Here is a 288,358-nt window from a genome sequence, read left to right as displayed (position 1 = left end):
ACTTTTTGGCTATGATCTTGAATGGGACTGAAGGCCTACCAGCAAATCTAAGGAGAGGATGATAGGAATTCTGACACGCAGCAAGTCAGAAAAGGGACAGCTTACCTCACTTTACAGTCCCTGTGGGTGCCTTCTGCTCTCATTTTGATTTCATTTACAGTGCACTCTCTCCTGTGGCTCTGTGGAACATTAGAACTGGAGGATCTTCCCCATTAAATTCTATTATGTCCTCTTTACTCGGAGCCCAGATCTAAATCCCTCATAGCTATTTTAACCAGTGTCAACTTGCGTTTAGTGGTGGAGAAAATTACCTTCCTGAGCTGATGTAGATCCATACATCACTTACCTGGTCTTGTTGTATGTGCTGGCTGCCATGAAAACTGGATCTAGAGCTGCACTTGAAATCAGTATTATTGTAGTATGTCTTTTGAGTTTGTATCTTCCAGCTATGGAGGTTCTGTTGTATTTCAATCCCATTTTAATTTGCTTTAATTATAATCTCTCTTATTGCTTGTATTTTAAGTCCCTATGATTCCAAATGGATTAAATCATTAGGGCAGTATTAGCTCCTGTGCTCCTGTGGGAGCAACATATGAGCCAATTGATTTTACTTATGCTTTTCCTTAGAAATATGAACAGCTTCAAAAAGGCATTAGCAGTCTCCCATCCAGGGGCCTGGTATTTGCCACCTTTTAAACTGTCAAATTTTTATTCCATCTTTCCTCCAAGGAGCTCAGGGCAGCTTGCATGTTTTCTCCTTCTCCATTCACAAAAATCCCATGAGGAAGATTAGTCTTCAGTCACAAGGACACTTCCTTGGAATGACATGGGACTTATTTCTGAGTAGATCTGATCAGACTTGCTCCTTAGGTGAGCGTGTCACTTCATGGCTTGGTAGAAATTTTAATCCAGATCTTCCAAGCCCTAGCCTAGCATAGACCTCATTAGGTTTGTGACTCCATAGCTTCAACTATGCTGCAGCTTGAAGGGTAACTAGACCATTTACTGGGACATGTTGTGAAGAGAGGGCAAAACCTGCCTGCTTTACAGGTTGGCCCAAGCTCCTGTCACAGTGAAGAGTTTGAAAAATTATACTTTATATCCCCAGGGCTCCCTGGTTTACCCAAGTCCTTCCTAAATGCATATCAAGGGTTGCCAGTTCCAGGTTTGGAAAATCCTTAAGGGTTGGGAGTGAAGCCTGGGGGAGGGTGTAGTTTGGGGAGGGGAAGGACCGTAGTGGGATGTAATGCCATAGAGTCCACCCTTCAAAGCAGCCATTGTCTTCAGGAGAATTGATCCCTATAGTCTGGAGGATTGGCTGTAATTCCAGATATCCAGGCCCCACAGATCAGCAACACTAGTCATTTTGCTAGCAATAATAATTAATAATAAACAGTAGAAACATGAAATTTCTAGTTACTGTGGAAAGTCAATTATGTCCAGTTGGTCTCTTTTGACTACTGGATGTCAGGAATGTAACACAAGGCTGATAAAAGTGTAGGGAGCCATCTGATAAAGCCAACTTTTTTGTTTTATTGTTGGTCTAGTTTTTTTTAAATGTAAGGCATTATTGGAGTGCCCTCACCTGGATGGCCCAGAGTAGCCTGATCTTATCAAATCTCAGCTGCTAAGCAGGGTCAGCCCTGCTTAGAATTTGGATGGAAGCACGGGTGAAATTCTAGCAGGAGCTTCTTTGAATATTAGGCCACACATTCCTGATGCAGCCAATCCTCCAAGAGCTTTTGTAAACTCTTGGAGGATTGACTATATCAGGGGTGTGTGGCCTAATATGTAAAGGAGCTCCTGCTAAAATCCCATCCCTGGATGAAAGACCACCAAGGAAGTCCAGGGTTGCTATGCTGAGGCAGTCAATGGCAAACCATAAAATCATAGGGTTGGAAAAGACGTCCAGGGTCATCTCGTCCAACTCCTGCACAATGCAGGAATTTCACAAATATCTCCCTCCCAAACCACCAGTGACCCCTGTTCCATGCCCAGAAGATAGCAAAAAATCCCTCCAGGATCTCTGGCCAAATTGGCCTGGAGAAAAATTGCTGACTGACTCCAAAGTGTCAATCAGCATTTCCCTGGGCATGTAAGAAAGGGCTATAAGAACTAAGCACTTGTGCAACTCTTCCTACTCTCCTTCTCATGATCTGCCTAAGTTCACAGAATCAGCATTGCTGTCAGATGGCCATCTCTAGCCTCTGTTTAAAAACCTCCAAAGGAGAACCTACCACTTCCGAAGGAAGCCTATTCCGTTGAGGAACCACTCTAACTGTCAGGAAGTTCTTCCTAATGCTTAGCTGAAAACTCTTTTGATATAATTTCAACCTGTTGGTTCTGCTCCACCCTTCTGGGGCAACAGAAAAAAACTCTGCACCATTCTCTGTATGACAGCCCTTCAAGTACTTGAAGATGATAATATCCAGGGCTTTTTTTGTACAAAAAAGCCCAGCAGGAACTCAATTGCATATTAGGCCACACCCTGATATCAGCATTGTTTCACACAGGGTTTTTTGTAGAAAAAGCCCAGCAGGGACTTATTTGCATATTAGGCCACATACCCCAACACCAAGCCAGCCAGAACTGTGTTCCTGTGCTTTCCTGCTAAAAAAAAAAAAGCCCTGATCATATCACCTTTCAGTGGTCTCCTCTCCAGGCAAAACATACTGAGCTCCTTCAACCTTTCCTCATAGGACTTGGTCTGCAGACTCCTCACCATCTTCATTGCCCTCCTCTGGGCATGTTTCCTCTAGAAACTCTCTCTGAACAGCTCTTTCCTTGAAAACTGTAAGGAGTCACCATAAGTCAGCTGTAAATTGATGGCACTTCACACACAGACACATTCCCTCTCTAGGGTTGCCAGGTCTGTGTTGGAAAATACCTAGAGACTTTGGAGGCAGATCTGGGAGAGGGTGGAGTTTGGGGAGGGACCTCAGCATGGTACAATGTCATAAAATGCCCCCTTCAAAGCAGCCATTTTCTTTAGGAGAGCTGATCTCTGCCAATTGGAAATCAGCTGTAAAAATGGGAGATCTCCAGGCCTCACCTGGAGGCTGGCAACCCTCTCCCCCCTCTGTAGTAGACTAGTGCCTAATAGTGGGTAGGATTTGTGTGTGTGTGTGTGCTTAAATAGCAAAGTGATTTTTCTTACAGCCTAAGAATTAATAACTACAGCTCTCTTTCAGGAACAGAACAGTATCGTTCATACTGAAAAATATGCTTTTCCCTCCCACAGGGGATGCCTGCGTAGGTGTGGAGCTGTAGTCTGGGAAATTAAAAAATGCAAATTAAAAAAATGCAAATGTAAAAGCAAAGCAAAACCGCTTGCCATGGTGCTCGAAGGGCTTTCTTGAATAGCAGCAAATTAAAGAAATGCTATGTAATCAAAGTTTATATCTAGCCTTAAGAAAGAAAAGAACCACTATCTCTAAATATAGTGGTAGTACTGCCTGCTTTTGACACTGTGTGCCAATTACTAGTGAATTACCAATACTGTGCCTTGTAGTTTTAACAAGAAAATGCCTCTCCCAAATCACTTTAGCTGGTTTAATTAACTAATGACAATTAACAGGGATATTGCATTTGTACACTGCAGCCAGGAACAACTTTTCTTGGCGAAATTCCATTCATGAATCACACCTTCTATGGTATAATTAACTAGGAGTGGCCAATACTGAACTCCTTTAACTTTCCTGAGCTCAGCTAAGGGTATAATGGACGCTCTCTCATTACATTGCTAGAGAGCAAGGGCCTCCTACACCAGTTAGCCCAAGCCCATCCATAGTTGTAGAAGAATGTAAATGCTGGTATCCTGTTGAGCATATGGAGAAGAATTGTGTACACTACCAGGTGGACTAAACAGGGATGCCTGCTTCTGTGTCCATGTAACACATGAAGTATGTGCACTAGTAGGGATGTAGGAAGAAGGGTAAATGTGGCCAGTCACATACAGGCACCCTGTATGAAAGGCCCTGAATTTTTTGCTTTGCTTTACTATACAGGATGACCATCAGAAGATATAGTACATGTGGTATCTGACACTTTACCATCTGAGTAAGATTTATAGGTAAATAAAAGGCTTGACATTTACCAAGATAAACAAATTTTAAGATTGCCTGCCTCCAAGTGAGGCCTAGAGATCTCCCCCATTTACAACACATCTCCAGTTGGCAGAGATCAACTCCTCCAGAGTAAATGGCTGCTTTGAAGGATGGACTCTATAGCCTCTCCCCTCCCCAAACCCTGCCCTCTCCTGGATCCACCCCCTCCCCTCCCCACACAAAGTCTCCAGGCATTTTCCAACACAGACCTGGCAAATTCTATATAAACACTTCTTGCTCAGAGCAAGAAGTGGTCCATTGAGGCAGTTGGGTTTGGATGACCAAGGAATAAAAAAGATTGCAAAAGAAAGAAGGGCAGATGGTAGAAAAACTAACTGATTTTTATTTTTATTTTTTTTTGTATCCGTGTTCATTGTGGAAAGCATACTGTTATGTACCCAGGTCACAGCAATTATTTTCAGCAATGGAGTCTAAAGAACTGTGTCAAACTAAGTTGACATAAGACGACATTCTAGACCAGGAGTCCCCAGCATTTTTTAGGCTGTGAGTGCATATGGAATTCTGAGGCAGTATGGTGGACACAAAATGGCTGCAACAGGAGGCAGAGCCAGCCACGAAATGGCTGCTGCAGCTTGCTTTTGGTCACATAGTGAAGATCCTTGTGCTGTGGTGGCAGCTGCTGCCAAAACAATGTTTTTAAATATTTGCACAGCCAATCAAATCTTCAGTGGCAAAAGAGAAGCCTTGCTAGCCAAAAGCCTGTCCCCACCCACTTTGGCTATGCAAAAGCATTTGATTGTGTGGATCACAACAAACCGTGATAAGTCCTTAACGAGATGGGAGTACCAGACCACCTCACATGTCTCCTGAGAAACCTGTATAAGGTTCAAGAAGCAACTGTCAGAACAGGATATGGAACAACTGATTGGCTTAGAATAGGACAAGGAGTTCCACAAGAATGTATATTGTGACCCTACTTATTTAATTTACATGCAGAGTACATCATGTGGAATGCCAGCCTAGACGAATCTCAAGCCAGAATTAAGATTGATGGGAAAAACATCAACAGCCTCAGATATGCAGATGACACCACTCTAATGGCAGAAAGTAAAGAGGACCTAAAAAACCTCTTGTTGAGGGTAAAAGAGGAGAGCGCAAAAGTAGGCTTGAAGCTCAACATAAAAAAAAACTAAGATCATGGCATCCGGCCCCATCACTCCTTGGCAATTAGAAGAGGAAGACATGGAAGTAGTGACAGACTTTCCATTCCTGAGATCCAAGATCACTGCAGATGGTGACTGTAGCCATTAAATTAAAAGATGTTTGCTCCTTGGGAGGACAGCTATGGCAAACCTGGGCAGTATAATAAAAAGTAGAGACATCACCCTGCTAACAAAAGTCCATATAGTTAAAACGATGGTATTCCAAGTAGTAATGTATGGCTGTGAGGAAGGCCGAGTGCAGAAGAACATATGCTTTCGAGTTGGACTGCAAGAAGATCCAATAAGTCAGTCCTAAGGGAAATCAAGCCTGACTGTTCCCTGGAAGGTCAGATGCTGAAGATGAAACTTAAATACGTTGGCCACCAAATGAGAAGGAAACACTCACTGGAGGAGACCCTGATGCTAGGAAAGACAGAAGGCAAAAGAAGAAGGGGACTGCAAAAGATGAGATGACTGGACAGCATTACTGATGTAACTAACATGAATTTGAACAGACTTTGGAGGATGGTGGAAGACAGAAGGGCCTGGTGTGACTTTGTCCTTGGGGTCGCAAAGAGTTGGACTTGACTGTGTGACTGAACAACAACAATAACAACAAACTTTCTGAAAACACTTGGTGGGCACCAGGAAAGGTGGCAGCAGAGTCTGGGACCTGTCAGTTTAGAAAAGAGACAACTAAGGGGCAACATGATAGAAGTTTATAAAATTGCACATGGGGTGGAGAGAGTTGGCAAGGAGACATTTTTCTCCCTCTCCCAACATACTAGGAACTTGAGGGAATCCAATTAAGCTGATGGGCAGTAGGTTCAGGACAGACAAAATAAAATACTGCTTCACACAGAGTGATTAAAATGTGGAATTTGCTGCCAGAGGATATAATAATGGCCACAGGAATAAACAGCTTTAAAAGGGGATTGGATAGATTAATGGAGAATAAGTCTGTTAATGGCTACTAGCCATGGTGACTGAGGGGAACCTCCACATTCAGAGGCAGTAACTCTCTGAATCCCAGAACCAGGAGGCAACATGCAGGGAAGGCCTCAGCCTTTATGCCTTTTTGTTGGCCCTGCAGAGGAACTGATTGGCCACTGTGTGAGACAGGGTGCTGAACTAGATGGACCATTGGTCTTATCCAGTAAGGCTCTTCTTATTTTCTTATGTAACATTAAGCCATGTCACCACCTTGTATTCCCCACACCCAGGCCAAATAAATTAGTATGTCTTAGCCCCATAATGGTCTGATAGAGGTTTTTTCAATATTTCTACATTCTACGGCAGGGGTGGGGAACCTCCATCCTGAGGGCCGTATACGGCCCTCGAGGTCATTTGGTGTGGCCCTTGGGGATTGCTGGGCCAAACCGAGCCATGTGGCAGTCTCCCTGGTGCCTGGCTGGCTAGTGAAGATCGTGGAGCCCAGCTGCGCTGTGCAGCAGCCTCCTCAGGGTCAGGCAGGGATCACAGGGCCCAGATGTACTGTGTGGCAGCCTCCCTGGGGTCTGGCTGGCCAGCAAGGATCATGGGGCTCAGCCGCGCTATGCAGCAGCCTCCCCAGGGCCAGGCAGGGATTACACGGCCCAGATGTACTGTGCGGCAGCCTCCCTGGGGCCTGGCTGGCCGGCCAGAATTGCTGCAGGGCCTGGAAAAGTTACTGTCACAGTTCAGTTTGCACTTGATTATCCCAGATGGTGTGGTCTAATATGCTAATGAGTGTGTGACCTAATATGCTAATATTAGGGGATGTGGTGTAATATGCTACTGAGTTCCTGCTGGGCTTTTTCTACAAACAAGCCCTGGACCTAGGCATTTGCCTTGGGTGGCGAGCCGGGTGTGTGTGTGTGCGCGCGCCAGATTAGGCTCTCCTCACATGACTTCAAATAGAAAAACAATTATTTGCATTAATTTTGCTGGCCTGAATCACTCTCCCTCAGCGGAGCACTGTTTTTAAAGTTGATCATTTTTATGGCCCGCGAATTATGTTATAAATATCCATATGGCCCTTAGCAGAAAAAATGTACCCCGCCCCTGTTCTATGGGAAGCCTGTTCTACAGGAAGGGTGGGTTAAAATTCGAATAGAATAAATTAAATAAATAAATGTATTTATTTAGAAGAAGAAGAAGATATTGGATTTATATCCCGCCCTCCACTCCGAAGAGTCTCAGAGCGGCTCACAATCTCCTTTACCTTCCTCCCCCACAACAGTCACCCTGTGAGGTGGGTGGGGCTGGAGAGGGCTCTCACAGCAGCTGCCCTTTCAAGGACAACCTCTGCCAGAGCTATGGCTGACCCAAGGCCATGCTGGCAGGTGCAAGTGGGGGAGTGGGGAAACAAACCCGGTTCTCCCAGATAAGAGTCCGCACACTTAACCACTACACCAAACCGGCTCTCCGGTTTTATAATCAGTATCCAACTACACTGCCACTTGCATATTGCTTTTACATTATATGTTTCTATTGAATATGGGAAATTTAATTTAGAAAGGTTTCTATGGACAAACAAAAGGGATTTAGGTAAATAAAGTAGACTCTTCCAAGTCCTGGAAAACTAGAAATGGGGAGAGGGGGAAGTTCAGGTACTGTAAACAAAGGTTTAAGGAGAAATTAATAAATGTAAAATGTACAATGAGCTGGAGTTATACTGGATCGATTTCTATCTAGACAAATCCTGGTATCACATGAATTCCACTGTATCAATGTGTGCTAAACATGCCTCTGTCCATGATCACAAATGCAGAAACTGATGGGCCAGAACAGGAGCTTCATAACTCCATCCACATATATGTGAAGTCTCTCCCTCAGTTTCCTCAGCTTTGTTTCTTTACAGCTGGACTTCTTCCTGTCTTGGAGCCTGGATAGAGAAAAGACTGTCAAATTCTGCTACTGGAAGCATATCTGCAGGAGAAAAGAATTAGCAAACAGGGCAGGATTAAGTGCCAATTCTTCCCTGAACCAGTGTTACAAAGAAAGATTCTGGTAACCCCATTTTGCTCTCATAATTCTATCCTCTGAACCTGTCTGCAAGGAGCACAAAAGACACTTAGGAAGGGATTAAAGAACATTATTTTTCCTGAGATGCATCCTGAGATCCTTTCTTTCTGCTTATTTAGAAAGTGATTGAAAATAACAGAAGCATAACTACTACTACTTCAATCACAAAAAAGAAAAAACCCCTCTAATCTAAATTGCATTTAACCATTGTAAAGTCAACAGAAGGAACCAATACATCCCCAACATTTCTAATTGTTGTTTGTGATAAATTGAATAAACTTAGTTAATTCTAACATTTCAACTGAGCTTCAGTTGTTGAAAAAATAATCTCCCCGGTCTAGGAGACACAGATTCGTTCTTTGCAATCAATATTGCTTCTCCACTTAGCAAATTCCAGACTAATTTTTTTAACTGATAATTTAAATATCCAACATGGGTTTGAAGAAAGATTATATATACCAGGGGTGTCAAACATCCAGCCTGCAGGCTGAATCTGCAAACACAGCCCCCATCCCCCCCGAGGGCTCCAATCAGGCCAACTAGCAACTGGCAAATGCTTGCAGCTGAAATCTTTGCCAACTGCGGTTCGATGTCAAAGGCAGAACATTGCATTGCTCTCTGCCCTCTCTTTGCTGCTTTTTCTTGCAGCCTGGATTGCTGCACTTTACTGAGTGCCGACACATCCTGTCCTTACCACAGGGCCAGTAAGACTGGGGAAGTCCCAGGGGAATAGGCCACTTTCCCTCCTGGATTGATTTGTATAGACCAATCCTGTCCCGGAGAACAGAAGAGGCCATGTTGGAGAAGGAACCTAATCCCAGCTGTGAAGGTCTATCCCACTCCAGAACCACCAAAAAAGGAAACTTCGCAGTAAGTGCTTCCAATCTTCCATTTTATAGCTTCCTTTACTTGCATTGTTAACCACACAGGCCTTCTTTTAGACATGGCAGTGCCTTTCCTAATCTTTGGAATACATTCTATTTGGACTCAATTAGTTTGATTTTCAGTAGCTTCTGTGCATCCTCTTGGAATTTGACTCTCCTGTGTTTTCCTTTCCCTTCAGCTTCCTTTTTACTATTCCCTTCATTTTTCTAAAGTTCCCTCTTTTGAAATCAAATGTTACAGTTTTAGACTTTAAAGGTAACCATTGACCTGAATTCTGAACTTAATACCATCATATTACATTGTGGTGTAACAATTAGGTCTTGAGACCCACTCAGAACCAAGATCAAACTCCTCTGTTTGGCTCTGTGACCAACTGTTCCAGTGTGACTGAGAACCCCCTATTTTTGTTTAAATACGGATATTTTGATCACTGGTTTGGTTGCCAGGGTGGCTGGAGTTTCAACTTGCACACATCTACTCTAGGACTTGGATTTTGGCCTGCCATGTACTAACAGACTTATGTGAATGCTATAGGCCTCATCTTTACAGCAGCACTCTCTGTCTCTGAATGGGTGCTAGCCAGAAGTAAAGCAACCTCCCAGCCTCCCCATGCATGCTCATTTCTGGCTGTTGCAATGGAAGAAGTCGTGCCACCATGAGCTGTCCAGTCAGCTGGTTTTCAGCCCTTTTCAATGGAAGCTATTGCCAAAGCTAACACCACCAGCAACCATCTTCATGCCCTTCCAGACTCCATGAGGGAGAAGCGGGAGCCCCACATATCCAGCGGTTGCTTCAGACATCTGCATAAGGCCATCATGCTTATTTTAGGCATGTATCCTGCCAGACTGCCCAAGCCTTTGTCCAACGGAACGTTCCACAAAAGATAATGGCAGCCAGAAGAGGAAGAAGAGGAAGTCCAGTCTTAATCCGAAGCCATCACTATTGTAAATCGGGTGTCACCTTAGATATCAATTCAGCCCCCTATTGTCTTTTTAGATAAGTTTGTGTAGCTTGTTTTAATCCACTCAACCCATGCCTTGCCCAACTGTCACTTTTCTGAGGTCATGTACCACATGTCACAGCATCTTGACCCACGTGACCCCGTGTCACAGGTCCTTGGCCCTCCCTCCCCCTAAGAGCTCAAGGTAGTCCTTATAAGCTCCCCCAGGCGTCCCCCAGGTGTGCATCTGACAGTACCCCTACCCTGCTGTTTAGATACGCCCCCAATACCTGATCAATTAAGAGTCCTTTCCCCATCTCCTTTCTTGTTGCCATTGGAACCTTCCTTGAAGACTACGATAGGTAATTTTATTGCCCTGTTTGTTCATCCTCGTGTTACCTCTGTAATTTCATGCTATTTTCTTAGGCCTGCATGTGTGTTGAATGATTTTATTCCCATGTATGATTGACTTTATTTTATAATAAATACCATTGATTATTAGACTACAACTCGTTATTGGGTGACTTCCAAAGGAGACATCTTCTGTATACATAGATCCTGATATCGCTAGAGCCTAGTTGACCACCAAACTAATTCCCCAAATCGCTTTCGAGGGCAATTTGGTTTACACCAGTGCATGCTCATTTATGCTGTGGAATCTCATTTATACAGAATGACTTGAGCACATGTTTACCCAGTCAGTGTGAGGGTAGTTGAAATCTTGCAGTATAATAACATCATCTGCTTTAGTCCACCTCCCTTACTTCTTTCTTCATCTCAAGATTAGCCTCTATTGGGGAGTTAATTCCACTGATGTTTTCTAATTTATTTGTGTTTATGCTCTCTTTGATGTACAACACAAGACCTCCACTAACCCATCCCTCCTTGTCCTGCCTATATAGCTACTATATACCTACTATGACATCCCTATCCTCTTCCCTTCCTCAGAGGTGAGATTTTCCCTCCATTTTTCTTTCCCTTTACTGACTGAGCCACCCTAGTAATGTGTTTTCTTCTTTGCAGAAGAACTCTGGCTGCCCCACCCTGTTACAGTACAATATTTTGACTGCTGGATCAGCCCAGGAACCTGAGAGAAAGATCAGGAGCCCGCTTTAACTTCAACAACTTAAATGGCACTTGAACATTTTGAAACTCAAAAATAACAAAATATTTCATTTAACAGAGGGGAAAGATTACGTGAAATCAAGGGTTGAAATTTCTGAAGTAAAACCAGTACATACACAGACTTTAGTTGTCATGTTTCAGGCTAATGAGAGTTTCTTAAGCTTTTCACTGTGACTTAAATCTTGATGTTGAGAAGCTTTGTTCCAGTGATTCTCCCAAACACTTCAGTACACTTTCTTTGAGTGTTCTCTGACTCTTTTAGTTTTCAGAAGGCTGATACACTCTTTCCAGTACCCATACCCCTTCTCTTGAAACACCATTACTCTTCTTGAGTTTTTAACTGCCTCTTAAAGTCTCTAAAGGCAGTTTCTAAACACACCAGACCAGGAATCTCTGCACTCCTCACAGCTAATTCCCTCTTTGACTGGGTAGAGAAATTCTCCTCTCACTAGAAGAACTATTCCCTATCCTTGGCCTGAATGGGATTCTCAGTCTAACTACTTACTGGTCCTTGCCAATTTTCCCCAGTTCTTCTGTCTGTGTTACACTTCTTTCATTTAGGGATGAATTCTGAAACTGTCAGTACTTGACTCTTCTCAGGGCTGAAATCAGACTGTCAGTGCTCAACTCAGTCAAGGCAGAAATCTGACACCCTCTCCTCAGCATGTAGCTCTCAAGATTTTCTCTGTTCAGCTGATGCTAACCAGTCAGATTGCTTGGAGAAGCCTGTCACTCAGTGCTCTTTGTCTTCTGTGAAGAATTTACCCTTCACAGTCCTTTATCTGTTTACATAGCACTTCTAAGTTTTTAAGAGTGTAATCTGTCATGGATACTTTTGAGGTCCTTTTAGCTTAGCAGGGCTTTTTTTTTTTTTAATTAGCAGGAATGAACAGGAATGTAGTTCTGGCTGGCTTGGCATCGGCGTGTGTGGCCTAATATGCAAATGAGTTCCTACTGGGCTTTTTCTACAAAAAAAGCCTTGCTGCCTAGTAACCTATTTTTTTTCCTCCAGGACCACACAACTGCATTTTCCAATGTTATTGATGTTAATGTGCATCATGACTGCTGACTCCTCCCCAGCACTATCTATTAAGATATCTGTCTGTTAAGTGTTAAGTCTAACTGTCTTTGGCTTCTCAGTTGTTAGATGTCAAGTTTGATTCAGACTGTTTGTCTGGTTCAAGTCTAGTGATGCCAGTCAGTTGATAAAGTTTTAGACCTTAGAGATGATTCTGACTGTGGAAGAGAATCCTCCCCTTTCCAATTATTACCCTCCTGGCTGAGAGCCAAAATGGATATACAGCTAACTGCCCAAGTAAGCTGATTAGTTACATTGCACTTTAAGTTTATTCAGGGTCTGTACCAGTGAGATTTTCCCTGGAAACCTGGAGGTGTTCCTGCACCTTTGAAATTCAGCCCCAAAGCACAAAGATATATTACCACCACAAAAGATAATTTCTTACATCCACATTTTAATTAAAATAAAGTATAACTGCCCCATTGTGACTCCATTACAATTTACAATCCTCACTTCATTGTAATTAATCAGACAAAGTTTATACATCAGCAAAGGGGTTAAAAAAATGTCTGCAAAGTGTTGCAGATAGAAATTTTTTAAAAGATATTCATAACCAAATTACTGCCAATAAAAACAGCATTAATAACATTCTTCAAATACCTATGTGAACTATGCTAATGTCTTTGTCAAAAAAGTTATTAATGTGTATAAATAGAACAATAAAATATGTCATTTAATCTTTCTGTCCCACAGGAATATGCATGTGTGAGACCACTTCACCAGACATCTATCCCTTTGAGTGCCTTTGTGCCCTATGCTTGTCGTGATGATCTCTGAAGCAATATCAGTCAGGGCAAACTATTTTTCATAAAATAATCCTATTCCTTCCAATTACTTCTGCCAAGAGATTTTAAAGCTGTCATAGACAATTAATGATGGTCAGCAGCATTTATATAGAGAGTGCTTCAGAGTGTTCAAAGCATTGTATGAGATTAACTCCATAGGCCCTACAACAACACTATAAAGTAGTTCAGAGTTTAATCCCATACTGTAGATATATGGAGTTATGCTGAAAAATGGTGACTTGCCTGGCTCCATGTGGCAGAAGTGAGATTTGAAATAGGGATTTCCTGCTTGACAGATAGGCTGCAGAACACAGACCACTACAGGGTGGGCCAAGAGGTGATGGAAGCCATAATGGTAGGGTGTCACTTTCCTTTGCATTGGGTTGAAAGTGTGTACGAATGGGCAAGAATCCAGAATTAAATTCCACCTACATGTCCATGTACTGATTATAGGCTGGGAAAATTCTGGAGATTTGGGGATGGTACAGAGGTAGGGTAGAGTTTGGGGAAGGCAAGGGAATTCAGTAGATATATGATGCTTTCAAGTCTGCTTTCTGAAGCTGCCATTTGCCACAAGGAAACTAATTTCTGTAGTCTGAAGCTTGGTTGCAATTCCATAAGAACTTCAGGCCCCACCTGGAGGTCAGTAACGCTACCCTGCATGTCCACTTTCTTTCCTTTTTTTCTCTTGGATTCATGTGTACCAGGTCAAAGGAGATTGCTAGTCAAAGGCTGTCACGCCAAATCTGTGGCTTATGTATGACTTCCATTTGCAACTGAGGACTCCTGTGATTTAATGCTCTGTAAGGGGGGGGGGGCGGAGAGGGAAGTTCTCTATGCACTAAAAAACTAGATGTGAGCTAGAAACATTCTGGCATAGCCTTTCCAAGACATGCCAGTTTTCTGTCTGTTGGGAGGTTACGTGTACAGAGGAATGATCACTCATATGAACCTGGAGTTTCAAGTGGTTACTCAGACACAGATTATCACCTAGTTGTATTCAAAAAATGCATTTCTTACTTGTGGAAGGATTGCTTTTTTTCAAACAAAAATGAAAATCTGACTGGGCAGCAGGGGTCATTTTGTAGGAAAAAAGGTGGTGGAGCTCATCCAGGGATTGTTACGCAGCTGCACCTACTATTCAGTGGACAAGGTGGGAAGGAGGAGGTGGAACTGTCAGAAAGGTTCAGGAGCTATGCTCCTGTGAGCTCCTGCTGAATCTGAGGCCTTCTGGGCAGCCACCTTTTTTTTCCTCTGCAGATTAAAAGGCTTTTGACCTGAAAAGGGGTGGGGGGTAGATGCCTCTCTATATCTGCTTTTCTTTGCTTAGACTTGCAGCTGATTTTGGTTATACACAAAATATCTCTCTCTCTGTGTCTCAGGGTTTGTACCTGGGACCTAAATTTACTCTAGTCTGGGCAGATTAACAGTGCTATCCTAAACAGAGTTAAACCCTTTGAAGTCAGTGGCTTGTGAAGAATGTAACTCTGTTTAGGATTGCACTGTGAAAATATTTCCTTGCCTTGGAGGAGGATTGAGAAAATGTGAAGACCCCTACCTTTTGATTCAAAGAGCTCTTCAAGCATCATGTTCAGTATTCTAGACACTTCTTGTCCTCCTACTTATGTAAAACTCAGGTCTAACTCTCCTTTGACATTTTAATAACTAAATGGAGAAGGCCACTTGCGTTTTTATGATAGCTCAGTATCTCTCCCTCCCTACCTCCTTCTCTGATGTACACTCTACAGACTTGAAACGGATCCAAATTGTCTACCCTTAGAAGCTTGCTACACTATTCCATTATTCTTAACTTCAAATGCTGTCATAAAAAGAAATTGTAGCCACTTACAAACCCACCACCATCATCTTAAAAAAAAAACCTCTTTGGGTTACTTAGACAGTGTCTCGGCCTGTGATTTCTAAATCCAGTGTCGGTTTTCAGTCCAGCTGCAAAACCACGGAAGGGAGGGGGAAAAGCAGATTGGGTGTCCTGGTAATTTTATTTTTTAAAAAATTGAATGCCTCTCTCTCCTGAAGGCTAAATTACAGTGCGTAGAAACGTACTGCAAAAGGAAGTTACAACAGCCTTCCCAGGGAACTAGCATAACTTTCCACCACCTTTACAATGCAAATTATGACAGTGATTCAAATGTTGCAAAATAAGCCTTTCTTGTTGCCTTCCTCTGAACTTCTGATTTTTTTAAAGTATAATAGGAATGTCCCTTCAGTTGAACATGCACTTAACACTTTATGAAAGAAAAACCATCCTTTAAAAAGTTGGCCAACTACTCTGAGGAGTGTGGAGGTGGGTGATATTACAAAGGTCAGCCAGTCAGCATTGTGCACTGCCAGTTTCAGCAGCAAACAGGAATCCTTGGCTTCACTTGAGCATACCTGTGAAACATTGCCTGTAAGCAGGGCGCTTTTTTGTAGAAAGAGCCAGCGAGAACTTATTTGCATATTAGGCCACACCCCTGACATCACCATTGCTTCACGCAGGGTTTCGTAGAAAAGGCCCAACTGGAACTCATTTGCATATTAGGCCACACCCCCTGACACCAAGCCAGCCGGAACTGTGTTCCTGCTCAAAGAAAGCCCTGGCTGTAAGTATCCCTCTCGGTAAACTGTCATTTGGGTGTGCACATTTAATGGTCTTCTGATTAGAATTTCAGGGACTTTTTCTTAAATCTTTTTCATTGGTTGAAGGAGACAGCCTCCCCTCCCTTTTTTTAAATAATAAAAATGGCCTTCAAAAGTGCTGTAGGCAGTAAACAGCTAGAATTGTTTTTAGTGCGTGATTCTGGAGTAATTTGTATCATGTATGACATTACAATGAACCAGCAGCATCATTAAGTAAACCCCAGTAATTTGATTTGTGTTCCAACTTTAGACTATACAGATAGTTTTCCAGTTTCTCCTACTGATTCCACAGGTCTTTCTGAGTTCTAACGATGTGCCTCTTGATTAGTACAGCGGTTAGGTCAATGGCAGTGGTTACATGTAAATGTAGTGCTTAGCCACCTTGGTGGCCTTGATTGGGCAGAAAGGTGGCATACAGATTTTGTAATGTTTAAATACCAGTTCTGATTATCCATGTGGAGAAACGCCATTTTAGTCAGTGGTGGTGCTTCATTTGGCAGGGGTCAGTAAATCCCTCAGCAGGCTTTGTAGCCTTCCCCTCACTCCCCCCTCCCTTCCAGAGCCAAACCAACAACGCTAGGGGGAAAATCTCCTAGAGAGGCAGGAAGTGCTTTTGTTCTTGGCATGTGTGTTAGCAGGAAGAGAAGGGCAGTTGGAAGCCAGCGCTCGAGCGAGCATGTGGTGAGCAATAGAGGCTCCTGCCTGGGAGGCCCCCAGGCAGGCAGACTAAGTAAGTAATTCACAAGACAGGGCAAGTTTAGATCAGGGCCAGCAGGACGCATTTATAACACATTTTGTTTGTCAGGCTGTTTGCTGTGCGTGTGCTGTGCTGTGCTAACCTTTTAAACGCAACTGTTTTTGTTTTGTTTTTCTTTCCCTATCGTTTTCTCTTTTTAAATAAATATATTTTTACTGTTTAAATGCTGGCAGTCAATCTCTGTACCACATAGATCCCCAGACCGCTTTAGACCACGCTGTTTTTAAGAAGGGGGCCCCAGGGAAGGGGGAAGGCATGCAGTTGGATAAGGTGCCAATCCTCCAGGGGTGCCCCAAAGAAGCGCTGAGGTCTCTGTGAAACCCAAGTGCAGGGTGGCAGAGGACCTTGAGGCCTGGCCTCACAGCTGGAGAGGGGGATTGGGAGTCCTGTTCCTCTCAATCTGAACCCCGGGACTGAGCAGGTGGTGGCAGCGCGCCCAAGGGGCAGGAGGAGAAATAGCTCCCTCCAGGAGTTGGCGACTCAATAGGGAGCTGACGGGACCGGGTCTGAAGGCAGAATCGGGCCGGTTCCGCCACACTTGGTGGCAGCGGTGGGCTAAGAACAAACAGAGAACTTGATTGGCCAGGCATTTTTGGTTTTTGATACGTGCAAGCACCCAGAAGAAGCAACAGCGGTTTTGTTTTATTTTCGGGTCAACTGGAGTAGGGAAAGTTTAGCTAGTTAGGATGGAGCGTGCTAAGATGCGGGAAATCCTGAAGATGACAAAGCCACAGCTCCAGGAAGAGTGTGCAAAGCACAAGCTGGAGTGTGACAACATGACTGTAGTAGATATGAAAGACCTCCTTTTGGAGTATCATCAGCATGCAGGGGCACTTGCAAAAGTGGCCCCCACCCAGTCAGAAGTAATCTTGCAGCTACAGTTGGAACTGGCAAGAATACGTACCAAGGCGTACCAAGAGCGCAGACAGGAGGAACGAGAGAGAGAGGAAAGACAAAGAGAGAGGGAGCTGAGACAAGCTGAGATCCGCAGACAGGAGGAAAGAGAGAAAGCTGAGATCCGCAGACGGGAGCTGGAGGAGCAACGTCGCCATGAGCTTGAGGTGCTACGTCTGGAAGCTGAACTAAGCAAAGAGATCCAAGTCACCCCCAAGGACTTTGCAGTGTACCAAGAGGGAGAAGACCCCTCCATATACCTCTCCAACTTTGAGAGGGCAGCCAAACAGTGGGGGATTGCAGAGGAGGACTATATGTCTTACCTCTGTAGCAACCTGACTGGAGAGCTTTCAGCCATCTATTACAGCATGCCTGTGGAAGATGGGGGGATAACTTTTGCGGCCTATAAAGCCACTGTATTTAAAAGGTTTAAACTGGGGCCAGACCACTCCCGAAAGCAGTTCAGGGGTTTGGCTCCACAAGAAGGTAAATCCTATTCTGAATGTGGGGTAATGAAGGAACAAACAGTTCCAGTGTTATTGGGCTGGGATTTGTTGGTTGGCCAGTACTCTATCAATGCTGTAACCCGCAGCCAAACCCTCAGAGGAAAGTGGGAGGAGGAAGGCAACGTTAGGGAAGCCACCTCACCACCAACCAGGGAGGGGGAAATAGCCCAGGTTACTGAGGACGAAGAGAGGGCAGTCACCCAGGAGGGGGAGGACCAGCCTATCTCAAGCCCTGGAGTAGGGTGTTCCCAAGGGGAAGAGGGGTGTAGCTTTCCCCAAGTGCAGCAAGAGGCTGTGGATGTTCCTAGCGAGGAAGGGAACCTGTCTAGCGTAAAGGATGTGCAAGCTGAAGAGACCGAGGTGGAGAGTGGAGATTTCACAGGAGGTTCTGAGAGCAACAAGGCTAATGTGGGCTCAGAGGAGCACATAGCTGAAGGCTTGGGGGGACGGGAGCGGTTCCAGAAGGGGGTCCGGAGCGGCCTTAGGATGGAACCGGTTCACCAAGTAGCTGTGGATCAGGAAGTGGGATCGTCCGAGACTCTCTCAGAACAGGTTGTCTTGAAGCAGGGCAGACAGGAATCCTGGGAAGCTGTGGAACCTTCCAGGCAAGAAGGGGGTCAGTTGGGTAGTGCTGAAAAACCAACCGAGGGGACTGAGAACCCAAGCCAAACCCTCAGGGGAAGGTGGGGGGAGGAAGGCAACTTTAGGGAAGCCACCTCACCACCAACCAGGGAGGGGGAGGACCAGCCTGTCTCAAGCCCTGCAGGAGGGTGTGCCCAATGGGAAGAGGGGTGCCAATTTCCGCAAGGGCAGCAGGATGCTGTGGAGCGTTCCAGGCAGGAAGGAGCTCAGTTGGCTGACACTGAAAAACCAACTGAGGGGGCGGAGAACCCAGATCCAACTTTGGCTAAGTGTTCTGGAAACAGTGGGACTAGGGGTGGCTTGAAGGAACAGATGATAGGAAGTCTGGGGGAGCCAGAAATGTTCCTGTCTGAGGTTCAAAGTGCCCCTAGGCTGGAACCACTGTGTGAGGTGGCAAGGGACCAGAAAGTGGAGTTCGCAGAAGCTGAGACAGGGGATAGGGTGATGGATTTCCTGCCACTTCATACTGGTGAACGGAAAGTGGAATGGGAGGGACCCCATATGATTGTGGATGACCTAGACGAGGCTACTTATGTGGTGGCTATGGAGAAGACGGGAAAGGCAGGTAAAGTGGTGCAGGTGAATATACCACAGCCATTCTCTGCGAGGTCCATGGTGTTGCATATAGGTAGGAAGGAAGGAGACAAAAAGAAGCTGGGACAGCAATTGTTTGGAGCTCCAGAGGTGGTTTTCTGGGAGGTCAGAGTGGACAGAGGGAACATTCCACCAATGAGGGATAAAGAAGCAACTTTGTGGGAACTGGGCAGTTTCCAACCTCAGATGTGGGGCCAGGAATTTGCTCCTTTGATGGGCCACTCACCCCAGCAACAGCAGCAACGGAGGGAGAGCACCAAACTCCAGAGGTGGTCCTGGGAGATGGAGGAGTACATCTTAAAGACTGGACATTCCTTCCGAATGCAGCAATGCGACTTGTCCAGAAAGGGCATGGACACCGAAGTTGTGAGACTTTGTGTATTATTGGAGAAATACCTGAATGTTTGTGTAATATTTTGGTTAACGGGTTTCTCCTTGTTTGATTGGGTTCTGCTACGGGGTCACCTCTGTAGGAGGCAACCCCTCCGGCTCAGAATTTAAGGAGGGGGAAGTGTGGAGAAACGCCATTTTAGTCAGTGGTGGTGCTTCATTTGGCAGGGGTCAGTAAATCCCTCAGCAGGCTTTGTAGCCTTCCCCTCACTCCCCCCCTCCCTTCCAGAGCCAAACCAACAACGCTAGGGGGAAAATCTCCTAGAGAGGCAGGAAGTGCTTTTGTTCTTGGCATGTGTGTTAGCAGGAAGAGAAGGGCAGTTGGAAGCCAGCGCTCGAGCGAGCATGTGGTGAGCAATAGAGGCTCCTGCCTGGGAGGCCCCCAGGCAGGCAGACTAAGTAAGTAATTCACAAGACAGGGCAAGTTTAGATCAGGGCCAGCAGGACGCGTTTATAACACATTTTGTTTGTCAGGCTGTTTGCTGTGCGTGTGCTGTGCTAACCTTTTAAACGCAACTGTTTTTGTTTTGTTTTTCTTTCCCTATCTGTTTCTCTTTTTAAATAAATGTTTTTTCTGTTTTAAATACTGGCAGTCAAACTCTGTACCACATAGATCCCCAGACCGCTTTAGACCACGCTGTGTTGAGAAGGGGGCCCCAGGTGAAGGGGGGGAAGGCATGCAGTTGGATAAGGTGCCAATCCTCCAGGGGTGCCCCAAAGAAGTGCTGAGGTCTCTGTGAAACCCAAGTACAGGGTGGCAGAGGACCTTGAGGCCTAGCCTCACAGCTGGAGAGGGGGATTGGGAGTCCTGTTCCTCTCAATCTGAACCCCGGGACTGAGCAGGTGGTGGCAGCGCGCCCAAGGGGCAGGAGGAGAAATAGCTCCCTCCAGGAGTTGGCGACTCAATAGGGAGCTGACGGGACCGGGCCTGAAGGCAGAATCGGGCCGGTTCCGTCACAATCCATATCTCAGTTAATACAGTGATCAAGTCAATGGCAGTGTGGTGTGGTGGTTAGAGTATGACTAGGATCTGGGAGATCAAGGTTCAGATTCCCACTGTGCCTTGGAAGCTTGAGCCAGGCACTTTCTCGGAGTCTAACCATTGTTGTGAGGATAAAATGGAAGGCGGAGAACAATTTTGTAAGCTACTTTGGATCCCCATTGGGGTGAAAAGTAGAGTATAAATAAAATAAATATCTAAAATGTTCTCATCCCCCTGCATTATCTCAGTCCTTATATTTGTTACAATAGCTGTGGAACCAAAGGCAGAGATGAAGCCAACATCTGGGGTATTGAAATAGGATGAAAATGCAACTCCTTGATGAGGGCTGGCCCAAGTTTTTGTTTATGTCCTAGCTAACTGACCTTGCTCCCTCAATACCAAGCTACCTCTTTCTCTGCCAGGCAGTTGTGATGTTTGGAGCTTCTGTGCCCAGGGATGCCAGCCTCCAGGTGGGGCCTGGGGATGCCCCGGAATTACAACTTATTTCCAGGTCACAGAGATCTGTTCCCCTAGAGAAAATGAATGTTTTTGAGAGTGAACTCTATGACATTGTACTCTTCTGAGGTCCCTGTCCTCCCCAGGCTCCATCCCCAAATCTCCAGGAGTTTCCAAACTTGAATTTGGCAGTGCTACCCCCTATCCCTTGCTGGAGGCCAGGTAGGATCTGGCAACCCTAGTACCCCCCACCACTGGGGAAGGCAGGCAGGTCAGCTGCATTTGCAGCATCAGCACAGCCTAAGTGAGCCAATGAGTCAGCCTTCCTTCCCAGTCATGGCAGCTTAACTGGGTGCAGGCCTCGCCCCTCTAAAGGAGGGAGGGCTAGCAAGTTGGTGGCTTAGCTGGGCCTGAACACCTGGGGAGGTGCCACCTCTGTAAAGGAGAGGGTGGGTTAGGGGAAGGCAAGCCAAATGAGCCACCACCTCTGAGCTTCTGCAAAACTTAGGGTTACCAACCTTCAACTGCAGTCTGGAGATTTCCTAGAATTACACCTGATCTCAAGATGACAGTGATCAGCTCCCCTGGAGAAAATGGTTGCTTTGGAGGATGGAGTCTATGGTACTATGCCCTGCTGAGGTTCCTCCTCTCCCCAACCCTTCTCCCCAGGCTCTAACCCCAAATTTCCAGGAATTTCCCATCCAGGAGTTGGCAACCCTAGAGAAGCCAGAGGGCAGGAGTACAGTGGAACTGGTATCTGCTTACCCTTTCTCATTCCCTGCTTCCTGGGAGAAGCTGGGTGGGGCAGGTGGGGTGACACGGGCAGTGGTGCTTGGACCAGAGTAGAATTTGGCATATGTTCTCCAAGTGTAATGTTCCCCTTTGGCTTTGGGTTCTCAGGTTAGAGTACTCACTCAGGCACCTGTTCTCAGGTCCATTCAGCAGAGACAAGTTGGCTCAAAACATCAGCCATTTGCAAGGAGACAGATGAAACTGTTGGTTTTTGAAGTTAACATACAAAGCCAGAAACTGAAACAAACGCTCCACCCAGTAGGACCAAACTAAATCATACAGATATTAGGGTGGGGATGAGAGCAGATTGTTTCATTACAGACAAGAAGTTGCAAAGAAAATGTGGAATGGATTTTCGTTTAAGGTCTCTGGGCATAGACAGATTACTCTGTGAATGGAAAATCCACACCACATTTTTTGTTTAACCTTTTCCATGTTTCAACCAAGCCCAGAGGAGAAGCCAGTGACCATGAAGGCAGCCCTGTCCTCTGCTTCCTGCAGCTCAAATTTGAAAGTGTGAGGACAGGCAGCGAAGGGAGTGGGGGGAAGAGAGCCGGGGGTGGGGGCTGATTAAAGCCACATGGGCCATTAATTTGACGCCTCTTGAAAGTTAGGGTCTTCTGTCTTTTCTAATTGGCTTTTGTTGCTGTTGTTCTTTATTTTGTGTTAGGCTTTCAGACATCATAGATAAAGCAAAGATACTGGGCTCAGGATCCCCAAAAGTAGCTTAATTTTCTTCTTGCATATGTGCTGGCACCTGCCATGAGATCTGTATTGGGTGGATGCAGAGCTTAGCATGTCTCCAAAGGATGAGCAACAGGGCAATCATATGAGAGACAGTTTATTCTAGAGCAATGTTCACTCTAAGCTGAGTTAGTGTGAGCTAGCTCACAGTTTTTAAGCCTCCGGCTCACACATTTTTGTCTTAGCTCAGGAAGGATGGCCCCAGAGCAAACTATTTATGCTGTAGTTTACAACTTTGATGCTAGTAGCTCACGAAGTAGAATTTTTGGCTCACGAGACTTCACAGTATAGAGGGAGTATTGCTCCAGAGTAATCTGGTTGTCTGTCAAAGATTTTCAAATGAATAATTTTAAAGGCTTAAATCAATACAACAGGGGCGGAGTGTTGCGGGAACATGGTGGACGCAAAATAGAAAGCTGTTAGCCTCCTTCCCCATTTGAAGGCCTGCTGAAAACCAAGAACTCTAATGCCCACAGCAACAAGAGAAAAAGCTGCACGACAAAAGCAGAAACTGACCCCAAAAAGGAAAGTTCCTGTTTCCTCCTTTTTCTTGCAAGAAGGAACGTCAGAGGTTGGTGGCCTGCCCGCGCACTCCTCGACATCTCCTAAAATGGTGGCTAGCCAAATCCCATCCCAACCAGAGCTCTCTCCTATTCCTCTACAAGATGAAGGAGGCCCGATTAATCAGAAGGATTTAAACGTACTTAGATTGGATATTCATAAATATTTCAATGACTCAATAGTAGACTACATTAAACCCATAAATGCCTAGCTCAAAGAAATTACGGAGGATATAGCCACGACGGCAAAAATAGCAGAAAGAGCGGCAGAACTGAGGCTTGCACTAAAAGGGGAAATAACTCAAATCAAGAAACGCGAAGAAAGGGTGCATAACAGAATAACAACCCTGGAAAACAAATGGAGGGCTCTAAACTTAAAATTTCGAGGATTTGATGAAGGGACAGAAGAAAAGGGAGACTTAATTCAACTAATTTCTAATGGCTGCAATCAAAATTGGAACTAAAGGACAATACGGTGACGGACATTGTAAGAGCGCAAAGGCTGGGACCTATAGCCATGGTACACAAAGCCTTTGATATACAGTCGGGCATAGCGTTACTAAAAGCACTGTCATTAACACTCACATCGGAAGAGGAGGAAGAACTACAGTTTATTCCAGCCCAGGAAGAGCAAGTCCTGGCAGAAAAATGAGTGCTAGGTGGACACTAAACAAACAACAACAGAACTTTCAACTTTTGCTAAAGTTATAGCCCAGCTTTTTGACTGAATGTAGATAGTCAAAAAAAAAAAATCTAGTTTTTCCCGACTATTAACGGATGTTTTAAAAAGTGCATTACTGAAAAGTTTTTTTTACTACCTTTTGTATCAGCATCAAAATTTATTTATCCCTACTGTGGGAACAAAGAAGGAAGAGCTACAACTTTTATTTCCTTATATTTATTGCTCTGCTATTCTTCCTGCTCCTCTTTGGCTGTTAAGTTAGAACACTGTGTTTGTCAATTTACCTTTGTTCCTCTCTTTTTAAAGACTACTTTCCAAACTTTCTACGTCTTTTCTCTATCCTTCTAATATCATTTGGTTTGCTTTGTCTCTTCCTTTTGATTTCAAGAATGCAGGAAGTACAAATGACTTATTCTATGCAACTTAATCATTTATAGGTCTAGTCAAACATTTGTAAAAGTTGATTTTTAACCCCTACTTTAAAACTAATACTTCTACAACTGGATAAATGAATTTATAACAATTTTGAACTTATCTTCAAATTTCATAGTTAATTAATTATTCCTGCACTAAATATAGCTTATTAGAGGGAGTAACTGTACGCACTACGATTTATTTAGGCTTGAGTAAATCATACTATCTTAGTAACTATGTACATTATGAATCAAGATTGGGAAGAAAATTCATTAAGCTTTTTGTGTTATATAAATAAGCATAAGACGATATCAACTTTTAAAAGGTTTTTACAAAACTACTGCAATTATTATGCTTTATTTTCCATGTTCTTTATTCTTGCTCCTGGTTTTTGGGTTTAGTTCTTTATAAGATTCAACCTCTTAACTCAGATTATTCTATAGTTTGAGTGAACTTGAAACACCTTGTTATTAATGGTCACAACTTGTATATGTCAAGATGATGGCAAAGAACAGGAATAACAGTGGAATGTAAAAATGTGTTATTATGTTGTTCATTATGTTATTATGACCAAATACAAAACAGATATCAAGAAGTAAAGCACTTTCCTCTTAGAAGACATTCTCCAGTGGTTATGGAGGTCTTGCTAATAATTATTAGCTCTGTGGGTTGTAAGGTTTTTTGTACATGTTGGTTTGCTTTTTACAAATTCAGTAGTTCTTTTAAATGTTATATTTATATAGAAACAAGTGCAATTTAACTACAAAAAAACCCACCGTTGTTGGTACCTTTTTCAAAATAGCTTATGGGAGTTCGCTGTTAATTCCTTTACAATAGGGAAGGGGGCTAGACAACTTAGTGTTTTACTGTTTTGTGTTCTTTGTTGCCCTCCAGGTGGAGTGACTTAGTTTTCTATAAGGGGGACTGATAGGTATTCTCTCCAGCTTCTTCTGGTTGAAGGGGAGGGACGGTGGCTCAGTGGTAGAGCATCTGCTTGGGAAGCAGAAGGTCCCAGGTTCAATCCCTGGCATCTCCAAAAAAGGGTCCAGGCAAATAGGTGTGAAAACCTCAGCTTGAGACCCTGGAGAGCCGCTGCCAGTCTGAGAAGACAATACTGACTTTGATGGACCAAGGGTCTGATTCAGTATAAGGCAGCTTCATATGTTCAAGTTCATTGAAACTATACCCTGGTTGGGGGGATTTTTTTGGTAGTGGGGTTTTCTAGATCCTCTATTTTATTTTATGTATTAAAATCAGAATAGTTGTTTGTTTTTTAAGCGCTTGAAGCCAGTCTAGCCAAATAGTATAACTGACTAAGTTTATTTTACTGACTAGTGTCCTGACCTACAATGGCCCAGAATCTTAAAATTCTTACTTGGAACTGTTGGGGCTTTAAAAACCCCATTAAATGAACTCGTATTTCCAATTATTTGACAAAAGAAAGACCCAATGTAGTATGTCTACAGGAAACACATATCAAGAAACAGGCCTCACTCTCTCTACGCACTAACTGGTTTACTCAGACTTTTCAAGCCACGGGCTCCTTCAAAGCCAGGGGAGTTGCAATACTCTTTTCTAAAACAACACCCTTTATATCACAAGAAACAAAAGCAGACCCTAGAGGCTGGTACGTCTTTGTTAAAGGTACTTTAAATGATGCTCCACTAATCATTGCATCTATCTACTCTCCCAATAGTGGCCAACTGCAATTTTTGGAAGAAACACTGTCAGAACTGATGGTGTTCAGACAAGGGGAGATCATCGATTTTCAAAAAGTTTTATTGGTTTTAGAAAGGAAAAGGGATGGGGGATGGGAAAAAATACAAAAAAAACCCACAATACATGCTGGTATTATTTTGCATAGGAATACTTTCAAAAAACTTAATTCTACAATATTTTCTTTACATAAATTGTCCCCTATTATTTTGTCTCAACTGCACAAAATCCATTTTCAAATTTTATAGTATAAACCTTTTATTAAAATTGTCTAGTAATTTTGACAATTCCAGTAAAGATACATTTTATAATATAAAGTACAGGAAAAAATAAGAAAAAATAAGTTCACATCAGAGAATCTTAAGAGTCTTGGTCATCTAACCAGGAATGGAATTTCATCCAATATTTTCTTGCTTCTTCTTTAGATTTCACAGCTAACAACTGGGACAAGAAGTCCAACTCTGCTGTTTCCAGAACTTTTCCCACCAGATCCATTTTTGTGGGAATTTCCTGAGCTTTCCATCTCTGTGCCAAAAGGACCCTAGCTGCTGTATTAAAATGGGCCAACAAATGTCTCATCTCTTTAGAATAGTCCTCCGGAAATATATTCAATAAAAATAGTTCTGGTTTAAAATGAATCTGTGTTGACAAGAGGAGATCATCATAGGAGGTGACCTCAATTTTACTTTGAACCCAAATCTTGACAAATCAAAAAGTAGGAAGGTAAAAATTCAAACACACAACACCACAGGACTCCAAAAAATCCTATACACATTTAATCTGGTGAACATCTGGAGGTCTCAAAAACCAGGAATACGTGAATTCACGTATTTCTCACAAGTTCACAATAGCTACTCCAGAATAGACTACATACTAACCTCTCCTGCTTTACTGAACTCTGTATTAAATACTGACATTGGCTCTAGAATATTGTCGGACCATGCTTGGGTGACAGGCAAATTGGTATTACAGGAATCAGATGGTAAAGGACCCAATTAGACTTTAAACAAATTATTGTTGTCTAAAGAACAAATTTGTGAGGACATAAATAAAAATATTCATGAGTACTTTCTAAATAACAGAGAATGTGGAGTAGCCCAAAACATTGTGTGGGATGCATTTAAAGTGGTCATTAGAGGTAATCTCATCTCATTAGCCGCAGCCTGCCAGAAAAATAAATATAAAGCTGTTTTGGAGCAGAAAGCCAAGATAAGGGAATTGGAACAGAGACATATAAAATTTGGTGGGGGAAAAAACTAAATTTAGAAAGAAAGAAATTAGCACTGATTGAAACTTCTGATATACAGAAAAAACTCTTATATTTAAAACAAAAGTTTGTAACGAAAACAACTAAGTCTCTCTGAATACTTAAATACAGAATCCAAAAAAAGCGTGCTGAATCTATGATACACGCCATAGGTTCATCACAAGAGAAAATACTAACTTCTTCAAAAGAAATAAAGATTTTTTCATGACTACCACTCATCACTATATAAATCATCTGTAGACAGCAATTTGAATTTTAAGGAATATCTAACCCTTTCCAAATTTGACAGGTAGTTATCCAAAGACCAGATGGAATTCATGGATAGGCCTTTTACAGAATCTGAGGTTTCAGAGGCTTTAGCAGCAATAAAAAACAACAAAGCAACGGGGAAAGATGGTTTCCCCTTTGAGTTCTATAAGCAATTTAAAACTAGTCTGCTGCCCCCCTCACAAAAACCTGCAATTCAGTGATGGAAGAAGCAGTTCTCCCAGAACCTTGGAGAGAAACTAAAATAATAGTATTACATAAAGAAGGAAAGGACAAATTGAATCCCAAATCATATAGACCAATATCCATTCTCAGTCATGATTTCAAGATTTTTCAACAGTTCTGGCTCGAAGACTGAATAAAATAATTGCTTCACACATTCACGCAGATCAAGCAGGATTCATACCAGATCAAAACATTACTGCCAACATCAGAAGGACCCTTAATCTGATCCACTATGGGAAAGTAACACATATAGAGTCACTGATTCTCTGTCTCGACGCAGAAAAAGCGTTTGACATGCTAGACATCAACTATCTCAAAGCAGTTTTGGACTCTCCCAGTTTGTTACAACGCCTACTCACCAGGCAGGGCACATGTTAGACCTGATCTTCGCGGCGGGAATTTTAGTGGAGGATATTACTGCTCAGACAGTGCCATGGTCGGACCACTATGTCCTTAAGGCTCGTATGGATATCCCATTCCAAGCCCATTTAGGCGGCGAGCCTATTTTAGCTCGCCCGCAGAGCCAGATGGACCCTGAACGGTTCCAGATGGCTCTACGGGATCCCTGGTCCTCTGGCAATTCCCTTGATGACTTGGTGGAGTCCTGGAATGATAGGCTCTCCAGGGCCATCGACGAGATTGCACCTAGACGTCCTCTGCGCCCCCGCCTAAAGCTAGCACCCTGGTATAACCAGGAGTTGCGGCAATTAAAGCGAGGACTCAGACGACTAGAGAGGCAATGGCGGTGTACTCAAGACGAAGCGACTAGAGCATCTTATAGAGAGTGTATGAAGTCCTATGAGATGGCAGTCAAAGCCGCAAAGAAAACATACTTTGCGGCTAAGATTGCATCTGCAACTTCGCGCCCGGCACAATTGTTTAATACAATTCGGACTCTTATAACGCTGCCACAGGGCAGCCCAAACGTTAGTCAATTGGAAATCGGCTGTGAGGCTTTTGCGAAATTTTTTGCAGATAAAGTCGCGTCGCTCCGCCGCGACGCCCCCGCCATATTGGAGACAGTATCCGAGCCCGAGGCTCCTTGCCTGTCTTCAGATTGTATTCTGGATGGTTTCGGCGCTCTCAGCCTGGAGGAAGTTGACAGGATCCTCTTGTCTGCACGCCCTACAACTTGCAATTTGGACCCTTGCCCCTCCTGGCTTATTAAATCTTGCCAGAGGGAGCTTAGGTATCCTGTACGGGATATCATAAATAGATCCCTGATGGAAGGGCAATTTCCAACACCTCTTAAGGAGGCAGTGGTCCGCCCCCTCTTAAAACAACATTGGATCCGGCCGAATTGGCACACTATCGGCCGGTCTCGAATTTACCCTTTTTGGGTAAACTCATTGAGAGGGCAGTGGCATTGCAATTACAGAGTTTCCTGGAGGATGCTTCCGTCCTTGACTCCCATCAGTCGGGCTTCCGCCCGGGTCATGGGATGGAGACAGTGCTGGTTGCCCTGGTGGATGATCTCCAGCGGCATCTGGATCGAGGCGGCTCGGCGGTACTGATGCTGTTAGACCTGTCGGCAGCGTTCGATACGGTCGACCATCGGTTGCTGACTTGCCATCTCGCCGACATGGGGATTCAGGGGTTGGCTTTACAATGGCTTACCTCTTTCCTCAAGGGTCGGGGACAAAGAGTGGCGATTGAGGGTGTGCCCTCTTACCCAGATTGCCCGGAGATATGGGCTGGGTTGCCACCAGTACGCTGATGACACCCAGCTCTATCTACTTATGGACGGCCGGCCTGCCTGTGTCCCAGAAAACCTGGACCTGGCATTGCAGGCCGTGTTTAGATGGCTCAGGCTGAGCGGGCTGAAGCTAAATCCAACGAAGACAGAGGTCCTTTGCCTGGGTTGCCGTGGTCCAGGGAGGGAGATTCCCTTACCGGCCCTCGACGGTGTGCCTCTGTCAGCGGTGCACAGGGTTAGGAGCCTGGGGGTGCTACTGGAGCCTACTCTAACTATGGAGGCCCAGATAGCAGCCACTGCCAAGTCCGCATTTTTTCATCTTAGGTGGGCAAGGCAGTTGGCCCCTTTCCTGGAGGACGGCGACCTGGCAACAGTGATCCATGCAACGGTCACCTCGAGGCTGGACTATTGCAATGCCCTCTACATGGGGCTGCCCCTGTGCCGAACCCAGAAGTTGCAGCTAGTGCAGAATGCCACTGCCCGGCTGTTGTTAGGGCTCCATAGACGGGAGCACTTTCAGCTGGGGCTTCGGGAACTGCACTGGCTGCCGATAACATACCGAGTTCGGTACAAGGTGCTGGTTATGACCTTTAAAGCCCTTTATGGCCTGGGACCTGCCTACCTTAGGGACCGTCTCTCCCCACATGTTCCCCAGAGAGTGCTGAGGTCAGGGTCTCAGAACCTCCTTACAATCCCTGGGCCAAAGGAGGCCCGTCTGAAAGCGACCAGGGACAGGGCCTTCTCGATTGCAGCTCCCTGTTGGTGGAATCAGCTCCCGGAGGAGGTGAGGGCCCTGCGGAACCTTGAACAGTTCCGCAGGGCCTGTAAAACAACCCTCTTCCGGTTGGCATATAATTAATTATGATCGGAATGCCTGAATATTAAATCTCGAACATCAGATTATTGAATACTGGAAAATTTGAAAGACTGATTTAAAGAAAGGTAGCATAGTGTATATCGATGTGAGTTTTATGTATTTTTAGGGTTTTATGTATTTTATTGTATAATTATTAACGTATTTAAACTGATCTCTGTTAGCTTTTTTTTTCTGTTGTAAGCGGCCCTGAGCCCACCTCGGTGGGGAGGGCGGGATATAAATCAAATCAAATAAATAAATAAATAAACATAAACATATGTGCTTTGGCCCTCATTTTTTACAATCCATAGCAGCTATTTACAAAGCCCCAAAATCCCAAATAGTAACAATTTCAGGTCTGATGAGATCAACCTATCAAGGGGTACGCATCAGGGATGCCCCCTTTCACCCATTTTGTTTGCCCTCTTGCTAGAACCTCTAGCTCATTTAGTGCGTTCAGACCAAGGTTTTGAAGGGATAATAGTCAGTGGTCAGTCCCATAAAATCTGCCTCTTTGCAGACGACACAGTTTTTTATTTAAGCAATCCCATTCAATCACTAACTAAATTGATGCAAGTTATAACTGACTTCAGTAAATATTCTGGATTCACAATAAACATGTCAAAATCAGAAATATACCCAATTGAAATTCCTTCTGATGTCCACCAACATATTAACTCTTTATTTTCTTTTCAATGGGTAACTAAATCTTGGAGACACTTGGGGATACACATCCCCTTATCAATTGCAAAACTGTTTGAATTTAACTAAAGGCAGTTTTCCAGTCTACTAAAATGAATCTATCCTTGTGGTCTAAATTAAACTTCAGCCTTTTAGAAAAAATTGACTTGCTAAAGATGTTTATCCTACCTAAATTTTTATTCTTGTTCCAAAATCTTCCTATGCCTATACCAAATAAAGAAATGAGGGCTTGGCAGAGAGCACTGAGCTCCTTCCTGTGGAACACCAAGCAACCAAGGATTTCTTTTAATTTACTTTCTAGGCCGATATCACAGGGCAGTTTGGGAGCGCCAATATTGCTCAACTATTTTCTAGCTGCCCAGCTTCAAAACATCTTGTTTTATGCCAAAAAGGAGTGTCACAAACCTTGGGTCCAAATTGAAGCAGCAACTATACTCCCAAATAGGCTAAATGAGTTCCTATGGAATACTAAAACCAATAGGAAAAAAATCTCACTTCATAACCCCTTCTTGTAATTCACTTTGGAAACATGGGACAATCATCGTGGGCAGGTGGTTCAACCATCAACTCTGGTAATGGCTTTTTTAGGCCAACCCTGGTTTCCACCAGGACTTCCAGAGTCAGGGTTCAAAGCCTGGAGACAGCAAAATACCATCAGACTAGCAGACATTAGTATAAATGGTAAGCTATGTACACATAGTCAACTAGAACTCAAACTTAAAACAAAGATTCCTTGGTTTGAATGCCACCAAATCCACAATGCTTTAAATAAGGTGATTCCAATAACATCATCAATTAAACAACTCCGTGCATTTGAAAAGCTAATTTTAAAGGAAAACCAAAACATGAGAGGAGCTGTGTCAACAATATATATATTATTAAATCAGAAAAATTGGTCACAACAAACATCACAGCAAAATGCATGGCAAAAAGACTGTGCTATTCAGCTTTCAGAGGAGCAATGGTTAAGTGTATGGTCTTCGCCTTTATTTAAATCCAAATCCACTGTCTTTAAATTACGAACTATAAAGTTTTCTCCAGGTGGTACTTGACACTACAGTCTCTTTGTAGAGCAAAACTGAGTTCCAACCCCCTTTGTTGGAACGGTTGTGGTGAAACAGGAACGTTTTTACATTGCTGGTGGTCGTGCCAGAAGATCCAAAAGTTCTGGAATACAATCATAGATAAGATTAATGACATAGTGAATGAATCTATCCCTCGTACTCCAGAATCAATTTTACTCAACTTATGGCCTCAAAGCAAGTTCTCCCCTCTTAAAGCTGAGTTAATATCACTACTTCTGTTGACAGAGAAAATTGTCTTAGCAAGACATTGGAAAGTTGCGAAAATTCCATCTTTAACCTTGTGGTTCCAAAAAATCTGGGTCATAGTGGTTCAGAATAAGATAACATCCCAACTTTTACTAAGTGAAAAACCCAAAGCAGGGGATACCTTCGTTGAGAAAAGGTTTGAATATGTTATTGAAAAATCTACCAAACAATGTATAATGCCAAAAAAAATCTAGATTTTGTCTTATATTAATTTGAAGAAAAGCTTGGGTTATTTGCAATACTGTTTTAGACTGGATTTTGAGTGATTTTTAGTTATATTTTATAAGTTTGTTATTATACAAGTACTACCAATGTAACCATATACAAAGGTCAAATTTTCATTTGCTATTATTACTTGTAGATTATTTATGTTGTATTATTGAAAAAATAAAAAAAAATTAAGTTTAAAAAATCAATACAACATCAGAAACTGAAAGAAATGTTGTTTCAAGGAACAATGCGTGCTACCAGCAGAAAGAATAAATAAATTTGCTGGGAAACTGATGGCATGCATCAGAATTATGACTGCTTAAGGTTGTATGCCTAAAAATACTTTCCTGAGAGTAAACCCTATTGAATTTTTTTTTCCTTTAACTAGACCTGCTACTAGCAGGAGCCAAGGACACCCACCACTTTGAAAAGCTGTGTTCTGCAATGGTCAAATAAGGTAGGAAGGGGAGATAATAAATGAATCTGAAAAGGAGGAGGAAGGCAGGCTTTTGCCAATTATAAAATAATCAAAAAGCAGCAAGAAGAGTTACAATGACAGTGTACAACCTTCTTCAAATGTGGATTGAAATCTTTCCAAATATCAATTAATCCCTAATCTAACATGCATTTCTTAGTTGCTTCCTGTGCATTATTAATGGGCTGGTCACCCTGAGATGAAGGTAGGAAGTGAAAAGCAATTAAATCCTACTACCACCCCTGCAGATATGACTGACCTAGAGAATTCAAGTAAAAGAGGGAAAATGATAAAAGGACACAAAATTAATAAACATAGCTCTTGCACACCATTGCTGTTGAACAGGGATAGCAAATCCATGCTTCTTTGGATCATAAGACTTGCCTTTAGATCTGCAACTGATAAAGGAAAATCCAGATGTCCTTCTAATTTTTGTATGTTATTCCCCCCCTCCCTTAAGTGAGAGTTTCCTGAAGCAGAACTAAAGGCAGTGGCTTTCTTTCACTCTAGGACAAAAGGAAGTACCCAACTGTCTCTTGGGAAGGATTGATCCCCTTCACAAGGCATCATTTTAGCCTGATGTCATTTACCAGATTGTGTGTGTATACACACACACACACACACACACACACATATATATATATATATATAAATGCATGTAGACCACATTTCTTTATTTCACCTTGTGCAAAAAACCATTCTGTAATATTTACAACAACAAAAGCCCCCAAAAGAATCAGACTAGCATACTAAATCCTTATAGTGTAACTACTTCAATTCACAGCTAATTGTGGCTTGGCTATAACATTTTTTAAAAACCCAAAAATGGTTTATAAGAGAAGTACTGACACAGCCTTAACTATAGCCCTGTGAATGGAGCTACTGTGATATTGTTTGGAAATAGTGCTCTAAAAGGGAATCTTTTATGAAAAAGAGATGCCAGCTGTTCCCTTTGGAAACATTTATTTAACTGGCTTGCAGTTAAACTGGATGTGTAGGAAATTCAACAATCCCTTCAGTTTATTAAAATCTGAACTCACTACACGGTTTCAGACCTGTGAGGGGTCCAAGAAAGGTTTTTGATTGTGGGATTTGAATTCTGCTATACTTAGATTTTAGCAGGATTAATTAGATTGGGGTTTTTTTTTAAAGCACCATTTATAAACAAAACATGAAAAGGGAAGTTAACACTGATAAACACTGATAATAACTATATAAGAGCACAGTGAGACAAAATGTGGGAGATATGTGATGGGATTTTTTTGACATTTGTTTTAAATATTTAAAAGCACTTGTTGCATTTCCTACATCCCCTCTACTTCAAATATTTACTCAAATATAAGACTGGGTTTTTCACCCAAATATGCCATTAAACAAACAAGGGCTCGTCTTATATTTGCATACAAGTCCAATAACATTTTTGCTTGTATATAACATTTCTAAGGGGGTCATCTTACATTCAGGGTCACCTTGAGGGTATGCTCTCACAGGCAACATAGTATATCTCTTGGTTCTGTATGTTCTGCCACTTCAAGCCTGACAAGAGAAGAAAGCCATCTGTGCCAGCTGTTGCAGTGCTCTAGGACCACTCCTCTGAGAAGCTATGTATGGGAATGATGGTGGCCCCATTAGGCCCTCCCACTTTGTGAGGCATGCAGAACTAAACAGCATTCTTCTTCAACACTTAATCCAAAATGGAGCTGTTCCAGGTATGATGTTGATTTATCAATCTCAGTTGTATCCAGGGTTGCCAGTCTCCAAGTGGGGCCCAGAAATCTCCCACTTTTACAACTAATCTCCCGCTGGCAGAGATCAGCTCCCCTGGAGAAAATGGCTGCTTTGAAGGGTGGACTTTATGGCATTGTTCCATGCTGAGGCCCCTCCCCTCCCCAAACCCCACCCTTTCCCAGATCCACTCCCAAAGTCTCCAGGTATTTTCCAACAAAGACCTGGCAACCCTGATTGTATCCTGCTCAAATTTATGTGGGGCTATTTATCTCATCAGCCCTTGTCAGGTAGGCTAGCTGAGATATGGTGACTTAACCAAAAGGCAGCCAATTAGTCTGGTAGGGACTGGAATCCTTGTCTCCCTGGTTAAAGTGTAGCTTCCTGTCCACTACCTCTCAGTGGCTCTGCACTGATGCTGGACTAATCCTCCATCTGTGCATGGTTAAAAATCAGGGCCATTCACCTTGCATGTAGGTATTTGCCATATGATTATTTACCCTGGGTTTAATGCTGTTGAGGAGTGGTATTTTTCCCACAGCATCAAGGTGCATTTGTTTCTCTGTCTTTTTGAAACCTCCTAAGTTTCTCTGTCTTTTTGAAACCTGCTTTGCAGCAGAGTTCTGGGAAAGATCACAGAGTTCTGGGTATGATGGCTGCTGTGTGGGTGGCAAAGTTTAGATGTTTTCCCCTTGGCCAACCCACATGGCAGCCATTTTTCCTACCCCTGCTGTAGACATTTCTCCCACCCTACCATCACTGGGAGAGCTTTTAAAGTTACAACTGAAAATAATTATACTGTTATAACAATGTGTATATCAGGTTCTCAACATTCCCTTACATTAATAGTTCCTGCAAGTAGAAAAGGTACACAGCATGTAGATTATTTAGGCAAAAACTTCTCTCAAAAGTTCTACTTTTTTCACTTAGGGGAACATTTTTAAGAATCACATTAAAAATGTGACTTCCCCCCACCAGTAGTCAGAAATGCTACAGCCCGTGCTACCTCTTCATTATATTATGGACCAGGACTTGGTCTATATGTGTATTCGTGAAAGTTTTGCATGCACAATTTTGAGAATCATTCATTCAGTCATTCATTCATCATTTTATTTATATCCCGCCCTCCCCGCCGAAGCAGGCTCAGGGCGGCTAACAACATGAATCAATACATTAAGTTATACAGTGATTTAAGACAAAGTATTTAATAATTGATTAAAATTCTAAAATTCAAACATTAATAAATTAATAAAATTAGTATGCTGGTGCTATCACAATGGATGGTAAATTTACTTAGCAGTTTCTCTGTTTAGTCGGTGAAGGCCATCCGAAAGAGGGTGGTCTTGCAGGCCCTGCAGAACTGTTCAAAATCCCGCAGGGCCCGCATATCTTCTGGAAGCTGGTTCCATAGCTGTGGAGCCGCAACAGAGAAGGCCCGAGTACGGGTACTCTGTAGTTTTACCTCTTTCGGCCCGGGGATAGTCAGTAGGTTCTTCCCTGCTGACCTTGGATTATATTCAAGTACACTATTTTAATTGGCCTATTAGTCAGTATGTATATCTAATTTCCTTACTATCTGTGTGGCACTTAGGCTCCCTCCCCCCTCCAATTGCTACATTGGCTGGTTTCTCTTGCTTGTATAGAGTCTATAATCTCTCTCTTTTGCCATGTCATTGAACTTTCATTGCCTCTGGATTCATTAGCCATCATTGTTTTGGTGCAAAAAATAAATCCTGCACTGCACATTATGGGATGACCTGAGGCCATTCTGTAACTGAATGTTCCCATATGAGTATTCTGTCTACCATATATCAAACTGCTGAGAAAATATACTTTGTCCTAGGTCATGTAAGCAATGTGGCTGTTAAATGTTTTAAAAGCAGTTATATAACTGGCATTTAAAATGTTTTATTGAAAAACCTTAATGCTACTGTAACTGAAATGACCTTAAACCCTGTAAAAGGTATCCTATTTTAAAATGGAACTTGATTAGAAATATCATGCTAGGATATTATGCACCCCACCATTGTCTAGGCTCCATCAACAGAGGACTAGAGCCCTTCGATACAGTGCCGGAATTCCCTTTGGCTATGTAATTTCTAGGATGCCAGACTGTGTTGAAACTCATTATTTCCTTTAAACCTAATCTAAAGTTTGAAAATAATAATAAACTAGGTATGGCTTTTTCTGCTGTGGCTCCTCATTTATAGAATTCTTTCCCCACAAGAGGGGTCAAATTTGAGCTTTAGCCAAAGGGCAAAAATGTTCCTTATTTCCATGACTTTCAATTGATTTCCCCCCCTAGTCTGAGAAGTTTGTATGTTTATTTATAGCCTGCCTTTCTCACTGGCACGCAAGGTGGATTATTGAATATATTTATTTATTTATTTGGTTTATTTATATTCCGCCCTTTCCCATACGGACTCAGGCTGGATCACAGTCTTAATAAAACAGTTATAATACAGCAATGGCTCAATAATATACCAATAAAATAAAGCTCAAAAAATATACACAGGCGGGCAGGCACACATTTCAGATAAACAAATATTCTGGCTCATTGTAGTTTTATAGCCCATTGTGGGGGAAGGCAATAGATGGTATAAGCAGTAGAATGAAAGGATGTCCACCTGCCTCAACCGAAGGCCTGGCAAAACAGCTCCATCTTGCAGGCCCTGGTAGGGCCCGGATCTCCACAGGGAGCTGATTCCACCAGGCCGGGGCCAGGGCCAAAAAAGCCCTGGCCCTGGTCGAGGCAAGCCAGACGTCCCTTGGGCCAGGGATGGCCAGAAGATACAGGTTGGCCAATCGCAGCAATCTTTGGGGCTCATATGGGAAGAGGCAGTCCAGTAAGTATGTTGGTCCCAGGCCGCGTAAGGCTTTAAAGGTCAATACTAAAACCTTGAAGCTGATTTGGTACTCAGTTGGTAACCAGTGCAATTTGCACAGCATCAGCCAACTGCCTGCCCGTAAAGGCAGTCCAGATCTTCTTCGTGGTCTCTGTGCTTCACACTCATGGGATAGTGCGCCTGCGCCGATCCCCGAATTGGTACCTGAAAAGCCCGGGATTTTTCCGCGCTCGGTGCCAATGGGCATGCGCAGGCGTCCCAGTGCGCATGCTCACCAGCGCCGGCGCGGGGATCCCGCCAGTTCCTTTCTGACCGCTGCGCTGAGAGGTTTACCTTTCTGGTTCCCCGGTCGGTGAGAATTCTTGGGTTTGCCTTTTTTTCTCGTTTCCTTAGCCCGTTTGTTGTTTTCTTCGTGTAGTTAGTTAGTTAGTTAGTGTTTAAAAAAAAAAAAGTTGTTTGTTTGGCGGACTGCCCTTCGGGGTATTTCGTCCCCCTTTCCCCCGATTTTTCCCCTCAGACCACTCTGAGCGGTTTTTTCGCAACTGACTTCTATGGACAGTCGCTGGGGGTTTTTCAAGCGCTGCCGTGCTTGTGGAAAAAAGATCACTCCCCCCCCGGACGGCCATTTCTTGTGTCTGATGTGCCTGGGAGAGGTGCATCGTGTGGAAGCTTGCCCGCACTGTCTTCGCTTCTCTAAGCAGACGAGAAAGAACCATGCGGCCCAGCTATCGGCGGCGTTGACCGAATCGGCGCTTCGACCACAAAGATCGATGGCGTCATCGGCACTGAAGTCGACTGACACCCCGGCACAGGAGCTTGCATCGGCCGATGCTGCTCCGACCCTGACTCTGACTGAGTTGCCGGAAGAGCGCGGCTCCACGAAACGTTCCCGTGAGGGCTCGGTGGACACGCCCGCTAAAAAGCGCCGAGAGGACTCGGGGACCCGAGCTCCTAAGAAGGCAAAATCAAAGGAGAAGCGGAAGCGACTCCGCACTCCTTCGCCTTCGGTCGACGTTTCGACATCGGCAACTCCTGTACTGCCGAAGAAGATCTTGTCCTCCCCGCGCCGCAGCCCATCGATCCAACCACGTCAGTTGGCCTCGGAACAGGAGCGTGAGATCGACTTGACCCAACGCTCCTCATCGTCAGGCTCGCGTCAACGCACCGCTAGTGAGTCGACGTCGGAGGTTTCGGCACCGATCATTCCGCCTGTCCAGATCAGGTCCCGAGAGAGGCGAGAGATGGAACCCTTTCAGGCACCTCACCGCTTCCCGATACCACCGTGGGAGCAGCGCAGGTGGCAACCTCCATACTCCCGGTACCAATCGTACCACTGGTACCCAGAGGAGTACCCAGATTGGGAACAGGAGTCAGAGTACTCTTCCATGTCGAGGGTCTTGCATCGATCCCGAAAGGCATCGGTGTCGGTTCCCCCGGAACGACGTATGGTCCCGATCGAAGTCCATCGAAGACCATCGCCACCGGTCCGGTCTCCCCCGAGGGAGTTGACGCCGATGCTTTCGGAGCATTCCGCCCACCAGGAGTCTTCGTCATCGGAGTCAGACGGTGATGCCCAAGACGTGGAACCTTCACCGGTCTCCCAGACGGCTGAGGATCTTCCGATTTCACCGTCGGAGGATCTGAAGTCCTATGGGGACCTTGTGAGACGGATTGCAGCCACCCTCAACTTGCCGGTGACTCAACCAGAACCCGTTGTGGACAACGTGTTCAATATTATGCAGAAGAACACGTCCACTGCAGTCACCCTGCCAGTCACCAAGGTGATCCTCCAGGCTGTTAAGGAACCTTGGAAGAGGCCATCATCGACACCAGTCTCATCCAAATGGCTGGACCACATGTACAGGGTCCAGGGGACGGGGGCTGAATTTCTTTTCACCCACCCAAGACCAAATTCTGTAGTCGTCTCCTCCTCCTCGAAGGCTCGGAAGGTTCATTCTTCCCCACCGGATAAGGAAGGGAAGAAGATTGATAGAATGGGCCGCAAGGTCTATTCAGTGGGGGCACTCGGTATCAAGTTATCTAACTATGCAGCCTGCATGGCTAGATACCAGTATGCCGTGTGGGAACAACTCTCCCCCTTCCTCTCCTCATTGAGTGAGGATAAAAAGGCTGCTGCAAAAAAATTACAAAAAGAAGGTCTTGCTGTAGCCAGACAGCAACTGGCTGCAGCAAAACATATGGTGGAAGCTTCAGCCAAGGCCATCACATCTGCTGTCTGTATTCGGCGCCACTCCTGGCTTAGATTGACGGCTTTGCATCAGGACACTAGAACCTTTATAGAGGACTTGCCCTTTGAGGGCGACGGGCTGTTCAGCACCACAACTGACATGGCGCTGCAAGAGTTTGACAAGAGTGTCAAAACCTCAAGGAACCTAGGTGTCCAAACTGCTCCTAAAGCTTCCAGGTCTAAACAATGGCCTAAGCCCTGGACCAAGAAGCCCTATCAAAAGTTCTCCCCAGAACACTGGCGTCCTCGTTCGTCGCAGGCTGAACGACCTCCCTATCCCAGCAACAATAGGAGTCGTTACGGGGCCCAGCCAACTAGCAAGTCCAAGGGTGCTCGCCCCCAGAAGCAGGGGGTTTGACTTCCTGCAAGCACGCGTCATCGCCCCCACTGGTGTTTCATCCATCCGCCTACGCCCTTTCCTGCCTGCCTGGGAGTTGATCTCCACAGACAGGTGGGCTCTGTCCATCGTGAAAGAGGGCTACAAAATAGAGTTTGTTCAGACCCCGAACCAGTCCGTGGTTATTACCACTCCCCCTTCCCCACCTCTGCTGGCGGAGGTGAACAACTTCCTACAGAAACAAGCCATAGAGGTAGTTCCATTGGAGGCCAGGACGGGAGGCTTCTACTCTCACTGCTTCCTGGTTCCCAAACGGGACGGGGGTTTGAGGCCTATCATGGACCTTCGGAGTCTGAACAAATTTATTCTGTACCAGAAGTTCAGAATGGCCACGCTGCAAACAATTCTGCCCCTCATCAATCAGGGAGACTGGATGGCGACCCTGGACCTCAAGGATGCTTACTTCCACGTCAGCATTCATCCTGCGTTCAGGCGTTTTCTAAGGTTTGCAGTGGGTGCTCGGCACTTCCAGTTCAGGGCCCTACCGTTCGGCCTGTCTACCGCTCCTCGGGTGTTCACGAAACTGATGAATGTGGTGGCTGCCCATCTTCGTCTTCAGGGAGTAGTTGTCTTCCCATACATCGACGACTGCCTCCTTGTGGCGAAGTTGAGGGAGAGTTTAACAACACATATTGCCATCACTCTGCGTCTCCTCGACACACTGGGGCTGCAGATCAATTTGGAGAAATCCCATCTCATTCCATCAAGGACAGTGCAATTTATAGGGGCTCTGCTGGACACAAATCAGCACCGGGCGTTTCTTCCTTCGCAGAGAGCAAAGGACATCATCAGTCTGGTGCAGCTTCTCCAAAGGCAGCAGTGGGGCACAGCCCAGCAGCTCCAGCGGATGCTGGGTTTGATGGCGGCGACGACAAGCGTGCTGCGTTTCGCAAGACTACGGATGAGGGGCCTTCAACTATGGTTCTTGCGCCATTTTCGTCCTCTCATAGACTCACCTCGAAAGAGGTTCACCATCCCGCCTGCAGCTCTTCAATCACTGCAATGGTGGGAATCGGAGAGCAACATCTGCCAAGGGGCTCCCTTTCATCTTCCTACCCCTACTGTGACTATCACTACCGATGCTTCCCTGTGGGGGTGGGGGGCCCACCTGGAAGATCTCTGTGTGGGCGGTCAGTGGCCGCCGAGGCTGAGTAGGTGCCATATAAATTACCTAGAACTGCTGGCGGTTCACTTTGCCCTTCGTTCCTTCCGTCCACTAGTAGCAGGGAGGACTGTGGCACTGCTCACGGACAATACCACTGCCCTGTGTTATATCAACAGGCAGGGGGGGACAGTGTCTCGCCGGCTATGTTCGCTGGCGATGGATCTTTGGATAGAGTGCCTCCAGTTAGACATTTTTGTGAAGGCGACGCATCTGCCTGGGGTCCTCAACACACAGGCGGACTCTCTGAACAGGGGCGGAGCCTCTCCACACGAATGGGAACTGCAATGGCGTTTCCTAGAGCCTGTGTTCCAACTCTGGGGGTACCCGCAACTGGATGTTTTCGCGACAGCCGAGAACAAGAAGTGCCCTTTGTTCTGTGCCAGGGGAGGGGCGGATCCAGCCTCGTTGGGAGACGGACTCCTACTTCCGTGGGGGGGCTGGTTCCTTTACATGTTTCCACCTTTACCTCTGCTGACGAGGGTGGTCCACAAGCTAGTGCAGGAGAGACCACGTTGCATCCTGGTGACTCCTTGGTGGCCCCGTCAGAGCTGGTTCTCGATCCTGCTCCAACAGTCGAGGGGGGTCTTTTACCAGTTTCCGGCGGAACCGGACCTGTTGTCGGCTCAGGGCAGCCACGTGCTCCACCACAACGTGCCACACCTGAAGCTGACGGCTTGGTTCATCGACCACTAGGTTTTTCTACCAGGGTCCAGCAAGTCCTCTTGAGCAGCAGAAAGCCTTCCACCCGTACCTCGTATGAGAGGAAGTGGAAGAAGTTTAGTGGCTTTGTGGCTGACTCTCCTATACCGCCTGACAGTGTCGGGCTCTCTGCAATTTTTGAATTTTTATTGGCTTTGGTGGATGAGGGGCTGGTATTCTCCTCCATCAAGGTCTACCTGGCAGCTATCTCTGCTTTCCACAATTCAGTGGAGGGGTACTCCGTTTTTGCCCACCCTCATTCCAAGAGGTTCATGAAGGGGTTGTTCCGGCTGCACCCTCCTTCTAGGGCCCCTCCGCAGTTGTGGGACTGAAGGGTGTGTCCCTTTCCGATGTCTGCAAGGCGGCTACCTGGTCTTCTCCGCATGCCTTCATGAAGCATTACGCGCTGGACATGCATGCTCAACAGAGGACTCAGTTGGGAACTGCGGTGCTGCAAGCTGTTTCTTCAGGTTGACCATCTTCCCGCCTCCAGGTATGCTTTGCTTGCTAATCTCCCATGAGTGTGAAGCACAGAGACCACGAAGAAGATAGACAGGTTGCTTACCTGTAACTGTAGATCTTCGAGTGGTCATCTGTGCATTCACACTACCTGCCCTCCTTCCCCACTGCTGACGGTCTCCCTCCAGTAGGAGCTTCCAGCGGTCAGGAAGGAACTGGCGGGATTCCCGCGCCGGCGCTGGTGAGCATGCGCACTGGGATGCCTGTGCATGCCCATTGGCGCCGAGCGCGGAAAAATCCCGGGCTTTTCAGGTACCGATTCAGGGATCGGCGCAGGCGCACTATCCCATGAGTGTGAATGCACAGATGACCACTCGAAGATCTACAGTTACAGGTAAGCAACCTGTCTTTACTAGCCATGCTGCTGCATTTTGTACCAGTTGGAGTTTCCAGATCAGCCTCAAGGGCAAGCCTGCATAAAGTGAATTATAATAGTCCAGTCTGGAAGTGACCGTTGCGTGGATCACTGTAGCTAAATCATGGGGGGTCAGATAGGACGCTAGCTGTTTGACCTGCCGGAGATGATGAAATGCAGATCGCGCAACTGCTGTGACTTGGGCCTCCATAAAAAGGGAGACATCCAGCGTCACGCCCAAGTTCCTCACCTTCTGGGATGACACAAAAGGAGCACCATCCAGGGTGGGAAGATGGATGTCTGATCTTAGCCCCCCTCGGCTTAGGTATAGGACCTCTGTCTTAGCTGGATTAAGCTTCAGCGGACTTAACTGCAACCATCCAGCCACAGCTTCTAGTGCCCTGGTCAAATGTTCCAGGGCGGCATCTGCATAGCCATCCATCAGCAGATAGAGCTGGATGTCATCTACATACTGGCGATTACCCAAAACCTTGGGTAATCTGGGCAAGGGGGCGCATATAGATGTTAAACATCATCGGCGAGAGAATAGCTCCCTGCGGTACACCACATTTGAGTGAGTGCCGCAGGGAGATCTGCTCGCCAATTGCCACCCTTTGTCCCTGATCACGGAGAAAGGAGGAGAACCACTGTAAGGCTTCCCCCTGAACTCCTATATCGGCAAGGCGGTGGGTCATTAGATCTTAATCAACCATGTCAAACGCTACCGAAAGGTCTAACAACAGTATCAGCGCTGACCCGCCTTGATCCAGATGCCTTCTAAAATGAGGGCAACCAAAGCAGTCTTCGTTCCATGGCCAGGATGAAAGCCAGACTGGAAGGGATCAAGGGTAGACCCTTCAGACAGCATAAAACAGCCAATTCTCTTCATAACCACCACTGAAGAAACACAGATCAATGTCTAAACATAAAACTCACCAGTTGGTATTGATGGAACTGACCAAGCACCCAGAATCAAAGAAGCTCCGAAGGCCATTGTTGAGATCAGACCTGCTCTGGCATGGTCTCCATTGGTTGATGTTCCTGTGGGACACATTCCAGGACCTTTTGCCCTACATTCTCAATGTATATCAAAAACGACTGTGTAGTAAATAAAGAAGTAAATAATGAAAATTTATAACAATATTTAAACTTATTGTATTCTAAATATCTTCATACCCACACAATAAAAAGTACAAGAAATTCATTCAGCAAGGAACCAGAAATCCACTTCAATTGTTAGTTCATTATTTCATAATGAGTTCATAATCATTTCCAAAGCATGGTTCCTTGTGGAGTCCAGTTCTCTTGGAATAGTCTGGCCCAAAGGATAGGAACACTTAGTCCTTCCTTCCTTTTTAGTTATTAGTTTATTTCTATTCCGCCCCTTCCCCCTTTTGGGGGGCTCACTGTTTGCTGACTGTGATGGAACCAGCCCGATTCAGCCTTCAGACGCAGTCCCGTCAACTCCCTTTTGGGTTGCCAACTCCTGGAGGGAGCTAATCTTCTTCTTGCCACTTGGGCGTGCTGCCACCACCTGCTCAATTTAAGGGGTTCTGACTTAGAGGAAGAGGACTCCCAATCCCCCTTCCTGCCAGTTCTGAGGCCTGGCCTCAAGGTCCTCTGCCAACCCAGCACCTGGTTATCACAGAGAGCAAAGTCCTTCTTTGGGAGACCCCTGGAGGATTGGCACCCTTGCCAACTGCATGCCTTCCCCCTTCCTTGGACTCTCCTCTTACAGTAGCGTGGTCTAAGGCGATTGGGGAAACTATGTTGTACAGAAGGACTCCGCTTTAAACAAACATAACATTTATTTACAACATACAACTATTTACAGACATTTTTTAAAAAGTGAACAGAAGCAACAAATCATAGTAGGAAGAAAAAAATGCTTCTTCTCTCCCTATTATACTACTTGCCCTCACTAGATGAACTACAGGGCAGTCACCTTACTTGGACTGTTGCAAGCCTGACCATACCTTCTCAAATAACTGATCTCCAGGACTGAACTCAAACTGACTGTCAGCTTTCCCTTACAACTTAAACTAACCGTTTTCCCGCCCCAAATCTCCAATATAAAATCCAGTTCCCGCCCAGGAACTCGTCTACCCTCCTGCAGCCTTCTGGGAGACCAGTCTGAAAGACTTCTTGTCTCTCTAGGAGGCCTCCTCAGAATTGCTGCTTCCAGACAGGAGGGGAGGGGGAGGAGACTAGGCTCCAAAGCCTGCCTCCAGTCAAATACAGGCCTAAAATGGCGTTTCTCCACAACGACTAAATACATGTTTTGCCCAAAGATGCTTTTTCTGAAGCCAGTTTTTCTGTACAAAAATCAAACTGACGTCAAATTCTTCTCTTACATGATTCTCATAGGAGCTTCTGCTCTGCTCTCCATTTACTGCAATAAACTTTTTTTTTCTTCCTTATCCATTGGACTTTGCTGAGCGTTTCTATTGGCCAAGAACACTTAGAGCACAGATTGTGTAACAACCTTAATGGTTTGTTTTTTCTGCCTTAGAATGCAGCCACTACAGAATTGATTTGTAATTGTCCATCTTAGAATGCAACCACATTCTACATGCTTAAAACTGTTGTTTTTCTATCCCAAGAAGAATATTAAAAGAATTAAAATGGTGGGCTCTTGATTCAAACCTACTTCCAGGAGTTCCTTTTGGTTTCCTATCCCCCCAAATCATGGTTACTACACAAAGTTCCCTTTCTGGTTGGGGTGCCCACTGTGGGGATAGCTATGGAAGCACACATGGTCCAGGACTGAACAGAGCCTGCATATTAATCTGTTGAAACTGAGACCAATTTGCTATGCCCTTAACTTGTTTTCAGCTCTTCTGCACAGGAAGGTGGTCCAAGTGCAGACTGACAATGGCCCAGTGATGTTTACATCAACAAACAAGGGGGCACTGTCTCCCTACCCCTGTGCCTTTTGGGAATGAGCTATTGCAAATCACACCTTCCTTCAGGCCATCCACATTGCTGGTTCAGTAAATGTCACAGCAGCAGGGCTTTTTTTTTAGCAGGAATGCACAGGAACTCAGTTCCGGCTGGCTTGGCCAGGGCTCTGGCTCAAAAAAGCTCTCCAGTAGGCACTAGGCAGCCACGTGCTTCCAGACTGTGCATTCTGTCATCTCTGCCACCTCCAGCCTCCAATCAGCTTGTGAAGCAAGCAAGAGATGTGGAGTCGCCCACGAGCACCCCCTCCCAGGAGAAACTGCACCTGTTACTACCTGCTCTGCCACCCATGGCTCTCTCTCTCTCTGGCCATGTTTGGGGGTGGAGGGTGGGGTGAAACAAAGTATCAAATTGAAACAGTGAGAACAAACATCCATTAAGTGCAGCTGATGGCACTGCACTGTTCTGTGTCAATATGCAGAAAGTAACTTACTGAACAGATGATGTCAATTCTGGTGACATCAGGAGATGTGGCCTAATATGCAAATGAGTTCCTGCTGGGCTTTTTCTGCAAAAAAGCCCTGCTTAGCAGACATGCTCTGCAGATTAGGAGAACCCACACATGAGTGGTCCATTCACCAGGCCTGTATCTCCCCCATTTTTGCACAATGGGGTTTCCCTGCGGTGGATCTTTTTGCAACAAGTCTCAACTCCAAGGCCCCTCTTTTCTGCTTGAGATCAGGGATGGACTCATGTTTTCTATCGGACATTTTCCAGTTAATCTGGAAACAAGCACTGTTCCATGCCTTCCCTCCTTTGCCACTAATAGGAAGAGTGGTATTCAAATTAGTTAGGAACAACTCTCATTGCATACTTATCACCCCCTTCTGGTTGTGACAGATCTGGTTCCAAGTCCTACTACAGTGGTCAAAAGGCACATTTATCCATCTCCCTCAGGTACCAGATCTGTTGAGTGTACAAGACATCCCTCACCCAGGGGATGCACCTCTTGGTTGCTGAAGCCAGAGATCAATTCTTCCCCAGCTCCCACTGACCTTTGACTAGATTCCCCTATTCTCATAAATGGAGATGTTTCACTGGAATATAAACAGGTGACTCTTCTCACCTGCCCATTGTCTCCAGCGTTAGAATATCCACTGTCCTTAAAAGATACTGGGTTATCAGATTCATCTATTAGAGTCCATTTTAGCAGCATTTTCTGTTTTCCATGTCTCTTTGGAAGGGAACGCCCTTTTTCGCACAAGGTTTTGAAGAGATTCCTCATGGGCTAAAACAAACTGTATCCTCCAGGGCTCCCATTGTGTCTCAGTGGTCTCTGTCATTGCTGCTGACCCATCTAATACAGAATGTTTTTACATTCAGTTTGATCCAGAGTTTTAGACTTTTCAAATCGCTTGCCACTGTTCCTCTTTAATTATTTTCCTTTTACATTTGTGAATTTGCTGCACTCATTTTGCGTAGCCAAACTTCTATATTTCCTGCTGAAAGCATTTCAATGGGGGGAGGGTCTCTGATCAGAGGGCAGACAAAATACCAGTGCTTAGTTAAATGTATACGATTCCTTGGAAATGGTGCCAACACTGCAAAAACAATACACATTTAAATTACAAGATGAGGCAAGCAATGATATGTAAAAATTTCAAGTGCTGTCAGTTCTCATGCAAATTACTGCACCTTGTGGCTTTTGGAGAAGTCTTTTAAAACGCACAAAAACTTCTACAATACAAGTTTGAAACACTTGTAGAGAAATGACTGGCTCAAAGCTAGTTTTGAGAAAAACGTTGCAGCAGCAGCACTGAAACTCATCTCACCTAAACAAATGTAGATGCTGCATAACAGTTGTGAGAATGCTAGGTAATGTAAAAGGTGAGTTTCCAAAGTGGTGATAGAGAGTCACAAACTCTCTACAAACTGTCCGTGTAAAAACACCCACAACCTCCCTTAGAACCTTTGGCCACCTGTTCCCTTGAGCATCTTTGCTTCAAGGTTTCATTCCTAGTAGCTATTACCTCTGCAAGAAGAGTAGAAGAAATTACAGTGCTTAGAGCTGATTATCCAGTTGTGTAAATCCATGACCATAAGGTAGTGCTAAGACTCAGCATTCATTTTCTACCAAAGGTAGTTTCTAGATTCCACCTGAGCCAGGATATCTCACTCCCTACCTTTTTCTCACACCCATTGTCTGTGGCAGAAAAGAGGCTACACACATTACCTTACTATTTTGTTTAAAGAGAACAAGTGAGTTCAGGAAGGTCCATGTTTGATTCTTGAGATTTCCTATAGAATAAACTATTGCCTTGTATTGGCTGGACTACTAGCAATGGCTGCTTGCCAATTGATCAGGGCCACTTTATCCAGTGGACAAAAAGGGAAGTTGCTCAGGGCCCATCACTGTTAGGGGCCCAGTGTCAGTCCCAGAGGCATGGTCCATCTAGCAACATGGCTGCCTGTGTTAGTTGCCCTCTCCTCCCCAGATGGTCTGAGGAGCGCAGCCATAAGAGGAGGTGCACATCAGGTGCTGTCAGTCACTGCTACAGCAACAGCATGCCCACTGGCTAAGGGATGCAGGGAATCAAATAGGGTTAAAAGGGCCCACACTGGCCTCTCAGCACTTTTGCCAAATAACACCTACTGGTTGCAGGGCTGAAAAGCTGAGATGTCAGTCCTAAGCATGAAGCAGTGGTAGGGTTGCCAGGTCAAACTCAGAAAATACCTGGGGGCTTCGGAACCAGAAGACTTTCCCATTCCCTAAAATTAATAAATAAAAATACAACTGTGCAGTTCCCCGGAATACAGTTTTCATTTCCTTGTCCCCCAGCAGCTGTCTGCACTTCCATTAAATGAAAGTGAACACACCCCCACACACTCACAAAGCAGCCAAAATAAATGCAGTTTGCAAGCACACACTTTTGTGATCTCAACTGCTGTATTTCCACCAACTTCTTCAGACTAACACAGTCTTTACTATGCAAATGACTTCTGAAAGGAATGTAAAACAAACAGAGGAACTGGGCTGTTTTCCTTTCTCAGAGCTTCACAGACTCATGAGGAACAGCCACTTGGCTCTGCCAGCTCACCCCATCCCCATTCAGCCTTGCTCCTACTGAGATTTAAAGACACACACCTTCCAAATTTCTTCTAAGCTGCCAAGCTTCTCTAATCCTTCCAAGGTGGAAAGGCACATCCTGGCTGTTGAGGCAGGGCTTTCCCTTGCTGACTAGCTGGCTGGTGGCAGGGAGGAGACTCCAAAACCAGGGGATCCCCCACCAGGACATGGGGACTGGCAAGCCTAAGAAGTGGTTGGTGAGGGCTGATAAAGCCAAGGCCATGAATACAACTGACTGGGCTCTGTTTCTGGTCTGAAGTCTTTTTATATTTTGTTTTTGAGATGATCACTGGTTGCTTTATGCTCCACACCTTGTTTTTTCTTCAGCGTTATGGTTTTTGGAATATATTGATAATGTATGATTTTTTTAAGGTTGTGTCATATTGTTTTTGCTTGTAAACTGCCTTGAGCAAGACTCTGGAGAGGCAGCAGGCAAATTCCCTAAATAAATATATACATAGGCTGTACCTCAGTAGACAAGTTCTGCAGCTTGGGCGAGAGAAAAATCACAGCATCATCTTCCCTCAGCTGACCAGGAGAAGAGAACCTGGCTTTCAGTGCAAGGCTTTGTTGAATCAGAGGATACTGGCATGCAAGAGGAACGGAGAGGTAGGAGAGTGGCAGAGATGCTGCTATATAGGCAGACAGTGAGGCTGGAGGTCATCTTCCTTTCAGACATGTTTGTGATAGCCATCCTGGCGGCAGGCAGGCCTCATTTTGGGCAGGAGCTCACAGAAGCGGAGCTCCAGAACCTCTACATTTTATTGTGCTTTCTTTCTTTCTTACCCCGCCTCCCCCAACAATTGCTTCTGGGCTCCGTTGTTCAAACCCCCTCTAACATTTGATAAACTTTCTAATATTTCCCCCCACAAAAATTGGGGAAATAACCAAAACATATCAAGCAGATAGATGGAAATCTAATGCCACTGTGGCCGCACAGCAGAAAGTAATTTTAAAAGTATGATGGGTGTAATTCAATAAGCATTTTAAAGTAGATGCTGAGCTGATATGACTTAGTACACTTCCCAGTGATGTCAGGGGTGTGTGGCATATGCAAATAAGTTAAGCAAATAAGTTGTGCTAATGAGCTTCAGCACTTCTTTTGCTATGAAATGATGACCCCTGAGGCAGATATATACTTATAATTTTTAATCCTTATTTTTTATTTTTAGCCTGCTTTTCTCCCCAACTGTGGACTCAAGGTGGCTTTTCACATTGCCCCCTCCTAAATTTAGTTCTCACAATAACTACCTTGTGTAGGGAAGAGAGGCTGAGAGATTGTGATGGGCAGGCACAAGATGATGTGGCAGACTTCCATGGCATCCTAGCCAGGTACTCTTAACAACTGTGTCACACCAGCCCTCAGGAAGGGCTGCCATTATTCCTAAAAATCTGTATTAAAAAACCTACTGTATTTTTGAAACTGAATTTATAAGAATATGATCTTGTTAGCCTCAATCCTTAACTTGCATAACAAATTCACTGTTGTGGTGGTGTAATTTTTTGATGCTAGACCAAGTTCAATTATTACCTGCTATAAGGAACATATTGTGATATGAGAAAAACCTGAAAAATAGAAATATGGTAAATGGAAGGACTGCCATTCAAGAAGCTTGGACATGAAACCCTAATTCCTTTCATAATGGGAGAAGGGATGGGATTTCCACTTTCCCAAACCTAGCCAAGCTATATCTGTTCTAAATAATGTAGTGATTATTTGAATATTTTCCAGGTTTATAGTCCTACTGAGCTATTGGCCTGATTATTAAGTCTCCATGCCACTTTTAATGTTATAAATCTTAACTGTGTTCTCCCAAGTAATGACACAAACAGGGTTTTTTTTAAAGAATCACAGTTTATATCTCCATACCACCTGTTCAGTATTGCATCAGAATTGCTTTAGAATTGGGCAACTGTGGGAAACAATAACTAAACATGTGGCATGCTGTAGCTTTTGAGGCTCCTTTGGTTTCACAATCCAGTTACATTTGTCATAATGTTAAAGTGAATCTAATTTCATAGGGGTAACAGTGTTTGCTGCAGCACAATCAAACAGAAGCCCAGTTGCACCTTCAAGACTAACAACATTTGTTTCTGAATAAGCTTTTGTGAGTCAGAGCTTACTTCATCAGATGTGAGGGAGTTGTACATCCTTATAGCATGTATTTATACTTTAAGCTGCAAGTGACAAAGGTGGAAGTAGAAAGATGTTGCAAAGGGGACATCTTTAGAAACAAAATGTGGAACTCCAGCTGCTGATATTGTTTTAGACTATGGTCCCCAGTTGAGCTTGGATATATCCTTGATAATATATTCAAGCTGAATGAAGCTCCAATACTTTTCTGGAGGTGTAACTAACTTGTAGCTTTCACTGTTATAGAACTGACACCACTGTTGTGGGACTGTACGTTGCCACTTTCACATGCTCCAATTTACCATAGCAACCCTTTGCCTCGCATTTAATGCAAGCAGAGACATCTTTATACATGCCTGTTTAAAGAATTGTAGCTAAGTGGTTTTGCTGTATTTTGAATGCCAAGATGTCTGAAGGAAGATTGATGGAAGAGCGCACAATCGTACTCTCTGGGAGTGCCAGGAATCTACCTCATTATGTCAGCCAATTAGCAAGCCAGCTCTTTAAACCTGACAATCCGTTATGGCGGCTGTCAGTCAAGTCAGTCGTTTCTTAACATATGCTTGTTGCATTCTCCTAAGCATGCTTATTTTTTTTAAAAAAAATTATAATTTAAAGGACTGTCTCATTTCCAAAGTGTAAATTATTTGTGGGGATTTGCTTTGGCTTTACAAATATAGACAGGCAGGCAGGCAGGCAGTGGCTTTCTATATTTAACTTTCTGTGTCATATGCCATTTTTCCATCTAGAGGATTTGATGGGTAGCTTTGGATTCACAGTCAGGATCAGGTCAGGCCTGGGCCATGGGTGTCCATTTCCAAATCTAAACTTTCGGAGTGGACCCCCAGTCCAGTACTCCAGAGATCTATTGCTAGGAGCTGAGATGCAACGGATGGAAAGAACTGCAGCAGGCAGAAGTCCAGGCTCTTAAACTGGCCAATCCAGAGGATTCTCATTGAGGCTGATGTCACACATCCCAATTCCCTTCTTTGCCTGAAGGGGGCAATAAAACCTGAGCACTCTGACTCAGATTAATTCTTAAGGGTATGTTTCAGCCAGCCTCAGGCTATACTATTCCTGATTCAGCCTCCAGAGTCTCCAATAAATTACTCAGTGCGTGTCTATTTCCCCCCAACGGTTTTGCACCAGTTTGCTCAGTTTTGTGAATGGTTCAGCACATGTGAAGGTGGAAGCATATCCAGTCTTTGCTGCATGTATAGCCTGACCCACTTCGATGCATACATTTGTTTGTTTTGGTTAGCCTGAATTAAAGGTGGTGAAGTGACCATATGAACACTATACCAGATGCTTGGATCCCAGCTTGAAATGCTACTGTGAGCATCTCAAGAAGCCTAGCTTGCACTTTTCTTGATACAGCTGAAACTTTCCCAGATGTAAAGCTTGCTCTCATTTTTGTGCATGAGAGCTAGAAAATTGCCTTTTAAAAATGAAGTCTAAAACCTGCTTTATTTATTTTAAGTATCTTACTTTCTCTCTTGGTCAATAGACCTTGGATTTTAAAGGGAAGCTGGGAATCTTAGGATGCCAAATTCCTCACTGAATATTAGATTCAATATGGTTGCCAGTGGCAGGTCACCTGACAACAGCCCACCTTGTGGAGTAAAATATGTCCTAGGCCCAACAACAAAGGCTCAGGGCTGGTCAGGGTAGCCTCAGCAAACAGGGATGCTTTGGGATTCTGGGATTCTGATTGGCTAGTGGAGATCTGATTGAGATGCACAGATTTTACAAAATTGCTTTGGCAGCAGCTGCCACCATAGCACAAAGATTTTCACTGCATGGTTGTGTATGTATGCAAAATAACCTGTGTGTATACAAAAAAACAAAACAAAAAAACAAAGCCCAAAATTTTATAAACAGTATGCTCATTTATACAAAGAGCTTCTGCCTGAAATGTTGAACAGTTACTAGTAGAGTTAGGCATAACCTCACTCCCTGACATTATGTGGTTATCTCTGCCTCTTATGGCAGCCATTTTAAGGTTGGCTCCACCTCCTGCAGCGGTGATTTTGTGGTTGTGCACACTACGCTCTGTCAGAATTCCAAAGATGTCTGCAGGCTCAAAAAGATTGGAGACCCCATTGGCTATCCACTTATTTCACCTCTTTTACCACTGGAACATGTGCAAAGCTAAACTGCGCATACAGGGCTGACTCTGTCATTCAGCAGTCTGCTGATTATAAGGTGAAAACAAGGTCAGTGAAAAATGCTGGAAGTTAAAACTATGGATGTTGTCTTCAAGACTGAATCAGTCTACAGAGAAACAAATGGACTGAGATATGAATGGTATGGTCTTGTGGCAATGCCTGTTATGATGTGTATATTCAGAGTGACTAAAGGGGGAAGGGCTAGATGAATTATTTTCAAAATAATTCCATATAAATTTTAACATACAGCAATCTAAACAGAAAGCCTGGAGGTGGATGAGATAAGAAGTTCTTGAGAGCACATCTGGCTCTGTGACTTGCTTTCTTTTTGGGTCTCTTTCTTCCCTTTTTCCCCAGGGTGCTCCCAGATTCCTCTGGGATGGCATGAAAAACAACACCATGTGCAAAGCTTCCTTACGGGAAGGGGGAAGTGCAGGTATTTTTAGTAAACAGTGAAACTTGAAATACAGTTTGAAGAGAAGAAAAAAAATTAAAGCTGTGTATTCATATCACAAGGTGATGCAGCTAGTATGAGAATATACACCAAAACAGAGGAGACTAAAAAGAGAGCTTGGTTTTAATATCGAAGCCAAAATATTTATTTATTTACTACATTTATACCCTGCTTTTCTCCCCAATGGGAACCCAAAGTGGCTTACAACATTCTCCCCTTCTCCATTTTATCCTCCCCACCATCCCATGAGGTAGGTTAGTTAGTGAGTCTGTGACTGTCCAAAGATCAGTCAAGGCCAGACTAGATGAGACTAGAGGGCCATCCCCAGGGACATGCTGCCATTTTATGGGGTTAATTCCTGTCAGAGAACTACTTCTAACTGCACTATAGGACTCTAGTTCTGGTTGAGACCAGTGTTCCCTCTAAGCTGAGTTAGCGTGAGCTAGCTCACAGATTTTTAGCCTTCAGCTCACACATTTTTGTCTTAGCTCAGGAAGGATGACCCCAGAGCACACTAATTTATGAAGTAGCTCACAACTTTAATGCCAGTAGCTCACAACTTTAATGCCAGTAGCTCACAACTTTAATACCAGTGGCTCACAAGACTCTGCAGCTTATAAGGAACATTGGTTGAGACCACTGTGGTGTGGGGGAGGGGCTACTGGCTCCCCCTACACTTTTTCAACTCAAAGGGGTGCTGGGGGTGTTATTTGCCTGTGTGTCCCCCTGGTGCAACAACAGATGGTGCGGATGGGAATCAGGAGTTCCCCCTTCCTCTAGTCTACAAGGGTCCCAACCAGAATTAGGCCTCTGTGCCTTAATTAGAGGTGGTTCTCTGACTAGGTTTGCCAGGCTATTCTCGCAACTGGCAGACAGTGTAGGGGCATGATGTCCTGTGCACTGCTATGATTTAGACATTGCCAGAAACTCTATAGTAAAACCTATCCAATGGCATCTTCTGGATTTTCCCCACAAGTGACATAATGCACAGGATGCTGATGATGAAGAAGAAGAAGAGGAGGAGAATGACGATGACAGCTGCTAGTGGGAAGCCTCCAGCCATGTCGAGAGGCCTAGCAGCCCTATCCCTGACAAGAATTCACTATAAAATGGCAGCACATCCCTTGGGATACCCATATCAACTAGCTTTTTCCTTAGCAAGCTTCCATGGAACAGTAGAGATTTGACCCTGAACACAGATCCTAGACTGGCAAAACAGCCAGTGTACCACACTGGCTCTGAGTATAGATATACAAATTTGCTCTGCTCTAAGCCTTTGATCTAGGCTGGGCTAGGCAATAAATAAATAGTGCAGTGTATACTGATGGTATTACATCAATCAGCAGCAGCAATCTGTTTATTTTTATTTATTTTAAAACTGTTGTCCCATCTTTGCCAACAGGACTGAAGGAAAATGCTCTGCCCTTTTACTAGAGGCCAAATGTGCAGAAAATAGGCAGTGGAAGCACGGAAATAAATCACATCCCATTGTTAAAGGGACAGGACATTTTTCTCCAGGTCTGTGGACAACCCTACTTTCTCACAGTTGGGATTCATGTTCCTAGTCCTGCTGGAAATACCATACGTCTAGCCTCAAGCTAATGTTTACAGTCAGGGCTTTTTTTGTAGCAGGAACTCCTTTGCATATTAGGCCACACATCCTTGCTGTAGCCCAGTGTTTCCCATTTGCAGGGTCATGACCCAGTACCGGGCCATGGAAGCCTCACTACCGGGTCACAAGAAAAGCCAAAGCTTGCCCAGTCCCCAGCAAAGCATGACCTCTGCTCTGCTTTCTTCTTTTCCCTGTCTCTCTGTTGTGCAGAGAAAAGCTAGCCTTGAAGACTGACACAGGCTGCAAAGCCTGCGCTCCATTTGGCTTCCTTCCTTCCCCCGTCTCTCTGCTGTGCAGAAAAAAACTAGCCTTGAAGACTGACACAGGCTGCAAAGTCTGAGCTCTGTTTGGCTTCCTTCCTTCCCCCGTCTCTGTGTTGCGCAGAGAGGAGCTGGGCTGCCTCTCCTTCCTTCTCCCCCCTTTCCATTGTTTAAGAGAATAGCTGGAGTTCACTGGCACTTTAGACCCATGAAGTGTTCTTCCGGGTATGAGCTTTCATGTGCCTTGCAGTATGCTCTTTTGGGGAGATTTCCCTGGGAGGCCTGGGCAGCAAAGAAGGGTATGTGTTTTTTTTTTCAACCGGGAGGGGCAGGGAGTGGGCATTCCAGTAGCTATTTTTTTTTTACCAAATGACCCCTGGGCAAAATTGTTGCTGGCTGGGGTCATCTGATGGTGAGAAAGGCTTTTTTTCCCTCCCCCCCCCCCGCCCCTTCTTTCTTTTCCTGCTAGTGATGCTCTGCCTGTATTCTTGGTGCTGGGAGGGGGGAAGCAACAGTGGGATGGCTTCTAGTGCCCTGGCCCCACTGGTAGACATTCTGGTACTTTTTGGGCATTGTATGACTGGCTATTTTGGGGCATTTGGACTGGATAGTCCACTTGCCTGATCCAGCATAGCTCCTCTTATGTTCTTTCTTTCCATGTCTTCTTTTCCTCTCCTCTCCTTTCATTTCTCTTTCTTTCTTTCTTTCTTTCTTTCTTTCTTTCTTTCTTTCTTTCTTTCTTTCTTTCTTTCTTTCTTTCTTTCTTTCCTTTCATTCATTCCTTTCTTTCTTTCCCTCCGTTTTTACTGGATGAAACTTTTCTGTTCATCATACTGTTGTTGCAGACAAAGGAGCTCTGCCAATGAAAAGTTGGCACCCCCAGTTGTAGCCAGCTGGTCTTTCTGTGAGATTTCTGTGAAAGTGAGTGAGAATGAGAGGTGTGGGGCAGAAAGAGATTATTGGAGATTACTGCAATATATCTCAACAGCACTGGAAGTGATGGTACTATGAACTTGGTACCATTTTGCTGGTCCTGCTTTTAACAGCTGTCTGACACCCAAATTAAACTCCTCCTGTAGATATTAAAAAGGATTAGAGAAGTTCACTGGCTAAATATCTGCAAAACAGGTTGCTTTTAAAGGCATGGGAAACGCAGCCAGTAAAAAGCTGCAAGCCCCTCATAAATATCCTTTTTGGGATAACTACAGAAAACCTTGTATGAACTTCATATAACTGGAAATTAATTCATTAATTGCAGTACAATTCTCTGCTACCATTCACAGCAATTTCCCAATGTTTCAGCCAAAGAAAAGTATGAAAAATAGCTGTCGAAAGATTTTCTTGAAACCAAGCAAGCTTGGTTGAAGCTTGAGGAAGGGCTCCAGTAGTAGCAGTTGAAGGAAGGGCCTACTAAATGTTTCAGCATATTTTGAGGTAGAGCACCTGCCAGGGCCCAGTCTGGGTGATACACAGTGCTGTCATTCCTGATGGCAATGGCAACAGCACTCCCAACTGCATACATTGACCAGTGCTGTTGAGGAAGGGGTGTGTCAGTGGTGCAGGCAATTGAACATGGGCATTAGGAGTGCTTGCGAGCTGAAGAAGAACACACAAACAGACAAGTGCATGCAGGTGTGGGAGAGGAAACAGAGGACCGCCCACTTTCCGCCCCCATTTTGGCTCAGCATGAGTTTCAGAGAGATTTTTCCAAAAATGAAGTTACTTCAGAAGAAGAGGCAGGTTTGGGGGTGTGCCCTGGAAGTGACATCACATGAAAAGGTGGAGTTTTGGTTCAGTGAGCCCCAGAAGTGACAACACTTGGCCCTTGAAATAACAGGAAATGACATAATTCCTGTCTTCCAGATCCACCCCCAAAGTCTCTTGGCTCCACCCCCAAATTTTAGTGGGCCATGAAGGAGAAGTGTAAAAATAACCAGGCCACAGGAAATAAAAGTTTGGGAAACCCTGCTGTAGCCAATCCTCCAAGAGCTTACAGTAGGCCCTGTACTAAAAACCTTGTAAGCTCCAGGAGGATTGGCTACATCAGGGGTGTGTGGCCTAATATGCAAAGGAGTTCCTGCTACAAAAAAAAGCCCTGTTTACAGTGAGTGACTGGGAAAAGGGCGTTTTGACCACGCAGGAAGGATGGATCCTGAGGATTTGCTTTTCTAATTCCTAGTTGTTGTTAAATCCAGATTTGAGAAAACATATGGAGCAAAGGCAACAAGCAGTAACATTATGCAAATATTGCAAGGTCCTAAACTCTTGAAATCAATGGCTGAAAGAGAGTTTTTAAAAAAACCACTTGGATCTTTAACCAAACAGTGAGCCTTTTCTGCCCTCCTGATTAGCCCCTGAGGTTTAACCAGCTCTTTGATATGCTCCTATAAAGCCACTGAGTCTATGGCAATCCAGAGCATCAGCACCTGCTTTGTTACATTTAACAATGCTTCACTCAATAAAACAGTTTGACACTGCAGGTGACAGATTCTGGAATGTTTTAATTAACTAGCAACAGCACCACTTGATTTTTATCTTCCTAGAGGTGGTAGAAACCCCAGAAGCTTGTCTCTTTGACTAAAAGCCCCTAAAATACCTGAAATAGATTTATACTTACAGAAGACATACTAGAATCTACAACAGAGTTTGCACCAGGGCAGTGCAAAGTATTGGTTAATGCAGCTTGTCATGTCTGGGGAATTCAACACTTCTCATTCTCAAAGCAGAAAAAGGGCAGTTTAGGACTCAGCTGTGCAAACTCTGTTAAGGGTTGTATGGTATATTCCCTCCACTTACACTCCAAGATCAATTAATTGGGGCAAAGATTCCCCTTGTCCTTCATTATGGCTGAATTCCTGTTGTTTCTGTGACATTAGGATTCTGAATGCAGGGTAGAAAGCAATCAGAAGATGAAGGGTGAGAGAGTGGAGGAGGAGCCCCTAATGAGAGCGTTTTCATTTTTAAACAGTTCGTCTTTTTTAAAAGTTACATAAGAGCTTGCATTTCAATAGGCTGACATCGCACAGATGCAATAAGAGGTCTGAGTCATCAAAGAACCTCTCCTTCATACAATGAAATAATTACCCAACTATTCCTGGCCTGTTAATTTAACTCAGCCCAGTGGGTCACACTCTCTGCAAGATCTCTTGGGTCTAGGGACAGGTAGAACAAACAGAGCTCCAGAAACCACAAGGGAAGCAACGTGGGGGGAGGGGAGAAACAGCCATTAATGATACTGTAACCTCCCCAGGCTCAAATCAGGCTCATGTTTTATGAGCCAGTTGCAGTAATCTTAAAAGGGGTGGGGGAGGGTGGGTCTTTTTTTCCCTGGACATTCTACAATCATTTGTAAATTGCTGAGCTTTCCCTGTGAGCTCCACCTGTCTCTGTAAACCCTCCAGCTACCTTGCTTTTGACAGCAGTGGCTCCTTCTTGACGAAATAGGGACAGCCGTTCTGCTTCTCTCTTTTCCTGTCCTCCTTCCAGGGCTTTGAGGGCCATGGCAGTGAGGAAGCAAAGGAAAAGTAATCTGGGCATCTTCTCCCCATCTTCTCCCCATGGTGCCTTCAGTGCTGCAGAGACAGCATTTAAGGCACCATGGAGACTAGGAAATGTAGTTTTCCCCACAAAACCTGATGTACAGGGACTTCCAGGTAACTTTGACCAGACTTAATACTAATCTTGCCCCCACTGGCTCAGTTTGAATGCAGATAAAATTTCAGAAATATTTCCAAATTCCTCCATGTTTTTCTAGCAGCTATTACAGTAGGGGAATGAGGTATTGGGGTCTGGTGGTATTGTGAACTGTCTCTTAAATATGGTTTGTACATTTATCAAATGTATATCCTGCCTCTGGAGACCTGCTGCAGGTGGCTTACAAGGTAATAACAACACAAATAATAAAAACAAGCATAAAAATGTCAATTATAAATAGGGTTGCCAAGTCTAATTCAAGAAATATCTGGGGACTTTGGGGGTGGAGCCAGGAGACTTTGGGGGTGGAGCCAGAAGACATTGGGGGCGGAGCCAGGAGCAAGGGTGTGATAAGCAGACTTGGAGTTCAAGGGAGTTCTGGCCATCACATTTAAAGGGACAGCACACCTTTTAAAATGCCTTCCTTCCATAGAAAATAATGAAAGATAGGGGCACCTTCTTTTGGGGCTCGTAGAATTGAACCCCCTGGTCCAATCCTTTTGAAACTTGGGGGGTATTTTGGGGAGAGGCACTAGATGCTATACTGAAAATTTGGCGCCTCTATCTCAAAAAACAGCCTCCCCAGAGCCCCCGATACCCGCAGATCAATTCCCCATCATTCCCTATGGGAATTGTTCATGGAGGTGCATAATGGCTGCGGGGGCGGGGCTTCCCCCGCTGGCCAGCTGGGGGAGGGGGCCAGCTGGGGGAGGGGGAAAGCCTGTAAAACCGGGAGATAAAAACAGTTTGTAAAATATATATTCACACTGAAGTAGTGTTTCCTGTCTGAATTTCACCCATGATATATGGTGGGATATGAGTTTGGGAAGGCCTTAACCTCCCTCATCTAGTGATAGTTGTCTTCTTAAATGATGTGTGAAGCCTCTGACCATTACTGCTCAGGAATTTGCAAAATGTTGATTTAAAAGGCAAGTGTGGTCTAGTAGTTAGAGCACTGTACTAGGATTTTTATACTAGCTGAAGCTTCTAAATTGTCTTCAAGGGTAGTCCCATGTAGAGTGCACTGCAATCCTTCAGAACTGATGTTTCAGCAGAATGAATCAGTGTGAACACGTCAACTGAGTTGCCAAGAGAAGAAAGATACCTTTCAAATGATATGATTTTTTTAAATCTTTCTTAGCTGTAACAGTAACTTGCTTCTCAAAATGCCATAAAGGTGTAGGAGTATAACAAATATAAAATAGCATAGGTGAGAGTACAGAACCCTGAGGGACACTGCTCTTAAGGTCCCAGGTAGATGATTCAGCATTATGTCACACTGGACAAAAATTATCTAAACATTCAGAAAGCTCCGCCTGTAACCCTTAAAACAAAACAGAAGTTGGAGCACTGAGACAAGTAGTACTTGTGCAAGAGTGACTCATTGTATCTGTCATCAAATACTTATACATTGGTGCCTCAGGTAGTAGGCCACCCAGATCACATTAAATGGTCAACCAATTAATTGAAAAAGGAAGGTAGTCCTTTCCTGTACATTTGGTATAATGGAACCCAAAACCAAGCAAGCACCTAGGACCAGGTGGAGGCAAGAGGTTCAGAGCTCTCTGGTCTTTGCTAGGATTCTGCAAAGTTGCATGAATATAAGAAAAAGCAGATTGATATATACACACATGTATAGAACTGCATGTATATTGCCATACACACACACAAGTACACATTTCAGTTAATAAATTTATTTAAAACATTTATATCCTGCCTTTCTGATAGGCTCAAGCTGGCTAATAATACCAACAAAACTCCAAACCAATTACAAATTAAAAGTAAATAGAAGACTAAAAATATATGAATTAACTGAAATATATAAAGAGCTCACATATGTACACTCATACACAGATGCACATGGCTTAGAGAGGGAGGCACACATAAAAGTCAGTGCAATCAGTGCTTTTATGCTTCTGGTACTTCTAAGCCTGTTGACTTTAATGGACTTAGAAGGATATAACTCTGCTTAGGACAGCACTTTTGGAACTTCCACCAAGACCACCACCACCCCTCCCAACTTTCATCATTGTAAATAAGCACACTGTGAAGTAATCAAATTATAGATCTTACCAAAGCAATCTTCAGCAGCATTAACTTTTTTCAAGTCTTTGGTAGCAATTAATTCTATAGAAGGGTTCCCCAGCATGATGGCCATGGTGCCACCTGACACCTTTGTGGTACATGCCAAGTGTTTTTAAAATGTGGATGTGGCCAGGCGAGGCTACTGCCCAATGTTATTTCTGACTAGTACTGTGGATCAGATTGATTGTGCAGATTAAAATAACATTGTTTCAACACAAGCTGCCACTGTGGTGTTCTCTCTCTCTCTCCCTCCCTCCCTCTTCTTTTCTGGTACATTTTTAAAAATTACTTTTCTTGTCCCCGCTTCCTATGTATGTGTTAGTGATACTATTTGCCTGGTGGGAGCAAGGGATCCCCTGATTTTGCAGGTTCCTACCCGCTGTTGGCCAGCTGGCTGGCAGGAGAAACCCCACACTCAAACAGAGGTCTCTGCATGATGTTGGCAAAGCAATGACATCATCATGTTAGTGACATCTGGGGCAACACTATACTATTTGGGCAAAACTCTATGGCTCGTAGCTGGTTTTACCATAGAGTTTTGCCCAAAAAGTAGAATGTTGCCCCAGTGTTGCCAACTTGATGATGTCACTTCTGAAAGCAACATCAGCATGTTGCCGATGTCCCTGCCCACCCCTGGAACACCCCCCAAATTTCCACACCGGCAGAAGGAAGGCACCTAGTATGTGAGTCTCTCTGCCTCCTGCAGTGGCCATTTAGTGGTTGGCTTCACCTCCCACAGCAGCCATTCATGGTTACATCCCCCCCCCCACGTGTGTCAGAACTCTCAAAGTGCCCACTGGCTCAAAATGTTGGGGACCCCATTATATCAGATGTGCATAACAGCACTTTTAAAAAACGACAATCTGTTTTCTTCTTTGCTTTGAACTTTGCTTGTTGAAAACCTTGTCTTTAATTGACTGCATATTTCAAAAACTCCAAGGATAGGAGTCAGGCTTTGGCCAATCCTGTCTGTGGAGCCTCTCTTCCTTACTTGTTGCATCAGGTCCTCTTTAGTTATTCATTTTATCTCACTGGTTTGTTCCATGTATAACCTGCCTTTTCGCCCAGTGGGGACTTAAAGTAGTTTATGTTTTCTCTTCCATTTTATCCTATAACTCCATGAGGTAAGTTAGGCTGCGACCATGTGCCCAATCCTAAAATCACCCAGCAAGATTCCATGGTGGAGTGGGAATCTGAACTCAGGTCTTGCAGAACCATGCAGCACTCTGACCACTGCATCATAGAAATACTTCTCCATATAAAATGCTTGAGATGTCTCATAGCAATCAATAAAACATACAAAACCACCTACAGAAAAATAGTGCAAAACCATAAAAGCAGCAACAGAGAAAAAAAGAACAGTAAATAAAAAACATCGTCTACAAAACCACAAAACTTAGAATGCTCAGCATCCTAAAAATGAAAACTAGGGATCCCACAGTTTTGGAGTCTTCTGAAAGGAATGCAAAACAAACAGAGAGATTGGGCTCTCTGGCTTCCTCTCTTTCACACACATATGACTCTTTCTGCTTGCTCCCCCCCCCCTTCAGTCTCACTGAGATTCAAAGGCACACATGCCCAACTGCATGACCGGCCAGGATCCCTCCTTGCCTTCCTGGTTGCCACTCTTATCTACATTGTAGGATGTAGTCCCACCTTCCAAAACAGAAGCACTTGCAAGCTTCTGAACCTGCCTGAGATCGAAAGGCACACTGTGTTCAGAAGCTTGCAAGTGCTTCCGTTTTGGAAGGGGTGTGTGTGTGCTTTTGAATCTCAGTGAGACTGAAGCGGGGGTGGGGGGGGAGCAAGTAGGAAGAGTCACATGTGTGTGAGAGAGAGGAAGCCAGAGAGCTCATTCCCTCTGTTTGTTTTGCATTCCTCTTAGAAGCTGTGTAGTAAAAGAGATAGTAAAGCATTAACCAGAACCTGAGTATGGGATAGAGGAAAACTCCACCCCCTAGACCACTCTCTTTGAAATACAGCAGATTGTTACATTCAGCTCACTCCAGTGAGTAAAGCGATCTATATCATTGCCCCAGGGAGAACACAAAACAGTGGGCATGCAAACCATTTATTTTGCCTGCTCTCTCTGTGTGGGAGAGAGTTCTCTTTCATTTTAGTGGAATTGCAGCTGCTGTGGAACCATTTGAATGCAAAAAAGAGGAGGAGGAAATGAAGACTGTAATTAGGGGAACTGCACTGCTGTATTTTTATTTAGTTATTTTTAGGGAATGGGAAAGTTTCCCAGCTCCATCCCCAAAGTCTCCTAGCTTCATCCCCAATATCCCCAGATATTTCCTGAGTTGGACCTGGGAACCCTACCTTTGGTCGAGGTGGCAGGTGTTCAATCCATCTCGGCCTCCTCTGCCCACAAAGCCATCCCTTAGCATGATTTCTGGAATAGTCATCTTGCAGGAGACATTATGGACTTCCTTGGGGGGTTTTACTGATTTTCTACCATCTTGTTTGTGGCAAACAAGACCAAGCAAGTCCTGGGGTTTTAGTGGAAGAGCGGTTTATTTCCAGGGCTTTTTTTTTTGTAGCAGGAAAACTTTTGTGTATTAGGCCACACATCCCTGATGTAGCCAATCCTCCAAGAGCTTACAGAGCAATTAGTACATGGCCTACTGTAAGCTCCAGGAGGATTGGCTACAGCAAGGATGTGTGGCCTAATATGCAAAGGAGTTCCTGCTACAAAAATAGCCCTGATCACAGGTACAGGATCCCATGCTGCGTTCCCACAAATGGCATGAGCCCCACAAACCACCCCAACAAATCTCTCACCTGGCATAGAGTCAGACCTGGAGGAGTGGCCCAGCGACACTCCTTCTCAGTGTCCGACTGCTGCACGCCCAACTGCATGGCCGGCCAGGATCCCTCCTTGCCTTCCTGGTTGCCACTCTTATCTACATTGCAGGATGTAGTCCCACCTGGAGAAGGGCTTGGCTTCAAACAGACTTGACCTCTTGGTGACCTTACAACTGCTGCAGTTGCTCCTGAAGCCTTCTCAGTCCCACCTGGCAAAGGGCTTTGCTTCAAGCAGCCCTGTCCCTTGGGTGAACGCTCTAATTGTTCTTATTATCTGCTGTTTACTGTTTTTATGATTGATAGTTTTAACTGATTTTACTATATGGTACTGTTGTTGTTTATATCAATTCACTGTAAGCTGCCCTGAGCCCATCTCTGGATAGGGCAGGATATAAACCCACTTAAATAAATAAATAAAAACACTCAGACACATAATTACCAAGCCTAACAACATAAACTTCAATATCTTAGGTTCATTCACATGCTCATCTTCTAACATTGTACAGGGCTTGTTTTGTAGAAAAAGCCCAGCAAGAACTCATTTGCACATTAGGCCACACCCCCGACATCATAATTGTTTTGCACAGGGCTTTTTGTAGACAAAGCCCAGCAGGAACTCATTTGCATATTAGGGCACACCCCTGACACCAAGCAAGCCGGAATTGCATTCCTGTGTGTTCCTGCTCAAAAAAAGCCCTGATTGTAATGCCATTAAATGCCAACAATGCTCTTTGGTTCTCTATGTCGGGCAAACAGGACAAGCCCTATGCCAAAGGATAAATGGGCACAAATCAAACATCAGGAATCACAAGACTGAGAAACCTGTAGGAGAACACCTCAGCCTCCCAGAACATTTCATGGATGATTATTACAAAGGAACTTTAGGAACAGAATGAAAAGGGAACTTGCTGAATTACAAGTTATTACACTCAGAACAAACACCCCCCAAAACTTAACAGGGATATCAGTTTCTTACCTTATTACATATGCTAAACTCATTCTCACCAAAAAGGGCTGTACATCCCCTGTATTTTAATGCATTTCTCTTTTTTAAATAATGTATAGGAATGCTATGCAATATACAGGAATAGATTTCTCTGACGTAATACCTCTAAAGAACAATATATTGGTATAGTGATTATAATGTAACGCAATGAAAATTGCAATATATTTCCCTACATAACACCGCACCCCACCCCAACAAAAGGAAAGAATGCTGTTTGTTTCTTTCATGCTTGAGAGTTATGGAGCATCAATTAGAAACTATTCTTTTATACATTTATCTTCTATTTTGACATATGTATTGCTTCACTGTTGTTCCCCCTTAATAAAATCCAAATAACTGTTGACCCTATGAACTTGTTATTCCTGTTTTGTTTCTATATATCTTAAAATATTTTCATCATGTGACACGCCAATTTGCTGTTCAGTCTCTGTCTTTAAGTTTGAACAGTTATCTTGTGTGCATGCACACAAAAGCTGGTACCATAAATAAAATTTTGTTGGTCTTAGAGGTGCCACTGGACTCTAACTTTTTTCTAGTCCATAAACTTGTCACTGTAGATGTTAACTGCTAAGCTTGGAGATGCTTTCTTCATGGGCTAAGATGTGCAGTTCTGACATTTGCAGTCTAAGAGCTGTTTGGCCAAAATAGTTCAGATATTTCAGAATGTAAGTTGCTTTAGACCTCTCAGAGCTGCTTTGTATCATTACATAGTACATCTCAAAGTAAGCTTACATAGGTCACTTTCATTTTGACCTTATTCAAGTTTAACAGCTCATAAGCCATACACCAAGAAAAACATTTAAGAATTAAAAACATCAGTGAAGAAGAATTTAGCCACATCAACTAGATAGGCTTCACAAAAGCCACCCAAAAACGGTTTTAATTTGTGGGTATCAGAAGTGGCTGAATATTTTGACAACCGTTTTGCAGCTTACGGGGGACAGATATTGGGTTTGATCTTGGTGGTTCAGGTGCAGTGGGCTTGGAGATTTGGGGAGGGAATGCATATATTTTGGATTTCTTTTTGCAACCTGCCAGGAAGGTGAACAGTGCCACCAAAAGTGACCCTTAATATGTGCAGCAAGGAATGTGAGTAAAATCTTAAGGTAACCTAACATCGGCACATAGTTTGAGATCTCCAGATGGCACTTGATTCTTTCCTTTGCAGCAGCAGATCAGGAATGTGCAGCTGTCTTCTATTCTATAGGTCCTGTCTTGTGAAAGTCTTGGATACTGAAACAGGCTTAACATCCTCGGATAGTTCTGTTGGGAGGGTGTATGAATATTTCAAAATTCCCATCAGACTACAAATCCAAGGATTCGTAGAAGGCTTTTTGCCTTTGGCACTGAGAAGTTTTTGTGTATTCCCTACTACCTTGAGCAATATGGAAGCAATGTGCTTGGTGTCCAGTTGCTTGACTGCGGTAGTTGGGGATGCCTTTGTGTCTACACTTGCTTCTCCTAGTTGTGGTCAAATCTGCACAAGTTTTTTAAAATAAGCTTGTAAAACTGGCTGCCTTTTGTTTAAAGCTGAGGACTAAATTGAAATGTAGGCATTCTTGCTTTATTTTGCACAGTGTGCTTTCTTGAATGTAAACAAGCATATTTAATCAGTGAGGAAGCATGCTTTTAATTTCTCTCTTTTCAGGTTATAAGAAACTAGACATTCGTATTGGGGAAATACTGAAATCAGGAATTCCCTCAAGGGCAATTCCACCTTAAATAAATAACAAAAACATCAAAACTGAGCAGTGCAGTTGCAAGGGTTGCCATTTGCTTCACCGAAGTGATTACATGAATCATAAGGAGAGCGTTTGCATGTTATTCAGGTAGAGGTCCGTGGGCAGAATTCTCAGATGCCTTTCACTCAATTTGCATCACCTTTCAAACAGGGAGGCAAATAGTTTTAATAGACCACTATACAACCTCTACTTTATACTACAAGGTTTTAACTTCCGGTTTATGTAACAGTTGTTATCTTGTTCAGTTGTTACAATTTAGGCACACCAGCCGGGTGAAATGGGAAAGCACATTACCCACAATCCTTCCAATATGTGCAGTCACCATTTTATGAGAATAGAGCAATACACATATTTTCCAGCTTTGTTATGCACAGATACATTATCTGGAAAATATGCATGTTACCCTGTTCACACAAAATGGGGAGCATGTGAATCAAGAAGAATGTGCCCAACATGATCTCCCCTTATGCACAGTTGGATTGGGGGGGAAACATAATGACTGAAGAGGACTAATACAACTGTGAAATAAGCCTGTTGCCTTGGCCTCTTGCTTTCAATTACCCCAAAGCCAGTAGCAACCCTTTGTCTCAATGGCAACTGCCCAGTTAGCCTCTTGGGAGGCTTATATACACATGCATGCATGTTACTTCATTCTTAGCATGATGACTTTCAGAGAAACATGTGAACCGGCTCCACTGAAAAGCTTTGTCACAAAGGTAATACAAATAAGATTTTATCTGCGCAGAGGCAGACTGATTCTTATTGAGAAAGTGCCCAGTGGACCACTATCTTAGAAGGCCACTGAGGGCTGTGAGCAAACCAAACCAAGTAGGCCACTGGGTAATCCTTCACCTGTTTTCATCTCCACTGTGGCCTGGGTCTGAGCCAAATGGACCCTGCCCGCTGAACTTGGCTTTGCTTGTTCTGGGGCTTTTAAACAGCCCAGCTCATCCTGGTATCTGTGGAATGCCTCACACATGTAGGGTCTCAACTTGATGCCAGTTATCAAGCTATAGACAGGCATATGCATATGTGAGCCACTCCTCAAATTGTCTTTTAGTTATGAGGGACCTTGAAAGCCAGACAGGAAGAAAGCAAGACTTCCCTTCTCAGCAATAAAGGCTCTGCAGAATTCCTTTTGCTTCCTCAAAACTACCAGAATAAGCTATGCACAGTAACTGCATGTATACAAAATTTTTTCATTTGCATAATTTCCTTTAGATTTCAAAGCTTAGGAACACTCTTTGGGTTATCTTGGTGCAAAGTTTGGGTTTGTGAATGCAAGAGCAGAAGCATAGACAGACTTGGTGTATTTCCACTTGTACAAAATCTTCTGCGACACCTAGTGCTTTCCTTCTTGAATCTTGTGTCCAGAGATCACTGTTGTCCACAAATGGAAAAAAGAAGGGTGGGGACAAAAATATGAATAACTTAGCATAAGCAACCAGCATGATCTGTTTTTCATACTTCATACAAGCACACAGGGAAATCTTCCACTGAGCCCAAGTCATAAGTTGCTAGATGGGTAGATTCTAGAAGTAGGAGAAAGTAGTAAAGTGTACTTCGGCTTAGAGGTCAGCAACCAATAGATCATGGGCATATTTTCTGCCCATTCCCATTGTCAACTGAAGAGGCAAAATGAGGCAGTGTTTGGGCAACATCTTTTGTAATGAGATTGGCCATGGAATGGGTGGGCTACAACTACTCCATCCATTGTCCAAGTGTGTCTCTAGCAAAGTTGCAGTGCCATCCTAAGAACACGTTCCTGGGAGTAGGCCCCAGAGTATGCTTTTGAGTGGACTTGTGATTGCTCTCTCTAAGGATTAGAAATCTTCTGATTCAGTGTTTCTCAAACTAGTAATAAAAAATGCAATGCTATGCATTAAGAATAAGCAAACTGGAGAGCCAGTTTGGTGTAGTGGTTAAGTGTGCGGACTCTTATCTGGGAGAACCGGGTTTGATTCCCCACTCCTCCACTTGCACCTGCTGAGATGGCCTTGGGTCAGCCATAGCTCTGGCAGAGGTTGTCCTTGAAAGGGCAGCTGCTGTAAGAGCCCTCTCCAGCCCCACCCACCTCACAGGGTGTCTGTTGTGGGGAAGGAAGGTAAAGGAGATTGTGAGCCGCTCTGAGACTCTTCGGAGTGGAGGGTGGGATATAAATCCAATATCATCTTCTTCTTCTCTTAATTTCTGATATGGGCAGTGCTTAATATCATTTGTTGCTTGCCTTTGGCAACAGAAGACTAATGTTTGTCTGAAGCAGAATTTTTTGCTGAAAACTACTAAGTTTGTGTAGTCCATCTGTAAACCTATTTCCAATATAAGTTTCAGAGATCATTCAGTGTGTTTAATGAACAACAAAAAAGGCTTTCTTCTAAATCTGCTGCATTTCATGAAATTGAGACAGATTTATGCACTGGGCCAGCAGGGAAGATTTGCATCATGGACAGCACAGTAGGTCCTTTCTTGGGTCTGTCCTGAACAGTAGCAAAGGTGTCCTCCTTTCCATTGCTCTCTCACTGCTTCCTGCGATAGCTTTTAAATGACCATTCCAACTAATGCATTTAGCAGATATTTCCGTTCTGGGAGTGCACACACTTATGGGAGATTAGCAGGGAGGAGTTGTAATGGGTTTCCCTTCCTGCCCCAACCACCCTTTCATATTCCCCTGCTATGCCACACCCAGAGGGGGTCATTGGTGTGAAACCAGCTCCACCAGCTTTTTGTGGTCAAAAATTTCTTTTCTGCCAGGGTTGGGGATTTTGGGGGGGAGAGGGGGGAAATGCTTGTAAGATATAGCACAGCCTTAGTCACCTTCTCCATAAGAACATAAGAACATAAGAGAAGCCATGTTGGATCAGGCCAACGGCCCATCAAGTCCAACACTCTGTGTCACACAGTGGCAAAAAATGTTATATACACACATACACTGTGGCTAATAGCCACTGATGGACCTGTGCTCCATATTTTTATCTAAACCTCTCTTGAAGGTGGCTATACTTGTGGCCGCCACCACCTCCTGTGGCAGTGAATTCCACATGTTAATCACCCTTTGGGTGAAGAAGTACTTCCTTTTATCCGTCTTAACCTGTTTGCTCAGCAATTTCATCGAATGCCCACGAGTTCTTGTATTGTGAGAAAGGGAGAAAAGTACTTCTTTCTCTACTTTCTCCATTCCATGCATTATCTTGTAAACCTCTATCATGTCACCCCGCAGTCGACGTTTCTCCAAGCTAAAGAGTCCCAAGCGTTTCAACCTTTCTTCATAGGGAAAGTGCTCCAGCCCTTTAATCATTCTAGTTGCCCTTCTCTGCACCTTCTCTAAAGCTATAATATCCTTTTTGAGGTGCGGCGACCAGAACTGCACACAGTACTCCAAATGAGACCGCACCATCGATTTATACAGGGGCATTATGATACTGGCTGATTTGTTTTCAATTCCCTTCCTAATAATTCCCAGCATGGCATTGGCCTTTTTTATTGCAAACACACACTGTTTTGACACTTTCAGTGAGTTATCTATCATGACCCCAAGATCTCTCTCTTGATCAGTCTCTGCCAGTTCACACCCCATCAACTTGTATTTGTAGCTGGGATTCTTAGCCCCAATGTGCATTACTTTACACTTTGCCACATTGAACCGCATCTGCCACGTTGACGCCCACTCACCCAGCCTCAACAGATCCCTTTGGAGTTCCTCACAATCCTCTCTGGCTCTCACCACCCTGAACAATTTAGTGTCATCCGCAAACTTGGCCACTTCACTGCTCACTCCCAACTCTAAATCATTTATGAACAAGTTAAAGAGCATGGGACCCAGTACCGAGCCCTGCGGCACCCCACTGCTTACCGTCCTCCACTGCGAAGACTGCCCATTTATACTCACTGCTTCCTATTACTCAGCCAGTTTTTGATCCACAAGAGGACCTGTCCTTTTACTCCATGCCTGGGACCTTTGTGGGGGGGGGAGGCTAAAATAAAGCAGTTAGAATGGTGTTGTATGTTTAGTAGTGGGGATTCAGGCATTAGCTGATCATTTTACATAGACAGTAATTCCAGCTTTAACTTGGGTTGCCAGGTCTTTGTTGGAAAATACCTGGAGACTTGATGGGGGGTATGGATCTGGGAGAGGGTGGGGTTCAGGGAGGGGAGGGGCCTCAGCATGGTGCAATCCCATAGTGTCCACCCTTCAAAGCAACCATTTTCTCCAGAGGAGATGATCTATGCCAGATAGAGATCAGTTGTGAACGTGGGAAATCTGCAGGCCCCACCTTAATTAATTAAACAACCTAACCAAAAAAACCCAGAATACATCAAATAAAAAAATAGTTTACTTAAATGAACAGAAATACTCACCAAGATAACAAGGAAAGGGAGAGCAGAATGCACAAAACAGAGTCCGTACTTAGAAGGGATTGTGTAAAAAAATGAGATCATATTGATATATTTTGGTACCAAACTTCAGATTATCTCATGGATTTTCAAAGATGCTATGTCGGATCTTCATTTGCACCCAGAGAACTCTGAAATCAATCAGTCTATTCATGCTCCAACATCTGCTTAACTTGCAGATGAATAAAACTTTGTCTTCTGCTTTAACAGTTCACTGTTTTGGCAAACAAATTATTTCTCTGTGTGTGTGTCTCTCCCCATCACCCATCATAGGGACAATTTTATATTTAAATCCATATTTAATTGACTTTATAATCTATGGATGATATGTAATCATATCTGCAAAGACTCCCATAAGCAGGGCCCCACCAATGTGTGTGTGTCCATAGTAGGGTTGCCAATCTCCAGTTGGGGGCAGGGGATCTCCTGGTTTGTAGGCCCTCCCCCCACTTCAGGATTATCAGAAAGCAAGGGGAGGTTGAATGTCCACTGGGCACTAATTATATCCTATGGAGACTGGTCCCCATAGGGTATAATAGAGAATCAATCGGGTATCTGGGACTCTGGAGGTGCTGTTTTGAAATAGAAGCACCAAATTCTCTGCAACACATCTGGTACCTCTCCTTAAAAAACCTGCAAAGTTTCAAAAAGATTGAACCAGGGGGGTCAATTATATGACCCCAAAAAGTAGGCACCCCCATCCTCCACTATTTCCAGTGAAGGGAAGGCATTTAAAAGGAGTGTGGTTCTTTTAAATGTGATGGTGATGGCCAGAACTCCCTTTGGTACAACATTGCTCCTGGCTCCACTCCCAAAGTCCCCAGATATTTCCTAAATTGGACCTGGCAACCTTAATCCATAGGGAGGGACCATTAAGGGGAAGACTGATGCAGCAGAAGTAAATTTAAGCGGTGAGTTGAAAGTGATAGTTTACCTGCTATTAGTAAATAATTTGTTGTAATGTGAGGGAGACAGAGGAAGAGCTGATCAGGTACTACAAAGGTCAAGGCTTAAGGCTGAACACAGAGTTCTGTATACTCAGAAGCCAGGTACTAGACCCAGAATTCTTTAGAGTTCCATAGCAAGGAAGTTCCATCTGATTGCCAGAAGTTTCTCTGGTCTGGTTCCCATTGAGGTGATAACCCTGGACTGTATCATTTCAACCAGGGGTGAATCCTAGTTATTGTACCAGGGAAAATCCTAGTTTTCTATGCCACAGGAATTTGTTTTACATGGAGAGCATTCTGTTGTGTTAGATGACCTCATGTCCAACCCAAGTAGAATGCCCTAGAAGAGCGGTGGCCAAACCTGCTTAACATAAGAGCCACATAGAATGTCAGATGTTTGAGAGTCACAAGACAGAAGAAAGGAAGGAAAGAAAATAGATGCAGTGAGAGAGGAGGGAGAGGTAGAAAGAAAACAACTTTAAATGCATTCTTCAAGCTGTTGGCTGGCTCGACTTGGAGAAGCGATTTAAAGAGATGAATGCCTTCTTCAGACTGGCTGAAAGGGCAGTAGGAGCTTTGAGAGCTACACAATATGAGTGAAAGAGCCACATGTGACTCTAGAGCTACAGTGTGCTCACCCCTGCCCTAGAATGATGCTAGTTTATTGTCTGATTTAGACTTCTGATGGCTACCTCTCTGCTTACACCTGTGTCTCCTTTTCTGCTGGAGTTGTTTCCCACAGGAAAGTTCTCCTAGCCAGCTGAAACACACCATGTGCCTCCTGAAGGCCACGACAATCTAAGTCTTAGGACTCCATCAGTCACATAGAAGTAAACATGAACGTCAAGCCCTTGGGAGTGATGGTGTCCTTGCAATAGCAGTGGGTTCTTTGGACTTGGAAACATTTTAATTGTTGGCAAATGAGGAACCTGCCTCTGGAGCTAAGGTGCCTCTTTGAACCTTCTGATCATTTTTGGAGAAAGCACAGGATGCAAACAAATTAACAAGAATGGAAATGTTGAGTGCTTTTGAGTCCTCTTCTTCGCTCTTCTTCACCATATTCTCCTACAGTATTACTCTTAATTAGATTTGGTGTTGATTTTATCATATGTTATAGATGTGAAGCACCCTAAAAGCCAGGGCATGGATTTAGAGAAGATGACTCTCCAAATGAAACAAAATGCCAAAAATGTATAAAGACAGGAGAGGTGACCCTTTTGATTTGTGTGGAATCACAATGACATCAACATACTTGGGAGGGTGTAACTCTTCTTAGGAATGCACAGGGAATTGCTTCCTATAGAAAATTGAAGAAGATATTGGATTTATATCCTGCCCTCCACTCTGAATCTCAGAGTCTCAGAATGGCTCACAATTTCCCTCATCTTCCTCCCCCACAACAGACAGCTTGTGAGGTGGGTGGGGCTGAGAGGGCTCTCACAACAGCTGCCTTTTCAAGGACAACCTCTGCCAGAGCTATGGCTGACCCAAGGCCATTCCAATTGGTGCAAGTGGAAGAGTGGGGAATCAAACCTGGTTCTCCCAGATGAGAGTCCGCACACCTAACCACTATACCAAACTGTCTCGAAGAAGAATGAGGAGGAGGAAGAGGAGGAGGTGGTGGTGGAGGAGGAGGAGGATTTATATCCCACCCTTCACTTTGAATATCAGAGTCTCAGAGTGACTCATAATCTCCGTTACCTTCTTCTCCCACAACAGACACCCTGAAAGGTAGGTGGGAATGAGAGAGCTCTCACAGAAGCTGCCCTTTCAAGGACAGCTTTGCAAGAGCTATGGCTGAGCCAAGGCCATTCCAGCAGCTGCAAGTGGAGGAGTGGGGAACAAACTCGGTTCTCCCAGACAAGAGTCCATGCACTTAACCACTGCACCAAACTTTGATAATAAGGGGCAGGCAGAGATCCTACTCATACTTAAACTGAGAGTGTAATTTTGTTCAACAAGACTGTCTTCTGCTGGGAAGTCACACCATTAGATTATTTTGTGTCAAAGAGTATGAACTTGTTGACATCCACCATCAATCCCATATTTTTCCCTCCTGTCTGGCAACTATGTTGACAAATGTGGAAGGATGCACACATGTTAGTTGAATTAAAAATGGCCTCAAGAACCTGTGGTTGTGTGGTCACTTTAGCAGCTGATAGGTAAGTGACAAGCAGGAACCAGAAGATGGCTGTTCTGTGTCATTTTCAGTTGTATGGAATTGTAATTTTAGCAGGTACAGCTTATCATGCAGAGGTGAGAAAAGTCACTCCTGCTGAAATTCCACTTTCCTCATTTGCATCTGGTTTCCCCATTTAGAGACATGGTGCATGACAGTAAACCCAAAGGTATGCTCCCTGCATCTCTTCTCCCTCTTTTGAACCCTTCAGTTTCCTTTGCCAACTGCAAGCTTGATTGTACACAGGTTTGGCTCTGTTTACTTTTAATTCCTGCTACAATTTTTCTTTAGTTCCCTTGTGCAAATCTAAGTCCAGCCACTGCTTGAGCAAAAGCAAAATGGAACATGTATCTTGTGCCATAGCTCACTGACAAAATGCAAGATGGGGGGTTTGTCTTTTTAGATTTTATTACTTTTTTGCTTTGTGATGACTGGCTCTGAGCCCATACATTTCTTGAATACACAATAGGGAGTTGGGAAAGACTGCAGAAATAAATTTTATTAACACGCATCCACTGCAGCAGCAGCAGCAGAAGACAGAATAATCTCCTTTAGTCTCCTCTGGCTAGCAGAGTCCTCTTCATACTGGGTCAAGTCAATTAGCAGTATAAAGTACGACAGGGTTTATTTAAAAGGGGCTTTAATTAAAGTTTTGATACAATGCTCATGCAAACCAACAATCTGTCTTTGAGGGATACGTATTATCTAGAAATTGATTTATACTTAAGCACTAATTTATAGGCTGTCCCCTTCAATAAACATGATTCCTCGGGAGATATTAAAATCCCTGTTGCCCCAGATAATTTAGGCCCTGTACCATGGTTTGAGAACATGTTCAGTATAAAGCAAGTCAGAGGTCTGATCTTCATTAAGCAGAGAGTTTGAAAGCAAAAACCCATTCCAGTGATGATCCTCCATTATATGGCAGGAAGAGCTGGCTCATATAGACAAGATCCCAATGTGAGCAGAAAATGTGCAAATCCATTCTTCTAGATTGCACTCTATGCTGGATCTTGTGCAAGTTAGCATAGTAGATCAGAAGATCCATGTTATGTTTCTTTTTCTTAAACTGATCTTTGGCTTAACAGTTCCACTAATAGCATTTTATTACCCTCCTTTTCAAATTGTCAATGGCCAAAGAGTTCCGTTTCCATCTTTTCCCACCCAAAGACAAACATTAATGTAGTTAAATGTAATATGTTAAAAATTCCTGCACATCTGATTTTTTAGCAAAACCTTCACACGTGTTCACACATATTTGTTTTAAAAAAGCATGTATTTTTCATTTACAGTTCAGTGGTTGTTTGGTAGAAAAACAAGTCAACTCCATAGGGTTTCATGAAAAGCTATTGGGTGGGGGACCTGAAGGGCAATTCCTAGGAGAAAGCAGTTCTGGAAACCAAATAGTTTTCTGTGAGTTCAAAAGATAATATGACAGATCAGTAGCCTTCCCAAGGTTAGCCCAGTTCTACTAAGCAGCGATCTCTACACTTATTAAAAATGAGAGCCTGACACTATCAATATCTTTATAAAGGCCAAACAAGCTGGTACTTTCTTCTAAAAACCACAGCTCACAACGTAATTTGTGGTTCTAATGGAGGAACTACAAGGCTCAGGTGAATAGCTAAAGGCATAGCCAGCACTAGCAACTGAGGCTACAGGACAAGGTAGAGGATTGATCTGAGCAATTAAACTGAAATATTTTTATGGATTGGAATTCTAAATAGGAAGCCAAGAGGCAGGAGTTTTTTCCCCTCCAAGTTTGACATTTTAACAAGTACGAAGCATAAATCTATGTATGACCGTGTTGTTCCCAGTACACAGGGTGTGTTGGAAAACGGAATAGGAACACAGCTTGGGAAGTCAGTAGTGGCATTTGTGTGCTTGTAAAGAACCCTTGACAGACTGAGTCCGAACATGTAATAATAATAATAAAAATAAAATTTTATTTATATCTCGCCCTCCCCGCCGAAGCAGGCGCAGGGCGGCTAACAACATATCCATATAATTATACAAAGGTTTAAAATCACATTAATCTTAAAAACATTCCAATTTAAAACAAATACAAATACATTTCAGGTGCTAATTCTGTTCATAGAAATAATGGTGATAGAAGTTACCTAACATCAGTCGCTCAACATGTGTTGCCAACATTACAGCAACAACAACGGTAGATCCATTTTGTTTTTTTCTTTCCTACAGGGTTTGTGTGCGCACTGCCCTTGAAGTTCTTTTACATGTGTAATGAATCAATAATGACAATTGGGTCATAATCCAGTCCACACTTAAGTGTGTTTAAGTGCCATTCATTTCAAGCTGCTCCTATCCATAAGGTGGTTGAAAAACAATCATACAAACTGAAGAAGTAATTTTACCCAGACAAGACTTTTTTTTTTAAAGAGTTGGGTCCAGGGAACAACTATCTCCCCTCTGACACAGCAGCTGTGAGGAACCTCAGTTTACAAATAAAGGATAGCCCAGCTTGGCTCAGAATGTCACTGTGGGGGGAATGGTGCTCCCTCCAACCCTCTGTGGTTTCTCTGTACTGAGATAGCAGGGGGCAGGGGAGGAGTTGTTTCTCTCTTTTGGTTGCTCTGCATGGAATATTTTGTGCACTCACAGTAGCAAAATGGGGAAATAACTCCCCTTCCCCAGCGCTGTTTCAGCTCAGAAGAACAGAAAAGGGGCGGTGGCAGGAGCCCCTCCTCCCACCATGACAGCATTCTGAGCCCAACTGGGCTTTCCTTTATTTTGAAACTAATGTTCCCTGCAGCTGCTGCATGGTCCTTAGAGTACTGGCATTCCATTCTGTCTTGTTTTCTTGGAAAGCCAGTGTGGTGCAGTGGCTAGAGTCAAATAAAATACCTGAGGATATTTTAGTTCCTCTGCTTCCACCTAAGCCCCTGACAGCGACTGCCGTCATGAGAGAAAGAGATACACATAGATGGTCTGACTTCCTCCTTTCCTTCTTCCACTTCAATTAGAAACTGCTCAGGGCTGAAAGAAACTTTTGGTTTCTACTTGTAATCAGTGTTCAGTCCTTCTGTGTTGTAAAGCAGTTGACACACAGCCTTCACAACACCTTTGGATTGGGACCAGTAATTGTAGACAGATTTTTTTTTTTTTGCCATCAAGCATCAAGTTACAGCTAATTTATGGTGACCCCCATGGGGTTTTCAGGACAAGAGATATTCAGAGGTCATTTGCCATTGTTCTGCCTTCTCATTGTGACCCTAGTATTCCCTAGAGGTCTCCCATCCAGGGCTTTTTTTGAGCAGGAATGCAGCTCTGGCTGGCTTGGCATCAGTGGGTGTGGCCTAAGATGCAAATGAGTTCCTGCTGAGCTTTTTCTACACAAAAAATTCTGCTCCCATCCAAATACTAGCCAGAGCCAACCCAGCTTAGTTTCTGAGATCTGGCAAGAGCTGGCTAGCCTGGGCTGTCTCGGTCAGGGTTTAACTACCAGTGGAATCCTGCACAGAGCTGCACCATTCTAAACCTGAGGACTCAGAATGGTGTATCTCTGTTTGGGGTTGTACTGTAAGTCTGAGATCAGTTATGCTTGGGAATTAAGTCCGTTGAACTTAGTGGGACTTACTTCTGAGTAAACGTACATAGAATCAGGCTGCATGCAATAAGTCCAATTTTGAAGAAAACATAAATTCTATATTCTGTCCCTTGGTAGTAATGTCTGAAGAACTAATGATACTGTAAGTTAAATACATGTCTTCCATTTTAAATATTTTTAAGAAGAGGACAGCAGTATCAACTTTATTTCAGCTATTATGCTGACTTGTTCTGTTTGTAGCTGTGGAAATATTACATAGGATCTATTTTTCATATTTCAAATACTTCACATTTTTTTAACTAGGTCATGGGGGGGCGGAGTTTCCTCCCTCTCCTGTCTTGGTCTCTCATATGTGATTAATGTTTGCATATCTTCAAGAACCCTCTTGGTTCCAATTATAGGTGGCAGATGTCTTGCATTTGTACTACATAATTCTAAAATGTTTACCCTCAGTGGTAAAAGGGTGAATTACCCCCTGAGAAATATTATGTGATGGAGTGAAAATGAGAAACATAATGACTTTTGCATTCTTTTAATCTGTTTCTGAGAGTTGCTAATTTTCTGTCTGCACATTTTCAAACGTATTTCTGCAAACATGAGGACTAGGAACTTTTTTTTTTAAATGAAAATGGGGGTTATGGGGAATCTCAGAAATGCTGTGAAACTCACAGGTATATGTTGTATTTATCTGGATTAACTTAACCCTTCCACTGCCTTTCTTTTCTCCCCCCAAAACAATCCCACCCCTTCTTTTGATACAATGGAAATAGGACATAAAAGCTTGAGTGCTCTGGGGTAGCTGCTTCTATCAAAGTAGGTTCCTTAGAGCTTTTTGCCAGATGCTTTCAAATGCTCTTTGCTCAGCCAAAGCAATCATGTGGTATTTAAAAAAATACACACATTATTGCTGAAGGAAGTGGGGGGAAGGGAGCGATAATGATTGCAATGAGAATTGAAATGTTTGTAAATGAATTAAGCTAGTGTCTATCATCCTTTATTAGACTGATCTCTCATGGAAAGAAAAATAAGGTCAACACACAAGATTTCCCCTGCTTCCTGGAATTCTTGCATTTTTTCACTCTGATAACATGGAGGGGGTCGAGTGAGTGTAAAAACACATGAATACTGGCTGAGATCTCCCTCCCCCATGCAGTCCTGGGAGAATGCCTAAAGCATGAGCTCAGATGTTCAAGCAGCTCTGTGCATGGTGTCATACACTTCCACAAGCAAATTCACAGTGACATTAAGAAAATAAGATCTGGAGCATAATCCATCAGGAAGTGCTTCTGTTCAATCCCCTATTGAAGCACTTGGGAGATGCATAAGAGCTCATCTTCTTAGCAGTGCTTTTGCACATCTGTCCATGCATTTTGGTGGAACAGGCACAGGAGAACTTCTCAGTAGAGACAGCAACCTTGGGGCCCTGTTCTCAAACTATCCAGAACGTCTGGGAGAAAAATTCCTAAGAAAAAAGGTTTTCCTTATCAGGAAACTGACAGCCTGGCCAAGGCATTATTTACTCAGAAGTCAGTTCCATTGAATTCAGTGGGTCTTACTCCCAAGTAAGTATACATGGAATTCCGGACTGATATGAGAGAGGCTGGTGTTAAAACATTTTTTTTCCACAGGCGCACACAAATTGTTTTCTTAAATGTAGTTTTCAGTCACCTGCAAAGCAGCTGCTCATCCTATACACAAAGAGCAGCCAGGGTGAAGGGCGGGAGGGAGAAGGGGGGATGCCGCACTTGTGTCTCTCAATTAATCCCCTTTTTGTAGTTAAAAAATAAAGGGTGGACAGAAGCTTAGTCAGAAGATGTGAGCACAAAAGACTGTGCCGCTGTGGTATGTGCTTCTTAGAAAGAGATCTCAATGATTTGCATATGGCCACCTAAATATTTAATGTCTGCGCTGTAGAGAAAGGCAGGTTTGGAACTCAGCCGCACCCGCGAGTGACAGCCTCCTTTGCTGACTGAAATTGTGCTGAATGTGGGAGTCCATCCTGACACTCCATTTGGGATTGAGGATTTTTGGAGACCCTTTCAGTTCAGCATTTTGTTGCCAATGCAATGACATACTAAGAGGATTTCGAGAGCTTTAAAAAAAAAAAAAGTTGGTGCTCTTAATGAAAGGGGGGGAAATGGGTCAACCACCTTGGTGGCAGGAGGAAGATGCTTTGGCTGCAAAACCTTTTGCAGTCCTCAGGCTGTGGTACATTCCAACCTCTCCCTCTCTAAACAGCTCTTCATCAGTTATTTAATAAGAATGCATTGCAGCTTGCCATTTGTGCCTGAAGCTATATAATGGACAGTCTCCAGGAGATAGGATAGTGAAGTGGTGACCTGCAGACCAGATGCAGTCGCAAGACTTCTGAGTCTAAGAAGAGACCCAATGGTTTGCATTAGAGGCCCTTCTAATCCAGTATCCTCTTTCTCACAGTGGCCAACCAAGAAGCCTTCAATCCCTGCTAATGGACAACAGCAAATGGGTTCAAAGCTGCTTTGCCCCAGAGGTACCAACATAAATATGTGGTCCTTTGCAGCCCTGCCAAAATTTTATTAGGGTGTAGTAAAAGGTTGGTCCACACTCAGAATGGGAGGGAATGCTTTCAAGTTGTACAAAACAGAAATTCCTATACTATATATTACATCTGTTTTATGGATTTTGCGTATGGCATAAAATAAAAAGGTAAAGGTAGTCCCCTTTGCAAGCACCAGTCATTTCCAACTCTGGGGTAACATCGCATCACGACGTTTTCACAACAGACTTTTTCATGGGGTAGTTTGCCATTGCCTCCCCCGGTGATCTACACTTCCCCCCTCCCCCCCCAACAAGCTGGGTACTCATTTTACCGACCTTGGAAAGATGGAAGGCTGAGTTAACCTTGAGCCAGCTACCTGAACCCAGCTTCTGCTGGGATAGAACTCAGGTCATGAGCAGAGCTTAGGACTGCAGTACTGCAGCTTTACCACTCTGCGCCATGGGGCTCTAAATGGCATAAAATACTTGTATATATAATGCTACGAATGAGTGAGCATAGACTTTGAAGTTCATATGATGCCAGGTTTAATAAAGTCCACTTCTAGGTCTGCAGATTGCTCTCTGAAAAATAGTGTGGCCCTTGGTATACACTTGTATTCTATTTTACAGCCATACTGCAAAAGTTCATCAGTGTTTTTCCAAGTCAATCTTGCAACTAATAAAATATTCTATTATTTTAGTACTTTAATATCTAGGACAGTTTGCCCTTCTTGGCATTTTAGAACCTTTCTTCCTTTTTTGGTGGTGCTTTGGCATGTTTGGTTTAACTGCGTTTAGTAAGTTGGATATTTTCTGTTTCAAACCATTGCACTCTACAGACAAAATTAAAGGGAAGTGAAATTAGAAGCTGCATATTTTCAAAAACTAAACCAAATGTTTTGTATGTCTGTATAGGTGTTGGGTGTATACCTGCAGAAAATAAGCTTGTGGTTTATTTAAGTAATTCATGCAACTAAAGGCAGGTACTACAGTTTAGATTGTGTCCCCTGTTTAAAAGAAGGGAAAAGATTCATCGTGCCAAAGTTGCCTTTGGAAATATTTACCAGAAGAAACAGACCAAGGATCAGATCCAGCTGGTTTTTCCACTGGTCAAAAAGGGAGGGTCAAAAAGTCTGTGGGATGGGGGTTGTGAGATCTCCTAGATTCTTCTTCGCTCAACTGGGTGTTATAAAATGGGGGAGGGGGTTTTGCTGAGTGTGTGTTTCAGGCCATGTTGTTAAGACTTCAGGTTTGCGTCTTACACGGGATATATTGCAGAGGTGGTTTCAAATTTCACCTTGCCCTTCTGGGACTGAGAAGGAAAAAAATGATAGCCTCCATTTGAGAATATAAAATCCAGTAGTTAGTCAGTGTAGCACCAAATGAAATGCAAAGATCCCATAGAAGGCCAAAAATAGAAAGAAAACATAATTGTCCAAAACTGGAAATTAATATATAGACGATGCACTAGGTAAAGATCAGGTGAAAGCAAAATTTAGTAATGTATAGGGCAAAAAGAGAGAGAGAGGCAGAAGCAAGCACAAACACAGTCTGCATAATATCACAGCTGTAATAAATAGCCATATCAAATAATTGTGGAACTCCTTTCCACAGTATGTCGTGATGGCCCTAGTGTAGATGGCTCTGAAAGCAAATTGATTAGCCAGTTTCCAGGGGTGGTCAATGAATGGGCAGCTGGAGTGGCTGCCCCGGGAGCCATACTGAAGGTGTGAAGCATGGAAAAGAAGAGTTTAGGCCATCCGCTTATACCCACCCTATCTGGGGCTCAGACAGACAGCTCTGCAGTGACAGCAGTTCCTACCAGCTATGTACAGGGTGAGTGTTGCCCCCTGCTTGGCCCAGCATGGAGGTGGCAATGGGGAGCGGCAGTGATTCTGAGGATCCTGTCCTGGACTTTTGCCCAGGGTCCCAGAATCACTTGACCACCCCTGACAACTTCAAAGAGGATAGGTCCATTAGTGGCTGTTAGCTCATAATCCCTACTCAGAAGCTTTTTAGGAAATCTGTTCAGCCTCTGTGGGAAACTGGATATTAGACTAGATGTACCATTGGTCTGGTGTAGGAGGACTCATCTTATGTTCTCATCTCTTGGTAGAGTTTATTTTTTTAAATACTTGCAGAATGCTTTCTGTCCGACTCTGGAGCTGTCAAATGAGGTTCCTTGCTACCCATGCCACCACCATCTCTTTCATGGAGGTCTCCCAGACTTTTCAGATTCTGCCTACAAAGAATCTTTTTGCTACCTCCACCAATATCATTACTTTTTGCCTCCAGGCAGCCTTCAAATGCATTTTGGCAGTTACAAATGCTTGTAAAGGAGGCCTCCAGAACTTGTACACCCAGTTTCCAGAGTGGTTCTGTGATTTAATCTTGTGCTTCAGGGGCGATGGGAGGAAGGTGTATAAAATGACTAGATATGTTGGAATACTGACATCTTTCCTAACTCCCCCTTCCCATACGTTGAGGGGTGCCCCTGGCTAAATTCCCCACTGCTGCCATTCCCCACTATGGCTCACTGCCCTCCACTGATGTCAAAAATAAGCATCAGGTCAGATTTTTGGCAAAATGTATTCATACTAGCCCTAGAGCAAGCGTAACACCTATAATTTCAGTGAAATTTGTGCAGGGAAACATCCAGATGAATTGTGCAGCGCTGTGTACATCTGTCTTTCCCCCTCTTTGGTGTTCTTGGTAGCACTCAAAATCCTTCACCCAAGATGGCTGTGTTGCTTTTTCTGATCACTTCATGGTTTGATACCGACACTGTGAACCAACCTGTTATTGTGAGCTACTTTGAGCTTTCTTTGGAAGAACAGGTATACATGTTTTAAATAAAGGTGTAAAACTTGTAGCATAGTAGTGGTCCAGGCTCAAGAATGCAAGCTGCCTAGTGCAGACACTTGCCTGCACATTGAACTGGTCACAAGAAACAGAGAAAGTTGCTTCTCATCTCTTGTTGCACATTTTCTGCTGTGTATATTGAAAATAACTGCTCCCTTTAAGTGGTGATTAAATTCCACCGTTAGAGCACAACTAATGTTTTTTCAGTCTCTTGTATCAGCTTTAGAAAATCGTGACTCTTGTTGTGCTGATGGGATTAGAGATGGTTCCTATCTTCACAGAATTTATTGCAGAGCAGACAAAAGAAATCAGGAGGCGGCAGAAGTCTGGAGAAGTCACAACATCCTTGCTGAGAACTGGAGATGCCCTGTGAAATAGTTTTGGCCTGTTTAGAGTTGTCTGAAAGTTGAGTACAACATTCTTGATATTTTGTTTTAATAACTAAACATAACGGAGAGCATACATACCTATTATGCATTAAACCTGATGTGAGGCAGCTGTGAGGAGGGTGTTGGCATGGACCCTTTTGCTCAAGCACTTATGGCCCCACCACCAAGTTCCTTACCAGACTGGAGCATTAAATTTCACTGTGTGCATCATTAGAGTGGAACTTGGGCAGCTGCAGTGGCTAACACTTTGCTGATTGCTCTTCTCATGAATGTGGGGATAGGAGCTACTCTGTTTGCATGACATAGCTAAGATTGCCAGATGTCCCTACTTTTAAGAGAACTTCCCTTATTTTGAGTGTCAACATTTTAACAATGTGTCATATTTCTTAAATTTTTGGATCTGGAAGCCTTTGAAATTACTCCCACCAATGCATATTATGCAAAATGCACTGTTAAAAAACTCCCAAACCTGACAACTTGAGTCACTTATTGAGGATGGACAAAAGGAAATACCACTTTACGCAGAGAGTGATTAAATTGTGGAAGTTGCTGCCAGAAAATATAGAGATGGCCACAGGAATAAACAGCTTCAAAAGGGAATTAGATCCATGGAGGATATAAGTCTATCAATGGCAACTAGTCATGGCATCTGAGGGAAGCCTACACATTCAGAGGCACTAATCCTTTGAATCCCAGAGCCAGGAGTAGGGTTGGCAGGTCCAACTCAGAAAATATCTGGGGATTTTGGAGGTGGAGCCAGGAAACTTTCCCATTCCCTAAAATAAATAAACACACACCAGTGCAGTTTCCCTTAATACGATCGTTTCCTCATCTCCCAGCAGCTAAACTTCTACTAAATGAAAGTGAACACAGACACTCTCACACAGCAGCCAAAATAAACAGAGTTGGCAAACACACACTTTTATGATCTCACTGCGGCAATTTACTCACATTGCTGAATATAACCATCTGCTATATTTCAACCAACTTCTTCAGACTAAGAGGAAAATGAAAGAACAGCCTAGGGGGTGGAGTTTTTCTCCAAACAAACAGAGGGAGTGAGAGTAACATGGCTCTGTCTTCTGCTCCTCCCCCGCAGCATTACTGTTGAAGAGATTTAAAGGCACACACACATTCAGAAGCACAAATTGTTGCAAGCCTTTTTTAAACCTGCCAAGGTTTGAAGGCACATGGTGGCTATTGGGGCAGAGCTTCCCCCTGCCAGCCAGCTGACTGGCAGCAGAGAGAAGCCTGAAAAACCAGCAAATCCCCCACCTGGACCTGGGAACTGGCAAGCCTAGCCAGGAGGCAACATCAGGGGAAGGCATTGACTATATGCCTTGTTGTTGGCCCTCCAGAGGAACTGGTTGACCACTGTATGAGACAGGATGTTGGACTAGATAAACCATTGATATGATCCAGCAGGCCTCTTCTTATGTTATTAAATAAGTATGAAGATAATCTGCTTCAGCTGAACCTATATCACAGTGGAGAAACAAAAGGGTATGTAAAGGAGGAATATGCATTTCTTTCTGGTGGACAGGCAGAAAAACTTGTTACTCGCATTACCCTAGAAACTCTTGAGTGTATTTAAAATGTGTTAAAAATTTTAAAGGCAAAAATAAGTTACCCTGAACATAAATAGCTCCCTCCCATGTGTATCAACCTACAAACACCTGCCCAAATGGAAAAGTTTATAATTTCCATAATCTATCTAGTGTTGGGGTCTTGGTCATCTAATCTTGGGGTCTGCCCATCTAGGACTGTTGTTCAGAATTCTCACATTTTTGCCTGAGGCCATCTTTGTAGAGCAGCTTTCTGCTGACCCAGTAGAAGCAAAGCAAATACCTAGTAATTCAGATATGGTAGAACCCATTATGTCATCAGTTCTTACTAGAAGCAGCTGCTTTACCACTTACATTTGGCTCATAGAAAGCCATGCAAAGAGGTTAATTCAACAGCAGACCTGTAGAACTTGGACGTTGAATGAGCAGTGTGCTTTCACTCCTTTGGCAATTGATCCATATCTGATGTTAACATTTTCAGATTCTAGTTTGAGTCCATTGGCACTTATAAGACCAACAAAGTTTTATTCAAGGTACAAGCTTTCGTGTACAAGTACACTTCTTCAGATATAGTGAAATAGAATTTCCTCAACCATTATATATAGAAAGAAGGGGTTAAGTTTCCAGGAGGGGCCACTTAGAGTCAAGACAGAGACAGAAACAAAATTGGAAATTACCAGTCCATAAATATAGGTAGAGGGTAATGAGCATAATGAAGCATAGAGCATAATGAAGACGTTTAACAGATTCAGGCATAAAACAAGAATAACAATCTTAGTTTATATGGTAACCATTTCTTTGGGTTCAATTCTGGGGCAAAATCAGTGAAGGAAATAAATATATCAGCATTGGAGATTAATTGTAGAATTATGAGAGTAATTAATGGACACCCTGCCATCCATCTCCTCTCAAGCATGGAAGCAACTTTACAGCATCTTCTTTGAAGTTATGTGATTGGCTGTACAGATTTATCTCCCCTGTCCCTGGACCAAATAAATACATTCCCATTTCTACTATTCATTATGTCACATTACAGTATGCTTTCTAATCTGTTATTCCAAATAAGAGATAAAATAGCAATTCTATGGGACTAGTGAGAATATAGATGTAAGAGATGAATGAAGTTAGCATATGTAGTGAGATAAAAATCCAATATTCCTGCTAAATCCTGGGGATTCCATTTTTCTGGGTGTTGTAATAACTTGCAACTCAGCAGTTTTCCTTTCTAGTCTAAGTTCAGATTCTGTTTCATATGACGTATTGCAGCATATTCTCAAAATGGTTTTCACCAGATTAAAGAATTTGCCATGAGATTTACTAATGCTGGGATGTCTTTACCACACACTTTGGTTTGCTTCGCACATGGATTAACATTGGACTTCACAGTAATTTGCAAGATAAAAGTAATTATGGCAGCTTGATTGGGTTTCCTCAGTAAGCAAGTAAGCTCATTTTAATCAGGCTCTGCTTTGCCTTTTACACCTTTCCAAAAGCCAGATAGTCTCACCGTTGCCCCTGTTTGCAGCAGAGACCAGGGACAGAAAGAAGGGTTCTGCTCACATTTTTGGATGTATTTTTAACTGCTTCCAAATTGCTCTGGAAATAAGAAACCTTGAGACAACAATTGTAGTGCCCACTAGAAGTAGCTGGGGAAGTGGAGAACAGATTGATGTACAAACATCTGTCTCCCTTGCCCAGAGAAGCTCATCTAGTTCTCTGCAACCAGTAGACACACCTGATGTCCTTTATGAGAAGGATGTATCAGAAAATCAAAAGTGAAGTCATAAAGTGAACTGTGCATGTTTTCAGACTAGTGTTGCTAATAGCATTGCACTTAAAACACTATGTTACCACTCAAAGGCAACCCTTTTTAAATGGAAAATCTTATTAGCAGCAAAGGATGAGGATACCCATATCTCCTTAAGAAACAATGTGAAAATCAGCTGCTGCTCATTCTTTCCCCATAACAATTTACCTTGGAAAAGGACATGCAAAGGATTTAATATTCTTTATAGCACTGCCACTGCTGCCCATGTCATTGATCCAGCCTATGACTTCAGCTCATCAAATGATTGCAGAAATGAATAATAAGGAATAGGGTAGAGAGGAAAACCTCAGATTTTATCTAGCAGCCTTTATTCTTAGAAGAAAAAGGGTGAAGACTGGAGTGTTCCTTTATTGCCCACTTATATGGTGACTACCAAAATCCATACTGGGTGGGGCAATGATTATTTTTTTTGTCTGAGTTTACAAATAAGTGATTGATTTAAGGGAACAGATAAGGGATTAGTTTGAATGCTAGTGAAAAGGGAAGGAAGGGTCCCTTTGACTACTAAAGAAGACTATGCAGGAATTCATGTAACTTCTGTGTACAGAATCCATGTGGGACAAGGCTTGTAGTATGTGTGTAGGGGAATTCAGTGAAATTCAATGAAAATGGTTGCCTAGATCTAACTCCTATAGACCTGGAGACGAAAAATTTAATATTTGCAAATACTTGAAATTTGACAGAAACCCTTTGCCTTTGTCATCAAATTCTTAATGAGTGATTTTAAATTTCAAATCTAGGTTTGGAATGTGACCTTTTAACCCTTTATGGCAGGTTTAGCCTTCTATTTTTTTTTTTTTTAATTTGTGCTGAGTGTGGCAGGTATCAAATTGGAATTCTCAAAAACTGTCAAGTGCAGCCAAATACATTGTAGGCCCAATATCAAATCCAGATACATGTCAACTGCCAAATATTAAAATCAGATATGAAGTACAGATCATAAATATTTAGTTAGCGTTGGCATATTCAGGGAATATCTAGTGCATAAAGAATTCTGAGGATCATTTTGGGGAACAAATAGAACAGTTTCCAAAGAAGCAAGGCATCTGTCTTTCCTTCCACCGGAATGGATTCTTGTTGCAGCTCTGGTCATCTTGCTGCTTATAGGATTCCTGAACATAAAAAGTAATAAAGATTAATGCATTTATAATGGCATAAGCTTTCATGAGCCAAAGCCTACTTTATTTGATGCATGTTGTGCTGTCGTCAGTGAACAGATAGATTTATACCGAGTGCTACAAACAGTAGAAGACTTGGGGGGGGGGGGGGTAGATCTACTTAAAAAAAAGAGGCCTGAACTTAAGACCCAGTGCCCTAAGACAAGATGAGGTGACAGTGCGGTGCAGTGATTAGAGAGACTAGGCCAGGGATGTGGAACCTTTTTTCTGCCAAGGGCCATATGGATATTTATAACATCATACGCGGGCCATAAAAATTATCAAATAAAAAAACTGTTCCACCAAGGGAGAATGATTCAGGCCAGCAAAATTAATGCAAATAATTGTTTTTCTATTTGAAGTCATGTGGGGAGAGCCTAATCTGGCATGCGCGCACACACACACACACATACAAACACACATGGCTTGCCGCCCTAGGCAAATGCATAGGTGCAGGACTTTTTTTGTAGAAAAAGCCCAGCAGGAACTCAGTAGCATATTAGACCACATCCCCTAATATTAGCATATTAGGTCACACATTCATTAGCATATTAGGCCACACCATCTGAGATAATCAAGTGCAAACTGAACTGTGACAGTAACTTTTCCAGGCCCTGCAGCAATTCTGGCCAGTCAGCCAGACCCCAGGGAGGCTGCTGCACAGTGCAGCTGGGCCCCACAATCCTCGCTGGCCAGCCAGGCCCCAGGGAGGATGCCGCATGGCTTGGTTCAGTCCAGCAATCCCCGAGGCCCACACCAAGTGACCTTGAGGGCCAAATATGGCCCTCAGGATGGTGGTTCCCTACCCATGGACTAGGCTCTGGAAGATCTGAGCTTGGATCTCAGCAAGGATTTCTGCAGTTAGAAGACACTCCCCACCCACCCACACACTCACCAACCTAGTGAAACAGTAAATAGCAAGTTCCTGGGGCTCTTTCAAGGCTCTTTTCAAAGGAAAAGCTGCACCAAAGCCGGCATTTCCTATGCTGGCATTTCCAGTGTGCTCAGCATGTTCAGCACTGGGATGGCTGAGCATGCCAGAAAGCCAGCGTAGAAAGTGCCAACCTCGGTGTGGCTTTTCCCAGTGATCGGCAAGGGAGGAGGGTGCCTTGAAAGAGCCCCAGGAGCCCGCTCTTTACTGTTTCACTGGGTTGGTGAGTGGATGGGAGGGAGGGAGGGGGAGGTGCCTCGTAGAGGGGGGTGGGTTCTGAGGGGTGGAGACCATTTGGTAACTATAGGGACCTTAATGGGTGGTGATGGATCTTAATGGGACACCTGAATGGATTCCCAGTTGAAAACAATACATCATGATTATGTGGTATTTGCTAAAAGGATGGGTCAGGATGCAACTTGATGGGTTTAAACTGGTTTGGTTTCGACACCCAGGAAGGGAATCAGTGTAGTAGACAAAAACCTTGAGCATTGTGTTAGGTGTTAGCATAGAAGTAAATGGAAAAAGCTGAGTAGATGTAATGGGCCTGAGGGATGAGACATTGATCAATAGCTGAGGATTAGATCATGAGTCATACTTACCAGCAGACCCCATTGTCCTTATGCATTTAATTTGGGCGGGGGAGAGGGCCATCCCAAGAGGGTGCCTTAGGTAACCAGAACAAGCTCACTCCAGGTTCCACTCCATTTTGAATGGAATATTTCCTTGGCCTGTTTATGATTAGACTCCATTTTGTTTTCAGGACTAGGAGTCCCACTCTCTCTCTATCAGGATGCTTCTGTATAAACATGCAGTACCTCTTGACCACAAAGGACAGCCATAAAAGAAGTAGAAAAGATCCTTAAGTGTAAGGAAGCGTCACTGTGTAGACCAAGTTAATTCATTTTATAGTATTCTGCATAACTATGTATGAATGTGGAAGTTGGACAGTAAAGAAAAATGACAGGAAGAAAATACATTAATTTGAAATGTGGTGTTGGAGGACAGTTTTATGGATGGATCACCAAAAAGGCAAATAAGTGGGTTCTAGATCAAATCAAGCCTGAACTCTCCCTAGACACTAAAATGGCTAAACTGATCACATAGTGAGTACCCAAGACTCACTAGAAAAAAAACAATAATACTAGGAAAAGTTGGAAAAGGCAGTAGGAAAAGAGGAAGTCTCACCATGAGATGAACTGACTCAGTAAAGGAAGCCACAGCTTTCAGTTTGCAAGAGCAAAGCTGTTCGTTAATAGGATGTTCTGGAGGACTTTAAAATGCCGTCATGTCACAAGTGACTTATGGCAACCCCATAGGATTTTAAAGGCAATAGACTAAAAGAGATGGTTTGCCATTGCCTGCTTTTGCATAGTGACCCTAGAATGCCTTGGTGGTTTCCCCTTCCAAATACTAACAGGGCTGACTCTATTTAACTTTTCAGATCCAAGAAGATCAGACTAGTCTGGGCCATCCAGGTCAAGGCTTTTGATTCATGGGGTCACCATAAGTCAGAAGAAACATGACTGCACCCACAGGTGAGAACTCTTGAGCTACTTGGAGAAAGAGAGAAAACCCACACTGAAAGGATTACGTTACATTGCACAATATTGATAAAAATGAGATCCATTCAAAAGACTGAATTATCTAAGTACATAGACCTGTAAGGAGGAACAATTACCTTTAGTAATGAGGTAACTGAGTCTGATAGCAACAAACTTTCATCTGCAAATGAATTCCAACCTTGCAAGTCTCATGGAGTCTTCCTCTGATTGTTTTTTTCTGCTGAAGGTATTATGACCTTTTAGGTCTATCGAATGTCTAGAGAGCCAAACATTCCTCCACTGTTTCCATTTTTATGTCCACTTTGTGCCTTCTTGTTCTTTTGCAGCCCTGACTTGGACAGCACAATCTTGTCAGATCTTGGAGGCTAAGCAGGGTCAGCCCTGGTTAGGATTTGGATGGGAGACCACAAAGAAATGCCAGGATTGCTATGTAGAGGCAGGCAATTAATGTCTTTTGCCTTGAAAACCCTGCATAGCCTCCATATGTCAGTTGCAACTTGATGGCAAAAAACCCCAAACCCTCTGCATTGCAAATTGTCTAGTTTAGCCAATGTAAATTGCAAAAAGGCATTCAAAATGGTTTGATTTTGATTAAATTATGATTTCATATGAGTAAAATGTCACTAGTGAAGCAAAATCAGCTTGTGTGGAATGGACTTGGATTTTACCCTAAATATGTTGGTGTAGTGGTTAAGAGTGTGGATTCTAATCTGGGAGAACCCGGTTTGATTCCCCACTCCTCTACATCCAGCTGCTGGTGTGACCTTGGGTCAGTCACAGTTCTCTCAGAGCTGTTCTCTCAAGAGCAGTTCTCAGAAGAGTTCTCCAGGCGCCCACCTACCTCACAGTGTGTCTGTTGTGGGGAAGGGATTGTAAGCCTCTCTGAGTGAAGAAAAGAGTGTAAATCCAATCTCTTCTCTAGTGTACCTCCCCATTCACTTGAAGATATAGGTCAGATGTCTCTAAATCTGTCAGAGCTATGGGTGAAAACAAAGCCAGACAGCTCATTGGCTAGTTGTAGAATTCCTGCATTTGACAAGCAACAAAACAGGCCAACTTTCAACAGATGCATCTTTCCCCAGCACTTGGTGGTAGTGCTGGAAAGAGTAATACCTGTTGATTTGATGCCATTTTATGCAACTGTCTAAGGCATAAGACTCCCTACCAGGAACCGAGATGCTAACCTTAACAGCAAAGTCAGCTGAGAGCTCCTTTGAAAGAAAGCAATGTACTAACAAGCCCTCGGGGAGGCAATGAATTAGGTTATGTTCAGGGCGCATTCAGCGGACGCTGTTTTCTCCCTTCTCAGACGCCAGCCTGCGATTCAGGGGAAAGTTGTGCCTGTTCCAGGAGGCGATTTGAATATCGAGCCCAGCTCCTCCCTTCTCTGCTTCAGAGAATGCTCCATCCAGCCTACCATTCAGAAATCACACTCGGTTACAAGCATGTACTGCAGCCATAAAAAGCATCTAGGACTTTTTTTTTGGCAGCTGCCTGTATAAATATCCATGCACCGCAGGAGGCAAAAGGGACACAGTGTACTATTCTGTCTTGTTAGTAACCTAGATTCACCTAGGCGGCGGCAAGTGAAGTTGGGTCTGGGATGCCTTGCATATAGGAGACGCGTGCTAGCCGGACTTTCGCAGCTGGGAGATAATGTGACCCCGGCAGAATGAACTCTCAAGCGACTGACAGTCTGCCATTGAGAGGGAGCAATCCCGCATTCGTTGCATTTTAGGAGCCTTCTGTCTCCTGGCGATCTCGCTGTTATTCTTCTCAACGATGCCAACCTTTTGTTTCATTTCCCTGCTCTTGTTTTTTTTAACAAGTAACACGCAGATGTTGCAGCAAAGCCCAAGCGAAACTTTTCTCGGCAAGGGAACAAGTTCGATAGGACAAGTGTCCTCTTTAAGAAATGTATGGGAGCGTCGGAAACGCAAAAGCAGTTTGCCTTCTTCCTGTGTGTGTGTGTGTATACACACAACGTACACACAGAGGAAGACGTCAATCCGAAGTGAAACTAAGCGTTTCCCCGTCTTTCCGCGCAATCGTGTTCAATCTGCCCTTCCCACGTTACGAGGGCAGCGCGGCGGGTCTTCCGCGTGGTTTGTTTCGGTGACGGAAGGCTGGCTGTGCTCCTTCCCCTTTAAGGCTGGAGTTTGGCGGCGAGTCTGTGTGTGCGGGAGAGCGAGCGTGTCTCCTCCTCTCCGAGTGACACAGCAGTTAGATATGCCCTATCAGTAACTTAAAGCCCACAAACTCCACCTTCGAAGAGAGGAAACTGTGGGCTGAGGGAAATGTAGTGAGCGAATCCAGACAGACAGTGAATCATTAGCAAACTGCAACGCCAGGATGAACTTGTCGGGAACCTAAAAGGAAAGGGGGGAGGGAAGGGGAGGGGAAGGGGGAGAAAAGCCCCAAACACAAGAGTGTTTCATTTCTTTCCCTTTTTTAAAACCCCCGTTTCTCTTCGCGCTGCTGGGTTTTGTCCGAGACGGTCAAACTGGATGTAAAAAGCTGGTGGATCGCCAGTCCAAGATGCTTCTGGTTTCCCCGCGGGTAGAAGCACCACGCATGGAGCCGCATATTCCAGTAAGTATGAGTCGTGGGAATGGAGGAGACCGGGGAAGCGTCACCCTTTCCCCAAATCGGGGTTCGGTGGGCCAAGGGACGCTCTCTGATTTGGGGGACGAAGTTCCCCCGGAATGAGCAAGTCCACCTCTTCCTTCCCCCTTCCTGGCGCCGTTCCTTGCTGAGTTTTATTGTGCATTTCACAGATGCGGGAGAGGGAGAGAGTGAAGCGGCTTTTGTATCGGGAGGGGAGACTTAGTTCAGAAGCTCCCGCTCGCCTTGTTCTGGGTGTCTCAGCTTGTTGTCAGTGACCGACTGGCCGGTTTCCTCGCTTTTGGTGGCGTGTATTTAAAATGGTGGTAGATGAAGGTGATTTCTTGCCGTCGCGTGGCTGTTTGGAAAGGAAAGGGAGAGCGAGTGTGTGTAGGACAAGCTGGCGTGCTTGTGGAACAAACAAGATCGGTTTCAAGGAAGACAGACAAAAGTGTAGCCCTCCGCTCTTTTTTGCTGGGTGTCTGGCTGAGAGGCAGCTGCCGGGTGGGGGGAGAGACGCGCACGGGCTTCACCCTCCTCCCGTGTGCTCGCCTGCCACAATCCGAGACTGCCTCTCGTGTCCCGGAATAGTTTTGTTCCTTCGGCAAACACAACTCGACCTGCACATCTCCTCCGCCGGCCGCCCTGGTGAGGCAAGCAGTTCGCCAATGAAGACACTCCTCCCCCCCCCTCCCCCGTCCTCGCCGCCGCCAAGATCGCCCCTGGCTCACTGGCACAAAGCCACGATAACTACAAAACGAGGATTTTATTGGGGAGGGGGGGGTACGGATTAGGGTCGTCGTTTCGGCATCATTCAAAAAATTTGTCTCGAAATAAAAGCCTGGAAAGGAAGTCGCTGGTGTCTGATTTTTTCCCCCCTAGATTAAATGCTGACTGTACAGAAGACTTAATAGGATTAGAAAACTGCCAATGCACTCAGTCCTAGGCGCTGTTGTGGTATCCCTGGGTAAACAGGGCTGTGCAAGGAGGCTTGTTTTAGCCTAATTATTAGAGGGGGGCTTCTCTTTAAACTTAGATTAAATAGACAGGCATGTAGGGGAGGACGATGGTTCTTAAAGGTATCTTCTGTAGGGCGGTGCTAAAAAAAACTGCTGATAGCTGGGAACCTAGAAACTGTTTATTCATTCCCTGTTCCTCCCCCCCACACACACTTTTTTTTAGTAATGTCAGCTTGTAAAATGTACCTGTTGGAGAGATTCACTGTAGACCTTGATTGTCTTTCTCTTCCCTTCTTCCCTCTGCTGCTCCCTTTACCAATATTCAGATTGTAAGCTCTTTGGGGCACAGACCTTTAAAAAAACCCACATTAATCTCCAGTATGATATGCATTAATATGCAGTTAAAGAAAACTGAGCCAGCAAAACAATGTTGGATTTTGAGAGAGGGGGCTGTCATAAACATAGCCCGCTGAAGACTTCTGTATGACTCAAAAGCTTTTTTCTACCATTTAGATATGAATTCATCCAAACACTTGCAGTGCTCTTCTTGCCTGCTGGTGAATTCCTTTTCTGTTTTGTTTTTTTTTAAAAATCCATCCTTGCTGACTCACTTTTAAAAAAAGTATTTTGATTTCTCACCCTGTGATTAAGAGGCGAGGTGGAAGGAGCCGCTTTGCGGGGTAAACAAGCAGCTTGTTGTTGACTGGGCTCCTACAGCTGTCTCCCTTGTTAACCCGGAGGAGAAGGAGGAGATGGTGGCGGCGGCTGCCGCCACCACCGCCGTGTTTGGTTGATTAATTATTAGGATCTCTCTTCCTTCTCCTTTTGGTGTCGTCTGACCCCTTCTAAATTAACTCACCACCCCAGTTGCTGGGACCCCCTCCATTGGAGACTGTGGGGGGGATGGGAGGTGGATTTGTTTGGGTGGCCTCTGACTGCTACTTACTCTTATATTCCCAGGCTGTGCAGCATGCTTTTGTTATGGGTTTACTAAAGGGGAATGAGATGTAAGAGGGGGAGTGATTCTGTAACCAGGGAGATTAGGGGAGGGTATTCCTGCTCCCAAGGGTAGAGGAGGAGGCTGGCAGATCCCCCTGCTTGCGCTTTCTTTTTGGACTGCTTCTCTTTCCTGGAATAATAAATTTAAAAGCCAGTCTCTCTCTCCCTCCCTCCTCCCCCCCCCAAAGCCAGGAAGGGAGATGGGGAGGAGAGATGGCACAGTGTCTGCAAAAGATCCTGGCGTTTGTAACAGGAGATTAATAGGTTGCAGGGGAGTCTCTGTTGCCATCTAGCATCATCTGTTCTCTGTGTTTCTATCTGCAATTTGCAAAGGCTCTCTCAGGGGCGACTTCTCGTCTCTGCCAGTATAAAGCAAGAATCTTTTCATTTTTTCCAAAGATGCTCCACAGAGGAGCCCCTTTCTAGCCGGATGGGTTGGGCATGACCTTTGAACTGAACCCCTCTTGGTTTTTTTGTGATTAATGTCTTCCTTCTTTTGCATGTTTGTTAGATGTTCTGTCTGCTTCAGTTAGTGTGTGGTACTGTGGGATAGGTGGATGGTATGGTGCACTTATGCTTGCCCACCTGCAGATCCTGGCATAATTGGATTTAGGCTCTTCTCCCTTTTTGTTCCTCCCATCCTAATGCCAAAGCGCTTGTGAATTTCTCAAGCAAGAAGTGCCAGGGATTAAAGCCTGCTTGAAAGTCATTCTTCATATAGCAGTTTCAAGGCATGTGGCGCATGACCGAAAGACAAGACCAAGAAAAAAAGACCGAGCTCTGTCTCAGAGGCCTACTTACAATTGAAACTTAGGGTGAAAAGGAGAAAGCTCTGCCTTCTTTTGCTTAGGAGGATACACCTCATATGTGGGACGGTTGGTTGTGGTTACTCTTGGTGAAGCAACAGCACTCTGCCTACACCCAAAGGCAGTGTCTTTGGTGTACTAGTTTTCTGGGTGTCGAGACCAGAGTTGGGAAATGAGTTTGAGCCTTGGTGTGTGGTGGTTGTTCAAGATACATGCTTGAATCTTTTGGGAAGGCAGTTCTCACACTCCATATTGTCACTCCCAATGTTGACCAAGGTTTTGGTGCTCCAACTATTTCTCTGCAGAGATGTGTGAGTGGGGAGGAAAGGAACTATTTTTCTTTCCTGCTGGCACTGCTCATGGGGGGGGGGGTGTCTTGGACAACAGAATCGACTTTGTTTGGTTTGAAATTGTCAGCCACATCCCTGTTGAGTAAAACCTCAGCCCAGGAGGAAACTCACCCACAATCATCCTCAAAAGTATCCCTTCTGTTCCATGTTATGCAGTTCCTTGCCACCTCCACATTTCCCTACCAAACAGGCTATTCCTCCCCCAACCCAAAGACTGTGAAAACTGTTCTCAAAGAGATCTGTTTGTGATGTACAGTGTGTGTGTGGGGGGGGGGGAGCACACATTTTATACTGATTGCTCTCTTCTGCCCCACAAGTAATGAACACCCTTGTGTGTGGGAATAGAAATTATGCAAATTATCCAGACTGTTCCCTTGAAAACCTGGATTGTTCAACTAGCAAGGAGTTAAGTAGAGTAGCTAGTTGAGAGAAAATACATAATTTACCTATTATATAATTCTCTTCTGTTTCTATATTTAGCTCTTTAATCCCTGGTTAATTCTTAAAGCATTTCAGTTTTGGAAGTCTTATGCTTGTGGATAAATCATCCAATAAAACCCTAAAGGGACTTTGGATGGGAGTGTCTTGATGTTTGAAGAAAATTTATGGACCTGGGGTTGTGCATGTGTGCATGGAATGATAGATCTATACTTCACTTGAGCTCTTATATTAGGTTATCCTGTGTTATCAAACAATGTGTGCAGGGCAGTGTGTATTCAAAGGTTCTTTAGAAATACAGGTAAAGATGTAGAATTTGATCCCAGCCAGAGAATTCAGCATCCTGGGTACATATTATTTTTAAAAGACCCTTTTTCTTTTAAAGAACAGGTTTCTAGCTCTGCTAGAAAAGTTAGGCTTCAAAGTCTGGACAATTCCTGGTGAAAGGATGCCACCCTGGTGGTGGGCTGCAAAGAGTGCCACAGAAGGGATCCCAGCAGGGAAAGAAAGAGTAGAGCATTCAGTCATTTTGTTTACTAATTTATTACGATATTTATACCCCACCTTTCCTCTTGGCTCAAGGCAGCTACAGAAAGGCCACTGTGAGATGACACCTCTCAGGTTGGTGCCTCTTCCTTTGAATGCTCCAGGGTGCCTATGGCATGAGTTAAGGTGGCAGCTTACCACTTCCTGGAAGCTGAGTTGAGCCAGGTTGGTGTGGTGGCTGAGGATGTCAATCTGGATTCTTTACAAATGTCACAGGTATGCTGGAGAGTTTGCCATTAACTCTGGCAGCTGCATCATTTGGTTGCCTCGCCATAAGAAATGGTCATGTGTCATGGCTGCCATGTGGAAACCATTGAAAATCACTCCATGTGATAACAGTTGCCCCATGGTGAGCAAGTTAGGTGTAGTAGTACGTTGTGTGGGTCAAAAAGTCTTAATTCAGCCCCTGCAAGAATCCCTAAGGAGAAGCCTGCAGTGGTGTGCAGATCCCTTACTTGGTGTAGTGGCCTGCTAGACACACAGGATTTATCATACAGCTGCTGTCACCACATGGACCAGCTGAAATTACCACCATGCTTGGCAAGTGGTCCCTCAGGTCTGTGGCACTTCAGTAGCAAAATCATTCTATCTTCCCATAATAAGCAACAGTGCTAAGAAACAAAAATGTTCCTAACCAATTTTCTGCATCCCACATTCTCCAAGACATTTGGACAAACAGGAAGGCTGGATAAATAGGGGTATGGCTTTATAGGTAAAGTATATCTATACAGTGCATTTTTATCGCACATGGCTCTACCATGCTCATTTTATCCTTGCAACAACCCAGTGAGGCAGGCTAGGCTGACACACAATGACTGGCCCTGAGGTCACTCTGTAAGCTTAATAGCAGAGTAGGGATTTGAACCTGAGTCTCCCAATTCCTCCCCCAATACTCTTAACTGCTATATGACTCTGGCTCTGTATATGGAGCTACATCATTGGTTGTTACTAAATTATGATCAAAGGGCAGTGTGTGAGCCCAAATACGGAACTGGAGAGTTGGTAGGTTTCTTAAAGCAGCTCAAAGGAACCGATGGCTTGTCCAGACTGGTCTAAAGATCTCCCTTTGTCCTGGGGGGGGGGGCACACTAGTTATGCCTTCTATTATAATGTTCTTTCAGTAGTGCTGAAGACAGCTCACCACGCAAGAAAAGGTGGGATATAAATTCATAAGTGAATAATGAGAATGCAATGAACTTCCTGATCCTCATGGATCTTCTGCAAACTAAAGGCTTCACTTCACTGTTTACTCTCATAACTAGATGGATTTCCAGTGTGTGTCTTTCACAAAGTGCCACTGAGCATAATGTGAGCAAATCACAAATCAAGTGCAAAATATGGGCTCCCTTCTTTCTCTCTCTCTCTTTGTGCTTCCCTTCTGGAGCAAGATTATTGGAAGCTAAAGCTGCTGATGTGAGAGATGGAACATATGGTGCCTCCATAAGAGAGAGCTCCGAAATGGCCTTGAACCTGCCGGACTGACCAGCTGTTTATTGCCAGGAAGAGTAGCTAATCAGCTTTTCCCTTAAAGAAACATCTCTCTTCTCTTTCTTGGGATGCTTTATAGTTGGCATGCCAAACTCAAAACAGCACATTCTCAATAGGAGGAAAAAGTAATGGTGTGGGGCACTGCTTTGCTGGTGGTACTTCCCTTTCCCTTGAACATATCTGTGTGTTCAGCAGGCATATGGACACCTTTGACATGGGCAGGTCTTGTGTTTTTATATGTGATTCTGGTGTAGCTGGTTACAAGGGTATCATGGCATACAGATTGTGAGGAAGCTAAACCATTGTGAAGAGTCTTAGATTATATTGTTGTTCAGCTCTCTTCTATGCAACATACCATAGAGGTATGTGGTAGTAAAATCTAGGGCATGTGGCTTGTGCACGCCTTGAAAAAACACTTGCTCAAACACTTGTGAGTACTCATGAAGTGAGAGGCAAGCAAGAGCAGAAAAGAAGCCAAAATCTTCTCCGTTTTTGGCAGCTACCTCTTTCAGTTCTCCATATGTTGTGGGGAGGGGAGAAAAACAATTTAGGAAAAGATGCTTCTGGTTGGAAGGCAAGAAGAGGGGGGGAAAGTGACAAGGAAATTCCATGTTAGGAAAGCATTAGCAAAGGGCGACTTCTAATGTTTTCCTGCCACTGACGTTGATGGTGACACAGTTGTGTGGGCTGAAATGGGAACGTCACCAAGCTTTAAAACTCAACCAGGAAGTAGTCTGTTGCTCAGGGATGAAAAACAAATATAAAGCAGTATATCTTCTGCTAGCTGAAGCTAACAGCTTCTCTCCAGTGAAGGGAAGGTTCATATGTAAAGCAGAGAATATTTTGTTTTTTTCTTCAAAACTCCCCGCCCGCAGCACACAGGCTTTAAAAAAATGAAACCTTCCAAGTGATGATTTCAGTTTGGAAAGAAAAAGAAACTCGGCTTTGACATCAAATGAAGAAAGTGCTGGAGGAGAATGAGCCCAGCAAAACCACCATGATTCTCTTGTAGCTGCAGGAAAAGGAAACACAGTTATGTGGCCCTTGAGAGATTTAATTGATTTCATTGTAGTAGGAGCTTTTGTAAGCAGCAGCCTATTTTACCAAGTGCAAAAATCCTTGGAACCTGAGCCTCGCCCATCCAACTATTTGCATCTAAAGCAAAAGTGAAGAAATGTGTTGAGAATGAAGAATATGACTAGGAGCCAAGTGATGTCCGAAAGGATGGGACCCATATTTGGCACCTCTGCTCAGTTGCTCTCTGCCCAGTTGCCATCCCATTTCAGCCTACCAAGATGCTCTGTTCATATCAGTCTTACAGACTTTTTAGTCACCACAGTTGTGGTCAGAATTTTGTTCTGGTAACAGCTGGCTAAATCTAATCACTGTCTGTACCATACCTTGGGGTGGATAATTATGTACTGTCCTGACACTTGCATTTTTTTTCCAGTTCAAATTCTTCCTCCTACCCCTCATTTTTGTGATGTGAAGGTCACTGGCAACTTAAGGGATATCTGTCACATCCACATGGTTCATGCTCTGGGATTTTTCTGAGGGTTGCTTCATGCATGACTGTCGCTCTGTACTGGAGCCTTGCTGGTGGTAAGATGAAAACACCCACTTGAATTGTTCTTCCTGTCTTACAGGATACAGCTTTCTGAGCTCATCTGAAGAAGATATTATATGATGCAGCCCTGAGTTAGAATGTGGGCACTGCAGTTTTCTCAGACACAGTCCCCATTCCAAGGCACAAAGTGAGCCAAGCTACTTGGGTAGATAGTTTAAATGGCTGAGTGGGAGGTAGGTTCATTTGACCCATGGTAGGTGGTGAGGGTTCTATAGGGGAACTTGGAGGTTGCAGAACGAGTTGAGCTAATTCTGGAGTTGGTTCTTTTTTTTCTCCCTTGGAAATCAAAATGTTGCAAGCCCATTGACATTTCTGTAGTATACTTTGTTGGACATCACCATTTTTATTCATGAATTGCTGTGGTGCAGCTATAGGCACCAAACAGATCTAGTGTGTCTTGTTTGTCAGCTTTGTAGGAGAAGTGGAGAGTTGACTTTTTGAAGGGACTGCTTCTGCAGGTGCTTGAATTAGTTCTGACTATGCACTGAGTAATTACTGTTTGCAGAAGGCAATTGCAGCCTTGAAAAAGAAAGCGTTCTAGTGTTTGTTTGAACCAGAATGTAAGTTTGTGAATATCCTTTGTGAAATCTACCAAATACAGATTCTGAAACAGAAATCTGTCAATTTTTAAAATAGGCAAATGGCATAAAAATACCAATTCAAAAATTACATGAAACCAACCTATTGGAATTTTGAAAATGAATCAAGGTTTCCACAGCCAATTTTTGTGTCTGAAAACATCAGTGAACGTAGGTTAGGAAAACAAGCAGAAATGGACAAGATGCCCTCCCTGGACACTGGATAGTCATCTGATTCCCACTAGTGTCTACCTATGCAATAAATGTCTGGTTTGAAGTCCATTCTTTCACTGGGAGTTATGAAACAAAGGCAAAGAGAGGTCAGAAGGAAAATGAAATTATTGCCATTGTTTCTTCCCTTGGCCTTTTCAGAGTTGCCAGCAGTGCAAAAGTATGCAAGGCAAGGTGCTTATAAGTTACAATATATTGCCAACTGGTTTGGTCTCCAAATAGAGAGTTAAATCTGTTCAAATAAGAGGGTGGCATCCTTCCAAGGACTTTGCTTTATACCTGACAGATTTGCCACTCGCTTATTTAAGGAATGATTAATAATGTATATAGCTAATTTCTTCCTATGCTGCCCTTTTTTCCCAGTATGACCCACTACTTTGGGAAAAAATGTATTTCAAACTGAAGGATTTGTGTGTCCAAGGCTGTGCGTCAAACTATTTTATATCAATATTGATTTTTTTAAAGGGGGGTTTATGTTATAAAGAGGGAGCTTTTATCCCCCTGAGCTCTTGGGCAATTATCTCAGTGCCATAAATGTTGATACGCACATAATGGATGTAACTAAAAAATCTCCTTATCCAAGCAGAAAAGCCTGGGTGTTTGTTGGAGCAGACAGAATGCTGAGAGTGTGAATAGACAAACCCATATGTCGTCGGTGAAAGAGATAAATGATGGACGAACAGGAGTTGGTTACTATGGATCAGCACAATGCAACCAATTCCCATCATACCCCTCTCTTAATAACATACCCTCTCCGGTGCCATTGACGGGTAACCTAGGTAGCACCAGTCAACTGTAAGCCTTTGAAAAAACAACAACCCTGTTCTTTAAGAATACTTGAGGCACAGACTATTGCGAAGTTCTCCTGCAGAAGCCCTTTTTGGACTCTTGTTCAGCTTAATTTCAATGAAGCTTGTACAGGTGAACTTCCCAGGAGTTCTGATGCTAAGCCCAAAAGGCTCATTCTGCTTGCTAGTAAATTTTGACAGAAGCATAGTAACTACCTGTAATAGTAGGATGGAGAACTGTGTCTTGGTTAAATTTCAGCAAGGATCCTAGCTTGTCTAAAAATAAGTGTTCAAACCAAAACTTATTTATATTTTTAGAGGGGGTATTCTAATAGCTTTTACCATAGCTCAAGAATAATGGGATGATTAAGTGGAAATTCTAAAACCATTGTTTTTGCATTTTAATTGTTAGACTGCAGTGGATTGGTGGTGCGTCTTTACATTACTGTGAAACTGCTGATACAGTAATAAGGGAAGAAACACTAAAAAGCATTGAGTCCCACATGTGGTTTGAGGACTAGTTCCTTTTTTTTATTCAAGGGAGAAGAGTGGACTTGGCTTAAGTGCTTTTAAGTGCTGATCAGAGCTAAATTCTTCTAGGCCCCATTGATTTCTGTCTCAGATTTCAAACATCCATGCTTTTGTAAAAACTAGATAGAATTTATGTGACTTCTAGTATGTCAGTGTAGCTCTGGGGATGTTATGAAATTTATTACTTATATGTCACCTTTCTTTAACTAGCCCTTGAACAGGCTGCCTTTGCTGGTTTCTCCGAACCCATAATAGATCCTACCTTTTCAGGACTTTTCACTCTGTTATATGAAAAGCCGCCTTCACGTGCAGCAACACACGAGGAAGCGGTATAAACCACATTCTCCCCCCCCCCCCCCCCAATGCCATCTCTCTAATGTAGACTGTGAATGCTCTGATCTGAGAACAGGTCACTGTTGGGTTGGGAATTGTTCTTTAGTTGACCTAGAAAGGCCCCTGACGTTAGAGGAGGGAAGGGGGCTGTGACTGATTTGGTAAGTCCCAGCTGGCCGTGGTGATGCAGCAGCTGGTACCTCGTACAGCAGGGGGTTATAGAGGATTCCTATCCTAGTCTGCTGCTTGGCTTCATGGCATCCTGGTACAAGTCTGTAGATCTGCCATGGTGGTACATACGTTGATCAGTGAAAGCCAGCTTGGTTGAGGATGGGGATCATCATTTCTATATGCCGGCAAAGTTCTTCTCTGTTGGTGTTTTGCTATAAAGCTATTTCATTGTACTTGCTGAATGATATTGTCTCCTTTCCTCCTTGCAAGTCTCACTGCACTTAGAAATGGGTTGCTGGCCTGTTTGTACAAACTACTGGTGTAGCAGCTGGGAGTGACAGGTTTTCTTTACATTTCCCACCCCCAACATGAAATGAAGCAGTGAGCCACCCAGAGATAAAACCCAGGAATATTTACAGCATTGCAGAGGTATATGGGCCACAACTCTTGCACTGTGTGAAGTCTGACATCTCACACCCTGGTATCCTCTGCTTAGGCTTGCCAATCCCCAGGTCCCAGCAGGGGTTCTCCCGCGTTCCCAGGCTCCTTCCCACCCCCAGTCAGCTGGCCAGCGGGGGGAAGCCCCACCCCCAAAGCCACCATGTAACTTTCCACCTCTGGAGGCTTCAGTCTCCAATTGGAAAGGCTTCCTCTTGGGATGGTGTGTTTGTGTTACTTTGAAGCAGTTGGCAGCAACTCATGAGTAGAGATGCCAATCCCTCGCTTCAAAGTCGCCAGAAACGGAGGGGGGGGGATGTCTGCTGGGCACTTCATTATTCCCTATGTGGAGATCGATTCTCATAGGGTATAATGGGGAATTGTTCTGGAGGTATCAGGGGCTCTGGGGGGGGGGCTGTTTTTTGAGGTAGAGGCCCCAAATTTTCAGTATAGAATTTAGTGCCTCTCCCCAAAATACCCTCCACGTTTCAAAACAATTTGACCAGGGGGTCCAATTTTATGAGCCCCGAAAGAAGGTGCCCCTATCCTTCATTATTTCCTATGGAAGGAAGGCATTTAAAAAGGTGTGCTGTTCCTTTAAATGCGATGGCCAGAACTCCCTTGGAGTTCAATTATGCTTGTCACACCCTTGCTCCTGACTCCGTCCCCAATGTCTCCTGGCTCCACCCCCAAAGTCCCCAGATATTTCTTGAATTGGACTTGGCAACCCTACCTCTGCTGCTTTGGTGTGTATCTCTGAACTGTGTAGTTGCTTAGGGTGGCAAAATGTAACAGACTAGTCCAGCTCATTTTCTGAATAAGAATAAAAGCTGAAATACATGTTGGGTAGAAGTTGTGTGTCTGTGATTTTCATAATAGAAGAATATCTAACCAGGTTGCTGTTTCGTCTCTTTAAAAATATATATATCTGGCAACACCACAGAACTGCTTCATCTCAGTGGAGCTCTGCAGAGCTCTGGAATAATAGGAATAATTTTTTTTCAGGTGAAGTGAGGTCATGAAAGCAATGCTTGGAGCATGTTATCACAGTGATTGAACTCTTCCAGCTCCTGCACATCAAACAATGAAAACACAGAGCAGCAAATTAACTAGCCATGTGGCCACTAGATCTAAAAACATGGCATCTGACAGTTCAGGATCCTCCAGACCTAAAAATGGATTGTCTGAGGTGAATCTGAGTGAGACACAACTTGCCCAAAGCCCCCAATGGCCTTCATTACTGAGGGAAGTTAGTTGAGGCCATTGGAAAGCTGGATGACAAATGTTGTTCTTTCCCAGCACTCTGGCGTAACCTCTGCAGTCATCTCCCAGTGACCTATCGAGGTGATTGCTAATCTACACTTCCCCCACATTGAGCCATAGCAGCTACTCTTTTTATTTTTAAAGGTACTTGAGCTGATGAATAAATGCTTCTTAAACAGATTGTCTTGTTCCTCTCCTGTTTTATCAACAAACATACTTTTTGCACCAATCGGTGATTAATCTTGGTGCTTCTGAAGGTTCATTTCAAACCTTGGCTGTTCTAGTAGCCAGTTAGTACCATGTTGCTGGGTGTTTTTAACAACAGCTTTAGTGATTAAAGCAGTATTTGTCCAAATTCATCCTTTCGGTTTAACCTGGAGCATTAATGACACTTCTGCACTGTGCAGAACCATCAATGCATGCTGCAGTGTCAGAAGGAGCTTGTGTTGTACTTGAGCCTCCTCTGCCTCTTTCTCCTTGATTTGTTTTTCTGCAAATCTATTTGTTGACCTCGGCTCTGCTGTCCCTTGTGCTCTTCAGGGTGAGAAGAGACAGCTGGAGGTTCAGTCTGTCGCAGGCGTGAGAGGGGATTACCTCTGCAGGGGAGGGTGTTTGCTTGTTGTGGGGGTGAGCCACAGTGGGGGCAGTTATTAGCACTGCTAAAGTCTTGATTGCCGTCTCTCTTACCTTCAGAGGTGATGTGCATAGCAAGTGAGATGGAAGGAACAGGAGCTCTTTTGCCTTCTGTTTTAGTTTTTAACTTCTCAGGACTTCTGTTGTTCTCTGAGGACAGAACACTTAACTGTCTGTTCTTGCTAATTATAGCTGAGTGTTGTAGCTAAAACCTAAACCGTTTACCTTTGCTTCTGTAGCCTCTACTTTGCAAAATGACAGGCAGATCTTGATGGTAGTTTCTTAGAGACATGCTGAATCTAGATTCCCTGTGCATTTGGAGTCTAACAGAGTTGAGGCTTATGTGGGGTTAAGCATTATATCTATGCAAGGCCCCTCCAAGATTACAATTGCGCTTTAATTAGCAAAACAGGGCTTGAGGTACTAGTGGTGGTACCGAAAGCAAAGCAGAAAATGCCTTGCATACATTCTCCAGTCTCCATATTGGTGTCTATTTTGTGTGCTTTCTCTCTTCCTCCTCTTACATGCATGTGTTATGTAAACGACATGTATGAATAAGCTAAAATAAGTTCACTTAGTCTGCAATCACACCCCCTAAATAATGCACTTTCCAATTGGATTTTGTCAGTTCACCTGGTAAAATCCCATTGGAAAGTGCATCGAAAGTGGATTGAAAGTGCATTAGTGTATGTGATCGCAGCCTTATACTGAGTTGGTACACTTGCCCATCTCTAAGTCCACTTATCCAAGTGTATCATGGTTCTCTAGAGTCTCGTTTTATCCCTGTGAGCTTTCAAAAAGAGAGCAGCTAGAGATAGAACCTGGGCTGCCATGCACTTCTGCTAAGATGTGACACCCTTCATCTTTTAACTTCTTTAAGCCCAGTTTCTCCTGCATCTTGCCATGATGAACCAAGCCTGACTTCATATAAGTCCATTAACCAGAGTTCAGACTCTTAGAGTAGAGCCATTTTGTGTGGCTTCCACCAACCCAAACCAAATTGAACCTAAGATTTGATTAAATCTTGGTCCTCAGTCCTCCTGTTTACCCAGCTATTAGGCTAATTGGTATAAAGCAGAAGATGAGGAAAAGAGAATTGCACTAGAAAGCTTGGACTATCAAGTCTTTTGTCAAGTTTCTCATTATTAATCATTAGATAAATATGTGATTTTTCTCCATGTACAAATTCAGGTTTGGGCAAGACACTTTTGGGGGGGAGATCTTGTCTGCTGCTTTTATTTTATCTAATTGATTTTAAGTGGAGAATACTCTAACTTAACTATGTATTAAACGTTTAAACAAGGGTGACACCTCATCAATGACACCTGCTCTTAGAAATGTTGCAACACTTCCTGTATTCTTCAGGACAGGAGGGACACTACAGTACTTATAATTTAAAAACTAGAACCAGAAGGGAAGCGGTCTAATTATAGGTGTGTGACATCATTGTCACTGTCCTTGTGTATCCTTTGTAGACTTCTGTTGATGTTCAAGCACTGGTCACTTCACATGCAGAGATTCTTGTCTCCATGATCTCCCCCCCCCCCCCCCCAAGTGACTCTTGTTTTGGATGGGAGCTCTCAGGAGTTCTATCTTGAGGGGAACTCTTTCCAGCTGAGCACTTCAAAGGCTCCTGCAACGTAAGGATTCTGCTATAGGGTTACCGATCCCCAGTTAGGGGCAGGTGATCCCCTCTGCTTCAGGGTTATCAGAAAGTGGGGGGGGGGGCACTCCATTATATCCTATGGAGACTGGTCCCCATAGGTATAACAGATAATCGATTCGTGGATATCTGCGGCTTTGGCAGGGGGGCTTTTTTATTTTTCAGGTAGAGGCCTTTTCATCTGGTGCCTCTCCTCATTCCTCCCCCCCCCCTCCGTTTCAAAAAGATTGGACCAGGGGTCCAATTCTATGAGCCCCAAACAGGGCTGGATTAACAGATAGGCCAAGTAGGTACCAGCCTGTGGGCCCCCATACCTTTGGGGGCACCAGGCCTGTTTGCCTCTCCCCCACAGCTTTGTCAAAGGGGCTGTTGAGAAGGTGCCTGCAGGAGATATTAGGAGATAATTTGCAGGGGGGGGCAAGATTTTGAATGCCTAGGGACCTCCACAGGGTTTAATCTGGCACTGGCCCCAAAAGAAGGTGCCCCCAACCCCCACTATTTCCAGTTGAGGGAGGCACTTAAAAGGAATGTGATTCCTTTAAATGTGATGGCCAAAACTCCCTTCGGAGTTCAGTCAAGCTTGTCACAACCTTGCTCCTGGCTCCACCCCCAGGGTCCTCAGATACCTCCTGAGTTGAACCTGGCAACCTACCTACTCACCAGGGATTATCAACCTAGTACAGGGTTTACATGGTCATTTATCCCAGGCTGGATCAAAGGTGAATTGTGATCTTGATTCCCAGCAAAGTCTTTTGACTCTTTCCACTCATCTCAACCTCTGCTTCACCTCTTAAACATGTGCACAGACTAGAGATTGAAGTGAGTTCAAGCATCATTAACCCCAGATAACTGATTGTGTAAACAGGCCCCTGGTGGCTGTGAGTGTTTATGCAACTTGCTTAGCTTAGTGGGCTGCATAAGAAATCAGGTAAGTGCACTGCTCATCTGCATGTTTATATGCCTTTAATTGCTGTCACTCTTGTACTGTTATTAAAACTTCAAGCTGTAAATGCATTCTGCTGTTTCTGTGTTTTGATTCTGAAACTTCGCCTCTCTGTCCTAGAATCTGTAAAATGTAGTAAAGACTCCACCAAAGTATCCTGTGAGGGCTCCATACAGTTTCTGACAATGCCATTCTCTGTAGAATTACACCCTTGGAAGCCCATTTACCTCAATGGAATTTAAATGGCATAACTCTGCTTAGGATGGCACTCCAAGACTCCACCCTCTGCCATAGCACTAGTTGAAAAAGCAACAGCAGTTCCAAGTTGTCGATCCTGAACAGCTTCCTGGGCCTTGTGATGGTTATTTTGTGCTGCAGCTTGAATCATTAAGGAGGTTTAGATGTTGATATTGGATGCTTGAAGCCTTCCCCCATGCTTACATCTTGCCTCTTTTGTGTTAAGATTGACAAAGTGCATTACAACTGCAATGGGCTTTGTGTCTAATTCCACAAGACTGGTGAGCTTCGTGCAATGCTTTGTGAAGAGGTCCTGGATTTACTAAGCTGCTTGTCTGTCGGGGATTAATTTAACCTCTAATTACTACGTTTTCTTCACAGTTTGCTACACATGAGCATGTTATAACAAAAGCACAATGAGGGGTGCAGTCTGATTTAGCCACGGCTCTGGAATTTAATTTAGGGGATACAAAGTCAAATCTGACATACTTGGTGCTGCTAACATATTTATGCTGATATTAGAATTCAAGGATATAATCTTGTTTTCTAATGATACACCATTAGTAGGGTAAATAGTGCTGTTAGCTGTAGCCACAGGCTTGGCATTTCTGTCTCGTATTTTTTGTTTTGTTTCAGGTTTGATGGAACAGCAGTTCATCAGATGCCATTTTGTTTCTGTCTGGTTAATAGTTCCGGATGACTATTTAGAGCTGTTGTATTTACTGCAGTCAGATTTTTTTTCTGTATATATTGGTGTTCCATGATCGAAAGAAGATTCTTATTTTCAAAGCTAAGCATTTTTATGTGTTTGTAAAATGCTGCAGACACAGAGATAAGGAGGTCTTATACACCTTGAGACTATTTTTTAAAAGGGCCACATTACATAATGAGCCATGTTGGGTGTGGGGGGGAATCTTATTTTCTTTGTAAAACCAATGTAACCATCATGTTGGCAAACTCACAGCTTCTACTGCCATCTCCTTAGCCCGCTTGTAACCCATTAGCCCTTTTCACACAGCATATCCATGGAGATAGAATGCACGGAGAAGGGGAGCAGTATTGGAGTGGCAAATTCTGCCTTTGAATATACACAAACATACTTGATATGCAAAACTATAGGAACTCATCATGATTTATCCTGCAGAGGAGATGACTGAGAGGTGAAGGGCTGTCATAGAGCATGGTGTGGAGTTGTTTTCTGTTGCCCCGGAAGGTTGGATTAGAACCAACAGTTGAAATAAAAGCAAAAAGAGTTTTCAACTAAACATTAGGGAGAACTTCCTGAAATTTTGAGTGGTTCCTTGATGGAACAGGCTTCCTCAAGAAGTGGTTCTTTGGAGGTTTTTAAAGAGAGGCTAAATGACCATCTGACAGCAATGCTGATTCTGTGAACTTAGGCAGATCATGAGAAAGAGGGCAGGAAGGGTTGCACCAGTGCTTAGTTCTCATGGGCCTTTCGTATTCACTCACAGGAATACTGTTTGGAATTAGTTTGGGGTCAGGCAGCAATTTTTCTCCAGGTCAGTTTGGAGGTTTATTGCCATCTTCTGGGCATGGAGCAAGTGTCACTGGGTGTGTGTGGAGGGGAGGTATTTGTGAAATTCCTGCATTTTGCAGGGGGTTGGACTAGATGGCCCTAGAGGTACCTTCCAACTCGGTGAGCAGATGCCCTGAAGTTCAGGGTTCTCAGGTATGTAGGAAGGTACTAAGCACATGTGCATACAATGTAAGTACTCTACACACCTTCAAGCGACCATGTGTATGTTGAAGTCTTCCCCATGTGCATTGAATCGGTGCAGACGTTTCTGAAAATGGAGCTCTTGTTTGATATATTGCAGGGGTGGCCAACGGTAGCTCTCCAGATGTTTTTGCCTACAACTCCCATCTGCCCCAGCCAGCATGGCCAATGGCTGGGGCTGATGGGAGTTGTAGGCAAAAAAAATCTGGAGAGCTACCGTTGGCCACCCCTGATATATTGCACGGGGAGGATACATAGCTCAGTGGCAGAGCTTTGCATCACAAGATCCCAAATGCATTCCTGGTATCTTCAGCTAAAAGCATCTTCTTGAGTACTGGTTGATTCTCCAGAGCTTCTACCAGTTAAAGAGTACTGAACAAGGTTAAACCAGTTGTTTCCACGTAAAACAGTATAATGGGTTCACCAACTGTGCAGAGTCCTTCAGAATTCTTTTTTTTTATCATGCAAAGTCTTGAGAGGTAGTTGATCTCCACTTATTTTCCAGGTGAGGCTCACAGTCAGAGACCCAGCAACACTTTGCTAGTCCCAATCAGTTGATTTGCCATTCTATAGTATGCTCTTAGATCTTGATGATTAGTTGTTAAGTGAGGAGCTGAGCAGTGAGGTCTAAACAGGTTTCCTGTGAACATTAATCCAAATGAGCAGTATAAATGTTGGACGGAGTCAGGGTTGGATTATTCCAAATGATATAATATAAAAGTGCTTGAAAATAAATCAATCTGGTGAAGGTAGGTTGTTAGGAGCAGGATTCCAATGTCTGCACTTGTTGCCTTGTATGTGCACCAAGGATATGGGAGTGTGTATGTGTTTTAGCCAAAAGATGACCTACAGAGTTCAGACACAATATGCTAACTGCCTCTGCTGCTGTTTACATCATTCTTAGCTCATAAAATCAATGGGAAGTGCTCCAATTCCATCCTTGCTTGATCATGCAGCAAGGATGCACAGAGTACTCTTGGTATTTTTTTCCATTCACTGAACTCCCTCTTTTGGAAGGGTTGTAACTGTCTGAACACTATTTGGAAGCCTGGTAAGAACTAGCTGTCTGAACCTAGTGGAGTTCATTGAGCAGAGAGATGGAAGCATCTTGATTTTATTTTGGCTGGAGGACTTAGGGTGATGGTTATTTTAAGTTATTTGCCCCAAAACTGAGCTGCATTGAACTGACTTGTAATTGCAACTAATTGCTTCAGTGGGTTTGCTATATAGATTTGCTAGCTAAAACTGTTTTGTCAATAATATTTATTTAAAAAAAAATAGAAGAGCCTGCACAGTCCAGCTACCTCCATCCATTCCCTGGATGGAATCTACAGATTGGACAGTCTTAACAGACTAGTTGGGATGCTTAGGCTATATCATTCAAACATAGCCCAAGTTATCTGCATCCATTAATTCAGAATAATGTAATCTTGTAAGCATTCCCCAGAGCTGCATCTTACATGGTGAAGGAAACAGCCTCTACTCCTATAGATAGGGAGAAAAGACTAGCAAATGAGCCTGTTTTCAAGCCTGCATTTTAATACTTGACCTTCAGGGTTAAATTTGCCACAGGTGACCAAGCTAAGTGAGCTTCCAGTTCCGTATCATTCCACTCAACCCCTAAAAGCAATCTCCCAATACGGTTAGATAATTGTTTCCAAATAGCTATCAGGTACTCATCTGGTACAGTCAGCAGAAGACTACAGAATAGATAGTGGATTTAATTCAATTTTGTTCTTTCCAGCTGCTTCTGCTTTTACTGGAGCGCTCTGAACAATTTTCTCATATGAAAGCAATTGCTGCATACTTTTAGGTTCTTTTTTTTTTTTTAAGTAACCCAGTAGATCATGATATTCTGATTTTTTTTAAAGCAAATTTCTGGCCTCTCTCTAACTTGTTCCTTTAGGAGTCCTTGTATTTTCCTAATTAGCTCTGATCTTTAAAAAAAAAAAGTCACACAGGCTGCAAAAACAGCTCTGTACAATGCTGCAGTCAGAAATGCAGGCCAAAGGGGTTGATCCCGGACTGCCAAGCCATGACTCATTAGAATGGAATTTCTGTTCCTCCCTTGTCAAAGACAGCAACTTACTCCAAAAGAAGCAAATCTCTCTCTTTGATGCTGCTACTCTGAAATGCCTTGCATTATTTGGTGTCTCTAACAATATTTAAAGCCACAGGCTGCTGTGCTGAGATTTTGCTTTCAATAAGGAGAGAATTTACAAGGTTCTTGTTTGTTTAGCTGAAGTGCATTAAAAGGGGTGAAGTGATGATGCTTGATGCTGAAGTGTTAGGGGAAAATCTACCTTCCATGGAGGCCTTATGGAACTGAATGGAAGCAGCACAGGGAGGGTGTCTATGGTTCTGCTTGGCATGCTAAAGGTCCCAGGTTCAGTGCCTGGCACTATCTCCAGTGAAAAGATCTAGCAGTAGATGATACGAAAGTCCTTTGTCTTAGACCCTGGAGAGCCACTGCCAATCTGAATAGACAATACTGACGTTGATGGGCCAAGGTTCTTCTGATTCAGCATAAGGCATTTTAATGTGTTCATGTGCCTCAGACATCTCACCAGTGAAGGATGAGACACTACTGGGTGCTTCTTCTAACCCCCTCCCCACTGGCCACACTCCCAACACTATATTGTGAGTTGCTTTAGGCTGTTTTCTGCCTACCATAAATTTGCATTAATTACGTAATTCTGCAATAGGCAATGCTGTATGCTGCAATAGGCAATGCTCTAACAGACACATTTCCTTTAAACAGATACCTCTTTTGGCTATCTAGGAGGTGTTCATTTTCAGAAACTTGGTGCTAGTGTGGATCTTCTGGTTGTATTTGTTGTGTAATAGCAGCAACTTAGTTTTCATCCACTTTTTTTTAACAATCAGGATAGGGTGGTGCAAGAGGGAAGGAAGGAAAGTGAGGCATGCCCTACTTTTTTTCTTTTTTGTTAAGCAGTCATGCCTTGTATCTCCCTCCAAGGCAAAAGAAAGCTAGTGTAGCAGGAAGTCCTGGGTTCAGATGTTGCCTTTTCAATTTATTTACTTCTGGAATTGTTTTATCCACCCTTCCTCCAAGGAACTCAAGATGGTTTATATCTTTCTTGTCTCCTGCATTTTATGCTTGAACCTACTGAGGTCTCTTAAAGCAAGTTCCTCCACCTGTAATACAGGATACTAAAACTCCCCTGCTTTCAAGATGGTTGTTACGGTTACAGCAAAGTGCTTTGAACAGGAGCAGTGACTTGACCAAGACTGACCCTAGTAAATAGGGACAGTCCTACCATTAAGTAGGGTGAGGGCCTGATGTGGGTAGCAAATTGTCAGTTATTTGATTTGATTTTTGGCTATACAAATATATATACAAAAACAGATATATATATATATATATATATATATATATATATATATATATATATATATATCTGTTTTTGTTGGGGGGGGGTTGCCATTTAGATTTTTCTTCTTGCCTCCACATGTCTGTCCTTGTTCAAGTGTAGTTTGACCCAGAAATGTTCTACTCACCTGGAACTTTAGTGCCTTTTGCATTATTCCCCTGCTGAGTGATTCATTTAGCTGTCTTGCATACCTAAAGCCAAGGTTTCCTTGAGGTTGATAAACCTGTGTCTGACCATATGGACTGCAGACTAAAACAAACAAACAAACAAAAACACAACCTCCTCCCAAGAAGGAAATTAGATCTTGGGCAGAACACCAGTAGTGCTAAGAGCCAGCATGGTGTAGTGGTTAAGAGGGACAGACTGTACACCGGAGAACCGGGTTTGATTCCCCACTCCTCCACATGAAACCTGCTGGGTGACCCTGGGCCAGTCACAATTCTCTCAGAACTCTCTCAGCCCTACCTGCCTCACAAGGTGCCAGTTGTGGGAAGAGGAAGGGAATATGATAGCAAGCTGTTTTGAGGCTCTTTAACTTGTAGGGCTGCCAACCTTCAGGTGTGGCCTGGAGTTCTCCCATTATTACAGCTGATCTCCAGGCAAAAGAGATCAATTGCCCTGAAGAAAATAGCTTCTTCAGAGGATAGACTCTATGGTATTATACCTCACTGAGGTCTCGCCATTCCCCAAACACTGCACTTTCCAGGCTCTACTTCCAAAATCTCCAGGTATTTCCCAACCAGAGCTGACAACTCTGTCACTAAGTGGACAGTAAAAACGGTATAAAACCCTCTCCTCTTCCTCCTCCTCCTCAACATGGTAGTTTTGTAAGTATAGACCTGGGATAATGTTCAGTTACATGAGTCTCCATGTACAATCTGAAGTGGTATAGCCTGGGCACAGATTTCCCATCTTTGTGAGAAATAGGCCTAAATCACTGTCTCCTCCTCTTATGTTTCATCACAATCTACCATAAGAGGCATTTCAAGTATATGGTTTCTGTCACATTTTTATTCTGCTTTTCGATTCAAGTGCCTCAGCAGTGTGGTTCTCCTCTCCCTTGGTTTATTTTTTTATCTTTACATCAGCTCTGAGGTAAATTAGGCTGGGAGTGAGTAGCAGGCCCAAACTCACCAAATGAGTTTAATGGCCAAGGGAGGATATAAACCAGTGTGAACCCAGCACTAACCACTATACCACAGTTGCTCTTTGTGCATTTGGTTCAGGAAGCTGGGCATGGAAGAGGCATCCAGGTGTTCTTAGGATTGTGCCTTAGTTACTTTAGCATTTCTTTCCTTCCTTCCAAAGTTCACCAGGAGCTTTTCTGGTGGCAGTGTAAGTATTTGTTACTTGAGGGAGCACTTTAATGGTTGGGAATTGGCAACAGTTTATTTTAGCAATATACATTTTAAGATGTGTGTTTATAATAGATGTCTAAGCACATTAAGTGCTTTGTAACTTAATTACAATGGTTTTTGCATTTATGAAGATTGCTGCCTGCCCTGAACTGCTGTGAATGGGATGGATTGCAGATCTGAAGTAGGCAAAACAGATGCATCTTGGTTGGCCTTGAAAACAATTCCACAGAAGTCACCAGCCCTCTATTAAGGTGGCATAAAAGAGAGAGGAAATCCAACTGTTTGCAAAGCTTCACTACCAAGTTGCCTGGAGGCAATTCTTACTCTCTGCAGGCAGCCAAGCAAGAGCCTATTCACACTCAGATCTCTCTTTTTGCTTTTCTTTTTAAGTGCTCTTCCCAGAGTGAACTTTTAGGATGGTTTTTTCACTACCAGAGTGAGCTCTGATAGGCTTAGTTACAACCTACCCCACCCTAAATCCATAAAAAGAACGTCAGTCATATTTTTGAACCCCCTGGTTGCTTAGAAGTTTGAAATAGAATTTTGCTTAGTTTCTAAGCAAATAAGAAAAGTGCATTTTGTCCCATTCAGAAAACCACAAGATCTTGATGTAGCAAATTATTCTGCAGGAATTGATGCTTGGTTACCAGGTTTGGTGGTGTTGGTCTGCTTGGCTTAGGAGAAGCAGCCTGTTGGTGCAGCTCCAAATGCCAGGCATTGTTTCTTGAAAGTGAAATGCCACCCAGAGCACAGAATCAAAAGGCACATGCCTCTTATGCCATCGTACGACAAGTGTGCCATGTCCGTCATTCCCCACATTTGCCTGTCATCTACCACCTGCATGCAGTCCTTAAGCAAATGAGATTAATTAAGTGCACATTTGTCACAGTACCACAAGAGTGCTCTGGGTGATTAACACTCTAAGCTATTCTGGGGTAACATTTTAACACTCATGAACAGGAACATTTCAACCAGTCGCCAGGCCTAAGGTTACTTTCCAGGCAGGTATATATAAGGATCGCTGGGAGTTCTACAATCAAAAGTAAAACTTCAGGTAGTGCCTGAAATTCTATATGATCTGCCGAGAGTTGTCTGAATATCAGAACTCTTGTGCTGGAGTTGGTGACTTAACTAGGGAAAAAACAAACTGTTTGTTGGTTTCTTAGATTGCTTCCAAGTGGGGCCGATTCTCCATTGTGCTGTAGTTACTGCTGCAAATGCAAAGCCATTCAGAGTAGCAAGGGAGGCTCTCAGCACACCATCCTGCCAGACTGCTTTTCCCCCTTGGATTTTTTTTTAAATATTAGGTGGTAAAAAGTAGTAGTAGCTGCATCACAATGGTCCTCTAGCAATATATATATTACCAATGTTGTTTAAAAGCTGGGGGGAAACCTACCAGTAGTGACAGGGGTGGGGAGGGGAATGGCTGCCACAAGGAGAAATGGTGCTGGATGAGGCAGATAAGAAACCCACACCTTCCTGTCCACAGTGGCCCCAAACCCACTCTGAATACATTCTTTTTGGAAAGAGCATATTCCATTGAGAAAATGTGCAGGAAAAATGGGAAAGCTAGAAGGTGGTCAACAGCAAGACGGTATTGTGCTGCAATTCTCCTCCCCCCCAAAATTGCTTAGTGGAAGAAACCCTAGATGAGATTATTTAGAAACAAGGACACATATCTAGCCATGTAAGAAAACACCGTAACAGTGGGACAGCATTCAAGGTGTGCAGTGTCCTTGTTTAAACATTAAATCAAGAGGACAGGACTCAAAATGTAGGAGTCATAAAAACCATCATAAAGAATAATTCCAGGTGGCTGTTAGTCTGTAACAAAACAAACAAATAAGAGCCTTAGAGAAAGAGAATTTCTTCCAATTTACCATTATAATGGAATGATTGATTCCTTTTCTAAGTAAGTGTATTCGAATTTAGACCTGCAAAAATTTATACAGGAATAAATTTTGTTAGTCTCTTAAATGTTACCAGACTCCTTTTTTATTTCATAGAAAATAGAGAACTTTTTTTTCCAAATGCTCTAAGACTTAGCAGGAGAAAGTGGATAACTCAAGGTTATGGGAGCATACACAGTTTCCTCCTTAGAAACCCTATAGATGGATTTACAGTGGTACATCCAACCTGAGAGAGAGACAGATTTAGAGAGATGACCGACTTGTCTCGACTAGGGCCAGGGCCTTTTTGGCCATGGCACCTGCCTGGTAGAATGAGCTCCTCCTGGAGATCCAGGCCCTGCAGGACTTATTTCAATCCCACAGGACCTGTAAAACAGCTCTTCCGCCAGACCTCAATTGAGGCAGCTGACGTCACTTGTTGTCGACCTCCCCTTCCCATTCTCGTGCTGTGGGACCTGATGGACCTGGATCAATAGACTATTCCTGTTGAGGCAGAATTTGTTACTTTTAGCTTCTGTAATTTTAGCCTTTTATATAATCTATAATTTGTTTTTGATTGTCTGATTTTATGATGTAACCCACCCTGAGCCTGTTTTATGGGAAGGGTGGGCTATAAGTCGAATAAAATAAATCGTAATCCTACTCAGAGCACAGCCAGTCACAAAGTGTTTGTTTGTAATGGTCAGCTTTGATGTGAATCAGAAATTCAGGCAATGAGGCTATCTGAAAATCGGTTAACACTGTTCCACCTAATAATATAGACAACATATGCAGGAGATGACCCAGTCTAGAGTCTTAACAGAGGCATCCTAAGCAGAGTTATACCCTTCTAACTCTATCACAGCCAGTGGACTTAGAAGACAGTGACTCTTGTTTAGGATTGCACTAATGTAGATTTGGTGCATGAGAAGGATTCTTTCATTTCCAAAACAGTTGTAAGAGGTTCCACCATAACATTTAAAATATATAGATCTGTGAAGCTCATGATGCGGTATCAACAATGACCCTTCAATAAAAAAATAAATTGCTTATCCTTCCATCATGATAGATTGGAAGTGATGTACATTCCATGTTTGGGGAGATTCTGCATCAGTTGGGGGGGGGGCAATTATGCTGCAACCATAATTGAGAAAAGTGTTCTCTTAGCTTACTTTCTGTTCCTTGTTTCTTTGGATGTTAGATCAACCTTTTAAAAACAAAGTCTTCACAATTGTAACTTCTGAAGCAAAGATTGTCCATGTTTTATACGTGCTCTCACCATCTGCAGTGAGGGTCAGTTCTTGACATCATGGGGCATCTCTTTGAAATGGATTTCTCCCCAAATGTGGGGACTCACTTGGTATGCCAGGGATTGAACCTGGAACCTTCTGCATGCCAAACTGATGCTCCACCACTGAACTGTGGCTCTTTTCTATCCCTGTATTGGCTGCCTTGCTGGAACGTCCTGTGGTCCTCCCAAAAAGCTGTTTTTAATTGGTTACAGCAACACTTTGGCTTGTTCTTGAACACTTAGGCTTGTTCTTAAAGTACTTGAGGGGCTGTCTAGAGGATTGTGCAGAATTATTTTATGTTGCCCCAGAAGGTAGGACCAGAACCAATGGGTTAAAATTACATCAAAAGAGTTTCCAGCTCAACATTAGGAGAACTTCTTGACAGAGTGGTTCTTCAGTGGAACAGGCTTCCTCGGGAGGTGGTGGGCTCTCCTTTTTAAACAGGCTAGATGGCCATCTGACAGCAGTGCGAATCCTGTGAATTTAGGGGGTGGTATTTGCGAGTTTCCTGCATTGTGCAGGGGGTTGGGCTAGATGACCCTGGAGGTCCCTTCCAACTCTATGATTCTATGAATGAAAGCTTTTCACTCATGATCAGAAGCAATTCTTGATCCCAGAAGATCAACTGAATTTCAGCTTAAAGTTGTATGTCCTTAGATAACTTCTCTTCCTGTCAAAGTTCAGTGTTTGTACATTTGGTGGAAGAAAATGAACAGTATCTGAAGTACAGCAAAAATTAGGTAGTTTTCCTTGTTCTCCATATATACCCCTCCCTGCCTCATTCCCTCCAGGTCATCTAAAGTATTTTGACTGTAATGGAGTTGTTTAATTACTCCATAGTGTGAAACTAAGAGGATAAATCTGACTGCCCACAGAGTGGCAAATCAACCCAACAATTTTAAAACAAGTCAGCTAATGATTGGGCATCCTTTCTTCATGGAAGAAAGAGTCTGGGGGCAGCTGTGCTTATTGGGCTGGTTTTCTTGCTGTAACCAGTTATATCCTTTGGTGTAAAGGGAGCTTTTGATGAATATTGGCAGACCCAGATCTATGGGGCAGCCCTTTGCTGTGAATTTCCGGCACTTCTAATTTTGTACCCAAATGTGGACATTCATTTATCTGCAACTAGGTTTATTTCATCATCTGGCTGTCTTGCTGGAACACACCCATCCTGGCCTACTGCTAGGAGGAGGAGGAGGAGGAGGAGGAGGAGGAGGAAGAGGAGGAAGAGGAGGAGGAAGAGGAAGAAGAAGAAGAGGAAGAAGAGGAAGAAGATATTGAATTTATATCCCACCCTCCGCTCAGAGTCTCAGAGCAGCTCACAATCTCCTTTACCTGCCTCCCCCACAACAGACACCCTGTGAGGTGAGTGGGGCTGAGAGGACTCTCACAGCCGTTGCCCTTTCAAGAACAATCTCTGCCAGAACTATGGCTGACCCAAGGCCATTCCAGCAGGTGCAAGTGGAGGAGTGGGGAATTAAATCCAGTTCTCCCAGATAAGAGTCTGCACACAACCACTACACCAAACTGGCTCTGGCCATCAAAGAAGCCTTTTTGATGGTTCCTCTGTACTTCTCTTCCTTAGAGCTGGATGATGGGGTATTAAAAGTCAAGGTAGATCCCTGTGCAAGCACCAGTCATTTCCAACTCTGGGGTGATGTCGCATCACATTTTCATGGCAGACTTATACGGGGTGGTTTGCCATTGCCTTCCCCAATCATCTACACTTCCCCCCAGCAAACTGGGAACTCATTTTACTGACCTCAAAAGGATGGAAGGCTGAGTCAACCATGAGCCAGCTACCTGAACCCAGCTTCCACCAGGATCGAATTCAGGTTGTGAGCAGAGAGCTCAGACTGCAGTACTGCAGCTTTACTGCTCTGCGCCACGGGGCTATTAAAAGAAGGTATTACCCTTCTTTTAAAGTTTAGGTCCATTGTAAGATGGTGCAGTGTCAGTGGCTTTTAAAACTGAAAGATTCAAGAGCTGACTCCCATCACATTTTTTTCCCTTCACACTTCCTAATTTTAAGCATCTATGAGTTTTTTCTCATGTCGATTCTATTTTCCCCCTCCTTTCTACCTAGATACACAACATGGATCTCCATAGAGACCGACTGAAGTCAAAATTAGGCCATCTTAAATTGTTCTTGATGCTCACGTGCCTAAACCCTCAGGCAGGCCAAAGAATTGTAAGGCTAGAAACTGTTTCAAGAGGCAGTGAAGAGATGTTGCAAGTGGGTGTGTAAGGAAAAACCTGCATTTCGTGTCTGAATGGAACTGGTTTTGGATTATGAGACTTTCTGGAGCTCTGGCAGGATCAAATTACCTGAAATCTTGAGCAAGCAAGTGGTTTGAGTTTTGTAGGTAATCTGAAAAAAATGACACCCAGCAGCAAATAGCACTGCTAATACTTTAAAATACAAGTTTTTAAGAGATGATGAATGCCTTCTGACATACAACTTGATTTCTTTTAGTATTAAGCTTGTCTTAGTCTATGGCTTCCTGCAAACCTTCAAGGTACCGTAATGCTTGTATTGTGACCAAATATCTGCCCCAAATAATCATACTTTGTTGCTAAATGGTCTACCCTTTGGTGTACCTCCTCATGCATTACAGAACTTTGGCTATAAGATACCCTAGAATTTTTCTTGGTGAAAAAGCACTGCTTACTCAAAGCCAAGACAGACATTTTTTTTAATTTACAAAGGAGGAAAGCATTCATAAAGCCAAGACAGATGTGATGAATATTGGGCATCTTTAGCTGCTTATAAGAGATAAATTGTACATGTCTACATTAGTGACTTGGATTGGGGCCACACAAGATAGGCTTTAACCCTTCAACCTTTGCTTGCTTTCACTGATTGAACAAGGCTTCCAGTCTTGTTAACACTTTAATGAAAACATACAGTGTCATGAGCCCTGACGAGGAGGAGCTGGAAGGGTTAACAGACCTGGAAGTGTTGCCAGCCAGTTCCTCAGCTGAACAAACAGCAGCTGGCCCATCAATCACTCTCCAGGCACCAGTGTCAGCTGTTGACAATCATTCTCCTCCAAGCTCTCCTCCTCCCATCTCAAGAGTTCAAAGCAGGCTCCGGAAAGAACTTTCAGAGTGAAGACATGAGACACGCCGATGCTTTAGATCTCTCAGTCCTGAGTTCTAGCAGAGTCACTGCCACCCATGGAACAGGCTGATTGAGACTCTCATATAGCTCCCACCCCGGATCTGGTAACCTTGTGGAAGCAACTAGTCTATTCTCTGGCTTGCATCCACGCTCCTTCCTGATCCTGACCTGCTTGATTTCCTTGGCACCCTGACCTTTTGGCTTTTGGACATTGACTTCTGATTTCAGTTTGTGATTCTGCATTGTTGTCTTGGCTCTTGCTTGACTTCCTGGACTTTGACCTTGGACTGGCTTTGGACTCCTGCCTGCCTGCACCCTGAGAATGTGACATACAGGTTTTTAAGGATACACCTTTTTTCTTTTACATAGACAACAACTGTGTTTCAAGTAGTGAAAGCAAGCAGGGAAGGGGGAGATTCAACCCTTCTTTGAGGTCACATTGTGAATCACAGATACATTCAAACACAGTAGACTTTAGGGTTTGTAGAATCTTTCGGGCTCAAGTTCCATGTTCTACTGGAGAAAGTTTTTCTTCCAGACGTTTCGTTCTCAGCTGCGGAGAACATCCTCAGTGGCATTGCAGCCGGAGCAGGCGCTCTGACCTTCTTGGCTGCTGTGCATTGAGTGAGGCCAGGGCTGCTGGAGAGCTGCTATTTCTAGGCTGGAGGGGGTGTGGTGACAGTAGACTTTTTCAGGCCAGTGGAGAGCTATAGTTGAAGAACAGCAAAAAGTGGTGAAATTACCCCTTCAACCATTAATGTGAATGATTTTCTAAAAGTTCATTTCTATCTTGAGAAACAGGAAAACTGAAGAGTAACTTTATCCCTTATCTTGTTACCTAGGTTCAAGATGAACAACTTCCTCACATTTCCTGTTCTCTGAATCATCATATCTGAATATAATTTGGGATATGGTTATGTCTTGGGGAAATAGTAAGAGGTAGATTTTGAGATTAACTTCAAAAGGGGGACTTTATCCTACATAAAACTGCACCTCGTGGCCAAGAAGTTTTCGTGAGCTATTATGGTGGTTGACCTATTTTTCTGTGTAATGTTCAGAGATGCTTTCTTAGTTGTATCACTTTTCAGGTGTAAAACCCCAGAAACTTCCTGGGCTGAGCACAGGGTAGGTCCTAGAAGCTGTTGGAAGAAAGTTGAATCCATTCCTATCTTAAACAATTAATTAAAGCTTTATTTGGAGCAAATTCTGACTTGGGCACAAATATGCCCTTTATGGTCCCCAACTAAGAGTGGATATGCATTATCATCACTGTGGTCTCTTTTCATCGAAACATACAAACACGGTCTCTAGATGGATGCCTTAATTTTCCTTTCTTTCTGTTAAAGTTGCAGCCTTTGTGGTTAATGTCCCGTTATTTATTTATTTGTTTGTTTGTTTACTGCTAATTTAGATGTGATCTGACTTCATAGAAACACCAGAATTCCTTGAGAATTTTGGTAGAACCGCACAAATAAAATAAATTATCTGGCAATCTTATTCACTGAACCAATTTCGTTACTGGAGCTAGTATTCAAGATCTCTCTCTCTCTCTCTCTCTCTCTCTCTCTCTCTCTCTCTCTCTCTCTCTCTCTCATTGTTTCGTTAGAGGCATTGTTCTGTGCTTCCGCTGGTAGGATTTTGCTACAAATATGAAAAACTTTGCACAAGTCTGCCACGCTAAAAACAGCTCTTAAATGCTTTTTAGAGAAGGACAGTAGATAATAGGAATAAAAAGAATAGCTATGTAATGGCATTATTAATAGGGAAAGAATTTAGGGGCGATTAAGGAAGAGCCATTTTTTATTGTGTGGTGAGGATCTAGAAGAATGGACTGATTACCTTCTGCTCTGGGCTGTGCTAGCAATCAATTTTCCTTTCTCATCTTCAGTTGCTTGCTAATTGCATTGATTTTTATCAGATATGTGTACAAATCAATTCTGTATTTTAGCACTGTTAAAAGCTTCCTTTCTTCCTTACAGACACAGGTGATATGATCATACTAATCATACCCATTCCCTCTTTTTTCAGTGTTTAATTAAAGCTGTAACTGTCCAGTTGTTAAGTTTGCAACTTTATGGGGGTCCAGTAGGTCAGTGGTTGGGATTCTTCTACTTCATTTGTGTTGAATCACTTACAGTTTGCTCCCTGTATTGGAGATGGGGTTTTATCAACCAGAGTCAAGCTGGAGTTACTAATATCAAAATGGAAGGGCCAGCCTTTATAATCAAACAGTACCAGCGGGGAGAAGTTAGCAGGATGCAGAACTATGGTACTATCATTTGCTGGATTGAGTGAAAAATGCAGCACCCTGCTCTGAAAGAAGACATTGCACACACATTAAACTCCATAGATTAACCCCCTATAATCCACACTAGGAGCAAATCTACATGAGCAGAAAGAGACCACATACTGTGCTGCTACAGGCTGTGCTGCTACAAGAACAGGTAGGGGAACAGCATATGTAAATGCCCTCTCCCACTAGTCACAGACTGTCAGGTTGCTGCATGCTGTCACATTGGGATAAAATTTATTCTCTTGGATTAGGTAGCTTTCCATTAGCCAAGATATGTGGGAACATTCACACACACAGGTTCCCCAAAACTGCCTCTGGGGAATGTGTACCACTGATTTTTCTTGGGGAACGTGTACCATTTATTTGGGAATGTGTACCATTTTGTTTTTTTGAATGTCCCAAAGGACAAACTGGGAACAACAAGCAAGTACATAGGAACAACTGAAGTGTACCAAGCCTCAAATGTTTCTCTGAGAGATGACTTGTTCTTCCCAATCTTCAGTGTGACAGATTTTATTGGGACATATGCATGCTGTCTGCTGCCTTGACCAGCATAAAGAATTGTACTGCCTTGAGCTACAAGAAAAGGTTGACTTAAACATTCCCATCACCAAATACCAGGCATGCACATTTTTCTTTTGGCATCTCATTTTGAAATGGCCATTATGTAAATGATATTCTCTTCCTTCAAAATCCATTTTTTCCATGAAGCATTCTCTTAACCTCCTGCATCTCTACCTGCTGTGAAATCAAAGTACACAGAATTTCATTTGTGTGTGTTCATCCCTGGTTATGGTTGCCTCTCATATCATTTCCACTCTTATGTTCTCACCCCACTGCCAAAGTTTTCAGCTTGTAACCTACCACTAATTGTGACTGACCTCAGCATCTGTGGCAACCATCTTGTGGCAGTAGCCACTCCCTATATTCAGAATACCAGAAGTGCCCACAGGCTCAATAAGGTCTCTAATCTGAACTCTTTGACACAAGGACTTTTTTAAAAAGTGAAAACAGAAACAGCTTTTTGAGGTGCCATATGCTTCAGTGGCACCGAATTGCTGTATAAATAACCCTGAATGCTTCTTATGGTTAAACATATGTAAACCAGGTTGCAAAAATATCTTTTCTTGAACAATGCTAGTGAATTTATATGGCCAGGCGATCTTTTTTCTTTCAAAGAACTCACCAGATCATGCCTTGAAAACATGATTGCTGTCTCTGTGTGCTGAAAATCTACAGAGTGTAAAGCAAAAAGCAAACAACTTTATCCATTTGGGTTTGTTTATGCCCATGGCAGTTTAAATTGTTCATGTCAAATGTACCTCTTTTCCAAGGTACACATTCTTTTAAGTGTAAGCTACCCACCTTTTGTGCTTGGGAACTGTCTAGATACTGTTCTGCAACTGAAACCAAAGAGACAGATTTCTGAAATTGACATCAAGACTTCCTCTGTTTTTCAAATCAATCTGCCCAGTAATATTTGGTATAGTTTGAACTTTAACAGTAGTGCCCACAAATAGTCCTGCTATTACTCTTAAAAAATGAAATTTTGTGATATTCTGACACTTGCCCTTTCTGCCAAATAAATCTGGAAGCGGAAGAGGAAACTTGCTTTAAAATTGAAGACATTTAATACAATGATATTAAAGGAGTAAAAGTTTGATTTGAAAAAAAAAATTATCACTGTTGTTTGTTCTTAAATAATTTCAGGAAGAGTTGACCTGGTAGAAAGCTCTCAGGTCCATCATAATCTTGTGCGCAAATCCAGTTCTGAGCTTGATTTCATTACAAATTTTTTAGCTGAGAAATGCATAGTGTCTAAAGTAACATCTTCATAAATAATAACATCAGTTAATTTAGCATGATGAGACTTTGCCATAACTCAGGAATTGTCATGCTGTCTTGATCAGTTTGGTGTAGTGGTTAAGTGTGGGGACTCTTATCTGGGAGAACTGGGTTTGATTCCCCACTCCTCCACTTGCACCTGCTGGAATGGCCTTGGGTCAGGCATAGTTCTGGCAGAGATTGTCCTTGAAAGGGCAGCTGCTGTGAGAGCTCTCTCAGCCCCACCCACCTCACAGGGTGTCTGTTGTGGGGGAAGGAGATAAAGGAGATTGTTAGATGCTCTGAGAATCTGATTCAGAGAGAAGGGTGGGGTATAAATCTGCGGTCTTCTTCAACTCCTTGCTTTTCTGCTAAACACCTTAGTTCAGATTAATAATTGTTTGGCAAAATAAGTGTGTGGTCAGCCCAATCCTCTATACAGGTTTGCAGTGAGTCTTGAGGAGAAAGGGCAGTCTATCATGTTTAGATTCTTTACAGAGACTTCGTACAGGTGAAAGGGTTGAGGACAGTAGCAAGAGAAGGGTCTTACAGCAAAGCACTATAATGACTCCTATCTCATCACAGTTTTGTGTCTCAATACTACTTTGAAGTGCCATAAATGTCAATAAAACTCTCTTCCATGGAAGTGACACATTAGTTTCAGGTTTCATTAGATGTGGGTTCATTCATCCCATAGCACTAGAGTGTGAGACTAGGATCTGGAGAGATCCAGCTTTGATCTGCTGTGGAAGGTTGCTGGGTGACTGCTGGTAGGGTTGCCAGGTCCAACTCAGGAAATATTTGGGGACTTTGGGGGGTGGAGCCAGGAGATTTGGAGGGTGGAACCTGGACATTTTTGCATTCCCTAAATAAATAAAAATATAAGCAGTTCAGTTCCTGCGAACGCAGTCTTCATTTCCTCATCCTCTTTTTTTGCCTACCCTGGCAGCTGCGCTTCCAATAAATGAAAGTGAAATTTGCCATATCCCCACATGTCCCCTTTTCAGATTTTGGAAGCATTTCCAAACATGGCTTTTTAAAGGGACATGCACACACACACTCACAAAGCAGCCAAAATTACAACACAGATTGTAAGCCCACATTTTTCTGATCTCACTGTTACAATTTACTTGAAGGAGTTGCTGAATGTAACACTCTGCTGTATTTCAACCAGCTTCTTCAGACAGGAACATGAAAGGAGAGCATCCTAGGGGTGGAGGTTTCCTCCATCCCATAATCAGGTTCTGGCTAACTCTTTCCTATCTATTTTACTATAGAAATGGCTTCTGAAGTGAATAGAAAACAGAGGGGCTCTGCTGTCTGCTTTTCTTACAGGCTTTGTGCAGTCGTGGCTCTGCCTGCTTGCCCCACCCCCTGCTTTCCTTTGGCTGAGATTTAAAGACACACACATTTCAAAAGTCTACCTAGATTTAAAGGCACATGGTGGCTAATGGGGCAGGGCTTTCCACCACTGGCCAGCTGGCTGGTGGCAGGGAGGAGCCTTCAAACCCGGGGGATTCCCTGCTGGGACCTAAGGACTGGCAAGCCTAGATGTTGGGCTAGTCACACTCTTTCAGCCTAACCTCACAGAGTGGTTGTGAGGAGAAAATGGAGGAAATTATGTAAGCTGCTTTGAATCCCTGCTGGGGAGAATGGCAGAGCATAAAGGAAGCAAATAAATAATAAAACTTTTTAAAGGCCTGCAACCACGTAGTTGTGACTAGGGATGGGCATGACCCTAAATTCATCGTGAAAATGTCCAGTTCGTGAACAGAGGGTTGTGTGATCCTGCCTGCAGTGAACCTCCATAGAGGTTTTTTTAGAGGTTTGTGTAGCAGACATGCTGGCACTGATCAGTTAATTGTCAAAGCAATGGGGGGTAGACTTCTACGGCCCTGGAAACACCAATAGCAGCCCTCCAAACAAAAGTGGCTGTTGTGGGACCCAGGGGCATGGAGGAAAGCTTGAAAGAACCCAGGTCATGGGTGGAAGGCAGTGAAGGAGAGGCGGAGGAGGGGTGCACACAGCTAGCAGCAACACAGGAGAGAGAGGATGTGGAGATCTGAGGCTTGAGGGAGAAAGGGGAAGGTGATCTCCTTTTTGCAGAAGCAGTGGGAACTTCAGGAAACCAACCCATGGGGCAGTCAGGGGGAGGCCAGCAATGAGACCAGGCCAAAAGGGGGGCCCCAGGAGGCCCAGAAGTTGATCTTCTTTTGATGGAAGTAGTGGGAGTTCAGGGAAACTGGCCCATGGGGCAGCAGAGAGAAGCCAGCAGTTTAAGCCAGGCCAAAAAGAGGGATCCCAGGAGGCACAGAAGTTGAGGGTTGCAGGATTGGAAGGCAATCAATTTTACATTTTTATCACTGCAAAGCAAAGTTGCACAACACTAATATAAGACATAAAAGATGATACCAGATGGGTGTTTAAAGCCACCCGGGGGATGGGAGGCAGGGGGACCAAAAAAGCGCATCCACATGCACACATCTGCCTTCCATCCCCATCCTGCCCTTGTCCCGTCTCAGACTTGCCGGGAACCAGCTTGAAAAGGCACCACTTTCAAAGTGGTCCCCTTTTTCTGAGGCGCCTCCCTGGCTTTCTGGAAAACCAGGAGGCAACCAGAGAGTGCCCAGGGAGCCACGGACAGGTCATGAGAGCGTTCCAGAATTCCCTGGGTGCCCGCGGCCTGCCCCTTTTCTGAGCGCCATCTGGAAACTCCAGGGCACTCCATTTCCGGTCGGCTCTCTTTGGGGCAGCTTGAAGCTGACCCAAACCAGCCGTCTGGTATCAGCCGTAGAACACCTAAGAAGCTTAGGAGTTGGCTTGTGACTGACAGTTACGCCTGCATCCTGCTCCATCGCAAGATATGCAGTGCTCCAGAGCAGGGGTCTGTTCTCTGCATGGAACTGAAGGTTGGCTGGAATTTTACAGGATCCCAGCACAGTACAGGGCACCACACTCATGTAGTACTTGAGTGCTCCTTTGTTTGTGCTAGCACAGCCTGGAATGGACTATTAGTGCCATCTGAGGTAAATAGTGATTGTTTGTTTTCCGCATTTGTCTGAGTCAATAGAGTCTAGTTAGTATGAAAAGCCTTAGACCAGAACTGCTTCAAAGACTACCTCAGATTCTTGGGCATGATCAGTGGCATGAGTTTTATAGTGCACTTTGCACAGAGCATCATCATGCATTACTTGGCATAAGCAAAAAAGGTGCAGAAGCCAAACCTTGTCAGGGTGGGTCTAGTTATGTTCTGGGCTCAAACCTATTGGGCATTTGCATCCTTTGATTTATACCTCACTTTCTCTACAGTGGGGACTCAAATCAACTTATTTATATATTTATTTTATTGAATTTATATTCCACCCTCCCTGCCGAAGCAGGCTCAGGGCGGCTTATATTGTTCTCCTGTACTCCATTTTATCCTTGCAACAGCAGTGCAAAGTAGGTTCGGCTGACAGTGTGACTGGCCCAAGATCACTCTACAAGCTTTTGTGGCAAAGTGGAGATTCAGACATGGATCTCCAAAATCTAGTCTGTCATTCTACTCACTATACCACACTGTCTCTCTGTTGTTAAGGCTCGGTTGGGCTCTAGTATCTTTTTTACATTCTAGTCCTACACCATGATCAGACAACTGGTGCCTCTGGGAACTGGTGTCCCATTGCTTTTTTTAAATGACCTTGTGCTCTCTGAATTTTGCCCTAGCTAGAGCATAAATGGAATTAATTTGTTTTTGGGTTTTCTTCCCCATAAATGAGTTTAAAGGTTCTTGCATGCACATATGCTTATGCACTCAGGCATTCATTTTAAAATCTGATTAAGAGATTGTCATCGTTTATTGTCTAGTCTTGAACAAAGCAGAATGATGCAGTTTACTTTTGTGGACTCAGTTGAGAGCAGGCATATTCTCTTTGATAGGTGAAATGTTTGTAGAAGCTGGCATGTTTTTCTCCCACCCCCACCCCCCCATACTGGAGCTCTCAGAGAAGAGGAGCACTGCTACTCCCACACACGCACACACATGCACACTTAATTTTGCATAATCTCAGTCATTTTGCATAATCTCAGTCGTTCATTGTCAGCAGGCTTGTGCTGTGTCTCTTGCATAGGACTTCCAAAGTAGATAAACTGGAGGGGGGGAGGCGGGGGTGTTACAATAACACAGAGAAGATAAATGTACCGGCTGTGCTGGAGGCTGTCCTCGGGCTGTTTGTTATGTGTCTCCAACACTGTTGCTACATCACACACTTCCTCGATCTCCCGATTACCCTACAAGCTTGTCTAATGGGATCCTCTGTTGCCGATTCTAGCTCACTCTGACCTACTTCTCTTCTTATGTCCCAGCAAGCTGTCAAGAACTATCAGAGCACTGGGAGCTGAAATAAAAACTCACTGAGGGGAAAAGCATGCCATTCTCTAGTGAATTTAACTAGCTGTGTGCTAACTGGTTTGTTTGATTTTTTTTTTTTAGAAAAGATTGCATCCCTTTTCTGTTCAAATTTTAACACTTTTAAATCTGCAATTAAACAAAATTAACTAAAATAAATGATATGGGATCAGCTAAGTTAGAATTATGAAGAGTACAGTAGTGTACAAGAACTTTTCTTTGTAGGAAATTAACCTGGGATTTATGTATTTATTATAGCCATAATATCTTTGATCAGGGTCTTGACATCTTCGGTATTTGTTTTCATTTTAGATTTGAGAATTCATTCAAGCTGGTGATTCATAACATATGATGTATCTGGTATTACACCTTTACTAAATAGGTCCAGAACTATAAATACCCCCCCTCCAAGTTTGCCTAATTATTTTCTTTGTGTGCTGTTACAAAGCCTTAAGATGCCACCTAATGGTTGATAACCTACTGTTGTAATAGTGCATTGTTTGCAATATGGAGTCTTTCCATATTTCCCATCCAGCACTCTGTTTTAATACAATAGGTGTCAGTGGAAGTGCAGATCTCTGACCCTTCAATCCTTGCTCTTAATTCCACATGTGAGAGAGCTGTTTGTGATTACTTGGGTGGTAGAAGATGGGCTCTCTGTGATGCTAAAAGACACATTCATTTTATGATTGTTCAGCATATTCTTGGGATGCAGTTTAACTTTGAAAGCTGGCTCTACACCTATGGAGTCTGGCAAGACCATAGTCTGTTTTAGGTTCCTGCTGACCTTTCTCTCATGGATTAAAAGGTAGTACATTGTTAAGGGCCCAAGCTAGCCTGCTCTCATCAGAATTTGGAAGCTAAGCAGGATCAGTCCTAGTTATTATTTGGATGGAAGACCACCAAGGAAGTCCAGGATTGCTAAGCAGAAGCAGGCAATGGTAAATCACCTCTGCACATCTCTTGCCTTGAAAACCCCATGTGGTTGCCATAACCCAACTGTGAGTTGACGCCCCCCCCCAAAAAAAGAAAAGAGTTAAGGCAATACCTTCTTATTTGGCCAGATTTGTGTAGGTAAAGGAATGGTGTGACAGGCATTTGGTCCTGTCACCCCATGTAGATATCCTCTTGGGCTGATTCGTTGCTTGGGGAAACTGCTAGGTTTGTGCAATAAAAGTTACACAAATAAATATGCATGTGTTTTAGTTACTGTGCAGTGCTGACTCTGGATGCCCAAGGCTGTTAGTTTTTGAAAGGTTCTGGTCCTCATGATTATAAAGAAAAGCCCATCAATGTGCATGAGTGGTAGCTAACACACCAGAGACCAAAGACTCCCTTTAATGGAATTTCTAGGGTGCTGGAGTTCCCTGTTCTTTTCACTCCCCTGCCTTCTGCTGTCTGCCTGGGCAGCTTCTGCAGAACTCAGCATGGCACATATGCATTCAGTGCATTCACTCTGCACAGCATGGACTTTTCCCTGGCATAGATGTGAGCTATATCTGGCACTGGGGTATTCCCAGAGCTATTTATAATAGAATTTGGCTGGTCCTATTTTGTTAACCTATGTTTCCTTGGAGGGCACAAAGGTGGAATTGTCACTGAAGCTCTCAGCATTTAACTTAAATCAATCACCTCCTACCTACTATTGATACATCTTGAGAACCAATGAGGCATGTTTAATTGCACACGTGTGGACTTAGCAATCAATGTGCAGATGGCAGCAGACTCTCTCTCCCATCGTTTTTGTGTGTGCATGTGTTAATGTTGTGAGAATAACTTTGATGCTGTGAGAGATCACATTAACCCTAATGTGAGATATTTTGTCATTTCTAAAATTTAAGTGGAGGGAATTTTGCTTCTAGGTCAAGCAAATTTAATTGGATGCTTTGGCATTAGGGGGGTGCCAGGCTTGTATCTCTCCTTCCACTTGTAATGAGAGCCAAAAGGAGGACTTGCTGAGTGATAAATGGGTGAATTTTATTTGCAAAGCAGGTAAAATAGGCTCTTCATATGTAAAGGGCATGTGTGTGCGTCTCATTAACATATTATTGTTGGTTTCTACTTCTTGGAAGCTGTAAGTCAAAAGCTTCTATTACCTTCTTACAGCCCATTTATCATGTGATGTAACAGAATGCTGTTTATTAAATCATATCCATGTTTCATCCCCCCACCCTTTCCTTTTCACTGAACGTGTTCCTCAAGTGCAGTTATTTTCTGCCCCTTTCCCTTTGAGTGTCAGTTTCACTGCTGGAGTCTTGCTACTGTATGGAACACCCTGGAATTTCATTTTGTGTGTGTATATGTGTGTGCAAAACTTTTTGATGACAAATCCTGTTTACCTTTTGTTTGAGCTGCTTTTTAAAGGCTTAATTATGACTGAACAAAAAGGGGAAAGAAAATAGCTCTGACTTTTAAGATTTCCCTACCATTTATTTAATATTAGAGGATGATAATTCTGCTGTTATACTTTCTGTGTGTAAAGACTGTGTGTAAGGAAGGAGTATTAAGAGCTTTCAGTGCACTCCTCCACATGCTTTCTTTCCTGGGTGTAAGCCCCACTGAATAAACCTGAATAGATCTTCTTAGAAGTGCTGTCTTGGTCTCTTGATACAGTGTGAAGACTTCCTGAACAGAACACCAGTCAACAAAAAGAACAGTCTGTGTTCTTATAGGGGAAAGGTCAAGAGGTCTGCCTTTAACACACAACCCCATCCCACTTTGTGTCTCATCAGTAAGCAGACTGCAGTAACTAGAGGAAAATATATATAAAGCAATATGCTTGTTATTATGTTGCCAGGACACCTTCCGAATAACAACTGTTTGTAGCATTTCTATAGTACTACTTGAGTGTTCACGATCATCCTTAAACTTTGCCAGACAGAGGTCAGTACTGCAGTCTTGATACTGCAAATGAGACAACTGAATGAAGGCCTTCCCAGCTCAAGCTCTTACTTAGCCACTCTTCTGTCCTAACTTTCATGAGACATTTTAGACCACAAAAGAAAACTATTTCTGCATAAGGAGGATCAGGGCTTATTGTTTCTCTTCTTTTGGGTCAAAGTACAGGCTCTGGGTCTCTTGGTTCCTAGCAAAGTGGTTGGTTCAGGCTTTAAATTGCTCTTTTTCTTCCTCATTTCCTCCCTCTCCGTTCTGATAATTTCTCTTCTTGGTGTTGTGCTGAGACTGAGCTAGGCATATGCACGAGTCACTTGCACATCTATTTTTAGTTACCCTCTAATCATTTTCATTTCTAATTTCTCATCCATTAAGCTCAGTACTTGAGCAGTAAACAGTGGAAAGGAAATGCTGCTTTTTCTTCTTGATGTATACTGTGTGTTCCTTTTTGGTTTTGGGTTTGGATTTTAGCAATAATGTCCACAATCAGACATGGGCCAGAAAGTAAAATAGCTCCTGTATTCCCTTTCACCCCCCACTATATAATACCAATTTTTGACTATCATGCAGTTGAAATATTTATATTTCTCTCTCGGCTTGGCTTCGCGAACGAAGATTTAAGAAGGGTGCAATAGTCCACGTCTGCTGCAGGCTCTCTGGTGGCTGACAAGACCAATGTGGGACAGGCAGGTCCGGCCACAGTGGCTGCAGGGAAAAGTCTGATTTAGGGTCGGTGCTGTAGCAGTGCGATTCTTCCTCAATCTCCTTTTGTCCTCAAGACCAGCTATGCGTGCGTTCTCAAAGGAAGAGACAGCCTGGTGGATGGTGTGTCTCCATGCTTTGCGATCCGAGGCCAGGTCAGACCACTGGTGATGGTTGATGCGACAGGTGCCAAGGGATTTCTTCAAGGAGTCCTTGTACCTCTTCTTTAGTGCCCCTCTATTTCGATGGCCGGTGGAGAGTTCGCCATACAGGGCAATCTTGGGAAGGCGGTGGTTTTCCATCCTAGAAATATGCCCTGCCCAGCGCAGCTGCGTCTTCAGCAGCAGTGCCTCGATACTGGTAACCTCCGCCCGCTTGAGGACTTCAGTGTTGGTCACAAAGTCACTCCAGGGGATGTTGAGGATGGTGCGAAGGCAGCGCTGATGAAAGCGCTCGAGGAGTCGCAGGTGATGACGGTATAAAACCCACAATTCGGAGCCGTAGATGAGGGTTGTCATCACAACCGCTTTGTAAACATTGATCTTTGTGCCTTTTTTCAGATGCTTGTTGCTCCACACTCTTTTGTGCAGTCGGCCAAATGCACGGTTTGCCTTTGCCAGCCTGTTGTCAATCTCCTTGTCGATCTTGGCATCTGAGGAGATGATGCACCCCAGGTAGCTGAACTGCTGGACTGTCTTCAGAACTGATTCACCCACAGTGATGCAGGGAGGGTGATAATCTTCCTGGGGTGCAGGCTGGTGGAGAACTTCTGTCTTCTTCAGACTAACTTCTAGGCCGAATAGCTTGGCAGCCTCTGCAAAGCAGGACGTCATATGCTGCAGAGCTGATACCGAGTGGGAGACGAGTGCAGCATCATCAGCAAACAGTAGCTCTCGGATGAGTTTTTCCATCACAGGCTGCCATCGGTGCGATAGCGGATGTAGACACCATCGTCATCATCTAGATCTACTGCGGCTCTTTGAAGCATCATGCTAAAGAAGATCGTAAAGAGAGTTGGCGCGAGAACGCAGTCTTGCTTTACACCTGTGCCTATTGGGAAGGGCTCCGAGAGGTCGTTGCAGTGTCTGACTTGGCCTCGCTGGTCTTCGTGTAGCTGGATGATCATGCTGAGGAACCTTGGGGGACATCCTAAACGTTCCAAGATTTGCCACAGGCCTTTCCTGCTAACGGTATCGAAGGCTTTGGTAAGGTCGACAAAAGTCACATACAGAGCCTTGTTCTGTTCCCTGCATTTCTCTTGGAGCTGCCTGAGAACAAATACCATGTCGGTGGTGCTCCTGTTAGCTCTGAAGCCGCACTGGCTCTCTGGGAGGAGTTCTTCTGCAATGGTGGGCACCAGTCTGTTCAGGAGTATTCTGGCAAGGATTTTGCCTGCGATGGAGAGCAGGGTTATCCCCCGGTAGTTGGAGCAGTCTGATTTTTCCCCTTTGTTCTTGTATAGGGTGATGATGATTGCATCGCGAAAGTCCTGTGGTAATTTGCCTTGTTCCCAGCAGGTGACAAGTACTTTGTGAAGTGAGCTATGTAGTACTGTGCCTCCATGCTTCCAGATCTCTGGTGGAATTCCATCAACTCCTGCTGCCTTGCCACTTTTCAGTTGCTTGATGGCTTTAACAGTCTCTTCTAGGGTGGGGATCTCATCCAACTCTGTTTTCACTGGTTGAAGTGGGGTGAGGTGGATTGCTGAATCTTGAACTACGCGGTTGGCACTGAAGAGAACCTGAAAATACTCTGACCACCGGTTCAGTATGGATGCCTTGTCTGTGAGGAGCACTTGGCCGTCTGCACTACGCAAGGGACTCTGAGCCTGATATGATGGACCATATACTGCCTTCAGGGCTTCGTAGAACCCTCTTAAATCACCAGTGTCTGCACACAGCTGGGTTCTCTCTGCAAGCTTGGTCCACCAATCGTTCTGAATGTCTCGAAGCTTGCGCTGGAGGTTGCTACATGCAGCGCGAAAGGTTGCTTTTTTCCCAGGACAGGAGGGCTGAGCAAGATGTGCTTGGTAGGCAGATCTCTTTTTCGCCAGTAAATCTTGGATCTCTTGATTATTCTCATCAAACCAGTCCTTGTTCTTCCTTGTGGAGAACCCGAGGACTTCTTCAGAGATCTGCAGGACGGTAGTTTTTAGGTGTTCCCAGAGTGCTTCTGGAGAAGGGTCTGTGGGGCAACTGGGGTCCTCAATTCTTGACTGGAGTTTTGCCTGGAAGGCAGCTTTAACTTCGGCTGACTGGAGACTGCCAACCTGAAACTTCCTCCGAGGGATACCTCCTCTCCTGGGTGTGGGTTTAAAGTGAAGACGGAGATTGCAGCGTACAAGACGATGATCCGTATGACATTCTGCACTGGGCATTACTCGGGTGTGTATATTAATTTATATACCATCTCTTGTATAGAACAAAAGTATGATCAGTAGCAAAACTTGCATACAAAAAGTTCAGATTCCTTTTCATCATCTATTCTCTATGTCTCCATAAGTACATAAGAATTGTCTTGCTGTATCAAACCATTTAATGCAGCCAGCTGTCTCCCTCATAGCCTGATGTTTCTGGATTCTGGTATGTACACTGCTTCATTCTGTCATCAGAGGTCACAAACTTCTGAGCTTCAAATACTGGGAAGTTTAATTTATCTTTCATAGAGTTCATAAGCCTTGTTGAATAGAGCTGTCCTCCATTCAATTCTCTTTTTCACTGGCCATCAATACATGGTCACCAGGCAAAGTGAGAGAGAAGAAGAATGAATGTAGTCAGGTGATCCTCAAAGTCTGAAATATCAAACAAAAATATTTCTCTTGTCTTATGTGATCAGTGGGAATAGTTCTGCCTGCCAGCAGCTCACACCAAATGCTGGTTTGTCTCACTCTTAAAATCATTACTTAGAAAATCTTTTTTCCTCCTCTCAGTTTTTTTAAAAAAATGTAACATCTGCCATGACAAAGAGTTCTGTTGAGCTTGAAAGCTTTGCATACTGTTATGTGTCATTGGGTTAGTTCTTATAACAAGTATTGTATATGTTGTATTCGTGGCTTTTGGGTTTTCTTTTTAATACCACATGGCTGTCAACAAGAATATAGATGGACATGATACTGAGCAATAAATGATTGTGGCATGTGCATAACTGCTTAGTAAGCAAGTCTTATGCACCCTTCCTCCTGCCAAGCAGTGAAAATAATTTTGCTAGTTCTCTGCTTCTCCATATTTCTGAATAGATTTAGAAGTGTGGTAAACTTGTCCTTAGTAATGTTGCCTTTGTTCACTCTTTACCTTATCCTGATTGTATAGGGTACTTAAGGACCTAGGCAAAGAATTCTTTTGCTCTCTGATTGTCATGCTTGAAAAAAATTGGCTTTTAAGGCAAATGATAGGATACAGTAGAGTTCTCCAGTGAAAGCCCTTAAACAGAGTAGACATTCAATTTAGAGCACAACTTCATAAAAGATCTCATTGTACATTGTGGACCTTTGTAACAAGGAAATTCATGATGTCCTTGAGGAACTGTAACTTAAAGGACACACTTTAAAAACACATACCATTAAATCAGGTTGGGTTCTTTCAGGTAGGATTTCAGAAATAGGGTTGCCAGCTCCCAGATGGGGCCTGGAGTTCTCCTGGAATTGCAACTCATTTCCAGACTACAGAGATTAGTTCCCCTAGAGGAAATGGCAGCTGCTGATAGTAGATTCTATGACAGTGGTTGCCAGTCTTTTTGGCATGGTGATCCACTTTAAAAAAGGATTCACAAACCAGTAAATCTGTAGAAGCCTGGGACCCTCTTGCACAAGCTTCTCAACCCGCTTTTGGATCAGGGACCATGGACTGGGAAATGCTGCTTTAGGGCATCATATCCTTGTCAGACTCCCTCCAGGAATCTTCCAACCCTGAGCTGGCAGCCCTCTCAGACACAGAAGGCCACTTGCATCCCAAAGCAAAATGTTTTGGAGGGTATATGTAGAGCAAGTCTTATGCACCCTGGGAGGACAGCACTTGATCCAGACCTTTACTAAATCTCATCCTTCAAGGGGGGGCACTAAGAAAACAAACTGGTACACAAGAAAATAGAAGTTGGGGAAAGACGCTAAAAAAAGAAAGACAGAACATTGTGTGGAACATTTATATTCAAATAGGTTGTAGTGTAGGCTGTTTATTGACTGCACAGGTCATTGGTGAAAGGTCGACATCTCTCCTGTGTAGGCAGATAAAGAAAGACATGTTTGAAGTCATATTGCAATGGAATTCAGTCCTGCTAAAGAAGACACATTTGGGTTCTTTATTTACTCAAAAGGAGGAGGGGGGCTAAGGCATTAAATCTGCACACTTACAGTCCTTGACTACTTAAATTAAGGACCCTAATTGATCACAAATATGTTCCATTCTTCCATCTTTTTTCACTTTAATAAGCTCTCTTTAGAGCTTTATTTAATCACCAAAAGCTGTAATTATTTATCTACCTTTTTGTTTCTACACAGACTGATTTGACCATTTATTATACATTATTAAATTTTGGACACAAATGCGATCTGTCTAATTTATCAGCATCCCCCCTACTTCCTTTCTTTCATAATACTCTTTAAGGAGCTCTGCAGTTTATGAAGTTGCACACAATGTTCTTATTTACCATAAGCAGTGAGTTTAACCTAGCTGCAGCAGAACTGACATGGTTTAATGCTCTTTCTCTCTTTTTTTTCTTTCTCTTTTTTCATTGTACTTTTGGGTCCCAATAGGAAAGGTATTTTTGCAGAGGCACTGCCAAGTAAGAGCAATTTCAGCACATGCTGAAAGTAGAAATATCAGCTTAATTAGTTTCCTGGAAGCTAATTTGCTCTTTAGTTGAATTATCACAAAACAACAAAGTTAAACTAATGTTGTCCGATAGACATGACCTGGATTTGGATACTGGCTCAAGGGCTGGCTTTGGAAGGATGAGCTTCAGCTCCAAAATGGGAATGATAACATTTCTGCCAGTATGAATGAGATGTCAATGCTTTTGCCACAATGCAAACATCAACTTTGCATAACAAAGTATAAATTCAGGTAGGGAGCCATGTTGGTCTGAAGTGATAGAACGAAGTTTGAGTCCAGTGGCACCTTTATGGCCAACAAAGTTTAACCTGGGTATGAGCTTTTGTGTGCATTTAATTAAGTGTACATGCACATGGAAGCTTATACCCAGAATAAACGTTGTTGGTCTTAAAGGTGTCACTGGACTCAAACTGTGGTCTATAACGAAGTATAGTTATCTATACAGTGAATGGAACTAACTTGGTTTTAAATCTCAATCCACTTTTTAAAATTCTTTGATGCTTTTCCGTAGTCTTGTCCTATTCCAAATGTAAGCCAAAGTACATGTAACTAAAATATAAATACTTGTTCTTACACTTTGTTAATGCCCACATTTTTCTCTCTTTTTTTTTTGCCATCTTAACTTGAGACTGTAAACTCCTTGGCATAGGGACTTGGCTTGTACTGTTAGGCACCATGCCCATACTTGGTGGCAGGTAAATAATGCTGTTCAGAATTATTGTACCTTATTTTCCTTTCCTTTAAATTAAATATATACCCATGGCAGGTTACAGATTAGTAAACTGCCTGCAGTTTTCCTACAAAGCCCAGGAGCACCACCTGAAGTCTCCTTTTCAGCAGAAATCAGTCTCAGTGGCTGACTTCCTTTTGGATTCTATTCCCCTTATGCTGCCATTCCTCTGTTAGCCTCAGCAGTGACCATCATTCCCTGATAGGGGACTCTCTACCCACCCTCAGGCATAGTTTCTTTATGGCAGATTTGGTACCCTTTTAGGGTTGCCAGTCTCCAGGTGGGACCTGGAGATCTCCTGCTTTTACAACTGATCTCCAGCTGGCAGAGATCAGCTCCCCTGGAGAAAATGGCTGCTCTATGGCATTGTACTATGCTGAGGCCCCTCCCATCCCCAAACCCCACCCTCTCCAGGCTCCACCCCCAAAGTTTCCAGGTATTTTCCAACACAGACGCGGCAACCCTATTTCTTCTGTTTTTTTGCAAGTTGAGGAATGTTTCCCTTCCCTCTGCTGTCTGTCATGTATTGTATTATGGTTAAATTGTTGGTTGCTTTGAACAAGAGCCAGAACCAAAAGAATGGTTTTAAATGAGCATGTTGATGGAGGAAGGATGGAGCTACAAAATGAGGGTCCATTGATTCATCTGCACTCTCATTTTTTGTTTGTACAATTGGTGGAAGTGCTCCAATCTGACGCCTGAAGTAAATTCCTCTTGAAGGCTTTTCTGGAATTAAATCCAAAAGCAGTGTTCTGTCCATCCAGAAAATGAAATCCAAAAGCAGTGTTCTGTCCAGCCAGAAAATCTGTGTTTTGTATGCAGTTGTGATAAACCATGCATATTGATTTAAAACATATAGGCAAGTTGTTGAGAGCAACCCCATTTCAATACGTAATGGGCGCATCCCATGATCCTGGCAAATAATACACATCTTTCCAAAGACAAATATTTCTCTTTGTTCCCACTTTGTCCCTTCTGCCTTCCTCCCATACTGTCCTGTGAAGGGTTTCATCTATTGCTGGTGATCTTTCTGTTCAGTCTTAGCTTGTTTGCAGAATAATGAAGAGGAGGGGAAGAGAGAGCTAGTCTAGAAATTATTTACTGTCCTGCTCAGCTCCTTGCCCCCCCAATCATCATTTCCTCTGTCATCTGATTGCTCTTAGCTTGTAGCAGTAGAAAATCAAGAACATTCAGACTATGCATATGGTCAACAGTTAAACAATGGGAAGGGAATTTTAAAATGAGTACCACTAGAGCAAGGACCATCGTAAAGGTAAAGGTAGTTTCCTGCGTAAGCACCAGTCGTTTCTGACTCTGGGGTGATGTCACATCATGACGTTTTCACAGCAGACTTTCTACACTTTCCCCCCAGCAAGCTGGGTACTCATTTTAGCGACCTCAGAAGGAAGGATGGAGGGCTGAGTTAACCTTGAGCCAGCTACCTGAACCTAGCTTCCACCAGGATTGAACTCGGGTCGTGAGCAGAGAGCTTAGACTGCAGTACTGCAGCTTTACCACTCTGCGCCACAGGGCCTCTAAGGACCATCATAGAGTGCTGTAAATAACGTCTTTTTACAGTGGAGGGATTATCATGAGGCAGTCTCATTTTCAGTGTTTACGTAGTACTATGCTCTTTTGTGGTGTGGAAAATTTTTCTTTTGTGGTGTGGAAAATTTTTCTTTTGTGGTGTGGAAAATTTTCAAGGGGACATAACCTGAAAATTGCAGTGGTAACTTGCAGTCTGGCCACATAGGGTCCCTCTCACAAGATTATTATGATGAACGTTGTTATGTGGCAGCTATGTTGTTTGAGGGGGGTTAAAAGATTCTGCAGCACTTCCCACCCCAAGCAGATGAAAACCAGAGTAATTGTCTTAACAAGAGGCTCCTGTCTTGCTGTGTTATGCTGGGAAGGAGTGGCTTGCTTGACTCCAAAATTAATAGAGCAGAGAGGAAACAGCTCTTAAAGAGATGTGTGCCAGTTTCCTTCCTGTTCAGAGAATTGGAAAGCCTAGAGCAGTGAGGTAATGTCATTTCACATAACTTAGAAGGCTGTTCTTATAAAGGACACTTGCAGTAAATGAAGCGAGTCTGGAATTTTTCTCTTTAAGAACTGAAGACATTAAAAAGGACTTCTTTTTTTACAACAAAAATGAAAAACTTATTCCAGCTCACAGGGTGTTAGTGAAAAAATAAATAACCAGTAATTAGTCTATTATATTCAGGGGTAATTTAGCTAGGCTGGGAAAATCCCAGGAACCCCCGAAATTTGAGGAGGATGCTTAAGATGTAGTGAGCCCAGCCCTATAGCCCCTTTTCAGCCCTGCTCTGTAGCTTGGTTACAGTTATACTAGTCAGCTTCCAAAATGTTAAAAATATTCAGGGCACCATCAGCTGAGAAGCTTTCCTGTTCAAACTAATTTGAAATGAAGACGAGCTGAGCAAGGGAAGGTTCATTGGGATTTGTGGTCCTTCCTCTTCTTCTGCTGGCCCTTGGAGCGCCTCTGTTTCTCCACAATGAAATGAAAGCCTCAAACTGCCAAAGTATATAATATTTAATATTTACATTAATATTGCATGAGAAGCGTCTGGATGACGCTTCCATCCTAGACCCTTGCCGTCCGGCTTTCGCCCAGGTCATGGGACAGAGACAGTGCTGGTCACCTTGGTAGATGACCAGCGGTATCTGGATCGAGGCGGCGTGGCGGTGCTGATGTTATTAGATCTGTTGGCCGCATTCGATACGGTCGACCATCAGCTACTGACCCGCTGCCTCGCCGACATAGGGATTAGGGGGCTAGCCCTACAATGGCTTTCCTTCTTCCTCAAGGGACGTGGACAAAGGGTGGCAATTGGGGGTGAGCTGTCCCAGAGGCACACACTAGATTGTGGGGTGCCGCAGGGAGCAGTTCTCTCCCCGATGTTATTTAACATCTATATGCGCCCCCTTGCCTAGATTGCCCGGAAGTACGGGCTTGGGTGTCATCAATATGCAGATGACACCCATCTCTATCTGCTAATGGATGGCCAGCCTGACTGCATTCCAGGGAATCTGGACCTGGCATTGCAGGCCGTGGCAACTTGGCTTAGGCTGAGTGGGCTGAAGCTGAACCCGACGAAGACAGAGGTCCTTTGCGTGGGCCTCGGCGCCCTAGGGAGAGAAATACCTCTCCCGTTTTTTGACGGTGTGCCGCTGAAAGCGGCGCACCGGGTCAAGAGCTTGGGAGTTCTGCTGGAGCCTATCAATGGAGGCCCAGATAGCAGCCACTGCCAAGTCGGCGTTTTTTCACCTGAAGTGGGCAAGGCAGTTGGCTCCTTTCCTGGAGCGCCGGGACCTAGCAACAGTGATCCATGCAATGGTCACCTCAAGATTGGATTACTGTAATGCCCTCTACATGGGGCTGCCTCTGTGCCGAACCCAGAGGTTGCAGCTGGTGCAGAACGCAGAACGCGGAGGCTAGGCTGTTACTGGGGCTCCCGAAGTGGGAGCACATACAGTCGGGGCTACGCGGACTGCACTGGCTGCCAGTTACTTACCGGGTTCGTTACAAAGTGCTGGTTGTTACCTTTAAAGCCCTATATGGCCGAGGACCTGCCTACCAGAGGGACTGTCATTCCCCATACGAACCCCAGAGAGCACTGAGGTCAGCAGGGAAGAACCAGCTGGCTATCCCCGGACCAAAGGAGGCAAAACTACAAAATACTCACACACGGGCCTTCTCTATGGCAGCTCCACACCTATTGAACCAGCTGCCGGAAGAAGTGTGAGCCCTGCGGAGCCTTGACCAGTTCCACAGGGCTTGGAAGACCACCCTTTTTAGGATGGCCTTTGCCGGCTGAGCGACTGATGTTAGGTGACTTCTATCACCATTATTTTATGAACAGAATTAGCACCTGAAATCTATTTGTATTTGTATTCGTTTTAAATTGGAATGTTTTAAGACTAATATGATTTTAAACCTTTGTATAATTATATGAATATGTTGTTAGCCGCCCTCAGCCCACTTCGGCGGGGAGGGCGGGATATAAATAAAATTTTATTATTATTATTATTATTATAAGCCAGCCTGCCAGTGTGTTCAGCTGACACAGGAGATTTAAACTTATTTTCCGTTCTGTTTTCAGATCCTAAGCACAGTTATGCACTTCTGCAGAATCCTGCAGAATCATTATGACATTTAAACTGACAGGCTTAGAACGATATAACACCGTTAAAGATTGTGCTGATTGTGTAGGAACACTGACGAGGGTTGTATCCTAATCTGCACTGGTATGTTTGTCCTTCCTTTTGTTTGGCTCTTTAAAAGGTCCCAGAACTGCCCACTCAGGCAGAACTAGCAAAGTTAATACAAATTCAGAGGGCTTCCCTCAGTAGCACTCAGGCGCCTGGCCCAGAGTTGCCTAGTGCTCATGGTGACACTGAAGCATGCCAGGTACTGACTATACAACTTGCAACTGTTGGGCAGGTGAATATAGAGTATTTCTGGGGCTGTTTGTGTCATAATCCTTAGACCACATTGTACTGGGCTCGTCGTTCACCTCCCTGACTCATCAGCATTGTGGTTTCTAGCTCCCTAAGCTGGCATCAATGAGGTTGGAAGGTAGGGTTGCGCGCCTTCCGGTGGAGCCTGGAGATCTACTTTGTACAACTGATCACCAGCTGTCAGAGATCAGCTCCCCTGGAGAAAATGGCTGCTTTGAAGGGTGGACTCTATGGCATTATACCATGCTATAGGGCTCCTCTCCTCCATAAACCTTCCCCTCTCCCAGATCCACCCCCAAAGTCTCCAAATATTTTCCAACACAAACCTGGCATTTGGGAGTATGCGAGCAATGCCGGGTAAACTCTCTGGAAACAAAGTGCTGGAATTGGGGAGGGGGGGGCTTCAGTGCTCTGTGTGGGGTCTACTTTTCACTAACTCCTGTCCCTTCTGCTGAATGTAAGGAGCTCCCTCTGAGGAGCAGCACCTTTAGCTTTGAGCACATTAAACTGAATCCATATAGTAAGGTGTTTTTTTTATTGTGCTTGTTTTCTGAGTCACCCATCAGGGCAAATCTTTAATAAAATACTTCTCTATCAGCAAAATGCAAGAGCAATTTTTCCTGAACAGCAGCGTGATGGTGTACTTTACATATTGAACAATAGCGCAATGCTTTGCAGAAAATGTGTTCTTGATATAAAGATTACGCCACCCCCATCTCCCACATTTATTATCTGATTCATTGTAGCAAAATCACAGGCCTACGAGGGCTGTTTTCCAGCATTCATTCATCTGCATGATTTGTAATGACGGTTGTAATCCGGTGAAAAGAGGAAGTTTAAATTTTGAGCAGTTGTGCATCTCTCTGCAGTTAACGAGGCATCTAATTTCAGGGCAAATTCAATCCAGCTTTCCCTTCATCCTGAATCCTGCAGATGTTGCATTTTTGCAAATTTTGTTTCCATACCTTTTGCTGTTGATCTCTGTGTTTGTGCCAAGATCAGACTATTTTTTCCTTCCTTCTTTAAAGAGTGTAAAGGTCTGTCTTGGCCCCTGGACTGCTCAGTAACAATTGCAAAGGATTTTCCAGCTATTCTCACTTCCCGGTTTTAAAATTGTTTGTGTGCTTGTAAAGGAAGACATTGAATGCAGTTTAGTCTTTGGCTTCAGCTGTATCTCAACATGGCCTTTTAAACCTAGCTGTTAAGAATGTGAATGATGCCCCTTCCAGTTAACACTTTCTAGCAGTTTAGGAGAGAAATGGCCTTTTATGGCCTTTTGGAGGAGTCTGATCATTGAGGTTAATAACCGAGTCTTCCAGCTAATGCTAGGATGCATTAGAAGTGAGCCAAACCATTAGCTAGTTTGGTAAGTAGAATGCCATGTCTGAGTCCAGAGAAGACTGCTTTCAGATCATCACTTAGTAATGAAACGTATCGAGTAGGCTTTGGCAAATGCCTCTCGTAGCATAATTTACCTTCTTGAGCTGTTTTGAAGCTGCCTTATACCAAATCAGACCATCGGTCCATCTAGTTCCATTACAGCTGCTGACTTCAAATTAGGGTTGCCATGTCCCCTCACCCATCTGGCAGGGGGATTTGAGGGGCATTCTGAGGTGGGTGGGAACACTGCACAACATCAGAAGCGACATAATTGCACTGGGGATGCTCTGTTATTTAGGCAAAACTCTATGGGTTTTTTGCCTTCAAAACCATAGAGTTTGCCCAAATACCAGTGTTCCCGATGTGATAACATCACTTCCAAGTGATATCATAGCATTGGGGACATTGTGCAGTGATTTCCCTGCTTAGGAAAGGATTTTCCCCTGCTGGCCAGCTAGTCAGTGGCAGAGAAGAGCCCCCAAAACTGGGGAATGCCCTGCTGGGACCTGGGGGCTGGCAGCTCCACTCCAAGTTGGGAAATTCCTAGAAATTTGGGGGTGGAGCCTGGGAGGGTGGAGTTTGGGGGTGGAGACTTAGGGTCTGCCCTCTGGAGATCAGTTGTAATTCCAGGACCCAGCTGGTGAGAAATCCTAAACTCAGCATTGTCTTTTTATTTGTTGAGGCTCTCCAGGCTCTTAGGTTGAAAAAGGTCCCCCGCCCCCCCCAGTCTGCTACGTGCTATTGATAAGATCACTAATGCGGTGCAGTCACTTGCTATAACACCTCAATATGAATCTGTAATGGAAAAGTGGTCGCCTTTTTTAAGAATTCATTTTGCTAATTACCGGTATTTAACTTAGATTTAATTTTTGTGTTATTATCTATGTGTGGAATTTAAGTTGTATCATATTTTGAAGCTTTATGATTTTATGTAAGCTGTTTAAATTTTCAATAAAGAAAATTTTGAGATTAAAAAAAAATCACAAAAAAAAATCCATGACAAGACTGCCTTAGAAGGAAAAGGTCAAAAAGCAGGGTTTCTTTATCTGAAAACCCTTTTACAGTGCATGCTTGGCTAAAAACTCCCAAAGTGAGCTACAAAAATGGAAGTGATAAATTTAGCAATAAAAACAAAAACAGCAGAATAAAATCAATATTCCCCCCAAGTGACAGTCACAGTGTTGACTTCTATATCTTAAAAAAAGTCTTTAATATAGCCATTTCCAGAAGGCTTTAACACACAGCCATTTCTAGAATCCAGCATCATAATTGTAAGCAAGCATCCAGGTGGATAAATCGCAATATAAAAATAAATGTAATCAGCCACAGCCTCTCCCCAACGACTTCCAAATTGGTCCACAAAGGCCTGATGCCTCAGCTGTATATGCTTTAGCAGGGCCCCTGAGGAAGATAGGTGCATATGGGGACAGACACACTGATCCAAAGACCCTTGGAACTTTAATGGTAGGCACCAGCATTCTGAATTCTCCCTTGAGACAAATGGGTAACCAGTGCAGCTCTTTCCACGCTGCTGGGGTGCTTTTCCTGCAATCTGCACCAACTCATACAGCACCATCCCCTTCTGCAAGTCGTGCTGTGGGATGCCATGTCCTTTTAATACTTTTCCCAATAAAAACTATTGTTCTTGTTATGGACACGAGGTCTGTTATGCACACCTATAAAGGTTTTAAACATCCTGAACCAATGCTGTTATTCACATTTCTAGATGTAACTATCTGCTGGACAGGGAAAGGGCAGCATTTTGAAGTAAAGAAATCTAGAAGTCATATATAATGCTGAAATTTGATAGAGAGGAGTGGGGGAGTTTATTTTATCTTCCTTCCTTCCTCTGTTTTATCCTTCCAACAACCCTGTGAGGTAAGTTAAGCTGATACTGCGTGATCAGGCCAAGGACACCCAGCAATCTGGTTCTCCCAGGCCCTGACAAACTAACCACTCCAAATAAGATGGGAATTTGTGAATTGGGGGGTGGTGGTGGTGTGTGTGGCAGGGCAGGATCTGTTATTTAAATGACAAAAGTCCAAAATCCTATCTAGTGTTTGTAATCCTTGGATATGCCTAATTTTTACTGTAACTATTTGTATAGTACTAGGTCAGCAGCAAGAGATGTTTCTTTAGGTCTTCACCTGCCTTTTGGGGGGTTAAATCTTTGTTTTTATTTCTGTTTTAAATTGTGATCTTTAATAGACTCTGTGGAAATATTAAAAAAAATCTAAGTGCATTTTTAAATTTCCTGTCCTACTTTTTGTTTGAGTTTGATCTAGATTAGATATATTTTATTGAAAAATGAAGTAAGGAAGCTGCATGGAAGTGGCTTGACACTTCCCATTGAGTTGCTTTCCCACTGCACAATGGTTCTGCAACAATAAAGAAAGGCCCTCCAGCCTGGGAAACAATATGAGATACCAAAAGGGGGACTTCTGTAAGCCAAGTCTTCACCTGTGATGTCATCATAGTCCCCCACCCCCCCAGATGTTAACTTTCTAGCTATAACCAAAGACTGTTACAGAAAAATTTCACAGGGGATGAGCAGCGGAAAGTCAGAAGCTAGAAAGAAACCAACTGAAATCTTGTGTGGGTTTTTGATGAAGCTGTTGTACCCAGTTTGTTGTGGCGGTTTTTAAAGCCTGATGATGATCAGGAAGAGAGACCCTTGGTTTGGTGGCAGGTTCCAACATCTCTAGTTAAAAAGAAGCAAGTGATGTGAAAGATCATCTGAGGCCCTGGGACAGCTGCTGCCCATCAGACAATACTGACCAGTACTGTGGTCTGACTCAGTATAAGGGACTTTCATGTGTTCAACAAGATGTCTGACTGATCACAAAATCCCTATTGGAGAACAGCCCAAAACTTCAAGGTCTGAAGTTGGAGTTAAGTTGGTGAGCTACCGTGGGCTGCATGTCATCAGCCCTCTTCAGCAACAGACAGAAACAGAGGGGTGGATTGCTGGTCCCTACTCCTGCCTGGCAATGTAGAGCTTCTGGATTTAACCTAGTCTGATGTAAATGGTGGGAGTTTGGCTGTCTTTCCTTTCCTGGTCATCAGAACAACCCTTCTTTGCTTGCTGCATGTAGGCCTTGGTTCCAGTCCTCCCAATTGCCAGCTGCCCTTGGTATTTTGGGTGCAGTTGCCCATGCATGTAGCCTGACCCTGACAATACCCCACAGCCTACAGATGGGCCATGCAGATTCACAGAGACTAGTGAATTGGGCCAAAAGCCATTTTGTCCAAAGATTCCCAGCTGCATGGAAGTCTTTGCATCTGCAATCCTACTGTGGACCAGTTTGTGCTAAGCAGCATGTCCAAACATTAATAGAGAGCAGGCACATGGCAAATAGGTTCAAGTGACTCAAACAAGTGCACCGTCTGCCTAGCAGCAGAATTTTTGAACTGCAGAATGGGAGAGCTCTGTCTTATCTCTCTTCTCTCACATCCCCGTTATCTGTTTGGCAGATAAAAGTTCTGAGATTCTGTGTGCACCGAGTCCAAGATTTGTACATCAGGGCAAACACAGGATCCCTTCCCTTGCTGCTATCCTTCTCCCTTCCGTTCTTCTGGAAACCAGGCCTACTTGTCTCACTCAGACCTTAGCATAAAGTCTCCATCCTCAGGGTGTCTAGGGAGAAGTGAGGGCCCTTTCCTTTGCTTGCATTGCTCAGCAGTGGGCAGCTTCCAGGATCCCATAGCTCTCTCTTTCTCATATGCACACTCCCTAGTAAACTTTATGTAGAGAAAAATACTTCTTGATGCCCCGATTGAGAAGCAAAGGGGAATTCCTAGAGTATCTGCATGCTTACTGAATGTATTTTATCAGTTATGGTGGAGGCAGCACTACTAAAGAGCTTGCCACCACTTACAGAGGGAACCATTTAGAAGGGAGAAGGAGTTGGCCATACCCCACAAGTAGGGTTGCCAAGTCCAATTCAAGAAATATCTGGGGACTTTGGGGGTGGAGCCAGGAGACTTTGGGGGTGGAGCCAGGAGACATCGGGGCGGAGCCAGGAACAAGGGTGTGACAAGCATAATTGAACTCCAAAGGGAGTTCTGGCCTTCACATTTAAAGGGACCGCACACCTTTTTAAATGTCTTCCTTCCATAGGAAATAATGAAGGATAGGGGCACCTTCTTTTGGGGCTCATAGAATTGGACCCCCTGGTCCAATCGTTTTGAAACTTGGGGGATACTTTGGGGAGAGTCACTAGATACTATACTAAAAATTTGGTGCCTCTACCTCAAAAAACAGCTCCCCCAGAGCCCCCGAAACCTCCAGATCAATTTCCCATTATACCCTATGAAAATCTCCACATAAGGAATAATGAAGTGCTCAGCAGACTCCCCCCCCCCATTTCTGGTGATTCTGAAGGGGATGGGCTTTTCTACTCACGAGTTGCTGCCAACTTCTTCAAAGTAACACAGACACACCATCCCAAGAGGAAGCCTTTCAATCAGCGACTGAAGCCTCCCGAGGTAGAAACGCACATGACCCTCCCCCCCCCCGCCAGACTCCCCGAGGAGGAGATGCCACCCGGCAGCCAAAGAGGACGAAAGGATTACGAGTCCCAGCATGCATCTCACGAAGGGAGGCCAGACTGGAGCGAATAGCAAGCCGGCAGTGGGTGGGTCTTTGTGACCCAGAGGAAGGGAGGAGGCTGAAGCCTGCCAGGGAGACAGGCAGGAAAAGAGACGCGCCGGTTCCCCCCCCTCCCTCCCTCCCGGTTCCAGATATTTAAAGAGCGGGGGAGGATGGGTCTAATCCGGGGGGCCCCCGGAAGAGCGGGAGGCTTGGTAAGCCTACCCACAAGGGAGATTCAGCAAGTCCCCTAGACCCAGCCAGCTACCGCTCTATTACCTCTCTTCCCTCTGGGTTAGCAAGCTACTGGATCAGTTATTCCCTGGGTGGTGGGTTACTTTTGGGCCTTGTAGTTGCTTGGTAACCCCTGTTCCTTACTCTTTTGTGCCTTAGGAAGCCAGTTCAGTGTTGATTGGATTTATACCTTGCCCTTCACTTGGAGTCAGTCTAAGAGTGGCTTACGATCTCATTCCCTTCCTCTCCCCACAACAGACATACTGTGAGGTAGGTGGGGCTGAAAGATCTCTGAGAACTGCTCTTGATAAAACAGCTCCGAGAGAACTGTGACTGGCATAAGGTTACCCAGCAGCTGCATGTGAAGGACTGGGGAATCAAACCCAGTTCTCCAGATTAATACTTAACCACTACACCAAACTGGCTCTCTAGAACTAATTTTGATTCTCCATTCCTCCACATGAAGCCAGCTGAGTGACCTTGGACCAGTCACAGTTCTTTCAGAGTTCTCTCAGCCCCTAAAAACAAGTCTATCTCACCGCTGGTACAATGCTAAAAGCTATAACTTGCACCTGCCAGACAGTCCTAGAATCTCCTAGCTATTCTACACACATGTCGTATGATAATGATTATTAATTATTATTGTGCCTTAGGGTTTTCATACTGTAGTACTGTAGACCACAAAAAAGAAAGAACAGCAACAACAACAAAATCCATGCCGCTTTTTCACTCACCACTTTAGAGTAATACTTTGACACAGGTAGTTTAGCATTCTGATCACTTTTCACTTGCAATAATGGGGAGAATTAAATTGGTACTATAAATGCATTATGCATAAATAGGGAGAAGTAGATGGGAGCTGTTTCCGTTACATTTAATATTCTTATGTGTTGTGTGTATATACAACCTCAGTGTGGCATGAAGGGTTCAGGAAATCCTCCTTTTTGAATGGCTCTCTTAATTTTTTCCACCCGCCTAAAGGATCTAAGGCACGCTTCCTCCCCCCTCCCCCTTAGGCACCACCTTTTGATGGTAGCATAACATAAGCGAAGTCCTGCCTTCCTTGATATATCTGCAGCCTTGTTGTTGACGGCTGTGACAAGTTAATGTACATAAAGAAAACTGTATTAAAGAGTGTCGCTTTCATTGTTTTGTGCCCTCTTAAGCAGAATGTAATGTTTGGCCTCCCAAGTGTGTCCAAGGGATACAAAGGCATTCCTGTGGGGGAAAAGATGAAATGTCATAACTAAGAGTCGACAGCAGTTCTTTCATCCTAAACTAAGTATGTGGAGCTTAAATGGTCTGACCTTTTAGCAGTCTGTTTGCTTAGCTCTAGGCATAATCTCTGCATTAGAAATGGAAAGGTAACTTCCTAGTCTTGCAGAGAAAGATTCAAAAAACATGTCTGAAGTCAACAACAACAACAACAAAAAGGCTTTTAAACCTCGTGGAATAAAAAGAAGCTTTTGGAAACCAAGATCAAATTGGGTTCTCAGAAGTTCTCAGTTGATTTTTGACTGTTGGAGAAAATTTTGGATGGCTGCTTTGTCATGGATTAGGAAGAGCAGAAATAGACATGGATGAATTCAGACAATTGCAGGTTGGACTTTAACTGGCACAGGCAGAGCTGAGAGGCTTTTAACAGTCTTTGTAAATATATCAGCTTTTTAAAAAGATGTATGATTGATAATATAAATCAAACTAAGCTATACAAAATATCCCTGAGGGGAAGGGGAGGGGTTGTACCTGGCTCTTCCTTTGTGTCACTTGCCCTGTGCTTTATCACCTCAATAAGGGTGTGAAAGGTGGCATTCTGTATACATCCACTGGGCTAATGGACATGATTTTATCCAGGATGGGCCAGGCTAGCCCAGTCTTGGAAGCTAAGCAAGGTCAGGCCTGGTCCGTATTTGGGTGGGAGAGTCAGTTTGGTGTAGTGGTTAAGTGTGCGGACTCTTATCTGGGAGAACTGGGTTTGATTCCCCACTCCTCCACTTGCACCTGCTAGCATGGCCTTGGGTCAGCCATAGCTCTGAAAGAGGTTGTCCTTGAAAGGGCTGCTGCTGTGAGAGCCCTCTCCAGCCCCACCCACCTCACAGGGTGTCTGTTGTGGGGGAGGAAGATAAAGGAGATTGTGAGCCGCTCTGAGACTCTTCGGAGTGGAGGGCGGGATATAAATCCAATATCATTTTCATCATCGTCATCATCACTGAGGAAGTCTAGGGTCACTACACAGAGCAATTAATGGCAAACCACCTCTGTTTGTATTTTGCCTTAAAACACCCTATATCAGGTGTGTCGGACTCATTTGTTATGAGGGACAGATCTGACATAAATGAGATCTTGTTGGGCCAGGCCAAGTGTGTCATAAAATGTAATGCCAGGTAATAGAGATATAAACTTTATAAAGGAGACAGACAAACACAATTAAAGATTTTTTTAACTTAAAACATTCTTAAAAGATTAGCACACTTGCAATATTGTGTTTATTTAACAGTTTCTGCTAACTGACACCTCTCTCTCTGAATTATTGCATCAAAATCTAAAGACAATATCTGTGCTGTAGCAATCTTGAGTATGATGTTCAGGTGTATATCTGTAAGTTACAAATCTGCTTTTGATTTATTGACACTCATTACAGAAATCTCATGATCAATGCTTTGAGACTAAGACCCAGGGGAAATAGCTGGTCAATGTGAGCTTTTGTACATAAGTTGCTTCATTGACCAAGCCTGGCAAAACAAGCTGTGATGCAGAAGGAAGCAAGGGAGAGAGAAGCAGATGACAGTGAGCTACTTGTGGGCCTGATAGAAGCCTTCCGGGGGTGTGATATGGCCCTTGGGCTGCACGTTTGACATCCCTGCCCTATAGGATCACCTTAAGTCAGCTGCGACTTGACACACTTTCGAAACACCACCACCAATGGATATGTACAGTGCATCTGAAGTGAGCTCTGACTTGCAAAAACTTATGCTGGAATCCAGTTCTGTTAGTGTCTAGCATACCAGTGGTCTCCTGTTTTATTTTGCTGCTTGGATATTATATAGCCTGCTATACATCAGCATGTTACTGATGTCACTACTTGAAGAGTCTTTACAAAGATTTCCAGCTGCAACAAGCAGAGATGTATCAGATAAAAATGGATCCGTTTTATATCACAAGGTTTTTTAAAAGACAGTCTTTTTGAGAGAGTTGTATTGAGAAATCCTTTTTGAATTTTAGCAATTGTGTTGTCTTTTAATATGTTTGTGTGTGTTTAAAAAACCCTTCCCATTAACTCTGGAGGCAGTAAATATCCCTGCTTGTTCACATTAACTTGAGATATTTAATAAACAGCATTGGGGTAGTCTTAGAGGCAAACTGTACTTCACAGCTGACCTTATTTTCAATTCTGAACAAAAGCTTTATAAATGAGGGTTTCCTTAAAAACCTACAAGGGTAAGAAGCACACAACACTGTCAAATTCATTTATCTACCAGGAACACCATTTTCTCTGGTGGTCTTTTTCCCCCCACCGTCAGCATTTAGGTTGTCAGCTTACGGTGATGAATGTGCGATTAACACGCTCTGTCTCAGTAGTTTGGAGAAATGCTAAAGTTAAAAGCAAAATGGCTAAGAGTGCAAGCTGTGAGCCAGGAAGCCCCCAAGCTCACATTTCATATCCTGGGGCTGTTATCTGTCTCTCCTATATGCAAATAATTATAACATATTCACACATTACAAAGTACACAGGTTGGGTCTGGATCCTCACTCTGTCACTGATGTACCACAGTTTCTTGTGAGTTGTGGGTTCTCCTCAGTTTCTGCATGTGTGATGCCCAGTTGGCATCACTGTACACATGGAGGAGGGGCTTCAGCCTCTTCCCCTGTACCATTTTCCTAGCCTGAAACTAATTGGAGGAGGCACAATTTGGGGAAACTCATGTGTTCATTGGGTTGCACATTAATATCCTGAACAAGACCAATAGCAGTGTATTGTATGCAGCGTGCTTTGCCTACTCAAAGCCACTAGATAAGTGCTAATCATAAATATATTTGAAGCTGTCTTTTTATTATTTCAGTTCACAGAAGATCAGCTGGATATTGGGATAAAATATTGGTAATCTGGCTATTGCTAGCACAAAAGGCACCACCAGGAGTCGTCTCTCTTTATCCATTTAGAGCAAGAGTCCAGTAACACCTTAAAGACTAAAAAAAAATGTGTCAGGGTATGAGCATTTGGGAATTACTGCTCACTTCTTCACTGAGTCACAAAAGGTCATACCCTGCCACAGATTTTGTTAGCCTTTAAAGTGCTACTGGACTCTTACTCTTTTCTACTGCTACAGACTAACAGGGCTGCTTATCTTGATCTGTCCACTATAGTATATTTTTTTTCCTGCCCTTGTTCCAAGAAGCTCAGAATGGAAGGCAATCCCAAAACAATGTGACCAGGGTCTTGATCAAGTTATATGAGAATACATTTTCCTCTAGGAATTCACTGTTACAAAATTGACTTCAAATGATGCTTTCTAGATCTGCAGTTGGGATGCTGGGGCAGGGGAAAAGATAAGTGGGATTACAGGAACAGGATAGGGGGGAGGATTCTGAGATTTGGACAGTATATCTTGAGGACAGGAAAGACATCTCTTTGAGAAAACATCTGCATCACCCACAATAAAAAATATCCTGCAAAGAAAAGGAGTAGGCAATTAAATCCAGGAAACACTTTCTTGTATCTCATTGCAAATTAGTTGTAGTGGCTAGCTACACCTTTAAAGGAAATTTATTATAATAGAGCCTTACAGAAAGCCAGGAAGGAATTTTCAAGCAATGAATGGGGGCGGGGGGGGGGGGGGGGTTAACTACTTTCCTTTCCTACTGCTTCTTTATTCTTACTGCTGTTTAAGTCTTTACAAAGCTAAACCCTGTATTTTGCTTTTGCATGTAATGTGTAGTTATTTGCTGCTTTACAGTTTGGACATAGTCATACATAGTTTTGCTTTACATTTTTGGGTTTGAATGCATCTTAAAACTTCAAGCAACTTTCAAGGTGCGGGTTTGAGTAGCAGAAATAGTTTTTCTGGGTCTTTGTTGCATTAATTTGCTTAGCAACCATAGTAGCTTTGAATCTATGAAATTATCTGCACTCAGGTAGATAATGGTGTTCCCATTGGCTCTGGGACCTTCTCCATGGAAACAGCATGCTTTGCCATGGGAGTATGAGACTTATGCATCAGAATGGGAGGTGGTTGGAGGGACCTCTGTGTCAAAGGGAGGAGCTTACATTTTGCCTGTTTGTAATTATCTAGATAATGGTATGTATGAAATGATGGATTTTCCTAGGACATGCAAGTATTTGTTACTTTACCTGCAGCAAAGCTCTGCCTAAGCCAACAGGAAAGCTCTTGTTGATTTTCAATGGGACTAGAATTTCACAGTAATAAATAGTCAGAAGGCTGCAAAATAATCCACTATAAGACCACTCAGCATTGACTTTCCAAGAGCAATCAAGGTTACAGCTATTTTTCTTTTTCTATAGACCAGTGTGTCTCTTCCAGGCCAAGCTTCAAGAATGCTTTGTTCTCTACATCCTGGTGCCAAAGCCCTGGGTTGGAAGCACCAAGGTCTGGCAGAAATCTTGGGCACAACTGGAGCAATTCTTTCCAGGATATTAAATTCTCAGCCCCCAGTTTTTGGGGACTTGTCTTGAGCACAGAACTGGTGCAGCAGGCTGAATTAAATGGTCTGGAGTGCTCACTGTTTGTCACACATGCCAGGATCGCCCACCTTTGTCCTAACTTCTTTATCCGTATTACTTGCGGTCTTCAAGCTATAATGATGGTTACTGATTTAGTTTGTTTTGTTTACAGAATGATCAAATCCATAATGGATAGGTCAGTCTCTGTTAGCCATGAGTTCCCATGTTTAGAAATAGCCTGTTGATGATGCCTAGCTGGCCATTGTGAGAAACAGAATGTTTAATGGACTCTTGGCAAGATCCAGGGGGTGGTTCTTATGTGATGTGATATGCTGAGATGTTTGGATCATGTGGCAAGCAGATAAGCCACATAGTAGGATCAATTCCTGCCATTTGTTGAGAATCAGGATGGATCCACACAGGAACTTCTTGTGCTTCTAGGTCACCAAAGTGTCCAGGATGAACATGGAATGGCTGGGATAAAGGAAGAGAAATCAGTATTCAGTTTCTTAAACTTGTGTTGTACTTTTCATGATTGAAAGCCAGCATGATGCAGTGACTGGACAAGGACTAGTGTGAGCTTCCCAGAAGAGACCTCGGGCAGCTGCTATCTCTGTTTAACCTACTACATAAGGTTGTTAGTATGGACAAAATGAGGACAGAGATGGATTATCCATCATGGATACCACATTGACCTCCTTTTGGAGAAGGGATGAGATAAAAATATAATAAATGTGGAAGATGAGAATATACCGTGTGCAATGCGAACACAAGTCTGCCCAGTGCTCTCTTCAGGACCCCCAGTAGCATTCCTCTGTGATTGTAGTATCAAGTCAGCAGAACTGCCAAAATGAAAGAAAATAATCTAGAAATCCCACTTGGACTCTTAAAAAAAACCCTACACAGCAAAAATCTATTCCCTCTTTTTATTTCTCAGTGGAGATCCACTATTCACCATCCTTGTGACATCACAGGAAATTAATGTAGTCTGAGAAATTACTGTAAAGGGATTCAGAGGACTTTGAAATTAATGGACTATAAAAGAAAGTGACATAAAATGATACTGCAAGCATTAGAAGAAGGGTAAAGTGAGGCAGTGGCAATGGAGAAGCATTGAGTTGGAGATTGATCTTGATTTACAGCCAGAAATGAAAGAATTGTGCTGTGTAGCTAGAGAAAATGAGAGAAGCAAAAAACAAAACAAAAAGGCCTCACTTCTTTCTTCAGCTGTCAAGTTAATAACACTTGTCAGTAAATGAAATGTGAAAGTTACAACTAAACAATATGCCCAGTGTGGCTGCTGTTAAATCTTTGGATGACTAATTAAGAGGCATCTTTTGCTAGGAGGATGGCTTGGGAAGGAAACAGTATTGTCTGATTCTTTATAACTGCATTTGTCAAATGCAGATTTTTGCTGTACAAGATTCTGTTTAGTAACCAATGTGTAACACCTGGTTCTTGTACAAGTGACAAGTGAATACAGTTAATCTGCTTTTTTGTCTTGACTGCAAGCAGATCTTCTTGATAGTCCTCCCCCTTCATTTCAATGATCTTCTAGTTTTCTCCCCACTTCCACTAAGAATAACTTAGGTCCCTCAATCCTAGTGTTAATATTTGTGAATAAAGCCCTTTTACCTACTAGGTTTGTCTTGACAGATTCTTTGAGTTACATAGAACTCTTCACAATCTAGTTCAGTCCCAGTGTGGTCTGGATTGTGTGGGCTAATATGTGGATTACCTTGGCTTGAGACAGATCTGTAGTTCTTCTGAGCTGTTAAAATTTTGGTGTTTCATGTGATCACACCTTACACACAACCTCAGTCCTCCTGATACTTGTGGTTGCCATTTTGTGTACATAAGGCAACTTGTGTATCTTCCAGTTTTGGTATGTATGTTTGGAACCCCAGTGTACTGCAACTGGAAAATGTGTACATTGGCTTTTTCAGCAGAATGGCGGAAATTGTGAATCTCATTGGTCTTCAGTTGGTGAGTTGTGGTTCTATATTTTTAAAGGCTTGCCCTAGCAGTTTCACATCCAATTTCTTCAGCCTGAGAGAAGACAGACAAACAATAAGGGAGCGAGAAGGATGGCTTGTACCAGATACACAAGTGAAACCACCTTCTGCTGAGCTCGTCTTTCAAGGTTAATCTTACCAGATCTGACCATCAGAGGCTCTCCGAGGTTTAAGGCTGAGGACTTTCACATCACCTGCTACCTGAGCCTTTAAGATGGAGACATTAGGGATTTGATCTGGAATCAGTGTAGATACAAGAAAAGTGCCAGCTGATAAATTGAAAAGTTGGGTGTTGTTTCTAAGATTTAAAGTTAGTTTTGGAACTGGAAACGGTAAGGCAGCTGAACCAGTGACTTCTTTGTCCCACCTCTAGAAACTGTGAAATTCATTATATTTATAGCTAGAAGTATATCTGATCTGATGTCACTTCACTGTTTTTTTGTTCCTTCCACATACATAGGTTTGGTGAGAAGTTTTTTTGGAATGTTTGCAACCTATTTTTAATAGGTTCCAAACATTAAGGAATACATATGTTCAGTATAGGTAGGCTCTCCGTTTCCAAGCGTTGGAGCTTCCCTTTGTATTCTGCAGTGACTTCCTTCTCTTCTGTACATGTGTCATGTAGCTTGGAGGCTTTTTGAGCCAGTATTGCACATCATATGGCTGTCCTTTTCCCCCTCCCCAATTTGTAGAAGTTACGTAGGGCAGGATATGAATTAGACTGAAGGAAGTGACACGACCTGCGGTCATAATTGAAGAAGGCATCTATCATTAACAGTTTTGAAAGATGAGCTTCTAAAACTATGTAGCAGCACATGTCAGGAGGGAGGTGGTGATCATCCTGTCAGATACTGAGGAGGGAATGTTTTCAACGCAGTCAACCTGCCTGCCATGGGCTTTCCAAGTATAGACTTCATCTTGCTGTCATGTCAGCCCAAATCGAAGTAATGCTGACAGGCAGGTCTGATTAGGCATTCCTTGTTAAGTGAGGGGCGTGGGGGAGTTGTCTTTGTTTTATTGAAGTACAAACATAAGACAACAAAAATGTTGGCAATACTATAGTGCCTCATAAAAGTTGAGAGAGAGACAGAGGAGATAGCAGTGTTTAGACAGTTTGTGTATTTTCCAGATTTCTGCCTGCTTAGGCAAAAATTGAACTGTGGGTCTGTGTGTGGTAAAGTTAATAAAATATCATGTTAGATAAATAAAAACCAAGGCTGCCAGCTTTGGGTTGGGAAATACCTGGAGATTTGGAGGGGGAGAGAGTGCCTGAAGAGGACCAAGTTTGGGGAGAAGAGGGGCTTCAATTAGGGTATAATGTCATAGAATCCACCTTCAAAATAGTCATTTTCTCCAGGTGAACTGATCTGTTGCTTGGATATCAGTTGTAATGGTGGGTTCAGCACATTACTTGACTATGAAACTGCCTGAAATCGTGAGCCAATTGTTATTTCCTAGCCTAACCTACCTCACAGGATTGTTGGAACAACATGGGGCGAAGGAGAGAGCCAAGTACACTGCTCTGAGCAACTGGAGACCTGTGAGAAATTCCCATGAGCGAGGGTGATGTGACAGAGATTAACAGATTAATTCTCCCCTTCTTCCTCTAAACACCTTTGAGAGCCCGTTTTTTGATCATATTTTGCTTTGCTGCTGAAATAGTTCTTGAAATTGGTTAGTTAAGCTTTACAGATGTTTCTCTGCTGTACAGGTGTTTCTCTGTTCTATTTTCTTCTCTTTTTTCTTTCTCCTTTTGTTTTTATTGTTTTTATATTTTTCTTGTTCAGTTTTCTTGTGTGTGTATATATATTTATATATGAATGAAAAAATCTTAATAAAAATACTAAACCAAGAGAGCCCTTCTGCCAACCCCCCAACCCTCACCCCAAGATCTAGTTCTGAACACAACCTTACTCTTAGTCATATCCACCTTTGAAAGTAATTGAGGTCAGTCATAAAATGCTGCATGACTCCAGAGGATTTTTAAAACTTGTTTTGTTCCTGGTATGGCTTTCAGGGGTGAATAGTTCACTAAAATGACCAGAAACCTAGAAACTGTTTCTGAGGTGCTTCCTACTCCTGATCAAATATTGTGCTTTATTTATTTGACAAGTTAAAAGATAATTTTTTGATATCTGTGCAGGAAAAAAAAGTTGCTGGTTAGCTACACTTTATTGTGATGAACTCTCCCCCCTCCCCCCAGCAGCCGAAGAATGTTGAGGACTGAAGCAGAAGCTTTGTACCAAATCTCTGGAATGGTAGGAAAATGAACAAACAGCAGTTGTTCAGTTTAGCAACAACTTTTCAGTGAAGCACTGTACTTCTGGATGGCTACACAATCAGTGCACCTCCAGTGGAAACTGTCCTTGTTTGCTTTTCATCTACCCCTGTGTAGATGAAATACTCTGGTGGAGTTGCTGCTGTTTGAGAGAGTGAAAAGGGAAGAAACAGACAGATAGGAAAAACCAATAGACAACCAAAACAAATCTGGGCTGGTACATCTCTGCCAAACTGACTCTGGCAGATCTGGGGTTGTGAGTCATGTTCCATAGGACCAAGAACCCTCTGTCTGGGGCCTCTGGTCCCACCCAGGCTAAATACCATGGCCAAATAGATAAAGTATCCTTTTTGAAGGCTTTCTTGACAATTACTTAGTACAAATCATATTGGCTATGCCACTAGGGGTTCTTCATGCAGCTGGCTGTGTAGCTACGCAGATAGATTCTTTATGAGCAAATATGAACTACCCCCAAAAGATTGGTGCCTTTCTGCAGTGACAAGAGTGATGCTGTCCTGGGAAACTGTTGTTTGGCAGTTACAGCACAAAGACTGAGGCATTGTGGTTGTCTTGGAGCAGGTATAGACATATGAGGAACCTTCCTGCAACTTGGAGCCCATAGTGAGTAAAGCAACATGGCATCCATACAGGTAGACTGGGCTTTTTTTGGTAAAAAGAGGTGTTGGAAGGCTAATGAGGGAAATGAAGGAGAAACATATAGGTGCCCCTCATGAACTTTTAAAACATTTTTTGAGAATTTTGTTTCCATGAAGAGGTTCTGGAACTCCATTCCACTGCGTTCCCCCGGGGGTGGTGGTGGAGGTGGTGCAGGGAGAGGAATAGACTACTGAGCAGCAAACGCCCCAAAACCATAGAACGACCTCATAAGCTGTATTCTGACAGGCAGGAGTATTCTATTGCTCTAGATCAGAAATCTGGAGAAGTTTTGAAGTGTTACAGCAGAAAAGTGATCTAAAATATTTTTAATAAATAAAGCAGAAGAACAGTAAAATATATTTGTGACTCGACAAGCAGCCAGAGGATCACTTTACTCTTCTCCTGCTTCCCCAGATCTTTTATCTGGGAGGCTCTCAATATGTGGCAAAGTCACTAGTTGGACAAATAATTCTGAACACCCAAGTTGCCAATGGTTGGCAAATTCAGCTTGGGATACTTCACTTGTGTCTCTGGCCTTGGCTGACCAGCTCACCAAATAGTTACATGCACATTGTGACATGTTAAAATGGCAGGTTGTGTTCATCTCATGATGTGGGGGGGAAAAATAGATGGAAATGGCACCTAGCATCCTGATTTCTGTGCTTTAGGTTGAGTAAAACAGATACATCTAACTTTGCAGATACTTGTAGGATAGGATTAACTCTGTTAACCCATTAAGGAGTTTCTTTTTGATCTGTGTGATGGAATAGGTTTATTTGTGTGTAGTGGCCAGGTTTGTTAGAAGTCCTGTATAAATAAACAGCAGTAGTGAAAGAGGCTGAAGTCTCCTTACTACCTTTTCCATATAACCCAGAGAAAATGATCAGCACATTATCCTCTTTATAAACTGATCGTGCGTTTGGAAATAATCTCATTCTTGGTAAATAAGAGCACAGTTTTAATGCATTTAACTCAAAGCAGCGGCATTAATGGCTGATTAATCCTGTTGACACTCGGTCCTGGTTATTAAAATGAGGGCCACGGATAATTGCCTTTTGAAGAGACTGGCAAGTCATCTCAAGTGGCCATGAGAGAGCCATTGTCTGCTGCTTGGAATCTTTAGAGAGTGTAACTTCTCTTTCTCTTTTTTGCTGTGATTTCTAGTTTCAAAATGAATTTGATTAGGGAGGATCATCTTTGTTTGGGGGAGTTATTGTAGTCTAACAACGCCTTTTTTACATTTTGTGAAGTATTTACAAGTCCCCTGAAGGAACAACAGGTTGACTGACATGGATTACAAAGGACTGTAGCATATTAAGATTTAGCCTGTCAGCTGCTGCTTTTGCAGTGTCTGAGACGTCTGTGGTTAGGTAGCTGGAAAGATTATAGTCTGTTCAGATAGTTGAGACTTTTTGTTTTGCTTCATTTAGAAAGTATGCAGATTATTTCAAATGCTCTGGCTGTAAGGAATGTAAAATAGTGGGGCTGTCTCTGTATGAGCTTTAATACCTCTTGTTCGATGAGTGTTGCCAGCTTTAGTTTGCAGTTCCATTCAAATCTGCTATTGTTCAGAGGAAAAATAATTTCTATAGAATAAATGTTGGCATATTTACTAGGAGCACAGAGTACAGTGCCATAATTGAAACAGCATTCTGCTGTTTTTTGGATAGGGGGTGGGATCTGTTGTTTGTGTTGGCAACTGTCAGGTATTTGGAGAAATTCTTACATGTAGAATTAGGCCAACACCAGGATTTGGTACTGTTTGGTATTTGCTGAGGCTCATTTCCTGGTAGAGGGCCCAGTGTCTGTCTGAGATGTTAAGACAGCCACTTTCTCCTCTCAGGAAGCACCACTCCCTCTAGTGCTCCTTCCAAATGGGAACTCTTCCTACAACTCCCTATAACATCATGGGTTCCTCTGGGGTGATCTCCAACATCTTGTGAGGGGGAAGAAGTAGAGCACAACTCTTGTGGGCTCTTATCAGTTCCATCAACAGCCAAGAGAGCACCAGAGAATGGATTACTTAAACCAGGGGTGGGAAACCTCTGTCCCGAGGGCCGTATTTTGCCTTTGAGGTCACTTGGTGTGGCCCTCAGGGATTGCTGGACCTAACCGAGCCATGCGGCAGCCTCCCTGGGGCTGGCTGGTCAGCAAGGATCATGGGGCCCAGCTGCGCTGTGCAGCAGCCTCCCCGGGGCTAGGCAGGGATCACAGAGCCCAGATGTACTGTGTGGCAGCTTCCCTGGGGCCTGGCTGGCCAGAAGGAATTGCCACAGGGCCTGGAAAAGTTACTGTCACAGTTCAGTTTGCACTTGATTATCCCAGATGGTGTGGCCTAATATGCTAATGAGTGTGTGACCTAATATGCTAATATTAGGGGATATGGTCTAATATGCTACTGTAATATGCTACTGAGTTCCTGCTGGGCTTTTTCTACAAAAAAGCCCTGGACCTATGCATTTGCCTAGGGCGGCGGGCCGTGTGTGTGTGTGTGCGCGCCAGATTAGGCTCTCCTCACATGACTTCAAATAGAAAAACAATTATTTGCATTAATTTTGCTGACCTGAATCATTCTTCCTCAGTGGAGCACTGTTTTCTAAGTTGATAATTTTTTATGGCCCGCGAATGATGTTATAAATATCCATATGGCCCTTGGCAGAAAAAAGGTTCCCCACCCCTGACTTAAACTCTTAGCCTTGGCAAAGGTGCTTAAAAGGATATGAGTACTGTGCTGCATTCCCTCATCCAGAAGGATGCATATGTACAATGAAGCAGCATACTTAGTTGGGTGGGCACTTGAAGGCATGAAAACCTGGAGCTGGCCCTCCACAAAACCATCAGTTTTTATTGCTCCAAGCAGAAGCAACATAGATGGGTCTCATCCTCCAAAGACTTCATACCCTCTAAAGTGAGATGGCAAAAGGTGGGAGACAAAGAGGGTGAGAAAAGAAACAGTTATATGGGATGAATCCAGGTACTTAGACTGGTGTGGTACAGCATGAAGAACTGAGAGCTAGAGTTAGTTCGGTTTATAGTTTGGTTCTAGGCCAGGGCCCATAATATGCAAATCAAACATCCTCAATCTTGGACAATAAACAAAAATATTCTCTTACATAGATTTGATCCTTTTTAATTGCGCAAAGGGGGCTGGAGTTGAGGTAGGTTTTGGGGAGGCATTTGATCCATTTTAAATGTAGCTATGCTGTAATACTATCAATAAATTCAAAATAAGATTTGTTTGCTTTTTTGGCTTAATGTATTCACTAATTTGCTTTGCATGTTTAGAGATTCCAGTAAGATTAACAAAACATTGTTTTCTTTGCAGTTACAGGGATCTATTAAAAGAAAGCTGGAAGATGACAGTTCCCCAGCCTCCCAAACCATGCCTGATGTCATTTTCTCAAGCGACAATAAGAGACTCTGCCTTGATGATGTCACTCTTTCAATGGGACAAGCAGCCAATCCCATTTCCTGTCCAGATATGCAGCAGTCACCCTTTTCCACCAGTCATGGAGCGTCCTCTATAGGAGTGCCAGGTCATGCCATGCTGTTGGAAAATAGTCATATGAATGGTAACAGTATAGGGTCTCCGTTTTCAGTACCACCTAACACTGAAGTAGGGCAGAAGGGGTCCATCAGTAGCCAAAATAGTATGGGCCATTATGATGAGAAAAGCAGCAACATACAATCTGTAGACCAGGAACTGCAAGACTTGTTAGAAGAACTGACTAAAATGCCTGAACCTTCTCCCAATGAATTGGACCTTGAGAAGATCTTGGGAAGCAAACCTGAGGAGCCTCTTGGAAGTCTTGGCCATTCACAGCCAACCATCAACAACACTCCAAAGTCCTCTCCACAGGCACCACACTTGGAGAACCATGTTCCCAGCAAAGAGTTTTCTCCAGGGTGTAACCCTACAAGTGGAGGGTCACCCCAAATGAGACCCTCCTCAGCAGGAGCAATCTATCCAGTTCCACCCCAAAACAAACCTGTTGCATCACCCATTTCATCAACTGCACCAAGTAAGAACCAGGCTCAATCTATGCTCTCGGTACATGTATCTAACATGACTAGCTCTAATTGGCATGCACAACAACTAAAACAACTGGCAGCAAGCAAACAGGTCCCTGCTACCAAGCATCAAGCTCCTAACTGGTCTAATATATCATCCCAAGGCCTCTCTCCCCCTTATCGGCAAGGATCTTCCCCTCACCATCAGCCATTCAGTCCCCAAAATGTCTTGGTGTCTAGCATGAGTTCTAATGGTCTGCCAGGAACCAACATTCAAAGTCCTCAGAGCTCCTTGCTTTCGAGCATAACGTCCAACAGCAATCCATCCAGTGGTCCATCTCCTCCTTTTGGTTCTGAGAAGCTTTCCAGTCCTGTTCTCAACCAGCAACCTTTCAGCCCTCCAAATCCCATCCTTTCAAACATGTCTGCCACCAGCATTCCAACCAACAGCATCAAAAGCCCACAAAACAACATGGTGCCTACAAATACTGGGCCCTCCCCACCATACAGGCCAGAGAAGCTTTCGAGTCCTGCTCTGCACCAGCCCCCATTCAGCCCTCAGAGTACCTTGATTCCAAACATAACTCCTACCAACAATCCGACCAGCATGCAAAGCTCTCTCTTCAAACCGATCTCGGCAGCTCAGTCCAAAAACATGAACCTTATCATGCAGCAGTCATCCAGTGGCTTGCAGCCAGGCTTGGTGACTGAAGGGCCCATTGGACAAGACCAGTTTTCATTCAATAACACAAAGCCACTATCCCATTTTACTTCAGAATCCACTGCTCCTCAGAAGATGTCGCCCATGACTTCGGGCCCTGGGCAGCAGTCACTCATTCACTATCTCCAGCAGCAGCAGCAAGTAGCCACTTCACAGCAGTCCCAGCCAGTCAACAACAGCCCATTTATTCAGCAGCAGCTGCGGCAGTTGATGCAGCCATCTCGGATGCAGCGGCATGTGCAGCCATCTCAAACCCGACAGGTAAGAACTTTTCTTCTGCCATTATAGGTGTTTTTCATTTTTTGGTCATGCACCATTTGTCTGTAACTACACACGATACTCCCAGTCAAACAAACCTCTTTCTAACCAGCATGATATAGCATTGGATTTGGATGCATGAGATCTAGGTTTAAAGTCTCCACTCTGTCATGGAAGCTTGCTGGGTGATGCTGGGCCAGTCTTTCCTTCTCTGATGAGAGAGAATGATATACACCATCCTGAGCTTCTTGGTGGAAAGATGGAATAAACATGTACTCAATAAATACCTGGTATGTGAAATGGGATCAACATTCAGACTGGAGCCAAGTGACACTGAATGTCAAAATGTGTAGGGGTTTTGTATGGGGGTTGGGTGGGTGGTTCGGTTGCTTTTCATTCGACTTTTCTTTAAAATTAAAATTGGACAATTATCTTTCTGTGGTATGTTTTGGTGACAAATAAGAACACAGAAAAAAGCAAAAAGCTGCAGATAAAAGTAATAAAAGCAACAGCAAGATTGTAGCACATCGATCGTCATTCTTCCCTTTGTTTTTAGAAAATGGTTGGGGGGAGGGACTTTCATGATCTGGCCAAAATATAGCAGGCATCTTCATTTAGCATTACTTGGGGAAAGCAGTCCACAACTGTAGCGCTTTCACTGGTCAGACCTGGTGCTAAACAATACCAAGCTCTAATTTCTTGAGGAAGGGTCAAGGTTGATATATACATTGAGGTCTTTTCTGGATCTTAGCCCTGTGGTTGAGCATGTGAGAACCTCTGTGTGTAAGAAAGAAACAGTTTGTGTTTGGGCGGAGAAGGGATGTGGGTCTATGGGAAGAGGATTTCAGCATTGGCCACTTGTGACTTTCCCTGAATTTTCTGTGGCAACATTCAAGCTAGAGTTGCCATCCTCCAGGCGGGGTTTGGAGGTCTCCCTCTTTTACAGCTGATCTCCAGATGACAGGGATCAGTTCCCTTGGAGAAAGCTTCAGAGGGTAGATTCTATGGCATTATAGAATCTGGTTGTCTCCAGCCCAAGGGACATCCTCTTAGTCTTGACCAGCGCCAGGGCTTTCTCTCCCCTGGCCCCAGCCTGGTGGAACATGCTCCCGTCAGAGATCAGGCCCCTGTGGGATTTAGTACCTTTCTGCAAAACTGAGCTGTTCTTCCTGGCCTTTGGCTGAGGCGGCAAGCATCCAATAAGATCGCTGCCTCCCTTGTTGAAGCTCACCACCTTCATGTGGCCCAGACTAAGATCTAGAGACCAATGGCACCAGCTGGAAATCTCTGCACATGGATAATTTTTTTAAATTTATGCTGTTTTAAACTGTTTTTTTACATTTTATATTCAATACATATTGAAACTTTTTTGGTATGTTCTAGATTTTGTTTTTGTGATCTGCCCTGAGCCTGCTTGCGGGGAGGGCGGTATATAAATCTAAAGAAAGAAATTATACCCCACATATGTCCTACCCCTCCATAAACCCTGCTCTTCTCATGCTCCACCCCCAAAATCTCCAGGTGTTTCTCAATCCAGTGTTAGCAACCCTAAATCAAGCTCTGATTTCACACTGAGCAGCCTTAACATCAGCATAAAGCTGTGAAGTGAAGCCAAGTTGCTGAAAATGGTTTGTGTTGCAACAAGCAGGTCTGGAAATACTTGTTGCAACCCTTCTCTCAGCATGACTTGCTGCTTTTGACAAGCTGCGATCTGGTTACAAAACAGCCAGTTGCCACAGGCAGGTTAGCTTTGGGGAGCATCTTACAAGGAGCTCTCTTCCTGACCAGGTGATGAGGAAGGAGTTATTTTGAGCAGAGCTGGTGTCTGCTCTGAGCTTCTGGTGACAAAGAAATGTGGATTTTGCAAGATAAATGTTGGTGTTTTGTTTGGGGAACAAACCAGTTTTACTTTTAGTGCAATTTTACCTTCAGACATTTCCAAATTTAGTTCCTGGTTGTATGGTTGTAATATCTGTTTCCAGGATCAAGGAACAGTAGTGGGGCTACCAAACAGGTCTAGTAGGGAGATAATCTCTGATGTTGACTAAATATTGAGTACACCAGCAACTAGAGAAATGGTCATTATATGGTATATGCTTTCTGTTTCATAGGCACCTGTGGAGTGCTCTTAGAGGGCCAGTATCAGCGTAGGCTGAGGTGGGGCATCTGCCGGGGCCCACTGCCATCATCCCCTGCCTGTGACTCTTCCTCTGTCCACCTGCTTGCTTGTAAGCACACTCCCTCCTGTGCCTCTGAGTGCCCAGCACTGCCAGGGAAGACTGTGCTGCTTGTACAAGCAGTGTTCCTGACGGTCACAGCCAGGACTTTTTTGGTAGAAAAAGCCCAGCAGGAACTCATTTGCATATTAGGCCACACTCCCAACATCACCATTGTTTCACACAGGGCCTGTTGTAGAAAAAGCCCTGCAGCAACTTATTTGCATATTAGCCACACACCCTGGCACCAAGTCAGCCAGAACTGCGTTCCTGTACGTCCCTGTTAAAAACAACAACAAAAGAACAGAAAACCCTGCAGCAGTAGCATTCCCAGTCATATAGAATACCCAGTGCTGTTGAGGAAAGGATGTGCATGTGACTGAGAGTGTAGGCTGGTAGGAGGGGTCATGAGCAGGCAGGGGAAGGGCACACAGGCAGGTTGGAGCAGGAGGGGAGGTGTGAGTGGGAGTCCTGGTGATGGAAAGAGGGGGCACTGAGCACTCTCTGTTCAGGACCTCCAGAAACCTGGAACCAGCCATGCTCTGAGATGGGGGGGGTGTCCTCTGGCAAAGTCAACCTACACCTAGCTAGCTACTAGCATCACCTACACCTAGCTAGCTACTACTAAACAGTCTATCACCTACATCTTCTACACAGGAAGTAGTGACTGAACACAGTCCACAGATATTAAGGTGCAATGCTGCTGTGTGAAAAAACTAGATTTTTATGGCAGAATTGCTCACCAAGACTAAGCCCTGTAATATGTGTTCAATGTCAAGGCTGACATTTGGGACAGGAAGGCAGTATTAAGAGGGAAGCACCTTTCAAAGTGTCTTCCTTGCACCCATAAATAACCTTCATACACACTACAGGGAGGTAGGGTTGCCAGGTCCTACCTGGCAGCCAGTGGGGGATCCTTTGTCCCCTCCAGAATCTTCTACTGTCTGCATGAAGTGTGCAGTGTGATGACATCACCTAAAAGTCACCTCAGCATGCCACTGACATGGAGGCTGACACTAGTTTTTGGAGAAAACTCTATAGCTTGTAGCCGATTTTATCATAGAGCTTTGCCCCAAAACTGGAGTGTTGCTATGCAGCATGGGTGATGTGATGACATCACTTCCAGGTAACATCATCACGTTGCCTTTGGGGTCAGTTGGGAGTGAGATTTCCCCCCACCAGCCCGCTGGTAGGTGGCAGGAAAGCACCCTGCAGTTTCCCCTGCCAGGGGTAGGGGTCTGGCAGCCCTATAGGGAGGGGCATGTTGGTGTACTTGGCTTCCTACCATTTGGATTTCAGAAATAAAGTAGCTATTCTATTCAGGCCTGTCTTTTTTTCCCTCTTGGGCTGCTTTCCCCTGTTTCTAAAGATGTGTCTGAAATTACCCACCTGGGAGCGCACAGGAATCTCCTGTACTGATGAGTCGTAAGAATTCACGTCTGTTGTGACAATAACTGTGAGCAAAGAAAATTTCACATTTTCAAATTGGTTAGGTAAGCTCATAATGCCTGACTGGTTTTACTAGGAGAGACTTAGAGCATTAATTATGTACTAAACGACAGCTCTGTTCTGGATTTTATATAGCTTGTTAAGCTGCCTCTGAATAACAAGTGAGTAGAGGATCAGGGCATTTCTTTTTATGAGCTTAATGGCTTTTATCACAAACCGTGGATTCTGACTGCAAACCTATGCACAGCCTGTAGAGACATAAATGGATTATTGCAATTCTAGTATTGCTCATCAAGGCTTTTTCCCCTTCTTTCATTGTGGTATTTCTGTTTCTATTGAGCTGAGGATGGAAGCGTCAATTGATTATTCTGTGCTATTAATCAACTGATTAATCATGTTGATGTGGATTTTTTAATAGCATTTTAAAAAGAATCCGTAGTGCAGCTGTGTTAGGAGTGGGTGACATTTACAGAAAACGTTTAGATTCAGGCTTAGGCGGATAGGTCTCAAAACAATAAATGATTTGTCTGTCTTGCTTAATCCAAGAAAAGGGATGTATTTATTAAATATGCAACTATATTGATTATTGTAATCCAATTCACAGTTTGATAGCAGGACAGGGATTCTGGCTTTTTAGATGAAATATCTTCATAACTAAATTGCCTTTATAGCCATTTCTAAACCCTCAAAACTCTTCTTTAAAAGTGTGCACTGAATTCCTGAATTGTGAGGTTCAAGTGCATGGCCAGGTCATCTTGCATAATGTGATCATATACAACAATTGCTCATTGAGAAGGTGAAGTAGAGAAACTTTGGGAAATCCTCACTTAGGATTAGTTAAGTGACTCATAGAGCAGAGGAAAAGGAAAAAATTGGGCTTTGCTGATTTGCATAAGTGATGCCTGAACAGTACAAAACTACTTCTCATCATTGGATATCTCATGGCATTCATGTTCTTGTCATTATCGGTGCAACAGTTTAGTATAAAATAATGTAACTTCTGGCTGTTATTTGCATATTGCAGGTGACAGTTATGTATAGATGCCAATCAAATAGAGCCTCACAAAGTCCTATTTGTCCCATCAGAATGGCCCTAAAATACAAATGTTTCTCTTGGAAGACCGTACAAAATAAATTACACTTTAGAGAAAAATGGCCTTCAATCTCCCCAGCCCCCAGCAGCCCCCAATATGGGCTTTTTTCACACTTGGCTTACCACAGAGGGGCTTGATATCTAGCAGGTTGAAAAGAGGCATGAAATGTTATCACCTGTATAACACATCTCCTTAGCCTCATGCCTCACTAAACAGCCATCAAGTAGTCCAAATGTCACCTTACCATATATATTGGGGCTTATCTGGTATCCCATGATTTTGACAAAACTGAGTGACTGAATGAATGTTTTAATAACCACTTCAACTATTAGTGAAGAGAAGGTGTCCTAAGTGCAGATTTGTTGGACTCCAAAACAGGCTTATGGAGAAGTCTCAGTGTAGGTGCTTGACAGAGAGAGTCTGAAGATCTGTAGGCTAAATACATACATAGCTGTGTTAGTCCATAGCAGAAACACAAGCTGTATAATACATTACTAAGACTAACTGATACAATGCAACACTGCTAGTTTTTGAACTTTCCAGAACTTTTCACCAAGCTAAAAGGTTTAGAAAAGGTGGGACTTTCAAGCCATGATTTTCGGGTCACTTTATTTGTATCATCTATAGGATGCTTTGATAGATTCAGTGAATCCAGGTGCAGCCAGCTGGTATCAGGTGGTGCCTTTGGCATGCTGGGAACAAGACACAAACAAAAAAGAAGCTTTTCAACTGAAAATATAATGGCCAACAGTTGGTTCAGTGTCTTTTTGATGCCAAACAGAGCACACAAGTCCCTTAAATGCTGAGATCAGTAGAGAACCATTGGTCCCCCCCCCCCCAGTTGTTTTCATAGGCTACAACTTGATGGGAAGGGGAATCATTGTGCTTGTTCAGGTAGAGGATTCTGAGGATGAGAAACGGCCTGCAGTGACTATGTGCAAGCATGAGAAGGAGTGAAATGGCCAGTGGGATGGGGCGTAGGAAGAGAGGCTGAGCAAAATGTGAGTAAAATATAATCCAAGTGAATCAGGCTGTCCATTGAATATATAACCTGAACTGGTCATATTAAGGTAAGGGAGGAAAAACAGAATACTTGAATATGTGGAATGTGCATTTCTGAACATGGGGAGGAGAATAAGTGAAGTTGACGGGGTTGGGAACAGAGGAGGTAAACATGAGGATGTACACATAAAAACAGCAGGGAAGTGTTGTCAGAGTTCAGGAAGATGAAAGTGAAAAGAAACTTTCTCAGTATAGTTCTGGAAGGCACCACACCAAGGGCAATAGCAGAAAGCAACAACTTGCATTTGGTAGTATTTGGTTTTAAAAAGGCATGCCAGGTACAGATAAAGGCACTATGAAGTAATGTTAGAAAAATACTTTTTCAGGAAAATATTTTTATTGATTTAAAAAAATCCAAATTATATTCCAACATTCTTATGCAGAAGCACAAACTAACAAGATAACGATTCAGACCATATGAAAATCACACTAACACATCAAAATTGTACTATATACAATATTAGAGTATACAAGTGGGGGGCCTGCAAGACCCAGCACAGCTCCCAGGCTGCGCAGCTGCTGCTTCTGAGCCCAGCATAGCTCCTGGTCTCCATTGACAAATGCCAGAGGTATGTGCATGCTCTGCACACCTTTGGGGGAATTCCCTCTTCCCTTGTTTTTTTTTTCTCCAAATGTCAGTATTTTCTGCAAACTTGGGAGGGGGCCATCCAACTTTGCAGACAAATCTGTTTTGGATAAGGTAAGATTTAGGTTTCTGCAGACAGGAGCCTCTCTTGGGAAATAGATACCTAGATTATGATACAAAAATATAAATGTAAAACTTTTGTTTTATTTTCCGATTAAAGTAATGTTAGAGCTAATATGTGAGTTGTTGCCCTTTTTCAGATGTCTGAATATGTGTACAAGACAATAAAGCGCAGGGTTGCAGATTATCATCATCATCATCATCATCATCATCATGATTTTGATTTATAGACCATCCTCCCCTGCGCACAGAGCTCAGGGTGGTGAACAGCATTTCAGTCAAAGCCTATACAGTTGGATTAACAGTTAAACTGCAGTAATTTCTACCTTGATTCAGATGGTGCTTATATCCTTAACCCCATGGGGGGTGGGGTGGAGAATGAGGTTTGATGGAAGAACCATTGCTGTCCTCAGCCGTAGGCCCAGCAGAACATCTCTGTCTTACAGGCCCTGAGGAACTGTACTAGGTCCCTCAGGACACGGCTGTCATTTGGCTGGGAGTCCCACCAGGCTGACACCAAGGCTGAAAAGGCCCTTGTTCTGGTTGAAGACAGCCTAGGGTTGCCAGGTCCTACCCATTTCCCAGCAGGGGAATCTTCAGGCCTTGCCAGGATCTTCTGCGGCATGCTGAGTGATGTCATCACACCACTGATGCCATGCAGCGATGCTCCAGCTTTTGAGCAAAACTCTGTGGTTTGAGCTCACATTTACCAAAGAGTTTTGTCCAAAAAGTAGAGCATCACTTTGCAACATCTGTGACTTGATGACATCACTTCCAGGTGATGTCATCATGTTGTGTACTGGGGCATGGAGGAGCCTGCAAAAGCAGGAGAAGCCCCACCTGGACCAGGGTGTTGGCAAACCTAGGAAAGCTAGATATCTTTCAGACCAAGGATCACCAAATTTTTCTCCCCAGAATGTAATGTTCTTCTGGAGGCATACCAGGACAGGTGATCCCATAGAGACATTGGCCCCAAACTGTTTAGGGCCTTATGGCAGCATACAAAGCCTTTGCATGTACCACTTGTATATATGTAGACTCTAACCACAATTAACATATCAGAACACACATGCAGGTCCTAGTACCACAATCTGGTGTTAATTTTACATGCCTGTAAAACCTCTGAAAAGGTCTTTCAAATCCTGTATATAGTGTGTTGGAAGTGCACTCTTGAGTAGACAGATCTCTGTGCCTGGGCTGTCATGTGTAAGAGCTGGTCAATGTCAGACTAGAATAAGTGAGAAAGAGTTGAGTTCAACCTCATAGTCAACCATATAGCTTACTGGATGACCAGTTTGGTGCAGTGGTTAAGTTGTGCGGACTCTTATCTGGGAGAACCTGGTTTGATTCCTCCACTTGCACTCCTCCACTTGCATCTGCTGGAATGGCCTTGGGCTAGCCTTAGCTCTTGCAGGAGTTGTTCTTGAAAGCGCAGCTTCTGTGAGAACTCTCTCAACCCCACCCACCTCACAGGGTGTCTGTTGTGGGGGAAGGAGATAAAGGAGATTGTAAGGCACTCTGAGACTCTGATTCAGATAGAAGGGCAGGGTATAAATCTGTGGTCTTTTTCTTCTTCTTGGGTTAGTTGCTTTCTCTGTCTTACCTACCTTACAGGAAGTTAGGAAAATAAAATGGAGCAGGGAAAACCAGGAGCACCACCCTAAGCTCCTTTAAAGCAAATAAGAAGATCCCCAATTATATGGCAAATGCCCACCTTGGTGTTAGCAGCGATCTACAGTGCTGAAGTGGAAAATTGCTTAATTCTCGGGACAATTAGCAAGATCAGTGTCTCCATGTGTCACTGTAGCAGCAACTTTGTGGAGATTGCCTCTGTGCAATAGACAGGGCTAAACCATACTCACACTTCTATAATTTGTGTGCATGGTTAGGTGGCATTCTAAAACAACTTATTCATGCAGAATAAGAGTGTGATATTTGGCTGCCTTAATTACCTACCACCAGTGATCCTGTTACTGAGCACCTGATGAATAATCAGGGCTTTATGTCCATATTCTGTAATGACTAGGAATGCTTCCTTAGCAGTCTGGAATCTCTCTTCAGCCCTCAAAGATGATATCCTTCAGTTAGTGGGAGGGGTAGAGAAACACACTAGAGCTTGTGTAAACTTGGAGAGAGCCAGAGAAAATCACAAGAGCTGTGAAAGTAGCAATGATCCGGCTTGGCAAATTGTCTGGAGGTGAAGCATCTTTAAGATGATGTTTCTCTTGCTTTGGGAAACCCAAGGTGTGCTGTCAGCTGTAGGAGTCCAACACTTTAAAGTGCTCTGTTTATGTTTACAAATAAACATATTCTGTACAGCAGACACTGCAAGTCTTCAAATGCACTCTAATCCAGAGGAAATGCAATTCTGTAGAATTACCTTTTTGAATCTCGCCTCTTGAGGAAGATAATGCTTAACAATATGCTTTCATCTCTTGAGTAACAATTCTTGTCTCTCCTAATCAAATACAGAAATAGATTTAGCATCTCGCAAGGAATAATAATTTGTTAAACTGATGAGTACCACTTCTGCATTTAAGAATAATTGTTGATGTAGTTGCCCACTTGTCTCCAGGAGCGCTGGAGTTTTGGTGTTTTAAAAGTTGCTGCCCTTTTGTCTTTTGCACATTCACTTTTCAAATGTGGTTCAGACTTTGAGATATGCTAAATCTATTTTTTGTTGTTGTTGTTTTGCATCCCTTTTGAGCAAGAAGTGATTCATTGAGGATGAAAAACAACGTGGATATTAGAGGCAGTTGAGAGTAGAAGGCAAAGTTTCCCCTCCATTTTTCTTTCATTTCTGTGTCTGAGCCACCCTAGTTATCTATTTTCTTCTTTCCTGAAGAATTCTGGCTGACACATCTTATCACAGTATCATATTTTGAGTGTTCACTCAGCCCAGGAACCTGAGGGAAGGAATGGGAGCCCCTTTAACTTGTATGATTTAAATGACACTTGAGAAGTTTTTATATTCCAAATTAACAACAAAAAAATTATTCAACACAGAGGGGAAAGGTAAGGTGAAATCAGGGATAAAATTTCTGAGGTAACTCAATGTAGATACATCTGGGGCAGTATTCCCTCTAAGCTGAGTTAGCATGAGCTAACTTGCAGATTTTTAGCCTCCAGCTCACATATTTTTGTGTTAGATCAGAAAGGAGGACCCCAGAGCACAATAATTTATGCAGTAGCTCACAACTTTAATATCAGTAGCTCACAGAGTAGAATTTTCTCACATACCATGCAGCTTAGAGGGAACATTGCTCTGGGGTAAAATCAGTACATGCACAGACTTCAGTTCTCATATTTCAGGCTAATGATAGTTTCTTAAGCTATCACTTAAAATCTTTATGTTGATCTTTTGTTCCAGTGTTTTCCTCAAACACTTCAGTTCACTTCAGTACACTTTCTTTGAGTGTTTCCAGAAGGCTGTTACACTCTTCCCAAACACCTTCTCTGGAAACACCAGTACTTGTATTCAATTTTTAACTCTCTTAAAGTCCCCAAAGATGGCTTCTAACCACACCAGCCTAGGGATCTCTGCACGCTTTTGAGCTAACTCCCCTCCCCGTTTGACTGGGTAGGGAAATTCTCTCTCTTGAAGATCTGTCCACTTTCCTTGGCCCAAATGGGAATCTCCATCTAACTATCCCTTGCCAACTTTCTCCAATTCTGCTCTCAGCCAGGGCTGAATTTCCAAAACTGTCAGTACTCAACTCTTCTCAGCTAAGAATGAAATCAGACTGAATTTTTCTCAGCATCCAGTTCAGAAGTCTTTCTCTGCTCAGCTGAAGCTAACCATTCAGATTTCTTGAAACAGCCTGTCACTCAAGACTCTGACTCAGTGAAGAATTAACCCTTCATGGTCCTTTATCTGTTAACACAGCACTTCTAGGCTTTTACAAGTGCAGTCAGTCACAGAGACCTAGGGTGATAGTGAGGGGTGCAGCTGCTAGAAATGGGTTGGGTGTGCTTTTGTGACTTTTAAGTGGCATTTTAAAAGGAAGACTTTGCATTCCAAAGAGTAACCTTGTGGTAATGCTTCTTTTTAACAAGACTCTTATCTTAGATCTCCTACTCAGCCAGACGATTCATAAAACCCCAGATTGCCTGCACAAGTGGTAAATCTGATAATGCTTAATCTTTCCCCATCTGATGTTCAATGCTTTTATTGTTACGCATTGACAGATATTGATTTGGCCCCTGAAGGTTTGCATTTCATGATAGTGGAAATCCGAGTCCTGGAGAATGTATTCTGTGTAATGTAACCACTTCAGTGAAACAGCCTTCAAAGAAACTGTTAGACAAAACAACTAATACAGGATACTTGGAGGTTCACACGGTGACTTATTTGTGACATCCCATGAACTCTTCTTGAACCAAAACCAGATATGTAGACAGGAATCTAGGATTTTGTTCACAGAATTTCCCTCATAGATAACCAGCTCCAGTGTAACATTTTGATGCAGAAAGAGTTTCTACAATAAGTTAGACATAAATTTAAAAATGTAATGTGTAAACAGGACCTAAGGTATTTTAAGTATGCAACTAAGTAAGGTTTGTGTGCAAACACCCCCCTCAACTAATTTAATTATTACAGGTATGCTCATTGAAGAGTAGGATTAGTGGAGACCCCAGCTTGAGTCTGCATGTTGGCGGTTTTGGATTTGTTGCTCAGTATTTTATGAAATAGTCATAAAAACTGATGTGTTATGTTAATGTGCATGAATATGGTTTGTTTGCATAAGGGCCCAAGACTCTTTCTAGTCTCAGGACATCCAACACATTTTATGTATGTTTGTTTTTCCAGCTGTTACCCCAGAGAAGTTAGAAACATTGTGTTTTAAAATTAGTCATTCTCAAGATCTTGGGAAAGTAGAGCCATTCTTCATAAACTCTGTGATTATATCTGAGAGAACTTATTTTAAACTGGTTATGATATCTAGTGACAGGATGTTTCTCTAGGTTTCCAGATCTTAAAAACAAGCTGTTGGTTTGCAATGCATCTGCCAGACAACACATTTCAGGGACTGAGCGATGTCCAAGGAATCCTCTGCAAGTAATTTTTATACCCACTCTGTAACTCACTTAAAAATATGTTGGTTTTGATCAGTCTCAAAATACAAAACAAAACCCCTTTTGGTGCATATCTGATAGTTTTAACAACCAGTCTGATCTAAGAGCCTGACCTGTCTATAGATGTGGAAACATTGTCTGGAATGGTAACTTCAGTCACTTGTATGTTGATTTCTGTGATTCTATCACAAATGGTTATTTCTCTATTTGACCCTTTTTCATTTTAAAGCAAACTTCAAAAAGGAGTCTTTATGGGGGTTTTATAAAGTTATAAAGCAGCAAGTAATACACCAACCTTTTAGGTAGATGATAGATAGATGGATAGATGAAAGACAGAGATACAGCAACCTTGATGAATTTGAGCAGATTTGAGTGTCACATCACTGGACAAGATGGTAGGAGATCTTCCAGAAATCCTCTGTACCCTGCCTTGAAATCCATGGTAGAAGAAAAGGTGGGGAAAATACACATAATAATTCTTTAAACAGGGTGTAAGATCTTACTTTAAAAATTTAAATGCCTTTAGTCTCAACAGATGTTCATGAAACACATTTTCCAAAAGCAATTGCTAAATGACATCTGATCTGCTTCTTTACCTTTTTGTGTGTGGTTTTTAAGCCCTCTTAAAAAAAAAAAAGCAGTTTTATTAAAACATTTCAAAGCAGGAAAGGTCTGGTTTCTAGGGATAATCTTTCCTGCCCCAATTATTTTTTTCCCCTGAGCAAAATGGTTGTGCCACTCAGTACTTCGAGTTGTCTGTCACAGACTTCCATTGTACCATCTTGGGCAGCACAGAAATAGGCAGTTTTGTGCTTGTCATGGAATCTCCAGAAGCCTGCTGGCTGGCCATGCAATTGATGAGTCCGAGCCCAGGAAAAATGTAAAATCAGCAGAATTATGTGTGGTCATTACTAGAAGTCTGTGGGCTCCTGGCTTGAAAGCATGGGTTATTCCATCCTGTTCACCTAGGATGGTGGTGTAGGACATCCAGATAGTGGTTCCGCTACTCTACAGAAATTGATTTGACTGAATGCAATTTGGACACCATTGCTTTGGGCAGATGGAAAATGATTCCATCTAAGCCAACAACTGGAGTTGTTGATATGGTAGATCCAGCACAAGGATATCTGTGTGTGTTCGTGTGCTCAGAACAAGTTGCATCCATCTGTGTAGGCCAACTCTGTGCTGCTGTGTAGGCCTACTCTGTGAGATTTAAAGGATCTGAAATAGTCACTTAAGTTCTCTTCAAAATGACTTTTACTTATTCTGGAGTGGTTGTCATAGGGTTAGATCCAGCCTAAATTTTCTAGTGGCAAATTGGAACTGTTCTGCCTCTTCCCTCCCATTGAGCTCACTAATCTCCATGAAACGCTGCTCCTAGGAGGACAGGAAAAGGCAGGGTTGGTGGAAATTGCCAATTTAATTTGGATCCAACCTATAGTTTAGAAATAATGCAGAGAAGGGATATAAAGTTGGTGTCTCAAATGACCTAGTACAGGTCCAGTGGCTTGATTTCGAGCACAAGGACAAGCCCTCTGCCACCATGTGAGTGATCTTGGATGATCCTCAGTTTTGCTTGCACATTCGCCTTCCTTATTCTGTTACATCTAGTTCAACTATTTAAGAGTTTCATGTTTATGGTAAACTATAATAGAGGAATGGTCTTATGCAGGGCTTTGTTTGAACAGGAACACAGTTCCAACTGGCTTGGTGTCAGGAGGTGTAGCCTAATATGCAAATGATTCCCGCTGGGCTTTTTCTACAAAAAAAGCCCTGGTCTCATGTTATTGTTACAGTAACCCTGGTTAAGAAATTGTGCATGTGGTATAAGCCCTAGTTTGTAAAACCAACATGATCTTAATCTTTAGTATGCAGCCCATCCTTAACCATGATCTTAGGCTTTAGAAAAGCAGAGCATTATCAGGCCTTATATGTAGATATGGCTAGGGTTCATTTTATCTAATCTTCTAGTCTTTAAAAATTTAGTGGCAAACCCCCCAAATTCTGGACAATCCAAACGAACAGCAAAACTCTGCTAAGTGATTCTAAGTCTCCTGACCTTAATAAGGATGAGGAGGAATTGCAGGACTTTGCTTTTCCCCTCTTTATGTTGTTATGTTTTGCTTCAGAAAAATATTGCCAGAATATGTTTGGTTTTCTAGTGCAATACCTCAAAATAACTTCCTTAGTAAAATTAAGTTTCTTTCTCTTTGTATTCACCCCTCTTTTTTTTTTTTTGTCTGGGCGTTTTGGAGAAATTTCAGCATGTGGGTGTGGGGGGGAACAAAGAAGAGTCTGTGAACAGGAACTGGCATTGTCTCTCTTTCTGAATGGGGAGGGAAGACTGAGCTAGTTTCATTTGGTTCTCTTGCACATCTGCAACTCTAGGAACAGAGGGATGATTCACAGTTTGTCTACTGACAGGAGAGCAAGCCAAAGGCTGTGAATTAACAGCCATTCAGGGTCTGTGTTGAAATTGTGCTGCAAGGAATGAAATCGACATTCTCTGCAAATTGTTTTAAATAACAGTGATAAAAAGAGCACAAAATGCAGATTAAGAATACCTTTAAAGCTAAGTTTGAAAACATAATATATTTGCAAGCAGTTTTTACCCGTTCTGTGACTGTCTGTAAAGAAATGTATCAACCAGTGGTGTTGGGCTCAGCCTTAATTTGGTTTTTTGGACAGCTATTCTGTCTCTGTAATGGATAGCGTGGCCCTGTTAAGTGTATTATCTTGCTTCAAAAGTAATTATGACTTAACAAGATGCTAAAATAGAATATTGCCCTTTTGATGTTGCTTGGGTGATTTTAAATCTGTTTTTCTGCATGTTTTTGTAAATCCACCGATATATTTCACTGTGGTCTTTCAATATGAAAATGTGTTAACAGAATAATGGCCTAAGGAGACTGAGCTACGTTTTTCTTTCTCTTTTTGCTCCCGAGAGATGTCCTGTGACTTCCTCTATTAGTCCATTAATCACTGCAACTCAGAAATGATTCTGATCAAAGAAGCAGAATGAGGCTGAAGAGGTACAGAGTCTGGCAATTGACTTAGCTGTTTAGATTCCCTGCTGAGCTCATTTAGATCTGGAATTAAGCTGTTCCTACAGTATTTTTCCTCTCTGGCTCACTGGCAGCCATTCTGTAGCCAGCACCGTCCTCACCCTGGAGGGTTGGGAGGAAGAGCTACTGTTGAGCCAAACTGCTGATTTACCTGCCGATCCTCTCAGAGTTGATAGGAGATATAAAAACATAATTCTTGCTTCAGAATAAAAGGAGGACAAAAATCTGCATGTGAATTGTACAGCCTTGGATTGGTTCCTCCCCTCCCTGCCCCCTTTAAATCTCATTTGCTGCACTTGGGAAATGGTGGAGAGTTATCAGAGTGAACAGCGTTTCAGTTGCTTAGAAATCAAAAGTGTGTCAGATACCATTGCACTTGACATTGCAGTCTTGTGACCACTTTCCTGGGGAGTAAGCCTCATTAAATAGAGGAGAGTAAGTTTCTGAGTAGATGTGTTTAGAAATGCTCTCTAAATGCCTTATTTGAGGTGGAAATCAACGTGAGATAAGTTTCCTCCTCCCAAGATTTGTGGTACTTGGTGAAAAGCATGAGAATATTAAGAAGGAAAAATTTCTTCAGCTTCTAAGGGGGGAAACTCTTTGAAGTCTAAGGGAGGATCTGTGGAAAGCCTTTTGCGCTGAATAGATTGGCTTTGCGCTGAATAGTTGGCTTTTAATGTCTGTTTCCTTTTGAGATTTTCACAGCCTGAGCCTGTCACAGAGAAAGCAAAGTGCACCTAAACCTGTTGATTTCACGGGGTTTAGGCATGCCTGACTCGGCACAGGTTTGCAATGTTAAAAGCTGTTTAACACCTGAAAAATATTTTGGATCTGACAATGAAGAACTTGGCAAGAACTGGTGGTGCATGTTCTCCAGAAGCTGGCCTTTAAAAGCCAAGTTGCCGTTGTTTGTTTACCATTGCACATTAGCTGTGCTTAAGCGGTTAAAACAAAAAGAGGATCTGAGACTGGAACCTGGCAGGCAGCCACATCCTCTGACTGGAAGTCCAGCCACCTAATCACAACATATGAAAATGCCATGTACTGAGTCAGACAGTTGGTCTGTTTGGCTCAGCTGTGTTACTCTCTCTGGTTGTGGTTCTGCAAAGCCCCTAGCAAAGAGAGAGCTTGTTCAGACTCAAATGTCACTATCAACTGGACCCATGAGGAATTGAGCCTGGGATGTTGTGCACTGAAAACGTGTGTTTAGTCTGTGAGTGAACAGCCCCCTTTCCATATGAACAGACGGGTGGCTTTTCTTTAGTCCTTGGCAATGAAAAAGAACTTTGCACATGGCTAGCGTGACTTTTTTCTTCAAAGAGCAGGTGGATTGTTGTGCCTGCGATTGTAAACTATCGGGTTTCCTTAATTCGATTATGTGGCTGGAGTTGCCTGTTTAGAACACCTCCCAAAAATAAACGTGTTTTTTTATTCTTGACTCATTTTAAGGTGTGTTCCTTAAAAATATGTTCCTGAGCAGCATTGGGAGCTGAACAATAAAATAAAAATAAAGAAAACCCCAAAGCCAGCAGGGTGCTAAGTGCAGTCAGCCTGGTTAAATGGTATTTTAAATTCTTAGCCATCAAGACTGGATGAGAAGGAAGGGATAAGTGAGTGCCCCCATCTTATCTCTCTCCAGTCTTGTTCACAAAAACTATACTGCTGCCTCAAAGACCAGATAATAATTGTTCAATAAGGTGTGGACAAGGAGCTGTTACAGATGTTGCCTTCCTCCTAGATACATTTGGATGTAAGGACAGAAAGATCTGCAGGTCTTTCTTCTACCCCAATCCTAGAAAGACAATTCGCCAAGTTTTGTTTTTGCTTTTCTTTTTTAATGCCAGAGTTGGGAAGGACTCCTCTGTCTTGCGAGACAAAGTGGGCTGTCAGACGGCCCCTTTCCTGAAATCCCAGTCAGGCACCAGACGGCTAAAGGAAGAGAGGCACCAGGCTGAATTAGATTGACTGCTTTGGACAGTGAAGGAGAGTTGGGCTTAATTGGCTCACAGCTTTGTTCTCTCTCTCTCTCTCACACACACACACTTTTCCCCACTGTTCTCCTTTTTCTCTTTAAATCTCTACCTGTTTGCACCTTCTTCTCCGCCCACCCATGTTCCAACCAAAAGAAACCTGCAAAAATTTTCTACATACAGTAATGGATAATTTAAGGTCCTTTATGCCTGTCCCTAAGGGGTAACAGCAATGAAGAAGAAACATCTAGAAAATCTTCAAGGTTAAAAACAAATTTATAGTTGCCAATTTTTAAAATTAGGTTTTGTGTATTAAATACAAAGGTTTTGTCCCATACTTCTGATTCTGTAATGCACAATCTCAGGAGAATTCAGAGCCTTCCAAGGCTTTTTCTTGTTCTCCAAAAGACAAAGTTTGAAAGCCAATAATTTGAATTTAAAAGTTGTACATGTGGCTATAATACAGGCTTTCCCTGCACTCTCTGGATTCATTCTCCTCCACACAAACATGAATCTGTTGCTATTAATACACTTAGAGCTAGGGTTGCATTTCACATTTTCTCATTGTATTTTCACATTCCTCACTTTCCTGAGGAATAGGGGGTTCCAGGGATAGCCATTACAGGATTGGATTCTTTATCAGCAGAGAGTTTTGGAGCCTTGTATTGATGATGTTTACAGGCAGAATATTTACCAGGTTGAGCAGGCAGACACAGTACTGAGTTCTGTAGCATCAGTTCCCCTAAAGCAAAAACCCTTGCTGCTTGCCAAGGTTGCCTCTTGCCTGGGAAAACAGTGAAATAGGACTACAAGTTTCTCCCCCTCCCCTGGGATCTGTTCAGATTGGCAATGGCTCTCCCGTGTAATATCCTCCTTTGGCTGTGGGTTCCCAGGTTAGAATACTCATTAGGCCAGCTCCATTAATCAGAGACAAGCTGACTCAAAGTATCAACCCTTTATTTGCAAGTACACAAGTCCAGGAAGCATGAGCTTCAGCTGTCTATGTAGGAACGTTGAAACACATTGCAGCACAGACAAAAGTTGCAAGGAAAACATGGAATGGATTTCCCATTAAGGTCTCTGGACCCTGTTTATCTGGACACAGAGACCTTAATGGAAAAATCCATCCCATGTTTTCATTACAGCTTTGCTTCCTGCTCCAGCCTGCAAAGGCAAGACAGAAAACTGAAAGGGCAGGGAACTTTATTAGCCTCAGAGCTTAAAATGGGGAGAACAGAAGGGGTAGGAGGGGGGCAAAAAACCCCGGGGGGCCTGATTAAAACCCTGGGCGGACTGGTTGTGGCCTGTGGCCAGACATTTGACACTCCTGAGCTATAGTCTTTGTTCTGTATGGCAGAGATGTTTTAAAGGAGGCTGTTAGATATGAGAAAGATGACCATTCTTTTTTGCGCAAGATCTGTTTACGGGAGGAGACTTGGATGATGATGAAGTCCCTGATAATGATTGGCTGGGTTGTTCTAATGTTTACCCAGAGGTGGAGCCAGCAGAAAGGTCTCCAGCTGTCATTGGCTGAGAAGATCAGATAGTAGAGGAATGGGGCAGGCAGAAAGTTGCAAGAATGGAGGTGTGGGTAGGAAAGATCAGGAAATGTATATGAGCAACCTTCCAGTCTTTGGCTACAGGTCTCTGTTATGATTAAATTTCAGTAGGAGCTCCAATGTAGCTCTCTGTTAAGAAGGATGTCTTGGAGTTGTCAGAGATGTGAGATCTTTCAGAGACTCCAGGCCTTGGAAGGCTAGATGCTTTCCACATAGGGTGCCATGTCACCTCTGCTTCTTCATACCTCTTCTCTGTATCGTTCCAATTTTAGTATATGTACTGCCGAAGTGAGCACATACTTCTTCATATCTCTTCTGGTTTGTCATCTCATTTCATTGCTGAAGAAGAGAGTTGTTCACGTGTTTCCCATATGAAAGGTCCCCTGCATTTCCAGCATTCATCTTTAACTGTGCCGCTCTCCGCATGGCCGCTTTCTTTTCTCAGTGTGTCCATCACCATTGGCAAAGTCAGGCTAACCTTTTAATTTTTTTTTCTTTCCCAGCTGGTATCATGTGCCAGAGGCAGAATTTGTGGGTGTCTTTCCTTTCTGCTATCTATAGCAGTTGGTAGTTTTCTGTGTTTTTCCTTAAAAAAAAAATAGACAATTGACCAAGATATTTTTAAAAGATCAGGGACCGTTTTGCAAGGAGTCTCTTCTTCTGCAGGTAGGAATTGTAAAATGGAAGATATGTTTGTGTGATGAAGTTCTTACAGAAAAATAATTGAGTGTTCATGATTTCTGGATCCAATTATTAATTTCCTATGGGGATACTTCAGCTGCTGTCCTTTGTGTGGCTGAAATGGCTTTCTAGGCCAGGCAATAGGTTGTGTACTCCAAAAAGAAGAATAAAAGGAAGAAACAGAAATTATGAGTCAACACAAAATCGCTGATTTTGCCTCAGTGCCACATGGTGGGGCCCTGTGCTTGCCTATCATTATACAATACACTAACAGTGCATTTCTTAAAATAGTTACACCTTTCCAAGTCCATTTATTGCAGTGGTCTTAGAAGGGGGTAACTCTGCTCATTATTGCACTGTTAGTCCAGTCCATGGTTTGCCATTTGCAGATGCTCCCCCCAAATCCCCCTGACTGAAGAAAACTTAATTGCATTTCTGAGCTTGGGCAGCAGGTCTCTGAAAACTCTGAGATGACCCCTCTCAAATAGCCAGCCAGCCTCCCTCCCTCTCTCTCACTCTATTAACTCAGCCCTACAAGAGCTCCTCACTGAACAAACTGAGTTCTGTGACACTGGGCTAGGTCTGGAGCACAGGATTGCGGCTGTCCTTGAAGCACAGTCACTCATAGAATCACTCTTCTTGTGCCAGCCTGTCCACACTAGGCTTCCCAACCCCCCCGCCCTGCCGGGGGACCCCTGAATTAGCAGCCTAATCCCCCACTCTCTAAAAATCTGATAGCAGGGGTGGGGGGGGTGGAACGGCGCAGTGTCTCTTTCTCTGCCTGGCTTCAGGCTTCTCCCTTCCTCCGAGTCACAAAGACCCGCCCACTGCCGGCCTGCTATTCGCTCCAGTCTGGCCTCCCTTCGCGAGGTGCATGCTGGGACTTGTAGTCCTTGCATCCTCTCCAGCTGCTGGGTGGCGTCTCCTCGGGGAGTCTGGACCATGTGCGTTTCTACCTCCGGAGGCTTCAGTTGCTGATTGAAAGGCTTCCTCTTGGGATGGTGTGTCTGTGTTACTTTGAAGAAGTTGGCAGCAACTCTTGAGTAGAAAGGCCCATCCCCTTCAGAATCGCCAGAAATGGGGGGGGGACACGTCTGCTGAGCATTATTCTCTATGTGGAGATTGATTCTCATAGGGTATAATGGAGGTTTTGGGGGCTCTGGGAGAGTTGTTTTTTTAGGTAGAGGCACCAAATTTTCAGTATAGTATCTAGTGACTCTCCCCAAAGTATCTCCCAAGTTTCAAAACGATTGGACCAGGGGGTCCCATTCTATGAGCCCCAAAAGAAGGTGCCCCTATCCTTCATTATTTCCTATGGAAGGAAGACATTTAAAAAGGTGTGCGGTTCCTTTAAATGTGATGGCCAGAACTCCCTTGGAGTTTAATTATGCTTGTCACACCCTTGTTCCTGGCTCCACCCCGATGTCTCCTGGCTCCACCCCCAAAGTCTCCTGGCTCCACTCCCAAAGTCCCCAGATATTTCTTGAATTGGACTTGGCAACCCTAGTCCACACTCTCCTCTCTCTAATCCACACAACAACATTGTAAAGTAGATCACCAGTGTCCATTTGACCCCAAATGTGTGTCAAAACACTCAATTATAGTGAGTCTTACATTAAATGCTGTGGGTTTTTAAAGGAAAAAGGCAACACTTCTTCAAATGAAGGGTGGTATATATATTCGTTTATTTACATGTGCATTATCAAAATGAAAGGGGATTCTGGGAGGAAGGGGATTCTAGGCTGGAGCTAGATCCAGGTATGATAAATTAGGGGTACCTGACTGCTTCTTGGTTATCCTCTAATATCCTATAGATCTATTATCTCTGCTTGGTGATGAGAAGTCTAACTCTAGAGAGGTAGTCATGCTTGCAAGACTTGATTTACCTCACCTCCATAGATTCACTTGCACACACCTACATTTCCCCCCTTTCCAAGTCTGCCTTTTCAGCCTTATTCCTTGGATAACACATTGATAGGAGAGGGAAGGAAAAAGTTTCCAGAGGCCTGTGTTTCAAAGGCAAATTAGGCTTTGTGGGTATGCTAATCTGCTTGTGCAAGAAAGAACTGTCTGGTTGTTTATTTGCACAGTGGTTGGGCTAGCGCAAACCAAAATTGGACACAGATCTTGGTGAAGCACGAGGGTATGCGATTCAAATGGATGTGTAGGCCTTAATAGATTTTGACTGCAGTTATGTGTGTGGCCCGGTGAGGTGACATCACCTAGTGTTCTGGCAAATGTCTTGATATGTCCCATCCCAGTGCAGAGACACAATGAGAAGGGTTTTGGGGGGAGGGGTCAGAAGATTGCTGTGCTGGTGCCTTCGTCCCCCAGGCTCACGGGCAAGATTTTGTTGCAGTCACCCTGTATGTAGGCTTCCTACAATCATCTGGGTGGCCACTGTACAGATAGAATACTAGACTCAATAGGTTTTTGGCCTGATCCAGCATGGATCTTATTATGTTCTTAGGAGAGGGAACTTTGGGCCTCATAACCTGGCTCAATTGAGCCCAATATCAGTATACCCTTTGGGCACGACACTCTGTCTGAATACTGCACAATTGTTCTTTGGATTCTGAGCAGTCACCAGCTGCAGGTAGGAACTCTAACTTTTCATTTCAAAAATTCCCTTCCCCTTGGGCAATTCTCAGAGGAATTAGTAGAGCCAGAATGGAATCTGCTTAGGCCCAAGTGAGGAGTCAGGGTGGAACTTGCTTGTAGTTACTGGCTTTTCAGGCCTCAGAATGTGGAATTCCTCGTCAAATTAATAATTATTGTCCAGCTGGTAACACTAATTGCTGGTGGTCAGAACGAACCACACTACAGCATGTGGAAAGGTTATGTGCTGGTGAGAGAATGAAGGGCTGTGAGAAATACCTTTGAGGCCAGAGGAAGAAACTTCAAAGCCTACATTACCTTCCAAATGTTTATACACACCACCATTTTGCCAGTCCCTAAGTCCCAGCGGGGGATCCCCCAGTTTTGCAGCTCCTCCCTGCCACCAGCCAGCTGGCCGGTGTGGGAAAGCCCTGGCTCAACAGCCACCATATGCCTTTAAACCTCAGCAGGCTTAGAAGATGCTTGTAACTGTTTGTGTTTTGGAACATGCGTGTGACTTTAAATCTCAGCAGCAGGAAAACAGGAGGTGGGGCGAGCAGGCAGAGTTGTGAGAAACGCAGACATTTTGCATTTGCTTCAGAAGCCGTTTCTCTGGTAAAATTGATAGGAAACAGTTAGCTGAAACCTGATTTTGGAATGCAGGAAAACTCCACCTGCAGGCTGCTCTCCTTTCTTGTTCCTTTCTGAAGAAGTTTGTTTCCAGTTCAGCAACTCACATGAGTAAATTGCCCCAATGAGATCACAGAAGTGTGGGCTTGCAAACTGTTTATTTTGGCTGCTTTGTGAGCGTGTGTGCATGCCCCTTAAAAAAGCCATGCTTGGAAAAGCTTCTGGCAGGGGGACTTGTGGGGGTATGACAAATTTCACTTTTATTTAGTGGAAGCACAGTTGCCAGGGTAAGCAAAAAAAAAAAAGGTAAGTAAGTAAAATTTTATTTGTATCCCGCCCTCCCCCGCCAAAGCAGGCTCAGGGCGGCTAACAACAACAGAAAACAACAGTACATTAATAAACCATTACATTAATAAACATTAAATTAACCTTAAAAACCAGTTAATACATTAATTAAAAGCCATTATTAATTAATTACATTAAATTGAATTAGGATGAGGAAATGAGGACTGTATTCAGGGGAACTGCACTGCTGTGTTTTTATTTATTTATTTAGAGGAATGGGAAAGCCTTCTAGCTCAACTCCCAAAGTCTCCTGACTCCACCTCCGAAGTCCCCAGATATTTCCTGAGTTGGACCTGGCAATCCTATCACTGTAGGACATGGGCTCACCTAGTACATGTTTGTCCATGTTTTGATCATCCTGCTTTTGGAATTCTACCTGTGTTAATTTAAGTTTTTATAAGCAGTTGCGCCTCTGAAGCCTGGGGCAAGTAGCAGTGTTTTCCAAATAAGCTTATAGTTGCTTAATTTTAAATTGGCTAACCTGTGTAACAAAAAAAGCTTGTGATAAGTACTGGCTTTTATCGAACAACCTTGTTAAAACTGCCTCTTCTGTGACACACTCTATACTTGGCATGTTTTCTAAATGCTATAATAGCCCTTTTAATAATAGAAGATAGTGAAAGGTTCTGTTTTGTCCTAAAACGATAGTGGATTTCTAGTTGAAAGGTAATCCCATAATTAAAACAAAAAGTCGAACTATTGAAGAGTTTGGTGCTGTGATCTTACATCTTGGCTGTATCTCTTCTCTCCTGTCTGTGATGTTACATTCTGAAACAAGTACTCGATTAAATAACAAAACAAAACGATTTTCTGCTCCAGCAAAAGAAAATTTATAGCTTTAATTGCTACAGATTTTGATGAGGGAAGGGCCTTTCTAAGGGCTTCGGTAGGTCTTGTCTGTTTGGTGTGAGTATAGGCAGATAGAGATAAAAAGCAGGATTTGGAAAGGAGTAGCATTGGGGGCAACTCTATTGTTCTTTCACCAGTGCATTTAATTTTAGGAAAATTTAGTAAAAGAACTTCTGAAGTAAGGCTCAGCTTCAGGGGGTGGTGAATTGTTGGGATTGCCAGCCTCCAGGTGAGGAATGGAGTTTATCCTGGAATCCAAACTGTATAATCAGTTCCCATGGAGAAAGCAGCAGCTTCAGAGGGTGGACTCCTTGGCATCACACCTCTGCTGAGCTCCCTCCTTTCCCCAAACTCCACCTTCTCCAGGCTCTACCTCAGATCTCCAGGAATTTCCCCAACCTGGAGTTGGCAAGCATAGTCAGAGTTTTGAGACCAGCAAATTGTCCATACCTCCAGCAGTGCCACCCTATCCTCTTTTTGAACAGGTCATCCAGTAAGCTTGGTGATGGCATGACGGAATTACATGCCATGCCTCTTTCAGGTTAAGGAGGGCTACTGACTATGCCTTATCCAAGAGCCCTTCAGATCCTGGAGTGTTTGAAAGGCCAGCAACAAGTATTAGTCTCCCAAACAACTTTTGCATTAAAGTTGGAATGCTGTGCAAAAACAGCCATTCCGTCTTGGCCAGATTGTCTTCTGTGCATTGCTGCAAAAGACATCTGTCACTCAGAACATCTCAGCAGCTGCTAAAAGTGGCAAACAGACTTCATATCAGTGGAAAGGCATAGAGGGTTGTGAAAAAGTACACTACAGACCTGACCATTTCTTTTCAAGGCTCTTGGACAGCTTAAGTCCAAACAAAAGGAAGCAGGTAGCTCTAAGGCAGGGTGGCCAAACTGTGACTCAGGAGCCACATGTGGTTCTTTCACACATATTGTGTGGCTCTTGAGGCTGCCCATTTGGCCGGCTTGGAGAAGGCATTTGTCTTTTAAATCACTTCTCCAAGCTGAGCTAGCTGGTGGCTTGGAGAATGCATTTAAAGTTAAAGTTGCTTTCTTTCTACCTCTCTCTCCATCTCCCATCTATTTGCTTTTTTCCACCTTTCTTACCACTCTTCCTGTCTTGTGGCTCTTGAAAATCTGACATTTATATCTTGCAGCTCTCAAACATCTGACATTTATTCTGTGTGGCTCTTATGTTAAGCAAGTTTGGTCACCCCTGCTCTAAGAGATTCACACAATCAATGTCTCAACATCAGATGACCTTCCTGATGGTAATCTCTTGTGACCCACAGGCCAACAGAGATTCTAGAGAACTAGACATTGAGTTGGAACTAACCAGCTTTTCCACTCAATCTTGTCCAGTTCTCTTCGTTACAGCAGGCTCAATTGCATATAGTTTTGCCAATGCAGACCCTACAATCCCCAGCGCAGGCATTCTGAGTAGTCAAAGGGGTTCTCTTCCCCCCTTTTACCAGTAGAGTGGCTGGATCCTTCCCATGATACAGAGAAGATCGACATAGTCACCTGGCCTGGTCAGACTATGGTCAGCTGGCTCAGATGTTTTTGCTTCTGGCTGGATTAAGGTATTTGCATTTACTAATTTTTAGTTGCCAGGTTTGGGTTTTCTGATTTTCCATATAGTTTATTTCAGTACACTAATCTTAGACTAGCATACAAAGAAATGTGCGCTTGTTGATTCATGAATGGAGAAAACACAGTGCAAAAGTTCAGCATGTCATTGCCTAATGAAAATTAATAAGAAAGCGGGTGCCATTAGTTAATATTGGTTTGTGTTTATTATTCTGGCACCTGGCTGTCTGGCTTAGTTCAAGAAGGTCAGAGGGAGGGGGAGAATGGAGGGGTAATTAAATTTTCTTATCTTTGGGTCAAACAGATCTTTCAGGGAAGAGAATTGTGCTGATAGGTCTTTGTGTTCACCAACCATCAGTGATTCAAGGAGATAAGGAATTGGTCCTCTTTGACTTGAGCAGTTCTGTAGTTGGAACTCATATTTTGATAGTTTTTTCCACGCTCCCTGTCCCTAAGGGATGAGCACTAGGTTAATCTGCCACATCAGCAGCTGCAGAGAGAAACATTTTTGCAGTTCTCTTTGGATAGCAAGCAGCGTCTTAATCATTCTTGCAGTCCAAGTGTAACATGGGACATGCGGACCCTAGTCACTAAAGGCAAGACTTACCTACCACTGTTGCCCACTGAGCAAAGGGGTCAGGATGATGGCTGCTCCAACTGCTGTTCCAATGACTTGTGCCCACAAAACCCGCCCTACAGAAGCTGAGCAGCCACTGAAGTTGGCTGCAGTGTTCTTGTGAATGTTGGTGGAGCTACTAAATTCCCTCATCTGCTGCAGCAAGGAACATAATTTCTTGGTCTCCCCCCATCCCAACTTCAGCTGTAATTAACCATGTGGGGGGGGGGGCTGCTGGCTGTAAAGTGTTCCAGCAGGACTGTCTCCTTGTCCACTGTGCCTTATAGCACCAGGGGTTGTGGATCTCCCCCCCCCCACACACCTATCACAGTACCGTCCCTTGGAGGTCTGTTCTCTTAGATGAGCTAAGCATTTTTATCAGAAAAAGGATGGATAGACAGGGAGGAACATCAAAACAGATTCATAGCGCCCCCACCACCCTTCCATGGCTGTCGGAACTCAAGCCCCTCCTTTCTGTGGCTGTCAAAATGCAAGCTTCTCTTCTTGCTGTGGTAGCTATGCCTGCAAAAAGCCTACCTCTGCCCCCTCAAACTCTGCCTGTTTCCTTGGGTTGCCAAAATCTGCCTCCGCTCGCTTTTCAAGTGAGAAATTTAATTGCTTATCATATTGGAACTCTTTCTCCCTGTCTGTTTTGAAATTCAGCAGGGGCGATCCCTTGGGTGATTGATACAGCCCCTGAAAATTTCACCCCAGTTGAATGAAAAATAAAGTTAAATATAGCTGTCAGTGTTTCCTGTTGAAACGTTTCCCTTTTTAAAAGCAGTGGAAAACGACTAGTGGCAACGACAAATGAAACTAAAATGAATAAACTTTTAAAAATGAAAACACATTTTTGTGCACCTGCCGTTAAATCTGTTTCTGAAACTGAGCGTAGCTGATGTTTCTAACCTCAAGATACCAGCAAAGTTTTCCCCCCCATGCATGTGTTTCAGATTAGTAACAAGAGAGAAACAAGTGACTTTGTTCCTTTTAAGGAATAATCAAATTGTTTCTGGTTTATTTATTCTTTTAGTAACAGGCCAGAGTTTGAAAATGATTCTCAGTCTTTCTCTGCTCTTTGTTCCCTATCTGTAGGCCAGGGGCTTCTTCTTTCTTGCACCCTATATGTCCCTCCCTTCTTCAGTGTGTGCAGTGTTTGCTTGCTTGCGTGTGTGTGTGTGTGTGTGGTTGGGAACTATCAAAAGAATGGAATGGATTTAATGATTTGTTGGCTGCAGTGCCCAGTATGATTTAAGTCAATAAAGCTGCAGACAGACAGTGCAGTTGCTGGAGACGACTTTAACCTTGTTTAATGCAACCTTGCGTCCTCCTTGCCCACTGCATCACCATGCCTTGCATAAAGAAAATCTTGACCAGGCTTTAACCCATTAAATAATTCATAAAGAGAGAGCAGACATCAGCCCCCTTGCAAAGCGGATTGGTAGCCCTGGGGTCAGCAGTAAACTTTGGGCTCCTTGGATCATCTCCAGAGTGCTTAAACCACAGGGGTATCTCTGAATAGACATGCTAACCTTACTTTGTTTTTATTCAGGGACACAGGAAAGTTAACTGTTGACGTACTGGGTCTCTGTAGAATCAATAGTTTTCATGATGAACAGGACTAAAAGTGTCTCCCTTCCTGCTGAAATTGTCCCTGGCTGTGAGTGTACTATCAGAGTGTAAGAACTCAAGAGATATAAAGTACTTTTTACACAATTGGTTTCCTCTTGTGCTATTTGCTCATCTGTGCTCTTTCCTCATTTTCCTCCATACCGGGGTGGGGGGGGTGGGTGGGTGGGTTGTTGCTATCTATAATATCATCTTTAAACAGGTGATGTGGGTAGCACAGCACTATTCCCTGGCATAGAATCATAGAGTTGGAAGGGCACTCCAGGATCATCTAGTCCAACCCCCTGCACAATGCAGAAAATTCACAAATACCTCTCCCTAAATTTGCATAAACCATCTCTTCCTTCATCATGTGCCTACTATGTATGTGCTCTTGAGCCCCCTTTGGGTTTCTAGTTCTCTGTTAATCCTCAGCTGATGTCAACAGCAGAGTAGGAAATTATAATGGCCCTGGAAGAAGCCAAGCTGAGAATCACTATGGTTAGAGCTGTCATCCTTTGGCTGGCAACTGATAGGAGGCTTACTGGGCTTGGGTGGTAAGGATGAGATAGAAATGGTGGTATGCAATGCGTGTCAGCCCTTCCGACTGAAGAACAGAAATTATGTCACCACAATGCAGCGTTATTACTTCATGTTTGGGGGTCTAGGAATCATGTCACACAGTGCCATTTCCCCCTTCCCACTTTCTCCTGCTGCTCATTCAGGTAGTGACATGGAACTAGGAATGTCTGGTGGGAGCCTTTCTACTGGAAGCAGGTAAGTGGAATCTCTAAGCCTGATTCCACAAACCAGCATAGCTAGGCAACAGCAGTAATGGCCATCGCTGCCTCTTACAAACTGATGGTAGTGTGGGAGAAGGCGGTTGGTCAGCTGACTGTTATAGGGTCCTGAGCTGAGTGGCCCCTGAGTCACTGACAGAGTTTCTGGGCATTGACTCTGCCATTAGCCCTCTAGGGGAGTGCCCGACAGGGAAACACTCTTGTAAGCTAAATGGCCAAGCTGCTGATAGGGGGAAGGATTTCCATCGCGCTAAGCAAGGGAAAAGGGCTAGAAAACTGCATACGGGAGCACATCAGAAAGTTGGTTGTGTCTGCTATGTTTTGAGATGATGCTGACCTCATGCAAGAAATGTGAAGTATTCGTGAATTGATTTACTCAAATCTTATATCAGAATGAACATTCTGCATTGCTTCAATAAGCAGATTTTCCAATGACTTGAGATTTCTTCAGAGTTTGGTGGTTTTGGAAATACGTGCTGCCAAATGTTCCCCTTGGATTTCTTGGGCAGTAGTACAGTGGTGGAGAAGGCATAATGTCAAAATTATGTTTAAAAGCTCTGCCTTTGCTGGGAGGGTGGGAAATTAGTTTGACTCTGAACACTCAGAAATCCAGACTTTTAAGTAACATTTAAGCTGGGCTGCAAGAACTTAGATCCAAGCTATCTTAATTACTATGCAACTAGCTGCAAAGGCAAGCACAGTTTACACTGGGATCGATCAGGATTTTGCTGTGATCCAGCAAGCTCAGCTCTTTGAAAGTGAAACTTGTCAGAACACCAGCAAAATGAGGCAATTTCTGTTCAAAAGCAGGAAGAGCATAGGTTAACTTCATCAACTAGTGTACTAATTTGTAAATTGAGTACCAGGGCACGCTAATGTGCTGCAAGAGCGCTGCTAGTATGTGGCGAGAAATAAATTAATTGAATTAAAGGTTGTTGTGAGCTGGACGTTCACACTCACAGAGGAGGGAGGTGCATACAGAAAGACGAGTCATGTGGAACGGAAGGGGATGGGCTCCAGACCTGCAGCTTGGAAGTATAATTCTTGGCACTGAATACTTTAAAAGCATGGCCTTTTAAGATGAATGAGTGAAGTGTGAATCTGGGGAATGCTGATCTCGTGTTGTGTCCAGCTAAGATGTATTGGTGGCAAACTCAAGGAACTGTGACTTTTGTTTGAACAAGCAGTATGTAGGTAGCAGCAAGAGGCATATAAAATTTCACTGATTGTTGTGTCTCTCTTTCATGTGTGGGTTCCACCTCTGCTGCTCTGAACCACAAGGCTTGAAGTGGGGGATGGTGCAGCCAATCTCCAGGTGGGGCTGAAGTTCTCCTGGAATTGAAACTGGTCTGCAGGCTAAAGAGAGCTGTTGCCCTGGAGAAAATGGCGGCTTCAGAAGGCAGACTCTATGGCATACCGTAGATTCTAGGTGCAGTCCCCAAATGCCCCTCTTCACAGGCACTACCCCTAAATCTCCATGAATTTCCCAGGCTAGAGTTGGCAACTCTAGTTAACATCACTCATGTTCTAAACCAGACTATATAGTTCGGAGACCTCATCATTAATTACTTTGTATATGTTCTCATTAGCTTCATTTTCAAACCTATTTGTTTCAGCAGCCCTGTGGAAAAATGGGATGTGTTTGGGAAGGATGGGGAAGAGAGCGAAAGGGGAAGGGATGGGAAAGGGAAGTCTTGGACCAAATAACTGAGCTGCAGCCAGTTTGTCTCATTGGGATGTATCTGGAAGGCAAGATTGTTCATCCACTTTCTCTCTCGGCTTGGCTTCGCGAACGAAGATTTAAGAAGGGTGCAATAGTCCACGTTTGCTGCAGGCTCGCTGGTGGCTGACAAGACCAATGTGGGACAGGCAGGTCCGGCCACAGCGGCTGCAGGGAAAAGTCTGATTTAGGGTTGGTCCTGTAGCAGTGCGATTCTTCCTCAATCTCCTTTACATCATGATTCATTGCACTTGCTTTTGTTGAGAAAGAATGGTCCTGCAGCTACAAAACAAGGCACCGCTCCAAGAGGTGTCAGATCTATCTCATAGGATGCCACAATCATCCTAAGCAATCTGGAGTGAGTTGGTTAAACTCTTTCGGGACCATTTTTTCACCTGACCTATCTATATTATTAAGGCACTAAGCTGCTGGTGACTTGTGTTAAGAAGTGGGGTCCAACTCAAGCGACTCCTCAGTTCTGTGTTTTTCTTCTGTGTACATACGCAAACTTCACTAAAGCAAAAAGCAAGCAAGGGATGTTTGTGTGTTGGAGTCAAAGTTAGTATGCTAAAGCCAGTATTCATCTGTAGCATGTGTGTACATTTTCTCCTTTTGTCCAGCTGTTCTGACTAGTCAGATTAGTTTTTCAGGGCTTTCTTTTTGGTTTAAAGCGGCGTTTCCCAATTACAGGGTCGGGACCCAGCATTGGGCCATGCAGGGCTCACTGCCATTTCATGTTTTCTCAGCACTGCCTTCCTTCCTTCCTTCCTTCCTTCCTTCCTTCCTTCCTTCCTTCCTTCCTTCCTTCCTTCCTTCCTTCCTTCCTTCCTTCCTTCCTTCCTTCCTTCCTTCCTTCCCACTGCTAATCTGAGTAGACCTGGGGTGGGGGAGAAGCTTGAAATGCTATTTCATGTTTTCCCAGGATAAGAGCATTTTATATTTTTAGTTTTCTGCTGTGTGATCCTTTTGCTTTTTCTTGATTTTTTATTTTTAAGATTGCATTGCAAAATCCCACCATTATCCTACCTTTCCTAAACAAAATATTGCAAGAGTTTTAGGCTTGTTTGTACATCATTTCCTGTCTCCTGGCTCCACCCCCCAAATTTTAGTGGGCCACGAAGGAGAAGTGTAAAAATAACTGGGCCATGGGGGGGGGGAAGTTTGGGAAATCTTGGTTTAAAGTATTACAAGCCCCCCTCCCCCCACACTCACAAGCCACCATATTGCCTGTCTCCCTACTTGGATAACAGCCCTAAACTTTGTGTGTTTCTCACCCCCCCGCCCAGGAATAGACCCATATCGCTGCACTTCACCAACTCAGTGTTGACACCATTTGACGTGATGCACCAGGAGAACAGCCTTTAAAGGTCCATTGAATTTGGGAAATGAACCTGTGTTCTCATGGCGTTTTATTAGCACTGTATCCAGCATTGTAAGGTCATATTTTGCATCTGGCAGTTTTGATGCATCATACACGGTCATCGTACAATTCCCCTCCCTCTCATAGGATGGACTCTGGAGGTGCTCTGAGCATATGTTAATGTGGAAGGAAAGGGAGGGGGGAGATCCTGATTTTTGACCCATGACTAATATTGTAGAAGTTATAAGCAATTCTCCAGGATTTGCGCTCTGCAGTTTTTGAAATGCTTCAGTTATCTACAAATAAACACTGTTAATTGCTTTATAGATTGCGTTATCATGCAATGAATGGTTAAATAATGAGCTTCTTGCTAATGTATTTGTGTCAAGCTTCTGTTGGCTCTTTTTAATTTGAAAAAAATTGAAGTTGTAAAGCATATATAATATATAAAACGTCTGTGTGGCATGGAAGGATATTTACAGTAAGGCATAAAGAACTGTCAGTGGTGGAAAGCAGCTTTTTTTAATGTTCTTGTCCCAGATGACATTGCTACAAGGACAAATCGGAGCTTGATGAAATGAAGCTGCAGATGGCTAGCGATCTCAACTCTGTAATAATGAAATGACACAAGGAAAAAAATGAGCTGGCTACAGTTTGTAAATACAATCTCCATGGAAGGAGAGGGGAGAGGGCTGCCTTCTTCTTCTTCTTTTTAACACCCCCTTTCCCTCCCTTTTGGTGGTAATTATGCCTGCCTTGACTCAGCAATGGCATTTCACCTTTTAGAGTGCAGTCCCTTTTCCTTGTTGTCTTTATAGGTGGTCTTTGCAAGGAGAATGGCAATGTATGTAGAGAGAGTGTATGATGGGGTGCCCCAACATGGACCCCACCAGTGTTTTTTCTGGCTGGGAGATACCTGGAGATATGGGAGTGGAGCCCGAGGAGGGAGGTCCTTCCCATCAGGAAGGGACCTCTGCAGGGTATAATGCCATAGAGTCCACTTTCCAAGGCAGCCGTTTTTTTTTTCAGATAAACTAATTCTCTGTCACCTGGAGATTAGTTGTAATAGTGGGAGATCTCCAGCCAGCACCTGGAGGTTGGGAACCCTAGCTTCCTAGCACCCCATTTGCTTCTTCCCCTAAACCACACTAGGTTTAAAAACACCCAGGGACGTCACCTTTGAATCTGCAGGGAGCACACATTTGGAAACAGGTTGATTGCCTCCATCATAAGAAGACAATAGGCTTGGAACCTAGTAACATTTTGTGGAAACTTTCAGCATTTTGTGATTGCATCTAGCCCCCATTATGGACATTTTATGATTGTTTCCACCTACTTTGTGGCAACCATTTTGTTACGTTCTCAGCTTTCCAACAGTACCCACAGGCTCAACAAGCTCAGGGATCCTGTTGGAGATGGCATCTGATGTCTTCCCGATGGTTCATACTGCTCCAGAGTAGTATGGTGGCTAAAGAGATTGAGCTGTGTTTTCCATGAAATTGCTAGATGACTTTCAGCAAACCATTCTTGACCACCCCCTCTTAAATCTGCAGTATGGAGTTAATGCTATCCTGTGTTACATAACTGTTGTGAGCATTAATGAGAAAAATTAATAGAAAGTGAGGCTGCCAGCACTGTCTTGGCAAATGCCAGGAGATTTTGAGGGCAGAATTTGGGGAGGCTGTGCTGTCACTTCTGGGTGATGTTCTGGGAATTTTCCCTAATCTTGTAGTACAGACCATAGAGACAAGGGGAAATTCCTGGAATGACACAGTGGAGGCAATTTTCTGGCCATTTCCCCCCTACTCTGCAGTTTTTCAAGAGCGGAGGATTTGAGCTGATGGAAGCAGGCAAGTGGCAAGCCTAATGGGAAGTACCTGGGACCCTTGAAAATAGGGTTGCCAAGTCCAATTCAAGAAATATCTGGGGACATTGGGGGTGGAGCCAGGAGACTTTGGGGGTGGAGCCAGGAGACATTGGGGGCAGAGCCAGGAACAAGGGTGTGACAAGCATAATTGAACTCCAAGAGAGTTCTGGCCATCACATTTAAAGGGACAGCACCTTTTTAAATGTCTTCCTTCCATAGGAAATAATGAAGGATAGGGGCACCTTCTTTTGGGGCTCATAGAATTGGACCCCCTGGTCCAATCGTTTTGAAACTTGGGGGGGTACTTTGGGGAGAGGCACTAGATACTATATTGAAAATTTGGTGCCTCTACCTCAAAAAACAGCTCCCCCAGAGCCCTCGAAACCTCCAGAACAATTCCCCATTATACCCTATGAGAATCGATCTCCACATAGGGAATAATGAAGATGTTTCCCTCTCCCCCCCCCCCCCCCCCCGTTTCTGGCGAGTCTGAAGCAGGGGATTGGCCTCTCTACTCACCAGTTGCTGCCAGCTTCTTCACAGCAACACAGACACACCATTGAAGCCTTTCAAGTCAAGCCTCTGGAGGTGCAAAGGCACATGGTTCTTTGCAGGCTGGGTGGGGCTTCCCCTCCCCCCCCCGCCAGCCAGCTGACTGGGGGCGGGAAGCAGCCTGGGAAAACGGAAGAAAGGCTGCTGCGATCAGGGCTGGCTGGGAAGGGCCGCCATTCTCTCTCTCCTCCCCCCGCTTTACGGATTTGTGGCGAGCGGGGGGAGGAGGCTCCAAATCGGGGGGGCCCCACCCAGGCGGGGGATTTGGGAAGCCTACTTGAAAAGCAGTAAGTAGTGTTTGTTTCTGTCAGGGTGTTGACATGGTAGAAAAGAATGGAGAAGGAAATCTGTCATTTTTTACACTGAAAGGATACTATGGCCATTTCCTGGTTGTGAGCTATTTCTGAGCACGTGCATTCAGACAAGAGATATTGGAATATTTGCCCTTTCACACAAAGCACCTGTGACTTCTGGGACTCATTGCTTCAGTTTGAGGATATTGTGGCAAAATATCTGATTTCTTTAGCAGTTTGAATTTGCATCCGCTTAATTCCCACATTCTACAAAAAAAAATATCTGCCATTGTGCTGTTTTTCTGTATTTAGGTTAGGTTCTGTGGCACATCAAAAGGTAGCATGTTTCTTGAAACATGTACTTCTCTAAACCAAGGTCTCTTTCAGAAGGTGCATTAGAGACCATATATAAACAGGCCCGGCACTAGGGTCCTGGTGCCCCAGGCCAAACCCCTTGCCCCCCCCCGCAGGAGTCTTCTTGTTCATGTGAAGCACATGTGGCCCAATGATGTCACTGGAAGCAACATCATCAGGCCACGCATGCTTCGCGCAAACGCTCGGCCTGACGCTCCCTTGCTTCAGAGGCAGCTGGGAAGAGGCCGCCTCCTTCTTTCTTCACAAGAAAGGAGGAGGCAGCCTCTTCCCAGCTGCCTCTGAAGTGGGAGAGGGCCAGGCAAGGGATGGCCCAAGCTGCATGTTCTTTCTTCGAGAATGTGCGGCTCAGGCCACCTCATGCCCAACCCTCTCCGGCTTCGCAGGGTCGGTGTGAGCAGGGATGGGGAGGAGGCACCTGCCCCTGAGGCAAGGTGGTGCCCCAGGCAGCTGCCTACCTTCCTGACTCCCACGCACTGGCCCTGTATATAAACATTATATACCAGTGGTGTCAAACTGATTTGTTATGAGGGATGGATCTGACATAAATGGGACTTTGTGGGCCAGGCCACGGATATCATAAAATACCAGGTAGTGGAGATATAAACTTTATGAAGGATACAGAGAAACACAATTAAAGATATTACTTTTTACTTAAACTACAAACATGCTTAAAACACCTGCAATGTTTTGTTTAAAATTGAAAGGTGAGAGAATAGTGGGATTTAGCAATGCAGTTTTAAAATTAAAACATTAAGAAAAAGCACAAGGGGATCACAACAGAAACTAAAGATATAAACTAAAAATATAAAATGCTCTGGCCTTAGGAAAACGTGAAATGGCTGTACATTGCAAGCTTTCCCCCCCTGCCCCCAGGTCTACTCAGATTGGCAATGGCTCTTCAGTGTAATATCCCCCTTTGTCTGTGGATTCCCAGGTTAGAGTACTAACTAGGTACCAGTTCTAAGGTCCATTCAGCAGAGACATGCTGGCTCAAAGCAGCAACCCTTTATTTGCAAGGTCACACAACTCCAGCAAGGAACATCTTCTTTATAAGGAACATATAAATGCTGAAAAGTGAAACTGAGCTCCACTCCATTGAAATGCATTGCAGTACAGACAAACCCATGGAATGGGTTTTTCATTAAGGTCTCTGTGCTCAGATAGACTAGTAGTCTATCTGGGCACAGAGACCTTATTGGAAAGTCCATTCCACATTTTCTTTGAAGCTTTGCAAACCCAGAATTGCTTCCTGCCTCAGTTTACAAAGACAAGGAAGAAGGAGCTGGGAACTTTGCAGCCTTGGAGTTTCAAAAGGGGAGGGAAGAAGGGGGAGGGGGAAGAAAAGAGCTCTGCGGTCCTGATTAAAGACCTGGGCAAGCTGTTCTGACTTGTGGGATGGGCATTTGACACCCCTGATATATATTATACATGGGGGGAGGAACCAACTGAGGTTAATCAGATTCACTTAACAGAACTTTAGAGAGCAATAAATGTAGATGGGTCAGGATACAGCTAACCATATCTGAATGGAGGCTTAGAAGAGCATGAGTTACAGTGATGTGGAATGGGCCCAATCTACGCCTGGCAATTTTATGTGTTAAACTATACGAGTCTGTAACCTCATACTGCATGTGTTTTTAAAAGACTGAATATTTAGTGACTCTGTTGCCATGTTTCTGAAGTCAAATTAGGTGACACATCTGTGCATAATGGCCTAGAGTTTCCAGGCTCCCCCAGCCACCGGTGGGGTTGGTTGGGTAGGGTTGCCAGACCCAGGCTGGGAAACTCCTGGAGATGGAGCCTGGGAAGACAGCGACCTCAGTGGGGAGCAGTGCTACAGAGAACAATGCCAGTCTCCACATAATCCATTTTCTCAAAGGGAATTGATCACTGGAGATGAGCTGGAATTCTGCGGGATTCCCAAGTCCCACCTGGAGGCTGACCTCTTTTTTTCCTACTGAGGACAACGACCTCCTTTCCCTGAAGATGGATTAGTAATCTGTGTGGTAATAGTGAGATATAAGTGCTGCAGGATGTGTTAGGGGATCCATAAATCACTTGATAAGGCTTCTGAGCCTTTCTGTTTTGACACCTTTGCCTGTAAATGCATTTCTCCACCACCACCACCCGCCGCTGCCTCGCCCAAGCCTGCCCATTCTAAACTCCTTTCTCTGCTCCTTTAGTCTCCTCCTATTAGAAAGGTTGCAACAATCTCCCAGACTTCAGACGGAACAAGGGCAGATAAACAAGGCATTTTCTCTGTTGCTCTTGTCTATGGCACGAGGCCAGGCCTTACACTACAGCATTTCATATACAAACCCAGCATCCAACCCTCAATTTTTTTTCCCCAGGGCAGTTTCTGCTGCTTGTGCAATTACTGTAGTCCTCTGAACCTCATCCGCCCCTGTGTTAGTGTGAGCCTGCCTGGACACAACAAACTGATTACACGTGTCAGCCCCTGTTTTATAGGCAGGCATGAAGTAGGGCAGTTTGTCACTGGGCCTGGGGCAACCTTGTAGAGACGGCCAGGACTGCTGGCCAAAAATCCTGTGTGAGATGAATGAAATTTTGAGAGCTTGCTGGCTTTATAGGAGGGTCGCTCTCAGCAGCAAGAAGAATCTGGTGTTGTGTGAAGACTGCTGATGGTAGAATCAAGCTTAGTTTTTTGGGGGGGAGGGGGGGTTGCTTTTGGCAGAGGAGTCAATTTTTGAGCTTTGGTTATGGGGTATATAGATGAGCGGAAGAAATGCCCTTCTACATATGAGTTGAATGTTGCAGACAATGTTTTGCATCAAAGGTGGAATCCAGAAAGAAGGGCTATTAGCACCTTTCAAGGCCAAGATTGAATGGAGACAGTATTGAATATATATGGACACCTGCTGTGTTTGTAATACCATTAACCACCAGCAGCTGGCAGCCTGTAATCTACAACAGGATTGGGCCAATCTGGCAAAATCTCCTCCCTCTCCCCCTCTCAGCCTAACAGCATAACGGCTGTAAGAACAAAACAGAAAGGGAAGAATGAAGTTGTTAAGCTTCTTTGGGCCCCATTGGGAAGAAAAGTAGGGCATAAATATCTAAATAACACCATTGCTGGATCTAACCAAACTTTCTTTGGACGCATTTCAGCAACCGGCAGGCACTGGGTGTTCCACCAGTGGACTGCGGTCTGTTTTCTGCACACCCTGATTTATGGCAACTAGTGGTCTCAAGTTTTGTTGGAGCAAGCTTCAAGTGAAGAAACAGATGGCTCAAGCTATCACTGTAACTAATTGCTTGACCAGAGGATATTCCTGTTCCCTCTTCTATGCGTGGTGGTGACACTGTGGGTTTCAGCAGGTTGAAGGGCAAGAAGTATTCTTTGAACAGACCCTAAGGCAAGACTGTTAGGAGTTTAGAAAGACTTTTCCCCAAGGTCAGATCTGGCCAATGGCCCACATGTTTTACATGGCTGTGTTTTAGTTAATTGCTTTGTCTTTTTGAAGTGATTGGTGAAATTCATTTGCTCTAGTCCTCTGGAGTGGTCAGCTCTGCTGTCCCCTGTTCTGCAGCTATCCTCACAGTACTGGGGACTGACAATGTATAAATTTGTTTTCCTTGGTATGGAAAACTAGATGAGATTTATTTTCTAATTCCTTCCAAATGTATGAATCTGTAGAAAAATTGTATTAGCCAACAGGATAATTCTCCCCATAAACCAGTTCTGTCTTGTGGATGAAAAATTAACCACAGAGAGTGCTATGACCTCTGGCCCTTTGCTGTGCTAGCAAATTACCAGAACATTTATGACAATTCTACTAGAAATTTGAAACCAGGTTGGTAGTGGACACACAGAAAAGAGTGATAACTTTTTACTGACAGTGTGAAATCTAAGAGCTTCTAACATACTTGATACCTCCTGGGGGATTATTGGGGTCCAGCTCTCCCCTTTTGATTGGTTTGGGAGCAGGGTTCAATTTCAAGTGCTGTGGTTGGACACTTTCCTAAATGGGTGCACAATGTGGGTCAGTTTGGGTGGCTGGCGGCTTGTGTATGATTGTATTAGATAAAGTCAGTGGATAACATGAAGACATATACATAGATTTTTCATATTCTGGGCAGGGCAAGGGTGAGATGGTGAATAAAACAAACTAGCCAGCATGGTTTGTTTGAGGAATTTTTGGTAAGCCTTTGTGATCAGCAGTGCTAGGGACTGAGCACTATGCCCATCCTATTCAGGAGTTGATTTAAAAAAAAAAAAAATCTGCATTAACAAATGGAAACAGAGACTTGCTGCTTAGTATGTAAGCTGCAATGTGGCCAAGATGCCCCTCTGCCATAAAACCTAGTCTACCTACCCAGCCCATTAGATAACTTTGAAGATACCATTGTACTAGATCTTTCTCTCTCTCCCTTTTGAATGGGGCAGAATATAATGGTAGTTTTATGGAGATTAGTGTCTCTTTTTAAAAAGAGGGTGAAGTGAAACTACCCTTGATACAGATGCCAACCAGGTGTTGTGCTCCTGTTGCCGTTTCCATCAAAGAAGGCAGTTGGTTTTCTGTGAGGCACATCAGACTAGTGCTTGTAAGGATGCAAGAAAGAAGAACTTGAAAGCACTCCCTCCTAACAAAACTGTCTGCCCCGTCAGATCACTTACAGACTTCAAACAAAGCCTTCCCTTGACTGGCAGCCTCAGAGATAAGCTCAGAAAACCTGAGTCTTGACAGTATTTCACATGGTTATATATCAAGTAAATGGGAGGGAGAAATGGGGGCCCCTGCTGAGCTTACACAGTTTTTATCAATGCTAGTGTTTAAAAACACACACACAGACACACAGAAACACCAAGAGAAGCTTCAAGAGATATCAGAACAAAGAAGATTCAATTTTATTTTTAAAAGCATCTCTGAACTGGAGGTAAAAGAAAATAAAGAAAGAAATCTCTAGCAAACAAGGGAACAGGAAGCAAGCAGAAGATTGCTTAAGACCACCTGCCCTGAAAAGTGGAGGAAGATGGCAAGGTAGGCAGAGGTGGCACCATTGCTGTACCTGCGGGGATCACACTTCGACCCAACAGTAATAATTAATGCAACAATTAAAAATCAGGTGTCTTGAAAACTATCACTTGTACCAACCAAGGGGCTTGTGCTTAGGATATTCTTGAAATAGATCATGGGCCTCTTCTTGTTTGACTCAGCCCTAGCTGGATATCTACTTTTTAATTGACCCATTTCATGAACACCCCAAGTACTAGTACCTTGTAGTCTGGGAATTCTTCAGGACAAGATGCATACCTACCACTTTTATTTCAATTACAAGTCATGATATTTCTTTGGTTGCATCTGTATTGAGTCACATGGTTGATGCTTTCCATCTTTAGCAGTTGCATCTCTTCTTTAATTAGCAATGTCGGGTAGCTGTCTTGTTAGAAATCACTGTTTCGTCTGGTGAGAAAAGAATCCCAAGTCCCTGGATGCCACAATATTTGGAAATCTGATCAGGGGACAGGGAAAATGTTATATAGACCAATGCAGAGATAGCACCTAAAAATGTTATTTCTGCTGCCCAAGAACTGAGATTGGATCAGACATCTCCCTTTCCACGAGTAGTGCCTCTATTTTGTCAGGATTATGTTTCAGATTGCTAGCCCTCATCCATTCCAAAACTGCCTCCAGGCACCTGTTCACAGTTTCCACAGCCTCCCTGGGCTGGTAGTGCCCGAGATAGAGCTGAGTGTCATCTGCATATTAACAGTAACTCAGCCCAAATCTCCAGCTGATTTCTCCCAGTGATTTTATATAGATATTGAAAAGCATGAGCGACAAGACAGAGCCTTGGGGAAACTTGGAGGCTAAGGGGCAGAGCAGCAGTTCCCCAGCACCTCACTCTAAAACCCACACCCAGGATAGGATTGGAACCATCGTAGAATGATTGCAGAACCATCCCAGTCCTGAAAGGCAATCCAGAAAGGTACCACAATCAATTATACTGAAAACTGTGAAGAGGTGCAGGAGAATTAACAGGGTTGCATTTCCACTGTCTATCTTTTGGTGCATCCCTCGTTTAAAAAGGTAAAGGTAGTCCCCTGTGCAAGCACCAGTCGTTCCCGACTCTGGGGTGACGTCACATCACGACGTTTTCATTACCACTTGTTAATGTTTGCTCTTAAATTAACAACACTTTTAATCTGATATTTTTGAACTGAATTATGGAAGGAGATAATTGTTGTATGATGGAAGGACAGATGGGGAAGGAAAGAAAAATCCACAGCCTTTTTGCATGATTGGCATTCATGCTGGGTTTACCCATCCCTTTGATTTATAAACCTTACCAGGCTCTTAGGGCGGGGAATTTGTGGAGATTTGGGGGCAGTGCTTGGGAAAGGACAGAGAGTGGGCAGGGAGGGAACAGGAGCTCATGTAATGCCATAGAGCCAAAATTCTATCATGTGAGTCATCTCCCTATCACTTAGTGTGGGACCATTCAGACCGCGGCTGCTAGCTTGACTAGTCAAATGGATTTAGATGATGGAAACAAATTATATTAAAAGAGAGAAAATTTAAATTGGAGCTGTAAGCTGCTTCCGTGTTAATGGTTGAGACTTTCTTTGTTTGGATGTGCTTAATTGTAACAAGGAGATGTAATAATGGAGGTAGCCTTTCCTGCAAAGAAAAATTGCTGGTGTTTGTTGGTTAAAGTGTAAGTTCCATTTTCTTCAATGTTTCAAAAAAGACACAACTGAGATGTTGGAGAATGTACCGGTATATTTGCTTAAAGCATAATCTGTTGTTAAAAAAACAGATGACAGAAGAATTGTTAATTGGCTAATAATTTGACAGCCTCTGTACATGTATTATGGCTCCACTTGTGTGGCTTGGCCTTTGAGTGAGAAAGCGAACATGTTTCCTTGGGAGTGATGTAAAGGGGAGAAAATCAGGTTCATTAACCTTTGATACAAAGAGCAATGTTACTTTTGTCATGTGCAAGAGGTATTCTTAGCTGTTATACTTGCATGCCTCCCCCCCCCCCCTTCCTTGGAAGGGAATACTGTAGTTCCCACTAGTGGTGAAAATAGAGAACTATTGTTGTTTGTTTATCCTGAATGTAATTTTGCAGAATGCAAATTGCCAATTGCCATCTCCTTCTATTGTTTTTTGTTCACATTTCTCCCACAAGATTAAAAAACAAAAACAACTAAAAGAACCCTCCTAGGTTTGAGGAGCTAATTAAATTTCCTGTATCAAACTTCACTTTGAACCGTTGCAGCTTATCCCACATACTTGCAAGCAAATGAATCCAATTGCCTTTATTGTGGTGGGGTAAGTACAGGAACACCTTACATAATTAAAGCCATTTTATTACTGCAATTAGCATTGGGCTACACACTTACTTCCCCTTAATAATACAGTGAGGTAGGGGAAAAAATTAGCATTCTCTTTCCAATGAAGTTTGGACAAGATTGCAGCGGAAAAGGGGCGTGCTATTAGTGAGGAGACACCTTCATGATGGGATTCATTAATGCCGTTGCCCTGAGGAAGAAAATCCCAGCGATTGTGGTAGTGATAAACTTGTTTGCTTCAGTGAGTACACAGCCAGACAGGTTGGGGGAAAATTGGCAGGAGCACTTGGGAGCCTTTCAAGTGTAGGGCAAGCAAATTGACTCCCTGCTTCTTTTGCAGATCTTTTCTTCCCTGAAGGCGACCCAGTGTAAAGCGACCTGGCTGCACTGTAACATTTGAGAAGTTAAATAGGCAGAAGCTTCTGGGGAACTTTTTCCTTACTAAAGCAATCCCTGTTAGTTTTTGTCAGTGCTAGCTCCACCATCCAGGAATGCCTTAAGGAAGGCATGCTCAGTAGGCCTGTTAACCTCTAGGAGAGTGGAGAACTTTAATTTTTTACCTCCTTTAATGGAGAGAGTGAATGCTGCTGGGGCAGTGGTCCCTTTGCTGAGCTTGGGGCCCTAGCGAATGCCTGGGCTTTCCACCCTCTGGAGCCAGTTGGATTTTTGCATATGTTAGAGGGGGAGAGAAAGTGAAGAAACAGGAGCCAGAGAAGCAGGGACGGATGGTTTAATAATAATATATTGGCCACCGGGGAGAATTTCTGAACAAAGATGAGAATGAGACACAGTGTGAGGAACAGGTTTACATCTGCTGGTAAACTGACTTGTGAGCATGTGTGTTTCAGCCATTGTGGCTTTGTGGAACAAATAAATGCTGTGACCAACCGTAAAGCGCCCTAAAAGTGAGTGATTTCAGGGGCCTTCTTTTGGCTGTGGCGTCTATAATGAAAGAGGAAAAAATCCCAAGTGATGCAGTCATTTTTCTTCCCGTGATGCAGCCCGCCTCCTCTTCTGAATCTCTTCCACCCGCACCCACCTCTTCCATTCGGCTTTGCTCTCCATAAACACAGTACAAAGTTTCCTTGCTGGCTTCCTGTTTTCTCCATTATGGCACGATCCTAATTGTCAGATGTCAAAAGGTACCTACCCTTTTCTTGGTTGCTTATCTTCTGATAACACTGACGCTTGAACAAAGGATATGGGCTTCCACTTGGCAAACAAAGGAAGCATAGCCCAGTTTTTTAGTGCGTCGACTGTATAATGTACAGGGTCCTCTCTGCCAATAATAACAAAGTGCCATCAATAATGTAAAATTGTACTAGAAGCTGAAGTAGGTTATGAGGCAGATGGTGGCAGACAATATAATTTCTTTCCTCCCTTGTTCTACTGTTTCCTATTTTGTCACTCTAGTTACTTAGCAGATCCCACCCTTAGAAACATTGATTTTGAGACTCCATCCTTCTGTACTCTTGAACACTGGCCTGTGTTTGTTTAGATATACCCTGCTCTTCTCCCCAAATGGAAACCTAAAGCTGATAATGACATCATTTTCTCGTCTTCCACTTTATCCTAATAGGAACAACCCTGTGAGATAGGTTAGGCTGAGAGTAGGCTACCCAGCAACTTCCATGGTGGAGTTGGGATTTGAACCCAGGTCTCCCAGATCCAAGTCTAATCAGTACAGTGGCTCTTCATGCCAGATCCTCAGATACAACAACATCAGTCATCTTGCCAACCTCCAGGTGGTATTTGGAGATCTCCTGGGATTACAACTGATCTCTAGGTTACAGAGACCCATTCACCTGGAGAAAATGGCCAGTTTGGAAAGTGTGCTCTATGCCATAGAGCCTATGGTATTACACCCTGTGGAGAAACGCCATTTTAGGCTATGTTTATCTGGGAGTTGGCAGGAGGAGGCTGTCAAACTTGAGGCAGGCTTTGGCCTAGTCTCCACCTCTTGCCCCCTCCCTCCTGTCTGGAACCAGCAATTCTGAGGGGGCCTCCTAGAGAGACAGGAAGTCCTTGAGGCCTGCCTCCCAGAATGCTGCAAGAGAGGAAAACTTGTTCCTGGGCGGGAACTGGGTTTGATATGGAAGATCTTGAGCGGGAAACCCTCTGTTCAATTCAGTGAGTGATTCTGGCAACAGTCTTGGAATATAGTTGGAATATAGTCTTAGAAGGTATGGTCAGGGCAAATTATATATTAGGGAAAGAAGGAGCATTTTTCCCTACTTTAATTTATGTCTTCTGTTTACCTTTTTAAAAAAATGCTTGTATATAGTTGTAAATTTTAAATAAATGTTTTGTCTTTTTAAAAGGTAGTCCCTCTGTACCACATAGTTTCCCCAACCACCTTAGACCGCACTACTGCAAGAGGGGAGTCCAGGGAAAGGGGAAGGCATACAGTTGGCAAGGATGCCAATCCTCCGGGGGTCTCCCAAAGAAGAACTTTGGTCTCTGGGTTAACCAGGTGCTGGGTTGGCAGAGGGCCTTGAGGCCAGGCTAGGGTTGCCAATCCCCGGGTGGGGGCAGGAGATCCCCCGATTTGAAGGCCCTCCCCCTGCTTCAGGGTCGTCAAAAAGCGGGGGAGGGGAGGGAAATGTCTGCTGGGAACTCTGTTATTCCCTATGGAGATTTATTCCCATAGAAAATCATGAAGAATCGATCTGTGGGTATCTGAGGCTCTGGGGGGGTTGTTTTTTGGGGTAGAGGCACCAAATTTTCAGTATAGCATCTAGTGCCTCTCCCCAATATACTCCCCAAGTTTCAAAAAGATTGGACCAGGGGGTCCAATTCTATGAGCCCCAAAAGAAGGTGCCCCTATCCATTATTTCCTATGGAAGGAAGGAATTGAAAAGGTGTGCCGTCCCTTTAAATGTGATGGCCAGAACTCCCTTTGGAGTTCAATTATGCTTGTCACAGCCTTGATCTTGGCTCCACCCCTAATGTCTCCTGGCTCCACCCCCAAAGTCCCCAGATATTTCTTGAATTGGACTTGGCAACCCTAGGCCAGGCCGCAGAACTGGCAGGAAGGGGATCCTCCTCCTCTCAGTCAGGAACCCCTAAATTGAGCAGGTGGTGGTAGCATGCCCTAGTGGCGGGAAGAAGATAAGCTCCCTTCAGAAGTTGGCAACTCAAAAGGGAGTTGACGGGACCGGGTCTGAAAGTAGAATCGGGCCGGTTCCATCACATACCTCATTAAAGTCCCTCCCCTCCCCAAACCATGCCTTCCTCAAGCTCCACCCCCCAATCTCCAGGTATTTCCCAACCCAAAGCTGGTAACGTAGTCCTCTATATGACTCTCTTCTACCAGAAACTATCTGAGAATTTGCTCATATTGCCTCTGGATTTTCTAGGTGCCCCTTTGAGAGTTAGAATGGTAGTTCTGTTACGCCAGTGAGCCTTTGCAAAGGATGAAGATCTGGCAAACACCTGAGCATGTCACCCTCTGAAGCCAACCTCATAGTAATTCTCAACCAAACTGCCAGCTAATCTAATCTAACCTTCCCAATTACCAACTGCCATCAGCAAGACTGGGCATCCTTCTGTTGTGCCTGGTTCTTGTTCTAGCTGAGCCCTCCTCTCCCTTTCTGAGTACTAAGCCAAAAGGAGACAGAGAGGAGGCAGCAGCCAGACCTTCTCCATCTTGCCTGGATCAAGACCTCCCTGAGAAACCCACTCCAAGGACCCTTTCATTATACTTTAATAGATATTTTTATTGCTTTTAATTTCTGGAGAGTGCTTGAGAAGTCAGGTTTTGGCAGAAAAGCATGGTAAAATGTCATAAATTCAGTACAACCAGTTTGCTTGCTACAGAAGAAAAAATTATGAGGGTAGTGCAAACCATTGACCTTCCCATGGTCCTCCCCCCCCCCTTCCCCATCCCACGTAAGATTCAGGGATGCTTCTTCCTCCTTCTGTATGAACTAGATGGAGGATAACACACACACGCCATGGAAGCTGTGATGCTAAATTCTTCTGATAATAAATAACTCTTATGACCTGGCTACCTTGGCATTCTCCCAAAGAAATTACCATAGTTTGTATACTTCATCACCAGCAGCCTTTTTGTGTATTGAAGAAGAAGATGATATTGGATTTATATCCCGCTCTCCACTCCGAAGAGTCTCAGAGCGGCTCACAATCTCCTTTACCTTCCTCCCCCACAACAGACACCCTGTGAGGTGGGTGGGGCTGGAGAGGGCTCTCACAGCAGCTGCCCTTTCAAGGACAACCTCTGCCAGAGCTATGGCTGACCCAAGGCCATGCTAGCAGGTGCAAGTGGAGGAGTGGGGAATCAAACCTGGTTCTCCCAGATAAGAGTCCGCACACTTAACCACTACACCAAACTGAACTACAGGGGTGTTAGTTTACTAAGTGATTCCTAGGTACATCTTTATTTTATGCTGGTGTTTGGAAGGAGACAGACATAAGCAGTTATAATTATATGATATATATATAAATGATACAGTCAGTCTTGAACTAACAGAGGAAGCACAGTGTGATTTATTCCTATAAGGTTAGAATGAAGAGATGGTATTTTATTTCCAGCTCCTGAAGGATCAAAGAGGAGGACTTTTGGAGCAAGGGTTTCTTTGAACACTTCCCCCCAAGTGACACTGAAAAGAAAGTGTCAAGCTACCTAGGAGGTTACTAATATTTCCCGTGTGGATTTGGCATACATGAATATATTGGAAGGGCATGTTTCTTTTTTCAGTCCTGATGCATATATGAGTCTCAGCATGGTGTGGTGGGGACCTGGGTTCAGATCCCTATTTTGCCGTAAAGTTTGCTGGGTGCCTCTGGGCCACTCAGGGTAGCACTGACCAGAAAGAAAATGAAAGTGAAGCTTTCTAAACCATGACATGCTTGTACATTTATAAACTTAAACCATGATATATGTTCTAAATTCCATTTAATTATACAAGCCATGATTTGAAGGGGGTGGGGGGGGCAAGCCATTTTCTCAGTGGTGATTCCGGATGGAAATTTTGTGAACAAGTGCATCAGAGATCTCAGCAGTGTTCATTGCAGTGAGATTTCAATTCATTTCTCTTTCTTTTTTAATGACAGGACCAAAACCCTGGAATTGTTGCTACACTTCAGGAGCCAACACCTGTCCCAAATGCAGGTCCAGCGCCTGCAGCAGCTCGGCCGATGGTGAATGGTTATACCATGAGGAACCACTTACTAAAGCAGCAGATAATAAGACGGCAGCAGCTGCAGGTTGGTCTTGGTTGGCCCTTCTGTGACAAACTGTGTGATGACTTATGGGGCTGCTGTTCAAGCGATGGGGTCTTCCAGATGTGTCTCACATTTTAGCCCACCTTTCTCAGGGCAGCAGACAAGGTTCTTGCCTCCCCATTTCACCCTTGTGGCAACCTTGTGAGGAGAGGTTAGGCGGAAGGAGTGTGACCAGCCCAAGCCCTCTCAGTAAGCATCATAGCTGAATGGGGCACTGCACTCTCAGTTAAGCACTTTAACAACACCGCTCCATTGAAATTATTTTATATCTTGCTTTTCTCTCTCAGGGGGCCCAAAGTGGTTTACAGAAACTAAGAAAGAAAATACAACATAAATCAATGGAACAAACAAAACCACAATATATGTTCCGGGGTGGATAGGAAGATTCAATACATGGTACCTCCAAGAACATAGGCTGCAAGCCATGAGCCCTTTGCCTCTTGTCTTTCAGCTCCTGCCTCTGGCCCTGACCAAGCTTTGTACCTGCAGGGAGAGGAAGACAGACCTGGACCAAGTAGAATTTGGCTGTTGCTAGCTTGCTGCCATCAAGGTCTTCCTCTCTCTCACTCACACACACACCACATAACCACATAGAACAATGGATCTTGAATTGTAACGAGATATCCTGGATTCATTCCAGCTGTTGTCCGTTAATATTTGATTAAACCTTGAAGTGGAATTCATCCTTCCTCCCACTTGATCTACAACCATTCCTTTTCTTTCCCTTCCCCATGGGTAATCCTTATTTTTGTAAAGTCTTACTACAGGTAGTCAATCATAGTGGGACAGAGCAGAAAGGGGCAGCAGTGGTCTAAGGCAGGAGAAAGAGGAGATTTTATGGGCTCAGATAATGTGTAGTGAGGGGAACAGCTGTTGGGTGTATATAAATTCCATATGTTTCTGAAGTTGGAGGTTCATGCTGATTGATTTCATGTCTTTTTTATTTTTGTGTGCATGTGTGTCTGCACCTGGAAGTCATGGTGACTTCTGGTGACTGACCCCTATTGTGGGGGATCTGGAGGATATTCAGAGAGGTGGCTAAATAAAGCCTGCCCTTGTCCCCCCAACTACTGGTATATCAAGGAGGTCTCTCATCCAACTACTTGCCAGAGTCAACCCTGCTTAGCTTCTGAGATCTGACAAGATCAGGCTTGCCTGGGCTATTAATTGATTTCATGTCTTGATATATTTATGACTTTACACTTTGGTCAGTTAGTTCTTCAAGGATCCTTACAAAATCATACAATAAAAGCACAATATCAATAAATAACTGAAGATACCTAGTCAACAGAAGTGCCATAGTATCAGTCCAGCTATAAATAAACTCACCTAAGTTCACAAGCCCTCCAGAACCATTATGCCCTATACCTTCTCCTAATGATCATCAGCAAAGAAGCCACTGAGATCTCCCCCAGTACAGTGTTCAATAACTTTAGTGACACCACTGAAGAGGCCTTATATTCAGTGCTAGGAGGCAAAATCAGAGGGAGGCCTTGGGATATATTTTTTAGTGTTCCATCATGTGGTTAGCCACCATGTGGTAGGGTCCCCAGGAGGGAGTAGGGGATCCATTGATTTTGCAGAATCCTGTCCACTGCCAGCCAGGGAGCCAGCTGGGGTTTGGCAATTGCAAGTGAAGCAACTTCAGTGGAGTATAAAACCATAGTAGAGTCCTTTCAGTGGCCATTTTCTCTAGATGAACTGATCTTTGTCAGTTGGAGATCAGTTGTAATCCCAAGGGATTTCCAGTCACCACCTGTAGGTTGGCAGTTGTAATTATTTGGCTGTAAATTGGGGTTATGGTGGCTAGAGGGTTGCCAAGTCTGGCTTAGAAAATTCCTGGAGATCTGGAGGTGGTACTTGGAGGAGGGATAAGTTTGGGGGTTGGGAGCTCTGTGGAATGTGATGTCACTTAAGTACTTTAGTTTCTTCTAGACTTTTTGGTAAACCATATAATCTACCCTTTGAAGTTACCCTTTCCTCCAGAGGAACTGATCTCTGTAGTCTGGTAATCAGTTTTAATTTTGGGAGAACTCTTGGTACCACCTTGAGTTTGATAAGTGCAATTAGCTAGAAGGGAGAACGTGTGCCTTCCTTATACCACTCTTCATCATGTACCCAATATACTCTGCCTAGTGAGTGTATATGTTTAGCTGTGGCCATGCTTAGACTTTCTATTGATGTGAAAAACCTCCTTTTTTTGTTTCCTAGGAAAAACAAAGACATGGGATGATGGGAGTGGTGTCTGAGCAGAGGAGTGCTTTTGTGGGCCAGCAGATGAATCAGTTTCCTGGTAAGAAGCAAGAGGGCATCCTCTCAGAGGCTTGAACTTTTGTGTCCTGTCTAATTCAGGGATTTCAAGGAAACACAGAAATAAATAGTCTGTCCTGATTAAGTTTACAAATCCAGCATTCCCTCTATTAACAAAGTTGTTTAAATTAGACTGCTTCTAAAGAAAAGCTTTTTATGCCATTAAAGGTTCTTGAACTTGAAAGGAAAGCTCCTCTAGAATGAAAAGAGGACACACCAAAGCTTATATTGAAATTTATCATGTTTATTTTTTTCTGTACATTTATATGCTGCTCCTGCCAAAACAACTCAGAGCAGCTTCCAACAGTTAAAATCACAAACAATAATACAATGAAAACAATAACATATCAATAAAATCATATACTATACTATAAAACAGGCGTTGTATTCAGCAGACTACGTCAATAATAATAATAGTGGCCATGTGGTATATCGATCTCAATGGATTCTTAGTTGTAGTGGCTATCATATTGTGAATTCTGCAACCACGGAACTTGGTACAGCAACACTAAATGCAGTTGCTGAGTTTGTGAGCTGGAGCTGAAACTTGGCATTCCAAAATGTTGTTCAAAGCAGATTTCAAATGTTGAAATAAGGAATTTAGCCATGAGTTTAAGACACTTGTTTGCCAGTTGTGACTGACTTATTAATGGTGGGACATGATTGATAATGTTCTAAATAAATTTTAAAAAATGATCAAAATGTATTGCAGCACTGAAATTTGACATGTTTCTGGCATGTCAAAAGGACAGGTTCTTGCTTAGTCTTTCACTAAGAAGCTGGATTTGTTTTTAATAAGGAGAAGCACTCAGCCACTGGGTTTTCCCACCTGAAGTGGTACGCTCTTGGGGAGCAGTGGTGGTATAGTGGAAGAGCATCTGCTTTGCATTCAGAAGGCCCAAGATTCTATTTCCAGCATCTCTATTTTTTAAAAAAGGATCACATAGATTATGTGAAAACCAAATAAACAAGACCCTGGAGAGCTGCTGCCAGTCAGAGCAGATAGTTCTGACCTTGATAGGTAAATGCACTGACTCAATATAAGGCAGCTTCATGCGTACTCCAGGAAGAGTTGATTCGGCTGATCACTTAACTTGGCTATAAAGCATTTCTATGTGGTTTTGCTTGAGGCATACTAACATTGCTTTGCCTTCAGTAGAGAGGTAAAATAGCTTGGGCCAACTCTAGAAAAAGTATTTATATAATGTATATTTATTCATATAATGTATTGTGCTCAGAAAAAACTAAATGGATGGGGATATTATCCCCAAGTCCCTCAGAAGTCTGTACGCTTGCTAATGTTAATGCCTTCCTTGTTTTGACACAGCTGTTTCCCAGACCATGCCGACTGACTGCAGCCAATCCATGCAGTCTCCTCCCCCAAACCATCGCATAATGCCATCCACTCAGGGGATCTTGCAGAATGCCTTGGGCTCTGGGATCACTCCTGCTGCTATGAACCAGAACAACGGGGCAATGGTGATGATGCCTCATAACCCCAGCAAACAGCCAGGAATTTTCCCACCCAATTCTGATTTTAATCTCCCTCTCCGGCCAAGCCAAAACTCTCTGGGCATGAATTCAGGATGCCAAACGGTTCACAGCCATCCTGTGGTTCGTCCAGGCCTGGCCTTGTCTGGCTTTAGTACCGGCTCCTTAGTGAATAATACTCCTGCCCAGCAGCACTTGAGACAACCATCTATGCCAAGAATTCCTAATGTCTACTCCAACTCATCTGCACAGATGTGGACACCAACAGCGGTACCAAGGATGCCAAATCAAAGCCAAATGGATGCCAGCATGCAGCAGTTCACCAGTAGTCCCCTCTTCTCAAAACAGAACACAAGGCCAAACATCCCAGGGCAACCATTCTCCCATCAGGCTGTGGTACCGCCCAATCAGATTGCTCCTGGAGTCCAGGCCAGGCAGATGCAGAAAGTCAGTCTTGGACAGTCTGGCCCCAACATGGCCATCCTGAACAATCAGAACTTGAGACACAACTTAACCAGAGGGCCTTTGCCAACGGCAATGAATGTCATGAAATCAATGCCACAAGGTGTATCTGGCTTTAACCAGCTGAGTCCTGCTCAAGCGGTTGGCCCACCAACCTATCCTGGTTCCACCAGCCAGCCAACAGGAACATTCAGCCGAATGAGCGCTGCCTCTGAGCTACCACCACAGTATGACTTTGTGGCCCAGCCAAACAATTCCATTTTGCCTGGAAATTGCAGCGAGGCAGACTTCATTGACTCTTTGATGAAGAACAGCAGCAGCGGTGGTGGCACTGATGAAGACTGGCTAAATAACTTGACAATGATAGATGACATTTTGGGACAGCATGTTCAAAGCTCTGGCCATGTGTAACTTTTTAGGAAAATGTAGGGAAATGTAAATATTTTGTGCAGGAAATTTCAACGAGAAGTAACATTAAAATAAATCCTTCCCCTCCCCGCCCCCATCATTCATGGATGGAAGAATAAACTTGGCCAACTAACTCTTCACCTTCCTCCCAGGTTTTTCAGACAACTGTACATATATTTGAATATTTTGTAAATTATGTTTTCCTAAACATTAAATATGGAAGTATTTATACTTCTTTGCTGGATTCTTTGTAAATACCCTATAGACTACTCTTCTTTGTTATATTATAGGAAATGAATTACACTTTGTTCTAAATATGCAAATATTATTGTTAGTTTCAGTAATACTGTGTATTACAGCATCAACTATTTTATGTTTTTGACATAACACATGGACTAGGGGTGTCGTGGCAAACTGAATAACACAGGAAGCATGGCAAAATTCCATATATCCCTGTTCCCTTAGCACAGATTGATGTGAGTGGTCAGCTGAATGACAAATCCATTTTGATCTTGCAAACAAAAATTGATCCCTTCTGGTCGCACACAAATTAGTTAATAAACTATCTCATGGTAGCAAGCTGCTATCTATGACAGATGGAAGACTCCTGCTGCCATTGGCCTATGGCTGGTTCACACGTGCATGTTTGGAACAATGAAAGCCATGATGTGCAAGTGCAAATGAGCCATTGCATTCCAAATACAACTGACAGAACTTGAGAATGGCAGGCTTCTTTTCCAAGAAGTGTCCGTGCTCATACATTGATCTACAAGTTAAGTGATAGATGTGTCTGTGGGAAATGGCCCTCTGAATCATAAGGCTGTTGAGCTGGGAGGGCAAAACAATGAAGTTCAGTTGTGCAAAATCCTTAACATCCGAAGAGCACAAACGTCTGCTTAGACAGCTCTTATCATTCAGTGGATAACCCTTCCTGGGTTGTCTTCCTTGACAATGTATATTTGTAGTGTACAGGTGATTTGTTCCTGGTTTTAAACAATTTTCGTACTTTCTTCTCTGTTTTTAATATGAGGCCCTTTTTTCTCCTCCCAGAGGAAAGAAAGTCTATAAAATCAAATAGCTTAACTTTGGATGTTTTTTCTGTCATATGTATATTTAAGAGTCTGTTTATAAAAGAAATCCGTTGTACTGTAAACTTCTTCGGAAATGTTCATACTTTGTGTAATCATATTTTAATAGCCACGCCATCCTCCATTTGTAAAATAATGTCCACTTCAAGCACACCAAAATGTTTTTTCCTTCATACCATAATAAACTGCCAGGGAAAAATTGCTCTCGTTGCATGTGTTCATTTGTTTTGGTATATGCAGCATTTTTCAAAAATAGAATACCTGCAACATTGACTTGGATGAATGGAAGGAACTTTACAGGCATCTGCTATTTTTGGATGAGGGCTGGATCACAAGCTCTTGCAGCTCTTTGGGGAAAATTGAATCCTTGTTGCTAAAAAAGTGCAAGGGAGCAATCCCATTGTAACATTTGTTTTGCTTGTGCATTTATTTTGAGAGTATTCTGTGAGCACAAGCACTCAAGGGACTTCTGTCAGAATATCTGCAGAATTGTCTCCGCCAGCAAGGACTTTGGGCTACAAGGTTTCCTTCCTTCCATTGCAGGTTCCATATACTCAGTTCTAAGTTTTTCAATGAACCTCTGTGGTTGTCCTTAAGGTCAGCTTAATCCATGGACATTAATATTTCTAATTACCTTCACATTATAAAAAACATCGTCTGCTGATTTCCTTCCAGGTTTTAATGAAGGCACAGGAGCAGGTCATAACAGTCTCCCTCTGCCCCTCCTGGTCAGTTGGTAACTCTGCTCTTTGCTTTTGAATTAAGGCAAATGATGCTTGATTTGTACATTAGCATGTACTTAAGACTATTTATTTATTTAGATATTTATGCCCAGGTTTTTCCCCTCAATGGGGATTGGAAGCATTTTACAGCATTGCTGAGAGTGTGTCTGGCAGAAAAGGGATTTGGACAAGATTTCCCCAGATTCTAGTCCCACGCTCAGTCTAACCAATACACCATGTTGCTGTAAGTGTGATATTTGCTAACAGTTTGTGGATAAATGTAGGAGTGTTTTCCACTTCCCTGTTCCTCAGGAGTTTAAGTGTATGTTTAAATGTCTCTGTGCCCCTTCAGAAACCCTCACTAGGGATGTGAGTGTGCAGCAAGTCACTGCAGTCTTTCTTGCCCTTCAAGTACCACTTTACTGGTGCTGGTTAACAACAAGGAGGCAGCTGAAGGTTTTGCCAGCTAATGTGCCAGTAAGGAGAAGGTGGTCTCCTATATGAGAGTTCTGTGGCAGAACATGGATTTTAAATAAAAGAAAAGAGTGTTTTGTTCCAGTTCTTGGGTTGCAATGGGTGCCTTCAGCTTCCCTCTTCGCTCCACCTTTTCACTCTTTTTATGCAGGGGCTTTAGGTGTGTGGACATATCCCGTGATCTGTGGCAGCACCTTACTCCCAGCAATGCATACCTGTAGTAGTCTTGTCAGTTGCAGTAACTGTCGGTTACTTCCCAGGGCAAGCATCATACCTTTAGGAAGGCCTGTTGGGAATTAGCCCCATAATCTGTGCAATACAGATGCCTGTGCCTTGCGTGCATTTATAGCTACGCTGTGAAGTCCCATTATGTGGGAGCAGAAACCATGCGACCATGGTAACAGATGAATGAGCTCTGTACCTCCACCCATAAATATTATTTTAGATATATGTATATTCTGTTTTTCCCCCTATTGGGGACCCAAAGCAGGTTTCAACATCATTCTCCACAACAACCCCCCAATGCGATAGGCTAGTCTAAGAGGGTGGTCAGCCAGTGAGCTTCCATAGCAGAGTGGGTCTCCCTAATCAGACACTTCAGTCACTCCAGTGTGCTGACTGGTGAACGACAGAAACCAAAGGATGTAGATCAAAGGATCCAGAAGGTGAAACCGTGTATAGGATACTGAAATTAATTCCTCTGGAAGTATTGCTCAGAGTCCCCCTCCCCCTTTTGGATTTTGCCAGCAGCAGATCTGCACGTTCCCCTCTGCCAAGTTTTTCACCACAGTACTTTATGGCTAGAAATGTGCTTCCTTTCAAAATTAAAGCTCAATAGGCAGATTGTCCCACTTGTTATCTGGTTCTGTGTTTGCATATGCAGTTATCCCTGCTCATTTTGTTATATGAACTTTTCTTATTCGTCTGTTCAGTCAGTCAGTCAGTCAGTTTATTGCGGCTCTAGGCCAATCGACAGCAACAACACTACTCATCAATAACAGTACAACACAACACCAAGTTGAAATATAACGTAACAATATAAAACTTGTACATCCATCAAAGTGGTAATAAAATTAGCTGACGTAGGCAACACTTAACTAAAAGCATCTTCTTTCAAATACAGACAGCATTAAATTTCTTCCTGTCGAGGTCGGTAACATATAGAAACTTAGCAAGATCCAAAGAAAGTTGATCACTCCCATCCCCTAAGAGGAAGTAAATGTTGCTCTTGGTGTCAATGGTAGCTGGCGGTAAGTCCTGGGAAGATTACCATAAGTATTCTGATCTCCTGAACCCCAATGAGAGGTCACTTTGGGATAATAAACTGCATTAAAATATAAATGAAAAGAAATCATGTAATTTTTTTTCCTAGCAAGAATTATCCCCTAAAGAGCTCCAGGGAAGAAAAGATGGATGTAAGTACAGTAAAAATGGATAATTCTCGGAGGCGACTGCCCAGAGCTTTGCTAATTGACTGGAGAATCCTATTTTGTGAGCCTGGGGGGATACACCAGGCTTCTGAAAAGACCCATTGGTCTCGGGGATTAATGCACTTGGAAGGGCTGTCCAATAGAACAAGCATTCTGTGTTTTATCCCATGGCACAGCGTGTTTGCTAGAACAATTTTTAAAGCAAGTATTTTGTTTTATCATTTAAAATTCCATTTGTTTCTTCTAATAGGAAAAAAAGTTGTAAATACACTATGAATGTGTTTGATCAGTGGAGTACAAAGCAAATAGAAGAAACTGCTGCAAATGTTTACCAGAGCAAATGGTGGTGGCTGCATGTTAAAATACAGCTCCTTCTACATTACACTGCAGTTGTACTAAATGCACAGGATGAAAGAAGGGGATTGCTAGGCAGTAAAAATTACTTTACTGCTTTTGTACCCTTCCTTTCTCCCCAGTGAGGGGACATAAAGCATTCTCTCATCCATTTTATCATTACAACAACCCTGCACAAAAGGTTAGGCTGACAAGGCGTGACAAAGTCACTCAGCAAGTTCCATGGCACAGTGGGGATTCAAACCGGGGTCTCCCAAATTCTAGTCTGATGCTCCAACCCAGTGTTTTCCATTTGCAGGGTCATGACTAGGGGTGTGCAAAAAAAAAATTGGGAAAAAACGGATTTGGAAATAGACGGGGCCAAAAAATTTGGAATACCGTATATTTCCGAATACCGGTACTTGGAATAGCCGTATATATGGTAGATGCGCGGCTATTTCCGAATATATGGCCCCATTATACCCTATGGCCATTGAAATCAATGGCAAAATAGGGTATATTGGATGCCGCCTGGAGGGAAGGGGGTTTGAGGGAGAGCCCCCAAATTTGCAGAGAACCTGCAGGAAACTCTCCCCTACAAACCCCCCAAGTCCCAAAAATATTGGGCCAGGGGGTCCCATTCCAGGGGCACCCAAAGAGGGTGCCCTATCCAACCATTATACCCTATGGGCCATTGAAATCAATGGCAACATAGGGCATAATTAGAGGCTACTGGGGGGCAGGGGGTTTGAGGGAGAGCCCAAAAAACTGCAGGGAACCCGCAGGGGACTCTCCCCTACAAAACCCCCAAGTCCCAAAAAGATTGGGCCAGGGGGTCCAATTCCTGGGGCACCTAAAGCCAAACCTAACTTCACAGCACACCAGAGAATATAGGACCCAAATGCACTACATCCATCTATCTACTCTATGAACCCTGCTGGCCTGGAACCAATATAAATCCAGTTGCCAACATCACTGCCACACAAAACACAATCTGCAGCAAACCCAGATGCCAGCACTCCAGCCCTGCCCCAAAAAACACGGGGAGAGCTGGCCAAGCACAACAAGCATGCTGGTTCTTGGTCTCTCACTCAGGTGCCAGCTTCCCTGCCACAACACACAATCTACAGATGCCAGCTCTCCAGCCCTGCCCCAAACAACACAACTCTCAAACAAGAGAAGTGGTGGACAGATCCAAACACCAACAACAGATCCAAACAGATCACTGAGAAAAGGCCAACAAACTCAACTGTTAAAAAGTGACCTTTTTAACAATGAAAATTAGGCCAAACAGCCCCCCCCCCCCCCGCCAAGAACCAGAACACAGAATCCTTTTTAAACAGTAAAAAACTTGACTTTTAACAATACAGGAACTTTACCAGCCCCTCCCCCCCAAAAAACCTTCACCCTAACCCCAAGAAATCCAAGCCACCCAAATCAGGAAAAGTAAAAGGACACTGCACTTTTAAAAGTCCTCTCACTAAAGTAAGATATGGGTAAATTGGCAAAAAACCCCACCCCAGGCCCCCACCCCCCAGCAGAACCCCCTAACCCCAAATAAGCTACCCAGTACTCAACCACCCAAATCTGGATAAGTAAAGGGACTCAGTCTTAAAAAGTCCTTTTACTAACTAAAATAAAAACAAGAACCCCAAGACTGTCTTACCTTAGACGTCTTCTCTTCTCCAGGCAGGTCAGGCAAGGCTGAGAGAGAGCAGCAGCAGCTGCCAAGGGCCAACGCAGCACAATCTCTCTTTCACACCAACACAGCAGCAATGGAATGGAGTCCAGCCAGGCAGACTCCTTAAAAAGGTTCTCTGGCCCTACACAGAGCAGTTTCAAAAAATACCACTGCTTTGTGATTGGCCAGATAACAGTTTACTTAGATACCCAAGTAAAAAAAAGAACAACAATGTTGCTGATGGCTGGGGGATAAGCCCAGCCATCAGCTACACAATAGCCCTGCAAAGCATGCATTTGCAATGCATTTTGCAAATGCATGCTTTGGATCGGCTGCTGGGGCTCCTCTCTCCCTTCCCCCTCCCTCCCTGATCCCAGGGAGGCTATGGGAGAGGCGGGAAAAGGCTTTCAAAGGCAGGAAAGGAGGCAATCAGCTCCCCATAGGCTGCAGAAGCTCTTTTCCCACCTTTTCCATAGACTTCCATATACTTCCGAATCTATTCGGAAGTATACGGAGAGCCGTATATGGCTCCCCGTATAATGGCTTCAAAATGGATTCGGAAGTATACGGCGCCATATACTTCCGAATCGGGCCTACTAAATGTTTCAGTATATTTTGAGGTAGAGCAGCTGCCTGGGCCCAGTGTGGGTGATACACAGTGCTGTCATTCCTGATGGCAATGGCAACAGCACTCCCAATTGCATACACTGGCCAGTGCTGTTGAGGAAGGAGTGTGTAGGTGGTGCAGGCAATTGAACGTGGGCATTAGGAGTGCTTGCAAGCTGGAGAAGAACATACAAACAGATATGTGCATGCAGGTGTGGGAGTGGAAAGAGAGGACCGCCCACTTTCTACTCCCCATTTTGGCTCAGCATGAGTTTCAGAGAGATTTTTCTGAAAACGAAGTTACTTCAGAAGAAGAGGCAGGTTTGGGGGAGTGCCCTGGAAGTGGCATCACACGAAAAGGTGGAGTTTTGGTTCAGTGTGCCCCAGAAGTGACATCACATGGCCCTTGACACCACAGGAAATGACATGATTCCTGTCTTCTGGCTCCACCCCCAAATTTTAGTGGGCCACGAAGGAAAAGTGTAAAAATAACTGGGCCACAGGAAAGAAAAGTTTGGGAAACCCTGCTCTAACCAATATGCCATAGTGGCATAACAAATGCTTAAGTGGCACCCATGCTGCTCATTCATGTCTATACATTCCCACACATGTTCTGTTCTGATTGAGAAGTCTTATAATCAGTTTCCTGGATCACACAGGAGAAAATAGGGTCCCGCCAGGAGCCAGTAAGCTGGTATGCAAATATAAAGGTGGTTTTTAAAACTGCGGTCCTCTGCAGATGGTTTGGCCCTAAAATAGCAAAGAGAAAATAGTTTTGTGTGTGTTAAGTGTCATTGTCACTTCTGACTTATGGCAACCTGATGAATCAATGACCACCAACATGTTCTATCTTTAATAGCCTTGCTCAGGTCTTGCAAAGTGAGGGCCGTGGCTTCCTTGATAGAGTCAATCCATCTCATGTTGGATCTTCCTCTATTCCTGCTGCCTTCAGCTTTGCCTACAAGCATTATTGTCTTTTCCAGTGAGTCTTGTCTTCTCATAATGTAACCAAAGCATGACTGTCTCAAGTCATTCTAGCTTACAGGGAAAGATCAGGCTTGTTTTGATCTAGTACCCCCTTGTCTTTTGGGAGGTCCACAATATTAGTAAAATTCTCCTCAATTGCTGCATTTCAAATGAGTCAACTTTCTTCCTGTCAGCTTTCTTCATTGTCCAACTTTCTCACTCATACAGGGAATGCTTTAGTCAGTGGATCTTTTCTAGTTCCTTCATGGTTGCCCTTCCCAGCCAATGGCTTCCTGAGAGAGAGCTAGTAACTGTTTTTCCCTTTGACTACAGAAATTTGGAGGAAATAGTTACCAATTGAAAGGAAAAACTGTCACTGGCTCCCGCAGGGAAGTAGCAGTGTGGGGGAAATTGGTCTTTCTGCACTCACATCACCCACACTGACAGACTTGGAAAGAAAACACTCCAGATGTTTAAAAACATGCAACTTCAGGTGACCTCTTTGTCTCTTCAAAATATACCCCCCTGTGCGGGCACATGTTACCCAGCAGAAATGCCCTCAGTATCACAAGTTAAATACATACTGAGAGAACAAAGTGAACCAGTGATGCAATGTATAAGCACATGAGTGTGCTGTGGGGCTGGCTAGGTCCTAAGAGTTGGGTCTCCTTGGCAGTGTTAAAAGGGATTCCCTATGTGATGAGGAAGGGAAATTTGCCGCTCACTTTTAAAGTGAGAGGACTTTGTGCTGTGTCACTCAATTCTGCCTCCAATATTAGAAGGAGAGAAGAGATTGGATTTATAACCCCCCTGCCCTGCACTATCTGAAGGGCTCTCAGAGCAGTTTACAATCTGCCCACCTTACAACAGACACCCTGTGAGGTAGGTGGAACTGAGAAAGCTCTGACAAAGTGCTCTTGAGAGGAACTGTGCTGTAGGAACTTGTGACTTGACTCAAGGTCACATCAGCAGCTGCATGTGGTCGAGAAGGGAATCAAGCTGGGTTCTCCCAAATAAGAGTTGGCACACTTAACCACTACACCAAATTAGCCAAACAGCTGCTGCAGGGAAACCAGGCAGGGAGACCTATGCAGGTTACTTGGTCCAGTCAATTGGTGGGTTAGTCTGTTGTAGCAAAACAAAACAGAAGTCTAGGGGCACCTTAAAGGCAAATAGCATTTATTCCAGCCTGGGCTTTGTTTGAAATCCACTGGCACTTTAAAGAGGGTCTTGTTTTGCTTGCCCCAGCTGCCAGTAATTTGAGGTGTTTGCGTCTTCATATACAGGGTACTTTTCCCTGTCCTGACAAACAGCCGTTGCCAGACCATGCGAATCCTCGAAACACCAGCCAGAAGCCTCCCGCTTCTCTTAAGCTGCAACGAATCCTATATGTTAAGTACATATGTTAAGTGGCGTTACTTTGCCACTTCTGTATTTTCGGCCGATCTCGAACTGTGAATATTGGAAAATTGTTGCTTTTTACAGTGTAGCGGAGGCTAATCGGATGCAAGCTCCTATTGCCTCAAATTAGCATTTGTCCCGGCCTTCCCAAGCCGCGGGTGCATCTCTGGCATTCCTACATTGATTCTGCGTGAGTCTCAACGGTGGCTCATTTTACTGCAGGGCAATGCCTGCTTCAGCTGTGCGACTTTGGCTTCAGCCGAGGCGTCTGTGCTGCAAAAGGACAAGGTGGGGGGAACGGGCTTTAAATAGGATGAAGCCAGCAGCTGAGGAATTGAGGTCAGCCCTGCACAACCCAGGAGCTTCCGAAAAAGGGGGAAAGAGTAGGCCTGGCTCGACTCGCTGAACGTTGTGCCCGGCCTCCATGCACACGAGATGAGATTTTGAAAAGAACAACATATCAGAACTGGTGATCACACCCGCAAGCTTTCAACTGGCGTGAGGGCCCTTGAGTCCAGGATTGCTTGGAGAAACATAATGTGTGAACTACTCGGATGTGATTCCTGTAATTGTACCAGTGCTGAGCAATGCTGCTGCTATTATGGAAAATGTCAAAAACTTTGTGCGGAGGTCTTGTCATTGTCTAATTCAGCAAAATTGTTCAAAAACGTCAATAAATCCACGAATTCAGTAGGTTTTGGTACGGAAAAAAATGTAGAGCCATGATATCTGAAATGCATTTATGAACCACTTAAAAAGGACGTCGTCAGGCAAAATAGTAAGTGACGGAAACAGAGTAAAAGCAAAATTGCTATAACCCGTATATGTAGTAACAGCATCTCAAAGTGGTGCACCTGTGTGGGACTCTGGCGATTCTCACGTCGCGTACTCAGCATAGGCTCCCTGCAAACAGCTTCTCTAACTTCCTTGCCCGGCCCTATTGGTTTTCTTCTCCCCTTCTCCGCGACTGGCAGCTCAACTGACGTTAGCAAAAACAAGCAGAAAAGGGAGACTACGACTCCCGAGGAACATCGCGGCGCTTCTCCTCCTGCCGTCACGTGGGCCATAAAGAGCGTCCCGTAGCCAAGTGGACTACATCCCCCAGAATGCAATGTTTCCTGAATTTTTTACTCCTTTTCTCATCCGCTTTCTCCTTCTGAAGGGGAAAAAAACACACACACAACCCTCTCAGTCTGCGGCTGAACGGCGAAAGCGGGCGGCTGTTTCCTGTCAGCTGCTATCACGTGACAAGAGGGTTGAGGTAAGGGGCGGGGGAGGGAGCAAAAAGGTTCGGCGGCTGTGAGGGGAGGAGGAGGGCGACGAAGAAGGCGAAGGCAGCGGCAGCCCCCGGTGGGTGAGTGGGGGGCGGGCGGTTGGACGCACAAGGGTCCCCGACCGGAAAAGGGAGGTTGGGCTGAGACCTGGACTCCCCGCTCTGCAAAGTTTTTGGTGGACTGGACTTGGGCCACTTTAAAGAGGGAAGGAGGATGAAGATACCCCCCCCCCCCCGGTGTTTGTTTATTTTGAACGGATTCCCTGCAGGTAGAAAGCTAGCTTGTCAGGGCAACAGGTGGCTCTCGAACTTGTTCTCTTTCCTTTGGCCCCTCCCCAGGGGTATGTGTTTCTGCTCTCAGTAGGGTTGTTAATTCTAAATAAGGAAATGCCCAGTTTAAACCAACTTTGAATAAATTCTTGAAATGGTATTTATCCTCCCCATTCTTCAGTTTAAGACAGTATAGTTCGTTCCCTGGTTTCATCTAAATGTATGGAGGAGGCCTGAGTCTGTGAGCTCCTGAAGAGTTTGTGGTTTTGGGGGTATATCTTGTATTGGGGTATATGAGTAGTAGGAATGTTCACTATAATCAGTGAGAGATGCCTGAAGGCCCATTGGATATAATGGGCATCAGGGATGCCAATTGACTTGCATAGGCGCCATTGAAATTTATTTCAGCAAACAAAATTTGCAACAAAAATGCAAAATGGGCATAGAGAGACTTGACGTAGGTCTGGAGTTACAGTCCTCACAGTGGAAGGTTGGTCTCTTGGCCAGAAAGACTGCTTTTGGACTGGGATGATGGCCTCCAAAGTGGAATCACAGCTCTGGGACTGGAATCACAGCCCCCAGAGTGGAATGACAGCCCCCTCAGCAAACAAAGTGTTCTATTATTCCAGTTCCAGAACACTTCTGCTTCTCCCAGGACCATTATTCCACTCAGAGGGCTGTCATTCTAGTCCCAGAAGAGTTTATCTGGGCCCAGGGTCTGTCATTCTGTTTGCAGAGCACTGATTCCAGTTCCAGGGACCATCGCCCCCCCCCCCCCCCCGTGGTCTGTCATTCCTGTTCCAGAGCAGTGAGTCTAGTCACAGAGACTATTATTCCACTATGAAGGTCATCATTCTAGTTCCAGTGCAGTTTATCTGATTGAAGGGACTGCTTTTCCACTCTAGGGCTTGTTATTCCATTACCAAACACTTTTTCCTTCCAGGGACTGACACTGCATTATAGGGGCTGTCGTTGCAGCCCTAAAGCTCAGTGACCATCATACCACTCTGTGGACTGTCATTTCTGTGCTAAAACAGTTTTATTCCACTCCCAGGAATCATGATTTGACTCTGAGGACTTTTGTTTTAGCTCCAGAGCAGTGTATCCAGGCCCAGAGGCCATCATTCCACTCTGGGGACTGTCATTCCAGGCCTGGAAATCCAATCCACATTTTTGTTGCAACTTTTGTATTTCAATGGAGACACTGTATTTCAGTGGAGCATTCCTGACTCCCATTATATCCAGTGGGCTCTCAGTCTTCTTCCAATGTTTCCATTGGGCATTCTTTTCATTTGTTTTATTACATTCTTGTGCCTTTACCCAACTCTTTGATGCATGTCTGCGCACATCTGTTGGTTAAGAATAGCTACCCCCTCCCCATGCTTGTTCTGTTCTGTGTGACGGTACTTTTGGCCACAGTACACGTCAGCATCTTCTACTGCTTAAAATATAGCTCTCCTCATATCTATATGCCACCTGTCTTGTGTGCACACAGCATGATTCCCCCCTATGCATTTTAGGGACCTTAAAATGTTCCCTTCACCCATCCCATGCCTGTGTGTGTATGTGTGCATGTTTTTGTGTGTAGGGCCTTAGCATGAGGTGGGAAATGGGTGCACTTTACTGGGACCCAATCTGAGCTGTAAGTATATTTGTTACCTTGATAGTAGGTTATTTCTACCATTTTAGAAACACCTCTCTGATTTCTTATGGCATTTTACGTATGGGATGGCGAAAGCATGTTTAGTCAGGTCTGGCAAAATGCTGCTGAGGTCCAATGAAAGGTTCTAAGCTGGCTGGTGTTGGGAAAGGCCTTTCTTTTTGTTAGGACCTGGAGAACTTCTACCAGTTGGAGTAGAACATGCCAGACTGGAGCTTGAAGTACACAACAGCTTTATGCTTCATTATGATGTCATCATATTTAATTTTAAAAGAGTGTTTTAATGCAGGCTTTTGTGCAAACACCCCTGGGTGCTTATTCTGTTTCCTAAATGGAGAAGTATCCAACCCAGATAAGTACATTTTCATGGTAGCAATTTTTAATGAGCAAACTCAACCCATGATCATATGAACATAGCTTATAGATCAGTTTATTTTATTAATTTATAGTCTGCTTTGCTGAGATTCAAGGTGGATTACAGTTTTTTTTTAAAAAATACATAAGAACAGTATAATACATCCAGCAAATGATGCAGTTTTTTCCTTAGACATGGTGGCAGCCCTATTCCCTTAGTTAAAATTCCTTCCTAAGCAGTTGTATTTTATACATTCTGCAGAACAATGAAGTTCCACTTAGCACTTTTTGTGCTTGCTTCAGATAAACTTTTCGATCTTGTATGTAATGTAATGGTGTTATAAGCTGTCTGCAGAAGAAATTATATCAGTAAGTGGAAGGATGCCATTGGTTGTATAACATGTTTTTTCACTGTATTTTCTTCTGTTACTGTATCATGCATGGACATATGCATATGCTCATCATGTGCAGCTTTCTTTTCTTATATGCTTTGTAAAAGTGGGTATGTTAATAGAAAAAGGAAAACTATCCCATTTTAATCCAGTCCTTTATTCAGGGAGCTCAGGGAATAATGTACTTAGGCTGTCTTTCCCTCACATTTTATACTCATGTTGTTGTGCTGATATGTTAGGCTGAGAGGCTGCAATTTGCAACTGGCCCAAGGTCACTCAGGCTGTTTTCACATTGGGTGGAGAATTTGCCCTTCATGGAATGCAGGATGCTTCCAAAATAAATGGGAATATCTGTATGACTCAAGTAGACTTCCTGGGGCTTTCCCCTTTAAACCAGATTTTAAAAAATAAACCTACTTTGGTTTGGTTCAAAATGGATTCTTCGGGGTAGCATCCAAGTGAACACTTTCTTCGTCCCCATTATTACGGGAAGATGGAGCTAAACTTTGGGTTGAAAAATGGCATGGGGCAGGTCATGGCTGTGTACCATTCATCCACCCCTTCGACACTTCAAAGAGGTTTTTTCCCCTCACTTTCTCTGCCAAGCCACACTGTAGCATCAGCTTTGCTCGGTAGGGAAATGGAGGGCTGCCAGGCTGCAGAGGACTGGTTACAGTCCCCAGAAGTGCAGATGTGATGGAGGTAAAAGATGGGAGGTAAAAAATGGGGATAGGGGCTGGGGCACCAGAGATGCTCACAAGCCGCTTCTGGCTGCTGCTGTATGAATGCCAAAGTACCCTGGTCTCATTCTCATTGCTGTATGACACTGGCTCTGGATTGAAGAGTTCAGAAGTGCTTCTGTAGGCTTCTCTTTTGGTTTAGGGCTTGTTCATATGCTTATCTGGCCCAGCTATATACTTTTCTTGTGGGGGGACATGTTCAACCACCAACACTCATATAACGTTGGAACGTGCTGTGTTTCAAGGATATATTCTTTAGATGTGGAAGGTTGCTGTTTCAGCCTGTGGAATATCTGGTTAAAATTTCTAAAAGAGAAGGTGTTGGGGAAGACCCTGCTCTGCCTGAGATCCTGGAAGATGCTGTCAGAGTAAACAGTACTGAGCTAAATGAACCAGTGGTCAGACTTGATGGAAGGCTGCGTCATAGTTTAGTTTCATGTGTTCATCCTGTTCATGGGACCAGTTTCCACCCCCAAGACTGCAGAATGAAACATCACAATACCCATGTGATGTTACATGTATGGTGGGTGCATATGTATCTGTGTGGCTCGCACATGTGCATCTCTGTGCCACCACAAGAAGAGGATTGTCAGGACAGGTAAGCATGTGAACCAGTTCACAGCTGGAAATAAACAATTGCAAGAAATTGAAATTGATAGGCACAAAAACATCTGTAGCCAGTATTGCCGTGGCATACAAGTTGCTTGGTCAGCCGCTGGGGTCCAAAGGTTAGAGTGCTGGACTAAGGCCAGTAGAATGTGGGTTCGAATACATGCTTGCCATGAAACTTGGTGACTTTGGTTAATCACTCTGAGTCTAACCTACCCTGCAGGATAGTTATGAGGATAAATTAGGAGGAAGCGTTATGTACATGGCTGCATATGCTACTCTGAGTTCCTTGGGGCAGAAATGCAGCTGCTATTAGTTTAAGGTTGGGTGCTGAGGTTTAACAGGAAAGTCATTCTTTTAAATCTAAAATTCTACTTTGCAATGGCTGAACAAAATGTGTGGTCATGTTTTATCACTTATCCCCTACACCTTGAAATGCTATGAACTGCACTTTTCAGAGGTTTCTTTTCCTGTTGCATTGTGGCATTTTAAATCTGTACTATCTACCTTGCGTGCCTTAGATTATAGGAAAATCCTTAGGGTTTGGGCCTTCCTCCTCCACTAAAGGATATACACATTCTTTTCCCATTCTTTGTGGACCTTATTACTTTCTCTGCATAATTCAGCTGTATAGCAGAGAACTACCTGCACCTTCTCCATTCTGCTGCCTAATATAGCTCTCAAAGACAGATGAGGGTGGTGCTTTTAGGGCAAAGAAGGCCTTTAACATATGTAGCCAAAGGAAACATTTGCTTGTTCTGGCAGCTGAAATATTTGAAGAAATTAAGGCTTGTTTATTACTGGTGGAAGAGCAACAGGTATTGACAGTGATTCATAAATGGTGGTTTGGAAGTCAGCTGTGGGCTGAAAATTTGTAGTTGTGTTGCCAAGCTGTTGATAGTAGGCGTTAAGAAGAACAGTGTAGCTCTATGGACTGGAGACTTTTCAAGGTTGAGGATGGCAGAAACTGGGCTATGGACAAGACCAAGGTTGTTTGAAAGGCTTCAGTGGAAACAAACAAGCACAAAACCCCATCTTTGAGATAGATCATCCAGTCTAGGATGAAGTTCTCCCCTGGATCAGTGTGACATTGCCATCTGGTCTAAGCCAGCTAGTCTGAGCAGATTTTTTTTTTTTAAGAAATGCTAAAGAGGTGTAGTAACTCTTCTGAAGAATGTTAACACCCTTCTTCCCTTTGCAATAAGACTGGTTGTAGGAGTCTAGAGAGGGCTTCTTGTTTTTTGCTGTCAGGTTTAGTTTCAGCTTCACTGTACAGCGAGAATCCAAGAAATGTGAACTGAGATAATGCAAGCCTACAGTAATTGGAGCGTTAAAATGCATGGCCTCGGTGTGCTTGCACTGATTCTTACAAAGGCAGCTGCTGGTAGGGTCTAAAGCTGAAAGAGGAAGCTTCTGTTTACCTGCTTCGGGCTCTTTGACATCTCTGTATCATGCGTGGGTATAATTTTCTGAGTATGATGGTTTGTAGGAATTGTGCAGAGACTTCAGAGAGTTGCAGCTGTTCCCAGCGGAGTGAACATGCAGTTTGATGTTGTACCTCAGGTCGTCCAGCTCCTGGTTCATGGTTTCAAAGTGAATTGGTTTTTGGAGGCACTACTGCACTATCATCCTAAAATGATGCAGAAGAATTGGTAAAGCAAATAGAGTGGTCTCGCACACCTTTTTTGCCTTTATATTACCAAACCCTTTGACAGAATAAAGGCTGGCTCCTTCAGGATCAACATCTTGTTGTGATCCCAGAATATTGTCTTGGTGTACCTGTGTGCTGCAGAGTGCGCAGGTTCTCCCTGCAGGGGATCCTCTTACTCACTGGTTGGTTTTTGTAATCTGTATTTAGCTTGTTGATTTTGTAACCAAATTTTTAGTTTGCTGCTGACCTGTATCAGTGATTTTGAAACTGGCTTCTAGGGAACACAGTGGTTCCTTGGAAACTTACAGAGGCTGCTTCGGTAGAAATAACATCCTGCCTTTCCTTCATCATGAAACTAGTGATACAGTGGGGGTCTGACCTCCTACCTAAGCAGTAGCCAGTATCAAAAGTCCTTAGCTTTGACCAGGCAGCTATTACCATGTGTTCTCTGACCATTCCACTGGCACTGTTGATTTTATAATATATTGCCATGGCAAGGGTGGATGTTGTGTATATGCTTTGGCTAAGATGGACTCTCAATTTACTTAAGGAAGTGTTGAATTCTAACAGGATAGACTGGTCAGCCTGATGTATTTATTTATTTATTTCATTTATATCCCGCCCTCCCCCACCTTGGCAGGCTCAGGGCGGCTAACAACATTCTATAAAATATACAATAATAAATAAAACCTTTAGATTAACAATATAAACATTAAAACATTAAACTTAGAATTAAAACCAGTCCAATAAATGCAATTATACAGCAGTATAGATCTTTGGACCGCATTGGCGGATTCTTAATTACCGACCTTCTTAGCAGTCCAAGTGTGCGAGTTTAAAAAGGGTGGTCTTGCAGGCCCTGCGGAACTGATCGAGGTTCCGCAGGGCCCGCACCTCCTCGGGGAGTCGGTTCCACAGGGTAGGGGCTGCGATCGAAAAGGCCCGTGCTCTAGTGTTCTGATATTTAATCTCCTTCGGCCCAGGGATAGTCATTAGGTTTTTCCCAGTTGACCTCAGTGCTCTCTGGGGTTCATATGGGGAAAGACGGTCCCTCAGGTAGGCAGGTCCTCGGCCATATAAGGCTTTAAAGGTAATGACCAACACTTTGTACTGGACCCGGTATATGATCGGCAGCCAGTGCAGTTCACGTAGCCCTGGCCGTATATGTTCCCGTTTCGGGAGTCCCAACAACAGCCTGGCCGCCGCGTTCTGCACTAGCTGCAGTCTCCGGGTCCGGCACCGAGGTAGCCCCAAGTAGAGGGCATTACAGTAGTCTAATCTTGAGGTGACCGTTGCATGGATCACTGTTGCGAGGTCCCGGCGCTCAAGGAAAGGGGCCAACTTCCTTGCCCGCTTCAGATGGAAGAATGCTGACTTGGCAGTGGCTGCTATCTGGGCCTCCATTGATAATGAAGGCTGCAGTAAAACACCCAGGCTCTTTACCTGGCGCGCTGCTTTCAATGGCGCACCATCGAAGGCCGGGAGAGCTATTTCCCTTCCTGGAGTGCCGCGACCCACACACAGGACCTCTGTCTTCGCTGGGTTCAACTTCAGGACCTTCCTGGAGCACCGCGACCCACACACAGGACCTCTGTCTTCGCTGGGTTCTTAGGTGCCCTATGTACTGATAGGGCACCTAAGAACTTGCCATAGCTTCTCCTGAAATACACACAGGTTCTTTTGCAGATAAGAAGGAGCCAGCCTTTATTCTGTCAAAGGGTTTGGTAATATAAAGGCAAAAAAAGTGTGTGAGACCACTCTATTTGCTTTACCAATTCTTCTGCATCATTTTAGGATGATAGTTAGGGAATTGAAAACCATTTGTCTATATCAGTAAAAATTAACAAGTCTTAATGTCTCTGTGGGACTTCCGGGGTAGGAAAATGCCGAGCTGAGCTGCTTCTCATAAAGGGAGCAGGCTGGAACTGCTGTTCGGGGTAGTGGAAGGCAAATTAATGCCTACTGCCTACTTTTCTCAGTCAGAGATTAGTCCAAGATATGCACAGAAAACTTTGAGGAGATTTACCTTGGCTGAAAGGGAGTCCTGGGGGCGGGGGCTCCTTTGAGGCTTTGAGGGGTCTCCGGAGAAGAGTTGCATTTTCATCATCTGCAGAAGTTTCCAGCGTCATTGATTTGACATAAGCTCAACAGAATCCTAACCTTCTTGGACATTACTGAACATCTAAAGCTACACAAGACCGGTGTGGATCTGGATAATTGGCAGAAAAGGTACAGATTACTATCTTTCATTCCGGGACTATTTAAAGTTTAACAGAATAAATTCAAAAAGTGGGAAATGGAAATCTGGAAAGCTTGGAAGAAGGTATGAAATGGTGAAATTTGGACTTTTTAAACTTAAAGGACAGTGCTAAAAAGTGAGAAGGAATTTATTGTTTGGTCTACTTGCACCAAAAGTACGGTAAGTAAGAAAAAAGAGCACCATTGTCACGGACCTGCAGCATACACAGTCAACACAGAAAGTATGTCAAGTATTGTGAGATCTCTTTACCAGTGAAAACGGGATTTGGTGGCAAGTAAAGCAGGAAGCATAAGATGAAAAGCCTACTCTAGGACTATAATACCATAGAAAAACATCGGCGGCCATTGCAAGGAGGTCAAAATTAAAATATTAGTTTAAAGGTGTTCGGGACATTAATAATTTGTGGAAATTGAGATGGTGAGGAAAGGATAAATACTATTGGACATTATTGTTAATATTGGATTTTAGAAGCTTTTAAAGGAAAAAAATTTAAAGGGAAATAGAAAGTTGCGACTGCCATTTTGAAAGAAATAAAAATTTTAAAAATTAATATCTCAGCCTAGGAGACTTTGAGGACGGCGAATGTAAATTAGGCTTGTTGGAAAAAGCAAGCTCTAATCTTTTGAATTTGATAGTTAAATTTTAAATTGGTGAGAATAAAATTTTTGGTGTTTTTAAATGTCAGAGCATAAGCAAACCCGTACAAGGGCTACCTCTCTGGAGAGAATGCAGGAACAATTAGAGGCAGTGGAGACTAGAATGATGAAAGGTATGAAAGACATGATAACTGCATCAAAGAAAGAAATTATAGAAGAGATTAAAAAAGATATTGAGGATCTTAAAAATGAGACTGAGGAAACATCTAAGAAAGTGCAGGAGGTGGAAGGGAAAATGAAAGTACATGATTCCACCTTGTTGAAAATACAGGAAAAAGTGGCAATCCATGACTGCAAATTGATGGAGACTCAGATACGTCTGAGAGGAGTACCTGAAAAGGAAGAGAGTGACTTGAAAGAATATATAGTAAAAATAATTGCAGAATTTTTGGAGGAAGATCCTGAAGAGGCTAAAAATATGTATGACTATATGTATAGAGTGAACTCATTCTATGCCAAAAAAAATAATCTACCAAGAGATGTGGTCATAAGATATATGACAAAAGAAAGATTATGAACAAAAATTTTGAAAAGACATTGATAGTGGCAGGTAGCAGAGTAGGAATCATGAAGGAATTACTAAAGCAAGTGATAAATGACAGAAGAACATACAAAAAACTGACAGAGAAATTACGGGACAATGAAATGAGGTATAGATGGATAATACCTGAAGGTTTGAGCTTTGAACTTCAGGGAAAAAGAACAACAATTGCAAATGAACAGGAACTGTGTAGATTTTATGAAGAACATAAAGAATTTGCACCATGATGGATATTGAATTATTATCTTGGAATGTAAATGGACTAAATTCACCACAAAAAAGGGCAACATTTCATTGGATTAAAAAGCAAAATTGTAATATAGTTTGTCTACAAGAAGTACATATAAAACAGAAGGATTATAAATTTTTATGGAATAAACAATTGGGATTAGAATTTTATTCCCTGGCTGAGCAGAAGAAAAGGGGAGTGATTTTTTATGTTAAACAGGAATTGGATCCGGAATTAGTACTTAAAGATAAAAATGGAAGATTTGTAGCAGTAGAAATAAATTTGAATGGGAAAAAAAACATTATTGGGATTGTACGCACCAAATGGAGTGAAAGATGTATTTTTTAAGGATATTACACAACAACTTGATGAATTGACATATGATCAAGTTTTGATAATGGGGGATTTTAATGGAACAATTCAAAATGCATTGGATAGATCTGGACAAAAAAAAAATAAGGAAAATTGCCGAAATCTTTTTTTGAACTGGTTAAACAAGAAAATCTGGAAGATATACGGAGGAAATTTAATCCTGATGTATGGGACTATACCTTTTTTTCAGCAAGACATAATTCTTTTTCTAGAATTGACATGTTGTGAGGCACTAAAAATTTGGGCCTCATAACAAAGAAAATTGAGATTTTGCCTAAAATAGGAGCTGATCATAACCCAATAATGTGGATTACAAATTCGTTGAAAAAATCAAGAAGATGGAGATTAAATGAAGATTTACTATAGAATAAAGAAATAGTGACATCTCTAGAAAACAAGACCAAAGCTTTTTTCCAAATAAACGGCAAAGATATTGAATTCCAGACTGTGTGGGATGCCTACAAAGCAGTAATGAGAGGAATATTGATAACACTGAACAATAAAGATAAGAGGGCAAAAGATAAACAGGTGTTGGACATTCAAAATGAAATAAAGAAAAAAGAAGGTGAATTAAGGAAAAGGCCAGGGGAAAATAAAATTATGAGGGAGATTACAATATTAGAAACACAAATGAGACATTTGTTAAATAAAGAATTGGAATGGAATTTGAAAAAATTACAGCAAAAGTCTTTTGAAGGAGCAAATAAACCTGGAAAGTACCTGCCCTGGCAATTGAATAAAAAGAGAGAAAGTAAAATTATTAGTAAGATTGTGGTTGATGGAAGAGAGATGGTGGATCAAGAAGGAATAAAAAGAGAATTTTTTAAATATTATGCTAAACTATTTAAGAGTGTTAAAATAAAGAAAGAAAAGATGGAACTATACTTACAAAACATTAAAATAGCATACTTATCAGAAAATATGAAAAAAGTTTTGAATGCGCCAATTGAAAGAATAAAGATCAAAGTAAGATCAAAGCAGCGATCAATGCAATGAAAATTGGAAAGGCTCCTGGGCCAGATGGACATACAGCTAAGTTTTTAAAAACATTTAATGAGGAATTAATACCGAAGCTCCAAAAATTGATGAACATGATAAGATTAAAAGGTAAAATACCAAATACATGGAAGGAAGCAGTGATTTCGTTAATTCCAAAAGAAGATAGAGATGTCACGAATGTCAAAAATTACAGACCAATTTCATTATTGAATAATGACTATAAAATATACGCAAGAATACTGGCAGAACGACTTAAGCAATATTTGATAAACTTTATAAAGGAAGATAAAGCAGGGTTTCTCCCCGAAAGACAGATAAGAGACAATATTAGGACAGTTGTAAATATTGTAGAATATTACAAAAGACATCCAGAAAAGGAAGTAGCATTATTCTTTGCGGATGCAGAGAAAGCATTTGATAATCTAAACTGGGACTTTATGTTTACAGTTATGGAGAAAATGGAGTTGGGGGAAGACTTTATAAGGATGATAAAAGCAATATATACTGAACAGCGTGCAAGGCTATGTAAAAATGCAGACCTTATAGAAGATATGATAATTAGTAAAGGTACAAGACAAGGATGTCCACTCTCTCCACTGTTGTTCATAATGACACTTGAAATTTTGCTGATGCAAATTCAAGAAGACAAAGAAATAGAAGGATTAAAAATAAAAGGATTTACTTATAAATATGGAGCATTTGCAGATGATATAATGTTTGGAAATGAAAATCCAACTCAAGTAACACCCTTGCTGTTAGCTAAAATACAAGAATATGGAGAACTGGCGGGATTTTATATAAATAAAGAAAAATAAAAATTTTGGGGCGTTTTCGCACTTAGCGTTTGCTACCGATATTCCGCGGAGCAATTATGTCCGGACCATTTCCCTCGTTTTCGCACTATTGTCTCTTTTGCGGAGTCGCTTTCCATGAAGCCCTGGCTCAAATCGTTTTCGCACTGGCATCGACTTGACTTCGATGCCATGTCAATCTTTTTTTTTTAAGCGCAATTCCAGTTGCGTAATTGCAAAACAACGTAATAGAGAATCCTCCTTTTTTTCGCGGGCAAACCATCACGTGACGCTTCTGCTTAAGTATTGGCTGCAGCAGCAGCATCCTCCACACAGCCTACGCATCTCCGGTAGTCCCCACGCAAGCCCTTAGTCTTAGTGCGGCACTCATGCGCCGACCTCTTGTGTCCCATGGCATGCATTGCCCTAGATATTTCCTCGTAGACATCTATGTTTTTGTGGCTAGCGGCCAGCCCCTTCTGGATCTTATCCTCAGTCCAAATGGACAGCAAGACTTCTGTTTCGCTCTCACGCCACGAAACACCACAAGCCCCCATCGGCTTGCTGCTGGATGCCATTACACGTAGCTGCTGTGTGGTGGTGGAGGCAGCAAGCTGTTCAATGGTGCCCAGCAATACCGGTCCCTTCTTCCTCCCAGTGTTCTGTTTGGCTCATGCAAATTGTGACGATCGCTGCTACTCGCCTCATGATTTGTCACTCCCATTGGACGCCTCCCAGCATTGGCTAATTAACAGTGATGTGGGCGATTCCCTGATCCTCGTACAGCAGTTGCAATTCTCGTGAGACCCTCCCCATAAGATTCTTGCGAGCCCCCCCCCCCCCGGGATGGACCCTGATGTATATTGAGGAATTTATATAACGAAATTTTGTTGTTGCGAAATAACGCAACTAAGCCGAATTTTTTTTTTTAAAAAAGGGTTTCTCTCTTACATGGAAAATAACAAAAAACGCTTTTTGGTGTAAAAAATGGTTTTGGCTTTTACTCAGCGTAAACTCTAGGAAAACTACAGGAGCTATGAATTGGCAATTGAGGCTATTCAACCAAAGACATTTTTTTATTATTATTTTGAAGTATCGCTATTACGCAAGAAATGAGAAGTTTAAAAAAAAATGGCCGGGCGGGCACTTTTGGGAAGCACCACGAACGGCTGATGATTGGCCAGGCCAGCTGCGTACATGATTTGAATTGCACGCCCCAAGGGGATGGATGGAGTGGGAGGACTGAAAGGAAGAGGGTGCTGCCCACAAAGCAGTCGATGCGGGATGGGATGAATTTCCCACAACAAACTCCGCGGAGTGGATCCGGTGTGGATCTGCAGGTTTTAGGAAACTCCGCTAACATGCGCATCCAGATACTGCGGGGTGAAACTGCTGAAGCCCCAGATCAAACCGTGACCGTGGAGCAACATGTGCGAAATCGAGCAAAAGATCCGGAGGTAAATGGGATGCCACCCCGGAGTAAACGCTAATGCGAAAACGCCCCTTATGTAATATGCAAGTAAGTAGACAAAAGGAGTTACAAAAGCTAATGGGTTGTGAAGTTACTTCGAAGGTAAAATATTTGGGTGTGGAGATAACAATGAAGAATATTGATTTGTTTAAAAATAATTATGAGAAGCTATGGAGTAAAATGGATGAAGACATGATAAAATGGAACAAATTTAATTTGTATTGCTGGGAAGAATAGCTGTAATTAAAATGAACATTTTACCAAGAATAATGTATTTATTTCAATCTATTCCGATTGTGAAGGACAGCAAACAGTTTAGCAGATGGCAGAGGAAGATCTCAGAATTTGTGTGGGCTGGGAAGAAACCAAGGATCAAAATGGAAATTTTAACAGATGCAAAAGAGAGAGGAGGATTCCAATTACCAGATTTAAAACTATATCATGAAGCAGTCTGCTTAGTGTCGATAAAAGAATGGGTGATGCTACTAAACAGAAAACTTTTGGTGTTGGAAGGTCATGGAAATAAATTCGGCTGGCATGCTTATATGTACTGTGGGGGAAAAAAAGATGGATGGTTTTTTCTCTCACCATTATATACGAAATAATTTGTTGAATACGTGGATGAAATATAAGAAATATGGTGATGAGAGAAAACTGTTATGGATAGTGCCAGCAGAAGTGATAAAAATAACAGCTGAAGAGGGTGAAGAAAATTGGTTGTCATATAATCAGCTATTAAAAATACAAGGCGGTAAAATAGAGCGGAAAACTGCGAAAGAGTTGAACAATAAATATGACTGGTTTCAAATGCAACAAATAGAGTTTGGTGGGAAAAGATATTGAAACTGAAGGAATAAGAAAAGAACAAACAGAAATGGAAATAGTTCTGCTTGGAGATAATGAAAAATTAATTTCAAAATTATATAAACTGCTTTTGAAATGGTCTACAGAAGATGAAGTAGTGAAATCTCAAATGATCAAGTGGGCAATTAATGTAAATAAAGAAATACAGATGGAAACGGGAATATCTTTGGAAGAATTCTATAAAGCTTTCAACATGTCATAGTATTAAAGAGAACTGTTTTAAAATGATGTATAGATGGTATATAACTCCTAAAAAGTTGGCAAAGATGACAGATAGATGTTGGAAGTGTAAAAAAGATGGTTCTTTTTACCATATGTGGTGGACTTGGGCAAGAGCAAAAAAGTATTGGCAGATGATTCAACAAGAAATATCTAGGATCTTGGGATATGAAATCAAGAAAGTTGCAGAGACTTTTCTGTTGGGATTATATATGGAAAAATTTCCAAAAGAAGATAGAACTATAATTTGGTACTTGCTCTCAGCTGCTAGGACATTGTATGCGCAGTTGTGGAAGCAAGAAAGAATACCAGAGAAATGGGATTGGATTATAAAAGTTATAACATGGAGTGAAATGGATAAATTGACAAGAATTTTAAAAGACTATGATTTAGAAACTTTTCAGTTGGAGTGGAAGAAGTTTAGAAGTTATATAGAAAAAGAGTGGAAAATAAAAGGACATTGAACAATTTTTGACAATGATTAAGTTTTAAAAGAAAGAAAAATAGAAATTTTTGTTTTATTAGTTAATGGTATCTTTAAATATTAGTATTTTAAGTATACAACACCGGCGGGGGTCAAGTAACGGGGGGAGGAGGGGTTAGAAAAGTAATATATGGGATAGATAAAAAAAAGTAATTAATAATGCAATAATTGATTGTTACCATATGTTACTGGAATAAAATTGTTTTAAAACTAAGTCTTGAGGTCTCTGTGGATCTTCCTGTGAGGATAATGTTTTATTTATCAGGGCAAAAATATCACTTAATAGGTTTTTGGGGTGGGTGCTTCATTATTTTAACTTTCATGGGGAGGAGAAAGCTTAATAATTCAAATATTTATGTCTTCCTTTGCCAGAATAACTTCTGTTCAGAGAAGTTTGCAGCAATTTAAAAAAATAAGATGTCACCAATTAAAATCACAGCTACATGAAACAAACTACCAGCAGCATGCTCTTTGCCAGCAAGTAAGGATGAGATTTGTGGTGGAACCTAACAAGAATAAACTAACAGCTCAAAAAATTATCCCAAATGATTTTATTTTTTCACGACTAGCTTGTGTAATAAAATCCATTGTCTTGTTGGGTAGGAGGCTGGAGCCCCAAATGTTATTAATAGGGACTTACAGCTGGATGTCACCAGTTTAGACAATAGAAAGCTGAGGGTTTAATATAAAATTGCTGCGACTACTCCTCAATAATTAGAGAATTTCAGCTATTTTGAGACTCGTGTAATGTACCATTTTTGATTCTGCTGCAATATCAATCTGGCAGCTTGCCAGGAACAGCTCTTAAAATCTGTGCTACAGAGAGAAGAAATCGGTGTCTTACATAGTAATGTCAATATTGGATTTTAATACTTGCAGCAAAATCTCTTTAAGATATGTACTTGGACTATTCAGAAATACTATTTTGTTTTAGTGGGCAAGTAACTCCCAAGTAAATGGGAGTATTACTAACTGAAGTGTTATCTGTACTTCTTTTTAGAAGTCTCAAGGAAAGGTTCAGTAATGTGACAAAAAGCAGCCCAATCCTGTGTATGGGAAGTTAGAAGTAAATTTCATTGTATTCAGTGTAGCTTACTACCAGGTAAAATGCACAGGATTGTAGCCATTTATGAGAGAGCTAGAAGCCATGAACAGGCAGCCCCACTTTGTTGCTTCCCACGAATTGTCATTTAAGCAGTCCCTCAGTCTTCTTTCCCCCATCTGTGATATGGGCATAATAGTACTGTCCTTAAGGTTGCATAGATGCTCTCTCTGTTTTAAATAATTTAAAGAATTTGCAGATATGCTAAGCAGTGAATCTTCTGTGAGTCTATGAAGTAACTATAACAATTAGATTAGGGAGATCTAAGCAGTGCAATTCCGGGATAGCCAAAAATATATTACTAGTAGCTGAAATCTACTAGCTAAAATTTTAACAGGGATATGTGTAAAGTTCTGCATTTAGGTAGGAAAAATCCAATGCATGGTTATAGGATGGGGGAGACTTGTCTTAGCAGAAGTATGTGCGAAAAGGATCTAGGGGTCTTAGTGGATCATACGCTGAACATGAATCAACAGTGTGATGTGGTAAATGGTAAATTTGGACTGTATCAACAGAAGTATAGTGTCCAGATCATGTGAAGTGATGGTATTGTTTTACTCTGCTCTGGTAAGACTTCACGTGGAGTATTGTGTTCAGTTTTGGGCATCACATTTTAAGAAGGATATAGACAAGCTGGAACGGGTACAGAGGAGGGTGACGAAGATGGTGAGGGGTCTGGTGACCAAGTCCTATGAAGAAAGGTTGAAGGAGCTGGGCATGTTTAGCCTGGAGAGGAGGTGACTGAGAGGTGATATCACCATCTCCAAGTACTTGAAGGGCTGTCATATAGAGGCCCCAGAAGGTAGGACCAGAAGGCCCCAGAAGGTAGGACCAGAACTAACGTAGGCCCCAGAAGGTAGGACCAGAACTAACGGATTGAAATTAAATCAAAAGAGTTTCCAGCTCAACATTAGGAAGAACTTCCTGACTGTTAAAGCTGTTCCTCAGTGGAACAGGCTTCCTTGGGAAGTGGTGGGCTCTCCTTTCTTGGAGGTTTTTAAATAGAGGCTAGATGGCCATCTGACAGCAATGAAGATTCTATGAATTTAGGGGGAGGTGTTTGTGAGTTTCCTGCATTGTGCAGGGGGTTGGACTAGATGACCCTGGGGGTCCTTTCCAACTCTGTGATTCTAAATCGGTATCAGGAGTAGGGACTCAGGCCTCCCTCCTCAGTCAGAACTAATACTTCTGTTTAAAACATTCTGCTTCAGAAGGTGGCAAACCCCTGACCTGGTAGATTGAGTGTCATTCAAGTTTGGGAATGGAAGAATTTGAAACTGGAAAATTGTTGATCATTCTGACTGTTTTCCTACTCCTTCTTTTCCCTGTGTGTGTGTTAACCTTGCTACAATGGTTTGGAGAAAACAGTCCAATCTTTTCTGATTTTCCCCCCCCACAAATGGAAAATTTATAAGCATTAAAATATTAGCTTTCATAGTTTCTAGTCTTTAAATATTCTGTTTTGTATTCACTTGGCTAGCCACTGTTGCTGGAATTACCTTTGATATTTTAATTCATTTTCCAAATAAATTTAGGATAAGAACATGTGAGATCTTTGGAAGCCTTCCAGTACTGTGACTATAATAAGTAAAATGGAGGCACTTAAGAGTCTCTTCTCTGCCTCTGGCCCACTTCCCCAGATTGCACAGCTTTTGTTTCTTATAATATATGCAGCCAACAAAAATTTACATTCTCTGTTCCTGCTTTCTCAACAGATCCCCCCCAGTATGGCCTCATCCTCTACACCTAGGTGTAATTCAAGCTCTTTGGAGAACTCCTCAATTAAAAAGGTTAGTGTGTTTATTTAGATATCCTGTGATTTTTAACAAGTCTTTTGTACTTGAGAAACCTGAGTTAGTAACATCTTTAATTTTGCAATATATTATTATTTTAAGCTGAGTCCCCAGATGTAGAATGAAGTTCATGGCTGTGCTATAGGCCTGTGTAACTTCTTGACTCCTCGTTCTAATTGGAGTTTGAGGCTTACATATTCAGGATTTTGCCAGTCTGCACAGCGTAGTGTGAGTTCATGTTTTGCTATCATTATTTCTCCTTTAGCCTATGAAAGATGGAACTAACTGGGAACACAATGAAGAAATACCTCGTATACCAGGGGAAATGAGAGTCACAGGTAAAAAGACGACTAAAGCACATAACTGAAAATTGTAGGCGCCAGCTCAAATGTCCAAGAACAGTATGTGGATCCTATTGTACCACCTTGGATGGCAGAAGGGGATGTTATGCATGAGTGCTCCCACATTTTAACAGTAGAAAGAATGTTGAGAACCTGCGGCCCACAAAGAATCTGGGCTGGTCTTAAGCAAACTTTTAAAGCAAAGGCCATAAGAAATTATTTTCAATTCTGAGGGAGTGTGATGTGTTTAAGGTGGATGAGAACGAATAGCATTTTGTAGTACTTCTGTTGTGGTGATGATATCTGAGATCTCTTTCTATGGAAATCGCAAGTAAGAAGAGAGCTAAAGTAGGATGACTTTACAAAACTTATTCTGTAGATCAGGGGTCCCGAACCACCAGGCCACGGACCATTACTGGTCCATGGCCTGTTAGCAACTGGGCCATGAGTTGTATAAGTATTTTATTATATATTACAATGTAATAATAGAAATAAAGTGCACAATTGTATCATCCCAAAACCATCCCTCCACCCCGAGTCCATGGAAAAATTATCTTCCACAAAACCAGTCCGTGGTGTCAAAAAGGTTGGGGACTGCTGCTGTAGATTGTCTAGAGTAGGCTAGTGAGCATGCTGTTATGGATTGGACATTTCAGCTGTATTGGACTAGGTTGGACTTCCTTCTGCTAATGAGAGCCAGCTCGGCACAGTGGTTATATTGTCAGACTGAGAATCTGGGAAACCCCACTGTGCACGGGAAGCTTACTGGGTGACCTTGGGCCAGTCATTCGCTCTCCGCCTAACCCCTCCCTCTTAGGGATCTTGTTAGGATAAAACGGACAAAGGGAGAATGTTGTAAGCCACTTTTAAGTTCCCACTGAGGAGAAAGCAGGGTATAAATAGCTAAATAAAATAACTGGAGAAGTAGTGGAATGGCTAGTCCCAGCTTAAAGGATGGAATATTTCATGAACAGTTCTTCAGTTTGATGTGGAATATACTGTTGTTTTAAAATCTTGAGTGTTTATGGGTGATCCTGCCTTTCTGATGAGTAAAATTGAATGTAAAATCAGGTATGTGGCATATAAACCTAAGCAAATTGGATCAAAACTTTTTCTGTTCAGTGCAGGTATTAGTGAAATGCTAAAAGAGGGTATGTGCATCCATCCGTTATTGATTTTTAACTATATGCTTGAATTGCAACTATAAGCTTGAATTGCTTCTATTGAAAAATATGCTTCTATTTGCATTAAGTGCTTATATGAACTCTACCCAAGTTTGGTGAGAGGGTTGAGAATAGGGGTGTGCAAAAAAAAAAATTCGGAAAAAATCAGATTCAGAAATAATACGGGGCCAAAAAATTCGGAATACCATATATTTCGAAATACCAGTACTCGGAATAGCTGTATATATGGTAGATGCGCGGCTGTTTCCGAATATACAACCCCATTATACCTTATGGCCATTGAAATCAATGGCAAAATAGGGTATATTGGAAGCTGCCTGGAGGGGAGGGGGTTTGAGGGAGAGCCCCCATATTTGCAGATGATCTGCAGGGGACTCTCCCCTACAAACCCCCCAAGTCCCAAAAAGATTGAGCCGGGGGTCCCATTCCAGGGGCACCCAAAGAGTGTGTCCCTACCCCACCATTATACCCTATGGGCCATTGAAATCAATGGCAACATAGGGTATAATTAGAGGCTACTGGGGGCAGGGGGTTTGAGGGAGAGCCCCCAAAACTGCAGGGAACCCACAGGGGACTCTCCCCTACAAAACCCCCAAGTCCCAAAAAGATTGGGCCAGGGGGTCCCTGTCTTTGGGCTCCCCTAAAGGCCCATTGCCACCAATGCTGGGAAAAGCCCAATTAGCCACTTCCTCCACTATAATTGCTGTGGGGAAAGTGGCTCTGGCCAGAGGGGGGTTTGAGGGAGAGGCCCCAAAACTGCAGGGCAGCTTCAGGGGACTCCCCAGCATGAAACCCCCCCCGGCCCAAAAATACTTTATCCATCTGTGGGCACCCCAAAAGGAACACTGTTCCCAATGGTGAGAAAAAAAACCAATTAGAACCACTTCCCCCACTGTAATTGTCGTGGGAAAAGTGGCTCTGGGGAGCAGGTGGTTTTGAGGAGAGCCCCCCAAACTGCTATGCAGCTTCAGGGCACTGTCCCACACAAAACCCACAAGGCCAAAAAAAATTGGACCAGGGGGTCCAATTCCTGGGGCACCCAAAGCCAAACCTAACTTCACACCAGAGAATCTCTATAGGACCCAAATGCACTACATCCATCTATCTACTCTATGAACCTTGCTGGCCTGGAACCAATATAAACCCAGTTGCCAACGTCACTGCCACACAAAACACAATCTGCTCAAGGTCTGCTCTGCAGACCTGGCTGCAGCAAACCCAGATGCCAGTTCTCCAGCCCTGCCCCAAACAACGCGGGGAGAGCTGGCTAAGCACAACAAGCATGCTGGTTCTGGGTCTCTCACCCAGATGCCAGCTTCCCTGCCACAGAACGTGCAATCTACAGATGCAAGCTCTCCAGCCCTGCCCCAAACAACACAACTCTCAAACAAGAGAAGCGGTGGACCACACATAGCTCCACATAATTCTGTGTCTGACACAAAGCAAGAAGCATTTAGACTTACCTTGAGTGATGGCTGGCTGGCTGGTCCAGGCTCTTTTGCGTTACCCAGGGTACACCACAAGGAGGTGAGCCAGAGTTGCACCCCAAAGGAGGATCACTGGGAGGACCTCAGGTTGTGTGAGAGGAAGGGAACCATTCTTTCTCTCTCAGCGCAGCAGCACACCAGCTATCACTGTCTCATTAGAGGAATCTCAACATTGGTATGGCTGCTGGCTAGCTGTCATCACTGGCAACTTCCTCTTTCTTCCTCCTGCCCCCGAAAAAAACCTCTGGGTTATCCTGGCTGGGCCTGCGGGTGCTGTCAGTTTCAGTTGGGGGCTGCAATGGCCCTTTCAGTATTATTAGGCATTTGTGGATAGGGACTGGGGAAATTTGGATTGCTATGCAAATTTTAAACCAACATTCACTTTTGGTTTGGGGAGGGGTGGGGGGATGCACTGCCAATCAATTTGTGAGTGAGTTTTTGGGCTGTCTCTAGTCTACGTTTAGTGGGAGAGTGTTTTACAACCACCTTCCAAGCGCGGGCCAAGAGAGGATGCAGGCACAAGTAGGTGCTCACTTCATTCACTTTCAAAGTCTACATTTGGGGAGCCAAACAGAGGCAAGTTGACCTTCAGGAAGACCAACTGCTCAACTGTCCAGGGTTGCAGGCGATTGTAATGTGGGCAGACAATGTTGTCCATATGCGAAAAGACGCGTTCACTCTGCACGCTCGTCAGTGGGCATGAGAGGAACGCCACGGAGGAGAGGACTGGCCAGATCACCTCCTTCGCGACCCAGTAGTCCAAAGGAGACATTTTCTGTGACTTGTTGGGCTCTGAAAGATAGTCCCTCAGCATTGCAGCACATGTCTATGCTCTCAGGGGCCTACCGCTCCCAGAGGGCCAACGAGCCGCCAGATGAGTGTCATCTCGGGACTCTTTGTGGTGTGAGTCTGGTGGGAAACATTGCCTAGCCGGGGAGGTTGGGGATGAACAGCAGTGGAAGTGGCAGATGAGCTGCTTCCACCCCCCTCCTCCTCAGCTACCGGCACTGGGCCCACCCTGACTCTGCAGCACTCGATCTTCTGGGAGAGCTTGTCTTGCCAGCGATTGAGCTCGTTGGCCCGCTCGGTGATTGTGCCCTTAAGGTGTGGGTCTAACATGGTCGCCATCATGTAGACCTTATCCTGGGTGAAAGTCTGAAAGTGGGCCTTAAGCCCTTCCTGCAGCCTAACAACCAGGGCGTGCACTGCTGGAAGAACGTCTGCACGGCTTTGAGCTGACACTAGAAATGAGGCCAGGTCCTCATGTGGACCATGGGGACGACCAGTACAGTGCTCATTGTGTCCGACGAGAGCATTTCTGTGTGGGTCTTGAAGGGCCCAAGAACCTCCACAGTCTGAGAAATGACCACCCAATCCTCTTGGATGAGATGGTTCTCATCCCGAAAGACCCTCGTCTCAGAGACAAAGGCATCAAGGGCTGCTCTCTGCTCCACCATGCACTCCAACATGGCACAGGTGGAGTTCCAGCGTGTGCGGACGTCAGCGGTGCCCTGGTACGCCTGTCAGTGTCTGTTTCTCACGCAACAGATATGAGTCCATATTGCTGCATGAGAAGTGACCCATGACGTGCCGACACTTCTGGAACAGAAGTCAGTACTCACAGGTCACGGCTAGATAACAATGATCCTGGCTTTTTATCTGGCCCAATGTGTCCTTAACCACGAAGTGGAGAAGATGGGCCACGCAAGGAAGACCGTTTAGGCCTTGACGCTGGACAGCCGACTAGATGTTGGAGCCACCATCAGTCACCACGAAGCCCATGGCGACGTCCCCACTGCCTACGTAGCCCTCTAACTGCCGTGAGGGGATGACTCTGAGAGTGTCTGCTGTGTACGGCTCATTGACTACTTCGGCGTGCAGCAAGGCCCAGCGATAGCCAGCCTGGCGACCCTTACCCTTCCTGCTGCTACTGCCACCCCCACCCTGCAGCTCACTGGATTGCCACTAATGCGCAGTCAGGGAGAGATACCCCTCGAACGCATGTTGGGAAGTCCAGATATCTGAGGTGAAATGAACAGTCCCCCCGGCAGTGCCTTCACCAGAGATCTGGTCGCCTTGAAAACAGATGGCACAATGGTCCTGCTAATGGTGGTTCTAGCATAAACTTTGTACCAGGGCGCCAGGTACTCGAGCAACCCTAGCACCCCAGGATTCTCGACCACTGAAAATGGAAGCTCATGGGCGACTGACCTGGCACGGTTCCAGGTGATCACCCTCCTGCTGTACCTGTTTCCCCCTCTTGGCACACAGGTGCCACCCCCACCAAACATCTCAGGCAGAGATGGCTGGCATCCCTGCACTGCCACAGAACTCTCCTGGAGAGCTCTGGAGGTAGTTGCAATGGGACGGACCTCCTGGCTGGGTGGTGTTGGCCACTTGGGCACCCCAGCACCAGCCTGCTTCTCCCCCTTAAGAAGCACCACCTGGTGGTGCGTCCGCAGGTGGTTCCGCATCCCCCCTGGAGTCAGGTGGGCAGGGTCGTGCCCACGACTGATCCGGGCCCTGCTCAGCTGGCACTACGCAGAGCGTGGATCCTCCATAAGTCAGAAATGCTTCGGAGGTGTACGGATGCCCAAGCTAACCGGCAGCTTGGGTGTCTGGAGCCACCTCCTGTGAGGTGCTTGGGGGAGACACATTGTGTCTCGGGGTGGGGCTGCCGAAGGGAAGTGGATGAAGATGGAGGCACCTCGTGTGTCTCCATTTCTTCTCCCTCTACCCCATGAGGCCTCCCCTCCTGGCCATCCCCTGAAGGACTGCTGGTGCCCGAAGGAACCGAAGAAGGAGGCTAGTCCTCCTCAACCAGCTTCTCCTCCAGCTCCTACACGACACTCTGCATCCTCCTTGGGATGATTGTTTTGGACAGAAAACTGTTTCCAAAGCTCATCTCCAAGGAGGGCTGCCCTTGCTGAGGCCGAGCGACATCAGCTGGAGGAGAGACTGCCTGAGCAGCAGACCCCTGCTCAGTGCCAGCACCTAATGGCACCTCTGCTGGGGGCACCCCAGCAGCAGCCTCGATGAAGGGGCCCAAGGCGGGACTTCTTCATCACACTCCGGCCAGAGGTCGGAGTGCTGGAAGGCGGCAGTGGAGTGGCCCTATGCACAGGTGTGGGGGGGGGGGAACTGGGTCCTCCCCCTCCCCTCCACCCCTCTAGTCTTCTCCTTGGGCCCCTCTTCTGCTGCCTGTCACTCATGTCACCCTTGGTCAGTCTCATACAATCTGAACTGAGAGTGGGGTTTTTTACAAACCTAACTCACTGCACTGTACTCTGCACTAACAGGTGCCCTGACTTCTTTTTAAAAACCCTCCCACCAAAACTTGTTTGTTTGTTTTTTTGGTCCCTAACCTGTCCATCTTTGGGTTGGGGTAGTTGTGATCTGGTAAAGTTTAGGAGACTAGGTGATCCTGCCTCTACCTGACTACAGTTTTGAAAAGGCTACCTTGAGATGAAGGCAATCCTTGTTATATCCTCCTAGTTAAACTTCTCCTAACTAGATCCTGGGACAAACCGGATTTCCTTGCAAACTAGAAATTAGGTGTCCCCTATAACTTGAGAGAAGCAGTGGTTTACCCTATGGAAATCTTAAGGATGCACCAGCTTTCAGTGGGTGAAGGCAAGATGCACTGCAACCCTAGTCTCTTTAAAAGGGAGCCTGATGTGGCCTAGTAGTCACACTGCCTTTTATGAGAAACCTAAAATCTTTTTAAATCACCCCTATCTGGCCTAGTTGAATTTTTAAAGAAGCTAAAGCCCTAAACTGGATTAATTTTTTTTTAAATGTCAAAAAACACAATCCCTAAAAACACCCTTATTAGTGGGGCAGCCTATTTAGTGGCCCTAGCCAAACCAAAAGCACCCTCAGACTCCAAAAATAACTCTATAAAAACATGAAACCAGGCCACACACCAGGCCCCACACCAACCAGAGGTAATTTAAAAAACCCAAACCTTACAGAAAGAAACTTAACTTTTAAAATCTCCCCCCCAACACCCCCCCCCCCCAGAACTAGGGAAAGGGACAACAGGATATGATGCAAAACCAACAGCAACCGATCCAAACAGATCACTGAGAAAAGCCCAACAAACTCAGCTGTTAAAAAAGTGACCTTTTTAACAATGAAAATTAGGCCAAACAGCACCCCCCCCAAGAACCAGAACCAGAAGAGAAAAGGAATAACAGCAGCACAACACAGCAGCAACAGATCAAACACAATCCTTTTAAAACAGTAAAAAACTTGACTTTTAACAATACAGAAATTTTACCAACCCCTCCCCCCCAAAAAAACATTCACCCTAATCCCAAGAAATCCAAGCCACCCAAATCAGGAAAAGTAAAAGGACACTGCACTTTTAAAAGTCCTCTCACTAAAGTAAAATATGGGCAAATTGGCAACTCCCCTACCCTTAGCAGAACTCCCTAACCTCAAATAAGCTACCCAGTACTCACCCACCCAAATCTGGATAAGTAAAGGGACTCTGAGTCTTAAAAAGTCCTTTTACTAACTAAAATAAAAATAAGAACCCCAAGATTGTCTTACCTTAGACGTCTTCCCTTCTCCAGACAGGTCAGGCAAGGCTGAGAGAGAGGAGCAGCAGCTGAGGCCAAGGGCCAGTGCAGCACAATCTCTCTCTCACACCAACACAGCAGCAATGGAATGCAGTCCAGCCAGGCGGACTCCTTAAAAAGGTTCTCTGGCCCTACACAGAGCAGTTTCAAAAAATACCACTGCTCTGTGATTGGCCAGAGAACACTGTTTACTTGGATACTCAAGTAAACAAAAGAACAACAATGTTGCTGATGGCTGGGGGATTAGCCCAGCCATCCACTACACAACAGCCCTGCAAAGCATGCATTTATAATGCATTTGCAAATGCATGCTTTGGATTGGCTGCTGGGGCTCCTCTCCCCCTCCCCCTCCCTGATCCCAGGAAGACTATGGGAGAGGCGGGAAAAGGCTTCCAAAGGCAGGAAAGGAGGCAAGCAGCTCCCCATAGGCTGCAGAAGCTCCTTTCCCGCCTTTTCCATGGACTTCCGTATACTTCTGAATATTGATTCGGAAGTATACCCATATAATGGCTTCCAATTGGATTCGGAAGTATACGGCGCTGTATACTTCCGAATCAGGGGTTTATCTGTTGATGTTTATCTGCTGATGCTGCTTTAAAGTCTAGGAACATTTCTGTGTGTGAAATGAATGCAAGAGAGGTTCCTGTCATTGTTCTTATATGGGTGCACAGCAAGGAAATGCTAAAATACAAATGAAAGTAGGCTAGAAGCCAAAAAACTGCTTTAGATGCACCAAGGAACTTGGAAAATTCCTGTGAAAATTTCTCAGCAGGTTCCACTTTTGACAGTTCTTTGAATTTGAAAGCAGTTTGCTGTGTTCCACTGAGGCTGCTATAGAAGAAACACATATCCAAGGCCCTGTGAAACTGTGTGAATCTCTGCTTTGTGTCTTCAGTTCTGTACTTAAATTTACATGACATAAAGGCCTTTTGGTATGATACAGGCCTTTTGGTATTATGAGTGATTTATCTTGTTCTGTTGAATATTTCTATTGAAGGCAATTGTTTGCGGCTTATTTTTTAAGATGGAAAGGCTCCCTTGAATGTATTTGGTCATCTTAAATGTATATCTATGGTTTCTTACACAGACAAAGAAGTCATTTACATGTGTCCATTTAATGGCCCCATTAAAGGAAGAGTGTACATAACAAACTACAGACTATACTTGAGAAATGTGGAATCAGTAAGTACTCTCTAGTAGCATGCTGTACTTGTAATAAAAACCCAGCTGTCAGCCAGTGAGCAGCCCATAATTTTGTTCTTAACCACATCCTAAAACTTAAACCAGTATCAGTTAAAAGCAGCATAATTAAGACTTACTATCAGCCCAGTTGTTTCAAAACAGTATACCCTTCAAAGGCTCTCATAAAAAGTATAATTTGTGTCATGTGATGAAATGGCAGTAAGGATGAGGCAAGGTGAACTTTCTCTGGGTGGGATTTCAAAGTGCTATTCTACTTGGTGGATTTTTCATGCATAAATTCCAAAGTGTACCTCTAAGTTATTTTCTTGAATTTAAAGTTCTGTGGAGTATCTATTCCATTGCCATTTGTCTTTGGTGAATGCTGAGAGCAACACAGAAAAGAATTTGAATGAAGAGGAATCATACAACCTGAATTGTGTTGGGGATATTATTTATTTACTTTATTTATAGGCCACCTTTCTTGCCAAGACTGAAGACAGAAGTAATGCGCCCCTGCAGTATAAGACATCTAATGCACAATGCAGTAGTACAGATTCAAGCCACATTAGACTAGTTATATTATTAAAAAGTAGTAAGTGAAATTACAAAGACAATGCAGTAGAAACAGGATAATGCCTAGAATGATCAATGCAGTAGATTACAGTGCTATTCCAATATGAAGACACCTTCCTGAGCTGTTTCTTCCTGCTACAGAAAGCTGTATTTTATCAATCAACATTTTATTTCTATCCCGCCCTCCCCGCCGAAGCAGGCTCAGGGCGGCTAACAATATCAAATACAATAGATTATACAATAAGTATTTAAAAAACGTATCTAGCTTTAAAACAATCTAATTTAAAATTTTAAAATTAACATTCTGGTGCTATTTCCAATAAGCATTTTAGAACAGGGGTCTCCAAATTTTTGGAGCCTGTGGGCACATTTGTAATTTTGACATAGCGTGGTGGGCACAGAAACAAAATGGCTGCCACAGGAGGTGGAGCCAGCCGCAAAATGATTGTCATGGCTTAACTTCAGTAACATATTGTAGACCATTGTGCTGTGATGGCAGCTGCCACCAAAGCAACATTTTAAAAACTCTTCACAGCAATCAGAAGCCTTGCCCCACCCACTTTCTAAGAACTTTGGGTGGGCACCAGAAAAGGTAGTGTTAGACACCATGGCACCCATGGGCACCACTTTGAGAACTCTTGTTTTAAAGTATGAGTAGAGTGTGTTGCCTCAAAATATGTTTATTTTATTTACAATATTTGTATACCACTTCTTCAGAGTCCTGCTTAAGGTGGCTTACAATTTAAAAAAACCCACACAAGCAGCATAAAAGAACTAATCACGAAACAAGAGCACAGGCCAACAGAAAGCTGATAAGATAAAAATCCCTCATTAAAAGTCCAAGTAAGAAGATGTGTTTTAGCTTTGAAGAAGGTAAAGTAGTCACCAGGCACAAGGTGAGAGGGGGGTGGTTTCCAAAGGCAGGGTCCCACCACAGAAAATTCTCTGTCTCTGGTCACCACCTGCCTCACATCACCTCTGAAGGCTGGGCCACAGAGAACAGGATTTGGGAGCAGGGGGGGTTTTTTCCTGGAAAAAGATGTGCCTGAACTCTCGAGGGAAATGAAGGAGAACTACATGGGTACCCCTTATGAACTTTTAAATATTTTGGTTCTGGAACTCCAGTATTCGAGGTATAGGATTGAGGTAATTTTCTAGTGACTATCCTGCTAATGCACAGATGTGAAATTGGGTTTGTGGTACAAACTTGAAATGCTGCTTTTTCCAGCATCTGCTCACACTATATTTTCTGCATATGCAAATAACAATTTATGTGATTGTGAAGCTTACTCTTTATCACAGGGAGGCAGTTTCCATTAAATTAACATAATGTGTATATTGCAGGGCAAAGCTCAAAGAAATATATCCCCCCCTTCTAAAAATATATAAATGTGGATTGTTAGAAAATGTCATTGTATCTTTTGCCTAATTAGGATCCTGTTGTGATGTTACATGTTCCTTTGGGTGTAATTTCAAGGATTGAGAAAATGGGAGGAGCTTCAAGTAGAGGAGAAAACTCATATGGATTAGATATTACTTGTAAGGTAAGATTTAAAATCTCAGCTTATTTTGCTTCTTAAATTTTAGTTGCATTGTTTACTTATTTAGCAGTCTTTCATTGTTTAGTCATTTAAAAGTCATATCCTGCTTTTGCTGTGACATGGATATCTCAAGTTAGCCTGATCTCATCAGATCTTGGAAGTTAAGCAGGGTCAGCTCTAGTTAGTATTTGCATGGGAGACCACCAAGGAACACCACGGTGGCTATGCAGAGGCAGGCAATGGTAAACCACTTCTCAGTGTCTCTTGCCTTAAAAAACCCTACAGGGTTGTCATAAGTCAACTGTAGTGTGATGGCAAACCCCCCTCCCCAATCCCGTCTTTTGATCAAGGGTGTTTAAGTCAGTTCACTGTAATTAAAAACAGGATACAAAGATATAGTCAAATAAAAATAATTTAAAAACAAAAATGTCTGCAGGCTAAGGACACTTTCTTTTTAGTAGCACCCACTGAATAACATGGTCCTTACTGAGTAGACGAGGTTAATGTTGCTTCCAAATTGCGTATCAGCCAGTTAGAGGGCTGCTTTAACCTGTGAAGAGCTGACATTATGTGTTGGATCTGAACTATTGCAGCAGTTTTCACCAAGTCCCCCTTCCCAGGGTACGCCCCCCTGCCCGGTCATGGAGGGAGGGAGATTCCATTAAGCAGTTGAAAAATTTGGTATGAATCCTACCCAGATTGACCAATCAGTTTGCCAAAGTGCCAACTGTGTCCTAACCTCACTGTCATGGGCCCTTTTTTATCTTTGAGAACCAGTTTGGTGTAGTGGTTAAGTGCGCAGACTCTTATCTGGAAGAACCGGGTTGATTCCCCACTCCTCCACTTGCAGCTGCTAGAATGGCCTTGGGTCAGCCATAGCTTTCACAGGAATTGTCCTTGAAGGGGCAGCTGCTGTAAAAAGCTCTCTCAGTCCCACCTGCCTCACAGGGTGTCTGTTGTGTGTGGGGGGGAGGGGGGGAGATAAAGCCATTTCCTGCCTCTGCATAGCCACCCTGGTGACTGCTCTGAGATTCAGAGTATAGGGTGGGATATGAATCCAGTATCCAATCTTGATTGTGGTTAGAAAATACATGGGAGCAGACTTCATAATTCCCTCATACCATAGAGCCATGTTGAAGTTGCCAAGGGAGGTCCAGTACCTTAAAGTGAGGAACTTGGGCTGTCTAAGGAGACACTTGAAGCCTGGGATCAGAAGAATAAGAATTTGTTGTTCTTTCTGTGTCATTGCGGTTTATGGATGGGAACATGAAGATGAAGCAGTAGGTGATCCTGGCTGGGTGGGCAGAATTAAAGTATATTACAGTTTCAAGACTGTTCTTCCTGCCAAGGATATAGATTTGATAGTAGTTGAGTACTGCTCTGTTCATCTGGTTATCATCATTTGTTTTTCTTCACTGATAAATTGTTGCTTTAAAATTTAGTATTTAGTTGTGTTGTCTGTATAGGTTCAGTAGAAATGTAAAGTATCTGTTATCAGTTTGCCTATTACTGTACTACAAAAGACCAACTGTGTATACTTGGGCTTGAATCCTTTGCTTTTTTGCCAGCACTCCTGTTCATCTATTGCAGAGGCAGTTTGGCACTGCACAAATGTCTTCATCTGATGCTAGGTGTTCAGTTCGCACATCATCAAAGTCTTTTAAGGTGCCAAAAAGTACATAGCATGAGAAGAACATGCTGTGCAGCAGAGGACGATCTCTGCAACAGATAAAGAGAAGCTCAAGCAGATAGAAAGGATAAGATTGCCACCTTGGTCAGTGTTTACTGGGTTTTGGGTTTGTTTGTTTTTTTGAGTAAAATAATGTTTCATATGCAGAGTACATTTTTGTTTGTGGCCTGCTGCACAGAGATATCCTTTAATATATTCCAAACTTACTGGCATAACTGATTTATGAATAGGTTTGCTCATCAGTTTATGTTCAGTTTGCTGTTTTTAACCTTGTGCTTTAAAATTTTAGGATATGAGAAATTTACGCTTTGCATTGAAACAAGAAGGTCATAGCAGGAGAGATATATTTGAAGTCTTGACCAAATATGCTTTCCCACAGTCACATAACTTGGTAAGGTGGACTTTTACTATACATTTCTCTGGCTTGGTGTCAGGGGTATGTGGCCTAATATGCAAGTGAGTTCCTGCTGGACTTTTTCTACAAAAAAAGCCCTGGTGATACATATTTGTATCTAAACCGACCTTTTTGTAAACTCCTTGTTGCCTAAAGGATTGGTATGTTATGAACTGGTTCTTAAAACAGGACTATCTTGGAAGTCTTCCAAGATTCCCATGTTGGGGAGAAAGGAAAACAGACACAATTGTCGAAAAGTAGAAGTGCTAAGCCAGACTGTGTTTTATGACCAATTACAAGCAAATAATATTATACTGATTATACTGGACTGAATTTCTGTGATATATTGCTGATCAGATCTTGTGTAAGCAGTCTATCATGGCCAGTGGCCAATCTGATGCCTCTGTCACAGTGCAGCATCTTTGTGACTCCTCTTGGCAGAAGACACTGACATTTTTCACTGAATATCATCATAGCTATTGAGAGTTTTGGTTCTTTGTTCTTTTTGAGTGTCAATTCTGTTAGTGTGATTAATAAAGCTCTGCCTGAGTAATCCTGGAATGAGGATCCACTATATGATATTGTGTAATGATTCAGTACATTTTGTTTTAAGGGGGAGGGAGTTAAATTGCACAGAAGCATATTATCTTGTTTTGGAAACAATAGAGGGCACTGACAGAATCGCAGCAGGAATTGAACGTTTGGTCAAAATGGATTTATTTACTCAATTGGTCAGTCAGATGTTGCACAAGCATTTTTATTTAATTGGAATGCCTAGTAATTAGTGCATTTGTTATGTGAAACAATGAATTAGATTTTAATTATTACAGTTCATTGCAATACTAGGTAAAGTTTTAATAAGTGCAGACAAGTCACCAAATGGTTCTTCTTTTTAGCTATTTTATTTCTTGGAACTCTGGGGTCAGCCTATAGTTAAATGGTCTTTAAAAAAAATAGAAATGAAATCAGAAATCAAAGTAGCATGGAGACTGATAGTTTATGATCCTATTTGGAGTTATCTGCTGTTCAAGCTAGTTGCCAGAAGGAGAATGCTGTGCCTCCCTTCCCCTCCCCCCTGCCCCCCAAAAAATCTAGGAGAAAGCAACCTTCTTAAACCAAAAAGATGCTATAATGGAACTAAAAAGATAAGCTACAAGTTACACTTTGGCATTCTTGGCTTCATGTGTTTTAACAATTTATTGATAGCATATGGTTACAAAACTTAATTATTTCTTAATTATTTCAGTACTAACCCATATGACATTTCAATCCCCCCTCCCTCCCATGTTGACTTCCCCGAGGTTATAAATTCAAGTTCAATACTAAAGGTACTACTAACTGATCAAAATTCAGTATATATATATTCTCTTTTCTCTTTTTTTCCCCCTTTCTATTTCCCTCAATAATGCTAAAAAATTGTCCAATGTCTTTTTACATTCCACTCTTTCTCCATATATCCTTTAAATTTCCTCCACTCCTTTTTGAATATCTCCAAATCATAGTCTCTTAGTGTTCTAGTTAGTTTGTCCATTTCACTCCACGATAAAACTTTCATAGTCCAATCCCATTTCTCTGGTATTTTTTCTTGCTTCCAAAGCTGCGCATACAGTGTCCTAGCAGCTGATAGCAAGTACCAAATTAGAGTCCTGTCTTCCTTTGGAAATTTTTCTAATTGTAATCCAAGCTAAAACGTCTCTGCAGTTTTCTTGAAGTCATAGCCCAGAATTTTGGAGATTTCTTGTTGTATTATCTTCCAGTATTCTTTCGCTCTGGCATTCTTGGCTTCATGAAGTGATACTTGATTGCAGTCTAGTTATAGACAATGAGTTGACTAAGGTGCCAACTCTGAATTCAGATTGGCTAAAACACCTGCATTAAACTGAATGCTCCCCCCCCTTCCTATTTGGCCTTGTGGTCCAGGCTATCCTGGAGCCCTCTGGAGCAAGATGGATAATGTGAAGACTGAGCTTGAGGTAGTGGGGACTAAAACACCAGTTACAGGTGTTCTTTCTCCTATCCCCCACCCCTGGCCTCTTGATGCTTGCATGTGTCCAAGAAGAATGGATTTTAATCAATTCCAACATTATTTTCTGTTTCGTTTCAGAACTTCTTTTAATTTTGATATGCAAGCTGGAAATAATTTTAGATCTTTGGATAGCCTTTAAAAAAAGAATTGATAGCTTTTTCTCCCTTTTGGGTGTGTGTGTGTGTGTGGAAAGTGAGTGTCAGACCTACTCCGGGATGATCTTCCAACTGAGATCATCCCCAGATGCTACACATGTGCCCGACTATGGCGTTTTCACAGTTGCTAGATATTCATCTGCTGTTGACAGTGTGTGTTGAGATGCCCTAGGAAATGAGCAGAAGACCTTGTTCCTGCTTTCCTGTGGAATATAAACTCTTCTAGGAACTCTTGAAAGTGCATTGGGAACTGAAGCAGACCTTGTCCTCTTACATGATCTTAAGTTATTTTGTGTCCAAGAACTGTTGATTTTTGTTTCATTTTCAAGACCTTGAGCAAGTATGATTTAAAAACATATAAGTAGTACAGTTTTTAAAAGTATATTTTATAGAAGTGTTGTTGTTTTATTGTTCTCACATGCAGAAAACATTAAGAAATGAACAGTCTGAGGAACATTCCAGAATGCAGCTCTCTCCTCTTCATACCCTGTTCCTGTCTTATATAAATGCACTTACTGTACTAACTCTGTCAGCAGGCAAAAAATAGTTCAAAAACAAAATATAACCTAACTCCTCCCTCTTCTCCCAGCTTCCAAACATCAGAGCAACTGATTCATTCTTAAATTGCTGGGCTGTAAGATAATACAATAAAATGTTCTCGTGTAGTTTCTGAAGCAAGTATATCTTTGTGTCTCATTATACCTTTTTTCTGGTAGAACATCCTTTGCATACATAGTAAGCTGCATTTTTAATTATTAAAGGGGGGGCTTGGTGTAAACATACAAGGCAGAGATACTTTTGCTTAAGGTTACATGCTGCAAGAAAATAGACAGTGCAGACTTGTAGAAGCAAACTGAATGGCTGGCTGTTGCTTTGCAGGTTGGAAAAATAGTTTATTTGTGTTGTGTTTCTTTATTGCTCTGAATTGCTAAACTATCCCACAGTGAATGACAATGATAATTTCTGTGCTCACCTGATCTGTGCTGTTCACCTGCACTGGCCCCAATCCACTAATTCTCTTTTTGCAAAGGCAGCTTTGCACGTGTGCTACTTTTCTGTACTCTCTTATGAAGTGGGGTGGGGTCTGCTTGTTGCCCACGTGTGTGTTGGGAGGTTCTTACTTTGAAAGGTAAAGCATAGTTCCTATGCTTAGAGCTATTCTACACATCAAAATCCCAGAGAGCTCTGAATCATGCTGACTGGCATACCCTGGCTGCTGCCTTAGTTTGGGGAGCATCTCCTCCTTAGTAGAATAGTTCTTGCTACCTGCAGGTGTCAGATATGCAACAACAACAAAAATAAGTTACACTGTAGGATAGTAATGATAATAATAAATACCAATAATAAGCATATTAATTGCCCTATCTCAGTTCACGCCAGGTTCTAGGCGATGTACAACACGCCATACAAATATAATACAGATTAAAACCAACACAATCACTTAAATTAAAAAAATTCAAGCATACCAGGTGGTGCCCTATAAGATTTTTCTTTTACATTCTGGACAGCCAGGGCATTGTACGGGGTGGGGGCGAGGGGAGGAACTTACAAATCATTTGGTGGGGGGCAGTGGAAAGGAAAGATGCCAGCCAATAACAAATTGTTGCTGTCCTCAACCAAAAGCCTGGTGGAGCATCTCTGCCTTATAGGCCCTACGGAATTGCATAAGATCCCGCAGGGCCCTGATGTAATTTGGCAGAGAGTTCCACCAGGTCAGGGCCAGGACAGAAAAGACCCCAGCCTTGGTTGAGGACAGCCAGACCTCCCTGGGGCCAGGGATCACCAAAGAGTTGTTTCCAGTAGAGTACAGTGCTCTTCCAGGGACATATAGATACTATTAAGCATAACTTTTGATGGAGCTAGTTTTGTTGAGTTTTGACTATAGGACTTCATTAAGATGTACCACAGAGACAACACTTGTATGTCATGTAACTAAACAGAATTCTAAACAATTTTGTGTTGGTTGTTGTAGATTTTTTGGGCTGTATGGCCGTGGTCTTGGCATTGGGAGACCTGACATATTGCCAGCAACTGTGACTGGCATCCTCAGAGGTATAACCCAGAAAACAGGAGTTCTCTCTGGGTCAAAGTGAGAAGATGGTAGACAGGTAATTTATATCTACTCAGGAATGTGGGGTATGGCTGAGTCATTACCTTGTAGGAGTTTCCCAGGCTGCAACATGCTAATAGAGGAGCTTTCCTGAGGAGGTTCCTTTGTATATAGGTTGGCTATTGCAATTTTAATCTTATATGTGGTACTGTTATAAGATGTAAAGCATTTTGTGTTTTTCAGGACTGGAAGCCATGCCCTATTCATTTTTAAACTCTCTTGCTTTCTATTGAAATTGTGTTTATATTTATGGATTTCAGTGGCTTCCCTGTGTAATCTAACATGGTAATTGGATGTGTTGTCCAGCATTACAGTCTTGAAATAAGTCTAACTCACAGGACACAGTATCTATGTTCAGCCATATCTATGTTCAGAGCAAGTTTGGTGTAGTGGTTAAGTGTGCGGACTCTTATCTGGGAGAACCGGGTTTGATTCCCCACTCCTCCACTTGCACCTGCTAGCATGGCCTTGGGTCAGCCATAGCTCTGGCAGATGTTGTCCTTGAAAGGGCAGCTGCTGTGAGAGCCCTCTCCAGCCCCACCCACCTCACAGGGTGTCTGTTGTGGGGGAGGAAGGTAAAGGAGATTGTGAGCTGCTCTGAGACTCTTCGGAGTGGAGGGCGGGATATAAATCCAATATCTTCTTCTTCATCTTCTTCTTCTTCATCTTCTTCTTCATCTTCATCTTCCTCTTCATCTTCTTCCTCTTCTTCTTCCTCTTCTTCTTCTTCCTCTTCTTCTTCTTCCTCTTCTTCCTCTTCTTCTTCTTCCTCTTCTTCATCTTCTTCATCTTCTTCATCTTCTTCATCTTCATCTTCTTCATCTTCTTCTCACTTTGACCCAGAGAGAACTCCTGTTTGGATGCCAGTTACAATTGCTGGTGAAATGTCAGGTCTCACAATGCCAAGACCATGGCCATACAGCCCGGAAAATCTACAACTAATGAACTCCAGCCATGAAAGCCTTCGACAAAAAAATCTTCGAGAACAAAATCTTGTGTCTATCAATTACAGTAGAGAAAAATACATCATTCAGATTGTTTCCATGGACATATTGCAATGTTAACTAATTTTTAAAATGTCTCTCACATGTCGTTGGTTATTTTTAGTGCTGTTGAAGACAGGGTGTTTAAAATGCTAGTAGGATAGCAACCCTAGTTTCCTTCCAAGGCTGTAGTTCTGCTAAGTTCATCTGTTTCCAGAACCTCTCAATCAGCTCTTCAGCTTCTGTTATTGCAGCTTTGCTCTGGGCAGCTGGCCTGGCATCTGCAATGAAAAGAGCTAATCAGAGGAGCTCTTAATACGATAATAGGCTGTGCTGTGAGTCAAGGATCAGATTGGTAGGCTTTACCGCACAATACAGTATTTAGCTGTGTAATATTTCATAGATACCACTGTTGTGTTTTGAATATTAGAACGCTTGAAAAAAACCGAGGGATCCTCCAGCTTGTTTGCTCCCTCCCCCCCTTTCTCTCAAGCAGCTAGCTAATGAGTTATTTCTGTTTTTGCCACAAACTGCCCAGAGTGGCAGACTATAAGCCCTCCTTGGAACTTTGGGCTATACTGAAAGCACAAATTATAACTTGCCAGCTCTGGTGTGCAAATAATCAGTGGCCTTCCAAGATGTGAAATGAATTCAATGCCTGATGGTACCGGGGGAGATGGGGGGTGGAATTTACGTGCAAGTTCAAAGGTTGCATATGAATCAATACTGCTTTGGTCTGAGATAAACCACCAATTTAAGAATCTTCATACACCTTTTTCTAAACAGTGTGGCAAAGAAGGTTGCCAACTCCAGCTTGGGAAAATTCCTGGAGATTGGGATCAGTGCCTCAGGAGGGCGGGGAGGGGGAGGGGGAGAGCTCAGCAGTTATGTGATGTCATAAAGTTTAGCCTCCCTGGGAACTGATCTCTGTAAGTCTGGAGATCAGCTACAATTCTGGGAGAACTCCAGGCCCCACCTTGCAGTTGGTATAATCCTTGAGGCACAGTAGATTGTAAGACTGTTTACTGTGCTGCTCCTGTTTTGTAATGTCTGTTTTTATGGTATTGTTTTAGCTCTGTTGTTTTATTGCTGTGAGCCGCCCTGAGCCCACTTGCAGGATAGTGCAGGGTATAAATCTAAAAATTAAATCAAATTAAATTAGAACTCAGGCATCCTTCGGTACTATTAAGGATAACATTTGATTGCAGCTAGTTTTGCTATTTTGTTCAGTTTTGACTATATGAGTTCATTAAAATGTACCATAGACTCGGCGCTTGTATGTCATGCAACTAAACAGAATACTAAAGCAATCTTGTGTTTATCAATTACAATAGAGAAAAATACATCATACAAATTGCTTCTTTGCAAGAGCCCTTTTATCATTTCTTCCTGCCACCCAAAAGCCAAGATGATGAGAAATCTTTTATTTTTAATACCCCTGTTGTTTGAGGCAACATGGAGCACCATTTATTTGATTACTAAAATACCAACACAAGTATAAACAAGTTTTACAGTACCTTTGGCAACTGTAGGCCAGATAATGTCTCTAGATAAGGGCAACCTGCAGAAGACGTTCTTCAAGGCAGAGTGCAGAGGCTTTGTGAGTGTAAGCATATATTTTACATTACTTTTTAATGGAGACCGCTTTATTTTCTCTCCCTCGTGGGGGCTTATTGAAACTTCAGCTTTGTTCAATGAGAGTCTCAGTGTTGTTAATCAAATCCTTTCGTATTGGAACCATCTTTGTCTTTCAAATATATTTGTGGGGTTTTTTACTGTTTCCCTGGATCCCACCCCCCCCCCCCCAAAAAAAACCCCAGCTACAATAACAACAAAAACTAGGGGAGGAAAACAGTTTATGGATGCAATAAAGAAGCCCAGTTATGTTGGTTTGCCATATTTTAACTTCTCGCTTTTCAGTAGCAGCAGGAGATCTTTCTAGTAACATCTGCCAAGATTTCCTGTACCTCACGGGATATTCTTCGTTTTCAGTTCACCTCATTTTCACCCTTGATTGCTAGTTCTTATACAAACTAGAAACCTTTTAAATGTTGGGAACTGGGGCGGAGAGGGCTCTCACACTTGTGACAAGGATTTAGGAGCAAGGAGCTCACCCTGTAGTGGCTTCAGACGCAAAAGCACTACTTTGGTTACATGTTACAGTTTGATAAATCTTGGCAGCAGTTAGTTTCAGAACCAAGTCCTGGTTCTTAATGAGGTTTGGTGTTATGTAGTGTATTGAGAATGAGTTAGAAGTCCATGTACATAGTTCAAATGTCACCCTTGCCTGCAAGTCATCAACTGTAAAACCACAGCTGTCCTGGTTGCACTGGACCCCCAAAGTGTTGTTGGCAAGTTGGCAGTTAAGGGCTTCCTGGTTTGGAAGTCAGGGGGCTTTATTGAACAGCTGTTGGACCCCAGTTTCAAGATACCCTGGCTACCATGGGACTCCCATTTTATAGGATGGTGGTTAAGGATAATCTATGTAAAGAACTTTCTTTAAGTACTGTATGGTTGCTAAAAATGAAGTATTCTGAAGTGTACTAATGTTTGTGTCTGTGTTTAAGTGGATTAAACTGGTGTTCCGCAAGTAGTCTTCCCTAGACCGTTTTCCATCTCAAACAACAAAACAATATCCATGGCACACACACACACACACAAAGCATCCAGATTCTTGTTTCCACTTATGCTGTGCCTTTATTTATTGTCAGGGTGGTCATCCACTGCATGGCACATTCCTCTGGCACTCGAGACCAGTATCTTTCAGTGAGCTGAACAGTGTCCAGTGCCCGAGGAATGTGATGCACAGTGGATGAACTGGAAGCAATAAAACAGCGACATCAATTTTAAAAAGAGAATCATCTAAGTAGCAAAAGGAAATGTTTTCTCTTGCCATTTAAAACACCACAAGCTTGGTGACAGGCAAACAGCTGCAGGAAGGGAGGGCCAGAGTCAAGATGTCGCAACAGAAAAGGCCCTGCCTCAGAAGTTAGGACACAGAGCAGAACTACTGTAGACTGGTAGGCAGATTTCTGTGGGAGCTGGTGGTACTTCAGGCATGCTGGTCCCAGATTATTTAGGTCTTGGGAAGTAATACCCAGCACTTTAAATTGTGCTTGAAAGCATGTTGGCAGCCAGTATTTTGTGGTGTGGCTGCAGTTTAGATTGCTGGTGTTTGGCAAGTTACACCTTTACCTGAAACCAGAGGTTAGGGGATCTGGATTGCGTTGAGCTTGCCCTGCTCTGTCAGTTGCCAGTTTCTCCTTACCCCAACCCTCTGTAATCAGTTATGTCTGCCCCATTCTTAATTGTTGCTAAAACCAGCCAGTGTTTGCTCTTAAACCAGGATTTATAGGCAGAGTTTTGCAAAACTAATTACTAAGCTAGGTAAAAGTTACTGTGGTGGGGATTTCACACAAGTGGGAGAATATACGATGCTGATCCCTTCACTGTAGCTTAGGGGTGGGCAGTAAAGTTTGCCTTGGCTTAGTGTGGAAGTAGAATTGCTTCATGCATCTTTCTTTTCCAGATGTGCAATAAGTAGCATCTCTAAATGATTGCTGTTCATCTCTCACACAATTGAGGTTGTTAAATGTTATTGAATAATCTTTGGCTTATTGTTTAATGGAACAGGCGGCTGTTTGCAACTCTATTTTAAAGATAAGTGCTCTTCTGCCTCTGTGCTTTTTTCTTGCTCGTGAAAATGAAAGCAGGATGTGGGAATCCTTGAGTTTCAGCGAGCTGCTTTCAGATATGCACCGAACACAGCAGAGGATGCGAACAAAGCCATTTCTGTCTATTCACGGGACGTGATGGGAGATGGCTCCATCCCTTCAAGCTGCTTCCTTCTGTTGGAATTCCAGTCTAGTAATTCCCCCCCTTTCTTTCTTATAGCAATTTTTTGCATTTCTGAATGAAGAGAAGTTTCCTGAAAATGGTTGGCTGGTTTACAATCCTATGGTTGAATATAGGAGACAGGTAAGTCTGCTTGTGGGCTTTTTTGTTGTTTGATTAGTATGTTGTCTTGCTTAATCTGATTCTGTGTCGGTTTTGAATGCTCAGGAAAGTTACCTTGGGGAGGAAGACATGGTAATTCTGAATAGAGTTAAACAGAAAAATAAGACACTGGAGGTTTCTGTTTTTATGATCCCTGCAATGCAGAGGCTAGGGACATAGCTTTTGTGATGCAAAGCCAGTGTTTGCCTATTGAGTCGTACCTACATGCAGATTTAGTCCAGAACTGCAGGTTTGTTTGTTCTGGAAGTTCACTGTCTGGATGTTTTCTTTTTCTCCTAGTGTTTGGTCTTTAGCTCTTTCAACTATTAGAGGAGAACATTATGGATCCCTGACTTGCCATGTTGGTGTCAGGCAACAATTTTTTTACAGGCTACTTTTGCCAGGGATTACGTTGTTATTTTTGTTTTTGCTATCTTCTGGGTGTGGAGCAGGTGTTTGTGAATTTCCTGCATTGTGCACGGGGTTGGACTAGTTGACCCTGAAGGTCCCACTGTGGTTACCAGGCACCTAAATTATACAGATACTGTCAGTTGTTTTTATTTCCCAAGATTCAAGAATAACATGGACACTTTAGGGGCCTCATCCATGATCATTGTAGCAAACTGGTATACTTTGGAATAAGTAAGGTCAGCATTCATGTTAGCTCAAAAGGAGTTGTATTGAGCACTAAGGGGTTGTATCATCTTCTGAGACTGTATGTAACACTTGTAGTTATTTGGGAGCAGAACAATACAAGACTGTAGAGCAGGGGTGGCCAAACTTGTTTCATGTAAGAGCTACATAGAATGAATGTCAGATGTTTGAGAGCAGGCAGGCATGCAGGAAAATAGATGTGGAGGGGGAGATGGAAAGAAAGTAACTTTAAATGCATTCTCCAAGCTGCCGGCTGGTTTGGCTTGTAGAAGTGACTTAAATAGAGAAATACTTTCTCCAAGTCAGCCAGTGGGGGCTTGGAGAGCCACACAATATGTGTGAAAGAGCCACATGTGGCTCCTGAGTTGCAGTTTGGCCACCTCTGCCATAGAGTAAGAAAGAAAAAGAGTAAGGCTTTCTAGAGAGGCAGTTCCTTCCATTTTTGGTACCCCTTTCAAGCAAGTTGATTTTTCCATAGCAAAATGGAGGAACAGAGAGAATGCTAATTCTTCTAACTTTGTTTTTAAACATTATCAGACAGTTATATTGCCTTAGGATTTTTTATTGATTACAGTTTATAGGAAGTGGGCATTTCATATTGCTGAGCCAGGCTTTGAAAATGATTGCAGCATCTTGTCTCCTGTGATTCTTCATAATCTCAGTGCCTACTGCTCTAGATCCTAATTTCGGTAAATATCTGTGGTAAATTGGTAGGTTATTGCCACCCTGTGGCCATAATGGCACACACAAGAATAAGCAGCACAAACATAATTTGAGCAGATATGAAATGGTGGCATGTAAACCATTGCCTCCTTTTTGTCTCTTCAAGGGTCTGCCAAATGAACAGTGGAGGGTAACATTTCTCAACGAGCATTATGCACTGTGTGACACATATCCTTCTCTTTTGGTGGTGCCATATAATGCTACAGATGAGGATCTCAAGAAGGTTTCTGCTTTTAGATCGCGATGCAGAATACCAGTAAGTAACATTAAGCTTTACAACATTTGCTCTGTATGACCAAGAACTGTTAGCTTCGCCTGTAGAACAAAAATGTTCTTTAGGAATCCAGCACAGGGACTGAATAGAACCTAAAGTAAGTCTGGCCTTGAGCATGACAACAGCTGCCCAGAGGAAAGCTCTACATTTTGGCAGTACAGGAATAGAACAGCAGCAAAAAAAAATTGGGGAGGAAGTATGAAAAAAAACCAGCTTCTGTTTTCACTGTGTGTATTGTTTGTTTTAACCCTGTATTTTCATATAATGTTCTGTATGGAAAAATGACCACAACACTGTCAGGACATAACAATGCAAGGTACAAATGTCACTGGCAGAGATGTGAAACACCACTGTGTGATTGGGGCTGGGGAATATAGGCAGTTGTAGAAGACAGAAAAAAGTGTATTAAAACTTTGGTTTCAATTTCTCCAGGTCAGTTTGAACCCACTTCTCAGGCACAAATTTAAGCAAATGACTGTTGAACCTTGTGTGTTCCATTGCGTATGAACATGAGAGCTCACATCTAAGAGCAAATCAAATCCACTAAAGTTTTGGCTTAATGTACTTCCATCTTAGTCTCTAGCATGGCACATTCTCTCTCTCTTTAGTTATAGCTAAATAATTAGAAAGCTGGATGGTACATATTTGCTGTATCCTGGGAGGGACCATTTAAAGGCCTATAGTTGGAAATGGGCGAGCTTTCCCTTTCCTCAGATTTAAGCTCTTGAACACATGCAGAGAGGAACCTTGCTGGATTAGACCAGCAGTCCATGTTGTCTGATATCCTGTTTCCTTGAGTGGTCTACAAGAAAGGCACAGAGGCTGAAACCCCTTGCCCACTGGTGTTCACTGTGCCACTTTTCTGAAGATAGTTCTTACTGTTTGCATATCTGTTTTGTTGGCTGAGCGTGAGCAAAGGGCCACGTGTATTCAACTGTGTGAAATTATTATAGTTGGATGCCCTATTAACTATTATTAACTGGAGCTATTAACAAAATGTTGCCATTTTCATATTGTGTTACTGCTGTGGTGTGTGTGTTTTTCCCTAAAATGTAAGAAAGGCACATGCAGTGAGCTTTCCCCCACATCGTTCCAGGCTTTTCATGGCTACACCAGTACCATTCTATGGAACATTTACAGGTTAAATTTGTAAACTGCTGAACTCTTAACTGAACATTTTATCTTGCGTAATTAGGTTTTATCATGGATACATCCAGAGAACCAGGCGGTCATCACACGTTCCAGCCAACCGCTTGTTGGTATGAGTGGCAAAAGAAACAAAGATGATGAAAGGTATCTGGAAATCATAAGGGAAACTAATGGCCAGCTCTCAAAACTAACTATCTATGATGCAAGGCCCAGTGTGAACGCTGTAGCCAATAAGGTAAGCAGACATCTTCACAGTATCTTTGATGACGGTTGCACGACAAGGCTTGCTTGTCTGTGATGCTTAATAGTCCTGTAGAAATACTTGCTTTGGAATTCACCTGTATTTTTGATTTGGAAATGGTGTTCTGTTGTGCAGTCAGTCTTGAGCGGTTGTCCAAAATGCCGTCGTTTTTGTCACTGCCACTAGATCTGCTCCCATAAGCCCTATATTAGTAGTGCAAATTCTTGCTGATTTGGTCATCTCTTGATTACCTGTGGCATCCTCTCAGATTTTATTCATCTTAAATGTTTCTACTTTGCTTACATTGGCACAGTCCGTTAGACTTAAAGAACTCTTTAAAACACACCTAGAGCAATAAAGTACAATCTGAATTAATGCTAAAATTTAACTAAAGCTGCAAGAAAACCACAGCAAGAAAAAACAGCTACTTATTTTCTTCCCCATACTTTTCTGAACAGAAATGTTTTCTGGCTTTTCAAAGACTAACAGGCTTAGACTTTCTAAGCAGCTGGTTTTACAGAATCAGAGTTGCAACATCTTTGGTAGCAGAGAACTGGAAGAGGGTCCTGGCAGCAGATTTTAAGGCACAGCTGGGCTTGTAAAGGGAGCATTTAACACACCAGAAAGTGAACTTTTAAAAAAATTACGATATGTGTGAATAGATACAAACCAGCATTTATTTTGAAACACACTATGGAGATTTGTGCCTGGTAATGGTCTTTTCTTTTAAATTAGTTGATTGCTTGAAGCAGCACAAAATAATTCTAATTTCCTATATTTGGAGAGGGTGGAAAAAAACTTTGCTGTTGTAAAAAAAAAATCCCAACTTCACTCCTCTAAATCCTTAAATGGGAAAAAAGTTGAAGAATTTTGCTGTTTATGAGTAGTTTAGTGGCTGCATTCCTTTCCTCCTGCAATCTGGCTACTCCCTTTGCTTTGTTATTGCTTGGTCCACACCCCAGGATTTCAGAGCCACTCCCACAGCTAAAATTAACTGTCTCGCTTTGCTCCAGACGGACAGCTAGATGGCTCTCTGTAATAGGCTTCTCTGTATGGCATAGACAGGCGGGAGCACTTGCATATCTTCTACAGTCAGCAGAACTTGGCTCAGCTTTACTCCAGTGTGGGAAACAGGATAACAACAAATACCTTGGAAAGTCTGCTCAGAGTTTCCGTGATTCCTCAGGGGTGTGTACGTTTTGTCTCTTATTCTGAAATGCTAGTGGTGAAACAGACTTTTACAGCTCCATTTCCCAAGAAGGCTATGGAAACAGTGACTGTTTTTCTTTGTATTGTCATTAATTGCTTTTATATGTGCGTGGCAGAAAAAAGAATAACATTGGGAAGCTAAAACTTGAATGGTAAAAAAATTATTGGGAGAAATTGGCATTTTAAATGGAATTGGATGGCCCTGAGACCTCTTAATTTAACGAATGGTTTTTAAATCCTCGCTGATGTCAAAAAAACAATGTGGACCATTTTGGAATAAACTTGCATTGATGCCAACCTTTCACTTATGCTGTAAGAAAATAGCTTTCTGGTCATGTTACCTGGAAGAAATCCCTGTAAGTTTGTTTCTTTCCCCTCTGAGTATCGATTCATTCTTTTTAGTAGGAAAACAGTGTGGAAGGCTACTGAATACATTCCTGCCTATCTGAATCAGATCACCTCCCCCCCCCCCCAAATATGTAAAAGAGCATGGCGTTGCATAACCTATCTCTACTTCCAATCTTCAGCGACCTGTCACGTTCTGCTTCAGAAGGTATTAGGCAACAGTACTCTTATGGAAGCTAAGCACCTGCTATTTCTTTTACCAGGCAACTGGTGGGGGATATGAAAGTGACGATGCATATCCCAATGCAGAGCTATTCTTCCTTGATATCCACAATATCCATGTCATGCGGGAATCCTTAAAAAAGTTGAAGGACATTGTTTACCCCCATGTAGAAGAATCTCATTGGCTGTCCAGTCTGGAGTCCACTCACTGGCTTGAGCATATCAAGGTAAGAATGAATCAAAATAATATTTAATTGGTGTACTTCTCTCAAAGGCAGGCCTGAATTGTGTTCATAGTTCTTGTGATTAAAACTTCAATGATATTGCAGCAAAATAATTTCTTTCAGTATTTTTGTTCTTTTAATTTTTCAGCTAGTTTTGACAGGTGCCATTCAAGTAGCAGACAAAGTGTCCTCTGGAAAGAGCTCTGTTTTGGTTCACTGCAGTGATGGTTGGGACCGCACCGCACAACTGACCTCTCTAGCTATGCTGATGTTGGACAGCTACTACAGAACAATTGTGGGCTTTGAAGTCTTGGTGCAAAAGGAGTGGATAAGCTTCGGACACAAATTTGCATCGGTGAGAGTAAAAACAAATCTGCCAGCGTTGGTATATAAAGCCACAGAAATATTCCGCTGTCTGCAGCATGGAGGTGGTGATACCGCAGAGCGGGGTGTCAAACTCATTAGTTATGATGGCTGGATCTGACATAAATGGGACTTTGTGAGGCCAGGCCATGCATATCATAAAATGTAATGCCAGGTAGTGGAGATATAAACTTTATAAAGGAGACAGAGATATTATTTATTACTTAAAATACAAACATACTTAAAACTCTTGCAGTGTTTTGTTTAAAATGGAAAGGTGGGGAATAGTGGGTTTTGGCAGTGCAATTTTAAAAATAAACATCAAGAAAAAGCACAAGAATCACAGCAGAAACTAAAAATATAAGCTAAAAATATAAAATGCTCTGGGCTTAAGAAGATATGGAATTGCTGGGCATTGTAAGTTTCTCACCCTGCCCCTAGGTTTACTGGCAATGGCTCTTCGGTGTAATTATCCCCCTTTGACTGTGGGTTCCCAGGTTAGAGTACTCAGTAGGTAGCAGTTTTAAGGTCCATTCAGCAGAGGCATGCTGGCTCAAAGCAGCAACTCTTTATTTGCAAGGTCACACAACTCCAGCAAGGAACAGCTTCTAACTGGCCATATAAATGCTGAAAAGTGAAACTGAGCTTCACTCCATTAAAATACATTGCAGCACAGACAAAACTGCAAGGAAAATGTGGAATGGACTTTGCATTAAGGTGCCGAGAGCAGTCTATCTGGGCACAGAGACCTTAATGGAAAGTCCATTCTGCATTTCTTTTGCAGCTTTGCAAGCCCAGAATTGTTTCCTGCTTCAGCCTTAAAGAAAAGGAAGGAGGAGCTGGGAACTTTGGCAGCCTTGGAGGTTCAAAGGGTGAGGACAGGATGGGGGAGGAAAGAGCCCCATAGACCTGATTAAAGCCCTGGGCAAGCTGGTTCTGGCGCGCAGGCCGGTCATTTGACACCCCTGCCCTAGAGGGCATTTGTGAGGATTGGAGCACTTCAAATGATCAAAAGTGGTTTATAAATGCAAAGTATTACGATTATTATGTCTGCTTGCAGGGAATAACCATGTTAATTGTGCACCATACAACTAGTTCATGAAAGTGTTATGAAAGACCATTAGTCTTTCAGGTGCCACCAGACATTTATTATGTTTGCTGTGATTTAGAAAAGTGCAAGTGAGGGCCTTATAGGGAGGGGGAATCCCATTCCACCTGCCTTTGCTTCTCCCCTCTCTGCACACCCCTTCCATCTCACTCTTCTCTCCCCCTCCCCCACTCCTTCTCTGTCACTCATGCCATCTCTCATCCCCTCACACTTTCTGTCAACTCCTCCCTTCGTTGTTTCTTCCCACTGTTACTGTCATTCCCCTTCATCATTGGGCTGCTTCTATGGCGCAGGCTGCTTTTCCCCCTCCACCACCTCCAGTGTTCCCACCATGGTGCAGTGTCATTGGGGTAGCAGAAGAAAGGATTGGGGAGGCAGTGTAGGGTTCCTCTCCTCACCAACTCACCTGCCTTCAGGCCAGCCACCTCAGTGGCATTTTTAGGAGTGGGGAGTAGAGACTCTCACTCCTCCTCACTGACATGCCTGCTTCCAGCCCAGCAGTAGTGGTTCCTCATGATCCACACAAAATGCCACCACCTTGCTCCTAGGGCTCAGGGCAACAGCAGCCGTTTCTCCTTGCCCAACTAGCCGCCTGCCTGCCTACCAGAGAGTCAGCAATGACAGGGCTCATGGTTGTTCCTCTTCATCCACCCAAAGCACAGCCGCCTCACTGTCTCCTGGGAGCAGCAGGGATGGCAGTCATTCCTTCCCACTGTGCCACCACCTCCAAGGCAGTTGAGGAGACATGTGACTATGGTGTCTGTGGTTGTGTGCAAGCGCAGAAAGTTTTGTTTGGGGAATTAACACTCCCCCATCCAATTGGGGCAAATTTTAAATTTTTCTTCCAATCTGGGAGACCTCTTGAATTTGCAGGAAAATCTTCCTGCTCTCCATCTTGCCTCGATCCATGGATTCAAGTATCTGCAGATTGCGCCACAGATGGCTATTAAAATATATAATTCTATAGCGCAATTCACAAAGGTTAAGCCTTCCTTAATAATGTTTTGCTGAATAAGTCTCTGCACTGAGGAAGAAATTAGGAATAAGAGAGAACAGAAAAGGCTAAAATGATAGTTCAGGTCAAATACAATTACCATATTTTCCAGAATTATGCCTTATGAAGCAGGAGAGAGAAGGACCCAGGAGGGGCTATTGCCAGAGAGATCTGTGGCAGTTGTTGTTTTGACATCAAAGCAGTTGTAAAATGGGCTTATTAAAATACCAAATCATGTAGAATTTCAGGTCTGTCTCAGAGATTCACTCAGATACGTGTCAGGGTATTATAACCCTGTAGCATAGAAGCTAAGAAAGTCAACTGTACACAAGGACATTCCTTGGTTCAGATTTTCTCCTGTGCCATGAACTCACTGTGTAGTTTCTGGCAAGTCCCTAGACCACCTGCACCTTCAGCCTCATAGAAACAAAACAAAAAAATTATAGGATATAAGCCTTTGTCAAACAGAGTTTACTTTTCAGATACAAGTAAAAATGAAGATCCATCAGCTCTTACACCCAGGTCAGAAAGCAAAGGTTGTTACCAAAAAGGACCTGCTAGTGCTGCTGCTGGAATCATTTTTCCCCCTGCTACTCCAAGCTAATGTGACTGTTAGCTTAAAATAATGTATGTGAACCCTATAAAGCACTATATAAACACTAAATAGTAATGTTGTGCTGGGCAGCAAGATTTATTTTGGTCACGGTGCCATTTTAAGGCATGTGTGGTACATTCTTTTTTTGCATTTATAGTGTCTAATTGTGAAGTCCATTTAGTTTTCTCTGTGTTAAATGTATTTGTTGACTTCCTCATGTTGAATTGAGTAAGCTGAAGTTGCTCTGATGCTTGGAAGGCTTCAGAGTGTGTGTGTGAGAGAGATTTGTATGCTTTTCTTCAGGAATGTTTTGGTGGTGACGTTTTATAGGAACTTTTGATGTGGCATTTCTGTGTTGATAACACGGCCCTAGAAAAAGCGTTAGCCTGCTTCTTCTCATTCTTAAATTTTAAGACTTGTGTATATTTCAAGCTTTAAAGTATTAAAAAAGATATTGTAAACTACTAAAAGGATTAAAACCATATTTGCCAGAGTCAGATTGTTCTGTTACCATTGTTGATTTAACACTGATCTAAAGAATAGTGTTTTGTTTCTAGCTATCAAGTACATAAACATGATTTATCTGTGCTAGTTTCCCATTAGACCATTAAAGCAAACTTGGACTGTCAAAGCTAACTGTGTTCTTGAGCAGCTTTTCCCAGACCAAAGAGTCGTGGCTTTTAAATCCTTGCCTTAAGCAAAACCACATTGCTGTATAGAAGCATAATTCTGAAAATTTGGCAGCTAACCACTGCTTGAATAATAAACTAACATGCCCTTTGAAAATAGCTCCAAGTCCATTTTAAACCCACTGTTTGTGCCTTTTAGTTTCAAGTTGTTCAGGCGATGAGGCTGCCTTAGAATAAATGAAGTCTGACATTACTAGAATGGTGCTTAATCATTAAGGAGAACATTTTTGGGGAGGAGGGTGTTACAGCAAGAATTATAATTGATACCAGTGGTCAAGTATGGTTGGATGGTCATCAATAGGAGGAAAACTTGGTTAAATACTGCTAACCCTTGATAAGTATTGATACAATCCAGTAATATATGGTTGCTTGAATTTATGTATACTATTATGCAGTGGGATAGAATTTTATTGGATATATTTTAATGTACATATCAATTGTTGATTGAATAATTACAGTATTTTTAGGACAGATTTATCTACTAAATTTTAAATGTAAGTAGTTGATACTTCATTCCGCGCTTTCCTTATGATCTGTGAAACTGATGCATTTGAGAAAGAATGCATTTTCTTAAATGCAGCAGGTTCATCATTTCTTTATGAAATACCTTTGGGCATTAAACAAGGTGGGAAAGCTGCATACGGAGCACATGATTGCAACCAAAGGAAAGTGGAAGTGGAACTCCGTCCACTTGTACACAGTTGGACTTAAAAGTCCGGCATCTCTTAACTGAAGAAAATGAAGAGTGTAAATGAACCACAGTGGGACAGTTGTAAAGTCCCATTGATTGATTTCACTAGTAAGGGAAATGCTGCTCGGACCTTACATAACAGATAATCTTTGACTTCTGGATGACACAAGGCTTCATCCTAGATTGTGTATTCTCCATTCATTAAGGAAAATCTAGCCTTACCTTTGGCCTGTTGCCATCATTCAGTTTGTGGAAAATGCAAATTATTAATCAAGATTTCATGATTTGTTGCATCTACACTATTGCCATTCAGTGTAAGGGGGCTTAAAGTTATCCTTAACATTCAGTGTAAAGATCAGTTACTCCCAAGGACAGAGTTAATTGATGCAGGTGGGGTTTTCTTGATTCATTCCAGAGAATTGGCCATGGAGACAAAAATCATGCCGATGCTGACAGATCACCCATTTTCCTCCAGTTTATTGACTGTGTATGGCAGATGTCTAAGCAAGTAAGTTGTCTTCACAGAATACGGTGTAGTGATATCAGTTAGGTGTAGTGATATCAGTTACAAAATAGTAACATTATTTATTTCATTCTGGTAGACCTCTGTAAATTGTTCAGTAATTTTCTCAAATAATTCACTATCTGCAGAGTAAGCTATGAATCTTGGGGGTACAAACCAAAATTGTCTTGCATGATCAAGCAACTAACAGAAGTTTGGTCAAGACATTTGAATACTTCAGTAAGTGTTCCCCAGTAAAACAGACTTGCTGCTAAATAACAAAATGTCGCACAGTTTCTCATTTTTAATGTATTTATAGTCCACCCCTCTACAAAGGACTTAGGGTAATATTATTTGATGTGTATGTGTATTTCACTGATTTGAACTTTTTCTTCCCATAGTTTCCTACAGCTTTTGAATTCAATGAGCAATTTTTGATTACTATTCTGGATCACTTGTACAGCTGTCGCTTTGGTACATTCTTGTATAGTTGTGATTCTGCAAGAGAAAGAGAGGTAAGTGTGATATGGTGTGACATATATCTAATTCTTAACATGGCAAAATCTATGGATACTTAAATTTGGAGACCAAAGCCATAAACAGACAAGTCAGATCTTTCTGCAACTATGAGAAAAGCTCCAGGTTTGCAGAAAAGTCTGGAATTTAAATGAGGGGTATTCTGGCCTTTGGAGGGAGGACTCACAGCACCTATTGGGCAACTTGCTACCACCTGATATGCATGATTCTTCCAGACTGAGAGACCTAGGTTTGAATTTCCAGTTGGCCATGCAAACTCACCTGGTGGCTTTGGGTAAGTTACATGTTCTCAGCTTGACCTGCTTCACAGAGTTGTTGAAGATAAAATGGAGGTGAAGAGAATGGTGTGTTGCTTTGGGCCATGGTAGAGAGTGGTGAAGTACAAATGAAGTAAATAATCATAACTGAAGATAGAGGCAGATGAAAGGTGGGTAGGTAGGAAAAAGAAAAGGAAGCTAGGAAAAGTGAGGATATGGGAACTACCAGGAGAAGTAAAATGGAAATAGTATGAGGAGGGTTATATGGGGAAAATGAGGTGTCCCACAAATCTTACAGACTCTACATGTGTAGCTGGGTCATGCCTAGTGGCCAGCACCATGCAAAGTTTTTTTCCTGGGTACATGGCCGGTGCATGGGAATAGGCCTCTCCCCACGCACAGCATATGTGCTCCTTGGAGCCTGCCTTCCCCAATAGAAAGCAGGCTCTATGAAGCACAGAAGTTGCCCGGCTGGTTTTGTGTTCCAGACCTGGGAAATGCAAAAGTGGAAGGCTTTTTCAGTCTGCTCCTTGGAGCCCAACAGGGATAAATTAACCAATTGTAAAAGCTGAAGAAGAGCCAATGACAGTTTCTAAAAATTGGCTCCTGTTGAAGTTGTATGCTCCCACTCATCCTTTGTACTCTACTTTAACAGAGGCATGGGGTGGGAGCCATAGCTCAGTGGTAGAGCATCTTTCTCGCATGTACAAGATCTTGTCACTAGCACCAACTAAAAGGATCAAGTAGAAATGGTCATGTGAAGGTCTTGTCCCTGGCACCTCCAGCTAAAAGGACCAAGTAATATTCTCATAACTTTTATTGCTTAATCTCACAATTTTTTAAAAAATTAAAATTTAAAATAAATATCTGTACATTAAAAATGTAAATAGTTTCAAGCTTCTTCATTTCTCCTTAATTTTTTTTTAATTGGGAGGTGGCGCTAGTGGGCAGCTCACCTAGGGCACCAAAAATCCTAACACCAGCTCTGCCTGGGGAGGGAAAACCTAAAAGGGGGTGCAGAAAAAGGTTGACTGATGTGTAGGAAGTAGAGAAGGAAGCAGGAAGAGGGGAAAGAAGCAGGAAGAGGGGAAGGCTGTAGGGGCTTTTAGGGAAAAGAAACAGGGAACAGTGCGGGAGGGGAAAATGCGAGTCCCTGCAGTTTTCCTGCTTGTTTTCCTGTAGTTTCTTTAATTTAAAAGGTCAAATAAACTGCTCTCTCTTGTACCTTGAACCTCCCTTCCCACCCACCCCCCTTACTTACTGGTGTGACTTTATTTTCTTCCTGGTTATTATAAACTACACATTCCACCAGGACTTTTTTCATACAAAAAGCCCAGCAGGAACTCATTTGCGTATTAGGCCATATCCCCGGCATCACCATTGTTTTGCATAGGGCTTATTTTTGTAGGGAAAGTCCAGCAGAAACTCATTTGCATATTAGGCTATACCTCCTGATACCAAGCCAGCCGGAACTGTATTCCTGTGCATTCTTGCTAAAAAAAAAAAGCCCTGCATTCCACATAGAGATATTTGGTAGCAGAGCTGGGCAAAACAAGTAATAATTGAATTTTTGTTAAAGTGAGTTTGTTACTTATGTGCAATTTAAAATCAGTTTTAAGGTCTGCCATTTGAAGAGCTACTTTATTAATTAGCCAGCCATTCCTCCAAGGAAGAATGTATGTGGTTCCCTCCTTCCCACTTTATCCTTGTAACAACACTGTTTGCTCAGTTAGGTTGAGAGGATCACATTTTGATCTTTATTGAAGTGTATGGCTTGTGTCTGCTACATTTAAGTACCTAGTTAGTGGCTATTTGAAAGGCTTGTGCAGAAGCTAAGTTCACAGAAAATGGGAGCCTGCCAATGTGTATAAGAAGCACATGGTCCCTGTGGAAAAATCCCTGTGTTGCCCCAATTGACACAATACAGTGATTGTATGTGTTGGGTACATGGTGGGGATGGAGTGCTTCTGATATGCATGTTGGTAGGCTTCCAGTTTGCATGAATGTTACGTCTCTACAAGCCTTGAAGTGTAAAAACCACGAAGACAAACTGTAATATTGTGTGTGAAAATTAGAAATTAATGCTGATTATTTTGCTTTGCAGAAGTTGAGTGAAAAAACTGTATCTCTGTGGTCACTGCTCAACAGTGCAAAATCAAAGTATACCAATCCCTTTTATACTAAAGAATTGAATCGTGCTCTTTATCCTGTTGCAAGTATGCGCCACTTGGAACTTTGGGTCAATTATTATATTCGGTGGAATCCAAGGATTAGACAACAAGTAAGCAACTACAAAAGAAGGGGGAAGGTTATATTTTGTTCAGTCGCACAGTCAAGTCCGACTCTTTGCGATCCCATGGACAAAGTCACGCCAGGCATTATGTTACAGGACTAATATTTTTTGCATGGAACTTTGTAGAACTGTGAACTGTTTATAAACAAAGACAAGCTGACATAAAGGCAGCTTAGAATAATAGAAAATACATCAGGTCAATGAAAAAAATAAAAATATCAAATTTTATCAGTATTATCATTTTTTTAAATAATTTGGCAGTAGATTAAACCTAAAAATAGAACACTTATTTGATACATTAATGCATTTCCTTTCTGCCACTGCATTCAAAGCAGTTTACAGTTCAAAACACTACTTTACAGTACAGTAGGTACCATACAAAAGGTAAAGGGAAGAGGAAATGAAGGAAATATAGGCACCTGGGTAAGTTGTATAGCTGTTGCTAGTGGGCTGGTGGAATGGCTGCTGGTGGGAACTGTTATGTGAGAGGAAGAGCCCAGATGGCAGTTGATTCTAGATAACGCCATTGGAGAACAGCCTTTCTCTCATTCTTCTTTTGATGCAACCAGGAAGAATGGCTAATGATAAAGGAAGCTGGCTTGAGCTGAATCGCTGTACAAAATGTACTTGAAAATGTATCAGACCTACAAGTTGCAAAATCTAAAACATGATATAGTGCAGAATGTTGGAACATTTATATTAAGGATTATCAGCTGAAATTATATAAAATGCATAAAAGATTGACTTGGGTCCTAAGCCTTGCTTCTGCTTGTGCTGCAGGGGCAATCAGTCCTCTGCTGTGGAGGGATGTTCCTGCAGCATTGGGGTTCTACTCATGCAAGTCCAGCATCTTTCAATGAGCTAAAAAGCAGCTAGTGCCAGAAGGAAGTGTTGCTTAGTAAAGGACTGCTTTCCACAATAGACAAAAATGCACACAGACAGAAGCAAAGCTTAAGTTCCATGCCCATTCTGTAGGTTGCTAATAATTTTGATAAAGATAAAAATCCTGTTGAATGAAATGGCATGTGTACAGTATTAGAAATTAAATGGTTGTGGAAAGTGCCCTCAAGCTGCCACTGACTTATGGCAATCCTGTGGAGTTTTCAAGGCAGGGGACACTCAGAGATGGTCCTACCTACATAGTCCTACCCCAGATAATCTTATTTGGACCTATTAGACAGGTAAGTGCTGACTTCAGGTATGCGCAAACACACACACACAAAACAGTTGCAGGGTCCTGTCAGCCAGAGCTGATTACAAAATTGTAGCTTGAAGGTGGAGTCCAGCAGTGCAAAGTGCTGAAGCTCAAAGTATTCTGTTCATCAGGGTACAACTATTGTTATGTTCTAGCAAGTTTCCTGTCACTAAGCGATGCCATCCACATGTGATATTGAATTATCACGGATCACTATAACATTGCCTGAACTCTGTGTCACAAGCAAAAAGAAAGAGCTTACAGGTAATTACAGTGTAGAAACCTCAAACGGGTAAGGCCTCCTGCAGGATTTGGTGAAGCCACATTCATATCACACCCCTAAACAGCAGGTGGACCATTTGAAATTGCTGCTTTCGGCCCTGATTTGGATAGCCCAGGCAAGCCTGATCTTGTCAGATCTCAGAAGCTAAGCAGGACCAACCTGGCAAGTACTTGGATGGAAGACCGCCAAAGAATACCAGGGCTGGGATGCAGAGGCAGGCAATAGCAAGTCACCTCTCTGAGTGTCCAAGCTCCACTAGGGGTCTCCAGAAGTCAATCATGACTTCCAAATATGCACGCATGCATACACACACACACTCTACCTGGCAGCGGAGATTTTAAAAAGAAAGAAAGAAAATTGTTATTTTATCTGATCTGTTTTGCCCTACATAGCCAGGCAAACTCCTCTTCCTCCTTGCCTGGCCTGTATGTTGTGGGCTGTGTTTGCAGAGGGAACACATGAAGGTGGGGGAATGAGGAGCTGAAACAACTAAAGGGAGAGTGGCTGCTGGGTTCACCCTGGTTCTGCCAACTATGATCATTGTTCTGCTTGCCCATTGCACAAGGCATAATTGCTTTTTGTGACTTTGAATGAAGTGCATTGGAGCCAGTCAAGAGAGTTAATTTCTCCTAGGTCTGGGATAACCTGGAAGCTGCTGTTTGAATAATTTTCTGTTCATGATTATACACAGTTCAGCTGTGGGTTACTCTAGGGATAACTACACTGCAACTCTTAAAAGTTAAAGCCTTCTGCAGATTGAGATTCTGACTAGGTTAACAAGATGCTGATGCTTCAGAACTGGAGTAATCCCAAATACAACCAGTGTTGTGCCTACATTAAGATCTGGAGAGGCTTTTGCTGTGATTTAAAGACCAAGTCCATGACTATGTTAAATGGCTGCTGGGTTATGTAGTAACAATGAAATGTAGATGAATATTTTCAGAGGATTTATCCACTGACTTAAGGGTCTGTTTCAGCTCTGTATTTTAAGATGGCACCATTTGCAAGTAATAAATTTGGTGTCCACTTACAATCATGGGTGAAATCCCTGGCTTAGAACCAGAGGCCTCGTTCAAGTGTGCTAATCTATGAACAGGCCATTAGAGAGGCTTTGGATATTGTAGTGGTGCAAGGAAAGCATATGTCTAAGTCATTTGTGTTCTTTTAGTAAACGTTTATGGGAGGAAGGTGCTTCTCCCCTCACAGCAAGATGAATGAAATGTTCCCGTGTCTGGAGTTTCCATCTCCCTGTATGGGGTGACATATAGCTCCCCCACTCTTCAGTGTTAAGCAGAAGGGGTCCAACTAATGTATGATTTACCTGACCATCTGTGTTCCTGCTTTGGAGGAACATCTGAAGCCATACATGGGCAAGCTTGCATCACAGAAATGTGCTTTAGGAGCAAGAGTTTTTACAACTCCTATAGAGTTAAATGTCACCCATCCTTTTTTCTGCTTCTTCATTGAGCCCTGTGGTTTCCTTGAGGTTGTTCTGGGAGCTTTTCACTTTTGTATTGCTGCTTAGCTGTTTTCAAAGCAGATCCTCTAGGCAGAAAAATACGGTACACACTTGATGCTGCTTATCCTTGAGATTTGGAAGAACAGCTGGGAGTGAAAAGAGAAGAGAGTGTCTCTGTTTGACAAACAGGCTTTATCAGTGAGCCACTAGAAAGGAGCAGCAGCCTTAAGACAGCACTTTCCTGTAATGGCTCCAATATTATTTACAGCATTTTGAGAGCTGGAAGAAAGCCCGATAAGTGTTCTGTACATCTTTCAGAGTTGCGGCCACAGTAAATCTTGTCTGTTTATTTTAGAAGATCTTTGTGGATAAGGAAGGTATTTTAGAAAAGTGAAAGTACTAATTAATTTACTGGGAAAATTAGTCACATTTTATTTGTTTTAGCCACAGGCCATAGCAAAGAGACACAACCATAATTCAAAAATGGGAAACTAAATCTTTTACAGCAGATGGTGGGACTCCCCAGTTGTAGCTATCACAGAGATGGATTGTTTGCCTGGTTGCCTTTGCTTTTATTTGGCTTGGTGGTGAGTGGGTTGAAAACAGGGATGGAGAAAAGGCACAGTGGGTTCATGTCTGCCTTCTAGGACAGTCAGCACAAAAGATACTAGCAAAATAGAAGGGTTAGGAAATTGTTTTGCACTTTGGGAATTATAAAATTGGAAGACTGTTTGCCCTGTAGTGTATATTGAATAGAGCTCATGCTTTTCCTCAGGGGAAAAAATATTTCTTAATATGGTTATATGCAGTGTCACAAATGTGAGAAATTGTCAAACATTTATGGGTAAACTCCAGATTGACATGTGCAAAGACTTGACCTAGATATAATCTTTAAATACTGAGGGTATATATATTAGACTGATTTTAAATGAAATAACTGTCACAAAACTGCTGACTTGCATGATTTTTAAAAGTCAAGACCAGGATTTGATGTGCCACTTCAGAGCCAGTTTGATGTAGTGGTTAAGTGTGTGGACTCTTATCTGGGAGAACCGGGTTTGATTCTCCACTCCTCCACTTGCACCTGCTGGAATGACCTTGGGTTAGCCATAGCTCTGGCAGAGGTTGTCCTTGAAAGGGCAGCTGCTGTCGAGAGCCCTCTCAGCCCCACCCACCTCACAGGGTGTCTGTTGTGGGGGGAGAAGATATAGGAGATTGTAAGCCGTTCTGTCTCTGATTCAGAGAGAAGGGCGGGGTATAAATCTGCAATTCTTCTTCTGCTTATTATGATTCGTAGAAGGTTAGGACCATTGCTTATATGTTTGAAATGGGATGTAGTAAAAATAGCAACATTGCTATTAACTTAAAAGTGTCTTTGAAAAGAGGTTTCAGGATGCATAACTTCAGTTTACTGAGATTTCTTTGGGAGAAACTTTCTCCCAAAAATAAATTTGTGAATTCAGAGACTTGTTGATGGAGGTTTCCATTATGTGGAAATTCATATGTAGTCTTGGTGTATGGTTGTCAGCACTTAAACAATAACCTTTGTACTTTGTCTAGCAGCAGAATCCTGTGGAACAGCGTTACATGGAGCTGTTGGCATTGCGTGACGATTACATGAGGCGACTAGAAGAACTGCAAATAACAAACAATCCAAAACTTTCCAATTCATCTTCCTCATCCTCTTCCTCACAGATGATGTCCCATGTACAAACTCACTTTTGAGGGGAGAATGGTTGGCTTTTCTTCTTGGAAACTTGTCATCATAAGTGGTGCTTATTCTGCTGTAATAGACAAGAAAAAACATTGATGCCTTATGTATAGCTTCTTCCTGAACTCTTTGTCCTGTAAAAGAGGGTGTGTACACAAGCTGGCTTTTCAAATGGATTTATGTGCCTTTCAAAACCTATGGCCTGGCAACATTGTTGTCTAACTAGCAGTCAGAATATTTTTAAAAGCTGAGTATTTCTCCCCCACCTCCACTTGCCCTGCACAAAACCCAAATCTATTTAGCTAAATTGCTTTCATTAATACGTATCATCACATTAGAGGAGCATGAATTCAGTTTCCTCTAGGGACTCCTTCCTGCACAGACTTAAAATGCATGTTTAATTTCATATACTGAGTGAAGTGCCATTGATGCTGTTGGGGGGCTTTGCACAACCACATGCACACATCTTTGGAGCATCATCCTCTTAGTGAAGTTTGGAGAAGAAAGTTAACTGCAAAGTTGCCTTGTGTTGTCACAAAACATACTTTTGAGGAGCAATTACTGTGTGAATTATACTTTCTTATACACAGTTGTTGCAACGTTGGCAATAAGCTATCACAGCTAAAATTTCCTAAAAATGTGTGCCTATTCAGAGCAGCAGCCTTATTTCCAAAGTAAATTAACATTTGAGATGAGACATAGTGGCCTCTGTGTATTTTCTGTGTACCCTCATCCCTTAATGGAGTAGTCTTTTATGAATTATATTAAATCTATTTACGGGGAAAAGTAAGCGCACTGAAAGAGAAATTTTGTAGATCTTTATTTTGCTGTCTTCATGCAAATCTCCTGTTAAATTTTATAATTTGTTTCTTTCAGGAATCTTTTACAAATATTACAAGCACTTGTGAAGCCAGCACAAAACTTGCAACTTGATATTTTAATGCATATTTTGTGTAGGATTTAGCGTTTTAAATGGTATTTGGTCCATTCAGAACATCTTGAAGAATAGGATTTGCAAAGGACTGTTCATAGCTAATGTTATTTTTAAAGTATTTTGACTCCTTGAGGGTTTTTGCCATTTGTAAATTATTGTACATGTAACCTACAAAATATAAGGTGGCGCAAGGATATTATAGGATAATGTGTAAATTAAATATAAATGTATGAAATACATAGCCTTTTTTGTAAAGTGTAAATATTTTGGGTTTGAAGTTTAAGGTCAGTCCATAAAATGCTATAAATTTCTTAATTTTAGAGGACATTGGAATATTTTAGAAATAGTATTTTTTCATTGCAAGAAAAATGGAGCACATTAATACAGTAAATAGTATATTACAAAATTTGCACTACCTTCTTCAGGAATAGACTGAAGTAGTTACTAGTAACAAGTTCAGCCTGCTAATGCATGCTTTTATTTCTACTTGGGTTTTGTCCTCTAAATTTCACTTTTGTGACTCTTACCTCTTCTGTATCTGAGTGCACATATAGATGGTTTGTTCATAAGGGAGACAAATCTGAAATATTAAATATGTAACTTGAATTACAAGGAAACACATTTATCCCATCAGCTGGTTTTAAATCGCAGAGGATGACTCTGCAGCTGAGAAACTATGCACTCTCATATAATTGCCTTTCGTTCGCTTGCAATTTTAAATATGCTATTTATCACCACCCTAAAGCATTGTGCTGGTTATATACCCACGAGAAATATGTGTGCATTTTGTCTTTTCATTCTGTCACGTACAGACAAATTGATGTTTTGTTTGTTTTTACTAAGTAAAACACTATGTGCTCAACTGTGGTGTGTGTGTGTGTGTGTGTGCATGCATGTGGACAAATATCATAAAACCAATTAAATTCATTTGCCTTCTCATTAGCAATATGCTATTGGTTTATGTTGTCACCAATACAGGTGATACTGCATTTTGATTTTTGTAGTTATTTGGGAAAGTGTAACTTGATGAGAATTCACTTGTGTATTTTTTTTTTAAAGAAAACCTGCTTCAGTCATATGAAATAATAAAAAAAAACACCACCATTCCTTACTGGGTAACTGCAGACTTAATTAAACACTACAGCTGTGTTTTGAAGAAAGATTGCTGTGTTTTAATTCTGTTGAACAGGTAATTTGGAGATGGTCTGGTTTAGTTGTGCCTTTTATGGAGAAATCTCCTAAAGTAGGCAAAACACTACACAAGCAAAATGGTTTAGAGTTTGCTTGTCTTTACATTGTATATCTACTAGTTTTCTTCCAATATGCTTGACAGCATTACATATAAAATTGCTTAATTAGGAAAGTGGCTACCCATATTGGGTTTGGGGTTTTTTTTTTGCAAACCAGTAGTTGTTGTTTGTGTGGTTATTTGTTGGCAGGATGCTAACTGGTAGGTGGATGTTTCCTGCAATATGCCTTCAGCAACCTGGAGATTTATTTATTTACACTTTTGTAGACCCACCCCCCAAATTCTATCCTTCCAGCTTACCAGTGCTTTAAAGAGCACAGCAAGTCACCTCTACCCTATGGTGGGTCTGCATCCCCTAGGGTCCTTAAAACAATACAGTAAAATCACATATGCTCTGCTTTAAAAGCAAGCTTCAGTGAGATACTTAAATTGTCTGTATTTGGCTTACAAGATGAGGGCCTTGAAAGGTAGCTGATTTCCAGAGTGGCACCACTCAAAAGGCCTTCACTCAAATTTGAATCAAGTTCACCCTTTAATTGGAAGGGCCTTTGTGATGGAGACAGCAGGAACTTTTCTGGAAGGTTAATAACTGGGGAGGGGGGCGGAGAAGGGGCCTGAAATTTCTGTAATAGAAATAGAACAGCCTCACAAGCAACCTGAACTGGTCCTGAACTGAAAATTTCCATTGCCTAGTAGCTCTACAGTGATAGTCTCTGCATTGGAAAACAGAATGCAAATAGTATTATACCTGAAGCAATAATGGTGAGCTTATCAGTCATTGTACCTCCTTGGTGCTATTTGGGCAATTCCTAGGGCTGAGCTGTTGGATTCTGGCAACTAATCAACTGGCAACTAGTTTTCTGGCTAGCATTTTGAGGTTATTTGGAAACTAAGATGCCAACCCTCAGGGGGGGAGACTATTTCATTCCCTAAATTGGAGGGAGTCTGCTACTCCTCACAAACTAGGAGTGTTCCATTTTTGCATTAGCTAAAAAAAAAAAAGGCAAAGGTAGTTCCCTGTGCAAGCACCAGTCGTTTCCGACTCTAGGATGATGTTGCTTTCACAACGTTTTCATGGCAGACTTTTTACGGGGTGGTTTGCCATTACCTTCCACAGTCATCTACACTTTCCCCCCAGCAAACAGGTACTCATTTTAGCTGGATAGCTATAAAAGGGGCTCATCTATTTTAAAAGACCATTTGACAAGTACTGTGTTAGATTTGGGTGGGTTTTTTTAAAAACATAAGATGTATACTTTTCTCCCCAACAGGAGACACATTGTTCTCCCTCCTCCCTCTTATCCTTGTGACAATCCTGTGTGAGAGGTTTATTTTATTTAAAACATTTTAATATCACTTTAAATTCCAATCAGGATCCACAAGTTGGTGAAAATTAAAACAATTACAGTTAAAATGATAATTCAATTTAAAACCCAATGCCGAAGGAGGACTAATAACTTACTGAAGGGGGTATGCCAGAGGAGACAAAAAAAAGACTTCATCTGCTGACAAAAGACATGGATAGAGGGAGATGGTTGAACCTACTTGAGGGAGTTCCATAGGTTTAGTGCCATGATTGGAGATCATGCTTCAGTCTAGCTTCAGGTGGTGGGTGCAACTGAAGCAGCACCTCCAATGATGACCAGGATGAGCAAGTAGATTCATATGGGAGAAGGCAATCTTTAAGGTATGTTGGTCCCAGGCCGCACTAGGCTTTAAAGGTTAATATTGATGTCTTGATCTGAAGCAAACTGGAAGCCATTGCAGATGGAGCAAGACTGGAGTGATAATGGTTCCTCTGATCCACGTTAGTTAACGCTTTGGCTGTTGCTTTCTATACTATGCACATTGTTGTTCAGTTGCACAGTCACGTCTGACTCTGTGACCCCATGGACCAAGTCACGCCAGGCCCTCCTGTCTTCTACCATCTTCTGAAGTCTGCTCAAATTCATGTTCGTTACATCAGTAACACTGTCCAGCCATCTCATCTTTCGCCATCCCCTTCTTTTGCCTTCTGTCTTTTCCACATTGCAGTAACCTAATCTAGATGTTACCGGGGCATGTGTCAATGGCAAGATCTTTTCTGGCCACAAAGGGCCCCAGCTGGCTCACCAGCCAAGCTGCTGAAAGGCGCCCCTGGCCTAGGTCCAAAAGCACCCCAAAGCTACAAACCTGATCTTTTGGTGGGAGCATAGCCCCATCCAAAACAGGAAAGATGGCCCATTTCCTGGGTTAGACTGACTGGCCCAAGGTCACCCACTGAGCTTCCATGGTAGATTAGGGATTCAAAACAAGGTATCCCAGCTCCTAGTTTAATTCATTAACCTCTATGTAAGCAGT

General features: G+C 43.2%; 2 protein-coding genes across 5 annotated transcripts; both read left to right on the top strand.

Moving 5' to 3' along the window:
- The first annotated feature begins 92,926 nt into the window (after positions 1-92,926).
- Positions 92,927-217,729, top strand: MAMLD1 (mastermind like domain containing 1). Its single transcript, XM_060249634.1, has 5 exons — positions 92,927-93,322; positions 163,452-165,119; positions 211,597-211,749; positions 213,979-214,060; positions 215,405-217,729. The coding sequence occupies exons 1-5, from the start codon at positions 93,269-93,271 to the stop codon at positions 216,439-216,441; spliced, it is 2,994 nt and encodes a 997-aa protein (XP_060105617.1). The 5' UTR covers positions 92,927-93,268; the 3' UTR covers positions 216,442-217,729.
- Positions 217,730-226,263: 8,534 nt separating this feature from the next.
- On the top strand, positions 226,264-285,929 carry MTM1 (myotubularin 1). Of its 4 annotated transcripts, none has more exons than XM_060250090.1 (15): positions 226,264-226,400; positions 243,792-243,866; positions 244,135-244,207; positions 252,555-252,649; positions 254,656-254,766; positions 256,743-256,844; positions 266,016-266,099; positions 267,601-267,750; positions 268,964-269,152; positions 270,976-271,161; positions 271,307-271,513; positions 276,014-276,106; positions 276,502-276,615; positions 278,999-279,175; positions 283,685-285,929. In XM_060250090.1, exons 2-15 carry the CDS (start codon positions 243,804-243,806, stop codon positions 283,847-283,849), a joined length of 1,809 nt encoding a protein of 602 aa, XP_060106073.1. In that variant the 5' UTR covers positions 226,264-226,400; positions 243,792-243,803; the 3' UTR covers positions 283,850-285,929. The 4 variants fall into 4 exon arrangements, with proteins under 4 accessions (XP_060106073.1, XP_060106075.1, XP_060106076.1 ...); XM_060250092.1 differs by having other exon boundaries at positions 226,331-226,400; positions 283,688-285,929; XM_060250093.1 differs by lacking the exon at positions 226,264-226,400 and adding an exon at positions 226,454-226,489 and having other exon boundaries at positions 283,688-285,929.
- The last annotated feature ends 2,429 nt before the right edge of the window (positions 285,930-288,358 follow it).

This window comes from Heteronotia binoei, chromosome 11 (genome assembly GCF_032191835.1).
Source record: "Heteronotia binoei isolate CCM8104 ecotype False Entrance Well chromosome 11, APGP_CSIRO_Hbin_v1, whole genome shotgun sequence".
In the NCBI taxonomy this organism is placed as follows: Eukaryota; Metazoa; Chordata; class Lepidosauria; order Squamata; family Gekkonidae; genus Heteronotia; species Heteronotia binoei.
The sequence above is the reverse complement of the archived record's forward strand: the minus strand, read 5'-3'. Positions and strand labels throughout refer to the sequence as shown.

Excerpts from the sequence above, each read along its gene's own strand:
- MAMLD1 (XM_060249634.1), top strand. The coding sequence starts at position 93,269 with ATGCTTCTGGTTTCCCCGCGGGTAGAAGCACCACGCATGGAGCCGCAT. Across the intron at positions 165,120-211,596 it reads AGCCATCTCAAACCCGACAG|GACCAAAACCCTGGAATTGT; the intron begins GTAAGAACTTTT and ends TTTTAATGACAG. Across the intron at positions 211,750-213,978 it reads TAAGACGGCAGCAGCTGCAG|GAAAAACAAAGACATGGGAT; the intron begins GTTGGTCTTGGT and ends TTTGTTTCCTAG.
- MTM1 (XM_060250090.1), top strand. The coding sequence starts at position 243,804 with ATGGCCTCATCCTCTACACCTAGGTGTAATTCAAGCTCTTTGGAGAAC. Across the intron at positions 243,867-244,134 it reads AGAACTCCTCAATTAAAAAG|CCTATGAAAGATGGAACTAA; the intron begins GTTAGTGTGTTT and ends TTTCTCCTTTAG. Across the intron at positions 254,767-256,742 it reads GATTAGATATTACTTGTAAG|GATATGAGAAATTTACGCTT; the intron begins GTAAGATTTAAA and ends TTAAAATTTTAG.